This window comes from Argiope bruennichi, chromosome 4 (assembly GCF_947563725.1).
Source record: "Argiope bruennichi chromosome 4, qqArgBrue1.1, whole genome shotgun sequence".
NCBI classification, from domain to species: Eukaryota; Metazoa; Arthropoda; class Arachnida; order Araneae; family Araneidae; genus Argiope; species Argiope bruennichi.
The window spans coordinates 20,808,016-21,070,023 of record NC_079154.1 but is presented as its reverse complement, the minus strand read 5'-3'; the positions used below and the strand labels follow the sequence as shown (position 1 = coordinate 21,070,023).

Sequence of the window (262,008 nt, the reverse complement as noted above, 5' to 3'; positions counted from 1 at the left end):
TAACATTTGGTCATAAACCTGAATCACTTATATTCACTTGACCATATCTATTATTGCCATTTTCGTCGTTATTTTCTGATTCTATCATATTTGTATAAACATACAGTTCTTTAACGAATTTCCGCTCCCACATTTTTATTGTAAAATTGTGTAATTTGTTCAGTTGAATTTTGAAGTGTAATTTCTAAAACCGAAGAAACTTCATTGTCAGAATTACTTCAGAGACAAGAAGGCAGGCCTACTCATAATTTCCTAAAATTTAGTTTTTCTTCCTTTTTCTTTCTTGCTAATTTTCTTTCTTTTTTGCACTTATAGGGATATTTCCTTGGTATGGACATGATTAGATTTAACAACATTGCCATAATTAGGTCAAACAACATTAAACGCTTTATAGTATAAATTTTCAAATTACTATATGCGACCTAATTTAATCAGAGAGGTAAATGATCGTACATCTACTGACCCTATGTTGCAATCTCACAGTTTGGTGTTTTCAATCGCACTACTCTAACATTTTTATCCTTACCTGGATAAACCTTAAGAATTTTAGTCATTGGCCACATTAATCTTTTCTTTGATTCATCTTCAATTAAGACGATTTCTCCAGGTTTTACTTCATAATAATTGCTTTTTTTCCGTGGTTGTAATAATATGCCTAAATATTCACGGCGAAATCTGTTTCTTAAGTGGTGTATAAGATTTAGTCGATATTTCAGACGGGTTTTAACATCAATAGTATCGAGTTTATCTAAATCGGACACTCCCACCGTCGGAATATCTTGTATAAATATTGATGGAGTGGGCGGAATGAGGTCATTGGGATCTTCGGATAAGTACATAAGAGGTCTGGAATTAATGATCGCCTCATAATCACATAAGATAATAACTAACTCTTCATAGTACAAACAGACATTTCCTAAAACACGTCTAAGAAGTTTTTTAACCATTTGTACAATCCGTTCCTAAAACCCATCCCACCAGGGTGCAGAGGGTGGTATGAATTTCCATGTTATTCTTGGAATAGAAGTTTCTCTTTCGATCACATCAAATTTCTCTTTTTGCAGCAAATTTTCAACGCCTACAAAGTTAGTGCCGCTATCGCTGTAAATAACCTTTGGTCAGCCTCGTCTGGCTATGAACCGCCGAAGGCAAAGGAGGAAGGATCTAGTATCAAGTGACAGTGACAGTTCGAGGTGTATTGCTCAATACACTGCACACGTGAAAAGAACTATCCAACATTTTTCACCTCCCTTAAGCGTAAGTGGTCCAGCTAAATCTACGCCACTTCTTTCAAACGTAGCTGATTTTTCTACTTTGTCCTGAGGTAAACTGATAGGTTGGGTCTGTATATTCCTGGAATTGTATCTCTTGCATTTTAAGCATTTGTTAATTTCTAAACGAAGGGTTCTTCTTCCATTTATAATCCAGAAATTTTCTCGCAATTTTGATAACAGAATTTGCACTCCAGCATGAAAGTTTTCCATATGAGCCTCTCTGACAAGAAGCTCTATTAACCTATGTTTTTCAGAAAGAAGAAAGAGGTATCTAAAATTTCGCAAGTCGTCCTTCTGAGTTAATTTTGTTTTAATCCTTAAAATACTCTCCTCATCTATAAAGACATTGAGGGTCTTCAAACCTCTAACTGATTCTTCGGTGAAAGACTCTTTTTGAATCATCCTAATAATCCTTTTCCCTGCTTCATTTATTTCAGATGTAGTTAAACATCCTTCTTTAGTGCATTCCTTTTCAGTCTTAGAATTATGCTGAAATCTTGAAATCTAACACAAAATTTTAGTGATTTTGGCTTAGCTGGATAACCGAGAGAAAAGACTTGCAGTAACAGGAGAATTGTTTACAAGACTAATTGATTTGCCACATTTTTCTACCGAGCCAATCTCTTCATTAACATGGTGATTCGATTCTGGCAACAAATCCTCACTTAAGAGCAACCATTTGGGTCCTACCCACCATTTAGAACTGAGAAGCTTCAAAACGAAGCATCCACGAGAGGGCAAATCGGCGGGGTTTAATGGTCCCGGAACATGTCTCAAGTCTTCTATATTTAACAGCTTCGAATCCCAGCTTTTTTTCGATCGCCAACTCTCTTTCAATATTATTTTAGGTTGCAAAGAGACTGGACAAGTAAAACCAATCGGATCAAAAACTCTATTGGTGTAAGATAAAATCACACATCTAGTAATTGTATCGGGAGGAATTTCCAGTAAAGAATTATCACAAAAAAAGCATATCTTCTGATTTTTCCCACAAAAGTCCTACAACAAGAGTTGGTTTGGGATCTTTTAATGAAATTGCCTCTCCTGTGAATTCCCAACCTCTAAGGTCAAACTTGGCTTCTGCCATCAGCTTTGTTGAATCTTCAATAAAGTGTTTCAGTTCCTGCTCTGATGTACATATGTCACACAATTATCGACATAAAATGAGTTCTTTAATTTCACAGCAGTATCATGGTAAGGAGAAGATAAATACTTGTCCAAATGATGCAACGGATGACAGCACTCAACTGAAAGGGGCTGCAATTCAGGCCCAAAACTACTCTGGCATGCTGATAAACTTTAGTCGCATCTCTGCTCTCATTCTTCCACCACAGAAATTTCAAGTATTTTCTATCTTCTTTAGCAACATATTTTTGAAGAAACGCCTTTTTGATGTCTGATACAACACCAAAAGTTTTCTCCCGAAATTTCATAAGTACTGAAGGTATCGGCTCTATAAAATTTGGAATTTTCATCCCACAATCATTCAATGTGAGATTACCTCTTGATTTGCATGAAGCGAAAAAATTTGGCCGCACTTTGGTAGTGGAATCATTTTTAAATACTCCTCGATGAGGTAGGTAGTGACCAAGACCCTCATCAGAATCTTCTATAATACCTTCTTCCTTCCACTCTTCGAAGACAGCATCATAACACTCGAATTGATTGCCCTTTTACAACTTCATGCTGGAAATTTGAGAAAAATTGAAAAAGGCTTTACTTTCTAAGTCTTTTTAATTATCAGTCTCACATGGGTCCATTATACCTACAGCTTCTAGTCTCCATAAGTCTGAAATGTCATTACTTTGAATAAAAAGAGATATAGAGGATTTTCCTATTACACTCCAATCCAAATAGGTTTCGACAGCAATCAAAGCAGATGACAAGAGACATATACTTCCTGTGAAAAGATTTCCAGCATAATCAGCTCCTATAAACAACTCTATAGGCATCGAGCTTTTCCCAACATCAGTGAATTGGATACCTTTATTCTGTAGCTCCTTGACCCATGGATCCTTTTTTATGCTAGGAATAAAACCACAAATACTATCCTGATCCAAAACTTTTATCCTACAAGAATAATTTTTCTTCAAATTGCTCACTGACAGTTCATAACATATTATGTTTCTTCTTGGAACCAGCGCCGCCAAATACTACATGCGTTAAATTTTGGCCTTTCTGTGGTTATTTTCGTTTGATTAATGGTAAACTTCAAAATATATGATCTTTGCGATTCTGTATCGAATAATGCTCTTACTACTTTGCTTCTTTCACTCGTTTCAATTAATACTAAAAGTGTTTGCAAAAGAATTTCCAGTTCGCTTTGATTTGGTAACACTATATACTTCCCTCAGTACTGGTACATTCTGAGGCGTTAGATTTGGCGTTATTGAACTTTTCAGGACACATAATTGTCCAATGTCTTCGATGACAAAGCATATACTGAACACTAGATTTACATTTTCTAGAAACGTGTCCAACCTTTAAATAGGTAAAGCATGCCTTATTCTTCTTTAAAATATCTTGTTTTTCTTCCAAAGACATTTTTTGTGCTTTGAAACTGTCTTGAGAATTATGGACTTTTCCACAAAATAGACAAGATTTCAAAGATTTTACTTCATAAACCAAATCATTAGCGTGGGAACAGAAGATTCGTGTTCTCGATATTTTTTACCCTGCCTCCGAATTTCTGTGGAATTGAAGAATGCTTTTGCCTTCAAAATCCTCTCTTTCCCTTCAACTTCCGTTCGGAGAAATAATAGCAATTGCGACAATTTATTGCCATAAGAATTTGTATCATCTACTTTATTTATCACTGGATTTCGTAGCCAAACTCTCAATAAATTTTCAGGAATGCAAGATTCCACTAGTGGAAAAAGCATAGCAGCATATTTTTCCGTAGTTACGCCAATAAACTCCAGTGACCTTAAATATGATTCCAATTTATCATAGAATTGCATTATATTCAATTTTGAATTCATATTAACAGCATTTTTTACTACCAATGAACATCTCTTACATAGTATCAACAAGTTCTTCACGGTCAAATCTAGCCTTCAGGCTGTCAACAACTTAAGCCTAATTTTTTGCAGCTGCTAGATAACTATCAATTATTTCCCGCGCTCTACTGCCTATTATTGTACTCTGTATGATATATTGAAATTTTACTTCATCGCCGATGGTAACGTCCTCGTGAATTCTACCAAATTGGCTCCAAAAGCTGAGCCAATCTTTAACTGCACCGCCAAACTTAATTAATTCTATTTCGGGAAGTTTTAATTTAACTTTCTCTACATTAACAGATTCCGGCACTTCGGATATAGAAGAAAGCTTTTCTAAACATCTTTTTACAGGAATCCGTGCAACATCTAATTTGTCGCGATATTTTTCTATTTTTTCGTACTCTTCTTCATATTCTTCAGATTTAGCAGCTACTATTGCTTTACATACGCTGTCATCCAATTCTGCCAAATTAGTAACAACTCTTTCTAAAGAATAAAGCTTTATTTCAATATCATCACGATTTAAATTTTTTTCATTCACCGACGTTATTACTGCATTATAACGTTTCGTCAAATTCGCCCTGACTGGACTACGTCTTTTCATCAGAATTTTTTTTAAATATTTAGAAAGATTAAAAAACAATAATTAAATTATATACGGAATAGACATTATTCATTCAAAATAGTTCAGTTTTTTTTTTTTTCTTCATAATAGTTTCTTAACTTTTGGTCTGAACACATCGCTACAGTACCGGGAAAAAAGAATTGGATAATAGAACGCTAGCATTCACTAAAAAAAGAAAAAAAAAGATTAAGATTTGCTCTTGAAACTATCCTTATTTGTTTCCAACAGTTAAATTTCATAAAAAAATCCATTAAAATTTAGATTTGTAACTTGCAGCACTGGCAGTTATAATTACTACATGGGAAAACTTTTCTTTAAATACTTAAAAATTATCTTGAATAAAATTCAAGATGAGGATACCTTTATAATCAATAGTAACAAATAAGTTCTGGATTTTTTTAAAAAAATAACAATATTAATAAACTTAATACTTACGATTTTGAAAATTTGTGCACAAATCTATGTTATGAAAAATTAATAAACGTCTGTATTTTTATATATGACGAATATTTAAACAGAAATATTATAACAAAGAAAAAAAAACTGCCTTGAATTATGTAAATTTAATATTCACAAAAAATTATGTTTTTAATGGAATAAGTTTTTATAAACAAGTAAAGGGAATTCCAATGGGAACAGCTTTTTCAAGTTCTTTAGCCAATATTTTTCTGCATTAGTATGAGAAAAAAATAATTAAACTGAATTTAATAAACGGTTGGAGATATATTGAGGACTTAATTTTCTTAAACATGCTAATTTCTTAAACATTTTTCTTAATGCTCATGTTAATAATTGTTAGCCAAAAGATTTAAGTTTAACTGAAACGAACGAAAATCAACACAAAGCTACCTATCAGGGCGTAAAAACAGAAGTTTTTAGTGGAAAAACTTAGTAATTACCATTCTAGTTTAAACTCTAAAGTTTTCATAAATTTGATTTTCTTACAATTTAATAGGATTAAAAAACTGCAATAAAGAAATTTCTTATATTGAAGCAACAAACAATTTCGTTAAAAACTTAACTTCTAATGATTTTCTCAAAAACATTTGCTATATAGAAGTTTTTATAAGAGACGGGTTATCTATTTTTTGAACATATTCTATTTTATCATAACTAAAGATACTTTATTCATTTTGGTTTTTTTTTTTAACTAGATTGATGGCGCTGAGATCATTCAATTTATTTATTATGATGTCGAGGCACTTTGATCAAGCTTGTAGGTATATACAGCTTTAAACGCGGGAAAATTAAAATTTAGTTTAACATTGTGAGTTTGCACTGATATAATTATTTTCTTCACAAAGTTTTTGGAATTTTTACTTTCACCTGGTAAGTTCTTTGATTTTATATTTTATTGATGTTTAATGGTTTTATGATTAAATGGTCTTTTTGTAGTTTGGTTTGATTCATTTTTACTTTGGTCTGGCTTAGATTAAAATTTTTTGAAATACTATTTTGCTTATTATTGTGTAATTTATTGTCTTTGATTTTATGATACTATTTCTTAGTTGGGCGCGAAGGATTAATATTTTGAGACGAAATTCAGACGCTTCATAGAAAAAAAACCCTGGTTTGAATCCCTGCCTGAAGGTGACTCAGGCCAGATTCATCATTTCTTTCTTTTTTTTTTTGGTTCCATTTTCATTTTTAACTTATTATTTATTTCTAATTTGGTTTAAAGCATTATATTTATTTTATGCTATAAGTTAAGATACACTTCTAAAAAATTCGACAGACGATATAAGCTATGAATAAAAATTTATTTAATAAATGCATTTTGGACAATGGTAGCTACCAATTTTAATTTTGGTATAAAATTATTTAAATTCTTCTGATCTACGTATCGATATGACATATTTGATTAATTTATTACTGCATGAAGTCTTCGTATTTTTCAAACACAATATAAGTGAAATAATTGTATAAACACTAAATAATCGAGACGCTCGTATTTTTTATATGTATTTATTACATACCAACAGTACAATGAGTACGTTAAAAACGTACATTGAATTCTTTTATAGACATTTTAAAATTTAAATTTTTTTTGTACGTATATTTAACATTTTAATTTTTTTTAAAGATTTAAATATTTTTAATATAACTATATACACTTAAATATTTAACAACATAATAAAACAAAAAATTATATACATATCACAGAAAAAAAAGCTCATAAATAAATATCACAGATATGCTTATAGATATCACAGATACGCTTATATATATATCACAGTCTAAAAAATATCACAGATACGCTTATATATATCACAGTCTAAAAAATATCACAGATACGCTTATAATTATCACAGATAAGCTTATAATTATCACAGATACGCTTATAATTATCACAGATACGCTTATAATTATCACAGATACGCTTATAAATATCACAGTCAAAAAAATATCACAGATACGCTTATAAATATCACAGTCAAAAAAATATCACAGATACGCTTATAATTATCACAGATACGCTTATAATTATCACAGATACGCTTATAAATATCACAGTCAAAAAAAATATCACAGATACGCTTATAAATATCACAGTCAAAAAAATATCACAGATACGCTTATAAATATCACAGTCAAAAAAATATCACAGATACGCTTATAATTATCACAGTCTGAAAAATATCACAGTCAAAAAAAATATCACAGATAAGCTTATAAATATCACAGTAAAAATATATCACAGTCAAAATGTATCACAGACTAAAAATATCACAGATAAAAGAAAAAAAATTAAAAATTTAGAAAAATGAAAAATAATTCGTGGGGTTTTTTTTTTTTTTTTTTTTTTTTAATTTTTTGGGCTGAACACATCGCTCTGGTGACAAGTTAGGATGGCTTGAGATTTCTTCTGAACTGTTGCTAATAGTTGATTTCGGTCTTTTTGTCTTTTTTTTTTAAATTTTGCGTAGGTTTATGTGAGATGTGGAATCTGATCTTAATTCAATAATATTTTGAATTTAGATAGGCAAAGGTTGCATGAACTTCTTAAAAAAATTTTCTTTTTGCTTTGTGCTTTATTTTTTTTACTTTTACTGGGTTTTTTGCGTTTTCTTTTGCTTTTTCCATCATATTTATTTATTTTTTTGGAGGGTTCCTTGTTTTTAAAATTTGTAGTCTTCTTGAATGGTTCAACTCTGAAGAATTTTGAGTTTGAAGAGGCAGTTCTTTGAATTTTATTGTATTCCCAATTGATATAATTTCTCTTCTTTTTCTACAGCTTTCAAGGTTTTTTTTTTTTTTTGGTCAGTTTTTTAAAATTTCAGTTTCTGCGGAATGTTTCTGAGAATTTTGTTATTTCTCTGTCCATGAGGTTTTCGATAGGTACTGATTTATAATCTATTGGATGATATGCTTGAAACGTAGCCGAAAAATTTCCTTTTTTATCATCTGCTGAAATGAGTATTGATGGATCTTCTGAGATTTTAGCTTGAGATTTTGAAGAATTTTTTTCTTTTTTGAGGCTCTCTTCCAAAAGGGTATCCAAATATTTTATTGTTGGCCAAAAGTAAATAATATCCCAATATGAAAAAAATGCTATTCTAACTCCAAACCAGAGCCACGTGACCAGGATAAGTATTTCCAATGATTTTGTTTCCATTTTTGTCAGTTAGAGTTCCAAAATATTATGCCAAATGAGTTTTTATTTGTAAATTTCAGATTAAGTTGCGCTTTGATCAAATGTATTTTTGCATTCTGATTAGTTTTGTGTTTTCCACGACAAACAATACATTTTCAACAATGCACTATTTTGTTAAATCTTGCTGTTATCAACAATTATAACAAATATTATATTATAAGAGATGGCACTGTTTCCAACAATATAAGCGTCTCTGTTATTGAATATCACGTTGTTCTGTATTTCGTTTATGACTTTCCCTTGCACTAAGTATAAAGCCAGAAAGTGTTCTAATTGTCAAAAAATTCGACCCCGAGATTTCACCGAATTTCTAAGTTTGAGACCTCTCAGAGTCAGAAAAAAACATTTTTTTTTTTATTATATTTATGATTCAAATTGTTTTTGAGTACAATAAGCCATAAACGCATTGAGGATAATGATGAAATTTAGTATTTTAATATCACTTATATACATTTCTGTAAAATGTTGGGAAAAATTAATTGAAAAAAGGGCAGAGACACTTTTTTTTTGTCTTTATGTCTTTGAGCAAATAAACACAATATCACAAACATAAAGATACATAATTAATATTTAATCTATATTGATAATGAAGACGAATGTGTGTGTGTGTGTATGTGTGTGTGTGTGTGTTGACCTATAGCTACCAAATTTTGAACATATATATTTCGGAGTATGGAAATGTGAAAAATTAGAGGGATTTTTTAAAACATTAATTATTATTTTAATTCAAAATAATACGAAATTTTGGCGTTTTTTCGCTGTAACATTTTACAATCTCCCAATCCAAAAAGAGCTTGAAATCAACTTAAAATTAAAAAAAAAATTAATTACAAAATTATTTTTGAATGATATTAATTCTTTAGCATAACCATTTTCTATTTTTAATCAAATTTTTCATGAATGTTTTAAGCATATTTTCGAAAATCTTATTCCACATAAAATAGAATCGAGGTTTAACTGACACGGGCACGTTGTGTTTGCATGAGAAAGGTTAGCTTTTATGAACGTGTTGCTATGAAGTTAACAAACGCTGATTATGTTAATTTTTACTGCAAACTATATCTTGAAAGGTTTAATTCTTTAGTAAGTGTTATAGAAGTGCTGTGAAGATGCACTTTCACACGATCCGTGTGAAGGGATAAAAAATAGCAAGCCTAGCACATTCCTCTAAAAGATCACTCTAATTTGCTTACCTAAATTCGACACGTGTAGAAAATCTCTATCAAAATCTGACAGTATAAAAGCACTGGAAAAGTATTTTCTTTCTCTCTCTCTCTGTCTCTCTCTCTCTCTCAAATTTGGCACGTAGATCTCTTGGAAGTTGAAAATGTGCACTTCGGTGAGTGTTTTTAAAAAATATTAATTAGAATTTTAAGTAATTAAAAATAAAACAAAATCTTGCTGTTTTCTCGCAATCCCTTCTGAAAATATTATTGTACAAAACTAAATTTTACTTCATTTTAAAATTTAAAAAATCAATTTAATATCAATGTTATCAATTTGTAAATTTTTACTGAATTTCGGTAAATTAAAAAAAAAATATTCTTTTGTTTAATTTTCAGTTTCAACCAACTTGTATAAATAAATATACAGACAAAAAAATTGTTTTTGAAAAAATAATTTTTAATGAATTTTAAGATTAATTTCCAACTCTTATACAAGAGGTGTTCAAATGAAAAGGTACGAAACGACACTGTCGGTATAAGTGAAGACTTTATTCAAAGTATACACCATACACCTGAGCACAATGATCCCATTGATTAAAGAGCCGAAGGATTCCTTGTTCTCAGTATTCTTGTGGCCGTGACGAGACCCAATTCTTCACAGCGTCCGTGAGTTCGCCGGCCGAGTTAAGCGTTTCCTTTTCAGATGTTTTTTCAGGGGAACAAACACAAAAAAATCGCAGGGTGACATGTCCGGGCTGTAGGGCTTATGGTCGAGCTGCTCCTACTTGAACTTGGCCAATTCCGTGTGCGTGACCCTGGAGACGTGTGGACGCGCGTTATCGTGGAGCAGAACTACACCCTCTGTGAATAGCCCAGGTCTTTTGTTCTTGATGGGCTGCGTAGTCTTCGGAGTGCGTCACAGTTCACATCAGAATTAATGGTTCTTTTGTGCTCGAGGAATTCAACAAGTAGCGAACCTGCCGTGTCAATTGGACGGCGCTCTTTCTAAGAACCTGCAATCGCATCCCTAGATGTCTCGCTACGTTCTCCCATAGCAGCATAGGCAAATATGTTAACGTTAAGTTGTTACGACGTTTCCTACCTTTTCATTTGAACCCCCCTCCCTTGCAAATGATTTAATTGAAATTAAATATAACCAATACCCTCAACAAATTAGTATAAATAAATACACAGACAATAAAAAATGTTTTTGAAAAATAATTTCTAATGAATTTTAAAATTAATTTCTAACTTTTATAATTTGGTTCACTCTGCCTTTTACTCTGCTAAAAGTCATATACAAATTGAAAGTAGTGTAATCGTCAATCAACCTGCAGTTATTTAATCAGTTATTTCACAGCATATTCTTACTGTGGTATTTTTCATTTTGCAAAGACGGGATACTTCAGACACTTTGAATGAGCCAATCAATCAGCAAAGTAAGCACCATATAGTAGAATTTTATAAACAGAAGAAGGACATTTAAAAGCTAATTTTTTGTGACATTTTTATATTCTTTAAACTTTGATAATAGATGTACGTTCAGTTCAAAAGTTTGACAAATAGGACTGAAAAATTCTTAAAAATTATTGTCACTATTCCAATAAAAGCTATATATTTTTTTAAAGAATATTTTCAAAGGAAAGGAAGCATTTCAGTGTTGATGATGATTTAATCATAAATAGATTAAAATTATAACAATAGATTCATATAAGTTTTAAAATATATATAGCAGCTTTTGATGACCTGTTGTTCGCCGACAAAATTATAAGATTAATTAAATCGTGTCAACAAAATTTGATGAATCACCCCTTATTACAAAGACTCTAATATTTTATTTTAAACTGTGCTATACATATACAGTATATTATCGAATTCGACTGACAAATTTAAAAAAGTGATAGTAGGCATCGGGAGGACCAAAAATTGCAAGAAAATATGAGTTCTCAAATCTCGTTTAATGGGAGAAAATCGCAAAAATCGTTATGAAGAGTGTGACTTAGAGTGGTACAAAAAGGACCAACTAATAAGTAGAAAAACATTAATTTGATGTATTAATATCACGCATTCATTTGATCCTTCTACTTTAGTGATTTTCATCGACTAAATGTGATTTACGACCTTATGTTGCATGATAATTTTTCATCCTCTTGATGCTTTCTAACGCACTTTAAATTAGTCAGTCAAATTCGGCAACATCTTTTATATTAAATATAGAGTCCCAAGAGGGGGCACCTCATAATTGAGTATGTGAAGCTTCCGGCATGCTGGTTGGTTCTCGCTCCCTTGTGGGTACACTAAAAGGCCGGGGTCTGGCTCCTCTCATCGATGACGGACATATTTCTTTAGGGAAGGGTTTTACCTTGGCCCGTGATAGCTCTTAGGAACTCAACCACAGTTCCCGCCAGTGTTGATGTTGCGGCGGTCCGGTTATTCAAGTTTATCCGTGTGCCGTCCGACGGGTCGGAGTAGTTAGTGTGTGGTATTATATATAGAGCATTCTAACTGGCCATTAATGCCTTAATTAATTCGTGAAATCGTTGTAGTGGGTGAGGATTCGGGCTCATCCAAAGGTGTATCGTGCAAAATTGAAAGGTGATAAAGATCAGGTGATTTTTGATAACTTATCATGAGTCTTAAATTTTCATAAGAAGTAAAAATTAGTGAAATGAGATTAACAGTTGAAGTTTGGGAACTGCTTCTTTGTTTTTACATTTTAAATCTATAGATCAAAATGATATTATGTGCTGAATTTTCTTGATGATTCAGATTTAGAATCTAAACGGTGTTTTAAATTAAAACTCTGAAATACAGAAATAAAAAATATGACTCTGAAAAGCTTAAAAAAATAAATAATCACTACACTATTCACCATTATTAAACATACTCATCAAATATTGTTTTTCATTAGCCAAGATACAATTATAATGTTTAAATGGTAGGTTCATCAAAGAACTGTTTCTAATAATTGTCAATAGCATCACTTTCAAAATAAAATTCAAAAGAATATTCTCGTGGGAAATATCCACACATTTACAGTGTCTTCAGCTTAAATTTTTTCTATTGTCTGTGAAAGCAGCAGCTCATTAAAATTCATATCCCATGGGAAATGAAATATTCATCAAGAAGGAAGTCAGTATTGACACCGTTCATTGCACCTTTCCTTGTTTCTGTTCTTTTTTTCTTTCTTTCCGTTACTTTCTTTTCTTTTTCCCTCACCTCGAAAGGAGTTAATCAGCATAAAAGTAACAAGCATAGATGACTAAGAAATATGATTAAAGTGACAATTTTTATTTGAAGATTTCAAACTGAAAAGTGTTACATTTAATGCTTTAATTATCCTGAAGTTTTAATATATTTTGTTATCTGCCTAGCAGTTAGTTTGCCAGAATTAATGTTGCCAAACGATTTAATTAAATGTTTTGTTTGATTTGGTTTTAATATTTACTCAATAAAATATTTTATATTATCCACTGTTGAGAGCATTTGGTTTGCCAGAATTAATGTTGCCAAACGATTTAAATAAATGCTTTGCTTAGCTTGGTTTTAATAGTTTTCTCTGTAAAATATTTCTTAGTCTCAATTATTGATAAACATATAACTCACACACTATTTTAGAAAACTTATATCATTCTGTTCATTGTGCGATGCCTTGCCCTGACTTTCTGTGTACATCTTCATACATTCCAATGTATCAAATAGAATTAGAATTTGAAAATGGATATATTTTTATAAAAATTGCACTTAGTGGTTGATTCTGAAGTTAAACTTTAATTGTAAGTACAAAAAAAAAATTATAAAAATTTTACTAAGATCAAGTCGTATACTAAAATCTTCTTAATATGGGAAAATAAGATGAATCATCGTATCTAGATTACTAACAATGAAAAAAAAAGGACAGGTTGAAACGTTCATAAATATATGACAGCAATGAAAAACTTTTAGCTTTACTTCAATAATGAACTATATTGTTGTAAGACATGCATAAAATATTTTTAACTAATAAAAATAATAAGAAAAAAAAAAAAGAATAGGAGAAAAGTATAGTACCATTGAAAAAATAATTCTTTGAAATTTTAGTTGATGTAAAAATAATTTTTATGCTGTTATATTTTTGGGAATTATGGTGAAAAATGGAAATTTTTCGATTATTTTTTTAATTTATTCAAATTCCAAATAAAACAAAAAATTGCTCTCCAAAATGTCCTCCAAATATATACGCACCACGTTTGGTAGCTGTAGGTCATAAGGTTTGACTTATAGAGCGCCAACACAAACTCACACATATCATTTATTTATTTTTTATTAGTAACATAAATTTGCCGCCTTTGGCGACTAGCTTGTTCGCCAGGATTAATGCCCGCTAAAATTTTCAATTAAATATTTTATGTAACTTGGTCTGTTAACAGTTCCCTCGGCAAAATATTTTTAAGCTTCACATTTTCTACTAAATTTTTACTACCTCTACTAAATATTTCTACTAAATCAAATTTTCTACTAAATCTTTCTACAAATCTACTACTACTTTTTCTATTTCAAAATAATAATAACTTCTACTATTATAGAAACCTTAAACCGTCCTGTTCATTGTGCTATGTATCTTTTTAATCTTCTGTCAGCTATTGTAAATTTGAAATTTAAATACAAAAACTAGAATCATTCGGCTTTGAAATCTGAAATCTTACGTACACTACAGAATAATTTTTATAACTTCTGCAATATCTCGAAGAAGAATTATTCAATAATAATTTCTCAGATTCATGATACTATTCAGTTTTTAGTTTTACCATCAAAAGTCCCCACAAAAGCCCATTAGTTTAGAACTTGCTCGGCCGGATTGGGCCGGATTAGTAGTGAGAGGGTTAAAGAGCATTATTTTATTAACTCTATGCTTAATCTGCTTATTATGCGTATGGACAGAGCCTGACTAAGGCAAGGACACACAGGGAAGTTGCCCCGGGCTCCCACATCAGAGAGAAAGTTTATTTTACGTTTCCTTCTTAAACTTTACAGCTGTTTTAGGTTCTAGTCAATTTTCTTTTTATATATCTCTAATGCGGTGAAAGATTTAAATACCTGCATAAAGTTAGGTTCTTGATTACTGAAGTAATGAAGCAAAGGGGGCCCCCAAAGGAAGTTTTTGTCCCGAGCTCCAATTAGGCTAAGTCGGGCCCTGCGTATGGACATTCCATTGAGACAAAGGACATCATCAGGTTATTAAAAATATAAGTGTGGGAATTCTATCTTCAAACTGCGCATTGACTTCCGTGTTACTTTAATTTCTTTTGATTATTCATACGAACTACATGAATAATAAGAAGAATCCCAAGTCTTTAACTATGAACATTAACAAAGAGTCACGGGAATAAATATTTAATGAAACAATAAAAATGATATGAATTTCTTTGATACAATGAAATCTATTGTGTGAAAATCAGATAAGAAAATATTTTTTTTAAAAATTGCTAAATTTCAGGAAATTTTTGCACCACAATTCAATGAATATCATAAGATATATCTTTTTCTTAAGTTTTAAAATGGTATAAAATTTAATTTTGTAGTATAATATTTTCGAGTATAAATGCTAGAAAATGCCAAATTCTCACTTACTTTTTAATTAAAATTTCAAAAAAAAAAAAAAAAAATCGAGATGAACATCACCACCCCTTCATGATCTGCCCCATAGAGCCTCGACATACACACAGGCATGCCTACATTCTCTTATATAATTAGTAGATTTCACTTTCAACAGCTCCTTGATTTTAATATTCCTGTTTTTGAATCGTAAGATAGAAGATTGAAGATAAGTTTTAACAAAAGATCTGTCATATAGGAACGTCTGGTGCATCTGAGACCAGTCTCAGTCATATTGATATGCTGCGAAAGTTTATAGAAGCAGAGCCTGACTAAGGCAACGGTATACGGGGCAGTTGCCCCGGGCCCCACATCAGAGGAGGACCCCCAAATTGAATAGAAAGTTTATTTTACGTTTCCTTCTTTAATGAACTTCTTTTTAACATTGCTTTTCAAAGACAAAAATACAGAGGCGCCCCCCCCCAAAGAAGTTTTGCCCCGGGCCCCAATTAGGCAAAGTCGGGCCCTGTATAGAAGTAGTGCGAACTTAGATTCGCCTTCATCATCTGCCTACTTTTTAAAAGGACAAATCCTATTTCGTAATAGCTTACACAAAAAGAAGGGTATTTTTATTAATCTAAGTTGATCCGAAAGAATTCAAGTAGTAAAGTAGGGATTATTTACTTTCCATGACGTCGATCTACAACTTCTACACAAAACTCCCCAAATTTTGGGTTCTGGTCGATGAAGGTGACTTTTACCAGCCAATTTTATTTTAGCAAAATTTAAGAAACAAATTTTATGAAAAGAAACCCTAAATATAGTAAAATTGCTTTTCACTTAATTTCATGCATGTTTTATGGGGATTCCTTTTTTACTTTTAGAAGAATGAATAAAACATTTATTGTATGATAACCGTACAAATAACACATAAATATCACATCAGATTTATTAATGATATCAAACTAGCCGCCTTTGACGACCATCTGACTTGGTGGAAACAATGAATACGTTTAATTTCAATTATATTTCTCATGTACAATGTAATACTATTGATTCTCTCAAAAAATTATTTCAAAGCATCGAACTGTGATAGACATTAAAACCGTATTATTTTAATGGCCTTACAACTCTTCTGTCAGTTCTATACGTATGCGTCTCTGACTGAATAAAGTCCCATGGCATTATAGAGCCGTCAAAGATGTAACTGTTTGGGTAATTATATTTTTCTAATTGCAAGTTTTCTTTCGCTGCATTCTAATTTCATTTCCTTATTTTTCAAATAAACTGCGCGGATAAAAGGAATCTTTTTTTAATTCCTACTATTAGCTCACACTCTCTTTATATATATCTTGTTCAAATTTTCAATCGTTAATAAAATACTTTTTATTCATCCACTCAAGTTCAAATACATTTTTTAAACTTGTAGTGGATGACGTTGTTAATACAGATTTTTTCCAATATTAATTAATTAATTAAATTTGTCCAGTAATTTCTATTTGGTCGCCAAATGGTCGCCAAGCTCTATTTTGCCACTTAATATTTGTAATTCTATCATGAGTATAAGTGTATCTTTATTAATTGTAATTATTTAATAAAAAGTAACTAAAATAAAAAAAAAAAAGTGTTGACATAAGTAGGAATTGACTTAAATTTTTTTAGATATATATTACTTGTTTTGTTTAGCTGTCTTCAAACGGAAAAAAACCCATGATTACGTACCTAATTAAACAATGAAAATTGGCCGACTCGTTTTACAACAATGAAATATGTCGTTAATATCGCTTATACCCCTTGGATTGAACACCATTCAAACCGAGATCGGGGAAAGAGGAGTGAGGACTTTCCCCTCAGGAGTGGGAAAGAGGACTTTCCCAGGGTAAAGTCCCACGTTCGTTTGCACAACCCCTTTTTACAGGAAGGCTCAGTCACACACCTCACAGATGGAACAGAGGGAGAGTAACAACAATGCCCAAACCAGGACTCGAACCCAGGACGCCCAAATCACGTTGAAGACGCACTACCCCTAGGCCAGGACGCCGGCAAGTTGCTTAGCAAAATATTTTTATATCAATTAAAATTAGACAAAAAATTATACGGCAACTACATTAATATGATTAAAAAATATTTTGGGGGTATTTTAAAATATTAAAAATGGTTTTTCTACTATAATGTTTTTTGACAGGACGTCAAAATATCGCTTAAGTTTTAATTAATTAAAAATTTCAAAAAAAAAAAGTCCCCCTCGATGAGCATTTTCATTCTCTTAAAATGTATCTGAGCCAAATTTAAAAGTCCTAGGTATAAAGGTCTGTCTTGTTGAGTGCCTACATAAATAGACATATACTCTCATTCTTTTTCATTATTAGTAGGGATTATAAGGATAAATAATTAAGGAAAATATTAAGAAGAATTATAAGACTAGAAATATTTTTATCATCAATGATTATTACAAAAATTTTGAAAATTCAAGATTTCTTTAATTTTTAAAGATATCAGATTTTCTGAATTTAAATAACATTAATTGAATAAATAAATATTTCCTTTCTATAATAAATTCATTCATTTATTAAATATAAATTCTAATACCATAGTAAAAGTTTCGAACGTATCCATAGTTTCCTGTAATTTTATCAACTGTAACAAATCTGTGTCACTTAGTTAAAACAAAACAAATCAAAACAAAAAACGTATCCGCTGACGTCATTTCTGTGTGTACCTGATACATCATTAATGTATCAGAATAAAGTCAGCAAAATTTCTTCGAACTATCTGTCAGGAGTTCCGATTATTCGATGAATCTCCTACCGGAAAACGGAAGATATACAAAAAAAAAAAAAAAAAAAAAAAAACATAATAAAAGATACTAAGTTTTCACAAAATTGTGGTATTCTCCATTCATCTGTAAATATTGTCAGAATCAACTTCCAAACGATTCAGTTTGTCATTTCCTTTCTATAAACTCCGAAGATAAGCTCTAAAATTCTACAAAATTCATCATGGGGAACTACGACCCAAATGAAGTCACAACATTTTTTCTTATTCTTATCTATATTCGATTGTTCAGCTGTAATTTTTTCAGAAATTTTGTAATCATGATATGAAATATATTTTATCATTAAATACTCATCTGCGGCCAGATGTTGTCTATCTGGCACGTGCATTATCGTGAAGAAGATAACAAATTTTTATTGAGGCGGCTGTTGTACGAGCAGATTCTATACTTTTCAAAAGAGTAAGATATTAGTGTTGCTATTATTTGTTGCTAAATTTATTACTGTCACTAACAATCTTTGGCGACCATTAGGTTGGCTGGAATTAATGACTGCAAAAAATTTCATCTTACTATTTTGTATAATTTTGTCTTAATGACTTCCTCAACAAATTATTTTTAAATTTCAAATTTTGATAGTAATATAACTCATATTATTTTAAAAGCCTTTTACCATCGTGCAATATACCTCCCTAACTTTCTGTCCAAATCTTTGTACACCCAATTCTGTCACAAGAACGAGCAACAGTATTTAAAAATGGACGCAATTAAAAAATTTTCATCATCACTTGGTTCTGAAATTAACTTTAATTCTAAATAAACAAACTTAAAAAAAAGTATTATACACATTATACTGCAACCTCCTCAACATGGAAAAAAAATGCCAAATCTTCATGTCCTGATCCTCAACAATGGGGGGGGGGGGATATCGAAATTAAATACAACAATAATAATAAGAACGATTTTTCTGTTAAATAGAAAAAAAAAAATTTATGACAAAAGTATAGTTATCATTGAAAAAAAAGATAATTTTTTGAATTTTAAATTGATGCAAAAATGGTTTTTGTGTTGTAATATTTTTGCAAGTTTCTAGAAAGAAAACGTCAAAAACTTGCTAATTTTTTTTAATTAAATAAGATTTTAATTAAAATTTCAAAACTCTACTTTGCAACACAATCTCTGTAGACAGTCATTCGCATCCTTTAAAATATGTAAATGCCAAGTTTGGGGGCTCTAGGTCAAATGGTCAGTCCTACAGAGAGCCAAAACGTTCACAAGCACATACAGATGGAGAAACACACACACACACACTTTTATTATTAATAGATATTTTTAAAATGAAGTTTAGCAGCACATCAGCGATGAGATATGGGATAAAGAAAATGCTCATTAAGCTAAATTTCTCAGCTCATCTGCAATATTAACTGCATCCCATTAACGAATAATAGTTACGAAAGAGCCTATTAATTTTTGAGTGCAATCTTTGGAGATTTATCTTAACGATTAATCATTAGGATGCCGTTAATATTCTTATACCATAAAACCGCTTTTTTGTTTCTCGATCGTTGGAAACAAAACTTTCACACAAAGCTGTAATTGTAGTCACAGAATCACATGCCAATTTCATATATTTCAGTCACTGCGTTTTCGAGAGTCGCGTTTACAGTCTTGTAAAAATACAAACTAACAGATGGTCAGCCACTTGACGGATTTCGTTCCAAATTTGACAAGCATCTGCATTTTAGGTGTTAAATCTGTGCACCAAATTATAACAATCTGTTATCATTATTTTGTGGTTATTGTTTTAGCTAATATTCGGACAGACGAACATATAGAAATGATCTGAATTTATTTCCTCCAAAATTTGATAGAAATCCAAAAAGTTGATATAAGGACCACATGCCAAATTTCATTCGTCTAGCTTATAAAGTTTTTGAGTTATCATGCTCATAGACCAATGTTCCAAAAATGGGTTTTTCCAACTCGGAGAGGTCTGAAACAAAGAGATTTGTCACAATCTTGAGTTCGAATTTTTTGACGATTACAATATTTTTCTTTTCGTATATTTGATATATTAGAAAGAAAAGCAAGAGTAATAAAAATGTAGTTTTAACATTTGTAGCACATCTTAAATGAAATCCGTCGAGATGTTGTTTGTTTGTACTTTCGTATGCATATTAATGACTTACATAAATGAAATTTGGTGGTTTTGCCTAAATTCAAGATTAGTATCAAATCTATTAAAATTTGATACGGATCAATTAGAGGATTCCTCGTTTGCCGATCTGTATTCTCGCAATCATGCCACTCGAAAACGCAACTACTTAAAAAATAATTGAAATTTGGTATGTTAACTTGTTATAAAATTATAGTTCAGCACAAAATTATCTTTTCAATTAGTCTTAAAAAAGACGTTAAAATTCATATACGGTTTTCTTCTCTAAACTATTAAACTCAAAACTGAATTCTGTAAGTAAAATTTGGGAGTACACCTGATGTTTAATTTTAATTAAAATTAAACGTCAGGTTTAATTAAAACGTATATGAACTAACGTTTAATTAAAATTTTTTGGACATTGTAGCATTTATGGATAACATTTAAGTTCAGAAGTAAGCAATTATAATTTTTTTTAAAAAATGAGTATTTTTCAACATTTTTATAATATTACTATTCGACATTTGTTTTTTCACTGATGTAGATTAATTTTTTTTTTATTGAACACTCCTTTGATATATTAACTAAATCATGAAATGCGCTCTGAAATGCATTGTAAACTTCAATGTTGAATGAATTTTTTTTTCTGCCCTTATATTTTCATGAATGTGTAGATTCAAGAATGTGAATAGAAATTCAGTAAGCTTCTTATTGGATTATTTGATTCTTTCAAAACTTTTCCTTACATTTTAGGTGAAATAAACAGAAAATTAGAGCGGTGTATAGCAAAATGAACATAACCGCATTAGTATGAGTTACATGGCTGTCAAAATTTTTAAAAAATACTTATCTGAGAGAGCCATTAAAACTATCTTACCAAAAATAGATTCAACTGAAACTCTGTCGATCCAGTTGGTTGCCAAAAATGATTTGTACAATTTAAGGAAAATATTTATCTTTCAAAAAGAACAAAATAAATCTTTTCACATACAGATTTTTTTTTTTTGTATGTTGAGAGAATCTACATGTATATCAAAATGTTATTATCAACTAAATTTTTTAAAAACAGATAATTCAGGTTATTATTATTATTATTATATTTTTGCAAATTTAAAAGAATGTGGCAATTTACATACTATATATATATAATGATAATTGATATCATTAAACCCATTTTCACGCTCAATTAAACTTTTTTCTACTTCTATTTCTTTTCTTACTTTCCTCTGAGTAAATAAAGCTTTTAATGAGCACTATTCAGATCATTTCCAAAAATATTTTGCAGCTGTAAAAAGCATTCAATGAAGCAATTTGAAACGTTTCTATAATGATTTGTTTACATTTGGCTATTGCATTCGACAATATATATATTATAGTATCTTTTAATCTAATTTAAATCCTAATTTTCATCTTAATTTAGCTCATATTAACTTCATTTTAAAATTGTCTCTTATTTCCTGATCCAATGCCATCTTCTTTATTTAATTGATGCTACACGCGTTCTATAAAAATATTTACTTCTGCACCTCATGCTCCGAGGGAAAGAATAAAAATCCCCACTGTTTTCAATATTCGCTTAAAGATGTCTAAATTACCCTTTCCTAAGACTTTTCGTACCAAAAAGAAATTTCCTTTCCTTTTACATGCCAAAAAATCCCTATTAAAATTACATAGTAAAATCACTGGAGGGAAATTTTTTTGTCTATTTCACCCTTGTGTTGCGATGTGAACGAACATTTATTTCATCATCGCTTATTCTTGTACCTCCAAGTGGAATAAATCAAAGTTTAAAAATTTCCATAGGTTCTTTTTTTCAGGCACTTATCTGCAAATATATATATATATATATATATGACCCCATTTCAAAAATTAAAGAGATTGAAAATCATATTTAATTGAAATAATTATTTTGAATATTAATGCAACATAATCAAGCATGTATACATATTTTCAAATCATTTCATTGACAAAGTGAAAACTTTACAATGACTAAAACTTAATTTATATTTCATCCATGATATAATAAATTTCTTTACTTTTTTTTGTTAGTTTCTTGACATCAAAAAAATAATGTTCAACTTGTTTTATTTGGATGGGAGTATAAGTTCTGAGAATCATTATACTGATACTTTTCTTTCCTAATAACTGATAGTACAGAATGATAAGAAATACTTTTTAACATAGCAGCAGCATTTCACTTTAACCTTCAAATATTAGATAATAACTTGACCTACATATTAATATGTATTGAAGATGAGGATTGGATTGCAAAAACAGTTCATGGATGCATAGAAATTCATTAATCTATAAAAATTAATTAATATTAAAAAAAATCTTTATCAATATTTGTAAGAAAGCTTCTTCAGCCTAAAAATTTCACCTGTTTTCATTTAATCGAAATAAATGTTTCACTATCCACACAGCATATAGGGTGTTAGTGTTTAAGAATAACTTACATTCTTTTGTAATTTTAGAATGATATATTTGCTTTAAAACAAAAAAAATTTTTTTGGGAAAAAATAATAAACTTCTTTTTATATAAATATAGATATGGGGAAGTTAAAACTCCACAGTTTCAAATTTATCCAGAATTTTAAATATTTGTGTTGATGTTTTACAAGCAGACAATTTAATCTAGTATTGCCAGATTTTCCGAAATATAGTATTTCAGAAAGAGAGCACTCAAAGCAATTTTTTTTGAAATTTTAATTAATTAAAATTAAACTATGTTTTGATTCTGTTGCACAATAATTTCCAAAAAATATTTTAACATAAAAATGATTTTTACACTGTTTTAAAGTCTAAAAATTATATTTTCAATGATGCCAATTTAGTTGCTGTAAAATCTCGAATCCAGATTGAGTTAACATATTTTTATATATAATTTATTACATATCCTCAATCTTGTGAAAAAAACAAAATTATTTTCATTGTTTCATCAAATATTTGATTGCATGAATTTCCAGTGTTAAAAGCTTTAAAAAAAAAAGATTCTGTTTAATTTCTGTGTAGTTAATAAAATGCATAAAATAGTGAAGTTACAATACCTCTAAATTTAGAGAAGAACCAGTTTAATAGCATCATGATAACATGGAACTGGTCTCCATTGGAAAAGTTTAAATACAAAATAAACAGAACATATGCACGACTATTAATATTTTAATACTTTTACAGAACTTAAATGTCTGACATCTTGATGGATTCACGGAAATGGAGTTATATCTAAACAATTTAACTGAAATTAAACATAATCAATACCTCTACTGGCCCTGATGATCACCAAAAGAACTAACATTTTATAAAATTTAATATTTTAAAGTCACAGAAAGCTTTTTAACAATACAAAAGAGAAAATATTTCTTTTTATAACAAAATGAGAATAAAAATTTGCAACTGACTTATATTAATTCAGAAACTGAAAAAGGGTTTAGTTAAAAGTCTTTATTTTTTTCTAGTTTCTTTGGGATTTTATGATTAATTGATGGCCTATTATTAATAAAAAGAATAAAAACCATTTTTATGAAGATTCAGAACAACTCAAAGAACAACTCATTTTTATAATATACTCACAGAAATGTTTATTAAAAAATATCCGCCCCCCTGTTAATTATATTAAGTTTATATTTAATCAATTACATAAATATTTATTTCACAAAATATTATAGACAATATTTGAAGAATAATATAAATGAGTTTTACAGTTAATTTAAATCAAATTTCAGTTCATACATATAAAAAAACACTGTTATTTGAAAGGGGACAGGCACTAAAAAAAAATTAAGTATTAAATTTTAATTATAAAAACTGACATTAGATAATAACAGATGTTTATTTCAAATTCACTTATGTTTTTTACTAACTTTATATATGAAAATATTACCACAGATTTTTTTTTTTCATTAAAGAAATTTGATTAATTCAACTACAAATTTATAGAATTTCAATTTAATTTCTATATGGATTTAATAAGTTCATTTAAATTTGATTAAATAAATAACCAAATTCAATTTAAAAGTTTGATTCTGTTATGTGTTAAAATTATAGCATAAAAATGTTAACATATAATTAACTCCTTAGCAAAATATTCATATTTAACATTTTCATATTTTTTTAACTGTCTATCAAAATAATTATTTAAATATCTATGATCTTTATAAATGATCAAATTATTTATAGTTATAATTTTTTTTAGCAAACAATAAAATGGTGATAACATTTCTTTAAACTTGAATATCTGGACAGAACGTCTTATATTACTGGGTCTAACAATTATAAAACACTGAGAATAACATAAAATACTGGGAAAAGAAGTAAACACAGCTTACAAAATATTAAGCAATTCAGAATAATAAAAGAAAGTCGTTGAAAGTGTAACATTCTTTACTGTTCAATAGCATAAATTATTAAAAGCAATAAAAATACTTAAAAAAAATCTTAAGAGTTATATTTCTTAAGATCCATCTGATTATAGCACTAAAATTACTTAGAAATATAATTTGGTAATAATTTTTAAACTTTATTTTGACGTAACAATTGTTTCATAACTGAGGAGAATAACTGACACACATTTAAAATATAAGACTAATTTTAGAGAATTTTAACAAAATTTGAGAAAAGATTTTAAAATTATGATAAAGGACTTAATGCTATCTTTGAGCATTATTAATTTTTTACACCAATCAGTACTATTTAAAAATGAAAACACCTAAATAAAATAAATACTTTTACCAACAAACACAAAACATACACTATATTACAAAGTAAATTCTTTATTTAGCAGAATGTTTCAAGTCAGACCGACTGTACAAACAGCAATAATTTTAAAATTCCTCGATATCAATACCGACGGTGTTGACATTTTGTTTCGAACATAAATGAAACAAAGTGAGGATCAACTGCAAAACAAGTAAATAGTCACAATAACCAAAATACAAACTAGAAACCATTAAAAAAAATTCATGCTTAATGCTTTCAATAAAAGTGGAGATAATTATAATTGGAAAATCAAAAATTCAAATAACTTAATGATATTAATATATTGGTCAAACAAAAATAAATGGCTAAAATAAAAGATAAATGCAGCTTTACAGTACATAATGGTATGGTATTGCACAACTATTTAATGCACAGATTCCATGACCAATGCAACTTCATGAGTAGTCGACTTGATGAGGAATGACATATAGAAGTGAATGCATATAATTATTAAAGGTACTAAATACAATTTTTACATTTTGGAATCATATATTACACAATGGACATTGGCTCTATTTGGTTAAACCCACCATATCTTATGCAACATAACAATATGAATCTTTTTCAACTCTTTTTAAGTACTCCTTTTCAATCAATATGTCAATACATTTTTTGATGATGGGGATTTTAGGCTTGAAACGAGATGACAACTGATTTAATACTTCCGACAATAAAATATGATGTTTGACAACCTTCCGAATTTTTGCAATTCTCACTATAGCTGCTTGTATAAGAATTTTACGATCTTCTTCAACATGCCGATGAACAGTTTCCTGTTCTGATCTCATCTCGGACTTGATAGGGACATTTATATTAACTTTCAGCTTTTTATTTCGATACGCTACATTTAGTGTAATCGAAGAAGATTCGGTAATCGAATTATCATCTGCATCTTTCAATAGTTTGAGCTTAGTAAGGGCCTGCAACACCTGGAGCAAGATATCATGTCGTATTGATGTACTTTCTTCAAGCTGGTTAAATGACAGTGTGCTTTGGGTATTGAACTGTAAAAGAACAGCCATTTGAAAAGTAGATGCTTGAAAAGTGTATGGTTTGTCAAAACATTTTGAGACCAATTCGCCCCTAGACATACCATGTAGCCAGGTTAATTTTCTTCCATTAAACCGGGAACAGTAAAAAGTTGTGAACTGTTGAACACTTTGCTCAAGTTCTTGTGGCAAGGAAAACGTCAGGGTCTGATTAAATGGCCAAGAAGAGCTGCTGATAACATTGATGCCGAAGTCAACATCAAGAGGACCTCTTTCATTTTTAAATTGTTCTATCAAATCTCGACTAACACAGACATCTTGGAACATTCTCTGCAATTTAGCTGTGTATTCAAACCCACAAGCCTCTCTTAGTTTTGATATCATGATTGTTTCAGCATCATCATTACCAGACACATTCATTTGCTGAACAAGTCTCTTAGCAAGCATTTTACTATAAAAGCTTTGAAATATGTCCTTCTCTTCGATATATTTAAAAATAATCATTGCTTGATTCAAATTATCTACTATTTCCATTTCTTCTGAATCACTAGGTTTCTTTTTAAGTAAAAGATCACAGTATTTTGCAAGAAGTTCAGCAGATTTGCTGGATGACCCACTACTTTCAGTTACTGCATTTTTGTTTATGAATTTTCCACATGCTTTATCCAATGCAGTAGCAAAGCCTGCTTCACTTTCGAAAGCTGTTATAACAATGCAATTGAACCTCTGATGGATATCAAGGATGGCATTAATATATATTTTAGGATCATTCACATCCGATTCATTATATTTTTCAATTGCTAACAAGCCTTCTGTAGTAACATATTCTTCAAACTGAATTCTGAGTTGATCCAAACCTCCAGAAACACGAGACAAGAACTGGTACATCCTTTTTAAATCATCTGTTTTGTTATATGCTAATAATGTTTTGAATTCTGCATGAAAAGTTTCCATATATTTACTAATAACAACATTTTCTAGTATCCGTATTAATGCTTCTAGAGTAGTTTCATGAAGATATAGTTGAGCTCGTCGCCGTTCTTCAATAAACCAAACTTCAATCTTTTTCATAAACTCCGATACTGGATTTTTACGAATAATAGAAGCACTTTCTGTAGCATAAAACAACTCGGTTTCAGCAAGGAAAGCCGATTCAAAAGCTTCTTTATAAAGGTACAAACTAGGATGGTCTGAATATGGATCAGCACAATTAATTCCCATTTCAATATATGAATTAAGAGCTGTACTAATTAGTCTGGTGTTAACTGTTTCCCCATTTCTTTCTCTCTCTATCAGCTTCAGCACAGCACTAGACATTCTTCTTTTGAGGGGCTCCAATAAATAGTCTTTCCAGGACACCAATGCTAGGTGATAAACTTCAAGCACATCTACTCGGCTTTTTTCTCGTTCACGACGTACCCAATGCCTATTTAAATATGCACATACTCCACTTAATACTTTACTGGAAAAGCGATAATCTTGCCAAAGTTTCATATAAAGCATAAGAAGTGGTTCATCGATGAAGTCTTCGCATTTTTCATAAACAGCATGAAGATGTCCACGAAAAAATAAAGTCAGTTTTTTGTGCAATTGATTGTTTGATGGAGTACTTCCGTAAGTAGTGTTTGTGCAAAAGTCGTACACAAGTGTATAAAGTCGTAAATAATCTGATCTTGATATATTATTCGAATAAATTTTTTCTATACCTTCTTTCAAATCTCGCCACATGCATTCCAAATTGCTGTCGTTTTTAGGTGATGACATTTTTAAAACTTGCCTTTACTCACACAAAGTCGACTTCAGTCACAAATTTAAAAACTGAAATAAAGTTGAGAAACCATTATGATAAAATAGAAAAAGATAAAAACTATTTCACGAAGTACGGAACACCACAGAAAGAATGATTTAAAATTTCAAAATATTTATATTGCTTTGGAGAGCTTTAACTCCACTTCTATGATGAGAAACTGTAACAATCGAAAAGGAAACGCTACGGTTAAAGAGAGAAATCATTAAGGCGAAACATTATGATAATTTTTGAATTTTGATTTTTTTAAAATAAATTAAAGAAATTTAGAAAAATAAGACATTTAAAAAATAATGAAAATACATTTCCATATCTCTTTATTTAATTTCTTTTTAATTTTTATATGTTATTTCTGATTTATAATTCTAATTTCATATTGGACAAGTTCATAAAATAAATACAATTATTTCAGAAACTAATTCGGCAACATTATTTCTCTTTGAACAAAGCTAAACAAAGCACTGCAAACCACGATTACTGTAAACTAACATTGTTTGAGGAGTTGAGAAAATATTTACAATTGCATTATTATTAAGTGTTGAATGAATCTTAAAATTGATTCATCATAAATTAGCATGGCGTTTGTTGACGGTACGTCAACTAAAAACAATGAATTTTTAAATCGGCTGGAAGTTGATGTCGAAGAAGGTAAGTTTATAAAAAAAAAGAAGAAAATGAACTTGAAAATGTGTGTGGAAACGCATTTCTATATACAATGGCTCAAACAATTGAGAGTACACCTTACTTTTACATGATAAATCCGATTTTCAGTATAAATAACACATTACCGAGAAGTACTAGCATTTTATTTTGTTCTTACACATAACAATTGAAAGTAAAAATAAAGATCAACTAACAAATAACTTCTAAATTGGAAAAATTTCAGAAGAATTTTAAATAAACATATGCGGATTTTTGCCTCAAAAAATTGAGTGTACGCCAATCAAATTTTTGTAATATCTCGCATAGAAAGAAATTGCCACTATTTAGTTTCTTCTGCTTTTATAATGGCCTCTAAACCTCGTGACCCCATTCTTCTTTAAATGGGTTTTGTTTCTAATGTATTTTGGGACCGCTGTTTCGAGTGTGGCCCACAGATATGCAGTGACATTGATATCGGGGTACTATGGTAGTGTGTGTAAATTCTGTGTACAATGAAAAAGCCATCGCGTTTTGACTTAATGGTTAATGTGTTTGGGCTCGCTGTCCTGCTGGAAGTTGAAATTTCCATCTAAAAACAAATTCTTAGCACTTTTCTTTAGATTGTTGTGAAGTATATCCATGTAAACCATATGGACTCGCCTTTATGTTTAATTGTAGGATGTAAATTTTTTGGATCCAAAGCAGTAATGGGCTTTTTCCATACAATGCGATGGCGGTGAGTGCCAAAATTGTTGAATTTACTTTCATCACTAAATATAATTTTCTTGCAAAAGTTATTGGTCTTCAATTGATGAGTTTTTGTAAACTTCAAATGCTTTTTCAGAGTTTGCAAGCTAATGTATGGTTTCTCTCCATTAATTTGACTTTTATTTCCAGCTTGTCTAATTACATTTTGCACAGTTTCAGCTGTTATGCCAATGATTTGAGAAATTTCTGCAGCAAGTTGCATGGACCATATGGTTGCAGCAATCTAATAATCTTAAAAAATTTATGCACAAAGGAGGATGATAATAATAATAATATATTTATATATCTTGACTGGTTCTAAAAAAATTAGTAATTTTATCTACTAAAATTCTAAAGATAGGAAAAAAGCATTATAGAAATTTGTGCTTATGGATTCATTAGCGACTTCTTGTTTTAGGGCTGCATCTTTGGGTGTGACATTAAAATTGTTCTTTGAAAAAACAATGCATTACTGAAATGTTTGCAACAGTAGCGTATTCTTAAAAATATGATTTTTTGCATGACTGAAAATGTCTGACAATTCTAAGGAAACTATGAATTCTGAAATTATTCCATTTTCTATTGATTAAAAAGTTCTATATGGAATTATGCTATTTGAATTTTTCATTAAATGCATTTACAATGCCAGAAATGGGATAAATAAAACTGAGAAATATTTAAAATTACTTTAATTCAGTAGTTCCCAAAGTGTACATTTTGAGATATTATATAATTTTTATAAATATTAAAGTTGAAAGAATTTTAAATCAATTTTCTTTATAACTGTGCAAAGTTTGATTGTTGGCAATTGCTTTCATAAAATCAGCATCTGGCAAAAATTATATCATAAAAGAAATGAGTGTAGCCAGTGTCCAGTTTAATTCTATGATATAATATATAAAAATATTTTGTAAATAACAAGTTTATATGTCAATTCCATTGATTTAATATATTTATTGAAGTTCTCTAATAGATTGAATGTACCAAAATTTGTGTGAATTATTAAACTATATTAAAAATAAAATTAGTAGATTATGTATTTTATCAACCAAATTATTTTCTTTTTTGCATTCTTGATTTTTAACTCAAATTTGTAGCTGAAATCACCTATATATCTTTTATATCATGTTTTTGCAAGTTCATAAAAAAATTTCATTTAAAATAGGAAAAAAATTACATAATAAAATGCTATTTGTTAAAAAGTTTTATTTGTTGTCATTATTCATCCATCTATTCATTAAAAGTGTTTATCAAATAATATGATATTAGGATGTTCAAAAATAGTAATAAATTGAAATACATACATATGGATACTGATTTTCCTTTGTTGGCATTTGCCTAAATTTTGAAAATACTGGATACCCTTTTTTTCTTGTGGTAATTAAGACACTGACTATTATGATGTCATATTTTTCAGAATTAAATACCATAATTCCTAATCTTTATTATTTAGTAATTAAAACTGATCAGTACTGATTATAATTCAGAAATTATTTTGCACTGTCTTTTAAGATTATTTTTTCCCTCTATGCTGTATTATTTTAGAGAATTTTGTTTTAAGTACAGTAGACTGGGTAATTTGGCAGTGTACTAATCGGATTGTCGGATAATATGATGGATAATGGATGAATGGTATTTCCTAAAGGGTGAATAGGTGATCTTAGTGCAACATAAGCGATAGAATTTTGAATTAATTTTGCAATATTTATCATATAGCATAATATTCTATATAATTTGGTACATTTTGTAAGATTATGCAAATATATTTTTTGCTATTAAAATAGATTGTCCCTTTCTTCTTCTTTTTCTTAAAGGTAATTTTTATGATAATCTGGTTTTGTTCACTGGTCTGATATCTATTGGATTACTAAGTTTTTTGTCTTGATATCAGACAATGGCATTTCTTTATAACTGGCTTAAATGTATAAAACAAATTTTCTATCTCTTCAAGTACAATTTTTATCATAATATACTTCAAAGTAAGAATAGGAGCACATCCTAAAATTGATATATAATTACTCAATAGAAAAAAAAGTGATTTAATGTATTAATTGAATCAAAATCATAACAGAGATAATTTAGCCAGAAATTATCTTAGCAATCTTTTTTTCTTAATTTTTTTCTTATTTATTTTAACTACTAATTTTTTAGGAGACTTCATTGACCATTGGGACTCTGGAGAACTGCTTTTTTTAGCTTCATCAGTCTTGAGAAGTGATAGAAATTGGTAAGAGGATTATATAAATAGCTTTCTTTTTATTAATTGTCCTTTTTTTATCCTTATTTATTAATAATTATAAAACTTCTTAAAATAAAAATAAAAAAATTCAACATATGCTTATCAAGTGTCCCCCTCGAAAATATTCAGTGTGCAGTATAAAAAGAAATAAAATAAAAAAAAATTGCATAAAACACGAATAATGAGCAAAACAATAATTTCCCGTTATGTGTTAGATGAAAAGATATTCCCACATGCTTTGAGAAATTTCATTCCAAATTCTATGTTATTTTTAATTTTTTAATTTGTTATTTTTTACTTTATTAATTAATAAAATTTAACTGTAAATATTTATTTTTTAGCATTTTTAATAGATAATTTTTATTCTTAGTTAAATTAAATTATAATTATAATTTGTATTAAATTTTGATATTCTCATTTTTTAATTATTTTTACTTATAAGATTTTGGAATTTTGTTGCAAATATATTATATTTTGTATGTTTAATATTTTAAATGTTTCCAATTACCTAAAATATGAATAAAAATGCTTATAAACCTTAAATGTTCATAATTACTGCTATTATTACAAAGGATTTACGCAATTATTTTGAAAGATAATTCTTACACTTCTTATAATTTGAAAGATTATTTTCTTACACAGAGATTGCACTAGATGGGTGGTGTCCTTCTTTGAGGACTCCCCACCCCACCCCTGTGCAGAAAGAGTCATATTAAAAAAAATTTTAACTGTGAAACCCATGTGTATACAATCTATTAATCACATTGATTGTGTTTTTTTTATTAAATTTCACAAATTTTAATGTAGTCGATTTAAATTTAACAAATTTTCACTTATACAAATTTTTAGTTTTAATGGAAAAATTTTCATATCAATTTTCATTCATCCAGTTCATTGGCTTTTGAATTATTGTGTTCGTGCGAGATGGACTGACGAAAAGATAATCTTCCTGTTGATAATATGTTAATGATTACAAATTTGATGTTCAGACTATGTATCAAGTGTTATCAGTCTCATATTATGTAGTGATATAAAAAGTGTTTAAATCTGAAAACTATTTTTGAGCACCTTGAAAATGCTTAATTCTGAAAGAAGGTTCTTAAAAAGTGCATATTTTTCTCAAAAAGATACAAAGCAAACTTTGTTTCTCCAAATGTCAAATACTATAAGTTAAATACATGGTCTTAAAGATTTGCTTACCAGAAGTATCGTGAAGAAAACCAACAAAAGATAAAAGTTCGAAGATGGAACCCAGGGTGAAATATATTCATGGGTGCCATTACATATTAAGATAATATTTAAGGATTTTTTTTTTCTTTCTGCTTTCTCTTTCTTCAACAATGTACATTATCATTTATTGAGATACTGAAATGAATATCCTGAAGGGGCGGTACAAAATATTTAATGCATCATACTTGTGACTAAAAAAAATTTGAACTTCAATTTTTAGTAATTTAGATGATGAAGGATTTATCTTAGTTGTGCCTGATAAATGTAAGAATATGCAGATTGGTTTGGTCAATGAAAAATAAGAATAAAGCTAGATGAATTTGATGTACCAAAGATATATACAGGGGAGAAGCTGCTTGAAAAATGCTTATAATGAAGCCTTACCAATGCATTACATTTTCAGTCATCATTCTCATTAATATGTCATTTTGTAGGGTTCCTTGAATGACTTATTAAAGAAGTTTCTACTATACTGTATTAAATTGTGGTATTTAATTACATTAGTCGATTATATAAAATCCAGTGTAAGAAAATTGTAACTTGAAGACATAAATTTTAATTGATTCTGATGTCTTTTTAAGTTTTTTTTTGTGCATGTGTGTTTCTATCCATTTGAAAACTATTAACTGTTGGACCAGTGTTGCCAAAAAAGTGTGTTTATTTAAAAAAAACAAAAAAAAAACAGATCTAATACTCAAAATTTTAAAGGATTTTTAAAAAAAGTTTTAGAACTTTTATTCTTTGGGGTTTAGATTTTATTATTTCTTAATAATTTTTTTTCCCTTTTTGTAACTTACATTTTTTAAAAAAACATTTCCCTATGAAATCTCTCTGTACATACAAAAGCTTGTCTTTACTGACAAAGCAATGCACAGCATAAATTTTTGAAGTTTGAAACATTACATTTGGCTGGAAGTTTCTTGGGTATTAGAGGACTATTAAGAATGCACATAACAATATTTTATTTAGAAGTTTAATTGAAAAAATAAGGTAAATTTTAATATGTTTCCATTATAACATCAAAGCATATTATTACTCAAACATTTTTGTACCATCTTAAATGTTTTTAAAAAGTGACTTTTCAGTGATATTAATTTTATTTGAATGAATTTATTTTTCTGTAATTTTATTAATTTTTGAAAAATTGGATACAAATTGTAATAAAGATTTTTATTGCAATGAAATCCTAAATAAAAATAAAATATAATTTGTTCTTTGAGTCGTGTTTTTACTGCTATCAACATCATACACACACACACACACACATAAAAAAAAAAAGTGTTCTTTGTTATAATTTAATTTTAAAATTTTAAAGCAGTTCATTGAATAAGTGCTGTTAAATTTTGAGACAATGCAACATTTCAAGTTGTCTTCAAAAAATTGTTTTTGAAAATGTATCAACTGATATCTTTTAATTTTGCTTTTAACTACAGAGCTGGAATCTTGTAATTTTGAGAATTTATTTCTGTTATTTTTGCAAATTAAGAATTGTTAAATCATTTAATTTCTTTTTAAATTGTATAATTTCATTTTGTAGTAATTTTTAAAATAAAAAAAATATTTTATTTATATTTCCTGTAATTTTTAAAAAACAACAACTTTTTATTAAATTTTCAAAATGTGGAAAATTAAAAAAAGTCCTTTACAAATTTCCGAAATTAGAAGCAATAAGTTCTAAATATACTGACCTTTCACGTACTTGTATATAAATAAGTATTAGTGTTAGATATATGTATATTTACATATGAATACTTATAATTTACCTGGTCATATTAAATAAATATAAATAACAAAATTCTTTTCTGCTAATTTTTTTAAATCTGAAAATGCTGCATTAGAATATGACGTTGATTTGTCAACAATTCCGTGGCAATTTTGCCAAATTAATATGTTCTAAATGCCAAATAAAATGTTCTAAATTGCTAAATATGGTGAATTAGTATTGTTGAAAATTTATACTTTCTATCCCAAACATATTGAATATTATTTGTTACTGCTTATATAAAAATCAAATGCAAAATTTTTTGTCATGCTATTATTCTACATCAATCTTGACATTTTCAAAAATCATGTATCCATCCAAATTTCTTTTTTTATTTGATTATTGAAAAAGATCACAGATTTTTATTGATAATTTTTTTTAAGTTGATTTAATTTTTTGATAATGGTAATTCATTTTTATGTTTATGCCAATATCAAAAAGACATAATTTATTTTACAATAAAAGATACTGTGCAAATACAGACATTAATATTAAAATTTAAATAAAATGCACATTTAATATTTTTTAAAAAATCATATAAAAACCATACATTGTTATAAAATAAAATATCCTATGCTTACAAAGTACACAGGTTTACATATGCATATTTGTACAAAGGTGTTATTTATTTTTAGATAAGATACTTAAAAGGTGTTTAATTTTTGCAGCAATATCTCACTATGTACCCTGAATCTACTTCTGTCAGTTTTTGAATAATATTGCTTAGTACTTGTCAGTTGTAATAGGGACCAAAAAATGCATACAAAAAAACAAAAAAGTTCGATAATTTGGAATTTTAAATGAGGGAGCATGTGATTTACATGTGATTTGATCTATATTTATACACATATTTATTATGTCTATCTTTATACTTTTGACTATATTTTTATAATTTGGCGAAATTTTTTCTGGAGACTTTTTGGTTAAGTTAAATCAACAAGTACATATTGCTTATGCATGTGAACAGAAAAATGTAATTTCAAAAATGCTTTCTTTGGATTCGGAGAGTTTAAAAACATAGAGATGTAGTAACATATTTATATTTTTAAAAATCTAAAAATTGACTTTTTTTTTTTTAATTGCAATATTTTTAATCTTATATAGGCGAGCATACAAATGAAGTTATTAAAAAATATTAAATATCACAACAACTAAATAATTATTACTGTGATTGTTATATGAGTAAATAGTTTTTTTTTTTTTAATTATTTACATTTGGAAACGTTTGAATTAAAATTTGAGCAAAGGTGTGTAAAAGTTTAAGTTATTTAACATAAGTATGTTAAAAAACTCTTTTTAAAGGAAATTTTGTCTATACATTATACTTGAAAAATCATAATATTCTTTTATATATATATATATTATATCTCTTACATTATTTTAATTCTAAATATGTTGTTATAAGTTATGTAATAGTTCTAAATAAATATATTTTATTTTATGATGGAGTATTTTTTTTTTTTTTCCTCTTATAGGGCTTCAGTTGCAAGATCTATCAAGCCATATGGCGAACAGACTAGGCCATCTGATTGGTATACTCCAAAGGTAATCTGATTAATTATTTATTTGTAAAAAGTCACATAAAATTCCATTTGAGTAATTGGGAAGATTTGTATTTATAAATTTTTCACAGTTTTTGTTTTTTAAAATCACTGTCTTAGCGTTCTCATTAAATTAAATTCATAAAAAAAAAGTTATGTATTAGAAGTATGAAAAGGTAGCTTATTCACAGTTTTAATTCATTAATTTAGGAAGAACCCTGCTTTCTAGTTTTCAATGTAGCCTTTTTCCTTCTTTAATTTATTGTTAACCAACATTTAAAAAATATATTAATCAGAGTTCTCACAATGCTAAATAAATCCCTAGATTCTTTTTTTTTTTGTTGTTGCCATTTTTGGATTTTTGAAAAGTATTTTTCCTAATTGATTCTAGAAAAATAAGCAAAATGTACATCTATTGTTTTTTGGGAAAGAAAATAAAATCAATTTGTTACCTGGCTTAACCTTGAGAATTCCACTGTGAGAAAAAGGGCTTTGTTTTGGCACACTGCCAATCAGGAATCCAGTGACTAAAGATAATTTAATTTCTCACTCTTTGTATCTAGTTCTCATATGCAGAACTGAAAAGATCTTTGTAATGTGTCAAGAGTTATTATTTGTATAACTCTTGCTAGGACATTTTAACTTCTTCTGAGAAATGTTCTCAGATAGTAGGATTGTCAAAAAGTTCCCCAAAGGGTCTATAAAAGGCTCTTACTTAATTTTGTTAAACTTTCTCCATACATTAAGAGTTTTTTTTTTTTTTTTTAATGTCTGGCTGATTTATGTGTATAATTTTATGCTTAAGAATATACTGAACAAATCCTTCCAGATGCAAAATGAATGTCCTTATGCATTTGCTTTCTTGCATTGCAAATTGTTTTGGAATGGTGGTGGTTGGGGGGTTGAAACCAGGAATTTGATTTCAATTTTCATCGGTCATTTCACAGCTAGAGATATTTTACAAGAATTTCATAATTCTACAGAACAATTGAATTTGAAAAAAGATTTACCAATGTCAATGGATAGTCTTGTTATAACTTTTTTGACTTAATAAATGATGAAATACAAAGAGAATTTTCAATATTTTTAATTAATATGGATTTTATAGTTTGGATGTTGCCCACACTTTATTTAAATATGGTGAAATTATAGCATGTAAATTATTGACGTTTTTTATATAGTTTATGTTTATTGAAAGAGGGCTTCATTAAATTTTCAGAAAGTAATGAATTTCTCAAACATTTAACCAAAAGCTGGTGGCTAGAGAATATACGAGGGCAATTCAGAAACTAACCTCCGATTGGTCACAGTGCGGGTAGTGGGGGGAGTAGCGCGCAATCTGTGCATTCACACGCTCAGCAGGTCAGTCGGCATCAAGCCGTAGTCGAGTGAACATCGTACCTGCGCTAGTTTAGTTTTTGTGGCAGTTTAAAATGTGTGCTGCAATAGAAAATCCCGCCAAATGTGAAGTGCGTGCTGTTATAAGGTTTTTTATAGCCAAAGGATACTCTGCAGCAGCTATTCATCGTGAGCTTTGTGCCGTGTACGGACCAAAAGTTATGAGTGAAGGAGTTGTCCGTGAATGGGTACGTTTATTTAAAAATGGACGAGAAAACGTTCATGATGAAGAGAGAAGTGGTAGACCATCCTTGGTGACTGACGAACTCGTTCAGACAGTTGATGCAAAAGTTCGTGAAAATCGACGTTTCACAATGGCGGAGTTGTCTACTGATTTTCCACAGATTTCTAAGACTCTTTTGTACGAGATAGTAGCAGCAAGATTGGGTTACCGTAAGTTCTGTGCACGATGGGTGCCCAAAATTCTTACCGACCACCACAAAAGTCAAAGAATGGCCTCTGCATTAGACTTTCTGTCACGTTATGAGGACGAAGGAGAACCATTGTTAAACAGAATCGTGACCGGTGACGAAACCTGGATTAAGTACGTGAACCCTGAGACAAAAGAACAATCAAAGATGTGGGCACATTCAGATTCGCCTACCAAACCAAAAAAAGCCCGGCAAGATTTTTCTGCCAGAAAACTGATGGCAACGGTGTTTTGGGATGCCAAAGGGGTGTTGTTGGTTGAATTCATGGAACGTGGGACGACCATTAATCAAGACGTGTACTGTGAAACACTAAAAACATTACGACGGGCTATACAGAACAAACGCCGTGGTATGCTGACTTCCGGTATCGTTTTTTTGCACCATAACGCCCGTCCTCACTCTGCTCGCAGAACAACAGCCCTTCTTGAGTCCTTCAAGTGGGACGTTTTCAACCATCCACCTTACAGCCCAGATCTGGCGCCAAGCGATTATCACCTCTTCATGCGTATGAAGAAATGGCTCGGGTCCCAGCGGTTTGATGACGACGAAGAGCTCAAAGATGCGGTCACAGGCTGGCTCAAGGCACAAGCGGGTGATTTTTATGCAGAAGGAATTTCAAAGCTTGTGAAGAGATACGATAAGTGCCTCAATCGTTATGGAGACTATGTCGAAAAATAGTGCAAAGATGTAGTTGTAAGATGTATATATTAAAATATTTTTATTTAACTTGGTGTATTTTTTTCAATCAACCGGAGGTTAGTTTCTGAATTGCCCTCGTATCTGTGGCTAATTGAACAATCAAAACAACGATTTGCTGTCACATGTTGAGGGCATTGAAAAAGGCAATTTTTCTATAGTAAAAGTTGACATTTTTCTTAGCTTTGAAAAAATTATGCTACTGTTTTTAACATTCTGCTTGAAAGACTATCTGTTTTTTCCCATTTTTAGTACAAGATATTAAAAAAAAAAAAAAAAAAGCAAAGAATTGAAAATTTTTAATGTCATGAAAAATAATGTTCTTACAGGTTTTACAATTGTAAACAGTATCCCAAGTTTGATTTTATAAACAAAGTTATGTATGCCAATATCAGCAAAGTTAATATGGAATATAGAAACAGAAAATTCTGAATCAGAAAAACAGCTGAGGGATTTGAAACATAAATGTCAAAAGGGTTTCAATTATAGTTTCCTTTCCACTATATATTTTTAAGGAGTTTGAGTTGTTTAGATCTACAAAAGATGACCAAACACACTTTATCTGTTATTACATGACAAAAGCAGTTCTTTCAGTTCTTGTGAGTTACAAGAACAGGAAAAAAAATATTACAAGAAAAAAGAATCTAATTTAAAATCTTTGATTTTAATAAAATTTAACAATTTTTTGAATGATGTCACTCATAGTATTTAAGAATCATATTGCTGATTGTTTATTAAAATGTTTAGGAAGATAAAAGTCTTATCAGAAATTGTTGGAGGTAAATAAGATTCTGATGATATTGTCTCAATGCCAAGCCTTAATTGAAAGATTTTCCTTAATTAAAAATATTGAGACTGAACACTTTAAAGAAGAAACATATGTTACAAAATATTTGCTTTTAGATTAATTGAAAATTTGTAGTGAATTTGAGAATATTCTATTCATGAATGAACATACATTATATGCAAAAAGTGCTCTAAGTATGTTCATACATTTTGAAATTGAAGAAAAGAAAGAATGAAACATGTAAGGGATTGGAATAATAAAAAAAAAAAAAAAAAAAAAAAAAGTGAAAATTGAAAAGATGGCTCTTGCATCTATGAACAAACAGCTGAAAATGCAGTGAATAGAGCTTTCCAATATGTACTTAAATCAAATAGTTTTAAGTGAACAGGCAAAGAAAGAACTAATGAAATTAAAAATGACCACTTCTAAAATTGATGTTTTAACAGAGGAACTATTTGATTTGTTTGTCTGGCAAATTTAACTTGTTTTAAATATGGACTGTTTGAAATTTATTTATTTAAATGTAAATAAAGATATCTGTTTTGTATCTGTCTCTTGCTTTTACCTTCCCCTTCATTTTGCCAAGCATTGTTCAAAAATAAAGTTCAAGATTCTTGTGAGTGTAACAATAAATTTTATTTTAATCAAAGTATGAATGCATTTATGAATTGAGCATCTATTGATAGTGTATGTATAAACAGCATCTAACAATAGCTGTGTATTGGCTAAAGTCTATTTATGATCACAAAAGTCTACTTTGAACAATCTACTTTGGTTTATTAATTGTACGATGTGCATAACAAATATGCATAATTCTCTTCACTTATGCATCTAGAAATAAAAAGTTATAAAATAATGGTACAGTTGAATGTGAACAGTGAAAATATTTGATTTAAATTTATCTTTTGCATTTTTATATCTAAAGTATGTATTTTATAGTCCTTGAAAAGTTAATTAATTTTTTTTTCTTTAATAAGAATCGTAATTATGTTAAATGATAGACTTATTGTATTAGAATAGAATAAGTGTATTTCTATTCGGATGCAGGTTATCATTATTATAATTAAAATAAATAATGCAATTTGTTATGTAAGGTGCCTAATGGTTTAATTCTATTTTTTGTTTCAAAGATCCATCTACAAATGTGTATTGTGTTAATATTATGATGAAAAAATCAAAGGTGTTGAAAGAAAGTTTCTAATTTCTTAAGATCAGTATTTTTAAAATTTTTATGATAAAAGTGTTCAAGAGGTTGTTATAATTTTTTCTATTTTACATAAGTTAATTTTTTTTATAAAAAAATACTTTGGTATACTTAATATCTTAATTTTGGAAATTCCTGCTTTGATCAAGTAAATTTGTAGACATTTTTGAAGATTATGTAACAATATATATATATATATAAATGTTAGTCTAAAATTAAATTAACATTATTGCTCTCTTACTGTCTCCAGACTAAACTATGTTAAAATTTCCTTCTTTCTCATTTTTATTCCCTTTTATTAAAATGTCATGTTTTTTTAATCAATTTTTCACTTCTTCATGTACTATAGTTCTGTAATTTAATTTTAATTAATTTATTTAATGACACTTCCTATATTTAGATTTTGTGTATTCAAAATAATGTGATAAGGAAATTAAATCACAAAGAAAGTCATATGAGGGAAAATTCCTAACATTCATTAAAAATTTAAAAAAAAAAAATGAGCATGTTAAACTTTCATATTACTGGCAGCAATTTTAATTTTCTAATTTTTGATGAAAAAATTCAATTTTTTTTATTACTTACAATTTTTAAAAAAAATCTTGCTGTAATATTTGCTGTAAAATTTTGCTTTATTTGATATAATATTATTTCTAATTTTTAAAATCATTATCTATATAATTTTTATAGAACTGTGCCCTTCAATACCAAAAATTACTCAATGACATTGAAGAAGATGCAAAGTAAGTTGTGCAGTATAATATTTCCTTACAGTATCGCTTTTTTTCTGGAAGTCCTTTTAAAAGTATTTGATCATTTTGTCTATTTTTTTTAAGGCAAAAGACATTACCTAGAATTGAAAGAGAAACCTCAGAGGTAATGCTTGTAAAAAGTCTTACAGAGAAGAGATTGAATGAACTAGAATGGATGAACCAACAGACTAAGGCTGCTGCAAAGTAATTATAAACAATAATTTTCAGCATAAACTATTTAACACATATAACCTTCCTATGACCTTGCTTATTTTACCATCCTGTATCAAAATTATATTAAATGAACTAGAAGTAGACAGATTAGAAGAATACATGATACTTTGAATTTTTATAATGAGGAAAAATGGATATTATATCAATTAAGATAGAAAGGATATAAACATTCACATTCTAAATTATTTCGTCTCTGTAGAAACTGCATAGTAGGAAGTTTATTAAAATTCATGCATCAGTTGAATTTTAATATATTATTAATTTTAAGGGTAGTATGGTTGCAAAAAGCAATGAATCATAATATGAGTCAAAGATTTATATCTACCGTTATGAGAACAATAGTATCAAATTGGTGTACTATTGTATTTAAATTAGAAATTTTTTAAAACTGGAATCAACTCAATTTCAGCGCATTAAAATAAAAAAATAAAACTTAATCACATAAATATATACTTGACTAATTTGAATTATGTCTTGAATATCTTTCATAATTCAGTTCATATGAATTTGCTTCAATTTATGATTATCACGAACTCTCGTTTTTATTAATAATGAAATAAAGGAAATAATGACTTTATATGTAGGATATTAATTAATTTAAAATTATTTTTAATATGTATATGCATATAAAACGATAGAATAATTTCAAAATGTAAAAATTTCTCATCACATGAAAATAGTTTAAATTTACAAAATAGGAATTTAATGAAATTTCAAAATATTTAATCCAAGACACAATAAATACTTTAGGAAAATATTTTTTGTTCCATAGGTTTTGTAAATATTCATCTTAATCAATCACCTTTTGCAACCAGCTGATTCACCAGAGATATTGGCTATGTTTTAATCATTTAGATATGTTTTCATGTCTATGATTTCACTAAATTATCAGACACTAAATTTGTATTATTTTAATTTTTTTGCATGTGTTCTATTCATTGTGTGCATGAAACTTTTTAATGGAGACCAATTTTATGACCTATTAATTCTATTAAAAAATGTAAATGATTGCTTTATCTATCTTTTAAATTTCATTTCTTTTATTCACCTTGTAAATTACACAGATATTAAACAAAATCCTTCTTCTTTAGCTTTCAATTATTGGAAAAGAAAAAAAAAATGCCTATTTAAATATTTGATAAAACGGTAAAAATAATTTGAATTTCAAGAATAATGTAATTTGTTGTGGAAAATTAGAGTAGGAGGGAAACCAAAATTCAGGAAAATTTTGTATGATTATTAAATTGATATAATTAAAAGGGCAATTTCTTGAATTTTGCAACAATGCCAAATTTATTTTTTTACAATAATTAATAACTTTGGAAATTGTGAAAAAATGGTAAAATTCAGTTTAATTTTAATTAATTAAAATTCTGATTAAAATTTTCAAAAAATGATATCGAGATTCACATTTCCAACCTCCTAGGTGTATATATGTACCAAATTTAGTATTTTAGGTTAAATTATCTGGCCTGTAGAATGTCAGCCCATTCATTTATCTATATTATTTATAGTGATAATTGTGTTTAACAGCAGGATGAAAAATTTATTAGATACGGAATTTCTCCATTAATTAACTATATGTGTCAGATCTTTGAAAATTATTTTTTAATTAACAAATATGACAAAAATAGTTTTGATTATGATTCTTTGAGACGATGGATCTAACATTTAATGTTGTTGGATTGAGCATTATTAGCAAGTATTATGTTGAGATAATTTTATTTAAACATATGGTTCAATGAAAGCTTTTAAAAAATAACATTGATTTATCTGAATATCTTATATGATTTGTTACATGATATTTTAAAATTAATATGGCATAAGAATATTAGTGTGCATTTTGCTGGAAAAAACAAACAAACTAAACCTATGATTTTCTCATGTTTCAAAAATTAGTCATTCATGACCATAAAAAGTAGCAAATCTGAATTGCAATTGTTTATTTTTTCTTTATATAGATTAATGAATATTTTTCTTGACTGGGTTAAAGAAAAATTGGCTATAATTTAATGATTCAGAAAGAATGTAAATTCCTGTTTGAATCAAAGAATAAAATACCATATTGCTATTGTTCAAGAATAATGAAGAGAGAGAGAATTAACAGAATGTTCAAGCCTTAGTATTTTGTTTTCAATCTCATTTCAAAAGTGCTGCAAATTCTGTACATTCTTTAAATATAGTTATAGATGGATTTAAAAGCTATAATAAAACAATTTATATGAAGTGTACTATAATATTGATCAATCAAATAGAAAATGTGTTCCTAATAAGATCAAATTCTCAGTATAAGTACTTTATTATATTTCATAATTAGAACTATGATTTTTTTTCTTTAAAATCTTTGAAAAAGAATGATTTATTTTGTACTGGACTGAGAAGTTGTAAAATCTTTATTATTTGATTATTTAAAATTTAAAAAAATGTAATTGTGAAATTGTATTTGCATTATGAAGATTAAAATGTAAATTTGTACAAAAAAATGTTCAAAATTTTTGTTTTTGCAGCATAACAAAAACGTATTTAGAAATGGTAGAAAGTGGAGATTTTGATGAAAACTTGGATGATATTTTGAAACAAATAGAGGAGTAAGTATAATTTTTTATATATAAATAATTTTGAATCATAAATAAGTTGGAAAAATTGGATTTAAAAAAAATTGTCTGAAAAATAATTCTAAAAAAAAAAAAAAAATTTTTTTTTTAAATGAAATATACAGTGAATTAAAGATCTTTTCTTTTTCAATAAATAAATAAATTGTGATATAATTATTTCAATTGGATATTTTTGTTTTTTATTTTCTTTTGAATAGATGTTCACTTGGTTACACTGAAAAATCTAAATATAAAATGATTAATTTAAGAAAGAAATTAATAAAAAAAAAAACAAATAAAAAGTTGCTTAAATTTTTTTATATATTTAAGTTTAATAAATGATTTTATGCTTATAAAATATTATTTATTTTGATCAATATATTTTGTTCAAAATTTTTTTTTATTTACTATTGGCATTAAATGTATACTAAAAACTGCATTCTAAGTGATATAGTATGTATATATTAAGAGTTCATAATTAATCTGAATATATATAATTTGAATTATCTTTTGTCAACCTGAGTCCAACTCAACAAAATAAAAAACTCCCAAAATACAGCCTTCTTTTGCCTTGTGAAAGTCACAAAATATATTAAATAAAAGTTTTCAAATTATAAGAGTTGTTATATTCTTCTATTTAATACATTAAAATTATATATGTAAGATTTAAAAAATTTTACATTTGTATTAAAGAATAATTTTGTTGTCCATTCCAGGCACCAATGAAAAAATACTCACTAAACATATTTGCCTTGCAATTAAAACTATGACTAGATAATATTTAAAACTAACTTAATCTTAAAAAAATGTGTGTTGAATGTTAGTTACTAAATTTGTTAATATATTTCTCAGAAAAGTGTATTTATATAGTTTAATGGTTATTTACCATAGTTGTTCCGTAATGGTAAGACAATTTAAGGAAGAATGTAATATGGTAATTTTATGATGGTATTTTAATTCTATATATTATAAAAAACAGAAAAACATAAAGTAAGTCTTATGTCTTTGTTTAGTTCTAAAAAATCCAAGGAAATTAGTCTTAAATTATTTTTAAGACATTCATGTACTAAGTAAGATTATTTTGAAACTCCATTTTGCACAGATGTACGACATTGTCTGATGTTCAGTCATGCGTGTGGAAAAAAATGACTTCTAATGAGTGGGAGGTTATTTGCAGAAAATTTCATCTTGAGAATGAAATCTTTATTTTTAACATTTTTATTATTTGTAATCATTCAAATTCTTATTTTTTCATTTTATGTAACTATAAATGGAGCATTTAATTTTCAATAAAATTTTGGTAAGTGTAATACAAATAAAAATCTTATTCATCTTTTTTTCCTTCCCATTTCCAGTTTCTTTTTAATTACTACTGCATTTTAACTCAGAAAATTTTGCTTCACTTTCAATGTGATCAACAATTTTTTTGTCATTTTATTAAATAAATAAACGAAATAAATTCTAAAAGCCGTAATCAATGAACTTAATAGCAATTTCATAGGATTTGAGAATAGTATTTTTGCCTCTGTTGTAGTAGATGATATCAGTAATTTAATTATGAGAGAAAGGTGATGTAAAATATATTTAATGAACATTTTTGCACATTGATTTTCTACAAATAACAGAATACTATTTTTATCAACTTTAGAAGGCTACAGTTTCTTAGTTCTTTAGCTATAATTTATGATTGGATTCAGGAATAATTTTTGTTATACTGCATATTCGATTAAATTGTTGTTCTGATTAGATGCAATTTTGTGACATTAAAAAATGTTATGGACCATCACATCTCAAAAATACATTTTCTTATAAAGGGTTCCTGCCATTAATGTATGTTGTATTATTGAATATAGCTTTTTCAAAAAATTGAAGATATATATTTATATACATATTATCCCAGACAAACAAAGCATGGAAGGGAAAAAATTATATAGTGAATTTTATTCTGTACATAATTTAATATTTTAAAATTAAAGGTGTAATTTATGTATACTCTATATATACATAAGACTATATTTCTGTGAATCAAATATTATTTTTAAAATTTTAAGAAATCATGCAAAATTAAAAGATAGTACTATGACAGATACTAATTTAAATTGCCTTAGAATGTATGTTATAAGATTTGATTGGAAAATGCTCTTTATTTTTAATTACATAAGAGCATCAAAATCTCAGTAATGATATGACAACACTTGTTGTGGCAAAAGAATAAATTAGTTTTTGAGATAATTGATGGAGATTCTTTGTAATCTCAATGGATAAGCTGTCATGTGATTTAAATCAATTGAAATTTATTTTTCTTTTCAAGAGAGGAAAAGAATGAAGAAGAAAAGTATAATGAATATCTCATGAAAAGAGAAAGCTTAAATGCTGCCAAGAGACTGAATAAGAGTCGAGTAATTAAGAGCAAAGCAAAAGCCAAAATTGTAGAACCTAAGAAAAGGTCTGGTTTCTCAGAGACTACTGAAGAATCCTTGCAAATTAAGGAAGAGGATGAGATATTAAAGAATATTAAAAAAGAGGTGAGAGGCATTATCTTCATTAATTTTGTACATAATTGTGTGAAGTGCATAATTTTGTTTTTATGATTTTTTGTACATTTAAAATAATATTAAGCTAAGGTGCATTTTGTTGATCATCTTGGAAATGAATATTCTACAGTATTAGTAAAATATAATATAATCTCTTATTATAAATTTTTTATATTGTCAGTTTTTACTCTATGCAAATAGATGAAGATGTAATTTACCTTTGCCCAAACTGAAAAATTTATTTGGTTATATTTACAATAAAAAAAAATCTTAATTATCTAGTTTTATTGAAAATGCTTTTTTTTAATAATTTGATTTTTTTTTGTGCATTAATAAAAATAAATAAAACAATATTTTAAAAGTATTAATTTTCTTTCTTTCCTTTCAATGTATAATGAAGATTCCTTCAGATGATGATTCTGCTACTTCTATTAAGCCATGTATTGTGAAAACTGAAATGGATACTCCCATCACTTTAAATGCTCTTCTTGATTCTAAAGTGACGCTTCCATCTTCAGTTGCTCCGTCATCACCATTTTTAACTTCGCTTCTTCGTAACATTACTTCATCAGCTAATTCTCAGAGTGTTGCTTCACTTAGTTCATTAAAAGAGGTATGCATTTTTTATTAGAAATATTACTGTCAATTATTTTGACAGTTTTAATGTAATATTGCTAATATGAATTAATCTTTAAAAAAGTAACATATTTAGTTTGCTTCTTTACAATATTATGAAATTTCAAATTATATTTATTATGATTTTAAATTTTTAATTTGGGAAAATCTTAAGCATTAAGACAACAGGTTTCTGCTTATATAAAACCAATCCTCCTACCTAGTGTTTGTTCACTGAGTAGTACAGACTTAAGGTCAAAAAGTATGCAAAGCAAAAGTCAACATTTTAGTGGACTATTATCTTGTAATTAAATTCATAAATGCATTTTAGATGTAAAAGTGCTATAATAGATATACTAATGTTTTATTACCTTTTTTCATCCTTTATTTTTCCTAAATGCTTGCTTATTCCCTGCATATTTCACTTCCTTTGCACCTTCATATTTCATTTTCATTGGTCATATTTCAATTTCATTGAATTCTTAATTTTCTTTACATTAAATATTTTTAATCAATATATTTGATTTATTTCTTTTTACTTTATCAATATTAGTTGGAAGTTATTCAGAGTATCATTTGACAGATATAATGTCTAATATTTTTGACAGTTAGAGGCTTACAATTCTATAACCAAAATAAAGTTGTAAAACATAAAAAGAATATGAAAATCTGTAAAAGTAATGTTTCTTTTTAAGTCTTTTATTGTGTTTAGTTTTTTAGGAGACTAGAATTGCGCATGTAATAATTCTTATTACATGTGCAATGCCAATTCTATCTAAATTTAAACTACATAATAATATTTAGGGCATTGGAAATAAACATAAAAAAGTTGTTTTGTTTTTTCAGGAAAAAAAAATTATATTGCTTGCATGTAATCAGATTTTGTAAATTTAAATTTTTTTATTTTTTAAAGATTTTTTTTTTATTTTAGCAGTGCTTAATAATTAAATTTAACTTATAAATATTTTATAAATACACTGCTGCACAAAATTATAAATTCAGAAAATTTTTACTTAATTTTTCATTATTTAATTGAGTCATAATATAATTAGATGTACAATAATATTTATTAAAGAGAAATAGAGAAATATTTGTTTTTAATAGGATGCCTGACTTAAATGAGTATTAAATGTAGCTGGCTAATTAAAAAAACAACATTTCTTGAAATTTGATCATAATTATAAACTTATTAACTTAAAAATAAGTTTGGCCACCATTTTTTAAAAATTACTGTAAATATGCTATTAGATGTTACAAAAAAAAAAAAAAAAAAAAAAAAAAAAAAATGCTCATAAATGCTTTTCCAACTGTTTGGAAAAAAAAATGTGGAGAATATATACTAATGAGAAAAATTATTTGCTTTATTTTTCTTTTTGATTCTGTTTTATCATGTAAAACTTTTTATGAGGCGAAAAAAATAAGAAAGAAAGTTTATATCAAAAGAAAGATTTAGAGAAAAATTATATCAAAGTAAATTTTAATTAAAACAAAATGAGAGTTTCATGAGTTTAAAATTCTTTCCAGCAGTATAGCTGCAGGCATTGAATGCTCTTTGATTTTTATTATTATTGTTTGTTTTGCATTTTTCCTTCCCTGACTGAGGTATTCTTTGATCCCATCTTTTTTTTTCATTGTTTTTTTATTTTCCCTTTCTTGATTGATCCTTGAAGTTAAGATAGCTAAATTTAATATATCGAAACCAGTTTATGTTATATCAAGGGGGAAAAATACATTATGAAGTTTTTTAAAATACATTATGATGCATTATAAAATAGTTTTTTCCACATTTAACTTATTTCTTCCCTAATGTAATTATTGTAGTTTTGATGCCTATATTTTTTACTATAACAATTAATTTAAATAAGGAAATCATTAGTAAAGGTAGTTGTTGAATTTTCTAAAATTTGTCTGCTTAAAAACCCTCCCCCCTTTTTTTTTACTAATTTTGAATTTATTAAAACGAATCCTGTAATATGATTAAAAATTATTTCCAATTCATTAAGCAATTCTCTGCATATATCATAAATTTTTAAAAAGCTACATTCTTATGATTTACTTCATCGTTAATATGAACAAAAAAACGTTTTATTTCCTAAATTTTAAAGAATTTTTATCAATTGGCAAACATTAAATTATTATTAATGATAAATAAATTCTTTTGAAAAAATGTGCTCTTCATTATTACTGTAACATTTTAAGTTTTGATTTCTAATTGGCATAATATCAAAATTTAGATTCCAGAAATTCAGCTAAGCACGAGAGAAAAAAGCATTGAATAGAAAGTAAGGGTGATTAACATTTGGAAAGATGGTATTTTATGTCTAATCAATTTGAGATAGACAGGTTTAATTGATTGTTCATCAATATAATTGAAATATATACAGGAATTAATTTATTAGTATAATTTATATGGCTAATAAAACAATTACATATATTCAGTACTTAACTGAATATATGAAATTGAATAATATTGAAATATTTTAACATTGTTAAATCAGTTAAAAATCACTGCACATCAAATTTTAATCATTATTGTTTCACACATTCACTTTACTCAAAATAATTTCTTCAATAAATTCTGTATTTGGTCTTTCATCCTTTAAAGAAATGTCTAAATGCATCAACTAATGTGCAATTCATAATAATATAAGGACGTTATTTTAAAACTTTCAAAATATTTCATTTTGTTGCATGTAGGTCATACAACTGTTCCTGTCTTTTTAACTCACTTAACCCATATTTCTTTTCCTATGCACTTCCATTTAACAAATATATGCTAAGCTTTCCTCCTCTACTCATACCTTGTTTTGAAAGGTTAAATCTGAAGGGCCATCTCAGCAGCTTAGCCAATCCTCTTGTGCAGAGAATTCTAAAAAAATTGATGTCTTTCTCACACCGGCAAAAATCCCTTCTACAGGCATCTCGCCTCTGCTAGCATCTCTGCTCAAATCTGCCACTGTTCCTCTATCAACACATGGCAATTGCATGGCTGCTACACTTTCTAAAGAGGTACTCAATGAGCTTTCTTGCTTTCTAGGATCCTTGTTGAAACTTTTTCTCGTATTAACAAACATATGTAGCATTTTCAAGATGCCTTAAACTACAATACATCATTTTGACCTTCTGCTTGCACTTGAACAAATTTTTTTCGTTAAAGCTTTTGTACATAATAATAATTTCCCCCTCATCACTCTGTTTATGGGGATTTTGTTACTTTATACCTAAATATAAACCATACTTTATTTTTGAAAATAACTTACAAATAAATACAAAATCCTGTTATACAAGTAAATGAGAAATGTATAAACTTATTGTGGCATATTCCATATTACCACAGGTAACTATAAAATGTTATAAGCAGATGTATTAATCTTTTCATTTTTGACTTCCATGCAGCATGTGCAAATTTATGGAAGATTGCTACATTTTCCCCAATAATTTTGGGAAAATTGTATTTTTTAATCTATATTTTGCACATTATGCTTGCAGCTTGAAATAAAGTTTTTGGGAATTTTTAATTGTGCTAGATATCAACTAATATGCTTATTTCTTTTAAGTGATACTTATTGCCATTCATTCTGAAGAAAATACATTCACTACAATTTAAGTAAGAAACTAAAATGTTTAGTTTTCTTTCTGCTCTGTTTTCTTATTTGTACTTATCTTTTTTCTTCCCGCACTGAAATCTATGCTTCCACTATGAAAACTGTGCTTGTAATAAAAATGAAAACATATTACAGTTGTACAAATGTAATTTATCTATTTTTGGCTTTGAAATATATACTATGTTTATATTCTATATACTGTAGAAAAATGTATTGAAATTAATTGTAAGGTCTAAAAAATAGTTTTTTTTTTTTTTTAAATAAAATATAATACTGCTACATCATCCTGGTCGAATACTGATTTGTGAGCTTTGGTATCCTACATATTCATATATCCTGAGGTATAGACTCTCCTTTGACTAAAAGATGTGTTCATCTAGATGAGCTATTTTTCTATTAACAAATTCTCAGATCTGTTTAAATGTCATTTGACTTTGTCTTGCCCGTATTGTACACTTCTCTGTTTTTGTAACATTTGTTTCCTTACAGTGAGATCTCTATACTTAATAGTCAAAATTTTCAATCAATTACAATCATCAGTCTAATGGGTAAAATTGGCGGTCACAGTCATCAGTCTAGATGGGCTACTATTCTGTTAAGAATATCTCAGATCTGATTAAATGTCATTTGACTTTGTCTTGCCTGTATTGTACAGTTCTCTGTTTTTGTAACATTTGTTTCCTTACAGTGAGATCTCTATACTTAATATTCACTAATACTTAATCAATCACAATCATCAGTCTAGATGGGCTGCTATTCTGTTAACAGTATCTCAGATCTGATTAAATGTCATTTGACTTTGTCTTGCCCTCTAATGTACAATTCTCTGGTTTTGTAACATTTGTTTCCTTGCAATGATATCTCTATACCTAATATTCACTAATACTCAATCACCCACAACCATCAATCTAATTGGTAAAATGGAATTGAAAGAAATAATAAACTGCTAACAGAAAAATATACATTGCCAAATGAAAAATATTTGAAAAATGCTGAAAGAAAATATTAGCTATAACTTCTAATTGGCTTTGAAATGAGATTGTAATGAATCACCGCAATAACATTATACAAAATAATAAAGACTCATTGGCCTTTGCTAAAATCCAACATAAAAAATGAAAATAGGATGGAAAGTTTAACTAAAGTTTATCCCTAACTTATTTTTATTTATGCTTAGCTTTAGTCAGACACAGAGAAATTACTCATTGTATGCATGAAAAAATCTGATCATTTGTCATAATATCAAAACAGAAGTTGAGATTTGCACTTCCGATAATGGTGCAGACCAAATGGGCTGAAGTTATTTTTAACCCCCATTCAGTGTTACAGACAGTGATGGACAATTATATATACTGCTGTATATTTTGTAAGTATATAAGATAGTCAAGAGAAAAATATTCTCATTAGTTAAAATTGGTCGGGGATTGGTTTAAGATTGAAGGGGAAAAAAATGGAGGCTTTAATCTAATAAAACTAGAAATGAGGAAAAATTAATGTCTTAAAGGAATAACTTTTCAGGATGAATTACTCATTTTTGTCTGTGCCTTTGATGTTCTTGCTTTTAAATGATTAAATGCAGTTATTTAATAAAAAGCATGAAATTGAAAGGGGAAAAAAATGTGTAGAAATATATATTTGTGTAAATTATGTAATCTGTGGAGGATTATGTGTGTCTTGAGATATTAGTATTGCTTATTTAAAGGTTGACAGATGGCTGCTTTTAAGGGAAAGAAAGATATGCTATGCAGTCTTGAGTAGAATGAACAGCCTGTTTCATTTCATTTCATTTTATTTATTTATTTATTTTTAATGAAGTGTAGATATTTGAAGTTTTTTAATTGATTCAAATCTTGAACGGACAAATACTGAATAGTATTTTGAAAAAAGAAAAAGAAAAAATAATTAATTTGTTGGAATTTCTGTATTACTTGAATTAAAAGATATTGTCAGTTGAAAATTTCCTTTGGATAAACAATTCTTTAATATATGGAAAGAAATGGTTACATGGAAGGAAATGATCATATTAGTCTTATCTATTTTTCTTCTCTGTGTGGATATTAGCTACTTAAATCTGCTGTGATCTTCATTTGGGCAGAAAAGTTTCCTATAACATTCTTTCTGAATGTATTTTCATACTTTTTTTTTAACATTTTTTATTCTATGGAAATAAGTTTTTTCTGGATCAGTGAAAGTGTTCTCAAGATTCCATTAGCATTTGGATTATGCTTGTATTTCTTGCCTTTTGTGATTAGTCAACTCAAGAAGTTATTTATTTATCTGAAACTGAATAATCTATTTAATTATCAATAAAGAGCAAGAATGTCAAAATGTTTGTGCTTTAGTTTTAGGTACTCATATCCATAATCATTAAAAGCTAGTTTCCCATTATATAGATTAATTTGCATGTCGTAATATGCAGTTAGGAAAGAAAGGCAAATGATGAGATAGAAGAAAAAAAAAAATAACATATGTCTAGTTGAAATTTTTTTTCATAAAATCATAATTATCATTTTCATATCATATTATTTTTTATAAAATCATAATAAGTCATTAAATTCTTTATGAATCAATACATAGATTTAATGTTTTAGATTAGTTTCAAATATGTTTTGTATTGCTTATGTTTTAGCCTTTAGTTAGAAATGTCTTTCAAAATACTTTTACTTAATAATCTAATACATGTTTTTTTCAAATAAAACTTTATTTATAGTTGATTATAGTAAATAAATGTATGATTGCTATGGTCATAATCTATACTATATGAGGTATTAAAAGAAAAGCAAATAATAACTGTAATAATCTTATAATTCTCCAATTTTATGTTCTTGTAATTATTGTTAAAAAAAGAAGTGTAATGCTGGTTTAATATAGTTTAAGTTATAATTATTGTTTCCATTTTGTTTGTTACATTATGATTGTAATTGTGTCATATAATCCCTTTATGTATTATTGAGCTTCTAAATTGCAGTATGTGATGTTCTTTTTAAAAATCTTTCTATTTATCACTTTCTGTACTTCCTTGAAATCTAAAATGTTGTTTTGTCATCCCTTATTAAATATTCATTTGCTATTTGATTTAATCTGATGAAAAAGATTCATATATATATATTTATGAAAATATATGAAGAGTTCTTTTATTATTTTTTAAGTGTTATGTTTCCTGAAATTAAATATAATAAATTTATAAGCCGTTAAAATTTTATGTAACTATTTTTTCTAAATTTTTAAAACTTTGCATTTGGGGAAAAAAAGTCAGTTCCGATGGATGAATCTGATAATTCAAAAGGTGAGAGTGAACTATCAATTAAATCCAGAGAGGCTTCGCCCAGATCTTCTGTCCCACAGTCTCCTTATCCTACTCCTGCATCATCGCCATTATTAAATTCACTTCTAAAGAATTCTCCCTCATCATCAACCTCCTTCCAGTTACCAACTGGAAAAGAAGTAAGTCATTTCAATTAAAATGTTGTATTGCTTAATTCTGTTAACATTATTTTATAGTTAAAGTTATAGCAGTAGTAATTTTTGTTATAATTGGTCATTTTTATTTAATATAATGTAGATATAAAAGTTTCACTTATTAGCAGTGGTGTACTCACATAAAGGGGTGCCCAAATGCCAAAATTGTTCCTGTCCGTCTATTATTATTAATTTTTGAAACATGACTTTGAAAGTGCAATTAAACCTAAATAATATATAAGAATTTTTTGAATTGATATGACTTAAACTTTAGAAATAACTTCACAATGATTGTTATATATGGACAGCCTTTGAATATAAAATATATCATTAGTATTTCAAGAAATGTTTGGAAAACAAATTTTATAAAATCAGCTGGAAAATTTTATGCTAAACTTACCCAGAGAATTTTCTCCATTATAATTTTAATAATTCAAATAACGCTCAAATGAAAATTCAAATTGTTATTATTGAGGAAATTTTAATACATTTGTGAAATATAATTCAAAAAGGATTTTTATTCATTCAACTTTTAAAAATATATAAAAATATCTTGAACTATCAAAAAGGAATATAAATATGTATATTAATGAAAAAAATATATTACTTTTTTGTCCTTAGTCACTATATGGAAACTCTGAATATTGAGATAAATGTTAGTCAACAATATACAATTATTCAAAAGTCTTGATAATTAAATTAATATCTATAATAATAAGCAGAATTATTTCACATGCACCATTAAATTTATCTATCTAAATTTACATTTAATAATAAATCTAGAACTCTAACAAAATTAAAACACATTGCATGAAATAAAAAGGTATTCAATTACACAAAAACTCAAAGATGTGATTTAAAGATGAATTAACATTAACACATTACTAATTTGTCTATGGCATGTAAAATTGCAATGACATGTAAATTTGTTATAATTTTAATCAAAATAATTTATATACATTACTTCTGAAAAATGTTGAAGGCTTGAGGTATTGGAAATGTGATAAATTTGCCTTCCTTCTTTCCAGCGATGCAAAAGTATTTATGATTGTGTTGAAATCAGCTTATATTTGACAGAACTTTTTTTTTGTTGCTGTTATTGTTGCACTGATGCTCTAAGTTATGAAAATATAACCTTAGGTGAACTAAAAGAACTTTCGTAGCTTGCACTTGATGTTGCTATTCATTGTCAAATGTATCAGCAGAGCTGCCTCGCATAATTTAATTGTAAAGAAATAAATTTAAAAATGTGTTTGTGTGGTAAAAATATTGATTCATGGTTGGTTATTATATCTGCACATCTTAATCATTGTATAGATTTTTGTTGCTTAAAGTTTCCAACTTAGGTTCTTTTATTTCTAATGAAAATTATTGCCGGTTTTTTGCATTTAAAAGCATTAGTCCAAATTCCAAAAGATTATACTACAGAATACTGTTTATCTTTTCTGATTAATAGAGATTTCAATGGATAAAATAAAGATGATCCTTCAGGCTTATTTACATCTTGCTTAGCATTCTGGTTTTTCCCTGTCTTCTGTTGACACTTCTAATTAGAAAATTTTAATTTTATTATGAATAATTTCTATTCATTATTTTATTATGAGATATATGTTTTGATTATATCAATCATAAATATATACCTTCCAATATTCATGATTCAGGAACATGGGCTTTCCAGTAATCTGTTTTACTGCCAGACATTTTGAAAAACAACTCTTTCCTGGAACACATATGATACTGTTATTATGATTATTCTTATACAATCTCCAACTATGCTGTTGTTGAGTGTTTATTGTTTCCATGAGAATCGAAAAGCAAAGCTATTTCTTTTTACATAAATCCAAAAGATTTAAAATCTCTATTTCTTGCTGTTCATGCAAAATAACAATAATAATAATTTAAAAAAATCCTTAGGTTATATAATATGAGTTTTTTTTTTTTTAATCATTTATTCTGTTTAGCTCATATAATAACCATGAGCTCTAAGTATAAGCTAATAACTGTAAGGTATAAGCTCTCATTCCTTATTAAAGAAGCATCCTTTGAAAGCTTTTTATTTTCTTCCATTTGAAAGAACTGAAAGCCGTTTTAATTTTAAAAAATGTTATAAATTATTGAGCTTATTACAAACTATACTTGCTTTCAAATACAACAAATTGATTCCTTAATTTTTCGTTCCTCAACAAATGGGCTCAGGGCACATTCTCTGCCGGCACCACCTTAATTGTGCCATTGCATATTATTTATTTTATTATGACTAGAGGAACATGTCTACTTTATTTAATTCTCTATGAATTCAGTTCTTTCTAGGGAGCTTCTAATATTTTATAGTACAACCATCTTCATATTGTGTGAAGTTAATTATTATATATATTTTTATTTCACAGATAACTATAGCAATAATTTTACATTTGGATGTATAACAAAATGATTGCATCTCTACTAGATCAGGAGCCAGATATTTTGTATTCATTTAAAAAAAATAAGTAAAATCTCTATTGTTTTTAAAACAAATATTGATGATAAATATCAAAAAATAGAGAAACCCGAGCTTTTCAGTACCTCATTCAAAGAAAGGATTTTGATTTATATTTTTAATATTTAGAATAATATATCAGTTTCAGAAGGAAACAAAATATAATGAATATCTAAATAGAAAATCTTTGAAATAATTAGGAAAGTAAATTGCAAAATTTACAAAATCTTTCAAGATTAAAAAAAGGAATACTGTGATTTTCATAATAATTATTCATTGTAATTAATGGATTATTTGGTTTTTTTATAATTTGTGATTTTTTTTAATACAGATTTCGCCTAAGGAGGTGTCGTCACCTCAACCATTTTTCAATCCTACTAGTGCATTGGCTACTGCTGCTGCCCAGCAACTTGCAGTAGCAACTTCTACAAACCCATTAAGTCATCAGTTTTTCCAACCACATGAAATGTCAGAAAGTTCTAAAAATAGTTTGCAGTCATCACCCGTAACTTCTGCCTCCCTCTCAGGTAAATTTTTGTGTATTTATTTATGCATTAATTTGAAGAAGGAAATTATTGAATCCTTCAAAGAAGGAAATTATTGAATATATGAAATGAACAAAGATGCATTAAAAAAGGAACCAGAACCCATGATAAAACTTTTTATACATAAAGAAGGATTTCAGAATGTTAAAAACATAATATCTATGTGTACCTAAGTAGCTAAAAGAAAGCTAATCAGAAATAAAATTAGATTATGATATAATTCAAAAAGAAATAACTGGAAATAAAATATGATTATCTGGGGATTAGACTGTCAAGTGCAATAAAATAAAGAAAATTGTGTCATGTGATGTTTTGTACTGTAAAAATTCATTAAAAATAATCTAACAGGGATGTAAATTTAGTAAAAAAAAGCATAAAAGTTATTTAAAAAAAATTTTTTAAGTCATTGAGCTTTAAATGATTATAGATCGTTGATATTGCCTTTCTTTAATACAGCTTCACTGCAGAAAATTCCCCAATCTGTTATGGATCTTATTAAATTTAAATCTGTAATGTAGGTATAGTGTAAATTTTGAATTTCATAAATCAAAATTATCATCAAAACTGGTAACGTCAAGAGTGGAATAAATGATTTATTACAAAATATTAATTTTTCTGACTTTTCATCAAGTCAAGTTTAAAATTTATTACAGATTCAGTGCAATGCATTTGACTAATGTGATGTATATTAAAATGTTCTAAAAATTGTCAAAAATAAAAACTTTGATTTATTGTTAATTGATTGCCCATATAAACATGCAAACACACACACACAAAATATGTAAGTGAAATCTTCATTTCTTTTTGATGATTTTTTAAAATAATGATGATAAATTTTGGAAACCATGTATTTAAGGATTGCATTTAGGTAAATAATGCAAGTCTTTTTTTTATATCCTCAGAATAATGAAGAATTGAATTGGTGAAAATGTACTAATAGAGTTGCATTATATAATATTATATTTAAAGGGGAGGAATGATGAAAAAAATAAAGAAAAAGAATGCTTTTAAGTAGATTATTTCAAAATGATGCACTGTTTCACTACATGGAATACCTAATTTCACCCGCTTCTCAGACCGTTAAATTCTAGCATAAATGAAAAAATAAAAATTTAGAATTCAATTTTAACTTTTTTTTTTTTTTTAATAACAGATGCAGCCTGAATAAAGCAGAAGCATAATTTTCAGCCATGGCATGCAATGTAAAAGTCAAATTTTTTCAAAGAATTTAATTTAATTTTTTTTTTCTGATACAAAAAGAAAAACTTCTACATTATTTTGTTGACTGTATTTTAAACTATTTTCTAAATTTTTTAAAAAAGAAAGTATACATATAGTCGTGAAATAAAATTAGCTGTTCCATCAGCTGAAATAATGTGCTGATGATATTACATGACAAAATGCAATAACAGAAAAAGAAAATCTGTCTTTGTTTTCTGTCTTTCTCTTTTTTATGAAAATAAATTCATGAAATATTGTGAAAGAAAGTTTTTTTTTTTTTAATCAGTAGCTCTGAACATCTTTACTTAATTTCACAAAAAAAAAAAAAAAAAAAAAAATGTCTATTTTGAGTTCCGCCACTGTTTATCTTATGATATAATTAATAAATAATATTATAAATTTTTAATAAAATGTGTAAATAATTTTTAATTATATATATATATATATATATATATATATATATATATATATATAAAATAGCTTATTTGGCATGGAATGGTCATACAAACATAAAAAGGCTATCTACACATTTTTTTGTGTTTAAATTTAAACTTTAATGGGTAGTGCATCACAATGTTTATTATCGATTTTAACCATGATTTTTAATTTAATGCACATTGTTTCTTCTTCATTTTATAGAATTATATACAGTTAAAAAAATTTCAGTATAAACAATAGAATTTGTCTATATTATTTATCACTCTAGAACAGAATTGAAGCATCATGGCAAAAATAATTAATATATTGGTTGTATTCAATGTATACAAAATAGGGTATTGTTAAATTAGCATTAATTGTCTAGGATCCTTAATATTTTTGAAATGAAATTCATCAGAAAATAAAAGGGACCTTGAAGATCATTACATTTCATTCTACGATGCAAATAATCATTTAGTTATTTACCTAAGAGGAATATACACACACAAGTAAACAATATTTTCAGATTTTGCTCGAAAATTCTAAAACATTACAAGCCTTGAAAAGGAAAATTCTATTTTATTCAATTTTCTCTTTAAAATAGTGAAAAAATAAAATAATAATAAAATGTTGTGAAATTCTAGATGGAAATATCTTATTCCTTGTCTTTTTATTGATATGGTATTTAGAGAAGGATCACGTGATTTTTGAAATTTATTTGGTCCTTATTAGTTATAAAAAATATTAACTTTAAGTATGATGGATCATAATATTATGAATTTTCAATATTTAAAACATTTTCTGAAATTGAAATATTGTTTATTTAGCTCCAACTTTGTCTAAACTTTTGGAAATGCCGCCGAGTACTCCTGGTAGATTACCCCCTCTTCCTGTCCTGGATCCACCTACTACACCTATAATATCTACTCCACCAGTTGTAATGGAGCACAATCCATTAGCATCAAAAACCGCCACTGTTCAAATGGTTCAAGTTGCAAAGAAATCTCTGCCCGAGTCTCCTGTTAAGGAGTCAACAGTAAATAAAGAAACTGTAGAGCCTAATTTTTCAACTGATACTTCAGTACTCCAGAAGAGTTTACATTCTTATTCCCTTGCTGATAAACGGGCTGTTACATCAATCAGCTCAAAAGAAAGTAGTATTTTCCCCTCTAATGAAAAAGCGTCTGAAAAATCTATAAGTAATCCAGAGGATACTTCTCAAGAAACTGATGCCCTGTTTGAAGCAATGTTTGAGAGTATTAATCAACCTTTTGAAGATAAAAGTGAAAATGAAAGTTCTAAAGAAGATCAAGTCAACACAACTCAAAGTAAAAAATGCATTATCTTACATATTTTAATTTCTCATCTTTTGTTATATAGTTGCTTACCTTATATATTCCAAAGTAACGTGAAAATTTATTGATAGTTTTAGCTTTCATGTACTTTTAAATTTTATTCTAAGATAACCAGATTTATTACTTTCTTGGGTTGGTAGGTTCACATTTTTTTTAAAAAAAGTTGTATACATTTAAATTTTTAAAAACTTGGAAATGTTGCTTTGGAAAGAATTTAAAAGACTAAAAGTTATTCTTCAAAAATTATTTTATTCTTAAATTATAAAATACACAAATTTAAATTCCTTTTCAGATTAAAAAAAAATGTATTTGTTTAAAAAACAAATTCAGTTTAGAAGCTGTTCTCAATTTTTTTTTTTTTTTTCCTGCTGAAAAAGAATGAAATTTTGTAGAAATGCATACTAGAAAGTAATAAGAATTTGCATGATTTATGTTGAATTAGGTGTTGAAGATCAACTTGATCTACCAGATGTTTCTCAGAAACAAACAAGTTCTGAGAATATTGAAAAAGACACGTCTAAGGAAGAACTTACCGAAGCAAAAAATCAGCCTTCTGTTCTCCAAGAAAGTACAAAAAATAAAACCAGTTCTACTGCTATTAATATTAGCCAAGAAGTACCTACTTCAAGCGAAACTCCTGTATCTGAATCTATCCCTATGAAAATTGGGGATGCAACTTCAGAAGAAGTGAGTACTGCTACAAAAAATTTTTCTATTAGTTATTGTTAATTTTTAAAAAAGAGGATTTTAAATAAACATTCATTTTATGAGTTTGTGATAGTTTTGATGTACAAAAATTATTAATATATGTAGGCCTATAGCACATAAGATTCACTGATGTCAAACCTGTGTTTATTAATTTGATCTGGAAATTTAGAAAAGAAATTACTGTCATTTAAAAAAAAAAAGTCTAATCATGATTTAGAATTTGGAGATCTGTCTTAAAGTAACAATCTATTACCCCAAAGCAGAATGACAATTGAACTAAACATAGGAATAATTTTGGAAAATATGCACTTTTGAATAAAATTCATTGTACCATGAATTTGGGTGATAAACCAGAATTTCTAAATGTTCATATATTGGAATAAAATATTTAGTTTTAATTATCTGTAATATCAAGACTGTAAGTTTTAAACTTATGAAATTTTAAATCATTAAATACCACTATTTTTGCTTAACTTTATTTCTGTTTGAAGAAGGATATTAAAATAATCATTTACTTAAAATTATTATTATATATATAATTTTCACCTGTGGTTTCAAAATTTCCTGAATTCTCACTGAAAAAAGATGTTCTATTCAATCTTAAATATGTTTAAATAGACAATCATACAAAATCTGGCAGTTTATATAAGCATGCAATAATCTATTGTAGGTTAGTGAAAGAAAATTTTATAAGAGCCGAGTTGTCAATAAAAAGGAAGATAATGCCGAAAAACGTATTGAGTCTACATCATTATCCAATTCTCCGAGGAAATCAAGTCTTATGAAAGTGGAACCAGAAAATCAGATAACTTCAGTTCGAGAAAATGTTTCTTTATTAAAAGAGGTTGTAGAATCTTTTGATTCTATTTCAGAAAAACAGCAGGTGAAACTTTCTGCAATTTATCTGTTATTGCTTTCAAATCTTTATTCTCTAGACTAAAATTTTATTTCCAGATTCTTTAATAACATCATTTATATAACTGAATTGTAGTAAGTGACAACGTTTTAATGCTTTATGAATATTTCTGCTCATTGTGATTTACCTTTTCCAAAACTGAAAAACTATTTTCTATAAAAGAAGAAAACTTTAAGAATAAATATTACTACAAATGTTGAAATGAATTCCTCTTTGCTTACCTTTTCTTTATTTTACTTTACCCTTTTGCTTTCTTTTTTTCATTTACTATAAAGTTTAAGCTTTCCTTACTGTCTTGAATTGCCACTGTTCAACGTATTTTTGTTAATGCTTCATATTTTAATTTATGTTGCCATTTTCTTAAATATCTCTTAATTTGAGTTATGATTAATGTAGTTCTAAAAAGAATCAATTGTGCTTTATTTTGGGACATTTTAAATTGTGAATAGTAACTAATCCAATTTGCTTGATATTTCATTATAATTAGGATTTACAAGAATTTTGTAACTCATGTAAAAGCTGTCTTTTAAATGTAAAAAATGTTTGTCGGAATCTTTAACCTTAATCTGGGATCATTGTGGCCTGGTGGTAAGGTCTCGGTTTCGGAACCAGAGGGTTTCAAGTTCGAGACCCAATTCCACCAAAGGACTGATGTGTAAGCAGACCTGGTGCATGCTAAATCCATTGGGGCCAAATGTCCTCTCACTGCTGTGGAAGTTTGGAGAGAGGAGGTGCCAACTCAGATGTTGTCCTCGTCGTCTGACTGTGGTTCAAAATTACAAGGTCCATCCCAAAATAGCTAGTGTTGCTTTAAAACAGGATGTTAATATAACTAAACTTAACCTTATTCTAAGATTAAATTGCAAAAATGGATAAAATAATCAACAGTTGAAAGCATTTCCTTAGAATTATGCATTTCACAAATGTCTAACCTAAAACTCTAATAAAAGTTAGAGAAAAAAAATTGACTTATTACTTGAAAGGAAACTACTATAAAGGAAAACGTATATCTATATGTTTTGATATCTACCAGATGGATTGTTTGGTCTAGAACTATCAAATTTGATTCATATATAGTTTGGAGATGGAAATGTGCATATCAAAGCGATTTTTTAAAAATTTTTAGTTAATTACAAATTAAACAAGATTTTTGTACTTTCAGTGGTTTTGTTATTGCACAAAACTGATTTTTACATTATTTAAAAATTTGTCTTTTGAATGGCAATAATTTAATTACAATGCAATTTTTTCTAGAATTTAAACAATTTAAAAAGAATATTTTTGCATAATTTTCAACAATTGGTATGGAAATCAAATAATTTTTCTGTTTCATCAAATATTGATTTTGAGTCATTTTCTTTCATTGTTGAAAACCAAGAAAGAAATATTCTGCTTAATATCTGCATTGATTACCTATGTAATGAGAAGGAAAAATTTCTTTACTGTTATATATGGCAATATGCATTTCAAAGTGGAATACAAAGAGATTGAATTTACACTGTGATATCTCAGTACTCAACTTCATTTACCAAATTCATGTACACTATAAATAGAAAAGGTGGAAGACTAGTTAAATAACATAACTTTAATATCTATTACAGTATGAAAATGCTTTGTTAAAGGAATATTAAACATTAAGCTTTGCATAAGAGATTTAATTTAAATTAAATGCAATCAGTAAGCCCGGTGAACCAACCAATTGTGTCTAATTATAAAATAAAAATTCTAAAAAAAGGATGTTGGATGACTTGCATCCATTTCTCTTGTAATTTAATCTGAGTGATCATTATAAATTAAAAGTTAAGAAAGACACAGTGCATTTAACAATTTAGTATTATTGCTGATTTGTCTCATCATCATAAATTTGAAATAATATATTTTATTTCTTAACTTACTATACTTGCCATTCAGCATAACAACATTTGTCATTACCTGTCACTTTTGGTTTTAGATATCATTTCATCTAGATTCCTATAGCTCAGGAGAAAATTAAAATTCTTGCTTTTCGAGATTTGTATTTTGTTAAGTTGTAAAATTTTGTGAGACACGGAAAGTCTTGACAATGTGAGATGATTATTTCTTACTATTTAATTTTATTCTATTTAGAATGTGCAAATGGAGAATGTAATAAAAGGACAATAATATAAAATAATAAAAAAATTTGCTATTTTAATTAATTGTCACTTTACAGTTTTTCAATGTTTTCTCTTTAGGATTCGAAGTCAAGTAAATCAAGTGACTCTAAATCGCCTATTTCTAAAAAGCCTAGATTTTTTGAAAAGAGTTCGCCAGATAAAGTTGACTTGAGCGAAAATGAAACACCAGCAATTGTTAGGCGATCTGGAAGGAGAGGTGATATAAATTTTTAATTTTTAATATTAAAAATTTTGTTCTACATCCTGTTTTCCTATAGTTAACTATGAAATTACTAGGGGTTTTGTTTCCTAGGAAAATGTGCCTTTTTTTAAAACATTTACAAAGTATTTATTTTTATTTAAATTTTTCTAATTTTATTTCGAATGATGATTAAATATCTTGATATCTGCTTATTTTGTACTTAATAAACAGGTTTCTTTGTTATATATTTTATTTTTAAAAATATTTTCTAGGCAAGAAAGGTTTAGGTAAGACTATTAAAAATGCTCCTCCTAAACAAATTGAGCCAAAAGACCAATATGAATTTACCGAAAGTACAGAGGAAAATTCAGTTGGCTATCAAGCATCAAATACATTATGTTACATGCCTCGAATAAAAGAGGATTCCCGGTCAGAAGATTCCAAAGATAAACTGACTTTTGCCCAGGTAATCTCAATGTTGTTTTTTAAAAAACTCTAATTTAATTGAATGAATACTTACTAGTTATATATTTTATGACACTATCTGCATGAATATATTGTTTTAAAAAAGTTATTATACCGTAATGATTGCAAGTTAAGCATTGAATTTGAAATATTAATAGTAATTGATATAATGTTTATGCAAATGTACTGTTCTTTAATGATTGCATGTTTGTATGAAACCAAGCGTATTGTTATGAAATATGGCATTTGATTTGTTAGTCGATGAAGAAACAGTCCTTTGGTAACGAACGACGACTTTTATTAAGCACGAAGACAGCACAAGATGATCACAAGCAACACACAGCAGCACACTACAACAAACAGTAGCCCACAAGTAGTAATCAGTAGTAATAACAACCACAGCACACAGAGCGGCCAGATAGAATTCAGCAGGAGGAGGGAATCTTTGTAGCTACTCTCTACGGTCTTCCCAAACGTCTACAATTTTTCACTGTCTTCTAGCTTTAGCTGTATCCAACTGCCGACTCACTACAACACGACTGGCTACTCCTCACATGACTTGATACTGTTTCTACAATAAATTCCAGGACTCGGCACACAGCTCATATCAGCAAATGCTTGAGCTTCACCAGACTGATCCAACTATTCTGCCATCTCTTTCCACAATTCTGTATGCAACTAAATTTGGCTAAACATGCTTGAGACTGCAGGCCTTTAATGGTCTCTGAAGGAGTACAGAAAAAGTTTTGGAACAATCAAGCACATCTCGGTTCCTATTGGCTCTATCACCAAAATTCTAGAAGATTCCAGTGTTATCTGTCACCAGCCACTAATTCGGCATCCGATCAACATCCAACAAAGCTGATCGTAAATGATCTTTCCAGTGCTTGAATTAACTGTACTGGGAAGCAACATTATAGATTTGTGACAATATATTGACCAAATGTCTTTTCATCTGTTTATTTCTTTTTTTATACCATCAGGTGTATTAAGTTAAGCATTTCTTGCTGATACCTTGAGCAGAATCTCCCTTCAGTTTTCAAGGAGTTATTGTTATACTTAATTACTAAGCAAATAAATTGACTGTGATCAAGTTCTTATATTCCTAAGTCTTCTTTTGAAGTTTGTTGTTAGTGTACATTGTAAATTCTAGTCTGTTCATTGTTAAATCTTTTTTGAGTTTGGTTACATGCAATACCTGTAATATGCCAAGAGCAAAAAAACGATTTACAAAGAAATCTGCATATATGTTTTTAATTATAAATTTACAATATGTAAGTTTTCTATATTGCTTCATTAAAATAAACTAATTGTAGATAACCAATTGTGACACATAGCAAAAATGTACAGCAATATACACACTTCAAAATATTCTGAATATTATCTCTTAACACAATTAACATCATTTGCACTTTTTTTTTTGCACTGATTACTTGAAGCACATGAAATATTGCTGAAATATATTCAATTAAATACTGTTTACCAATCTTGGGTTCCCCCCCCCCCCGTTTTTAAAGTATATTTTAAAAATAAAATGGCTTGATAGAAAAAATTGCTTAAAATAGAAATTCTAAATGAATGTCCTTTTATTTATTACATGTGCATGTATGTATGTGTATAGAAAATTAAAGCATGTGTTAGCTAAAATATTTTAACAAACAAATCGAGGTTAAAAGATGTTTATAATAGTGAAATCTATTAAGTAGTGAATAATGTGTTGAAGAATAATTAAAATAAGATATTTCTCTTGAAATTCTGCTCCATAGTGTAAATATTTAAGTGCATATCATGCTATCATTGTCATTTAACAAAACTTCTTTCTGCTGCTTATTAGAAGGGTAGTAACTAGTTCTAAGAAATAAGTCTAATTTTGTTCGTTATATTTAAAATCCTTTGATTAAGATAAAAATGATGACATGCTTTATTTACATTTTTGCCCTAATATTGTAAATCATAACAGAAACTCTTCTGTGATTTTTTAATGGATCTTTAACAGTTAAATTTTATTTTAAATTAATTTTGCTTTAATTTGCAATGTTTTTATTTTACAGGAATCAGAAGCATCGAATACCAGTACAGCATCAACTGAAAAGAAAGTTACCACACCTGTCCGCATTAAACCAGAAGTCACAAATGCTCAGACATCCCAAGGTTAATATTTTTATGTCTCTCTATTACATGTTTCTGTATTTGAAAGAGTAAAGATGACAAAATCATTAAGCTGTTTGCTGCAGCAAGTAATGAAATATTCTATGTCGCCATTTTCAGAGACTCAGAGTATTTGGACATGCTCTTCTTTCTTACTGCCTACCTCCTGGCTGCTTTCCTTGATAAATTGTACATTAGCAAAAAAATTTTTTTAATTATAAAAATTTTAATAATGTAAAGTAAAAATACATTTTAATAATGTAGTATTGCAAATTTCAAGTTCTTCATGTGACAAAATTTTTATTTTATATTATAAATTTTGTTGCTGAAAGTTGGATTTTTAACCATATTTGGTCATTTGAAATAAATTGATGAAATATACTAACCAAAATATTTTGAAAAAGTATATTGATATTCCTACCATAATCTTTCTTCTGAGGTATTTTCAGTAATGTAATTTGAACTAAAAGTAGATGGTTGTAATTCAGAATTAAATTCAATAATTTGGAATTTTACTTTTGCTGCAGTGGTTTGGTGGTAAGGTCTCGGCTTCAGAACTGGAATGTTTCAGGTTCGAGACCTAATTCCACCAAAAAACTGTTGTGTAAGCGGGTCTGGTGTTAAATCCGTCGGGGCCAAACTTCCTCATGCTGGTTACCTGACCACAGTTCAAAATTACGAGGTCCGTCTCAAAATAGCCCTAGTGTTGCTTTAAAACAGGACGTTAAAATAACTAAACTAATTGGAATTTCATTTTGTTCTGATATTTAACATTTCTTTTTTTTTACAACTCCAGTTCTCATAGTGAATAATTTTTGAAGATCCATATTCTTTATAGCTGGTTTTTTTTTTTTTTTTTTGACATTAAAACCTCATTTTAAAATAAGATCATGTTCTCACACAATAAAAAAAAAAATTAGTTCTGACAGTAGACAAATGAATTACCATAAATTGTTTCACATGGATTATTTCACTCCTTCTCAATAAAATCAGTTTGTAAATTTTTATTTATTATTATATATATATATATATATATAAGTATTATAACATTTTTAAGCTAGCATTTATTTTGTAAATTGTGTCATACATCAATTAAAAAAATAAATAAATTTTCTACAGGGCTGGCCGTTTTATCTAGAGTAACCAAATGTGACACGTAATTACTTCTTGGGTAGTATATAGTCATTATGAAAGGATTAAAAAAACATTTTATTAGATTTTTAATTGAAAATTAATTACAATTATAACACTTTTTCTCAATGACTTAAGCATATCATTTTGCTGGAACTCTTTTCTTAATTGTTTTTAATTTAAAAGATAAGTTTTTCAATGGTGTTAATTTTACTTCCGTACATTTTTTCTCTAATTTTGCTAAACTCTTAAGTAGATTGTTAAATATATTTTATCACAATACTTTTCGTTGCTTCATTAATGATAATGTCTCTTCTGACAATATTAAATATTATTTGTGTACATATTGTCCCTGTTATACAATTAAGAATAAATTTTAAAAATAAAAATTGATGAATCAAACTTAAAACAATATCATGCTAATGTATTTTGAATTAGAATTTTGAATTACATCCAATTTTTACATAAGCCATTTTTAATATTCATTTCTAAAAATATAATTATTGGATGATATATAATAATTTCATTCCAAAATTTATTTGTATTTGCTTTAAATTTGTTAGATTATTAATTAGTATGAACTTCTCTATAATATTCATTTCAGTTTTGCGACAAGCATGACTGAAGATACTTGAATATACTATTTTGCAATGGAATTTTTTTTAAGAGCTATTTCTTTTTGATTGAAACAAAATATAAGTTACCAAATTTATCTGCTATTTGTTTCCTAAAACTTTCAAGCTCATCTGTTAAGCTCTTAGCAAGGTGATCAAGAACATGGTAAAATTTATAATGACATATTTCAGTTTTGCATTCTGTAAAGAAGAAAATGTGTTTAAAATTTGTGCATTGTTCTGCTACTCTTATTATTATTCCCCAATATTTATGTTTTTTTTTTTTTTGTAATGCCTGGACAAATTTTTTACATAATTTTTTATACTTCAAATTTATTTCAGTTCGAAAAGCTCTGTTTTTGGCTGATGATGAAAAACTAAATGAAGAACCAATTTCAGATGAAGCATCTGATAATGTATTGAGTGAAGATAAGTTGAAGAAGTGGGAAGAAACATGTCACAAATCAAGGATTTCCATGGTAAATATTTAATAATTCAAACATATGTTGATAATTATTTATATGTATTGAAGTGTAGAGTTATATTAGCTGATTCTTTTAATATACCCCATAAAGAACTGAAAGTAGGTGCATTTTATTTTATCCAGATTTTTACCAGTGCCTGCTGTGCCAATGATTTTTATATTTTTCCCTATAAAACCATTTACAGGGGTGTTTGTGCTCCGGGGAAACCCCGGAATTCCGGGGATTTTGAACTTCGATACCCGGAAATTCCGGGGATCGTCGTTCAAAAGGAAGTAGGAATAATAATGAATTATTTATTTTGATCTGGGCGATTTTGTTTGCTTTGAAAGCAGAAAACGCAAGGTCAGCGTGTGTGGTGAAAACTTTTCCTTTCTTTCTCCAAAGGCAGTGATAATGCGTGAAAAGGGGGAAAAAACTTCTTTTTTGTTCTTTCCTTATTGCGAGTTATGACTCATTCCCCCGTTTCTCGGACATTCTCTTCTGGATTCTTTTCGACAAGTAGGCGCGAAAGAAAAAAAAGGGAGACTTCGCGACCAGATGTGCGATCACGTGACTCTGGGTTCAAAGGTCTTATCTCTCCTGGCGTGGCGCCAATAAGTAGAGAAGGGGGATTTTTCGCCGTATTAGCTATTTGTCATTGATCGCTTCGCAACTTTTTTTTCTCCGCTGTGTAAAATTTTCGTTTCATTTATTGATGCACATGTAAATTTTTCGTTTCTCTTATTGAAATATTTTTTTATTTATGTACGCAAGAGAATTTCATTTTGAAATTTCAGCATATGAAACAGAAATTACCCCTTAAAAATTCATATCTAATTAGTTTTACAGCATTAGATCCAGAGCTAAGAGGTAAAACGAGTATAATATTAGCTTTTGAAAAATTATCATCTTTTATGTCCCATATTTTTAGTGATAATGAAAAGTCAAAAGTAGAAGCTGAAATAAGGTTATACCAGAGTGATATTGATATCACCAAAGAAATGCTCTACACATCTGATGAAAGTGGAAATCAAGTCAAGTGTACAATTGATAAATATTGGTCTAAAGTTTTTAATTTAAAAGATGATTTCACAAATGATTATAAGTATCCTACATTGGCTAAATTGGTCAAAGCCTGCCTTAGCTGCTTCCATGGCCCATTAGTGGAAAGTGCATTCAACTTAATGGATACACTTGTCACTGACTATAGAACCTCTCTTAAGATTGATTCCCTAGATGCAGTGCAGACTATTAAATATGATTTAATGGCTTCTAAAGAAACCTCATGTGAAAAATATGGCTCAAAAAATCCAATGACTGATCCAATTCACAAAGATCTCTTACTGAATATGAACAGAAGTTGGAAAACATATCAAGAGGACTTAAAAACATGTATTTCAGATGAGTCACCTATAAAAGTCTCTGAAAAACCTTCTACATTAGCAGAAAAGCAAACTGCTTCTACCTCTGCATGTGCAGTTCTCGAGGAAATTTCTTCAACTGTAAATGAGGAAAATAAAAGTCAATCTTCCTGCAATTATGAAGTTCACCACAAAAGAAAGACAAGCCCACAAACATCAGAAAATAAAAAAAAGCAGCAGAAATTAGATAATTGTTTTAAAGAATTAATTCAGGTAATTTAAAATATTTGCATAAAATGTAGTAGTTTATATGTTTAAAAATTTATGGTTATTAATTTTGCAAAAAAAGTAATTCATTGAACTTTTATAATTAGGTCATTCAATATTTCACAATTGTAATTTTTCATTCCTCTCCCCCCCCCCCTTCTCGAAACTCCAAAATGCCGGTAGTAAGTCCATAAAAGTTTCAGGGGATTTTTTGGGGTCCCACAAACACCCCTGCATTTATAATATATTTATTAACTATATTCTTATTTAATGTCAAAGAAATAGATGTACTATCATGTAATTCTTTAAATCAATAGCAATATGAGTCAGACCAGTGATCAAAAGATAAAAGGATTAAGAATTTTATTGAAGATGCATATACATTTTATTAATAGTATTTTATTTATTTTTTTTTCTTTTTTTCTTTTCAGATTATGGTGGAGAATAATAGGCGCACACCAAAAATTACAGAATCATTAAAGAAGAAAGTATGGCCAGCAAAAAGAAATTTTGCTGGCAAAACTATACCAGGTGGCAAAGGTATTAAATTTTTTTTAGCTATATCAGTGATTTGTTTGATAAATTAACTCATTACACATCACATCAATCATCGGTATCCAATGTTAAATTTTCCATACAAACAAGATAGGACAGATAGTATAAAATATTTTTTATCAAATTATTTTAATGAATTTTATTAAAATATGATAAACATTTAGATAAATCTAAACACCAAGGAATTTGTGCTATTTTAGGAGTCTTGTGCTCATGAATCTTCATACAATTAATATATTGTTCCAAAAACTTTGAATTTCACTTGAATAGATAAAGATAAAATTCAATTGTGTTTTCACTGATTATTTGCCCTGACTATTAGTAAGAACAATTTTATTTTGTTTATTTGTAAATGCAATGAAAATCAATCAGTTTTAATGAGAACAAGATGTATGAAACTGATAAAACAGACAAAAGAAATATACTACGAATTATAATAATCTGGATAAGCAGATATCCAGCTGTCTTAAGAATATATTGAACATTTCAGACCTCAGCTCACTGATCTTTGTTACAAACCAGCTTAAAATGTACACAAATGAGCAAAACTGATTTTTAAAAATAATATGCAATAAATTATAATAATCTGGATAAGTAGATATTCAGCTGTTCTATGAAGTGAGAATATATTGAAAATTGCAGACTTCAGCTCCTTGTTCTTTTTTACAAACCATCTTAAAATGCACATAACATAATAAAATGTTCATTATTATTCATGCACAGTTTTATTTGCATGCATAAGAAAAATTTTCAGTCATTAAGATGCTGAAACAGAAGTTCGGATCTCACATTTTTAAACTTTGCTCATTACTCTAGATGACACTTGATAATTCTATATAATGATTGCTGAAACCCTTGAAATTATAATTGCTATAAGCCCCAGAACATCAGTATTAGACATCTTAATGAAAGAAACTTCCTTCACTGAATTAAAAACATCTCCTGCTCCATTATGCAGATAATTGATTAGAATATGATATACAAGAATCTTGTTTGATAATAACTGTTCCACTTTGTTGGTGAAGAAGTTATGGTTTTGAGGGAATATATTATCCCAAATATTTTGATCCTTTAATTTGTCTCAAAACAATTATCTGCAGCATGTTATGACTTACTATCTCTATTAACACTTTCGGGATGGGAGGCCTCTATCCTAGATATATCGATGAATACATGCATGAAAGGAATCATCATACGAAAATGCAAAAGCATTCATTTGTTGATTCTGTGAATCATCCGACAAAACTTGAGTTTTTTGTCACTAAACCTAACGCTGAAAAAAAAAATATCAAAAACATAAAGTCCTAATGTCATCATTTTTGCTACCTTTTTAGATTATCAGTTCATTCATAATACAAGCACATTCTTCCTCTGACAAATAGCATTTTCTTGCCATAATAAACAGAAATTAAGGCTTTCTGTAATAAAATGGAAAGTGCACAAAATGTTTCCAAAAGCTTCACAAAATACAACAGAACTGATGATAAAACCTAAAACCATCATTTCAAACCTAGTTATGGTTACTAGGAAAAGAATTTCGAGGGAGACCAGAAGCGCGAATGATTCTATCAAGTGGAAAATTACACAATTCAGTTCTGTCTATTTACATTACTCTTACACCCTCACTCGCAATAACTGATGAGTAAAATACTGAAGTCATGCTGAATATGAGCAAGCTGAAATTCAGGATAATAAAACTATATTTATTTCAAAAATAAAGGACACAGGGAGCCATCTAATGGCATTTAAAAATTGTTCCAGTTTAAAGTGCACTTATGCATCACTGTTCCATGAATTCGATTTCTAAAAGCACTTGGGTGGTACGCCGGTTGTGAGAGACATTCGTAGGTTATACATATATGATACACCCATCATGAAAGAGTTAATTTTATACACTTTTTAAAACCTAAAGTGTTTCCTGGTTTATGTAGTCAATTGCAACAAGAGAATGCAATTTATCCTCTTTTTTTTAATGTAAATAAATGAATATGTATTATGACATCATAGTTAACGTAGGGTGTGTGTGGATACATTTTAAACTATTGCTGTAAACAAATGGTGATATAACCTTATTGATGACCATTGTATCTTAGTATCTTAAATTGCAGATATTCTAAATTAAAACAAGCAAGGTTTAAAGAAAAACTTATTTTTAAGATTGTCAAAAAGGATGCTTTAAAAAATTGCTATTTTAATTTTGGATTGATGTATTTATTAAATTAGATGAGTATTTATTTTTATGTATGTTTTTTACTTTTATTTTAGAAAGAAAAGTTATGAGCTCTGATGCTGAAGATGTTTCTACAGGATCCAGAGATTCAGAAGAAGTGAATAACCAAGACAAAAATGCTCTTGAAGAAAAAGTACTTTATTTTAAAATAATATTTTGATATTGTAAAATAATTAAGAATTCTTTTTTTTTTATGAGTTTATCCTTCAAATATTTACTTTGGGCAGTTCTGGTTTTCCTTTTTTTTTTTTTTTTGAAATGGCTGCAGCTAAATAAACAAATGATAGAAAATAGCTGAAAAAAAGTGGGAAGGGTTATTCATCTTCCTCTATATAGTCTCAAAGAAGACACATTTTCCCAGTTCTCAAAAGCTTCATTCCTGTATACAGTTTTCACTCTTTCTAATTATCCTCGATTATCTCAGTGACTGTACTTTAGCAAAATAAAATTAAAACGTATTTTTCTGTATTTGACCTTGAGAATATAATCAGACCTTAGTATCTAAATATGCTTACTACTTTTAAATAAATGTATGCCATTTCTCTTTAAGAAAGTTAATTTTATTATTACAAAAATAATATTTATTTATTGTGTTCTACAATATCATTTCATAATTAGGAAAAAAATAGTATAATATATAGTACAATATACATTGAAGAGCCAAAAAAACTGATATAGCAGGTCATGTGCAAATAATAGAGGTGTTCAACCAATCAGCGTAATGCGATGTTGTCGACAGTGCATATATAATACAACAGGTGTCTGAGGAGGATATTATATTGAATCTTGCTGTTACAATGGCAGATTATCAAGATTTAAGTGATTTTCAATGGGAACTAATAGTCGGTGCACGAGAGATGGGCACAGCATTTCCAAAGTAGTGTTAAAATTTGGATTTTCGCACACAACCATTTCAAGGATGATTTCAAGGAATATCAAGTTTCTGGTAAAACTTCAATTCTCTGGCAATAGTTCCGCCAAAAAAAGACCTTGACAGAAACGGGATTATCGACGATTGAAAAGACTTGTATCGGGTGGATGGGTGTGGAGGAAACTCAACAGATCCCTCATGTCTGCAAGGAACTGTTCAAGCTGGTGGAGACTCTGTGATGATATGGGATATTGTGCAGTTGGCATGAAATATGACTGTTGATACCTCTAGATTCAACCATTACAGGTCAATGGTACATTAATATCCTTTCTGACCACCTGTATCCATTCATGTCCTGTGTGCATTCTGGCAGACGTGGACAGTTCCAACAGGATAATGTGCCACATCACAGGTCTTTGGTAGCTATCGAGTGGCTTGAAGAGCACCCTTCTAAATTTTGTTCCCTCTCTTGGTCACCCAATTCTCCTGATATTAATATTATCGAGCATATCTGGGATATTTTGCACAACATGCTGTCCTTAGGAGATCTCCACCACTTCGCACTCCCATGGCTTTGTGGACAGCCCTGCTGAAATCATGGCGTGAACTTTCTACAGAATAACTTCACAGATTAGTTGAATTCATGCCACGCCATGTTGCGTCACTTTTGCATACATGTGGTTTCTCTACACGATATTAGATTGGTGTACCAGATTTTCTGGCACTTCAGTGTATATAGAGAAAAAAAAGCAAAGGTTTTCTTTCTCTTGCCTTGCTTTAAGATGACATGAATGAATAAATTTTTTTTATGTGTTTGGTTCCTTTTTCAAAAATGCATATTTTATTTTTAATTGAAGTTGAAAAAAAAGGAATTGATTAGTAGTAAAAATAAAATAGGTTTGAAAAAGAATACAACAATAAGGTGGATTAAAAAAAAACATAATATTTTATCTATAATATTTAATTTCATATTCATATTATATAGTCTCATTCTATAGCAAAAAAATATGATTGGATTTTTTAGCTCATTTAAGGTGAGTTTTAGCAACTCAAATGTTGTAATAAATTAATCGTTATAAAAGGTATTATATCTTAATAAATGTCTTTTGCAGTTTGCTGTTGGCATGCACGCAGGTTGCTAGAAATAAAATTTTTATTAAATGCATATTACAACATAAAATGTTCATTCTTCTAATATGTATTCTTAATTTCTGACGATATATTTACTTCATTTGTGTTAATGTTATTTTTTTTATTTTTATTATTAAATTTTGAAACTTGCATTTATTAAATTCTTATAGTGAAAGGACTGTTTTGTAACAATTATATAAAGATTTAAATAGAATATGAATCCATGCATTCATGTATTTTGCTTATTGTTTTTCTGAAATCATTCAGCCTAAAAAACCCGTTGTATCAGAATAGGTATGATAATTAAAAGGCTGTCATTTCCCCCCCCCCCTCCTTTCTTTTTCTTCTTAGTTTCTTTCTTTTGAACAAGAACTATATATAATTTATTGATATTTTTTAGGTTATTTATTCTCATATAATGTTTATAAAATAATTTTATTTTTAATGCATTCCAAAGAAATTAATAAGTTATCCAATAAATTTTTGTCTTGTGCAAAAAGGATTTTTCAAAATTCTTAATAATATTATTCTGATTCATTGTTATTAATCTAACGAAATGAGCTGCAATCATTATTCGGTTTGGCTGCAGGTAACGTAGGAGAAAGAATGCTAGACCTTTAATATTAATTTTTTTTTCTCTGTGAATAAATTAGTTTCTTAATTTAATAATTCAACTTTAAACAATTAACTTTATTTATTTAGGTTCCTGTGCCTGCAGCATCTACAGATATGGAGATTGAAACCAGTGATAGCCATCCTTCCTCTTCAAATGCTGCTGAATCTGACAAACAGATTGATGATATTGATGGAAGTGAATCATTCCAAGACTCAATCACTACGGAGTTTTCACCTCCTTCAGCAAATGAAAATAAAGATAATAAAGAAACTCCACAATTTGGAAAACAAGATTGGTTTCATATTGTTAGCCCAAAAAGTTCTGAAGCTGTTTCTCAGAGGTAGGGTTTTTTTTTAATTTAATTTTTTTTATTTCAACCATACAACTTTTAAATGAAATTCTGTAATAAATTTTGAAGATATATCAGTTTCTATCATTGCTTTAAAGTTTTAGAACCATTTTTGCTGCAAATATCAGTAATGATAAATTTTTTACATAAGTCTTTTAAGAACATTCTTAAATTTCTTATTGAATATTTTTATTTAAAAGCAATTATGCTTTTTTTAACATTGTCTTTATTTTATTTGTTTTATATTCTAAGAAAATTGTTTGCTTAATGATGTGTTATTTAGTATAATCTGAAATATTTTTTCTTTCTCATCTGCATTTTAAAAATTGTATTATTATTATTGTAATTAATTAATTCTGTTTCTTTTTTTGAATAATTTAGTTATTTTCTGTTATTTATTTGTGTTTTGTGGATAAAGAAATTTATCTTTACTAATAGTAAATGAAAATGTGTCTACAGGCCAGATTGTCCGATATAGAGCTACCAAACTTGATACTTATATATTTTGGAGACTGAAAATATGTGCCTTAGAGCAATTTTTTAAAACTTTTAATTAATGAAAATTTAAATAAAATTTTGACTTCCCCCATAATGTTTTCCAAGAGCTTTATTACATAAAAAGGAATGTTAACTCATTTTAAAATTTAAAAAAACTGTCTTTTTAGTTATATTAATTCATTTGCCATAAAAATTTTTTTAGCCTTTGGTGTATTTAGAGATATATTTCTAAAAAGTTTATATTTCATTATTGTAAATGAAACCAAAATCATTTTCATTGTTGCCTCTAATATTTCATCCTGATTGTTTCTTTGTTGGCAACCAAGATATGGAGATTGATTCCCCACCCCCCACCCCTTCCATTTGCTGAATAGACTTTTTTTATAGTTTGATTTTGATATTTTTAAGTACTGTTGTAATTCCAACCATTTTATTTCAAAAACAACAATAACATTTTTTATTTTCATTATGCATTTTTTATGGTGTTTTTGTTTTGTTTTTTCCCCCTAGTCTAAAGTTTTATTTTGTTGAAAGAGCCTTTTTATTGAATGAAAATTTTATTTTATTGAATAATCTCTGACATTATTTAAATCATGAATTATATACTGTAATGCATACAAAGTTTCACTGTTGAATTTTTTTTTTTTTAACCTTATATTTTTTTATGTATATGCTTTGATTCATTAAGAATGCTATTGAATTAGTTAAAGTTTAATTGCTTCCTTTTCAAAACCAACCTTGTATTTAATTTTAAATGAAATAACTGAAAATTGTAGAAGTGTATAACATATTGAATATAATTGTGTAAAGCTTTTAAAATAGCATGACATACATGACTTTTCAAATCTCAAATTTAAAACTAATTTGCTAAGGTGATTACCTACAAAAAATTCAGTTGAAATATTATGTAACCAATAATTCTGGCAAATCAATAGATTTTCCATGATTGCTAATAAAACAATAAAAAATCAATTGAAATGTCCATATGTAATGTACTAATTTTTGTATAATTTTTTTTCTGCAGTAAATGTATTAAAATATTTTGTAGCATTAATTTTATCTTTATATACAAATTTTATTATAAAACCTCAGTATTTTATCCAATTATGTTTCAAAAGTAATTATTAAATATATTGTTGGAGTTATTTGTTTCCATTTGTTTAAAAACCAATCAAAGAGTTGAAATTGAGGTAATTTTAGATTGCACAATATTTAAATTTTTTTAATTAAAAATATTTTCTGAACACAATAGTTTTATTGAAAGATGTAAAAGTTGTTTAAAATGTTATAAGCTGTAAGTTAATCTTGATTTTTTTGCATGCATAGAATATGTAGAATTTCTTATTAAATATGTCAAATCTGACTTGACATTAAAATGTAAAGAATTTATTATATTATTCATGGATATTAGTGTATAAGTTTTGGATTTTCAATCATATTAATAAATTGCTGCTAATCAATATTGTTATTTATTTAATTATTATTGAACTTATTGTCAAAGATTGTGAAATGACATAAAATCTTTTATCCATGTTTTGTTTATTTAGCTCTGAAGAATCTGAGGAATATGAATCTGATAATTGGGATAATCAATCTGTGAGCACCAATAAAAGTATTTCACATTCTACTGGAACACAATCTCGGCCAAAAAGGTAGATTTTTGTATAAGTAGCCTACAAGGATACATACATTAAGCATTTCTTTTTGCAATTATTTTTTTGAGTTTTGTATTTTTTTTTAAAGTGATGTTACTGAAAATAAATGTTAAAGCTCAAAATATATGATTGGTATGTAAAAAAAATATATATATATGATTGGTATGTAATATGATTGGTATGTAATATGATTGGTATGTAAAAAAAAAAAAAAAAAAATCTTTTATACCTAGTTTAATTTTTAAGAATGAAATAAATGTTTAATAATTTATTTTCAAAATATTTTTACATTACTCTCCAATTTTAAATTGATTTGAATCAAAGTATATTTTTTTGAATTATTACTAATTTCCTGATTTTTTCCCCCATTTTATTTGCAGAAAAGAAAGAGAAACCCCTCAACAAAAGAAATGGAAAAGAGCAATTGGCATTGTTTTAAGACAGATCTCATGTCATAAGTATGTTTTTGTAAAATGTACTAAATTCATTATAATTGTATCATTAAACTAAATTTGTTATAACTATTTTCAGATTAAATTTTAATTTGAAGCCATTTTAAAGATAATATGAGAACTAAATCTTATGAATGTCAAGCCAAATTTGAAGAATTAGAGAGATAAAATTCTTGCATTTTGTAAGCTGTAAAGATAACTTTATTATAATTATTTTTTCAAGATGTCAAAGTTTCTTTCCATAAAAGGATGTAGCTTTTCAGAATATTCATTAAGGAAATAATGATATCAGTCTTTTAACATTGTCTCTTAGAATAATGTTTTCATTGTTAGACTTGTTTATTTTTGATTTCCAGAGAAAAAAAAAAATTATGAATAGAAAGTATATATTTATCAAAAAGTTGAATCAGTGGATATTTTTATAATTGTATTTTAATTATGAAAGTTATTTAAAAACTTATCAATTTTTTTAATTAAAAGTATTAAATTATTTCAATGCCATATTGTTTTCAGCCAGTTGACTGATTTATAAAAGTTATAGTTTGTTAAAACATATCATTAATAAGTAGTTATCAAAAAATCAATATAAATTGTGCTGCTGAAATTAAATTATTATTAATACAAAGTATTGCTCGTTCCCCCCCCCCCCCTTCATAATTTCATATTTTCCAAAAGCATTTAAAAATTATTTAGATTCAAAAAAAAAATGGAATATTTTTACTTTTTGAGTTAAAGAAAGATTAAACAGATAATGCTTCTTTTTTTCAAAAAGCAAAAATGTTAATCTCATCTGTATTATGCTATCTATTTATGTTATGTCATATGTGTAAATATTATCTATGTTGGAATAGCTTCATAGCATTTTATCTTAAATTCTTATAATGTAATGTTTCTTTAATACTTAAGTTTTCTAAAAAAAATTGTGATATAGCAGGAAACATTTCAATATTACTAAGCAGAACATTTTTTATTACTTTTTTTTTTTTTTTTTTGTAAAGTATGTGTGTTTTTATGAGATATATTTCATGGTGACTTTTCAATATATGTACTTTGATGTAAATAAAATTCTGAATAATACTTATTGCTGTTTAGATAATTTTACATCTTTACTTTTTGAAACTGTATAAATAATGTATTTTCATTTTATAGAAATGCCAGTGTGTTTCTGCAGAAAGTGACTAATGATGTTGCTCCTGGATACTTAAGCATTGTCCACAGGTAATGCTCATTCCTTGTAGCATGAAAATTTAAAATTGTTTGTGTAGCTACAAAAATTTGGTTGTATGACATAAATACTTGCTCTAGTTATTCTGATTAAATGAAAGTTCTATTCTGGGGAACCCAATTCGATAAATTTCAAAAAAATGTTTAATTTTATTATAGTTAACACTATAAAGTTTTGAAATTTACAAAGGATTTCAGTAGTAGAATGTTGCTATATGTGTATGTCGTTGTGGAATTTCAGAAAAACAGTATTTGAAATATAATTAATTGAAAATTGTGAATATGAATGATCAAGAAAATTTTTGTATGTGGGAAAAGAATAATTTTCTTTTATGATTTATTTTAACAAAAACTGTCTATCGTCTTTATATTATGTACTTTCATTTTCTGTTTTTTAGTTTATTGAAAATGAAATGTGCCCTTATTTATTATTTTTATTTCAATTGTTGTGAGATAAATTCTTCGAACCTGGGATAGTATTTTATTATATATTTATTATGAAATCAGTTGTTTAATATAGGGGCAGGGGGAAAGAAGAAAGAAATTTAATCTGCACACAATCATGCTATCCATTTTCAGTCAAAGCCAAAATGGAGAATATAAAGTGAAATTACAAGGGTATTTTTATAATGGTGTATTGAATGGATTTATGAGTACTCTTATAATTTATGATATATTTTTTAATTTCCTTTAATTAGTTTTTGATAAATTTTTCATTAGCAGAAAGAATTAGATATACTAGAGGCAGTTATAAGAATTTGGCTATTGCATTGCATAAAATTTATCTCTTCTATGTAAAAGTATATAGTAACATACAGTCTCTATTTGAAGTTTATGGAGAAAAAAATAATTTTAAACATCTCCCCAACTTTTTTTTTCTTCCCTCCCTTGGTTGATAATAAAATATCCTATATTTCATCTGAATACAAATTTTTAATTGACTTTTAGACCAATGGATTTGTCTCTGATAAAGAAAAACATAGATAATGGAGTTATCACAACAACTGAGGAATTCCATAGGGACATAATGTTGATGTTCCAGAATGCTATTATGTACAACAATTCGGATCATGACGTTCATCAAATGGCTGTTGAAATGCAGCGAGATGTTGTGGAATTGATAATGGTGAGAAGATTTTGAATGTTTTGCAATTTTTTTTTTATTAGTAAATAAATAAAAAATTATCTTGTGACTTTTAGTTTTGTTTTTAAAAAATTATTTCTTTCAAAATTTTATTTCTTGTAGATTTTCAGAATGATTTTAATCAAATTTTTATGTATATTATAAGTTAGTTACTCAGCACATGCATGTTTTGTCATCATGGATTTATGTGCAATATATAGATAGATAGAAAATTCTTTAGAAAATTTTTCAATACTAAAGCTGATCTTTATAAAAAAAATATGTGTAAAATATAAAAACTCTTGGAACAAAAATATCCATGAAAAGTATAGTGAGAAGAAGATTAGTATGAGGATTGGAGAATTAAGGCTCTAATTATTACACTTAAAAATGAGCAAAAAAAAAATGAATATAAAAATAATGTTGAGAGAAGCTTTAAGTTTATGAAATATACTAATTGTCCTCTTTTTGTCTCATGGGTACCATTTGGTGTAATAATCTATTTAATCTCAGATATTCTGAAACATGTGCACAAATGTTGTTACTTGCTGCCATTTAAATCTTTTGAAATTATTGGGGTCTTCATTTCACTGTGGACACTGTATTAGCTAATGACATCTCATTAGTTTTGAAAATAACAGGGTTACGAAAAATAACGAATAACAGGGCTACGACAGGGGACTGCACTTTTTTTAAAAATCATATTTCTATGTTGCTCATAAATAGAGCAAAATTTGTAAACCACACACGAAATTTGTTGCATTTGAAACATATTAATTAGCCAGTATATGATATAAATTCCTTGTTGTATTGTCAATAGAAAATATGAATTTTAAAATGATAATTCAGCAGATAAAAATTTCAGCATCTCCCCCCCCCCCCGTCTATGAAAAAAAAATGAACTTCGATTGTTAATTTTTTGAGCTGACTGGAAACATTAGTTCATCAAAAATAATATCAAATAGGCTTTACATAGTTCATTTCTTTCATATGATAATTAATAATAGTTGATAATTCCTTATAATCATTATCATCTGAATAACATTTTCAAAAAGTATAATTTACTTTTTTCTGTGGATTGAGTTCTAATTAAAGAAAATGAATATCTAATAAGTCAAATGTTTTTATATCCTGACAGCAATAGTCAAAACCAAAACTCATGAACGCCCTCTGAAAGAAGTACTCCGCGAATAAAGGTGAACTTTTGACTTGTCTGATTGCACTTCTCGTGTCTCTAAATTCCTTGGGTTACTTGTCGTTTTTAAAAATCAATAAGCTGGACTTCCATAAGCTACTTGCAGATCAACTCTTGCTTTTGATTCATTTTCCGCCTTATTTTCATATCTTTGTTTGCTTTTTTCCTCTTTTATTGATATTCATATTGTCAGAGTAGAAAACTAAGCAAAGAGTTTTGGACTCTTAGAAATTAAAAACAAGAACATAAAAAACGAATATACAAATTTTAAAAAATGTCAGAAAGTGTTGCAGTTCTTATTAGTGAGCTGCCGCTAAACTTAACGTTTCTGTGCAACAATGAAAGAATTGAAGGTACACATAGAGAATACTTTACTCAACATCAAAAGGCACATAATGTTGGAAATTAAGATACTTAACTTCATGTATTTTGTTTATATTCTTTGAATGGCATTATGATTTATACTCTAAACTTTTCAATGGTCATCACATCATGCACGAGTGTGTACTTAAAGCATGTGTTTTGTAATTCAATGAATTTTATTGGTTCTTAGTTAACTTTTCGTTTGTTCTTGAGCTGGTTTGCTTATGTCTTTAGTTGAAACTGAGGTAGTAGCTCTTAAGTTCATTTTAATAAATAACAAAGGTATATATATGTAGAACTCAGAAATCACTACTATTTTAGAACGCACATTTAATCACATTTAGGACAATTACATTAACATAAAGGAAATTAAATAGATTTCGTCCAATACATCGCAGGATTAACATATAATTCACATATTCCGTCGCACCTTTTGTTCCGAGACCCATCTGATCTCACACATCTTTACTGTCGTGCAGATCCGTCTGATCTGCACTCCGTCTAACCAGCATGAACACCTGCTGGCCAGCAGATGGCGCTCGTCACTACATTCGGCGATCCTGACGTTTCTTTCGTCCTCGAAAGTTAAAGTAGAAAAATCTGAAAGGAAAAAAAAAAAGAAAACAGTATCTGGATAAACCAATAAACATTATTTTTTTTTTAGTCTGAAGACCATGCTTTCATGAAATCAGCTGCTGTGGAAGTTGTATTTGGTCTGTCATGACATCCAACTTTTTCCACGTCATATCGATCCATAGGTTTAACCTTAATAGTCCGATACGGTCCATGAAACTTTGGTCTTAGTGCGAGTCCAGTTCCAAACTGCGTCCGTTGTATGGCAACTAATTCACCAAGTTTGTAGATGCGCGCCATGTTTCTTCGTTTGTTGAAACTTTTCCGATTCTCTTGCATCTTCAAAATGTTTTCCCTTTCTTCTTCTTCCAATATTTCCTTTAAATGTAAATCAGTTGTATCTTTTAATTTTACTCCAGTTAAAAGCTCAAACGGGGTAAACTTTGTACTCTTAGAAACAGTACTATTGATTATTTTCTGCACTGATGCAACATGTTTATACCATTTGGTAGGGTCTGTTATCGAGAGTTTTGATAAAATGGGTATTAAAATTTTATGCATTATTTCAATTTGCCCATTTCCGCGAGGAATTCCAGTGCTAATTTTGAAATGTTCAATATTTTCATCCTGACAGTATGTTTCAAATTCTTTTGAGGTAAAAGCTGAACCTTAGTCTGTTATTATTCTCGTCAGATTTCCAAAAGTAGATTGTTGAAGCTTAAGTTTAGTTATTGCATCCTGAGTAGATGTTGATTTAATCGGATACAACCAGACAAATTTTGTAAAAGCGTCGACTATTGAAAAAATATGCTGATAGTTCTTATTTGTAGAAGGCATAGGGCCAATGTAATCTATGTGATATGTACTTAAAGGCAAATTTTCTTTTGGCATGGGGTTGAGGAAACCTTCACCTTTCACACGTTTCTTATTACAAAGAATACACTCCACGCAGTTGGCAATCACACTTTCTATTTTCGACCTCAACTTTGGTATGTAAAATTCTTGCTTTAAAATTTCTTCCGTCTTAGCCACAGCGTAATGTCCTTTATTGTGAATTTCTCGAATAATTTCTCTTTGTAATGCTTCTGGGACTATGAGTAATTCTCTACCATTATCGTATTTGTATAAAACTCCATTTCTCACAATGTGTTCACCATCTTCTTGCTTATCTATCAAAGCTTTTAATTTCTTAAGGAATTCGTCCTGATTTCGAGCATTGGCTATTTTAGTGGTCACTTCACTATATGAACGAGTAACAACAAGTACTGCGTTTCGACTAAGAGAATCTACGTGTGCCATTTGTTTTCCTGATCTGTGAACAATTTGGTAATCAAACTCCTCTAACTGTAAAGCCCATCTTGCAACTTTTGGTGTAAGATCTCTTTTACTCATAGTTTGTTGAAAAGTGGAACAATCAGTCACAATTTTAAACTTAGAACCCAATAAATAATGTCTAAATTTTTTCAACGCTTCGATTACAGCCAAAACTTCTAATTCATAGCTACTATATTTTTCTTGTTGTGGAGATGTTTTTCGACTAAAATAATGAATAGGATAAAACTTATTGTCGGTTCCCTGTTGCAGCAGCACTGCTCCGAATCCCTGACTGCTAGCATCTGTATGGAGTTCTGAAACTGATCCCTGTTGATAGAGATGCAAAATTGGCTCCTGAGTTAAAATATCTTTAAGTTTTTGAAAAGCTTCCTTTTGTTCAGATTCAAACTTAAATGCAATGTCTTTTCTTAGTAAATCACTAAGCGGTTTTGCGATTTTTGAATAGTGGGGTATGAATTTCCGAAAATAACTAGTAAGGCCTAAAAAGCTTTGTACTTGTTTAACAGTTTGTGGTTGTAGAAATTTTTGTACAGCTACCGTTTTAAATACAGAGGGCTGTATAGTTCCGTTTTGGATTCTATAGCATAAAAATTCTATTTGCCGTTTTAAAAACTGACACTTCTTAAAATTAAACTCCAAACCGTACTCTGATGCAACCTGTAGAACACGTTGTAATTTTTCTAGCCCTTCTTCCTCGGTTTTGGATGGTATAATAATGTCGTCCATATAAATCAGTACAGTTCCGTCTACCATCAAATTCCTGAATATCACATTAATGTAACGCTGAAATACACTCGGACTATTGGAAAGTCCAAATGGTACTTTAAGAAATTCCCACTGGCAATGATGTGTTACAAAAGACGTAAATTTTGTACTATCTTTCTCTACGTCTACATGAAAAAATCCGTTTTTCAAGTCCAAAGTAGTAAATATTTTTGATTGCTCAAGTTTGTCGAGCAAATCTTCTATGAGGGGTAAAGGGTACCGATCTTTAATCATCTTTTTATTTAGCTTACTATAATCAATGCATAACCTATAACTATCATCCTTCTTCTTGCACAAAACCACAGGTGAAGAAAAATTTGAACAACTGGGTTTTATTATCCCTTCCTGTAACCATTTATCAATCTGAGTTTCAACCAATTTTTGTTCTTTAAAAGGCAGCCTTCGAGGGTTATGACTAATCGGAATATCATCGCTCAATATTATTTTCATTTGCAACTCCGTACTTTTTGTTTTGTTTGGCGAATACTTATTTAATAGACGATTTATTTCCTGTCTCAAGGTTTTTTTTACATGACTCATGTCGATTTCATCTTAGTTTATCGAATCCGCTAAATGAATGAAGTATTGGAGAGGATGTGTATTTATTTTATTGCCAGTCTCAGCAAAAATAGGTGCCTGTCTCTTTTCAGCTCCGAGGAACGTAGTGATACGACCTTGACCTCGTTTCTCACCAGTCGGGTGTAATTTATTTGGGCTCTTTTTTCATGAATGATAATTTGATTTTCTTGGAATGAAAAGCTTAGGTTATTTAATACGCCCATGCCGATGATTATTTCGTTCGGCATTATTTCTAACACATACACATTGGTTGATATTACATATTCATCAATTAATAGATCACAATAAAAAAAAAAACCTAGAGGAGTAATGCTATCTCCACTTATACCAGCTAATTGCACATTATCAGTCGTTAAATTAGGTTTACCAATTTTCAAATAAAAATCATAATTAATCATAGTAATATCACTTCCAGTATCAATTAATGCATCACAATTTACACCATTTATTTCAACATTTTTACTAAGCTTATTTACAGTTTTTGGAGAATTACGAATATACACTTTATCAAAGAGAGACACTTTAAAATCTCTTTGCGGGCAGTTACTGGCTTTGTGGCCGAAGTTACCACATTGGAAACATTTCAATCCTTTGTTTTTAAACTTGCAATTAATTGATTTATGGCCAGCCTCATTACAATTAAAACCTTTATTATTACTCTTGTTATAGTAATTATCATCAGCATAATTCTTTTGAGCACGAACGAACGGCAATGGTGAATTTTTAGCTTCTTTCGCGATTTCAAATTTACTTCTGTTTTCGAAAACACGCCAATTTCTGTTTGTTTCCTTTTTAAGGTGACTTCGTGCAGCTTCATTATCGTCCAATTTATTGACCAAATCTTCTACTTTCTTTATTTTGGGCAAATCGTCGAGAAAATGATCGCGTACATCATTTGGTATTTTACTCTTTAATTGGTCAACGACCATTAGCTGCTTTAAATCTTCAAAATCGGTTATTTCTAAACAATTTATCCATTCCTCGAAAAAGTTATTCAGTTCAAAACCGAAATCCCGCCATGAAGAAGAAGAATCTCGTTTGTGAGTAAAGAACTTTTGCCTGAGTTGTTCGGAAGTTAATTTAAATCTTTTAAGCAACAGTTTTTTTATGTAATCATAGTCATTAGCTGATGGATCAGGTTCGCGAGCAATTAAATTGACTATATCCAATGGTAATAACCCGATTAAATAAGAAATCCAGTTTTCTTTTGCAATGTTAGCCCTACTTATTTGTTTCTCAAATAACGAAAGGTAAACACTTATGTCTCCGCTATTATCATAATTCTTTAGCAATTTTAATATATCAGTCTTAGGCATATCTGATACAGTTAAAGTATTTTCTCTACTTTTTAACTCAAGTTCTAACTTTTTCAAAGTATATTCACGCTCATTCTTTTCGGCTTCGGCTTTTTCAGCATCTAACCTTTCGCGCTCCTGAGTGATAGTTAAAAGTAAGTATTTTACGAACTCTTCGTCATAGTCTTTCGATTCTGTTATCATTGTAACTAACTGTCGCACTTTGGCATCCTGTGGTGCCGCTAGTTCTAATTCGTCTACTAAAGTTAGTAAGTCGCTCTTTCGTGCTTGTGTAAGAAATGCCATACTTGAGAATAAATCAAAATTGTACTCACAATTTCTTCAACATCGATCCACACTGCGTCAGTCCACAAGGAGTTGGTATCCAACAAGTTTATTGTAGCACGTCAAATTTCACTCCTGTTTGGCTCTTCTTTCGTCCATGTACCGGTCTTCATTAAAATCTCGGCCGAACCCCCATATTTGTAGGACTCAGAAACCACTACTATTTTAGAACGCACATTTAATCACATTTAGGACAATTACATTAAAATAAAGGAAATTAAATAGATTTCGTCCAATACGTCGCAGGATTAACATGTAATTCACATATTCCGTCGCATCTTTCGTTCCGAGACCCGTCTGATCTCACACGTCTTCACTCTCGTCCAGATCCGTCTGATCTGCACTCCGTCTAACCAGCATGAACACCTGCTGGCCAGCAGATGGCGCTCGTCACTACATATATATATATATATATTGTTTCTTGACCCGTATACCTATTAAACTTTGTTAAAAAAAATTCCATCGCATTGTATGGACAATAATAACAATATATAACAAATGCCAAAGGCATTTATTATCTATGCAAACAATTAAAGACCTTTTATTTTATTTTTTTAATTGCAATAATAAATATTGCTCATCTTTTCATTTTCTACTTTTTATCTGAAAAATTTGAAAGCAAACAAATGTTTAATTGACAATTAAATTATTTTATAGACATTTTTAAGCACTCAGTCTGAGAAGGATGACGTTACTGAACCAGTTTCATCCCTTAGAGGAGCTCGGAAGTCCCAAAAGGGATTAGGGAAACACCCAGTTTCTAGGTAAGTTTTAAAATGTTTATTTCTTTTCTGATTTTTTACTATTTCTGAAGATATAAGCTGATAGAAATGAATATGTATGGTTTAAGGTTCTTTTACTTATAAAAATCTGATTGAATTGTGTAGAATATGTTTGGGATATTTAGATTGATAAATTTTATGATTGGTTAAAGTTTATCTATAACCACGTTTATTTATTTTTAGCACTTCAAAAAAACCCGAGGAAGCAGATTGAAAATCAGATTTTCAAGATATTTATCAGATGCGAGTAGTTCTGAAGTGTAATTTATATAATTCCTTGTGGTGGTGTAGATACTTCAATATCATTTTCTGTGTAAAATATTAATAAATCTTCTTTTGCTATATTGAAGAATTGCATTATGTTATGAAATTTATTGTTGTACTTCCAGGTGTTAATTTCATTTTCGTATTTTTTTACTTTCCCATATATGAAGTATAGAGAAAGTATTGTTATTGTCAAAATATTTGAGCTCGAGATTTTGAAGAATCTCCACGTTTCAGACCTCCCTGAATTCGAAAAACACATTATTGGAAAATGTGTCTGTCCGTATATGAGAAAAATTCAAAACGCTTTGAACTAGACGGATGAAATTTGGCATATGGTCTATGCACCAAATTTCTAGACTTTTATCAAATTTTGTGCAAAATAGTCATTCAAAGGACGTCTGTTTGTTCGGATGTTTGAATATGTTAACACAATACTTGCCAAACGAAGAGAGCTAGATTGATAAAATTCAGATACAGATTTAATATCTATTATGTCGACACTTGTCAAAGATTGTGACAAAACTAATAATGGGTTGACTACCTATCGGTGTGTACTTTCAGAAACATGTTAACTCAAAACGGAATAACAAATTTGGTGTGGAATTTTGTGACTACAAATGCAGTTTTGTGTTAAACACGTTTTTCTCAATCGATTGAAACAAAAGATTTAAGTACAAATTCAATTTTCGGATACTATTAACAGCATGCCAATGATTAATGACCGAAAAAATTCTCCATGGATCACACAATAAATTTAGTAAAAATTCTAGTCAAAAAATTATTTATTTTCAGCAAGTTAAAATCTGCCCTATTTTTAATGTTCTAAAATATGTCATATTAAGTTAAATATTTTCCCCTTCAAGCTCTTCTCAAGAGTTTGATGGTATAAAAAAATTATAGATAATTCAATCAGTCACAAGTTTTTAATAAACAGTATATAAGTATTTCTACATCCTATTAAGGAGATCAACACTAAAGCAATATGAATAAAATATAATCATAAAGAGAACAATTTCGATAAGTTTAATGAATTATATCTTAAAGAGAAGGAACCAATGTTCTATATGAACTGAAAGCAGTTTCTTTTAATTACTGGATTTTATTAATCACAGTTAAAGTTTCTGTCCTTAACAGTTATTTTAAAACATCCGCAAGAATGTTTATTTTGCTAAGTTTTGTTTCATTTGAGGATATAAAACCAGGTTAAAATTTTCTTAAATTAACTTTTAAAACATGAAAGCATCATTAAATCAGTGTTTCACAACATTACATCTTGGCTTGCAAATGATAAATGGAATTGGTAGTATGATCGATATCTTTGACAGTTTACAATCATATTAATAGAATTTCATTTTCAATTCATACTATCTGTCTCTGACTGTTAAAAATGAATTTAATTGAATAAATCAAAAACAAATTATGAAACATGCACATTAAAAAGTGTATATATTAAGCAATAAAAGTAGAAATGAATATCTTACTTCAGGATCAATGTTTAAAGAAAACTTTTTTAAAAAAAATCTTAATTTTGACATTGGCGAAAGCACGCAATTGAATATTTTGATGGATGTGTTTGTAAAATTTTTTAATGTTATGATGAAATTCAAAGTGTACATTCATTTAAAAAAATTATTTAAAAAAAAACATTACACAGATATGTAATTTTAATAATATAAAAAGGCAATTTTTTGTTTTAAGAAATAATAGATTTTGCATTTCAATTTCCGTATGTAAGTCAACAATTAACGATTGAATGGTTAAGGCCTATTTTTGGGTCAAATAAAATTTGTACAGTACCTGTTTTTTGTTGTTTTTTTTTTTTTTTTTTTTTTTTTTTTTACTATTTCTATCATCCAAGTAAATAGTTTTTGATCAGTCCTATCTGGAACGTTTCTAATAATATTTTAATTCTTCATCAATTAGTGAAGCCTTGAATTAAGTGCAGTTACAGAAATGTGAAACAAAGCAGCTTGAAGTATAATCATTTGTTTACATTTGACTACTGCCATTCAAAACAACATGTAATATATCTGTTCAGAATATTTTAAAATAGTCCATTACACTACTTTTAAAACTTGAAACACATAATATGTCAAAAGAAAAGAATAAAGAAACAGTAAAACATTCTAGCAAATTTTATTGCAAAATCAATAATATTTGTTAAAAGTCAACCAATGCACATTCTTCACTATGGCAAGATAACATTTTGATAATTATTATGTACATATTAGGAATGATCAACATTCTCTTGGGCAATCAAAACATTTTCATATACACTATTTTTTACAAGCCACATAAAAAAAAATGCAGTCATGCATTTGTTTATATATATATATATGTATATATTATGCACAAAATTACAGATTGCATATTGTACTTTCTTTGAGGGGAAAAAAACACATAATATAAATAATGTCAAATATGCCAAAGTTCCATACCTAACCAAAACAACAATTTAGTAATGGATCTAATAGTTTCAATGCAATGTTAATGAAGTTAAAAGATCAGGATATATGATAAATATCCTGAAGTGTTTTATACAAGAATCAGCTGCACTTAACACATTTTTAAATCTTTATTGCTTAATTAAAACCTGATTAGTTATAAGTCATGGCACACAAGTAAAAAAACTGTTGTACATCTGAAAACAGTAAACAGCAACAAATATATATATATATAAAATACAAACGTAACAGAAACTCTGTCTACTGATTTACAAACTTTGGCAATGTGTTTTAACTCACTCATACAAAAGGCACAAACTCAAAAGAAAAAATAATTCAACAAAAAAAAAGCAACAAAGTATTTTGTTTGTTGCTATAAATATATACAATAGTTTTTGTAAAACAAAAGGACTACAATAAAAGATCTGCATCTTTAAAGCCTTAATCTTATTCGCAAATGAATTATGTATTTATTACCTTTATATTGTAAACAAAAACTTTTACAGCTGTCTTGCACATTTTTGAGAATTAATTGTGTACATTCATTTTTAAAAGTATGTTGATAAGAAAAACAAAATATTTATCAAAGAGCTGCATGGTATATATTATTTCCCATATACAAACGCAGTAAATTCTTTTTCCAAAACTGTGATCTGGAATCAGGCCATAAGTAAAAAATACACCATCAGTAATAGGTTAGCTTTCAAATTAATATTATGAATCTAAATGGCAATTATATCAAAGAGAGCGAAATTGCCCATTTAGAAACGTTTTAATTCGTATACAAGCTTTTCTAATCTACACAGGATAGAACATTGAGCTCCATAGAATCACAGTGTGTTTGACGTACTATGTACAAAGGGTGTTCGAGGCTACAGCATTCCTGAGAAGTAGCACAATGATAAGGGCACTTACACTAGAAAACAACTGGAACAAATTCAGTTCTGATACGAGATAAGGCTTGCATCGATACCAATATTATACATGGAAAGTTTTTTTTAATGTTCTTTTGTATGATCTTGCTCTTTTAATTTAAACTATTTTTTACAAATTTCAAATAAAATGAATTATATCAAAATAATAAGAAAGAAATCTCAAAAATTTGGAGTAAAATTATAAAGTTTTGTTATTATAATATTTATTTCATAGTAATTATACTGAAATTTTTTTATCAAAATTAAAGAGTGACAGCTTTAATAATGATAAATAAATCATTTATACTAGAGAAAAAGTTATTGAATGTATCACAGAATTTCTCAACATCATCACTGAAGTTTTATTACAAAGCAGCAATAGAACCAATAATACATAATTTTAATCAATTCTTAATGGAAAAAAAATGTACATACATATATTCATTAATACTTATCACATATAAAATGTGGTAATTATTAATGAATCACAATGTTGTTCACATATGTCTACATTTGCAAAAGTTTAATTCTTTTAATGATAATTATGAGTTATTCTTCAAAAAAAAATGAACTATACAAATTAAAATAAGTTCTTAAAAAAATAAAGAGGGAAATAAAAAAATTTATTAAAAATGGAATTGATGCATTCCTTATCAATAAAATAATATTGTTTGTCAGAGAACTGTCACAAGAGACTAGTTTTCCACATAATGCCTGGCTTTTTAGAGAAGAAATAAAAGATATAAGTTTATTGTTGCATACATTCAGATGTTTATTTGACTAGCAGCTCTTCATGCATCAACAAAAATAAAGGAAAAAAAAATACAAGTAATGAAAGCACTTTTTTATAACCCACTCAAGGAATATGGTCCATCATCGAATCTACACAGAAAATTTGACGAGATTTAAAAATAAAAATAAAAAAATAAATCAGACTGGATGATGTATAAAGCAAAGAGAAATTGCTTTATATCAAGATGACTTTTTAATGTTGCTATTGAACAACCATTGCAGTATATCCAGAATGACTGACACAAAGAGTAGTAGCAGCAGCAAATGTACACCACAAAGTTTCTCAAAAGGGAAATTACGTACACAGAAACAAACATCCAATTATATCTACTTGGCATTGTGTTAACACCTCCTTCCAGACTAGAGGACATCGTACTTTTAACAAAAATGATTTGTGATTCAACCCTCCTTTTGCATGGCATATTTGGTAGTTATTAAATCCTTGGAACATGTTGAGAGCTTGGTGTTTAATGTGAATATGTAATTATGTATATAAAGATTCCCCCCTCCCCTTCTAATCAGAAATAAAAGCTCCAATTACGAAAGACTACACATTTTTCGGAAATCTGTTTCGAACTCGGCATCTATGTCGCTAGTATCTGGTATTTTACCCTTGACATCTGGCATATACTGAATGTAATCCATTCCTTCTCGTTCATAAAACAGCATGTATGCAGAATCGGTATCAATTTGATCTCTTTGCACTTCCTGAAAGTAAAACAAAATTATTTAAATTAGTAATAAAAATCAAAGTTTTCTAGTTTAATTTCACAAAATATATTAGTATAAGAAAATTCTTTAACCGAATTTATCTAATATTATAAGTTCTCAGAACAACTCAAAACATATTGTCAGTTCAGAAACAGATAATGCACGACATATGTCAAGTAATATATAAAAAGTTAAAACCATTTGGTCCACCAAAGAAAAGAGGGAGGGGGGACTTCACAATTTAAAGTGGTATCATAATGATATCAATTATTAAATTTATTTAATAGTTTTAATAAAATTTATTATTTATTTTAAAGAATATAAAAAATTTATAGAAATTTATATTAATGTAATAAATAAATATTAAACTATTGACATGATTCAAAGTTAATTAAATTTGATAGTACTATTAAATAATACACAATTGGTGCAGTAACAAAGGAACAGAACATTCCGAGCTTTGTAGGTTGCATTTGTGCAGATATAGATTTATTTTAAAAAATCAATGCTGAACTAAATGTTTGGCATCAATGTAATTAAAGAAATGTATTTATTTATAAACCTATACATTATTTATTGTTTTTTTTAATCTAAAACTAACATAAATGTTCAAAAAATGAATATGCATGCATATTCAATGAAAAAATAGCAAAAACTATTCTAACACATTAAAAAACTTAACACATAGCATTAAAAGCTAAACATCCAAATTATTATTTTATTTTCTATCAGTAACTAATTTATTTTAATAAAATATCTCACCTTACAGCTGCTGTCATTATAACAATACCACTTTTGATTTGGATTGCATGCATAGGATACATAGTGACCGCCACCCAAGATACCAGAATGACACTGAAAAAAAAATAATAATAATAAAACTCAAAGGATAAGAATTTTTTTTTTTTTTAAATTCCTTATACAAAGTATCTGTATAGAACAGTTGAACACATTTAATACACTCTCTGTTAAAAAACAAGAATCATTTATTTAATAATGTCTGAAATTTTGATATTTAAGTCACCCCCCCCCCAATGCAACACTATAGTGCCTCACTTGGAAGTGAACTGTTCAGTCTCATTAATAAAGATATTATGCATTTTTAGGAAAATTCATAGGCTTAACTGGAAATTTTGATTCAAGCATATATATTTGAAGACAAAAGATAGTTTGATGCAATAGTTAAATCATGCAATGAATGGAGAAATTAGCAAATATAGTTCAATACAACCTCCAACTTGATATTATAATTTTCTGAATAAAAATTTAATATTTTTTACATATTAGCATATGTTAGAAAGTTTTATACGTATAATAAAAGAGAGTACACAACATCATTCAAAAATTATTCCCCATTTATTCACGTAAGTGAAACAAGTTAAGAGAAAGTCTATTGCATACTTCAAATAAACACAAATCTAAAACGCCTTATTGAAATTACATGCCTGAGAACACAATAAATCAGAAATGCAGTAAGCTATATATAATGAACTTTGGTATGCAGTTTACCAATCAAATTTTGAATCATATTTTGACTCAAATTCAGTATTTGAGTAATTATCTTGTGTATGAGAATGTAATAAATAAAAAATGCAAAAAATCAGGAAAATGAATTTTAATTTACAATCTTTATTCTCAAACTGTAAATGTGAGTTCATTTTGGATGAAATCTCAAAAGAGGTACTATTTCAAAATACACATTTAATTTTTTTTTTTTTTTTTTTTTTTTTTTTTCACTATTTAGCAAAACGAAACATAAAACATGTCATAATGTGAAGTATATACAAAAGTCGCAGGAAAAATACTCCCACTAGCTTAAAGTCATAATTGTTAAATATGTGAAATAATTTTTATTAAATAATAGTTTTGAATAAAATTAAAATAATAGTACTAAATAAAATAATAGAGAGCATTTTGTTTATTCTACACAACACACATTTTTTTATTATTCACAATTCAATATTCATCATTTTAAGAAAAACCTTTTTATAAAGTTGTTAAAACAATACTTACAGCCAAGGCATATAACTTGTATTTTAATGAAAATGGATCCATATTAGGTAATAACCAATGCTGATGGAAATCTTGTAAATCAGAAGAAAGTTCAGATTGCACAGGGTCGTGGTTACTCATGCCATTACACACAATCCCAGAAGAATCATGGGTGCTATTATTTGTTAGAGAATAATCACAATTGAGTTCATTTTGACTAGGAACACTTTGGTTATTTTGATTAGATGACTGTCCTGAACTAACACAACAGGAATTCTCATTATGATCTAGATGACCAAGTCCATCCTTTGTGCTTTGTTCTTCTTTAGGGCATTGCACACCTGATTTGAAGCATTTGTTACAAGATGTTACTTTTCTCTTCCTTGCTTCAAGTATAGTTTGCCTAGGTACACATGCAAGATAGTCCGTAGGATCGAAGTTTTCAAAAGGAAATTTCACAATTTTGTGCGATTTCACCCATCGTCCATGAAGGAGTTGGAATCTTTTGAGATGTACAATCTGAATAAAAAAAATTAATTAATAAAAAAAATGTTATTCCCCAAAAAAAAAGTCTTGAAAATGTAATAATGAATTTTATATACATATATTTTTTTACTAGCACTTGCTTTTGAATACAAAAAAAAACATTAAAATTTTTTCACATAAATAATCTCATACACATGAAATTTTAATTCAACCACAATGATATAAATACTTCTAAATAAATAAGTGGAATAAGTGCAGGATAACCTTAAATACTTATTCTTATATTGCTTTTATAATTCTATCAGTGTTCCTAAATAACATTATTAGAGGGTATTTCTTAAAATTATGGATAAAAATGGCAAAATAATTTAAGAACATTATAAATTTGCCTTCATAGATACTAAAATCATCTATGTGATTATTGCCCTTGTTTTATAATCAAGGACATCATGACATAAAATTTCATTTATTCATTTTAATCCTATACTTTTATTTGTATTTCAATCAGAATATGTATGCAGTAAATATGATGGTGCTTTTATCCAATAAATTAAGTCCCATTCCATATTAAGTAAACAATACACAATACTACAAATATTTTAGCAAAAAAAAATCTGAACTCAATATTATTTTACACTGAGTGGACAAAATATTATGAACCCAAATTTTAACTCATCACAGCGGCATATGTACTCATATCAAAAGCTGGATATGCTGTTAACTCTTTTTCCTAATACTCAAAAGCACTAGCAAATGCTGCAATTCATCCGTTCATGGAAAAAATTAGAGATTTGAAAACAAAAATGGTATACCAAAACATTTTTACAAATAGCAGTGAATTCACCAGGTAAATAAAAGCAACTGCAAACTGAAATTAAATCAGAAATCTGAAAAAAAGATTCTAACAATTACATATATAATATTTTGAACATTTCATATTCGATTATTATTTTCCCTTATTTTTTTTTCTTCTGAGCAGTATGTTTTCAATTAGAACTTTAAGTGCCTGTAAAAAGTATTGTTTAAAGTGTTATGCATAAAAAGCCCTTTTTAAACCAAATAACTTACCAGAATTGGAGGTAACCTCCAGATGTTTAATTTTTTTGATGCTAACTGATGTTCTTTACATTTAGAACAATAATATTTTTCAGCTTCTCCTAGCTGCTCTTCTTTAGTGAAAGCTTCTAGACAGTCATGGAGATTGATTGGCTCTGTCTGAAGACGTCTAGTAGCATCTACACTCTCATGATCAGCAAAATCCTAAAAAGCAATCAAATGCATATTTTAATAATCAGAAGTAAACAAGAAAATGAAATGCTCCTGTTTACACAGTTGTTATCTAAAAAATATCATAGCTTATGGAAGTGTTTCACATATTGGTATTGGAGAACAATTCAAATCCTTTTCTAAATTATCTCTTAAAACAAATCATAGCAAATGGTTGATCTTTCCAATTGGATTCACTTTCTTACCATAATCCCATAAAAAATGTACATGTATCACTTGTTCTATACTTAAACCTACGACTTACAATGCCTGTTTTGTAGCTACAAAGTTTGATTTCATAATCTTCAACAATTTTAAAATTGATTTATTCAAATAGCAAATTTTATTTTTGGCATGAAAACTACTTAAATAAGAAACAATATTTTCAGATTTCTAACTTAATTTTTTTAAAAAAAATCTCACTACAATATTTAAAAAAAAATGGTACAAGAATTTACATTTATGTATACAGAAACATCTTCAGTAAAAGTTGGAAATATCAATTATAAAAATTCTTATCTTAATTGCTCAAAAACTGTATCAGAATTCTAAAGAGATTAAGAGACAGAAGAATTTAAAATGAGAAGTCTAAAATTAACTAATCAGAGCTGATAACAAGGTATCTAAGTGCCTGCCCAGAAATAAAGAAAATTTTATGCACTTCTTTATTAATATGTATAGTTAAAAAAAATATATATATAAAATTATTGAATTTCTTTAATTGAAAAGATTATTCAAAAACTAAATCTGAAATATATATAACATGTTAATTGAGAATTTTAGCTTCCTACATAATTGAGGAGTACCAGTTCAATGACTACAGAGCAAGGTAGTCAAGTCAAGAAACTGACTTGACTAAGTGATTTTCTCAGCAGGGCTAAGCAACTTAATTTTAAAAATTCTACTGAAGTCTTTTGTATATTGTCAGCAAATTGTATGATAATAAAAGGGAAAAAAACTTTTTCAAAAAAACTTAGCCAAAACAGAAATGCAGTTTGATTAATCTGAGAATTTTAATAGCTGAAATGTAATAAGTATGCATGTTTCAAGAATTCTACATACTCAAATACAGATAAAATAAGGAAAAGAAACTTGAAAGTTTCTCATTTAAAAGTATAGCAATCAATTAAAACTAATTTCCTAGTCATAACTTGCATTAAAACAGTTGCTAGTAAAAAGAAGCTGAATAAAATTTTCAAAATCTACTTTATAGAAAAAAATTAAATGACCAGGTAAAATATCAAAATTCATATATAAAATGAAAATCTATAATCCTGTATTATCCCACCATTTATCTATACTTATATAAAGCTGTGTGTGTGTGGGGGGGGGTTGACGCTCTACAGGCCAGACCTTCAACCTACAGCTACCAAATTTGGCACATGCATACCTTGGAGGTCGGGAATGTGCAACTGGGGTCCCTTTTTTTGAATTTTAATAATTAATTAAAAACTAACTTTACCGCCAAAAAAATCTATTCATTTCCACACCACCAAATGAATAGGGCTTCAGTTTTTTTCCCCATGCTAAAGAGGTAAGGCTTAATAGTTTTTCGGCCAACTATTTCAAACAATTCTGTTTATTTTCTTAGTGTTTGATGCATTGAAAATCAATTGATCTTTCAGTTCATTCTGAAGTTCTTTTGAATTAAAATAAAACAGAATAAAAGAAATTAAAAATTTCAAATCTGCATAGCGTTACCCCAACTGGCGTAGAAAATTCACACATTTGTGTTATCATAATTGGCATTGAAACTTCATGCATGTGCATTGTGTTCTGATTGTTGACAACTCTATTTTCAATGGACTTGGTTTCGAAGGCTTAACATGTTTTCGACCAATTATTTTAAACGATTCTGTTTATTTTCTTAGTTTTTGATGCATTTAAAACTAAACACTGTTAATTAATCGATCTGTTCATGATGAATCTGAGAAAATTTTGGTGAAAACTTCTTGAGATATTACATAAATTAAGAAAGATATTCTTCAGTGTCCGTAAGGTTTAAGTACCCAGCGACTCTGCTTTCAGTACTCATATTTAAAAAAAAAAAAAAAAAAAATGCTTTGTTTCAATAAAAAAAATGTTCTTATATTAATTGCAGATTAAATATTTCCACTTTAATTTAAAGCATAAATTCTACGGAAGTCAACAGAAAATTAGAGAGATACATATTACATCATGTCTGAAGGTCCGTGTAATATTATGAGTGAATTATATGACTATCACAATTTGAAGCTTAAATATTTTGATGAAGAAGATATTAAAATAGGAGTAACATAAAATATTTAATTATTAAAATTTTAATGAGCATTAAGATTGGCAAACCGGCTGGTCGCCAAAGGTGGCTAGTTAATAATAAGATAATAGTGACCATACCCTTTCAAGAGATGTCTGGTATCGCAAATGCAGCGCAGTTGGATCCCAGTCAATAGCAATAACAGCACAACCAAAATTAAAATCTGCATCACAGCATTCAATTTTACAACCTCTACAAAACCTACCATAAAATGAAGAATTAGAAATTGAATAATCAAATAAAATTAAAACAGTATAATTATTAAAATGCAACTTACCTATACCAAGGACAATGAGCACATAAATAGCCATTTCTCTGCACAGCTTTTAAAGTAAAAGGATACTCGTAACCCAGGCTGTCATCACTAAAAAAATACAAACAAATCATCAAATACATCTTTTTCAAACTTAAATAATATACAAATAAATATATTTTACATTTAATAGTAAAACTTTTTTTAAAATTCTTAAAGTACATTTTTGTAAGGCTGAAAAATAGGTTTGTGATTAGAATTCAGCACTGGAATTTTTTTCAAACAAGAAAAGATTTATTTCAAAGTAAATTTACTATCAAATAAAGCGTATTTGCTTTTTATAACTCACCAGTCTTGAGCGTGATTTGAAACAGCTGCTTCTGAAGGTGGCAAAGGAGATACCAAGCGAGCAACTTGTATCCAAACAGCCTGATACAGATCTTGGTTTGTGGTCATTTCATGGCATGGAAGGATTAAAGGTAACCCAAAGAGAGTTGGTCTACATTTTTGACTGGATAGAAAGTATACATCTTGTCGTATCTGTGAATGAAGTTATTTTTTATAATGATGACATCCCCCAAAAATTTTTATTAAAAAAAATGCTATCCATTAACAAGGATAATAATATTTAACAAATATGGGTCATTGTTTAGGTGAATAGTATTGAAAAGTGCAAATAAGATCAAATGAAGGTCAATTGTTCAATTCACAAGCAACTTTAAAGGAATACCAAATACACTTATAAACTATTCTCTATTTTTTCTTGCTAAGGTGACTAATAAGAAATAATTATTTGCAAGTAGCTCCTAAGTTAAAATAATCAATTTTATAATAGTGCTATTCCTTGTTTGTTTTTTAATGTAAAGACAAATTTATATTCAAATACAGTTTCTTTTTTTCAATACAATTCAAACCACTCAAATGTTTTAAATTGTTGTACTTCTTTTGTAGTTAACGTAAATTTTCTTTCAAAATTTTAAATCTAGTAATTCAAATGATAAAATTAAATTAAAATTTATCCATCTATTAAAATCCTATAACAACTTTTTAAAAAATTCAAAACAGTTTGAAGGGATAAAAAAAAATTAAATATTCTCAATTACAAGAAAAACAAAATATCAAATATGAAATAAATTAATTAAAAGGAATTTAAAGCAAATATTCAAACAAACTCTTAATAAAAACTTAAAATAGGAATTTATATTCATCAACCCAACACAAAATAATATCTCAGAAATTTAAAAGTAGGCATTTAGAGTTTGGAAAACTAAGTGATAAAAATATAAATTTATTCTACACTTGCAATGAAACTACATTTAAAAAAAAAAATTTCAATAGCCAGAATCATAGAGAAAAATTTAATTTGAATAAAACACTTAATATACATGGTTAGGGAAATGCAGCAAAAAAACTTGAATTAAAAACTTTTTCTATCACCAATATGACAAATGAATTGAGACTCACCATTTTCCTGTGATATGCAATCACAAAGTTCTTTTGATAAAACTCAGAATTGAGCTCACTTGTGGAAGAATTACTAACTATACTTGAAGTCATACTTCCGGAATAACTGGGAGCACCTCCTAGAATCCATGGCCCTAATGGCTGCTGTGCAGGTGGACTGTTCATCTGAAAATAATAATAATAAACATAATAATAAAATTCATTCTAATACAGCAGCAAATTTTGTAATATAAGGCTACATGTGCAAAATTATTAAAATTGTTACTTCAACCAATATTTTAAATTTGCTTGGCTAAGTACAGAGATGCATGTCAAAGAGATCTTTCAGAACAGGTATTATCAACTAATAATAAAGATGAATGTATGTGTGTGTGTGTGTGTTGGTGCTCCACAGTACAGACCATTTGACCTACAGCTATCAAATTTGGCACATATATACCTTGGAGGGTGAGAATGTGCACCTCGGAGCGATTTTTTGAAATTTTTTTTTTTAAAAACTGAGTTGAATTTTGGTGTTTTTCAGCAATAACATGTGAAAATAATATTGCACAAAAATGAATTTCAATGATATCAATTTAACAAGCATGAATTTTTACTGAATTTTGACAATCTTTTTAAAATATTTTTTGGCTTCATTTCCAATAGATTACATTGTAGCCTGAAATTCAAACTACTTTCATTTTTTCATCAACTATCTAATGATGTGATTTTCTTACATTGTTGAAAACTAAAGAAGGTTTCTGTTTAATATTTGCATAATTTAAGAGCCGAATAAAAAAAGTGAGATTTCAATACCACAAAACTAACTAGAAAGATAAAATGCATATTTACAATTTTAAATAGCATCATGATTTTTATATAATTGGTCCTTATTAGAAAGCTTCAATAGCACATTGATGGTATATATGAAAAGCAATTAAAGTTACACATTTTAATGTCTAACACTTTTACAGTATCATGGATATGAAGCTATATATCTACATGATTTAATCAAAATTAAAGATAACTAATATCTCTGGCAAACCAGCTGATGCCAAAGGCATTAAGTATTAGAAAATTTTATTAATTCATCAATTTTAATGGTAGCAATATTGAAATTTTGAATTGAACTATAAATCAGTTACCTGTGAGCCAATGCTGTCCGTATCAGAATCTCCTAGTGAGAAAAGGGTTTTTCCAGGACCGTCCCCAGATTCTCGATCCTCCATTGGCTTTGGTACATCTCCATTAACAGCCACTGCAGGCACTTTTTTTGTACTAGGAGAAGTAAAGACTTTTGGCGGTGAGGATTCTAAATAACAAAATGCAAGAATTTAATAGGCATAAAAAACATATTACAATTTTTAAGTTTTATATTTTCAGTTAAAATGCTTATGACATACCATTTAGGGGCATTCTTTGAATTTGTGTTAGTGTATGAGTTTCTCTAGGTTGTCTATTGTCATCTTCTAAAGCAACATCTTGTGGAATGTACAGTTCATATGCAAAGAAGCTGTTGCCTGCAACAATTCTTATTCTCTGTTCATCTCCAGGAATGCTCTATTAAAAAGATATTCTTTAATTATCCTTTATTAAAATATTATCCTTTTATTCATTTTACAAAATTACAAAATTATTGTTTTCATCTTTAATTTAATTGAAAAAAAAATTATTCAAATCATTAGTTTTTCTCAAAGATCTATCAACTTAACAAATGCAGAAAAATTTTTATTAATAAAATTCTTTTTGAATTTTCTCTACATAATAATTAGTCTTATTTCAAATAAGTAAGTTTTCAACAAATAATTCCTATTTCATTAATCAATACCATTTAACATAAATGTAATATGTATATATATATAAAGCTATTTCATTTATGAAAGATAATTTTTCCTCATCTTTTTAAATTATGAGCATTTACTTAATTGCGACAAATATTTTGTGCAGTCTCTACTCTTAATTTCTTAATCAAAATAATCAGAACCTACCATTATACCAATTAGTTAGAACTTGTACATGTTAATAGTGTAATAATAATGACCGAAATGTTCTTCTGCAGAGTAATTTTAGAAATGAAAAAAAAAAAAAAATGAAAGCATAGATATCTCTAGTTTTAACATACATTATGCAATTGCTACGGAGACTTATTATCAACTTTATTTTTTTCCAATTTGTTTTCAATGACCAACAAAACAAATTTAGCACCAATAGAAATATCAAAAGTAACATAACCAATACCAAAGATTACAAAAAAGATTAATAGTTGTACTTTTCTCTTCAGGAATTTATTATGAAAAGTAATAGAATACAGTAATATAATATAGAAGAAATAGTTTCCTATATCACAAATATGCAGATAAATTATACGTAGGTGCAGAACTATATAAAACATTTTTAACTATGAAACCACATTTAGAATTTTCCAATTAATTTTCTAAAAATTTGAACAATGCATTAAAAAACTAAGAAAAAATTAGTACTTGTTTACCAATCATTAAAAAAATTTTTTTTTTTTTTTTTTTTTTTTTGGATCTTCAGACATAAAAATAACATACACTTTGCAAAACAGAAAACTATTTTGAATTTTATAAATACTGAAATCTTGCATTACTAAAATTCAAATAATATCTAATAATTTTACATTTAAGCAGTAACCAATATTTTATTTGTTATGTGTTATGAACTTTAAAATTAAATGAATCTAAAATAAAAGTGCTTACTGAGAATAGAAAATATTTAGACAGATAACAAAATTACATCTTTAAGAGACACATAATTTAATAACAAAGTTCTTGATAACAACACAACTTATAATATATTAACTCTTACATTTAAAAAATTTCATAGACGTTTTTTTAATTATGATATGATTTGATAAATACATATCTGATAAACAATACTTTAACATTAACAGAATCTGATTATGGTTTGGCATCTATAAAAATGTCAAAAAATTGCTACTCAAAATCAGTGCTAATAACAGTGATGCATACCTTGAATGTAGCATCAGATACTTCTGCAACAAGTAGCTGTTGGGCAGGTATGCCACAAAGCTTCCCAAGTTGGTGCTTCAAAGTAATATATTTATCATCATGATTTAATTGAAGGCCATATTTAACTGGTTTAGAGCCATCTAAGCGAATGACTGAAACAAAACAATTTTATTTTTTTTAAATATCAAAAATATTTAAAAATATAGTTTTTAAACTAAATTATTTATAGTCATATTCAGTATATAACAAAATCAAATATTAATTTTTAAATTTAAATTAAAAATAATAAATAAAAACAAAATATTGTAATAGTTTATGTCATCAAATTAAGCTACAAAAAATTTATCAACACTTCAATTATTTTTTTATTGAAATTATAAAACATAAAAGAATTTGATATATAAATTTTGCAAGAAACAATATAAAATCAAGTCAGGATTCAAGAACTTAAAAACTCTGATACGATTTTTTTAAAAATAAAAATACTTAGAAACTTCAATAGTAGCATCGTGATTTTCTATTATATAATTTTTTTTTCATGATTATTGAAAAATTTATTAAAAGTATTAAAATAATTCAAAATAATAATATATAATAATAAAAATAAAATAGGAATAGAATAGATTCTCAAGTTTATTTTATAGAAAATATAAAAAAAATTAAGGGAACTTAATACTTTCTCAAATACGAAGCATAGAGAAAATATTGCAATTGTCAAAGAATTCGAATTCAAGATTTTGATGAATAACCATATTTCAGATGCAATTAGAAAAACATATTTGGAATTATGTTTTTTGTCTGTTTGTGAGCACAATAACTCAAAAATGGAATCAAATTTGTAGATTTCTAAAAAATTTTGAATAAAATCCATTCAGGTGAAGTCTAGCTGTTCCAAGTACAAGTGAATGCCATAACTACAAAACATAGAGAGCTAAATCGATAAAATTTCACACAGATTTAGTGTCTAAAATGCAGATTCTAATCAAATTTTTGATTAAATATGTCAATGAGCCGACTGTCTGTTGGTCTGTACATGCCCATATATGTAAACATAACTAATAAGTATAACGACTTAAATTAATGAAATTCGGTGTGAGATCTTGAGACCCCAATCTAATTCCACATCAAATTTTGGGCTCATTTGGTTGGAAAAAAGGGTTCCAAATATATATTCACATCTGTAAAAATGCTAGATTCATGTGAAATATTTAAATTTCATGATTATTGTTCACCAATAATACACATGAGATTCAAAGTCTTACCCAAGATTTTATGTAGGGAGAATGGGGAATAAATTGGAGAATATATATAAAAAAAATTATAGATCACCCCACAGATTATATCAATAATATTATCATTACAAAAGAAAAAGAAAAAAATTCATTAGAAAAACCTAATAATTTTATAAAAAATCAAACCTAGCTTTCAGATAAATACAACCACAACAATAAAAAAAATGTTTAAGAAGTTATATACTTATATATTTATGAAATGAAATAAATTAAGCAAACAAATATTTTACATACCTACAATTTCTAGATGAATGCAGCTTTCCATAGGTAATGGCAAAGAGAGGTAATTGAAAGGATCAAACCGCACACTGGTATGACCACACACCTTGCATCTCACAGTTGATTGTAACTGACCATGGAAAAGATCCACAATTATTGATCGTTCTCGGCGAACATGATTTTCCCACGCTTCAGCAGCTACCTCCTCATCAGGTCTCCCATCGCTATCTTTCAAACCAGAGTATGGCTTCTCATGGACTCTGATTAAAAAGCAAAAAACATGTTACTCAAAGCAGTGCAAATAATTTAGTATAATTGTAAAAAGTTTTTTTAGCATTTCCAATAGTGCATACCTATTCAAATCTTCATGCAATCCATCAATTAGAAAAGCAAGTAATTCCTGAGAATCATGTTGTTGAAAACCATTAAAGCGTGGAGCATATTTACCAATAGTCAACTAATAAAAAAATTAATAAACATTTAAAAAAATAAGAAAACAAACAAATTAACTCAATCTAACAATTGTTACAAATATTAATATATCTATTCTATGTGAAAACATTGTTAATATTCAACATAAGGTAATCCATTTAGCACCCTTTTACAGAGACAGAATTTGTTTCCTTGACAAATTACAAATTTATTACAAAATGCATTTTTATCCCCCAATATGCTAATCTAAAAATTACTAAGTCAGTTGTCATTAAGTCACTAACTAAGTCAGTAAGTCATTAATTACTAAAAGTCATTTGCGAGTTCTACTAGTATAGAAGATTAATATGCTTCGAACTGGATTAGTTATATAACCATAAATCAACTAAAAAAAATGAACATTTTTGCCTTTACATAACATAATCTGCCTTTAAAAGACATTAAAAAATCTCATTTTGAAATCTCTCAAAACTATTCGCTGAAATATAACATATATCTGTTGTATAAGAGATTGAAACTGATTGAATTTTGAATAATGAACATTCTCAATTATTTCAAATCTAAACTTTTAAATTGGAATACACACATGCAAGTTTCATTCAAAATTGCAAATTAATTTTAATTAGATTGATATTTCTTACTTTGCATAAAGAAATCTGTAATTTCATTATCTAAGTTTTTATTCGATGAATTCCCTTTATCCCTGGCAACAAAAATCATTAAGCTTACAATATTTTTCTTTTTACAAGGTAAACTGTCAACATTTTTTTCAAAAAAAAAAAAAAAAAAGTCTTGATTTACATAAATAACAAGTTATGATATTGCTTTACCATTTTATACAGTATACCAGAAATTAATGATTCACAATAAAATTCATTCTAATAGAAGAAAAAAATATACAACAATTAAATAGCCATTGAGTGTATATTTTGCTAGCATTTTCTGCTTTTTAAAAATAACTCCAATCCCCTTACTCGTAATTTTAAAGGCGCTACAGTTCTCGACGTTCCACTCCAAAGGTCTTGTACGAGATCACCATATCGCTTTGCAATGTGACCTTTCATTCCATGTTGATTAGTTCTGGAAGTAAAAATTTTATATTAATATTGAAATACAAGATATATATATATATAATTTTAAAAAAATTTCATCTTTTTCAGTTTTTGATAATGAGCATACACGAATTAAAAAATTCAGTTCATTATAAGTTCATTCAGTTAAATAACTTTTGTCCAAATAAGCTGAATTCACAAAATTATTCTGTGGATTATAAATATTGTAGTATTTTTTTATTAAATACCATAATATGACAATATTGAAATTCAAGTAATCTTATTTGATTATAAAATACAATCGATAAATGTGCATATTATGACAAAAGAATCAAGCAATAATTGAAAAATTGAATTTTAAAAACTTATTTAAGTGCAAACACACTAAAAAAGCCATCATTTAGATGTCAAATTTTTTATTCTATAATAAGTTTTTAAAAGAAATTTAAATACAACAGACTAGAAATTAATAAAAGAATATAAAAATCAGATATATATACCTGTTAAGCTCATAGAGATGAAAATTAGAATTGAAGTAAGTTGTCAAAGGCCTGGTATTGCTAACACACTGCAAAGCAGCATTCATGAAACAAGTATTACCTAAGTTATTGAGTCCAGTAGCCCCTTTTTCAGTTGGACCTAAAGTAAAATAATATGCAACATAAATTACGAATTATAAGTTAACAAGCATGCTGAAATTGATTTATTTTCAAATTTATAAACTGACCTTGACTTTTTTGATCAAATTTTGCATTCATTACATTTGTCATTTCTTCAGGCCACGTCTGGTCTTTGTTACGAACTAGAGCAGAAGGAGAGATATTTGTAAACTTGTAAATGATATACATTTGTGAGTATATACTTGTACTTGATATACAAATAGATTATGCAATAATCAATGGAAAACGCTGGAATTAATTTTACCTTCAATTAAAATTTGTTCATTATCTTCAATTCCCAATTGTAGCAAAGTTAAATTTTCTTCTTCCAGAAGTGAAAGGTTACTCTATAAAGAGAAGTAGAATCTTAATACAAAATACTGATAGTACAGAGGCAATTAAATTAAAATCAGTTTTAACATAAATCAATTTAATTCTTTAATGAAAAAGGATAGTTAGTTTTAAAATCTCTATCCGTGGAAAAAGAATAAAAATATGAATAAATACTCAATTATAATCACATGAAGAGGCTTCAGGTACACAATTAAATTATTATCTTATTCAAATCAATTACACACAAATGATGAAATCTTCACTCTACCCTAAACACTACAAAGACTGATTTACCTAAACTACCAATTTAAATAGCACTTAATGAAAATAAAAATATTGTTTTTCTCATTCATTTTAAAGAGATACCATTTAAATTCTCTGCCATTTTAAAGAAATACAAAAAAAGCATATCATCAAACACTGTTCTTTACAATTATTTAAAAAAATTATTAAAAGCATATATAAAATTCTTATTGCTAATTTTAATATTTATAAAATATGTAGTTTTTTATTACAATTTTTTCATGAGTTTTTCAAAAAAGTTTTAAAAAAATATGCACACAACAGAAGTTGCTTCTTTTTATTTAAAAAATTTTCATACTAATTTTAATTAGAATACATTTAACTACACAAGATGATGAAAATGTGAGTACTTGCTAAAGATAAAGAATTCGGATTTAAAAAATGCAATATTCAAACACGTTAGAACAATAAAATATTAAACATTTTTCCAACATTTCATATCATAAAATCTATGCACAGCAAGTAAAAATAAATAAATAATTTACTTTGAATATCAGCAAAATATAATTCATTGTAATTTAACTTCTATTCAGATAAATAATAATCACAGAAAATATTTTAATTCCAAAAATTCTAAGACTTGTGTGTAAAATTGTAAGTCTTGTGTGTTTTAAATATGTATTAAATCTAATACATATTTAAAACATTAAATATAAAAAAAGCTTCCAATTGATAGTCTACAAATTCAAGGTGAGAAGTTAAATACCATACTTTCAGATTAAAGAATGGAATAATGAAAACTTAAATATAACTCACAACTATTAATTCAATAGATGCAAATATAATTCTTAAAAGATGCAAATTAACCAATATAGTACTCTAATATCAAACATTTTACTCTCATATGAAAAACAGCATGGTTAGATATACAGATATGTTATTTTGCAACAAAATTATATAGATAAGGGTTTAGCTAATCTCATCAAATTCTCACATCTTATCTTATCAAAGAAATATGCATTATGTCATTTAGTAGTATTTTCTTCAATGAATATAGCCCAACAAACATATCTCTTATTATTGAACTATTCTCTCATAGTCTCTTGATGCCTAATCTAGCTTTAATGATGGCAGGTATGCTAATGAGGGATGATGTTACATTCATTTTAATATTATTTGGATACACTACAGAAAAACAAAATATCTTTCAACAATTAATTTAAGAATTTCATTACAGAAACAAACTTCTTGGGGAAAATATTAAGTTAAGTTAGTGCCATTCATGGTTTTCAACTTCTGTTTCAAAGTCAACTAATTCAACTTGAACATTTGGATATAAAATTATATTTATCTTACAAATGAATTTTAAATTGAAAAAAAGCAATAAAAACAAAATAAGCTCATATAAAGAAATAAAAAAAACTTACATCATCTTTATATAGCCAAAGACGTGTTTCTTCCAGACGTAAGCGAAGACGCATACATATGAATTCAAATACTTGGCGTAAAGTAGCCAAATGGCTAAATGATGCCAAGTAAGCTAAATATCTTTTGTTTACTGGAGGAAGAGAACCAACATACATGGATGGACCACTGTCTGTAAACAATGAAAACAAAGAGAATATGTATAGAAAAATTTTTAAAAAATAAAAAAATACTTGTGCAAATGTTACTCAGAAAAAATATTACTATAAGAAATTCTTTCAACAGATAAATGGATTCTTTATTAAAAAACATAGCAATAACTCAAAACAAATTAAAAACTTTCAGAAACATTAGAATATAAAGGCTGTTAAAATTATTACAAAATCTGTAAAAAATGAAAATTTACTTCTAATTATATATACCAGAAAATAATAAAATTATCATTTTCTAACTGATAACATTGCCACAGTACTTTATGTTTAAATACTTTAAAGCATAAAAATAAGCTACCTACAAAGAAATACCAGTAGGAAAAAAAGTCTGGAGTTCTTTAAGGAAATGAGACTTTCAAATTTAGAAAATTACAGAAGTTTCATTTGTAAGTTTATTTGTATATTTAAAAGCAAATATTATATCTGATGCAATATTTAGTAACATAAAACGAATGAGTTATTCTCATAATAAAACAGCATAAAATATTTGTTTCTTCACAGCAAAATAAAAAAAAAAAAAACATGTCATGATGTAATAATCTTTAAACTTATAATCACAAAAGAATTCTGCATAAAATCATTCCGAAATTAGCATAGTATAAGGTCAAAAATTACAATAAATTTATTTTCATTTTATTATTCTGAAAATATTTTTTAAAAAATACTGACTACCATGTAAATTAAAAATCTTGAAAATACAGGATTTTTTTTTATTAAATAAGCTTTTAAAAGCATGCTACATTCTAAGAAATAATTAAAAATTGGTGATGATGCATGATGTTTGTAAATATGATAGTAAGATATTTAGATCCATTAAAAATAATTTTATTAATGCATACTGGAATTTGAAAGAATACAAAAGTTGAGAAAATGCAAAAACTACATATTTTTTTTATAAACCATGGATATTTTAAATTAAATTTTATTCTTCTATAATTTGCTAAAATCTTTCTAATTCTGCAAATCTTCATATTTCTTACTTTAATAAATTAAAATAGTATGAGTAAACATAGCATGGAAAACATAATAATTAAGATATTAGAAATTATAATATTTGTATAGCTATTTTAAAATAAGTTTTATTTCTTTTTTTAATTTTTAAGTATTTATGTACTGTTTCAGTTTACAAGAATTATACATTCAGAAAGATCAAACAGATAGCTAGCCAGGAAAATGACTTATATTGAATAACCGTGCTAATATAAAAAGTATCAATGAAAGAGTAATTAAACTAACAAAACTCTCTCCAAAAAGTTTGTTAATAATTTTCAGTAACTATATTTTAAATGATCATGAAGAATATAAAGAGATCAAATAATCTACAATTGCTATGCTTACTATAAGTTGATGAAACATTGCCAACAGCACCAGCCCATGGATTAGCCACTGGACGTCCTGCACTCGGCTGATGCCTGTAGAGTTTCAATGTGATAAGGTATAATTCAAGTTCTGGAACCCCACAACGAGGTAATATTACCTAAAATACAGACCTTGTATTAATGTTCTTAAGTAAATAAAATTTTCATATTTCAATATACACTCTGAAAATCAAATCTACCCAAACTGGAAAAAAGTTTTAAGAAACACTTTAAATTTTGTAATAATTTCAAAATAAATTTTAAAAATTTATCTAGCAATATTTGTTATTGGCTATTGATCTGCTAAATAACATATAATTCACTTTTGAATGGAAAGATATATCTTAAATTAATTATGTACAGTTTGCTACAACTCACCTGCCTGGGTAAAGGTGGAGATCCTCCATACCACTGGGAAAGAGCCCTCCACACCGCTTCTGGCACCAAGACATAATCTCTTCCCAATACAAGAGGTGGATTCTTTCGTAACCTTCCACCTTCACCAGTTAGAAATATTACCTTTAAAAAATTGCAATAATCTTACAATTTATATCTATTAAATATAATACAAAGGTTGAAATGTGAATATTATTCCATTATTATTTAATTTAAAAAATAAAATAAGATTAATATACATATAAAATATCAACATACTTTTAAGGTATTTGGAACAATAAGTGAAGAGTTATCGATTGATGTTGGACGTTGTGGCACATGAGAAAATGTCCTTCTATGGACATTTGGTGAATGATTGGGAGTTCTTACAAGCTCAGGAGGCTAGAAGAACAAGAAAAATTTTATATTGCATCCATATCTTCAATGTAACAGAAGCAGTCAACAAGTAAAAAAATATTCCATTAAAACAGTGCACTGTTTGCTACTTATCCTTTACTTTACTCTTATTTTAGAATTCATTAAATTCTAAACCAAAACTTTTGATTTGGAGCTTTGTTAAAAAAGCATTAAATAAAGAATGTATGATACAACTGTTCACGATTACAATATTACTATTTCTGAGAAAAAATCCAAACAGTCTTATCTATCCTAAACAGAAAATAGATAAAAAGGGAATTTCATGGAATTCTTATCTATTCTATCAGTTTTCTGTGTTCTATATATAGTCTGAGAAATTCTGCACTTTTTTCACAATAATATTTTGATAATTTTAGAAAATAAATTTCAGCGAAGTAGCATTAGGTAGCTAAATAATAAGACCATTAAAAAAATGTTATTTTTATAGTTTCATTTTGTTTGCCCATTTTAGTTCTGATAGCTGTTCTACTAATGAAGCTAATTAATGTTATGTTTCTTACAATTGATCTTTACCTTGTAACTTCCAAACCTAGTTTTTTTAAATAAAAATAAATGATAGCCAATTTGTAATTACAAAACACTACTAATATGCTAAGATAGTCATTAAATTAATATGCTAATTTTTCTATGGCAATTTAAGAAGCATTTCTGACAATTTTTTTTTTCCAAAAAAAATTAGTTTATGGAAAAAGAAGGGGAAAACTGCAGTACCTGTAAGCTGTTGCTTTTCTTTATAACAGATGACACATTCCCCTGTTGATCACTACTTCTAGATGATAAAGAAGAGCCTTCACTACTTAGAGAACTAAATATACTGTTTATACTTTCAGACAGGGATGGAGTAGTATCATCTCCCACACTTGTTATACTAGACAATATTACATTAGAACTGCCATCATCAGTCTGAGCAACACTACCATCAACTCGTCGCTGCATTTTACTATTTCTTTTTAAACTACCAGATGGATATGTAGGTGTACAGCATCCACTTGCTAAAGCGCCCTAAATGTATAATGCAGTGACAGCATTAGACTTTTACTGAATGAAATGACATAGAAAATTTATAAAGACTTAATAATTTGATTGAGTGAAGATTTCTAACCTGGAAATCAACGTATTCATTCCAAGAAATCCACCAATCACTTGCTATCAAGTACCAGAACTGTCCAACTTGCATTCCTCTACGTTCTTCTCTTTCTATCCATGATCTTAAAATATATTACGGACATTAAAAATCTTTTACATTTAAATTTTTTTTTAAAAAAACAATATAATATAATAAAATACAAATAAAACTGCATAAATAGTAAAAGAGAAATGCAGGGATTTATTATATTCACCGATATAAATATAAACCTGTGTGGGTACAAACACAAAAAAGAAATATACAGTCAAGTACAAAATATCCAGAGAAATATACAACAATAAAACTATGCAAAGAAGAAAAATGCACGGAGAAAAACATGAGTAAAAAGTACACATTATATAAATACATAAAATGTTGTAATTAAGGTAACTGTGAAAATAAATCATAATTATAACAGAGTAAAAAATCATTTCCATAAATTCAATAACAGAAGTAAAAACAAGCAGATTTATACGCTTTCCTACAATCAATATTATTTGCAGAAAATGTTGTAATTTTTTTATTGTAGTTCATTTTTTAATTTCATTACCTGATATGAAATTTATGAAAAAGCTTTTTTTTTTATGAAAAAAAAAAGTAAGTTTCATATCAATCTTTCCTCTTAAAATTAAGAAACTTAAATTGGCTTCCTTCAATGGATTAAGAGTTGAGTTCAAGGGGTTAACGAGTTTACAGCATTGAATTAACTTTATTATTGATTTACAATTAATAAAAATGTCTGTTTACAAGCAAATGAAAAAATAATATGAACACCTAAGAAAGAAAAATCCGAGTCATCAAGGTAGGAGAGTGAATTGCACTTTGCTTGAATTACAGAATGTTTATGGTGTAAAATGCATGCCAAGTGGTCATTTATAATGGAAAAAATAATTTGAAACAATCCTCTAGTATATTAATTAGTGTGACTAGTAAATGAAATTGAGCTAGGAGTGTGAACTCTAAAATATACTCACAAACTTTCAATATATTCAAGATAAAAAACAGAGAAGGCACATAAAATGTTTTTGTTGTTTATAATGGCACTTGTCATAGACAAGCCCGCTGACGGTGTCAGCGATTTTAAGCCAAGAGCATCTCTGGTTTCTCAGGGGCACCATCTAGGGCCAAGAGTACGTCTTAGCTACTCATGCATCACTACCCTTTCTACAGAGCGGACATCATTCATACATTTCATTCACTCAACCACAGATAGTAATTTAGACCTGAATCAGGGAACGGTCACCTCTGATCCAGTGCCCCCAGTGGTATTGTCTCGACTTAGAGGACTTTCCGGCCACGACAGATTTATACATGCGCCAGCCACCACACACAAGGAGAGTCATCGGTCGGCAGGGTTCGAACTCACAATCTGAGGGATGCGAATCCAACGCCCCACCAACCAGAATATGGCAAGAAAATTTATTTATTTTATCGCCATGCTCTTCCAAACTAGCAGAGGAGATAGGGTTGCTGCAATCTTGAAAGAGCATTTGTGCTCAAGAGATAACTCTGAATAAACTAATAAATTCATCAGCCAAAATGCTCTGATAGCAATTGCCTATTTTCCTTCTATTAAGAGAAATGCCAAAATATAACATCTCAAACCAAAAAGAAGTTGTTTCCAAACTTAACAATCAGCAGAAAAAAAAAAAAAAAAAAGCAGGATTTTACGCATCAAATATAAAAGTAACCAATAATCATCTCAATAAATTGCCTCGGCCTTTTTTCCATTATAGTGTTTACTGATGCCATTTTACAGAATTTCCTGAATAATGTCATAATGGCTGATACCACTATAATCATAATTCATCTCATGATGTCTGCTGTTTCCATCATCAGGCTTTCAGTTAAACATGCTCCAACAACCATTCCTCTTTAAAATTCTGTGACTGAAACCTTCTCTAAAAATGGACAATAGGTAAATGGAACTCCTACAACAGTTACTAATATGTTGATATCTTTAATGTACCAGCAATTAAGTGGCATCATATAATTGTCACAGATGGCAAGTTTCTATGTGATGTAGTACAGCTGTCTAGCAACAGAAAATGTAGTCAATGCTTTCACAGAAGTTCATAATATTTTGCAATTCACTGTATATGTATATAAAAATATATAGCTTAATTTAATAAATACAGAATGAAAACATTTCTGAAATTCACCTGATAATTTCACCTTCGTCTTCTTTTGTATAAGGTCGCAGTCCAAATATAACATGACAAACCTAAAAATAAAAAATAAAAATAGTCATTATAATAAATTGCAGTTTAAATATATTTTTTAAACTATATATCATAGATCATCTTTAAATTATACCTGAAAGAGGATATTCAAAAATTCTAAAGAGAGATTACTGCCCACTGTCCAAAAAAGATATTCATCCAGGGTTAAAGCACCAGGCTGAAAAACATATTTATATCACTTTCATGCATTGTCAGTTAGTTAAATAAGATTTAAATTCAAAAATAAAATCAACTTCTAAATTAATCTTACAGGTCCAGTTGTCAGTTTAGAAATTATCTTTAATGAGTAATGGTAAACTCATGTGAGAAGAATAATTCAAAATAATTTTTATATTAATATTATAACTTCAATAAACATAAAATTTGATTTAAAAAATTAATATATGAAATAAAAAGAGCCAATTAAGAATTTATGGATTTTTAGTTTATTATTCCCTTTTATAATAAGAATTTTGTTACGTAAATTTGCATAAATTTCTATTTGTTGAGCAACAACTAAGGATAATATAACTCATTTTGATAAAATATTTCAGTTCAGTATCTTGTGTAATGTTTAAGAAAAACAGTTAATAACAAAATATATATTCAGAAGTTAATTCCAAATTGAATAATTACATCAATTTATTTATTCGCATTCTGAAAATCTTTAAAGTAAACGCTGAAATTCTAAAAAAATTTTTAATATATTTAACTAAGAGAAGTATAATTTTTATTATTTGGCTTAGAACAATGTTAGGGTCTTTTCTCTTAAGCCCAATGCATAACAAAAGCACACAATAGGAGTCAAGACATGGAAATAACAAAAACATCCTAAGTAACTAATAAAATAAAACTCTTTCAGTCTGAAAATCTAGTATACTATAAAAAATATAAATTATCAGATAAAGACAAAAGCCTTGAAAATCTATATACATAATGATCATATATCAACAATGAATTTACAAGCAAGTTAATAATCTGTTTTCATCTAATGTAACAAATATTCTCCACTTACAAATATTTAAATTTTAATATGACAGAAATTTTAAGTAATAAAATTATTTCTTTTTGTAAAATAGCACCAACTACATAATGAAATGATTAGTTTTTAATGAAAGTAATATTGTATTACAAAGAAAGAGTAACAAATTGAAGAAATTAAAATTTCAATAAGATTCTTTATATGACTAAATCAAAACCATATTGGAAGAGATAACTACCAGAAAAGTTAGTATACCCTCAAAACGCCCAATTCAAATAAAAGTACTTTTAAATTATCATATACCATTAATGAGCTTACTCTATTTAATTAATAAGACAATACAAATATACAACAAAAAAATCACTCAAATATTATTCTAAAATGCATACTATCTTTTCTGAAGGAGTAATTACTTTTACTATATCCTCTCCTTCAGATCTTGAGTGTGAATTTTATAGCACAATAAATCAAAAATTAACAAACATGCTTTCAAATAATAAAATAAGTTGAATTGCCAACAGCTTAATGCAGTTTAAGGTAAAAGTTAACAATATATTATAAAATATTTAATGCAAAATAACAAAGTAATATTAATTTTATAAATGGTACAATAAATTTAATTCAAGCACAAGCTCAGAACATAACACTGGCTAGTTTGAATACATGCTAATACCTAAAAAAATTGAATATATATATATATATCCTCAACCCTTACTTGTTCTGGATCATGACCTGCCATAATCTCAGTTGCGATATCTGAAACATCTGATCCTGAATGAGAAGTCTACAAAAAGAGATAGAAAAACATACCTTTTTGTATTTCCTGCACTTTAATTCTAGCAAAAAGCATTTACATTATATGATATATATATATATATTTATATAATTTTTCTTACCACCATTTCAATTTTGATGAGATTTCTATTGTCATTCTTTACATACAGAAGGGCACTGACCATATTTCTCACTTCAGTTTCAGATAATATACCATCACGGTCTTGATCAAATATTTTAAAACAAACTGAAACATACAAAATTGAGACTAAATAAACAAAGAGTTGGGAATAAACAAAAAAAGATACATCTCATTTTCAGAATAAGTAATGCATTTAAATGCATCAAGAAAAATATACATGCATTTAAAAAAATATCAAATTCTGAATTAAAAATTCTCCCGAGTTAATAAACTTTTTTTTAGTAGCTTAGCTACAAAAACAGAAAAAAATATATCAATACTATAACTTTCAAGTGTAATAGGCAAAAACTTTCATCCAAGTTTAAGAAGAAAAATGTCGAGAATAATTATTCACCAAGATATTGGGAATTGTGCAACGAATAACAATTCAGAGAATCCATTTCAAAAATGCCATGGATTTATGGTTGTATAAAATAAAAAAAAATTTAAAAAAAACATTTTATTTAAAAATTATTTTAATCTCTTACATTTATATAAAGAATAATTGCTTTTAAATATAATCCAAAGCAAAGGATATCATCTTTTTGTAACACCTTTTAAACTGGTCATATCTCACGTTTTTAAACTATCATTTCAATGGTTTATTTGGCACTTTTTACGCATTTATCAATATTGTAATATTTAGCAGAAATATCTTAAATAATAATTTTGCTAAAATAACTGAAAGAATAAAGAATATCTTTTAAGTTTTTTATACATTTAATAAATGCTAAATTTGTAACAAATTTATAAAGTACATCAAAGCATGAGAATAACAAAAATGTATATGAAACTCAACATACATTTTTGTCTTTCAGTTACAGGACCACGGCAACAAGCAGAGATGCCACAAGCCATTTCTTTGAAATCAATATGACCATCTTGATTTTCATCAAATGCATTGAAAATACCTAAGCAATAAAGAAAAATAATTGTGATCTTTTTAATTATAAATAAATTAGTTACTTTCTATTTCCTCACCAATGATACCCTATCTTATGTACATCATTACTAAAAATGATTATTGGAAAAAAATTATAATTATAAATGTTTTTATTACAATTCTAATTTAAACAAATTTCAAAATGGTTAGCTATGTTAAAATGGTGATAAATTATAAATTGAAAGGAGTGTTAAAGAAATAAATTCTTTTTCCTGTAACTCAACAAAATCAAAAATTTCTGCAAGTTTTTTTTTTTATTTCTACAAATGATAAATTTTAGAAATTTAAAATTGATACTTTTTATTTAATCACATCATTATAGAAAAAACTAATAACTATAACTCCTATAAATTCCTTAAAATTGAAAGTTTACTTTTTTCAAGTTTATGTTTATAATAGCCTTTTTCTTGAATATCTCAGCATCAAGAAAAATATATTCATTAATTATTCAAAAAATGTAAATGATATTAAAAAAAAAAAAAGAAAAAGAAAAGAAAACAGGCTTTACTATTCATGAAATGGAAAATATTAATGCATTAGAAAATTCCTGTCCTCTCCCCTATACCTTATCATAAGAGTTTTTCTACCATTGCTTTTAGACTGCCTTGGTGGACAGAACAATAATTCTGGAGATTTATAATTAATACTCATAGACAAATTGTACCAGAACATGGTACACAACAAAGGCCTCTATTTCTATGTTAATTTACTAACAGTTAAACATTATTATTAATGTTATGTTACATATTTATAAACAATCATAAACTTTCTTGTATCTATCCCCAAAAAAAAACTTTCTACCATTTCTAAAGTATTTAATGAATAATATATTATAAAAAAACTCTGTATTATTTAATTATGACATATAAAAAGGGATTAAATATATCCTGATATTGGAGGATTAATGACAAATTAAATATACTTAATTTAATATCTAAAAAGACAACCCTTATACTTTGAAAAATATTTTTTTTAAAAAAATCAAGGAAATTTGATGAGCATCTAAAAAAAAAAATTGAATGATAATTTTTAAATGCAACATTCAAACAACATTTTTCCCAATTAAAAAGTCAGTTTTGAATTTAAGTTTTTCAAATACAAAGAGCATTTAAATTATCGTGATCAAGCAAGTACCTTTTGAAAGTCATAAAAGAAATCTTTTGTTTCGTAATAAATTTGATGAACAACTTTTAATCATAAGTTTTTGCTTTTAAAGCTGATTATTAAATGGTCATTAATTTCCCTATTGGGAAACAAAAAAAAAAATACCAATACCGATCAAAAATTCCTTTAAAAGACATATTCCTAAAAATATAAACTTACCTTCACAGAGAACAATAGGAATAGGAGGACAAATAAGAGGCCTTAAAGTGTCCAAATCTAATCGTCCAGTCCTGGATTGCGTTTTTAAAATCCAGTACCTCTTTTCAAGATCTATTATATCAGTTTCTTGCACTACAGAACAAAGAATTTAAATTTTAAAGTATATCCTATACCACTTTTATATAATATTGAAAATTGAGAAAAATTCCACATAATTTTCCTTAAATATTTTTTTTCTCTTGATGATTATTTTTTTTTCTATTTAAAAATTGGTAATTATATTCAATAGTTAACATATATCTAGGAAAATTTTTTTATTATAAGTTCAAAACGCAATTAACTCACAGTGTGTTACGCCAGCAAGAGTTTGGTAAAATGTTGGTGTCTCTAACTCATTTGACAATGTGACAGTAGTCCTTTCACATAATAACCAGCGTGTCAAAGAAGTGGCATCTTTTCTGTGCAGCAGCCAATCTTTGAATTCATCAAATGTAACACGTTCACTCTACAGAGATAATATATTTTTAATTTCAAATCAAAACTGTTATCATTATGGTTTTGTGAATAAAAGCAATAATTGATGTAATTAATTATAAGTTCTAATATGTAGCCACATTTGCATATTAATTCATAATTATCAAAAATAAAAGCTTATTTTAAACCAAAAGATGTTAATTTTATCATATTCGTGTTACTATAGTATAAATAACTCTAGAATATTTTTTTTTTAAATGTAGGAGACGAAATATTTTTTGTACAATAACTTCAAGTATACATAGGTTAAGAGTTCTTTTTAAGAAACATTTTAAGAGCAAATATCAAAAGTCCACAATAAATTTTTTTAAAATCTTTATATTTATATGGACAATTTATTATTTTGAAATTGATAGAAAGTCAACTCTTGTATTTATAAATATCACAGTTATATTTTCATCTCTAATTATAAATACTGTATGAAAATATAAAATGCATTCAAAATATATTTAAGAAGCTAATTGAAGAAATTATCAACAATTTCTAAATAGACTCTTTTGAAACTAATAATAATCTTTAAAATATGAACAGTGTTAAAAGTACTTTAAACCAAACTTCTGACAAGAATCTAAATGCTAAATAACAAAATTTATATTGCATAGGGATTGATAAATTATTCATCAAATTTGATAAGCAAGATAAGTGATGCTATGCTAACGAAGAAACATGATAATTAAAAACACTGAAGAAAGAACTATAAAATTTAAATTGAAGATTTAAAAGTAAATAAAAATGAGCATATGAAAAAAAAAATCTATGATATATATATATATATATATTTTTTAATAGGTTATGCTACAAAATTTAAAATTATTAAAAGAGAAAATGTCGATGCTAACTATCATTACAATTCCAATATATTCAAACTAAATTTGGTTCTTCAATGAAAATTATTTTAAAATTTTTATTAGATATTAACATTTTTATTTAATAGTTAGAAACATTATTAAAAACCTGAGAAATTAAAAAAAGCAATATAACAATGTATTAATACAATAACATCACAATTAAAAAATATTCTTTCCTTCTCAATATTTTTCCAATTTATATATCTTCAAAATATGTAATTATATATAACTATATATTATATAATTACTACTAATATTATATTTAAGTATATAAATATTTGTTTATCCAAATTTACAAACAAAATATAAAATCAACTATTGAATCTGATTCTTTTAAAAGCAATTAAATTTCATATTAAAAGAATGAATCCTATTAATCAAGAATTCTAGTTCCACTTCTTCAAAAAATAAAAAAGTTATCTGAATTAACTTGATTTAAAAAAATGATGCAACTGCTCACATAATGCATATAATTAAATGAATTTAAATGATAACTGTTTATTACATGATGATATCTCACACAACTCAGATTAAAAGTATTTATTTCAATCATTTATACATTAAAAATCATAAGTAAAGGTTTTTTATAAGCTATCTTACATCAGAAAAGCAATCTGCAATAGCTTCTGGAACATATCCATTATCACATGCTTGAACTAGACGCACTAAATCATCTTTTTGAACATGGGTACCATTTTCATTGCAACATAAACAGAAGATAACTGTAATGTACAACAGAAAAGTGTTTAACATTTTTTTTAAATGTCAAAACTTGAAAATACAATCAAAGCTAAATTAAGAATTAAAATAAATAAATAAACATATTGAAAGAAAATTGTTAAACTGAATGAATGAAATAAGCTCCAGTTTCTAAATATCCTTTGAAATAGGAAGACTACTTCAAATATATTTATTTATTATAAAGAAAATTGATAAATTGTTACAAAAAAATATGAGAAATACAGGGATATTTAAAAACATTTATATGAAAACGTAGATTTATTAAGGCTAGCATGAAAACTGTAAGCGACAATTTGCATATTTAAGCTATAAAAAACAATTATTCAGATTTTATATTAAAAAAATTACTTATTTAACTTTTTTTTTTAATTTTACATTTAGGAATGAAAATATATTTAAGAATATTAAAATCTGAAGCATTATAGGTTTTTTTCAATGTTCTTAATTATTGTAAAAATTAATTACACACTTACATGCAAAAATTTTATAGATCAATTTTATAATACAAAATGTAAAACAAATTATAACTTTCTTTCATTTGATTATAAATTAATATAGCATTTCATATCTCTCTTACAATGTTAAACCCATTGCAACCTCTCTTACAATATTAGGTCCATTTTTTGGGGGGAGGAGGGTGGAGAAGTACATGAAAACCAGAAGATAAAAGTTTTAAAGCTAATTCACTCATTAGTTATATGGCTTTCAGCAACTCACCCTTGCAAAATGAGTAAAGAATTATTTACCATTTCAATATTTTTAACTGTTAACTTTTCAAACGAAATATGTTCCTCATTATTCACCAAAATTGCTCAACTTATTCTCAAAAAACACTACTTCAAAGTTAGAAGTAAATATTCTAAGGTATACATTAGAAAGAATTTAACTTTCCATATTTTTAATTTAGTAAATTGAAACAAAGCAATCAAACTTTGTGCTGCTGGGCCATTCGTTATGTGTATTTAAAAGGCTCAAGATAGAAGATTTGGATCTTTATAGATTTACTTCTTTAATATATTTACTCAGCTAATGAGGGACATATGTACTGTTACTGTTTACTGCTTTTGTTAAGTGTACCATTCAAGCATTTTCTGAATGCTGAAATAGCATTTTTCTGAATGCTGAAATAAACATGTACACACATTGAGATATTTATGCACATGAAGGAGATTCTTCAAGCATAACATTCTTTCCCCCTACATTTTCAAAAACAAACATTTTTCAATTCAAGCTTCTTTGGGAAGGGATGAATTTAAAATAACCATATTCCTCAAGATGAGAACTGGATTTATATATATATATATATATAGGCAATAACTATTAATTTTACATGCAATAAGTTTTTGCATATATTTCCAAAAAATTTACTTGAACAAATTTATAGATATTAAATGGATTCTTAAGTCTTTAAAACATATATATTTTTTTAAAAAAACACGATATATTTTTATAGAAAAGCAGCATAATTATAAATTTAAATATAGTAAACAAAATTACTATAAAAATACTGTAACTGATATACACACACATGTGGAAACTCACTATATTGTATATAAAAAACACATATTTAAAATAGAAAATTTTGTAAACTAAGTTTTGAGTAAGGAGTTTTAAGAGTATAAATATACATGTACGTAATGTAATATAAATATACCTTATTACTCAAAAAAAATTATTAAATTTTATAATGTATTTCTAGGTAGTTGGATTTGCTAGATTTCTACAAGCTCAAAGCATGTCATAAAAATATTACACTTTTACATAAACATATAGCATAACTTTTCATACAGTGAAAGAGGATTATTCTGTTCAATGATTTTGTAATAGTAAACATGAGTAACTATAAGGAATTTAATATAATCCTATAAGATCTCAAAAAGGCAGTAGAAGATTTGAAATGCATAAATAAAAAGTAATAGGAGAAAAATTAAAAGATCCTTGCTCTTAATTTTAATTCTACCTAATAAAATTTCTCTAATGTATTTCATGCATATACATAATACATAAAATTGTCAATTCTTACATTTTATTTTTTCATGTTCTTCTCCTCTTGTCAAGAGGACCAAGCCAGATAAAAGATCCTTGAATGTTATTCCTTTGCTGGTACCTCCACATGCTTGAAAGATGTACTAGAAAATCAAATAAAGAATCATTCACAAGAATATACTTTTTAAAAATTTCAGAAGTTATCATTAATACATTATGCAAATTTTGTAATGGAATATTATGCAATAACTTTAATGAATTCCTCATTAAAAGAATCCATGTTTTAAATCCTTAAAAACAATCATATTTTTAAAAATTTTATAAGTCTTTTTATATTGCAAAGCATTTAGCTTTGATATTAATACTAGGCTGAAATTATTTGTTTAAGAATAGGGTGAAAATTTGTATAAAAAATATCAATAAATGAGTAATTCAAAACTTTTTGAATATTAAAGTAGGTAATCAACTGAAGCTATATTAAATAAACTTACAAAAAAATTGAGCATAAGCATAGCATAGCATTTCATTTCATAAAAATCTAATAGTTTCTGAGGAAAGGATGGGAGAAAAAAAGTTTAATCAAAATTATATCAACAAACAAAATTTGCTTACATACCTCTGCAAGTTTTAAAGGAACAAACTCGCCTAAGACATCTTTGATAAACCCTGGCTTGGTAATAACACAGTTTAAGTTTGCTGAGCGTTTGAAAGCATCTTTTAATCTCCGAAGCTCTGCATCAGTGACTATAAAGAAAAGATTTTTTTTATTACCCATAATAATTCTGAATTTCAAGAAATCTAAATCTAGTAAAAATATAGTTTCATTTAAAATCAATCTTATGAGTCTTTTTCTTTTCTGAATTTCTTGAAATTCCAATATTTTTCTACTTCTTTCATTATCAAGGATAATAAAGTTATTTTAATCATTTACAGAAACTTTTACATTTCAAATTTATATTATAAGTTAAATTTTATAGTAAAGGCTAGAAAATCTGACAATTAGCAGTTGGTTTTAAGGATATCCACAGATTCCGCTTTTTGGTTCTCTTAATCTCAAATGCTTTATCTGTGTGTATTATACTTGAATATATTGTATTGTACAGATCAATAAATATTTGTAAACTCAATTCCAATCTTCGCATTAAGTGTTTGTTTCACAAGTGACAGCTTATATACAAGCATATACACAGCCTTTTCCCAGAATGTAAATTCCTACTTTATTTTCACTCTACATTTAAATTTATTAACAATTTAATGCAAGAAATAAGACCATTTTTGAAATTCTTTGGAAAGGAAAAAAAAAATCGAAAAGCAGAATCTTTAAAACAAAAGAAAAAATTTACAAGAGGAATTGATATTACACCAGTTTTATTTCTCTGCAAAAAAAAAAAGCATATAAACACAATTTTTCTAGGTAAGTATAATACAAAATATCAGCAGCTACACAATCCCAGGTTTTGTTTGTCAAACATATTTCGATTGCTCTACAAGAACTTTTTTCTTCTAAAAATCCTTTTCCAAACAGAAGAATTTTTCATACCAATTTTTTAAAATAAAAGAAAATAAGATATTAATTAATCAAATAAAAAATTTACCTCCAAAACACTAAGATGTTAAGCTTTGCGTTAAAAAAAATTGTGGATAAAAATTATTACTAATAGTTTTTATCTACAAAGGTTGAAAAAAAATTAGTATGAAATCTTCTAGAACCCCAATATTATTCCATCTAGTTCTATTTGGGGTTGTAATCCAGTGTTTCAGTCTTGACTTAACTATGGGGCATATATAAGCACCTTTAAAGAACATAATATTTTAAAGATCAATTATTGGGTTCCCATTTAAAGACTCCACAATTTACTTATAGATATAGAAATATGCAATTATCTCCTTTTTTTTAAAAAAAATATTTTGACAATTCTTAGAACAAAGTTTGAATTTTGCTTTCAAACAATGAAAAGAATAAATATTATCAGAAACAAACTACAATCGGCATGTATTTGTCATGATTAAAGCATTTCTCAATGTTTATACTTACATGAAGGAAAAAGTTAGACTTTTTGACTAGAAATAAACAAATAAATATATAATTTTTTTATAAATTTTAATGGCACTAATAAATAATCATGTTTATTTTTATTAAAAAATAAACTTGTAATGAAAATGAATAATTTCTCCAATATGTATTTAACTCTATTTATTATTCCAATTATCACCACATTTTACTGTCTTTTTTATTATCTAACAGAAGTTGTGAAAATCTTTATAAATGTGAACCAAAGAACAAATTTTAATTTTATACAAACTCGATTTTAAATATTAATCAGGAACAGAAAATTTTAATTAAAACCAATTAGTTAAAAGATCAACCTATTTCAAATTAAAAATAGAATAAATATTTGTTTTCATAAATTCAACATTAAACTACTTGAGATTAATTTTTTAAAATCAAATATGCAGTGGAAATGTTTCAAGTATTTACAACATATGAACTACCAATGCTTTTTCAATTAAATTTTTTTTTTTTTTTTTTTTTGAAATAAGGAGAATCAAACAAATATACCTCTTTATTTTTAATACAAACAGCTAATTAATGTATTAATAATCTGAACACATATATTAATAGAATTTATCAAATCAAAATTTATTAATTAGAAATTTTAAAACAAAAATACCTTTTATCATAAAATATTTTTAATAGTCTCAGCCAATTAAACACTGCATTAAAATTACTTTTGTCTTTCTCCTAGCCAAATGAAATTTTATACAGTTTAGCCCATAATGACAAAACTTTCTACATACTGTTGATAACAAATTATTAGTCTTGTTCTTAAAAGAAATGAATCACAAAATGTCATAGAAATACACACTATTAATATAAAAAGTATGAATCCTTGAGATCAAATCAAAATATCTTCAAGAGTAATATTTAATGCAGAAAAGAAGACTGGTGTACTAACTGAAATTTGTGAAAAATAATTTTTCATACAAATATTATACCTGTTTTTTTAAGCATAGTAATAATATAGACATGCACACAATCTTAATAATGGATTCATTTATAAAAAAATACTTTGAATAGAAAAAATGCAAAAAAAAGGGTGTGGAGGATTATGTTATCAACACTAACACTTAGAGCATTAAAAAGGACAAATCAAATCACTTCTTATCAAAATAATATAACATTTTGGTATTAAATGCTTTTTATACTCATAAAAGCAGCTAAATTATGAACAAATATGCCAAGAATAGCAGCTTTTGATCAGGTTTCATAGTGTAAAATTGCTGTTTTCATGCTAATGGAAATGCAACACCTTATAGGCATTAAATTTCATTTTTGTATGTGCATTATATAAATATATATACATATTAAAAAAATTATCATAACTTCAAAGACAGTTTTTTGCTAAATAATTATTGCTTTACTGAATTTCTGTTTAATTATCATTAATTAATCCTTAGCTTCTTTTTTATTATCCATAGTATTGCAGGATTTTGTCCCCTTCATTTAGGAGATAAGATTACAAAGATTTTTTTAACCCAAAATGAAATAATGAGAAAGGAAAATTTAATAGTCCTATTTAAAACAGTTTATCTTTTCATATAAATTATATATTTATATTCATGTTTATAGACTCTAGTAAAAAAAATTTCCATAAGCTACTGTTTTTAAGATTGTGAATTGATTTTATTTAAAATTATTCATTCTTACTTTCTTAATATCATTTTTTCATACAATATATATTTAATTATCCTCAATTACAAACTTCAAGTAGAAGCATTAAATCAATATTTACTTTTTGCACTACAAGAGAAATTAGTTAGTCAAAAGTTCTAGTACAGTTTAAATACAGAGTATTCAAACTGATTATTTCCTTCGATAAATTAAAACTTAAAACTCCATGAACATTTCTAAATTCATATACAGAAAAAAAACTTATATCATGTAAAAAATTATAAAACCTTTCCAAATATCCTCATACTTATTTTTCTAATTTTTTTATTTTTAAAACAAAATTGTGAATCAAATGGAAGATAGTATTACATACTTTAAAAATGTAAATAAAAAAATTCATAAAAATGAATATTCTGCAGTGATATATAGTATTTAAAATGATACATGATATGTTGACTTTAAAGAACAATGACAAAATAAACAAGGAAGAAGAGCTGAAATGAAGACTTTAAACTGAAGCTAATGAAATTATTTAATATTACAAATGTAAAAATTAAAGATATTGCCACAGTACATATATATTAATACGTATCCCCCATCTTACACTTTATCTTCTATCACTTGGTGTCAATTAATAAAGAGTATCTACAAATCATTGTGTCCATATCGGAAATGAATAAACAAATAATATAGTAAAACATTGAAATGTACTATTTCTTCTGCACATGGATATTCCAAGCAATTTTTAGTTTTGAACTTTTGAAAATTTTGATATGAATTTTAATTTAAAAAAAATTTCAAACTTAGATTCTTATCAAAACAAAATTAAGCATGTTTTAAGCATATAGAGACCTGGATATAATTACTATTTATATATGTATCTTTTTCTGCTTTAATGTTTTTTCGTTTTTGTTTTTTGCATTTAAGATTATTTTATTAAGTGAAAAATACATAGCTTTCAATAATATTGATTAAATTCACAAATTCTACATTTATTCTAGATTTTTCTCGACTATTTCTTATTCTCAAAATTTATTTTTCCAACTAAAAATCATAGAGCTTTAGAAGTTTTTCTCTTTTTTTACTATCCTTTTAATCTAGCAATTAGACAGATAATATTCATATTTAGTAGAATAAATAGAAGTAAAATCAATAATTAAACAAAATAATATTTGTAAAGGTGGTAAATTAAATTATCAAAACATTAAAATATCTACAGTTTTTATATCTCTGATACAGTATACCAATACATGAAAAGTCTGCTAATTTTGCAAGCAAGTAAACCTGTTATTTTAATAAATAAGTAAAACTCATACAAGATATGTAATAATACTCTGATGAAGAAGCATTAGCAACTACAATATTCATAAAATTACATATGGCTATGCAAGAATATGATTCACTAACTCCCAAGGACACCTTTCACAACTTGTAGATTCTAGAGCTATTAACCACATGAAAATAATATTTTCTTCTTTTACTTTAAGTAAGTTAAGCAAAAATCTAATAGTAAATTAATGCTCTCAATTTCCAAATATGATAGCTAAAAATATTTTTAAAACCTATTTTTTTTAAATTTTTATAAGTTAATAAAATTTAAGGCAATCAATGAATGATCTCAATATATTTATATTAGTTAAATAATTATAACAATACAATTTATCATAGTTATGTTCATTTAATTCATGATATAATTGCTACTACAGAAAGGTTATTACAAACAAACATTTCAACAACCATTCAAAAAAATTTTTTAGTGATTACTTTTTTATTAAATCTTAAATATTTATAGCAAGCAGCATTGAAATATTTAAGAGAACTATTTTAAAACATGTAATTGTAACATGTAATATGACAAATTTAATGCATTTATAACTTTGAATTTTTTTTTTCTTTCTTTTCAGAATTTAAATTTAAATATAAAGACAGTTAAATTTTTCAGTTGAATGGGTAGTTATGCTCCTCTTCCTTATATCTATCAAAATCTAATTACTATAGTTTTAATTCCTGTTATGTCAATACATCTAAATGTATTGATCTAGATGTATGAATAACATCAAAAGTCAAAAAAAAATTGCCGAATTAGCAATTTTTTGTAGCCTGCATTCTAAATAACAGAACCCACTTCCTTTATACATAAAATGTGAGGGCAGATTTCTTACACTTTCTTTTTATCTTTGGCATCCCAACAGAGAGCACATTTTGATTCATGATCATAAATAGACAAAAAAATTTTAAAAAATGAAATAATTATTCAGCGGCTGATATAGACTAAGGATGATATTTAATGTAAAATTCTCACTTAGCTTAAATATAAAAAAAAACGTTAAAAAAAAAGTTCTTTTAGTAAGCAAATAAACAGAAGAGGAGTATTTTTAAATTACAACTGTATCCGTTTAATTCATTTTACAAGGAAAAATTTTTACCCTAAAAAGATCCTTAGTAAACCATGGTTAAGAGCTCAAGTGATACATTTACCATAACAATACAGACAACAAGAAAAGAGCTTATCAGAAAGTTTTCAGAGTTTATATAGTTTTGAGAAAGGTTTTATGAAATATAATTCAGCAAATTATGATGTTAAGTAAACTAACACATTAATTTTTTTCAAGTATGTGATTTTAAAATTATATTGAAGTATTAACAATGGACAATTGAAGTCAAAGAAATTAAGACTCAGAGAAGCATGAGAAAATCAAGTAACTGAGAAATTAAAAGGCCTTAAGATGTTAGAAAATTTTAAAAGCATGGATAAATTGATTTTTTTACATACAAACACAAAAAAAGAATTTATTACATACAAAATGAGTTTATGATTAATTTTTTAGGTTTTCTTCCCTAAAATTCAATTGAATATTAAAATTATTCTCAAAGAATTCTGTCTCAACCCTTTCTAGGGCCATCAGAAATATTCTTACCACCAAATTCATCAATCTTTGAATGAAATTATGTAGGTTTACAAAAGTTCACACAAATTTTTCAATAAGATAAAATTCTAAATACCTCAGTTTCTTATCCCACACAAAATTTTATGTCTTGATTTATTACTTTGTTATTAATTAATTAATCAGATAAAATTTATCTGATAAGTTAAATAAATTATTTTTCTTCAGCCAATCCCAATCCACAAAAATAGTTTAATATATCATGACTAGAAAAAAAAATAGCCTTTTAAATGGTTAACTTAATTGCAGAAAAATTAGAAACCCCAGTAAGCTAATCTAAACTTACAAGAAATCATACAAAAAAAAAAATTAATTGCATATTTCCATCTTCTACTAAAATTGAGAAATTGAATCTTGGAAAATAAATTAAAATTAAATCCATGTGACATTTCTTGGCATATAAAAATCTATTTAACCTATACAGGTTCAACCAAATAATTTACAAAGTTAATTTACAAAAATTTTATTTTTCAAGGAAAAAAAATTATTTAAAAAATGATTTTTATGTTTCTAGATGTGTGACAATAATATATTTAACAATCATTTAGAAACTTGATTTATATAAATCATTAAAAAAAAGATTTTCATATAGAAATTGAATTATAATGTTGGCGCACCCTAATAATGCAAATAAAGATAATTATCCCAAAAATTTCACAATTATATTATATTTTATTCAAATAAAATACCTTCTATTTTAATCCAGCCCCATATAAATATAGTGAGCTCACTCAATATATGTAAGAGATGAGGACTTAAATAATTTTAATTTAAAAAGTTCAATAAAATTCACTGAAATTTTGAGTATTAGATTTTTATTATTAACACACGAATACATACAACCCATAAATGAAAAACTGATATTCATTTTTGCCTTTAAGATTATTAATAATGTTTTTTTTACATTCATAAATACATTTTTTTACATGCATCAGATCAATAAAATGCTCTTAAAATTGCAACTGTAAATAGTTTTTATGAAGTACATGAAGAAATAAGATATTTAAAGAACATATTAAAACTAAGCATTAGTTAGCTTAATTAATGTTTGAAATTACAAATTGAGTGCACTAATATATTCAACTAATAATTAAATTTAAGAAAAGCATTTTAAAACTCAAAATAAAAATTTATTGTTGAAAATGTAGATGAAATAATCAAAGGAATAGTTAAAAAAGAAATTTTTTAAATGATCTCTCATAACCCAAAGATGCATCAATTTCTCAGCCCTACCATTTTATTGCATAGCTAAAACAAATCACTCTGAGTCAAATTTCTAGCCCATTTTTCATCAAATAATTATATCAGAAATATAAAACAAAAAAAAATGACACTGATGATTATTTTGGTTACAGAAAAATCGGTTTTAGAAGGATTATAAATTTCAAAAGACAATATTTAAAAATAAAAATTTGAAAAATAATGAATGTTCAGAATACAATCAAAATTTTGACTTTAAACAATATGTAAATTACAAAATCGTAAAAAAGAAGAAAAAAAAGCAAACTACCTTTATTCTGGTAACTATTATATGGCTAACATTTATATATAAAATACATATAAATTTTTGAAAGATGATTATTTTGAATGCTAAATAGTTAATAATTTGATAATTAAATGCCTTTAACAATAGTTGTGTCTCTATTTTATAACCATAATTATTACACATTGAAAAAATTTTTAAAAATTCATTCACATATATTGGTAATCTATAATTTCAATTCCAGTAGATTAAAGAATAACAATTTTTCAAATAGCATTTTTACAAAATAAACTATTAGATATTAGAAAAAAAAATGTTAATAAATGTTAGATGTTACAAAATGAAATGTTAGATAGCATCCCTAAGAAAGACAGTATTAAAAATTATTTTAAATAATGAATGCCAATCAAATAATTACAAAAATTAAAAACGTAAACAGCAGTAAACTGACGATAAAACTTGAATCACAAACAGTTTTAGGTCATGTAAAAATATTTTTCATTTTATGTCTTCAGATAATTGCAAACTCATTTCGTGCAAATAAAAATCTAAAATGAATTATTTTCCTAATTGTCATATCGCTCAAAACACACCGTTATATTATTGAAAATGTAAATCATATTCTGAATCTAATCAATGTTTTTCAGCAAATAAGCATGCTTTATTTCTTATAAAAATTTCTGAAAATCGTAAAATAATATTAGAGCAAAAAGATGTAATATGAAATGCATAAATATTGTGGGTGCTCGTTTATATATAAACTTACGTGCGCTAGAAGTATGGTTTAAACAAAGATTTATTTACATTTCGTGATGTATTTATTGAAATGAAATTATAGAGTTTAAAAGTAATGTTGAGATGATAAATCTATACTATACTCCAGTTGTTAAAAAGTATTTCACAATTTGTTTACCAAAAATCTGTTAAATAGTTATAAATATTTTCACCGTACGAAAATTCGCCCTAATTACTGAACCATAAATAAAACATTGAACAATAAAAAAGTATTGCGTTATTTTCCCTTATAGTAGCATATCTATTTTAAAATACTTCCAATATTAACAATATTTTATTGATTTCAATTTGTTTCAAAAATATAGCTACACTTCCCGGAATGAAAATGATAATTTTAACTATCACATTTCCTCAATAAACGATCTTAGACGGTCGAAAAACGCAATATTGATCACATATGTTTCGAAAAGTGAAATTTTATTTCTGGAGTAATAAAAACTGCCTGGTATCTGTAAGAAGTCTAATTTCACGATCTTAAGCCTAGTAGGCTACTAGGTTATTGGGTGATAAGGTATTTAATTTTGACCACCTTAATATATTGGAATGTCACCCACCTCTCTTGACGGCGTCTTCATATGATAAACAACAAGGTTTAGAGTCTTTAGCTCCCATTTTAAACAACGAAACTTCGTCATTTAAACGAGATTAAAATTTTCACGCAGAACATTCTCAACAAAAATATTGTCTGCAGCACTCAACTTGCGTACCAAAACACCAATCACGAAATAAACAACATATTACAAACATGCCAGTTTATCACATGACAATATAACAGGAAACTGCGTGCGCCCTTCCTGTAGTTCATCAAGAGTAAAATGATGAGCAAAATCAATAAACTAAAACAAAATTTTTGTTCTCAGATCATTCTTCTGACGCATAAAAGTTTGATAAGATCAATTTAAAACTACTTTGAATAAGAAGTGTTGAACGTTTATGTTTCTTTCAGGAATTGTGATGCAATACCTGAAAAAAATGTGTGTCATTGCAATATTCCCTTTTTTTCACTTTCTTTAAATTAGTTTTAAACTAAATTGGATTAAATTTATTGCTAGTGATCCACCGTAAATAATACAATAAATAATACCAGATAACGACACAGAATAAACATTCATTTTCTAATCAGAATTCCAATTCTTGAAAAGCAACTCTTTAGCCACCAAGCTACCTTGATCGTTATTGCCTTCGTCAGTCAATGCAACTTCTAAGTTTATGAGAAGTGCAGAGTAAAAAAGACGTAGGCTATTAAATATTTCATCGTAGTATAAAATTTTTCGGTCAGTTAGGATGTGTCTCTTTTCTTTAGAGACGAAGTGATCATGCTTCCCCCTAAAATATCACTTGCAAATGAAACTGAAACTAAATATATGTCTGTTTAAACGTTTTGCACTCAGATTTCTCCTCTCAGACCCCACTCAGAATGGAATATCATTAATCATATATGCAATATCAGCTTAAACGAATCTATATATTTATTTTTAGGAATAATAAACAAGTCCCTGTATTTGGTGAATAATTAGGCATCGAATTACATATCCGAGTGCAAAGGATTAAATGCGCCCAAACATTAATCTATAGTTATCATAATAGTTGGATTTTTCGGTGGATAGTTTTGATATCTGATAGAGCAAGAAAAGTAAAATCGTATAGAATAATTTTGGACCGTGGGCGTTTTGATAATAAAATTTCTGCCACCTTTATTTAAAGTGTGTTTAAAAAAGGTGTCAAAAATTTCAAAGTTTTAAATTTTATAAAAAATTGAATATTTTAACTCTACTTTGTATATTTTGTATAGAAGAAAGCTAAAGAAAAAGCTTCCTTTCAGAGAAAATAAATATATCGTGAAAATAAATTTAAATAAAAAGAGATATCAGAAAATATTATTTTCGAAATGTCTATGCAATGTAACAAAATTATTATTTTCTCATATAAGAAATAAATTTCAACCAATTATTGCAAGTAAAGTTTTTTTTTCGAGATCTTGATGGATTTCACTGTTTTAAAATTCTCGTTAGGGTTCGAAAAATTTCTTAGAATTATTCAGCTGGTTATTTCGTATTATGAGAATAGTAGCTGTTATTATGAGAAATAATAGCTGTTATCATCAGAAGGTTGTTAGCCGTCCTTCATTTAATCGCTAAATATTCTTTAGAAATAAAGAAAAAAAACTCATTCAGATTTAATCCACAATTTTGTTCGCAGTGAAAGTTGAGCTAAATCCAACTACAGTTTAGAAGACTACTGATTTCCTCCAGTATTCTACGAAGCTTAAAATCTGCATATTATGGAGTAAAAAAATGAAAAAAAAAGAGGATGGGACTGATAACCATCCTACTAGCTGTTGGTTGAGAAAATTTGATGACATATAAGTTTATGAGAAATTCGAAACGGTCAGCTCTCTTGTTTCTTACCTTCTTGCATAACAAGTAAAATACCGTAATCGTCCAAAAATTCTACTTCAATATTTTGATAAATCTTCATGTTTCACAACTCTCCGAATCCAGATGACAAATTTTTAGAATTGTGTTTGCTTGTGAACGAGATAACATATATACGTATTGAGATGGACGGATGTGATGTATGTGGTCTTTTCACAAAATGTGTATATATCCATCAAATTTTGCACGAAATTCGTCCGTAGAAAATAATGTCTATCTCTATTCGATTACAGTTGAACATGGTAACTACAAAATGGAGTTATATCGATAAAATTAGATACACAATTTTGGCATCTGATGCACAAATCTTCATAGGATTTTAAATCCACCCAATCCATCAGTGGGTTGCTGGTCTATAGATATAAACGCGATAACTCAGAAACGCAAAGCTGTTCATATATGAAATTTGCTATTTGATTTTTAACTGGAATAATAGTTCTAATAATTAAGATTTCAATAGATCGTAAATAAGATATGGATAAGATACGGAAGATGTCAGCCAGAAATTCATACTCTATTTTCTTTCTTACACTACGGAACACAAAACGTTCATGTGCGGGACTCTCGTAATAAAAATGGGAGCACTCGCGATATTCACAACTTTGCCCAAGGTCACATATTTGTGCGAAGAGAAGGAGTATATCGCGTTTATTAATGAGCATTCAAGAAACTTTAGAAGAGACCACTCTCGTTTGTTTAATTCATAGATGTGTTCCAATTTTTACATTGCGGTCTTAAAGTTTATATTTCGAACAATTACTTGAGAATAAATGAGATACTGTTCATTATTGCATTTTTTGAAAACAAAAATAGAAACAATCAGTAATAAATAATAGCATGAATGTACAAAATTTTATTTGTATATTTGTCCAAAGTTTCGTGTTTTTTCTTTTCATTTTGCACAAAATTTCTTACTCATCTTAAACAGTGCACTTAATGCACATACTCAGTTTAAGAATAAGAATTAACATATTTATCACTGCTTATTGAACAAAGTACAATGATACTGGATAAAAAAAAATAACAGAAAAAATATCTCAAAACAAAACGGAGATAACTTTTTAAAAAATAATAATTTTTTTTCCAGAAATATGTGTTATTTTCTTCAGATCGTATGTTCTAAAACTTTTTTAGTGCATGAATGGGCAAATAAAATAATAAAAATATTAATAAAAAATAGTAAGCTTTTAAATGATTACAGTTAACGGATTAACGAATACAATAAAAATATAGAAAAGAACCTCTCTCTCTCCGCTTTTCTGTTAAATAAAGAAACAATCAGATATGAAATTATTCGGTTGCCGAGGTGTCGATACTTAAAAAGATAACGATTTTTACTTTTGTGATAGTATTTTTTTTTTTTTCATTTTCCACACGTGTTTTTTCTATATGAAGGGAAATTATTGTTCATCAAACAGCGTTTAATAGTTGTTAGAATCATATGTTCATCAACCAGAATCATATTTAAAAGTGCGATGCATCATCGACTATTATAAACAAATATTATAGTAGAGCAATTTTAAACCAGAGGGAGTGATCTGTCCCAACTTCCTCGAATACTTTTTAATAAACTTGTCGTGTCAGAGAACGCCTTGCATGTCAATGGCATACAATAGTTATAAAATATTTACTTTTGACTTGAATTCAGCAATTTTACTGCATCTATCATGTCATTCTTGGCGATTTATATGGCGATTAATCGCCGGCCGGCGTCAGTAGTATCCAAAAATAGAATTTCTGTTTTAGATGAATTGACTAAACGAGTGAGACAAAAGTTTGACACAAAACTGCACTTGTAGTCACAAAATCCTATGCCAAATTTGATATGTTTAAATCATTAAGTTTTTGTGTTATCGCGTTTATATGTTTCTGAAAGTACAGACCGATAGACAGTCAACCAGTAGTTGGGTTTGGCTCAAGATTTGATATGTGTCTACACTATAGATATTAAATCTGTGCACCGAATTTTACCTATTTAACTCTCTTCATTTTGAAATTATAGTGTTATAACAGCCGGACAGATGGACTTTCTCTGAACAGATTCACTCAAAATTTAATAGTAATCTACAAATTTAGTGTAAAAATCGTATGCCAAATTTCAACCGTCTAGCTCAAAGCGTTTTTGAGTTATCTTTGAGTTTTAAAAAATTTAATTAACTGAAAACAAAATTTGATTTTGTCGTTAATCCGTGATAATTATCAATAATAGTTAAGTTTAATTTTTTTAATGCTATCAATTTATTTGTCGAGTAATTTTTTATAATTTTTTTCAATTTTTATAAACAGTTTTTGCTTACTTTTTAGCAATAGATTTCATTGTTGTAATGATATGAAAATTATTTTTCATTGTTTCATCAAATAAGCCAATGCTTTAGTTTCTTCTGTTGGTAAAAGCTAAAGAAAAATCCTGTTTGTCATGTATATGATGTATAGAATGAGTGAAGTTACAGTACCGCAAAAGATGACATGCAATTATAAGCCACACTATCTGGACAGTTACATTTTTAATAGCTTAATGGTGTTATGGGTGTTCGGTTTAAGAATTTTAGAAAACTGATTTCTAATTCCTCGTATGTAAATAAAAAAGGAATTTTAATTGTCAAAAATGTGATCTCCATATTTTGATTATATTATTTGTCTTTGTCTGTACATAATTCCAAAAATCCATTTTTGGAATTATGTATACGTTCTAACACCAAATTTGTAAATTCCTATTTAATTTTGGACGAAATAAGTTGATGAGACTCTTGTATGTAATATAATAATATGTAATATAATGTCTTGTAAATATTATAACTCAAAAATGAATTAAGCTAAATGGATAAAATTTGATGCATAATTTTAACATCAATAAAGATGGCATATAAAACATTTTGGACCAAACCAATCTAAAGGGTAATCATTTGTCTTCCTGTTTCTTCATACGTAAGTGAACACGATAATTCAAAAGTTCGGGATAAATGAATTTTGAAGAACTCATGATAATGAATAATGAAAGAATTTTGATGAACTCAGATAAATGAATTTTGGTATACAAATTTGTAACTAAAAATATACATCTATGTTAAAATTTGGTTGCAGTTTGTTGACAGGGAGACAGTTTTCTTTATTATACTAAGAAACATAAAATGTTATATATTGAGACCCAATCTGTGGAAGTCGGATGCAGGGGAAAGATCACTTGTGGATTTGCCGTGACCTTAAAGGGTTTGCTGCCTTACTCCCCAATCTTAATGTCATATACATTCAAGGGAAATAAATTTTTATAAGAAGAATCGAAAAGAAGGAAGTCGAGGGGAAAGTTTAAATATATGAGGAAGTCGAGTAGAAAATGCTCCCGCTAGTTTCTTTCTCTTTGTGGAACGCCAAGAATAAATTGAGAAAATATTGTCACGAAGATGCAAAAAAAAAAAAAAAAAAAGTCACTAAGTAACATCAAGTTTAATCGTCTTAAGCTACTCCTGACAAGCAGGTTAAAAAAATTATCCCACTGCTTGTGGAACATCAAATTTATATAGAAGTTTATAGAAAGTTCTAGAAGCTTCTATTACATTAACCAATGAATAACAATAAATTTACATTAACCAATGAATAACAATAAAATTAAATTAACGTCTAACCTTCAATGCAATGTCGCGTGGTTGAGATTTGAATCGCGGACCTCGCGCTTCGAAAGCTCGTGCTTTACCTCTCAGCCATGCTAACTACGTACAGGTCTTCCTTTTTACGACAATATCATAATCATTAAAAACGTCAGTTTTGATATTTTAATGAGTCACAATCTTTTACATTACCTTAAATGGAAATACGTTTGTCTATGGAAGTGATTATTCAAAACAAGCTAGTCGGATAGAATTTGGTATAGCACAAAAATCTTAAATTTCAAGCAAATTTTGAATGAAATCCAAAAATTTATCCGTATGTTTGCCACACGTTATCGCAGAAGCGCAACAGATAAATGGAATTTCATGCGTCTTCTTGCCATCATAATTGTTAATCTGTACTAAATTTGGACCTAATTAGTTGAAACCAAGTTACCCAAAATGCGTATTCAGTACGCGCTGTGTACTTATTATGCTACAAAGAAAATCAAATGTGTCATAATGTGTACGTGCGAGTGTTTCTCCCTTCAAGAAAGTGGAGAGGAGAACACTCCCATTGATATTTCTCTAAATAAATCCTTTTCTTTTTTCTTTTCTTTTTTTTTTTTTTTAAATCAATCGGAGATGGTCGCCTCAAAATTTTATCGCATACTTTCGAAGAAATCTGTTATCTTCCGCCGACTGTATAAAATTATGGACCTTGGTCAAGATAGTGAATGCCACGAGTGCTCAGATTTTTATTTATAGAATTCAGCATATGAAAGATGTATGTTTTGTAATGTAAAGAAAGAGGCATTTGTCTATTAAATGCACAGCATTGGCGAGTAATAGCAATGAAATATCGATCTTTGATGTGAATCTAGAGTTTTTACTGAATCTAGCATGTAATTAAAGGCGATTAATCTCTGGTAAACGGTTAATACACAAGTACAAGAAAATAGAAACAGTATTTTAGCTATTAATATTGATGTTCCAGAATTTGAAATAGAACTATATTATCGAAAAACATACTAAATCCGATTTATTTAAATTATTGAATTAATGAGATTACATGCATGCGAAAGTACATACCGAAAGACTGAGAGATTTGGTTTGATAAAGAAAAATTGATAAAAGTGTGCATGTCTATACAGTGAAATCTAGTTGAGTTATATTAACGTCCCATTGTAAAGCAACACTAGGGCTATTTTGGGACGGACCTCGTAATTTTGAACCCCGGTCAGATGACGAGGACGACAACTAAGCTGAAACGTCCCCCCCCCTCTCTACACCAGCGGGAGGACGTTTGGCATGACGGATTTAACATGCAGCAGACCCACTTACACGACGGTTCTTCGGTGGAATCGGGTCTCGAACCTGAAATCCTACCGCTCACAAGCCGAGACCTTACCACCAGGCCACCGCGGCCTGTCCATTCAGTGAAATATTTCCGACAAAGCAGAATAGGCAGCTGCGAAAGGACCATAAGCAGATCGATTTAAAAAAAAAAAATCTTTTTAGCTTCCAAATAAATGAATTCGTAAAAAATAAAAATTATGCTAATTAAAAAACATTAGGATATTAGGATTATAATATAATGTGTTAAATTCTAAAATATCAGGATTTAAAGCGTTATCAAGTGAAAATAGTCAGGATCTGATAAGTTTCATTACGTTAATTGACTTATTACAGTATTTATAAGTACCGAGCTTCAAATTAAATGATATTTTGTACAAACGTAAACGCAGCGTACTCTTGGGTCATAATAAATAAATAAATAATAAATCCATTTTCATAAAATTAACGAAATAAAAAATTACCTTAAAATGAATTATTAACATGTTAAATCAAAAATATATTGAAATGCGAAATTAAATTGATTTGGTTATTAAAAGAGGCATTGTTTTAAAAAATCATTAATGGATTTCGACATTCTGCAGTTATAAGCTGTGCACTTAAAGAAGCTCTCGTTTTAGTAAAATGGTTTTAACTTTTAATTATATTTAACTAATTTAACTTTTCCTTATATTTAAAATTTAATTAATTAATGATTTGACTTTTTCATATTAATAATTTTGTAAAAATATATGTAGATTTGTTTTTTTTTAATATATCATGATTTCTTTATTTTTACATAAAATGAATAAAATAATTAAATTCTTGAAAAATTAAACATAATTATTAGTTTATGACTTCTTTACTTAGAAATAAACACATTTAATTGCTGTAAAAGATTATAAAGAAATAATATACCCAAACAAATGTATCATTTAAATATTTTCATTTCGTAGAACTTTTCAAGTAGAATATAGCATACCTAGTTAAAAGAAAACATTTCAATGTATAATAAATATGTAATTAGTGACAATTTAACTGATTTAATAATGATTTTATGAATTAAATGCAAACATATCTTATATTTCTAATAATTAATGGTTCATAAGATTTGTATGTTTGAAATATTTTTTATTCGACAATTAGGCTGAAAAACATTTTTAATTGACTTGCTTACGTCGCCATCAACCTGGTGGTCCTAGGCAAATGTCTATTAAAATATATGCCAGTACTGAAAATTGATTCAAAAAGTGAAAACAGCGAAAACTTTAACAAAAAAAAAAAAAAAAACATTGCTGACAAATACCATTATTTAAAAGAAATGCAATATTTATTGATAATACTTCATAATATTTTTAAAAAGTATAAAATACAGACAAGAAAAAGCAAAATTGGTTTTCTAAAATACAAAGTCTAAGTCTAAAAATTAATCTACAAACAAGCAAATTCTTTTCTTTGAAAGGAATACAAAGTCTACGTCTTCTACTAGGAAATTCTTTCAAAGTCAATTATATTTGCTTGAAGAATCTGAAAAAAAAAATGTAAAATAGCATTAAATATGATAAAAGAATTCAAACATCCTTAAAATTAAATTTTCACTTAAAAGATTTTTTTTTTTTTGTGAAGTAATTTTAACATCAAAAAGTAATAAACTCACATAATAATTAGCATAATCTAAGCGCCATGTGCAAAGACAATTTTCGAAGAAATTTAATAGTTTCTCAATAATAAATAATTATCAGCAAAGTTCTGCATTTTCCCTCTGGATTTGAAGAAATTTTATAAAGATTAAATATAAATATAAAAGGATAGGCAATTAGAAGATGAAATGAAAAATGAAAAAAAATTTCTTATGAGAAAATGTTTACAAAATTTTTAAAAATTTCGATGCAAAAAAATAGCAATATCGAGTCATAGAACATGTTTTAGTAAAGAAGTGAATTCAGGTAACGCCATAGTCATAAGAAAAGCACTTCTGTGCATCCTTACTGCATATTGTTATACGCTATTGTATGGCACCATACCTTCTTCCTGGAGGATGCGCAAAGAATTTCAAAATTAAATTGCGCATCACACAATTCGAGCATGAATTTACACCAATGTTGCATCATTTACCAATACTTTAACAAAAGTATATTATATCGAATCATTGAAAGCCATAAGATAAAAATGATGAAAGCTATATTGATGTTTCGCATTGTGCTAAAAAGTTTATCTAGCTCTTGAAAATATACTCTATATTAAGAAAATGAACTCAAAATATGCAAATAAATAATTCCTGGTGGTAAATCAACCTTGGCGGATTTATGTATTTTGTAGTCCTAGGCAGCATACATTATGATGCCTTTCTTTTAATGAACTGGTCGATTTAATTTCACGTTTCAACGCATTTTTAATATGTCTGATTTATTTCAGATAGTTTTTTAAAATTTTTATTAGTTTTATGAAAAAGTATTTGTTTTTACTTATCTATTATGACTCCAATCACGGCATCTACGTTTGTACAGCATATTATTAAACTAGATTTCCGATATTTGTAAATATTCTAATAAGAAAATAAATAAAATATAGAATTTGAATATTATATTTAATTGGCAACTAAGAAAATTAAGATTTTTAATTAGTCAGTTGTGGCAGCCTCTCAAGTTATTTGCCTTCTGTAGCTGCCTAGTCGAAAGTCTGCTATTGTAGTATCTGCTACTGTCATTTACATTATACCTAATGTGAAAGAGGAATTAATTGCGAAATATTTATCATTGCCAGTTGAGAGATATCTGGTATTTTTTGTTTGTATAACACAGCAATGGCTAAAAAAAATGTGGATTGGAGAATTCTAGATTCTCAGATTATCGTTAAAAGTGGCAAAGAAAAACAAAAAAATTTCTGTTTGCAGCCGATATCTAAAATCTGTTAGTGAAAAGAAAAAGAAAAAGATTAATGATAATGTAAAGAAATTCGATTCAATGCATCATTTGGTATGATTCTAGCTATATAACATGATCCAATAGAAAAAAAAATGTAGAATAATAAGAGAGATTTGTTAGATTATTTATTATTGTTATTCAGATATAGAAATAATGAACGCTATAGTAAAGGTAAAATAATTTATAAACATGATATAAGAACATAATATGAGAAAAGCATTGTGAAAGAAAAAAATGTTCTGCATTTATTGATTTTTTATTCTTTTTTTTCCTGGCAAATAATTCTAATCACATATTAAAAATTCAAAATAAAATTTGTACAAATTTTTTTCAAAACTAAGCATTTTATAGTACAATATTTATATATATTTTTTCGTTATTTAACATTAGTAAGCCATTATTTTAAAATTTTGGTCCCGGATATTGTTTTACGACAAGTAAAATCCTATATCTAACACCTCTAGAACGGCACTTTTCGACAACTCCATTTCCCCTTAAATTCTAACAACACTGAATTGCCTCAAACGCCCTTTCAATAAAAATACGGTGCGAAGCCCGAGACATCTATATACCATTGAGAAATTTCCTCTCCGTTTCGTTAGATGTGACTGAATATCCAAGGCGCTTCCTTTGTCCATTAGGGACTCTCTCCCAAATAGGTTTTAGAAACTTTCTAAGAACTCTTAAAAGATATCCGAGCAGACATTTACTTAACAATAATCAAGTAAGTGGGGTTCTCTTTTGTATATTAACCCATAAAGAGCACGGGCTACCATTACAGTTTTTGAAGATGATGGGAATGTTTGAAAGAGAAATTCCGATGTTCTAGTATTCTGAGATATCTGTACTCGAATATTGTTAAGAATGAGAGGTTAAACAATATAATAAGGAGCGAGAATGCTCAGAAGGAGGAATTTGGGAACAAAGGGGAAAATAGTCCTTCAGTAAAGTATTCTACTTACAAAGAGAATCCTAATTAAAGTGTACAGTGTTATTAAATTTATACACTGAAAAAGTTAAGAATGCTGTAATTCCACATTGGCAACCACTTAGTTATAATATTAATGAAAAAGTCCAAATTTTAAATCACACATTCCAAATATAAAGCGTTATTTGTTCTAAAAAGTTAGATAATCAATTTCAATTTTGTTTGGATACCCAAAGAGGGAAGGGGCAACAATTTCTGAGTCTATCTTCAGCTGTTATAAGACGATATGCTAGGTTTTGAACACTTATAGTTTTGTTAAATAATTTTTCTTTTCCTAAAACTATTTCTACATTCGATTTAGTTTCGAAAAGATATATTAAAATAAGATATCTGAATTCATAAGTTAGCGACCATGTGGAATATTTGTTGAAGTCTTATTGCAATTTCAAATTTAACGAAGTTAAAGTTAATGTATTTGAAGCGAATTATTTTTCTGAAACACTTAGAGACGAATAGAAAAATTTATCATCACTTTATAGTTATGTTTAGATGTCTATAGATAATCCCTATCGATACCATGCAAACCGTTTCAAACAATACACTGATTCGTTTGAATATTTTGAAAGAAAAATTTTTAGTATTTCCAGTACCTATTAATTTTTTCCTTTGCATCGTTTAATGCATTTTTCAAAAAAATTGCCTTGCTTGTTCGTGATTGAAAAAATGAATTGAATCAGTTTACAGAAAATTAAAAAGCGTATATGTGCGAAATAAAGGCAAAAGTGAAAATTTACTATGGAATTACATTCATTTACTACTTAATAAAGGCACGCTACTAAAATTATTGAAGAATGAGCTTGAATTCCATCATAACGTTTCAACTAAATTCTATGCAAAATGGAATTAAAAATACAAATAAAAAAAGAAGGATTTGTACTAAAATAAAATTGTAATAATTAAAATGATACTTTTGTAAGTCTTAAGATAATACAGAGACAATTTATACAAGATAATTGTTTTTAAAGATGTGAACATCAGTTTTCATAAGCAAGTCATAACGATTATTTATCGGTAAATTTTCAACGACAATTAAACATATTTTTGCGCTTGATTAAATTTTCTGTTTGAAAACTATATCTTCATTTTTTTTATATCTTCTTTCCTCTGACTGAATGTACTTTCTGTTGACATAGAGAACCATCCCTAGAGCATTTGTAATAACATTGTACAGCTCCATTAATTAACTAAACGAAGTATTAAATTCAATGTAGTTCTGAAATTCGAACGGTGGCTTGTTTACATTTGATTGTTGCCATTCGATCATAAGTAATAAGATTTTATTAAATTTCTCTTCTTTCTCTTATTAAAATTTTTTCCCAATTTTCTTTTACCCTAAAACAATGTTATGATCTTATTTAGAATCATGCCATTGTATTTTACGAATTTCTGTTTTAGCGCAAACTATTGCACGATCCTTTTTTCATTTTTGAGAAGTTTTAAACGTCATTTACCTATCGGACACATGGCCTTTTCCTCGTAGTCGCATGTTTTTTGGCGGAGGTTGAAATGGAGTCGGGCAGGACACACGAATTCGTACGCTAAACCATTGCTGCAAAGGTAGTAAATGGAGCAGTTGGATGGATGCCGATAGAATATAAGAATCTTTCCGTTAACTTCTGGGCAATAAGGACTGGGTTCACCAACTGACCGGAGAATCCCCACTAGAGAAAAAAAATTTTGAAGTCTGATAATGAGATGATATTAATTGTGAACGATATAATGACAGGCGCTTCGAAACGAATGGAAGCAAGTTTGAGTGACCAATATATTAATGACTAGATTTAGTAAGTTTAAAAATTTTATTTTAAATAACCGTTATTCTGTGGTTTTTAACACGATAACACGTATTGTCTGACATACTTGAAAATTTTGTCAAGATGTATGATTGATGAAAAGGAAACAGCTGGAGTGGTCTCCAAAAATTTGTCGCATACTCTCTAATAAAGGTGTTATCCCAGCGAATGCCTTCTATATCATTGGCGTATAATAGTTACAAAGAATTAACTTTTGGTATGAATTTGGTGTGTTTTGACGATAAATCCCTGACATGCAATTAATAGTAACTGAAAATCGAATTTGTGTTTTAGATGCGTTTTTCCCAACCGATCGAAACAAAAAATTTGGCACAGAGTTACTGTTATAGTCATAAAATCACATATCAAATTTTGTACTTTTAAGTCACGCCACTTTTGATTTAAGTCAAGCCGCTATCGATTTTACGTGTTTTTGAATGGCAGACTGACAGACGGTCAAGCTGTTGTGGGATTGGGCACAAAATTTGACAAGTGTCTATCGATCTTATTTATTTAGTTTTTTTCGTTTTATAGTTAACGCGTTAACTTAAATTCGAATAATCAAACAACCGAACAGATAAACTTCGTCTGAATAGATTTTACTCAAATTTGCAATCTACAAATTTGCTATAAAGACCATATGTCAAATTTTTTTAAAAGTTTGGTGAACAATTATGTTAATTAATAAGATTTATGCTAATAATGCTTCCTTATTCCGAGCAGGGTATGCCCTGACTCGCCATGCCATTCCTTATGCCCTGACTAAGGCAGGGGCATACGGGGCAGTTGCCCCCGGCTCCCACATAAGAGAGCCCCCAAATCGAAGAAAGATTATTTTACATCTTCTTTAATGAACGTTCTTCATTACTGAAGTAGTGAAGCTGAGGGCGGGGCCACCAAAGAAGTTTTTGTCCCGGGCCCCACTTAGGCTAAGTCGGGCCCTGATTCCGAGTTGCACATTCAGTTATAGAATCTAATTTCAATTATATTATTTAATTTCAATTTATAGTAAATAAAAAAAATGGAAAAGAGAATATTGAAGAATTTTTGATTATGACGACTCGCCATGCCATTCCTTATGCCCTGACTAAGGCAGGGGCATACGGGGCAGTTGCCCCCGGCTCCCACATAAGAGGGGCCCCCAAATCAAAGAAAGTTTATTTTACATCTTCTTCTTTAATGAACGTTCTTCATTACTGAAGTAGTGAAGCAGAGGGCGGGGCCACCAAAGAAGTTTTTGTCCCGGGTACCACTTAGGCTAAGTCGGGCCCTGATTCCGAGTTGCACATTCAGTTATAGAATCTAATTTCAATTATATTATTTAATTTCAATTTATAGTAAATAAAAAAAATGGAAAGGAGAATATTGAAGAATTTTTGATTATGACGACTCGCCATGCCATTCCTTATGCCCTGACTAAGGCAGGGGCATACGGGGCAGTTGCCCCGGCTCACACATAAGAGGGGCCCCCAAATCAAAGAAAGTTTATTTTACATCTTCTTCTTTAATGAACGTTCTTCATTACTGAAGTAGTGAAGCAGAGGGTGGGGCCCCCAAAGAAGTTTTTGTCCCGGGCCCCAATTAGGCTAAGTCGGGCCCTGATTCCGAGTTGCACATTCAGTTATAGAATCTAATTTCAATTATATTATTTAATTTCAATTTATAGTAAATAAAAAAATGGAAAAGAGAATATTGAAGAATTTTTGATTATGACGACTCGCCATGCCATTCCTTATGCCCTGACTAAGGCAGGGGCATACGGGGCAGTTGCCCCCGGCTCCCACATAAGAGGGGCCCCCAAATCAAAGAAAGTTTATTTTACATCTTCTTCTTTAATGAACGTTCTTCATTACTGAAGTAGTGAAGCTGAGGGCGGGGCCACCAAAGAAGTTTTTGTCCCGGGCCCCAATTAGGCTAAGTCGGGCCCTGATTCCGAGTTGCATATTCAGTTATAGTATCTAATTTCAATTATATTATTTAATTTCAATTTATAGTATCTGAAAAAATGGAAAAAAGAATATTGAGGAGTCTTTGATTATGACCAGTGCTTAGACATTTGCATTAGTTAATGGTCGATCTGCAATGCTACACATTTTCTACGCGAATTCTAAAATCTTTTACCTTACGAAGATGCAGTAAAAAAAAACCTGTTTATAGCTGACACATTTTATTTACTGTCTTCAAAATATTGTTTACAAAAAAATGGTGGAAAAATTCAAATTTGTAATATTTGGGCGAAAATATTTCAAAATTTGAAGAACGAAGAATTTGCAAGTTTTGTAAATATTTAATTAAATACATAATTTCATGTAAGAATAATTCCTAGTCCTCTATCTAAATATTGGAACAATATGTGGAGAATAATAATAAAATCCCATTAGTATACCGATATGTTGCTTATCAAAATTTTTAATAAAAAATTTTTAAGTAAAACTGCCAAAATAAAATTTGAGTGATGAAGTTTTAAGGAGAAAGATTTTGTTGCTTCTGCTCAATTTTTTTTAGAAAAGATAGTTGATCTTAAAAGTTTTTATTCAAAAAAATTACAATCTTAATCTTTTCAAAGTAAATTATTGTAAATTGTCACTATGATACATATTTTAAAAGTTAAACGTATATCATCTGTCTAAAACAAATACTAGTTGAAGAAAAACTTTCAATTAGTATTTATAGTCTAATTAGTATTATTAATATTAGCGCTTTACGAACGCTTAATTTTATCCCTATTAAAAGGAAAAAAAAGCAATATCTATAGAGATTAGTCTATTAAGGTTGCAGAATCTTCTGAAATTATTTTAAAAACGCTTGATTTCAATCCTGGTGAATTATTTTTTAAAATGAGAGTTAGATGAACATCAAAAACGAAATAATTTTAATAATAAAGAAAGAAAACAGAAAATGAGTCTATAATTAAAAAATGCACATATTGGAGCTGCTCGAAAACTAGTCTCAGAAAAGCATTAAAATTAGCTCATGAAGAAATAAATACGCACTAGCGATGGCTCAGCTATTCTATTTGCAGACTAGGGTTTGTGCACGGCCACCAATTCGAGGATACATTCTTCCCCCCCCCCCCGCCTCTTTAAAATCCATTCTACTTTTACTAAAAGTCGCACATTGATGAAAGATACATTGATATTTAATTAAATTACAAATTAGATAATTATAAGAAATTTGTGGCTAGGTAAAGTATAGCTATATATATATATATATATATATATATATATATATATATAATTGCATGGTCTGAAGGAATCCAACTGTATAAAGTAACTGCAGACATTTTTCTGAGCATGCTACTTAATATATTTACTTATTTTGCAACTCTCAGCTCATATTTATACCTGGACTTGAGCAATAAATATTATGTTTCAAGATATACCATCGAAGAAACTAACTGAGAGAGAGATCTGGGAAGTGTAGGAGGAACTCAATGCTATTAATTAGCTTTAACCAATCACATTTTCAAGAAAAATTTTAAAACTTACCATTTACAATCAATTCAAACTGGGTAATGTATAATAATCAGTATATTAATTCATTTTAAGAATGAAACTTCAATGAATTTTAAAAATTTTTTTTATATAATAGCTGTTCAGACTGTACACATATTTTTGAGACACTCCATATTCAGATTACATAAATTATAAGCAACTAGCAGCGGTTATACACAATCAGTATAAAGTAATTATCATTGATATATAATCATCCTTACTTTTGTCGCATTGCGCTTTGTTTGGGTAATCACAGGCCTGACGGGCAACGCTGAAATGCAGACCGGCAGGACATGATTTCGGATGGGCAACTCCGGAATCGCAAATGAAGAATTTTGAACAGTCGTTGGGATTTGGCATCAAAACTGTTTTCCCTTTCAGTACACCAGAGCATACATTGGAAATATCGTCATGAACTGTTTTTCCCTTTGGTTCTTCATTCGGGACATCTTGAAAGAATAATATGATAGCAATTATGTCAATGAATTACACAGACTAAAATTTCACGGACTGTGGGTTACAAAACACTGATTGGTAGCGAATCACTTTTTTTATGGTGGATCACGACGAGATATAAAACGTATTATCTTTCTACAATTTGCAAAAAAGTGATGTGGGCTGGAAATCTGCATCAAACCACACATTAAAAATATTTTTTTAATAACAATTGTTTTTTTTTTCTTGACAAATTTCCTTTTGACCCTTAAAGTTTCTTTCAGAAAGAACGTGCTGTTCATCTCTGGAAATGCTCAATGCTCTATAGATAAGGAGTTTTGATTAGGCAGCTCCCTAGGCGGCTGGATTTAAAGATGGAAAGCTGAGAGACCAATTGGAAATACTTAACATAAAAATACTATCACATAAATAAATTTGTAAAAAATACAAATTATATGAACTATAAAATATTAGGACTACAATATTGAATGTTGGTGAATTGTTATTTTGAATTTTTTAAATAATTATTCAACGATTAAATAAATTAAAGTATAATTATTTTTTAGAAATATATTAGAATATTAATTCGTCATTAATTGACTATATTATTTTTCATTTGATAGGTCTTTTAAAATATAAATTTTTAATGTTATATTTGAAATGCATTATTTGTTTATATATAATATACTTTTATATATAATTATATATATTGTCTTTCATACCAATTAAATTCTTATGTTTGAGAGTAAAATAATTATTAACTAATAATTATAGTTAATTTTTAAGGAATTGCATTGCTTTATTTTTAAATAAATAATTTCAAAATAAATAAATTTAAAAGTTACTAAAATTTGTTACTACAATAAGCTTATACGTAATTAAATTTATTTAAAAAAGTGAAAGTAAATTGATCATTTACTAAAATCGGACCCTTTATTTGTTTTGCCTAGGACCGCAAAATGTTCAATCCGCCACTGGGCATGGATGAAGTGAATCTCTACAGATTCGGTTGCTATAAAACTGGGCCATTGCACAAAAGTTTGTGCGCCTCTGGTCCTCACCTTCATATAAAAAAAAGTGCAAACAAAGTGACAATTCATTTTTTTTTTTTTGCTTATCTTATTTTATACTATAAGCAAGGGAGATGATTTAAAACTGTGTTTGTACTTTTTATTATAAGCTTATAATGTTCTAAATCATCAAGGACGAATCTTAGGGTAGTTAACTCATTTATATAAAAGAAAGATGTTATATGTTGTTAAAGAAACCTTTACAAACATAGTGTTTCCATATGCGTTTATATAAGAGAAAAAGGATTAAAAGCTCCCATATTAAATTCACCTTATCTAGGAAGAAATGAAAATGAATTCGATACAATAGCAATAAAGCCTAAAGCTAATTTAATTACTCACTTAAATAAACAATTAAAAATAGTATGAAATGCTGTTAAATGCAAGAGTGTAGTTTGTAAAATAATGGTTACTGAAGTTATTAGTATTTATTAAAATTTTATTTTACAAAACATTTGTTTATACTTTTTAGAATATTCCATCCTTTTTACAAAGCTTCAAGTAAAACTTAGTAAAAGCTATTTAATTTGTATTCACTTTCATTTGCAAAAAAAGTAGTTATTAATATTTAAACGAGTGTGCTTCGAAAGATTGTCAATATATATTAGATTGAAAGCTTAAAGCCTAAAAAATATTTTATCGAAAATGCAATAAAACTCCAATTCTAAAGGCCAATGGTATGGAAACGTTGAGTAAATAAGATTACAAAAAAAAGCCGTAGTATTGTTTTGTTTTTTTACTAAACAGTGCTGTGTTTGAAACGTACACAGCAAAATCTCGACTGAGTATATCGTTATTCGATAATAATTTATCAGCATCACGAACCTGATAACAAATTATCAGTAACTTTATAAATAACCTCCAGAAAGATTTTGTTTCATTTACGGAATTCACACATATTTTCAAATATCCTTTGAATTTAGAAAAAATAAAAATATGTATCATAATTTTCAACTCCAAACGATTTTTAAGCTATTCAAATATTTTATTTTGAAAGATTACAGCAATTTATGTTTATATTTTAAATACCTTTGAATAACAGTAATAGTTTAAGAATCGAACAAAAAGTTAACTAATTTTGAAAGCTAAGGCAGTTAAATTGTTTCTCAAATAGAATTTATTCAGTCGTAATTTTTTTTTAACGTATACATCATTCCTTAAATGCGTGAAAATCATTTCCTTTGGTTCTGAAATAGAGATAACATTTCACAAGACTAATCTTCTATCTTCATCAATTTCGAAAATCGGAAAACAAGAAGAGGACTAACCTGTTTCGCAGCCAACATTTTCCGGATAGTCGCACGCTTGCAATTTTGGATTGAAATGAAGTCCAGACTGGCAAGTAAGAAGATGGGGGTAACCCTGATTGCAACTGTAGAATTTTCTGCAGTCCGTTTCATGAGGTATCAACACAGGTTTTCCATCTTGCCCTAACGGACATTGATTTTTTGGAATTTCATTACCTTCTTTTCCTTTTGGCAATTTGGTAACACCTAAAAAAAGAGGCCAATTTCGAATAATACTGTAAAAACCAATGAAGTGGTATATCTGAAATTTTACAGTACACTCTCCAATACATGAACATGTGTATTATTAATTTCAAGGTATTGGCGAGCAATAGTTAAGAAAGATAGAGATAAATCGCTCGATGCGATTAATACATAAGTTCCAAGAAACCGAATATGTATTTTGGGTAGCTTATTTTTCCAGACAGAAACCAAAGCTTGACATAAAAATGATGTTGCAGTAAAAAAATCACATATCAAATTTGATATATTTAAGTCACTGCATTTTTTGAATGATCGCATTTACATTGAACTAGAAGTGCAAAGTGATAGACGGTCAATTTCTTCGCGGATTTTGCTCCATTTGAAACATATATCTAATTTAAATGTTAAGTTTGTAATTGAACTTGTTCCATCAAGCTCTTTATTTTGTAGCTATCATGTTAACTTATATTCAGAGAACCGACACACAGACTTCCGCTAAATGGATTCAAAATGAATAGAAATCTACAAATTTGGTGTAAAGAGCATATCTGAAATTTCATCTTTGAGTTCAAAGCGTTTTTGAAAAATCGTGTTCATAGACAGACAGACAGACAGGCATGATCCCAAAAATGTATTTTTCGGACCCACAGACCTCTGAAACGGGCAGATTAATCAAAATCTCGAGTTCAAATTTTTGGCAATTAAATACTTTCTTTTTGCATATTTCGTACACGAGAGAGCAAAACAAAGATCGCATATTTCAGAAAAGAAATAGATATCGTATCGCATTTGTAATGCTATAGATGTAATGTTTTATTTACAGATGAAAATAACAGAATGGAGAAAAAATATGTTATGAAACAAAAATTAACAAAACAATCATATGTAAAAAACAAATTTATATAAGCATCGTAATTCTTTTTACGTTTTCTACCTTATTGTAAATTTAATTTGCAATTACAGTTAATGGCATATACTTCGATTTCATTTGTTTTTCAAGCAGGGATACACATGTGCTACTAAATCTGGCATAAATAAACCTTAGAGAGTAGAAATGCGCATCTCAGAGCAATTTTTTTTAAAAAATTTATTCGACTTTCAATTAATTAAAAAGTAAGTAAGAGTTTCGCTTTTTTTGTCTGGGATAATTTAAGAAGTAACTATTGCAAAAAAATAATTTCTACATCATTTAAAAAAAATTTTAATTAATTTTTATTGGTATCAATTTAGATGTCATGATTATTTTTAATTTTAACATTTAAAAATAATTTTATTTGGATAGTTTCAAAAAGACATTTCATTACAAAAATAGAAATCAAAACTTTTCCCTTATTTCATAAAATATTTGATTTGATTTGACTCGTGATTTTCTTTCGTTGCTGAAAGTTGAGAAAAAGAAATTTTGTTTACATTACCTGCACAGTTTTCATACGGAATAAGAAAGTGAAGTCCCATTCACACGAAAGACAACACGTAATTAGAAGAGGGATTATTCAGACAATAACGTTTTAACGTCGCAATATTGTCATAGGATTTGATTATCTTGGAAACTCCGAACATACAATAAACAGAAAAGTATAAAGTTACAGAAATAACTTGTATATATTGATTATCACATGTTAATGCATAAAAATATTTTGTTGCAGGAATTATGATCAACAAGAAATGCATAAATGGTTTAGTTAAAATTAAATCCCTGCTATTATCCTTGATGGACCAGCTAGTTACCAAAGATTTTCATAATATTTGATAGTCATATATTCGTTTGCTTGCAAAAATAACTTTGGATGAAAGTAAGTCAAAAATTTGAGAGATTTCAGTATAAATAAATTAAGTAAACTTTTTTGGCTAACCTTTTTCACAACCAGCATTCTCCGGATAATCGCATGCTTGGAGTTCTGCATTAAAATGAAGGCCATGCTGACAGACGTGTACAAGTGTGATTCCATTATTACAAGTATAAAATTTTCTGCAGTCTGTTTCGTGTGGTCTTAAAATGGGATTGCCGTCTTCGTTCACCGGGCATAGAATATCAAAACCATCTCTTCCTTTTTTGCTAAAACCTGGGGGAAAAAAAAAGAGCATAATTACTTGAAATTGAAATAAAAAATTATATTCACCCAAGAGTGGCAAGTTAAGATACGTTGATTAATCAAAAGCCCCGTTCGCGTTTCGTTCGGCCCATTTCCCCCTCTTTCCCCTCATTTGTGGTTATTCTGGACTTTTTGATGTTTTTGATGTTTTTCATTTTACTGATAGTTTGCGAGAAGCCCTTGATTGATGTCCACAGGCGAGAGTGGTCCTGCAATAGATCAGATGGCAACATAATCCTAACAATCATATCCGTAAAGGTAACGGGTCATGGGAACGGGGATAAATATTATTTGTATTTTAACCAGAAAATTTTGTTTGGTGAGAGTATATGTTTAGAATGTCTAATCTTCTGGAAACTCGTTAAGTAGGAAAGCAAGCATGGCCTTACAGCTAGCAGTATCATAACGAAAGTTATTTCCGATCTGATGGCGTGCAAAGAGTAAACTTAATGCCTTCCATTGCGATTGTACAAAAATAGGAATTGAAACCGAGTTCTGATGGCCATCAGCGATTACGGAATAACTCCTCCTGTAGGAGGTTAATCCCATTGTGGAAGTGGAAGTAACTGGACCCGACCTTACAACTCAAATGTAGCCACCTGAAAAACAAAAACTAATCACAATGCCCGAGGTTCTGATCTCAGTATCTGCATTGATGCTGATTGCTAGGAGGGGAAAAAGGAGTGACAAGCATTCGAGTTTTAGCTATTGTTGCAACATCCTGCAATAAACGAAATTAATGAAACACTCTTTAAATTTACGGACAATGCTTTGCCATAATGGATACTCTAAAAGATGTAGTGAGTGTGCGTCACTTCTTTACGTAGCACGTAGCGGTGCATTAGAAGAGGACCGTCCAATCAAAAGTCTTATTCTCCGAAGGAAAAGAAGAACCATGCGGTCTGCTGAATTAACGCCCCAAAAAGCCAATGGTCTTTGTCAACATATAACATTTTTATTTAAACTCTTTCGTTTACTAATGCTTACTATAAAATATGATTTCAAAAACATAATGCAGTTGGAAGTGTCTCAAGTTTGGGTCTTCCAACAGCAGTTTTATTTCAAATGAATCTCAGAATCAGTGTGTATCATTTTATTCATTATGCTTTTAAAACGCATTATTCTCTCAACTTTTAACTGAATGAATTTAAATTAACTACATGTTTGTTTCTTGTAATCATGCATAATGTAAGCAATGGCATTAAATAGTCTTCTGTTTGAGAAATAATACGCAGCAAACAAACCTGAATCACATCCAGCGTTTTCCGGGTAATCACATGTATGAAGAGCTGGGTTGAAATGCAAACCAGGTTGGCAAGACTTGAGGTGAGGAACACCTGCATCGCATATATAAAATTTTCCACAATCTTTTTTGTGAGGTAAAAGCACTGGTTGGTCTCGATTTTCGCTTGGACATTCTTCGGTGGTTTCTCTTCCAAGTTTCTCTTGTGATTCTTTATGAAAAATAACAGATTTAGATCAATTGATAAGGAATAGTTACGTTACATTTTAACGATGTTATTAATTTAATTAAATGATAAATAGAAACAGATAATAGTGGCTACTAACTTTAAAAAAATGATAAATATTGCAAAAAATACTTCACGAAAGAACACTATTAAATTACAATTCTTGAAAAACAATTTTACTTTCTTAACTATCGTAATTGTATTATAGTATCACACAGTTGGATATGTGCCAAATCTGCACTGCAACCAGAGCAGCTCAGTCATCGCCAAACTCAAAGAGAGGAATTTTGGCTTATGCCCTTCAATTTTATGGCACTACTGCGTAATGAATGAATTTTGATCCCTTCTGTGGCAATTCTCGGAATAACCCCAACTTACGGATTTCCTACTTATTGTTTCATTTTCTGTATTTTTTGTTTATTGCTTTCATTATTATCATTTCATTTTCTTTGTTCATAGAACTCTTAATGTGCAAAAAAAAAAAAAAAAAAAAAAAAAAAAAAACCATATGTCCTTAGAAACGAAAAAATAAGCTTTTAAAATATTCAGAAGGTATTAAATATTTCAGAAGGTATTGCAGCTCTGCAGACTTAAAGGGCGAGCCAGAACTGCCCCACAAATACTTCCTTCCATTCGAATGATAGAAAATGTTGTGTTCTTATGATTATCAAGTTTTGACATTAAATATAAATTACAGTAAGAAATTATTATTACAATCAGGCTTTTAGAAACTAATGAAAATTGTTGACATTCAGCAGAAAATAACTAACTAAATGACTAATTTGGGCAGCAGAGTTAAAACGGAAGGCAGATATGTCGATTAAAAAGTTGTTCATGATTAGAATATTAAACAAATAATTTCTAAATAACACAGATTCTACGAATTATAAAATATTTGGATAGTATTAAAAAGTATAAATAGTATTAACAAGTAATTGAGTATAAATAATAATTTTCCATCTATTTCATTATATTCACTTATATATTACAATATTAACTTGTTGTTGCTTAAACATAAGCAAATGTAGATACTGTACAGTCACGAAGCAAAATAAATGAACGAGTACAAATATAGATATCATGTAGTCATGAATCAAAATAAATAAATATGTACAAGTGTGGACATCGTGTAGTCATGAGTCAAAATAGATAAACTTGTACAAATATGGAAATTATGCAGTCATGAATCAGAATAAATAAACATGCATAAATGTGGATATGTGTAGTCATGGATTAAAATAAGTAAACGTGTACAAATATAGATGTTATGTAGTCATGAGCTAAAACAAATTTTAAATTTGAGAACAATAGATATTATTCAAAAAAATTTCATATTAGCTTGAAAAATTTGAAAAGGTAGAAATGCTGTAGTGCAATAATAAAAATTTAAACAAAATTGCATTATTTTAAGAACGTAAATTAAAAAAAAGGAAGGAAGGAAGAAAAGAAAAGATGAAAGATGATGAACACGCCGCATGCTCTTATTTTATATTCAAGCTGTTTCGTATCTTTCAACCATAATGTACATTTCAAGTACTAGTATTTACGAAGCCACATATCATGCAATAATTATGTTCTGGGCAGATTAAGAATTTTGCGGCTCTTGGTATAACTCATTACAAGACTCCTTTTTCACTAGCTAATCAATTCGACATCAAATTTGAGCAAATTTTCAACATAATTAGTTTGAATTTTTTGATAACTTTGCAAAATATGTATATTTTAATTTAATTTTTAACATGCATAACGACTAAAGCAATAAAACTTTCGAAAAATTAACAATAATTATTTCTTAATGTTTCCTTAATTTAACCCTTTAAAGGGCCAAGCATAAAAATATTATGTTAAAATATTTTTATGCTTGAAATTAGAATAAGGAAAGGGATTCATTTAACTTATTAGATAAATTTAATTTGATTAATTAATTAATTTGGTTAATTAATAATTAGTAACAAATAAAGGCACATCATTTTGTGTAAGATAAAGAATTGAAGCATCTAAGTTTCTGTCTTTCTAAAGAAAATTGTCAGAACTTATGCCAACCTACATAATTTCATACAAAGATTGATAAATTTGGTGGGAAGCTTACTTCCCACGGCCCTAGAAAGGGTTAATGAAAAGCATTTAATTGTTATGAATATATTTAATGGAAGTAATAAACTTCATCTAATTACAAAATTGAAAAATATTATTTTACAGGGTCTTTTAAGAACAATGTGAAATAATCGTTTAATAAAATTACTCGTATTTCAATATAGTGTATAAATAGGCAGTTAATTATATAATTTATTTAATAATGATTTTAATAATTCAAGGTAAACACATATTACAATCCAAATATTTTATAACTAATTTGTAATTTTACGAAATTATTTATTTTGCTACTAAGCTAATGATATTTTTATAACTTGCATCTCTATTCAGCTCAGCGGCCCTAAGCTGCTGCTAGACGAAAATCCGCCATTGGCCCGACAATTAAGAACCTTTGAATTCTATTACGCTTAGTTCCTATCTCATCAATTACCATTCTTCAGGCTGCTTGCTGTATATGGTCGAAAAAAATAGATTTAAGCATTCATCAAACGGAGAAAAATATGGAAGATTCAAAAATAGAAATAATATGCTTCGAAGCTTTTCACCTTGAATTATCTCAAGAATCTCCGAATTCTACCTCGTAAAGTAATAATAATAATTGTAAGTTCTTTTGCTAATAAACCAGAAAATAAACTACTAAACTTTTTGGTTTCTTTTAAATAGCTTTAATTAGTGGCATAATAATAATATAAAGATGATTTGGGCTTGATCTACTCATTCGGTTATTCTTTATTTCATAAAACGCAGCAGAATGAGAGAAAAAAAATTGTGAGAACATATCTAGAACGAGAGTAACGCCCTCTAACTTTTCTTTTGTAGGCAAAGACAAGACTATCCACTTTTCAAGAGATCTCGTACCGCGATGAATAGAAGTGTTTGGGATATGTAAACTCTTATTTCTGAAGTTGTGACTTTCATTTAACTATGTATTTTCAACCGAACAATACTTTTTATATACCAGTAAGTCAGCAGCAGGTTGTTGAATTGGGGCAATATTTCAAAAATATCCTAAACACCAGCTGCAGTTGTAAATATTCATCTAGATTCATAATCGTTGAAAAATTATTAGCTATAAGAACCTTTAAATAATTTAAATTCATTGATTGTCGATTAATAACCAAACAAAAATGCTCTCTTTATTAACTTAAGAAATGTATCTATACATAGCATAAAATGAAGTCTCCTGAAAGCGTCTGTATGTTGAAACCCGAAAAACTCGAGAAATATTTAACTCATTTTGGAGATATTTGTACCATTTTGTAGGGCATTTATTGCGGAAGGTTTTAGTACATTGAAATCATATCAAAATAAAAAAAGTTTTATAATTGCGGTTTTAATTATTCTGCGCATGCGCGAAAATCTCAAACTGCGCATGAGCAAATAGCAAGAGGTGTGGTATGCATAGGCGATACACTTCTTTACTTACCTCTGTTTGTTAGTCAATCACGTCAGAACGTCTGAACGGAATTGGATGAAATTTAGCACAGAGATAGATTATAGTCTGGAATAGGACATAGGCTACTATTTATTCCAGTTAATTTTTTATTAATTAAAAACTAACTTTCCCGTCAAAAAAAATCTTTTCATTTCACTACCGCCAAATGAGTAAGGCTTCAGTCTTTTTTTTTTTCCACGCTAATGAGGTTGGGTTTAACATTTTTTCAATCGATTATTTCAAACGATTCTGTTTACTTTCTTAGTGTTTGATGCATTTAAAATTAAACATTGTTAATTAATCGATCTTTCGAATTCATTCTGAAGAACTTTTAAATTAAAATTAAACAGAATAATGGGAATTAAAAATTTCTAATCTGCATTGCGTTACCCCAACTGGTGTAGAAAATTCAGGCATTTGCGTTACTCCAATTGGTGTTGAAAATTCACGCATGCGCAGTTTATTCTTATTGTTGTCAACTGTATTTTCATTTTAATTGAAAGTTTAAAAATTATGTGTATTATACTGTTGTAGCTATCTCAATCGATAAATAAAATAGACGATTTTAAAAAAATACGGATTTGATTTGAATCTTCTGCTAACTCCGCAAGGACCGCAATATAGCTCTGGCTGTATGTTCCTCGGGCATTGCTGCAACATTGTTAAACGGTGGCCGGAGGGCACATTCCGTTTTCAAACTGCCGCTTAATCTTGTAAGAAAAGATACCCCAATATGCAATATTACCAAAAACAGCGGCCAGGGAGTCCTTTTGCAGCAGTGCAAGTTAATATGATGGGACGAGTGTACAATTATACACAAGCATGCATTAGAGACGTTAAACTGCAGCCTGCAGGACATTCGCGGCAACCAGGCGGTGATGGGCGGCGTTGACGTTTTGCTCTCAATGACCTGTTAGCAATTTTAGTGAGCACTTGCGAACTATCAAACTCCCTCAAGCTGTGGGATAAATACAAGGACGCTTTATCAGAAGATATCGCGCATAGGCTGGATGACACTGACAATGACTTAATCATTAACAGAGCTTAGGCACTGATTAAGGCGCAAGATGTCTAGGTCAGTTCTTATACACATACATCAAAATTTCCACGCGAACGAAGTCGCGGGTAATAGTTAGTAGTTATATACATCTTGTATTAGTGCCTATTTAGTACATGTTTTGTTCCCGAATACAAGACATGCATTACATATTGCTACAAGAAAGGAATTTTTTTTTCGTGTATGATTTCACTTTAAAAATACAGTCTATTTCGCCATATTTTTCCTATAATATTATTTACTTATTTCTCCACTTTCCCCTAAACGTTCACTATCGATCACACTAAATATTATGGACCTTTATTAGTTAGACATGCATTTTTGCAAACAAGTCACCGATCTTCTATAATGTTAATAAAAACAGTTCTTACTTTCGATGTACACTTTTATTTATTCAAAACTTTAACTGCATTGTTCAAAATGTAAATCAAACTGTTCTCCGATCAGCAAATGTTTCGTGAAATACATGCGGAGCCGAGAATGATTCACAGGAAATCCAGATCGCTAGTTAAGAAAAGTGTATTGATCTGAATGAACGGCCGCCAATTACAATAAAATTGGCACCGAGCCAACCATACAACGGTTATATCAACAAGACCATAAGTCATGATCATTTAATAGATGATGAAATACGGTCGTTCATTATAATGACTTGAACAGCGCCCAAACATTTTGGGATTTCCACTTCCTCTTTCATGACACGAAAGCTGTCACTGCAACTCATTTGAGTAGCATGAATGTCGTCACTCAGCGTCATAGTTAGGATTTTGAACTGATGATCATTCATAAGGGAAATTGGATTCATAGTAAATAAAGATTCATAGATTCATAGTAAATTCATAAAAAAAAGAAGTATGCAGCATTTTTTTAAATATAAGTATCTATATCTATATAAATAAAAATCATTGAGGTCATATATATGCATCGTTTAAACAACTAGGCCACATTCGACTAAATTTTCACACTTCTTATATAAGACATGAGAAAGAATGCTCTCAAATTTTTGAAGAACAAAAACTACTAGAACATTCAATTAATTAGAAATTAATAAAAAATTTATATTTTTTACACTTTGAATTCCTCTATCACGATTTTTTTAATTGCTCTTTTATTCAAATATGTCTTTTGACAATACTTTTATTGGTTACGAAATAATGATTTAACCATGTTTATAAATAGACTTAAGTTGGTCGTGGAAACGAAGATAATCTTTCTTATACTTCAGTATTTGTGTACAACGTTTGTAGTATTAATATAACAAAATATGGAAAAAAAATTAGCTATCAGTGGTTTTAAATATCGTCTGGTTCAGTTTATATTCTAATTTTAATTAAAAGCATATGATCGAAAATGATAAAGATTTCAGACGATAAAAGAATTTTGTATATTTTAATATTTTATATAATCTCGTTTAATCATTTAATCTCGAACAATGCCGGATATTATCAATTAACATTAATATAAATGGAAAACAAAATTAATACGATCTTATTTTATTTTATTTCATTTAAATTTAAGTTATATGCATAATTTAATTTCTATGAAAAGCAATGACAGGATGAATTGTCTTTCTGATGCCATTGTAGATGTCAAATAAATAATTATTTTAATCCTTAAATGCTTGATTTTTTAAAAAAAATTGATTTAGAAATTTTATTTTCGTTTTTTTGAATGAATCATGGGAAAATTCTTTAAAAAATCATATTTATTTTAAGTATAGTTTATGCCGAAGAAACAGCTTGTTGTCAATCCGCAGCATTAAGATTTAGTAAATTAAAAAAAATTGTGAATAATGATAAATAAAAACTTAAATACCTTACTTTTCAAGCACTAATTTCTAATTAAACATTCCAGAATAAAATATGGTATCTCAATTCGCGAAAAAAAAAACCCAACAAAATAAGCATGCAGTCCAAAATTATAACCATCAATTTATTACTATTATTTTTTTTTTTCATAAGCGCTGGTGTTGCCACGAACATACTATAAATTGATTTAATAACATTTTCAGTATGTACCTCGTAGGAACAATAGAAATTAGAACTTTAATCTTATTCTCCTAATATTTTAGAAAACAAAATTGGGTATGTTCTTAAAGAGAAGCGTTCATTTAAGAATTAAGTTTCAAATAGCTATTTCTGGATTCAGCAGAGTTTATTGGGATTGTTAATATGTTTGCTGATGTGAATGCTTTCATTTTCATCACGACGTAACAAGGCCATGAATGCTATGGCATTCAAATTTATTCAGTCATAGTATCACGAATTCAATGCAATACAGTCTTAATCGTTTGAAATTGTAATGCATTTTAAAGTAATTGCTAATTAATTAATTGTCCTAAAGAATCCTTTAAGGAATCTAATGTAAATGAATTACATATGCCTTCACAGAAAATGCTGCAGAATACATTTACTTCTTAGAACATTAAGATAATTTCTGTTAATGTCTTATTATTGTCATATTTTTGTACAATTCTTCCTCATTTTTCTCTTTACTTTTTTTCTTTCTTTTTTTTCCCCAAGATACAGGAATGTAGGAAATGAATTTAGCTACCTTATAATAAATTCTAATCTTCGCATCAGACCGTTAGATCTGGTGTTCCATTAGTCTTAAGGTCCCGATAAAACGATCTTAAGAACGCTAGCATTTCACCATTATCATTTATTACCTGATAACTAAACTGATCAGAAGCCCCGGATTAGAACATATAGCTGCGAATTTTGATTATTTGTTCCTAACTAAAAAAAAGGTTTTAAATTTAACCCGAATTTGTATTAAATATTTAAATATCTCAAATTTATGAGAAAATGGAGTGTATTGTTTATATTTTTTTAAATTAAAAGAATAGTGAAAATGAATTCTACTCTTCAACTTATGTTACACATTTAAAAAGACCGAATGTTTCAATTTAACCGATTAAATTCCAGAACTTTTAACTTTTTGTTCGAGATTGAAAGTCGATTAAATATTATTTGAATTAAATATTCACTCAAATATTAAATTAAACTATTCCGTTTATTTCTTATTAGTAAATTATCCATTCTAAAAATAGATAATAAATTTAATTTAAGCTTTAAAGAAGTTAATGTCTATCTATCTATATTTTACTATAGATAGAATATTGTCATCCTAATATATCGGTATATATGAATCAGCACGAAGAAAAAAAATTATAATAATTGTAATAAAATTTATTGCTTCTTCTTCTTCATCTCTGTCAACATTTATTTAAAAATATTTTTCTATTTATATTTACTGCTTCTGGACGTATTTTTATTCTCCAATCGTTTATTTATTCTAATATGTTTAGATTTTGCTTTATATCTTCTACCTCTCCTTTTAAATAATATCCTGGATTGAAATTCAGAAAATTCGGTCTTTTAGCATAATTCAATGTTCTATACTGGATGAATTTTTAATTTTTGATTCAAATCATGTGTATTAAAAGTTATTATAAATAAAAATTTAAATTTATTTGATATATAATAAAGGAATTAAACTTTATTCTATTAGTATTAAATTAGTATGAATAACTACGCAGTGTAGAGTTAATGCATCATTTAAAAAAAGTTGAAAATTTTGCTTAAATATAAATTATTTTTTTATCTATTACAGAGACTTAAACTGAATGAAGGAAACAAAATTAACTAAACGTTGTCATCATAATATTTAAAGCGAGTCAAGCTTCAATAGCTAATTTCTAAACCACTTATCGACAGACATGTCGTTCTAATTCGAAAAAGATTTTAAACAACGGGAGGAATTATATTTTATGTTGTTTGAGACAATAAATGTATATTTCTAAAAGATACAAAATATAAATTTTTATATTGGCCCACCGATTCTATCAATCATATTTAGTAAAATATTATAATTAATTAAATATTTAGTAACATTTTAAGCAAAAAAAGATTTATTCTTCTACAACTAAAAGCGATCGAGTTATCAAATAATAAAAATTTATTTTTGATTAATTTTTCAGTTTATCCAAACTTCAAGAGGTATCATAAAGGACAGTTGTCAAACTGAAATTATGCATCGTTTTGTCATTGAGCTCAGATTTTTTTTGGATTCTATATATGAAGAAGTACTATTACAGTCTGAAAATACTTTAAATATATAATTATTTTAAATCATTCTTTTCTTTAATTTTAATATCTTAGTCCTAATTTTTAGTCATTGTTTTATTTAAAGAACAACTTCTAATTTGCATTTCATTGGACTATAAATACTTTTTTGTGCTAAATTTAGAACAAATTTACACTTTCTGATTGTAAAGCATTTAATTTGTAAGAAAGTTAGGGAAATTCAACTACTCTTAAAAGAAAAATGAAAGAAACAAAAAAAATATCTATTTCTAAATAGAAACAATAATAATGTCTAACAGAGGGCAAACCATCTGCCAACCGGCAAAATGAAATTTAGATCCTTCTTCTATGGTGCACCACTTTAGCTGCTTGTAACAATACGTTATTTTTAATTCTTTTTTAGCTTATACTTAACGGAAAACTTGTTTTTATTTAAGTGATCACCTTTGAATTAAAATAGCAACAGTAATTTAGCACTTTTGTTACTGTCATTTACATTTTATCTGTGTGACTGTACACCTGTGCAAGAATTAATTAGAGTGCTTAAATCGTCTTGAAAGTAAATAACTTTCGCAGGTTAACGGTAAATTACTTTTATATCAAGTCTTTAGAATCTTAGATTATAATTGAATTTTAAATATTATTTTATTTTGTAATAAAAAATATTTATCTCTTCCATATTATTTATAAAACAAGATTATTATATTTCAATTATTATTTATAAACAAGCTAAATATTTATTTTGCGTTTTTCTATAAAATATATAAGATAATAAAAAAAAATAACAATGGCATTTTTAATTTCATCTAAACATTTTGTTTTTTTCAAACTGATCCTTAAAATAAATTTGCGTACGGCTTCTTTTTAGGTTTAATCGATCACTTTTCATCATAAAACAGTGGGATATTTTATAACAACAATGAGTACAACAATTTTTTTTACTATGATTATTAGGATTGGAGTACCGCAAATAAATAGGTTGTAATTAGTAATACATCAACAAGCTTTCTAAAAATATTTTTTTCAAAAGCTTTATTTGCTATTTTTCTATTTTTATAATTTTGCATAGACTTACAGCTTTCTTTTATGATATAATTAAATAGTATTCAACTGTCTGTATTGAGAATTTTAAATTATTTATAAGGAATCAATAAAATGAATCAAGATATTATGATATTCGAAACGTTTCAAAAGGATTTAAACAAAGTATTTATTCTAAACTTTTTTTATTGCATTGTTTATCATTTCGCACATTTGACGATCATTATTATGCAACTTTACGCAAGATAGTAATTTTAGTTTCAAAAGTATAATTACTTGAAATTAATATAAAAATTAAAAAAAATCATTTGCAATAATCAAGCGCGATGATCTCTCTATATAAAGAAATGCCAGGCGTCCTTTCTAATCGAGGTGACAGCTAATTTCTAAACCATTAGAAATACTCTGATACGTTCGATTGGAAAAATGCTCGAAATGATATATAGAAATATATTTTATGTAGTTTGAGTCAGTAAATCTGCTAAAAAAATTGATCGAATTATAAAGCTTTGAATTTCTATACTTTAAACCAATCAAAAACCACTTCGATGAAGCGCGCACGTTGATTGGCAAATTTTTTTCGAAGCAGCCATTTAAATGATCTAAAATTGTCTAAAGCAGAGATTTTCAAAACTTTTTAATTTGGCCAGTTTTAGTCGTATAAGAGAAGATTCTTTTAAATGTTAATGTGTCAAGAATGTTTTACTAAATATGTTTAATGGGACCGGGGAAAATTTAGAATTTGTAATTTTTTTAGCAATACGTACATTTTTATTTTTATTTTTACTGTCAACGATTTTACATGGCGATTTTCAAATTACGCCAAGATCGCCAAGTTTCATTATACATAAAATGCCAAAACTTCGGCAAGATGGTTGTTTTCTTTATTTATTTGGCGAATTTCAGATTATGCCAAGATTGTCAAGCTCCGTTATGCTTAAGATACCAAGATGATTGCTTTCACGAATTTACTTAGCAATTTTCAGATTATAACTAAGATCGTTAAGCTCATTATGGTAATACGCCAAGATTTCTCCAAGATGGTCGGTGGTTTATCTCAGGGACCGTAAAAATAAACAAGTACCCATCAAACATTAAAAATATAATCCTTTAGGTCAATTAAATTGGAAATATATGCTCATATTTAACGGTTTAGAAATAGTCGTTAAACTACAACTAAAATGGACGCCCTTTATACAACGCACAGCCATTTATTCTATTCATAAGTAATTTATAAAAAAAGTCTACCAAACAATGAATATGGGAGATAAATATAAAAATTTGTTCCTAATGTTGAATTAAAAAGTGTTTATCTATAGATCACTAAAAAATATAGCCGAACATTCATTTCATTCTATACAGAAATAAAATATTTTAAAAAATCGTATACTTTCTAGTTGCGATAAAAGTAAGCATAACTGAAAGGAGACATAAATAAGAATAAATAGTGTACAATATACATAAAAAAACAAATTAAAACTTAATAAAAATAAAATAAGATAAAAAAAAATTAAGAAGAAATCTCTAAGTTTGTGGATTTTTTTTATAATTCCAATCTCTTGCAATCGTAAAGAAGGAAATACCTGTGTCGCAGTCCACCTTCTCTGGATAGTCACATACCGAAGAGTGTCTGTTGAAATGGAGGTTGGAAGGGCACTTTTTCAAGATAGTTTTTCCATTCAGACAAACATAAAAGAGGGAACAGTCGGTTTCGTGAGGGAGGTACTTTGGCGAAGATCCCGCAGTGCATTTGGCGCTGCTGTTTACAATTTTAACAGCATCTACAAAATCAAATATGGAAGAATTATAATGTTATATTAAATATTACGATAAATGAGAACGTTATCCCTTTGATTCCTTCAAATACTTGCTTGGTATGAAATATTTTGCATTTAACTTCGTCGTAAAGTCAGAGAATTAAGTTGTATTTCGATTTATCTTGGACCGATTATGTCCAAAATCTATTATAAAACTATTAGACCACTTACCTAATCTTATTTATCTTGCTTTTTGTGTTTTAGAGTTTTTACATTTCATGAGTAAACAAAAACAGGCAGTTTACCTATTCATACTTATATTTCAAATTTACACCCAAAGCTACAGTGGTGGCCAAAAGTGTGGACATTTTTTGAAAGTTTCATGTTTTTCAACTTTGCATGCTTGTAGAATATATTAATTTTCACTTAAATACAAATGTTTATATATCGAATTGAAGGTAATTTAATGTAGAATTTAATAACAAAAACAGTATTACAATATCTGTATTACAAAAAAAGGTACGCTCATTTTAGTAGAACAAACAAACACAAATCGTTTTGAATAATGACATGTTTTGTAATAAAAGCGTACTAGCCAGTCACAAACACTGTTCTAAGGACCAATTAAATGTCTGTAACTATAGTTTAGATTATTTGGATGGTAAAAGAGTTATTGTTGTGGAAATATTTTGCGGAATGATGCATACTAGTACAATTAAATAGAGTATTGCTGTTTTTGAATATTTTAAGTCCATTTTTAAAATTAAACTAATTTTAAACAATGTCACCAACAAGAAGAACTGATTGGACATCTACAAAAAGAAGCCGAATTGACATATTGAGAGAAAATGGTCTCTCTTATGTTGAAATTGCAAGACAAGTTGGTGGTTCAGTGACTTGTTCTGGTGTAAGAAAGTTCTGTTTACGTTATGAAAAAACGAAATCAGTGGAAAATAAGGCCAAATCAGGCCGAATAAAATGCACAAGTGCTACTGCCGATAGAAAAATTAAACGGCTATGCCTTCAAGATAGAAAAATTTCATCAGATGCCATTAGGTGTGAAATGAATGCAGTGGGTATTGCAGTAAGTTCAAGGACAATAGGAAGAAGGTTATCAGGATTTGGACTACAAGCTAGAATTCCAAGGAAAAAAACCATATTTAAATCGAAAGCAACGCAAAAAACGAGTTAAGTGGACAAAAGAACACATTAAATGGACAGAAAATCAATGGGCTAAAATATCGCTCGTTGGTAGTGATGGGAGAAAATACATGAGACGTAGAGTAGGTGAAGCGCTTCATCCTGACTGCATTGAAGCAACTATAAAAACAACAACAAATGCCATGATTTGGGCATGTATGTCTGCAGATGGTGTGGGCTGAATTCAAGTGGATTGATGGCATCCTGAATGCCAAAAAATACATCGAAACTGTCCTGGAACCAAAATTGATACCTTCCATCAGGGATTTCTTCCCCAACAAAGCACTATTTATTTTTCAGCAGGATTCTGCTCCATGCCACATAGCAAAAGTATGCAAAGCATGGTTTCAAAATAAAGGCATAGATGTATTACCATGGCCAGGAAACAGCCCTGATCTCAATCCAATTGAAAATTTGTGGCGACGTTTAAAAATTCTTGTACGAAAAAAACGTCCACCCAATAAAAGAAACTTACTGAATCTATAATTGATTCTTGGCACCATGTGATTGCGAAAGATGAACTCCAAACACTCATTTACTCGATGAAAAGACGCTGTAAAGCTGTCTTAATAAATAAGGGTTATCCTACTAAGTATTGATTGTGTAAATATCATTTTAAAAAAATGCAAATCTAAGATAGATCTTACTAAAATGAGCGTAACTTTTTTTGTAATACAGATATTGTAATACTGTTTTTGTTATTAAATTCTACATTAAATTACCTTCAATTTGATATATAAACATTTGTATTTAAGTGAAAATTAATATATTCTACAAGCACGCAAAGCCAAAGCTGAAAAACATGACACTTTCAAAAAATGTCCACACTTTTGGCCACCACTGTATATTCTTGGTACAAGAATCGTATGCTATAATTCACAGATCTGGCTTTTTACCTTTTTGCAACGCGGAAAAAAATTCCTCTTGGGAAGCTGGAAGGTAAAGATGGATTTCTTTACATATGAGTAACAATTTGGCAACATTAATTGTTGATGTTAGAAAGAGTCAAAATAAGGACATGAAAATCACTTTTCAGCCCCTAATCTCTAAGATATTGCAGTTATCCAAAAATTTTAAATACAAAAGTTGTTCATCTTAATAAGGCGCTAATTTGGCTAATTGGATTTATTTTTCTATTCCGAAGTCTTGTCATGAAAACCATTGCAATAAGTAGTCTTCCTATAGAAATCTATCTAACATATTCAAAAATAAATCTTGGTGTATAAGCTATCGACCTTTCTGAAATCTTAGATATTGTAAAAGTCCTTTTACAGAAACAATGGTTTATTTTTTTTCCTGCTGTCAAAAAAAAAATCAATAATTGGAACTATTAGAAATATTAACTAAAGAAGTTCCTTAGTTAGCAATCTTTAAAAAAAAATAATTTATGCACTTGGCAACAATCCAAGATATATCAATGGTTTGTGTTTCCAAGCCTCGACAGACTCACATTCGACTTTACTTCGTTTAAGATTCTTTAAAACTGAAATGCGCTGCATTGTATGAAACGTTATAAAGTTAAGGACCAATATATGCAGAAATGTTGGCCATTATACGGCAAATTCGATAGTAAAAAAATTATCTTAGTCGCAACATTCTTGTGTCAAGAAAGATGCTTTTTTAAAAAAATATATATAACTGATTAATTATTTAAAATTTATTTTTAGCGGGAAAAAAGAAACAACTAACTTTTATAAATTTGATTAAAAGAAAAACATTCTTATAATACCGTATTGTAAAAATTAAAAGGGTCAGTATTTGATCAAATACCATTCGACTATGATTCGGCATAATGATGATGTTCATCATATATCTTCAAAATCATTAGTTAGCATTATAAAAGGTACACAGTTTTTTTTTATCTACTAATCAATTTTTTGAAATTGATGTATTAGTGTGATTAGTACTGTCTTTGCAATCATTAATTTATTTTGTAAACTCACAAGATTTTTTTTCTGGTAATCTTTTATAATTACTTTGTCAAGAAATTTTGGTTATATTCTCTTTCATATTAGGTTCACAAAAGGAAGTATTACAAGTTTCCGTATTTTATTGCTTCCTTCGTAATTTTAAATGTTTTTAAAAATAGAAAAATTTGTTTATTTGTTCATGGTTGGTTGATTTATGAGGTTTTTTTGGCGTAACAGCTAACCTCGGCTAAACTGCGTCATTATTTGTTCATGGAGATTAATACAGAGGTTGATGGAGAATTTTTCTTTTTAAATAATTTTATTTCGCTGTATGAAAAAAAAAATTCGTCTGCGTGGAAATTTCCTTGCCACAACAGTTACGTTTTTGAAATTATTAAGTTTTCGTCTGCAACTTAAAAGTCTTGCTTACATGCAAATTGGCTACGCAAGATAGTTACGCTTTTCTCTTTCAGAAAAGAGTTATTCTTATTCATTTATTCAAATAAGCTTTGGAAGCTATGGTCTTTCGAATTTTAAGTCACGATCTATAGTATTGTTAGTAAAAAAGTGAAAAATCATTAAAATTTGGCTTCAAATAGAAAAATTGTTCCGTTATTTTTCTAGGGAGAAAAAAACACTGCTTTTCTAGTATTTCAAAGGTGGGCTATTGAAAGTTTAAAAAAATCCCCCAGGTCAAAGACTAATTGCAGAACTATTAAAATGCTTAGCATCAAATGTAAAAAAAAATTATTAACACTATTTGGATCTTAAAAATGCCAAGACAATATAATGTTCAACGTCTTCCTATACATTATATCACTAAACAGAGAGCACAATAAAGAATTCTCAATAAAAAGAATTAATCTAGAAAATTTTTTTTTAAAAAAATGTGACTGATAAAGATGGAAATTCATTCTATTTAAATGTCTGTAAGAAAAAAATACGATAAATTTATTAACGTCAAAGAGGAAAAAAAAAAAAAAAAAATTTTAATGACTCATAGAATTAAAAATGAAGGTTAAAAAAGAAACAAGCAGAAAGATTATTGCTGATTTTTTTATAAAATTGCACAATAAATGTTTTAAAAAATGACAACATTTGTTAATATCAATTACATATAATATTAGGGACAAATTTTATCCATTATCTTTAAATGCAAAAAATTATCTTTCAAAAATGTGTATAAACCTCTGTGCATATGTGTTTTAAGACTATGATGGTGCTTTTCTGCGTTTAAGAATTAGAGTGTTTTGGAAAATAAAAGGAGGAAAACACTATAATGAAGGAAAGAAGATGTACTTACCCGCATTGCACTTTATTGTGCAAAAAATAACTGTGACCGTAATTAGAAAAAGAATCTTCAAAGTCGTAGTTACCATTCTGAAATTAAAAAATACATATATTGCTTTATGTAAAAGTAAGTATGAATTTCCCAATTTTGAGTTATTATTTTTCTTATGCATACACACATATATCAAGGATTGATTCTAAGCAAAATTTATTTTATATAAGTGGAGCAATTTCAGCGACACATGCATAAGAAATCATAATAGAATTACAAAACCCATCATCAGAATATCTACCTTCGTAACAGCAATCTATTTTCAGATACTGACAAAAAAAATCTTTCCCCGTAAACAAAGCTTAGCACTGTATGAGATTCTAATCTTCATACAATCTAAATTTTTACTACTTCTTTCTTTTCAGAAACTCTGTCTTGATTTTTCAATTTACAATCGAGATATTTGAGAACTGTGAACAATACTGAATTAAAAATTTACAATCATCATCATTAGAAGAAATTAATTATTGGGTTGAAAATACAGTAAAAAATAAAATAGACAAACGTCTCAGATTAGCCTGCTTAATTCCGAATTTTGAATGTATATCCTGATTTTATTTTGAATTTGAATTAAACAATCAGAATTTTATTTATTATTAATTAAATGTAAAAATATCGATAATTCAGTTTTTAAAAAATTAATTAAGATAATTCATTTTAATTAAAAATGCAGAGAAAGGTGAATTCCCCTTTCCAATATTTTCTTTCAAAGCGACAACAATCCCGAATTCAAACAATACGATTTTCCAACAAAAAATAGACATGGATTTAAAATGTGTGTTTTATTGATAATAAATGATTCAGATTGTTCCGTTTTGTATTTATTAGGAAACTAACTAGTTCGTCTGTAATACAGATTACGTTTACTTTCAATTAAGTCTCTTATGCATAGCTTGATATATATGATTTTCTCAAGAAAATAATTTTAGGTTTCAAATTGTCATAATTTTTTACATCAGTAGCTTATATCTGATCAGTTCATTATGTATCCCAATAGAACCATGGCATAATTAAAAACGTAACTTTCAGGATAGCCTACTTCATAACGCTCACAATATTGTGAATTCACTTTCTTATTTCTCAAGTGAACTAAATAGATAATAAACGGGCTTTTTTCTTTCGACAATGAAAGAAGATTATGCGATTAAATATTTGAAAAAACAATGAAATCAATTGTTGAAAATTATCTGAAAAATATTTTTAAAAAAAATCTCTAACGTTTGGAAAAAAAGTGCATGATAATTAAATTGATATTATCGAGAAGACAATTTTTAGAACTTTAAGTGCCAAACTTATTTTTGTGCTACAATATTTTCGAAAGTTATCCCTATTGGCACAAAATAGCCAACATTATTGTTACTATGTCTTCATGATATTGGCCGGCATTCAAAACACTGAACAATACCGTGGATATACCGTGAAATATATTCACGGTATTACTAATAGAAATAGCGTGACTGTACCAAAACTCCACTTAATTTTTAATTAATTGAAATTTTAATAATGTAGCTTCCTGCATATTTTCCGCGGATCCGTAAAATCCACAAGTGCTACTTTGAACTCTGACAAAAAAATTTCAGCATATAATCCGCGCTGCCATATAATACGCTGATTATAAGGCAGATTATCAGCTGCGGCAGATTATTATTGACGATTACAGTAACGATTTTATGTTTTTTAACAGATAATTTGCGAGTTATACGCATTAAATTAAGGTAAACTTTTTAACATTTATTCTAAGATGCCATAAGATCTTTTATACCCATTTCCACCTTTTAATATATATCTATGCTAAATTTGGCAGTTTTTTGTCAAATGGTTTGTCCTGCAGGACACCAACATACACATTTATTTTTATTAGTAATATATACATAGTTTATATTTTTAAGAAACGACAATCTAATATGATGTTTAAAAATTTCACCAGAATACTTCTTTTCAACTTTTGGTATAGGGTCATTTTAATATGACATGTGTAAGCAATCACCCGAATTGAAAATTAGTAAAAATAATAGCAAAATATTTTATTTATGCTTTTTTTACTTTTCTATTTTTAATTTTTTAAAGTTTTATAAAAGGCTCTTTCTTTGTTTCCGATTTTTAAATTTCATAAATTAAAATTTGTCAAAGACTACTTTCTCCTATGTGTTCGGGTTCTCGAGTATTCCAGGCAAAGATTTTCTAAAAAAATCTGCCCATTTTAGTAAAGAACGGTAGCTGAAAGACTCCCAATGAAATTTCTGAAATATTTATTAATCGATAATTTCTAAACTTTTGCTTGAAAAGGTGCGAGCAGAAAACCGAAGATTATATCACGAAACGGGAATACATGAGTTAGCTAGTAAATTTTGCAGATCATGACGACAAATAAAATATCATAGGAATAACATCGATAAAAGAAATCTTTTGGAGTATACTGTCGAATTTTTTCATTCATAAGCCATCTTAATTTTAACTAGGTTCTTTCAACTCAATACTTAATCAAGTCGTCACAAAACATGTGACCTTTCAGAGTCAGATTTTGCCACTTTGTTTTCCTTGGCGGGACATATTATGTAGCCTTTTCTTTTAATAATTTTTTCAATTCAATTTCAAATTTCAGTGAATATTAAGTACTTTGCTACTAACGCGCCAAGTTGGCGAGCCCATTCTAGGGTTGCTCCCTTTGTAATTGCGCGGGTCATAATCCGCCAGAACTAGATTTGAACACCGAACGCGATGCTATATTATTGGTAGGGGGTGACTCCATGCCTCTTCTCATAGTTCAATAAACCGCATTTTATAGAAGCATCGTATTCATCATTTTTAGCTAACCGCAATCATTAGTTCATTTCTCATTATCAGTTGTAGAGCCATCATCGGCCTCTATTTATGCCTATGTTTATTTTGCAAAGTTATTTATTTAGCATCTGGGCTAATAATATTTTTAATCCATCTCCCTGAGGGGCCCTCCTCTGCTGCCCTAGTCGGTAATTCTATTTTGTGATCTATCTGTATAAATTCGACTTCTGTTCACTTGACCGTTGCATATGGAGACGATGGTCATTAGTACTGTCTGTTGTATGAAAAGAAAATCGTTTTTTTTTTTTTTTTTTTTTCACCAATCCGATGTAGGAAACGTATCGATCTGATCCTAAAATATAACTTAAAATAATAAAACTATTTCATGGACAATGAAGATAATGAAACTTCTACACGACCGGAGACATGATATCGTCATTGACTAAGGGTTGTTTTTATTCATTATCCTTTAAGACATTCAGTCTGGACATTTTCAGTATATGTAGTGTATTAAACTCATTTTTTTTCTTAATTTTTTTCCCAAATTATATCCCAGATTTTTCCCGCTGAGAGGATATTATTTAATAGGGAATCATATAACATACTGCTTAGCTACCAGTGGTTTACTACTGATAATGAGATTGAAATCAATAGTAAATTAATACTAAATTTCTATAACTACAAATCAAGGTCGGATTATTAAGTAGGCGAAGTAGACAATTGCCGAGTCGACTCACAATTTTTCAAGGCAGCGGGCAATCGAGATTTTCTTGAGGTGTTAGGAAAGTTTTCTAATTTTATGTTTTCATTTAACAATAAATGCTGCACAATCAGATTTATTTAAATTAAAATCGTGTATTTCTTAAATTAATTTTGCAGATTTATTCTAGCAATACATTTTACTAATTGCAAGTTTTATGATTCTAATATAATATGCTGCTTTATAATTAAAAAATATTCAATCTTATTATAAAATATTTTTTAGATTGTGCCAAGAAAAGCTGTCCTTTTTTATTATTTTGTATAATATTATTTTTAGATTTCAAATGTGTATTTTTTTTAAACGCGATATACTGAAGTCAGCTTTTTAGAAAAGGATCTGCAACTAGGCGTTTTGCAATTTCAGCATGTCAAACCTTATAAAATTCTAAAATAATTCTAAAAAATGTGGTGCTTTATTATTAAAAAATTTATTTGATTCTAATATTAAATATTCCCTAGATTATGTTAACAACTTTTTTGTTTTTACTTTTTTTTGTTTAAAATTACTTAAATTTCAAATATGCCTTTTTTTTTTATATATATACACGATATATTGAAGCCAACATTTTAGAAAGTGATCTACAATTAGGCGTTTTGCAATTTCAATACTTTAAATTGCTTATATACAGATTAAATTAAAATAGATTTTAAAAAAATATTCCGTACTCATATTTGAAAATTTTGAAAAGAAAATGGGGCCTATGGATTTGCATTACCTAACCCCCATTCCCCACAAGAAGTTTTCGTCTGACCTTGCTATAAACTTAAAAATATTGAACCTTTACATTTTTTTCCAAAGAAAAACAGAATCCCCCCTTTTATATTCCAGTTTTTAATATTTTCTTTTTATTAGAACACTTTTGATTGGCCCTTTATACTTACTATGTTTACAATCTATTTAAATTTCCAAGTTTGCATAGATAAAATTTTATTTTTTCCGCGGTCTACAACGCACCAGACAGTTCAAACAAATAAAAATCGAAATAGAATAACATCGTAAAGAACCAGAAATACTTAGTAAGCATGACGTCATCGTAAAATAAGAGGTTGAAAATAATTTCGATAATATTTATGAATTTGAAAAACAAATATAGGAATCTGTTTTGGGTTATACAAACTTCGCTTAACGAACAAATTAAAATGGGAAAAAAATAACTATCTTAAAGGCCAATTTTCTCAGATCGAGTGTCAAGGAGACACCGTGACGTTACATGTTGGATTGTCTGTGTCAGTACAGTGGCCTGTACCAGTCTTGTTTGAAGAGAATCCTTATATCTACATGGAAAAAATGTTGGTCGGAAAGCATTGTCGAACGCCACTCTCAAGAGTTTGAGCCAGTGCCTGTGGATATTTGATCGAACAGATTTTGTTTCTGGTCAATGTTTTAGGGCTAGAGATTGACAGGCTAGAGTTGATGGAAGAGCAAAGCTAGAAATATTGAAGTACTTGCAGAATTGCATTCTATGTCACTACAAAAAACCGCGGAAGAAATTTGGTCCAGAGAGGAAGAAATAATAGATGCAATAGAGCAACACCCTACCATTGAAATAAGAGAGATGTTGACAGCATAGATAATTATTGCATCGTATGTTGAGAAGTAATACCTTGATGATGTAGTAACTATGCATACTGCAAACTCATTTAACAATAATATTGTCTCATTTTCGCCCAAATTTTAAAATACAACCTTAGACAAACGTGTTTAGATAGTTTATTCGTAAAAGAATCATACATTATAAATAATAAATTGCATTATTGTAAATTTGTTTGAGTATTCCTTTTTGAATCGAATGCATTGTCCCATCTAACATGGATTCTTACGAAAAAACTGTTTCGCTTATCGAGTATTTTCAATTACGAATAAGATTTGGGAATGAATTATGCTTGCTAAGCCTGGTTCCATTGTATGTTTTGATAAGCGCAGTAATTATATTTTTTATTTGGAATAAATGTTTGTGAATTACGTAAATACAATACCAGTAATTAAAATTTTTATTTTTCATGCAGAATTTTAATTGCATTTAAAAAAATTATTGTATTATAAGTCATTCTATTCCTATACTATGAGGATAACCGAATTAAAAGAGTATATTACACAATAATTTTAACTACCCTTCTCCTAGCCAGTATTTAAGCAGAATTACAAAGACAGGAGTTTATTCGCAATTAATTTACGTGGCATATTTATTTCGTGAAAGTATCTAACATTAATAATGTACCTGTGAAATATTTAAGTTTTTTTTTCCAGACTATATTTATTAACTTAAATAATTCCCCGCATTTTACTATTTCCTGTCCTTTACACCACTATTGCTCTGTCTCCTTGTATAAAAGCTGAATAACGCTGCATCGTCAAATAGTGACCTTGACTCAGAAGAGAAACAAAAGCAGACAACAAAGAGCAATTAATTTTAAATGATACTTAATATTTTAAAACGCGTGCATTTTTATTAACTTACACTACGATTTAAAATCTTAAAAATTATTATTAAAATATTAAAAGCCGAAAAGAAATTGCAGTGGGAAAAGGTATTTTTATTTTGTATTCTGAAATCTAAATTATAGCAAGGGCAATATCTAAAAAGTGATAGTGATATTAACTTTCACAAAAATGAATCAATCAACGAGTAAATGCATTACTACAAATGCATGGAAAATAATGCTTTATCAAAGATAATAGATAAAAAAAATATCAACATTAGTTCAATTGCTAAATACAAAAAGAACGAATAATAACAGAACGATAATACAAACGGAACGAATAATAACAGAGCAAACGATAATACAGACAGAACGAATTAAAAATCAAGTAATTCAATTATTTTTATCAAAATAATTTTTTTTTGTCTTAAAGCTTTTTCAGGACTTGGTATGGCTAATTTAGAATTGTAATTCATTACCTGATACAGTTAAATATATATGCTAAAAAAGATATTCATGAAATGTAAATGCATACCTGCAATATTTCAAAGTAAAAGCAGCTAAGAGACAGTAAAACTCAAATGAGCTGTTCGCATCAGAATGATGAATTTAGCTGTTCGCTCCTTGTATATAAGCTTAATGCAAATAAAAGTTGATAAACTGAGATAAAATTGACAGTTTAAATGTGAAAACTGTCAATCTCTCATAAAGCTCCTAGCAAATAAGCATAAATGGGCATCCCGGAAATGAAACTGATACAAGGAACAATGGACCTCCCCCCTCTTTTACAGACAAAAAGAACAAAAATATTATTTAAAATTGTTGTTACATATTTGGATAAGTTATATTATCGGGAAACAGTTATTATACGAAGATTCCAGGTTCACTCTTGGATAATGCACCTAAGAACAAAAAAACTGTCTATAGAAAATTGAAACTGCCTCAGTTCAATTTAGATTAAATTCTAATTTAACCTAAAGATTTATTTATAAGGAAATAAATTCTATCCATCCTCGGTGACCAGCTGTGCACCCATAATATTATAAGCGTTAATTTAATAATGCCATACGGCTTTGATAAAGAACACATCACATCAAATGAAAAATATACTTGCACAATAAATATAGAGAATTCTGAGCTAAGAGCTCACAAAGAGTTAAAATAAAGTGGCAAAAAAAAATTGACGAAATTGGTTTTTATTATCGAGGTTGTGGATTGCATCAAGGTTTAATTTTGTAATGCCTCTAGAAAAGGGAAGCTTCAGCAAGGCAGGCGACCATTGATGACGGATATAAGCATTTCAAACTTTCAAATGAAAGAAAAATTGGCGAAATCGGCTTTAGTTATTAGAGCTGGAGCACTCTATCGTGGTTTTTCTCCATAGAGTATACACAGTGAAATAGTGTTTTCGAGATTAGAGGGTAACAAGGGATAGATATCCTTGATGACATGCCTAAGATTCATAAACTTTCATCTGAAATAAAAATTGTCGAAATAGGCACTATAAAATTGGGGCCGGGGGGCTTTTTTATATTTTTCTTTCATACAGAATGCACAGTGAAGTGGTGTTCCTGCGACATCTCTTGAAAACTGGATGGAAACAAGGGATAGGAAATCATTGATGATGCCATGTGCATTCATATGAAATAAAAAAATAGTCATTCGAACCCATGATTCTTTGTTTTTTCTAATTATTTTAAATATACAGATAGATGTTTTTAACAGAAACTATTCGCCCATTTTTACCGATTTAGATAGAATATGAATAGATTCTTTCCAAAAGAATTCTTGTTTTTTAAGTTATCTATTTGATCTGGTTGTTCATGATTATCACCCCATGCCTTTATTTCTATAAAAAATAATTCTATTTCTAAAATTAGAAAATATAACTTTCCGTACTCGTCGTCTACAGTTTATCATGATTCATTAATTCATAACTGTACATGTTCTGACATGAATTAAGTCTAAACGTGCAAAAGTCTAAGCGAGATACATTTGGTGATATAACAAGACTATGAATAAACGATATTTCACAATTTCCGCTTTCATGAGTGATTTTTTCCAAAAATTTAATTGTGGATTTAAATGTATTACCATATATTGAGAAATGTGTAAGTATAAATATAATGCTTCTTTATTAAATATTAGGAATAGAATACTATTTTGGTAATATTAGGAAGTAGTTTCTGCATTTCCTGATACCTCTTCTTATTTTTTAACTATCATTAACTACTATTTTTTAACCTTTGCCAATTACTAATGAATATTAAGTGGACCTTATTTCGATAAAATCTGTAACAAGTAATTTGATGTATATGATTTCTTCAAAAAAGTATTTTTAAGGGTTAAATTGTAATAAATATTAAAATCTTGTTATTTTAATAATCTTCCACATGTTATATTTGTTGTACACATGGACTTTTGTAATGGAATCGAGTCCTATGAAATCATTGTTTCAAGGAAATTTCAAATGTATGGGTAATTTATTTTAAATTGCACGTTGTATTTTGTGGTAATGTTATTTCATTTTTCGTGCTTTAAACTGCGCATATAAGAAAAAACATGTTTCTTCTTCAACTTTCAAAATAACAATCGTTTAAATACTATTACAAACGTGCAATTTTTCTTTCCAGCCCGAATAGTATCATCATAAGAAAGACCGTTTTACAGTCATCTGTATTGAATGCTGTCGGATGCCGAGCCAGGAATCCCAGAGCTTGGCGATCATTTGGCGACGAATTTGGCGACTTTGGTTACAAAATGGATAATACTCGAAACTTCGAAAATTTTGTCGATCCGTCCATTAGGAACCGATATACGCCTGCTTGGTCTAGAAAATTCTAGACCCGCCTCCCAGGAACTATAAAAGGCCGACACTCTTAAACTGTGTGTGTCTTCGTGAATTGTAGTCGGAGTCGTCGACAAGTAACGAGTCTTCGAGAGAATAGCGAAGCAACAGCGGAGTGCCAGTGTTGCGTGGAACGAATGCTGAACTGCTGTGTGCCGAATCCTGTTGTTTACTGTGGAACCTTTTGTGTAGTAGCCAGTTGTGAAAAGTAGTGAGTCGGTAGCTAAAGCCAGAAGAGACAGCGAGAAGTTCAGCCTTTGGAGAGACCGTAGAGCGAAGCTCCGAGGATCCTCGATTCTGCTGGATTGTGGGCTACTGTTTACTTTATTGTGTGCTGTTCTATGTTCGTCTCTGCTGTAAATATTTGTCGTCTGTGCACTCGTCGTCTTTGTGTTCGTCTCTTTGTCTAAATAAACATCGTTGTTTTCTACTGAGGCATGCTGATTGAGTTCTCACACCATATCACTACCATTATCAAAGCGAACCCAGCAGTGAGGGAAATCCGTTACAATACTTTATAAAGATTTTGATGAATTTTCATAACTAAAACTTCTTTGAGTTTGATTTTTGGAATTATGTTTGTTATCTGTCTGTGATCTTGATAACTCACAGATGTAAAACATTTACGCATGAAATTAGGTATACAGTTTTAATTTTAACACCAAAATTGTAGATCTCTGTTAATTTTTGTATGAAATCCATCTGCCAAAAGTCTTTTCGTTTATTTGCATGTAGCATGATAGCAACAATAGTAATATTCTGGACAAATACAATTTGCACATGTACTGGAAGTAATAAAATATTAAATCTATATTTAAGAATAAGTGAATAAGATCACTGAAAAACGCAACCAATGAAATAAATAAAATTTGATGTCCCATCTTGATGCAGAACATTGAAATGTCGAGTCTAATCAGAAATATTTCAAAATGTACTTAATTCTCTTCACTTCACTGCGAAGTTAAAACTCAATGAACAAGAAAGCTGGAGAATTTTCAACTTTATTAAAAAATCTGAAGAAAATTGAATTCTAGTCATAAAACTGTATTTTAATTAAGTTGTAGCAATTTTCAATGTCCATTTGATGTTTCCACACGAATGGACAGAGAGACTGGGAGACGTAACGTCAATAGATTTTGATTGAAATTTGATAAAATTTATAAATTTGATATAAAATAGTATAAAAATTCCATCTTTTTACTTTGTTTCATTTTAGAGTTATTTTGTTCACAAACATAACATCTCTTCATGCCTCTGCCATTATAACCTTTATTTATTTAAACAGTAAACGTCCATAAAATGAGAGAGACATTGGAAGACGCTCTTCTACTATCATAGTATCACAACAACCAAAACAACATCATGTTCTCACATGACAATAATGCATGACATATTATTTACTTACATGCTTTTCCCTCAAGAAACTTATCTAAAGAGTTCATCATCGCTATATTTCAAATCTGGTATAAATGGGACAAATCATTATCGTTAAGGTGAATTTGTAGTACTCAAAACTACCGTTTTTCTTTTTTCCAGTGATGCTTTTCAATCTACAATTCGATAATTTACTATGCTTTCAGCGTTTCCCTCTATTTCACAAGGGGGGGGGGCGATTGTTTTTGTTCGGTTGAATCCCTTATTTTCTCATCTCTTTATCAAATCTTCTGCTCAACTTTTTGTGTTGACATAGACTTGAAGCGGTATGCGACGCGTGAGGATAGAACCTGGAACCTTTAGGTTAGCAGTCCAGTAACTTAACAATTATACCAAAACGATCGTTCGGATAGAAGAATTGTTACTGGCTTATATGCGATTCACCACAGACTGAATATCCGTAAGTTCTTCGACATTTAGGTTATCGCTATGCACTTTTAGCCCCATAATCTCAGCTAGAGACACAGCTCCGTCGATTAAGATCCAACATGTACCTATTAAAATCTCTTGGAGTTCATTCGAGAACGCTATCCGCCAAAGCTACTTCCATAAGGGTTCTCATCAACTGAACGCTCAACACAGACTGATGTAGGTCAATTTAACAAGTGACGTTACGATGTCTCATCGTCACTCATTCTATGAAACATCGCTCATTAAGCCTCTCTCCCATGGCCCATTGCCATATGAATATGATCATAAATCTGCCATCCGACTCACCGTCTGTCCACTCCTGCCCGTCGCCTGTTACTAAGCCCTTGGACGTCGAAAGTTTCCAGCAAATACACGAACAGACATGAAAGAGCCACAGAATCTAGGGGTCAGTCTGGCCTGAGCATCCTTCCCATCAGATTGAAGCGGTTTTTTCCAAACCACAAATGAGGGAAAAGAGGATAAAATGCACCTGACGCAAGGCGCACATGGGTCATGGGTACAGGGCTTTAAGCGAGTCGCCTTTTCCCATTTTGTTTTGTTGTTATGCAAAACACTCGTTATGCGAAGTGCTCGATAAACGGGGTTTGACTCTATTGGAATCATCAAATAAATTTTATCTCAGGATTCTGCCGTATCTTTATTTCTCCTAATACGAAAACCAAATTATTGCAATTATGTCTGCTTACAAATAAGATAACTTAATAACGCATTGAGCTAAAATGGTGAAAGATGGCAACTATTCTTTGCTCAAAATCTGTAGATTTCTTAGAACACTTGGAGAAATTCTTTGAACAGAAATCTGTCTATCTGTATATAAACACGACAACTCAGAAATGCAGGAAACTAATAGCCGATTTAGCATATATAGTTTTCTAGTGTGTGTTGTAACTCTGTTTTGGCGGCAAGCGATTCGGAGAGAGTTTTTTTTTTAATGTATGCAAGTAATGAATTCATTATTAATTCGTTCATTAATAATTATTAGTTTTTATTAAGTAAACTTGCATATTATTCCGAATGGAAGTGATTACGAATGCTCATATGGATATCGCCGAATCATTTCTTTATCCTCTACACAGCAATTTTTATTTCAATTTTGTTTGTCGCAATGCAATTTTTTTTCTGTCAGTAGATTATCATTTGTTTCAAAACGATTTTCATGATAAGTTTTAATTAGCATGTTTGTGAATGTTAGGTTGTTATGGGATCGGAAATTTTACAATTTCTTTACCTCTTTGCATTCTGGATTATAGCAAATGTTAGGAAGCTGAGATCTGCGGATTCATAGATTCTCACTTCAGTTGAAATTATTGCTAATATTTCCTTTAGCATTATTTATATTTTTTATTTGGCATTGGATTTCCATGGAAACGCGGATTTCAGCGTTTTTTGGACTAGAATTTTACCATTCTTGGGATCGATTAATTTTTTATGCAATGCTTCTATATTATTTTTCATATATATCATTCAGCTTTTGCATAAATTTATTCATTTTATTATTCATTTACTTGTTTCATTTTCTTGGTGCTTATGTTTGGCGGAATTGATTATTTTATGAAATTAATTTTTTAAGCCTTTAAATTCAGCTTTTCGAAGCCTTTGTCATGCCTATTCTTTCTCTGTTAGTGATCGCTATTCGTTTTAGTCTGATTTTAGAAATTAATTTTGAGTTTGTATGCTTGTAAACAATATGGATGGAGGAAATCCCACAGCAAGGAAACAAATATTTTAAACTGTTTCTATATATTTACATCGACAGTATTCTGCAAAGAATAATTTTTCTTTCTTTCACTAAGCATTCTGCTAATGTACAAGAGATTTTCTTCTACAGCTCTCGATAGTTAATTTGAGATTATTTTTACAAGGTAGCAGCCAATCTAGACGGGCCATCTTCCAGATTTAGTAAAAAAACCAAAATTGAAAATTTGGGTTTAATATTAGAATAAATCCATCTACAGGTCAGACAACTTGTAATGAAATATGATTATACAAAAATTCACCAAACTATAGGAATGAAGTAAGTACACAGTGCAATCTGACACGAAAATTGCAGATCAAATTTAAACTCAATAAGTCAATGTAAAGAGGTGAACAAAACATACTCTCGAATTTTTTTCCGCCGTATTACGAAGTCAAACACATAACGTGGTGTATTAAGATAGTACAAAGGAAATTATTCGATGCCTATATATGTTCAATTAATGGATTATCTGAACTCATGTTCCTCGCATTCGGATTTTACTATTATTGGGTAAAAATGACATTTCAGATACGATATAAACTACTAGAACCCCTATAAAAGAATTATTAAAATTGTAAAAATTCGCCTAGTGATGAGAAATACATAATTTAAAATGTTAAAGAAAGAAATGAAGATAAGATGAAGCGAATGTAAATGAAGAATTAATATTTTACTTTGCGTTCATATATCAGCTACATTCAGAAGTCAAGTTGGTGTGGTGACATATTAGGACAAGAGAAGACTAGTTGTGTGGCAGTCCTTTAATGTTTTCCAGGTCATTTGAATCAAATATTACAATATCACCTTCGTATAATTTTTCAAAGAATTTCTAGTGAAAATTATCAACTGTTGTAAATTAAGTGTTTCTGCGTGTCAATATTCCTTACAAACCACTCTATACTATCAGACAGGTTTGCTTTGCAGTGCTACACGTTTTTTGATCTGAATGTTTGCTATTTTGGCCCATAGATGATGAGCGGTCTTAATACAGTTTAGAAAACAACAAGTTAATTTCTTCGTGAGAGTTTCTAGTTCGATCTGATGATAGAAATGATTTTATTTTCGCTCTTTTAAAATTCATTTTAAGTTTCCCAATATATTTCTGAAAGTGAGATGTCTATCAAATGTTATTCAAGGTTTACCATCTCATTTTTCCAAGATATTTTAATCAATAGTTTGGCTGGTGCTGGTAATTACCTTTTCTGAGAAAAATATTGTTACAAACCTGTAATTTAGCTTCCCAGCACAGATAGTGTTATTATAAGAAAGACCGTTTTACAGTCATCTGTATTGGATGCTGTCGGGTGTCGAGCCAGTAATCCCAGAACTTAGCGATCATTTGGCGACTTGGTGACGAATTGGAGATTTTGGCGACAAAATGGATAATGCTCTAAACTTTGAGAATTTTGTCGATCCGTCCATTAGGAACCGATATACGCCTGAGAAGATTCTAGGCCCCCCTCCCGGGAATTACAAAAGGCCGGCACTCTCAAGCTTGTGGTGTGTCATCCAGAGTCGTTCGTCCTGAATTGTAGTCGGAGTCGCCGACAAGTAACGAATCTTCGGGAAGATAGCGAAGCAACAGCGGAGTGCCAACGCTGTGTGGAGTGAGTGCTGAACTGCTGTGTGCCGCATCCTGTTGTCTACTGTGGAGGTAGCGTCGTATCTTGTGTGTAGAAACCAGTTGTGAGAAGTAGCGAGGAGACAGTGAGAAGTTCAGCCGTTGAAGAGACCGTAGAGCGAAGTTCCGAGGATCCCCTCGCCAGCTGGATTCTGTCAAGCCGCTTCGTGTGCTGTGAACGATTACTACTTGTAGGCTAATGTCTGCTGTAGTGCACTGCTGTGTGCTGCCCTGTGTTCGTCTCGGCTGTAAATATTTGTCGTCCATGTACTCGTCGTCTCTGTACTGTTCTGTCTTTGTGTAAATAAACGTCGTCATTGTTTTCTTCTGAGGCCTGCTGATTGTGTTCTCACACCAGGCAACAACTATTAAGAGAACCCGGCTGTGGAAATCCGTAACAATATGCAACTTGCAGATATTGATCTTTCACAGGATTGGCTGTTTTTCATTCCTTTTGTAGGTAGTTACTCGATGAACTTTTCCGTAATAATATGAAATTGTCTCTTAATAGGGAGAATAGCTGTGTAAGAGAACACTCCAGGGGACATATTCTTACTTTCTCGTATATGTAGAATAGAGAATATACTGTAATCGGCAAAAAATTCGAACTTTTGATTCTGACAAATTCTCCACGTTTCAGCCCTCCCTGAGTTCGAAAAACACATATTTAGAAGAAATCCATCTGTTTGCCTCTAACAAAGATAATTCAAAAATGATTTTAGTTAGATGGGTGGAATTTGGTATATGGTCTTTATACCAAATTTGTAGATTTCTATCAAATTTTGAGCAAAATCCGTTCAGATGAAGTCTGTCTGTCCAGCTGTTCGAATATAAGTTAACACGATAACAAAAAACGAAGGGAGCTAGATGGATAAAATTCGGTCACAGATTTAAGACCTATAGTGTGCACACCTGCCAAAGTTTGAAAAGTGGTTAAACGTCTGTTTGTCTGTAATTTTAGAATTATGTAAACGCGATATCTCAAAAACGCACTGACTTAAATATATCAGATTAGATTTGGGATTTGTGACTATAAGTGCAGTTTTGCGTCAAATCATTGTTTCAATTGCTTGGGAGAAAACACATCTTCGTCGCCACATTTTCCGGATACTATTAACCGTATCCGAGGAATTAATAGTCAGTAGATAGATTTTCTACTATTGGATAGATAGAAATTAATATCCAATAAATTTTCATAAATTATTACTTGCATGCCAGGAATTAATCGCCAAATAACTAGCCAAGGATCACACGATAGATTCAGTAAAAATGCTAACTTCACGCCACAGATGGATATTCCGTATCTATTGTACGCTAATGTCATGCAAGGCGTTTTCTGAGATAACCTTCTACAGAGAATATGCAAAGTTTTGGGGAGATACTATGTTTATGTCGAATTTCATTGCACAGATATACAAAATTTGAAATACTAATTTCTTTCTAAATCTTATTAAATAAAAGCGAATGATACAGATAAATAAATCAAAATAAATAAATCAATCAACCAGCTTATGTAATCGTTAGAACTAATATTCGATATCATAATCAACCCCTTCTAGGGCCGTGGGAAGTATGCTTCCCACCAAATTCATCAATCTTTGTATGAAATTATGTAGGTTGGCATAAGTTCTGACAAATTTTATTAGTAAGTCAGAAACTTAGAAGCTTCAGTTCTTTATCTCAGACGAAATGATGCGTCTTGATTTGTTACTTAATTATTAATTAATCAAATTAAATTTATCTAATATGCTAAATGAATCCCTTTTCTTATTCTAATTTCAAGCCTAAAAATACTTTAATATGACTAGAAAAAAAATGGCCGTTTAAAGGGTTAATAAAACCGGATGCATCGGAAAATCACAGACGATATCAAATTTCATGCGAGAAATATAATACACACTTTTAAATTTTCTACCATGGATTCTGATAAACTGTAGTAGGAATTGAAATACTACTTTTATTTACTTTAAGGGCAAATACATTTAAAGTTACAAAAATAAAACAGATTCTTGCAATCTATCCTGCCGTTAATTTTATTGACTTATTTTATTCAAAAGAGAAGAGCGACTTCATTGCCACATCCTAAATGTGATGGGTGGAAGGGTTTTGAAGTCAAGACCTTGTAGGAATCGTGTCAACACAGAAGCCAGATTTGACACATGATTGACATCGGATGTTCGGAAATGGAACAATAAAAAGCAGATATCGTAGATTCTGAATTTCGCACGTCCCCGCCTTTTTCTTTCAGCTACAAAGAGTTTCGCAAGATAAATGCTATCGGTTTAACAGATAGGCTAAATAACAACTTAACATTCAATATCCGCGATGCGAAAATTTAAAAATTAAGAATCAAAGAAGAAGAACAGAATCAAAAGAAAGAAAGAAAAAAAGAAAAGAAAAGAAATCGAATTCCAAAGCTTTCAAAATAAAATTTTCAAATTCTTTACGTAATAAGCGATGAAAATGCATACAAAAAAATTCCATACACTAAGAAAAATGTAACCGAACAGTGAAAGAGAAGTTTTTTTTTTTATTCTCAATTTAACCACATAAAAACTGCAAATATACCACATTCGAATATTTCAAAAGGAAATCCAGTTTTTATAATTTCATTCTGAAAATTATTGCATTATATTTTTTTCAAGTGAAAAAATCGTTAAGATTTAAATCAGTGCGCATGTCTATTTTGACATAGAATATTGAATTAAATAAAACATCAATAATTTTTTCCAGATATATATGCAGTTAGAAATTTTTAAATATTTATTAAATTGGTGTTAATTTTTATTATTATAAATATATTTAATGCATATACAGGCCGGAGAAAAAGTGGAGCAACTATACCTAACAGCGTATTTTAATAAAATATAGTCGAAAAATATAATTTAATGCTAAAATTTTGCTTTTTATTTGCAGTAGCTAATTTGTATGATACAATTTTTACATAATTTTTATTTTAACCTCGCTAAGAACAAAGATGGATAGTAAAAAGAGTCTGTATTATATAGTTATAAGCGATATCTTTAATAAAAAATAATAATTAGAGTGGAAACTCTCTAATCTGCAAACCATGAGTCCTCGCCAAGAAAGTATATAATGGCATTACAAGAATAAGCTCAGTTCAATATGAATTTATCATTAACAGAGGCTTAGAAAGAATAATTAGTGCCTTAGACATATCGTTTTTTTCCCCATCACATTTAATGTTGAAAAATGACATGAACACACTAATAATTTGCCACAAATACACCTGAAAAAATTACAATTCCAACTGGTCACGGCATCATTGGTCAGATAAGAGATGAAATGGTGGACATCAATATGTATTTACATTCATTTATACATCACTTTCAGACATTACCTGAAAACATTTGAATTACATTTTTCATATGAAATTATATTGATTGATCCAAAGTGTACAGCAGCAGTTATAAAGATATCTATTTTACTCCGGTTATGATTCAATTTAGAACTAAAAGCTCTAACTAGTAAATGTAATCAGGATGTAATCATTATCAAACTGTTTTTTATTAATAATTAATAAATTATTATATTAAATGTTGCTTTTGTTATATTTTATTTACATAAATCAAGGCAAAAGTTACAAAAAAAAGCCATGATGATCAAAAATTAGTCAATTTGACGGGTGTAGTAAAACTAGGTATATATTCAGCATTGGTAGTTCTAGTATTATATATTTTAAAATTACCATTTACTATATAAATAGCGCGTTCCTTAGTGGATGACATACAATTTCGAATGTCTGCTTGTTTCCGATTGACGATGGAGTATTTAAAAATTCAGTGGCATCAGTGCTCGGAAAATTTTATGCAAGTTCGCAATTCTTCGTCAGCTTTTCTGAATAATTTTTCTGGTTTGTGTGTGGTTTCTATCTTTATTTTCACCCTCCTCTTCATATTTTGCTTTTTTTCCCAATAAATACTTAGTTTGTCGTCATGAAGAGAAATTGCGAAGAGTAACGGAATTGTGATTACTCTATACCTCCTTTTCAATAAACAATTAACTATTTAAATTAACTAGAGATTTTATTCAACATAAAATTCAAATTTCATTTTTTAAATATTATATAAATGCCGCAATCTGCGTTTCTATCTATATACCACAATGTAGAATGAAATATAACCATATTTTTTCTAAAATTAGATCACAGTGCAATTAAAAATCAAGAGTCCCATAAAAAAATAGACCCAAATATTAGTAATCTTTTGACGGTCAGTAAAAAAAAAAAAAAAAAAAAAAAAAAAAAAACATTTGAGAACATTTTTTTATAAATATCTTTGCAAATTTTTAATAATGTAAAAAAGGGTCTGTATCTGAATAAAAAAAAAGCTAAATAATACTTGATTTTATTGAATTAAATGTAAAATTAATTATTATGAGTTATTTTGAAGCCAAATTAGAGATATTGTGCTTGCCCCCCCCCGTCGAATTTGTCTTGCCTCCCCGTCGCAAATATCTGCCGCCGCCTCTGCCATTCTAGTTCCATTTCTTTTTAAGGTGACAGATTTTGGATTAGTCATCGAAAATAACTGTTTTCAAAAACCCAATTCAGTGGTGCGTGTTTTGTTAGGTCTATAAATCTTGTGTACATTATTTTATCTTGCAAATAATAGTTCTTTATAGGTTCTTTCCTTCTTTTCCCCCCTTTTATTCCGCCAAAATGAAACTGACTGCAGGTATTGGTATGACACATTTGAAAAATACTGCTCTGATATGGACATATATTAAAGTGTTACTAAACTTTCTATTAAATGCTAAGTTATTCTAAAACCTCACAGATGGGATTCATTCCACTAAAAGCCAAAAGAAGTGCACAGTTTTGTCAAATTCATTCAGTTTACTTCAGATACATTCCACCAACTATTAATGTTGTCATTATGTGTTGCTAGGTGTAGAAGCACAATGGATAAAAAACTTATACTTTTGGTCAAAAATATAGATGAAACAAAAATCATAATATTTGATACTTATTGGTTGTTTAAAAAAAGCAGTTGTTAAGTCTGTCCCATACTATGTCCATACGAAAGAAATACAATACTCCCCAGAAAGTGAAATACAATAGTGCAGATACATGGAAAAAACACAGTATTTTAATTATTTTCAGATGTTTTCTTCAATTTCCTGCAAGGATAGTGATTCTGAATTCCCGGGGTTTGCATCCTGAATAGAAGATGACATTACAAAACAGATGAAAATAAAAGTGAAATAGGATGAAAAACTACTCTAAGCAATCATTAAGATAATTGTTCTCATTCAAGAGGAAAAAGTGCAAGAAATTTAAAAATTTTAAGTTCTACATTTTTTTTAAAGATTTCTTAAAGAATGGAATTACCAGTAAATTAATAGATCAATCCAATTCCTTTTATAGATATTATACATCTAAAATGTAAATAATTTTAACAGCTTTCTTCTTGCAAATTTGTTTGCTTTGAAATAATCATTTGATTTCATAAAATGATCCTCAAAAAAGTATATTCATTAGATTTTAAAAAGGATTTGATGAAATTTTTTTTTTGTTATTATTTTCTTCTTTTATTATAAATATAGATAAAACATGAAGCATGAATATTGAAAAGAATATAAAAGTTAATAATTCCTTTTATTGGGCTTTGATTGCTTTAACCACTTTTTAATGTTTATTTACATTAAATACGAAATACAAATATACAGATAGAAGTTAATACTAAAAATTTCTGGTAACAAAAAAATTCAACACATTCCTTTGTAACAAATAACATATAAAGACATCAAATACATAGATGAGCTTTTCAAATATCATGCAAGAGATTAAACATGTTTTCAAAACTAGCAATTACATAATACATAAACAAAATATTTCCTAACAAAGCAAATAACTATATGGTACAGATAAATAATTTATTATTGCCATTTAAATGTTCTTACTTCTTGTTTATATAAAATAATTTTTACAATAAATTGCATAGATAAAATTCAATAAAACTCTTGCTTTGGTGATAAAATTCTTGCTTAGCTATTTCAACAGAATAATGTAGAGTACAGTTAAACATGATTTAATGAGTTCAAAATGCATGGAATCCTCATAACAATAAACATCTCATTTATGGAATCAAATGTAATTAACATTAAATAGAAAAACTTACTACTAAAAATACTATATTTCAGGATGTATTTTTAAGAAAACATTAATTAATTCCTAAATTGATAATGTTAAAAAATGGCGAGTGTGTTATTAAATTTTAAATTTTTTGCATTTCATGAGTTTTTGCCATTTTCTTTTGTACTGAGAATATAATTACAGGTACATTTACACTACATATAAATTGTAAACTATAAGCATGTAGAGTAAATTTATTCTTACTGATAAATATTGATTTTCTAAACTACACAAGAGTTACAAAGTATTTTTAGAATTTCAGCAGGTAAATTAAGAATCATTACTTTATAAGTAAAAGAAAGTTTCGAAGTATAATTATTAGTATAAAGAAGAACTAATTTGAGATAATTTCGTATCTTTATTCAAAAAAGGCTTTTAAAATCATACAAAAATTCAAAATTCTTGACTATTAAAAAAGTCAATAAAAACTTGCAGCTGATATTGTTTAACTACCTAATATTGCCTTTCAATTGTAAAAATTTAAATTATTGAACCAAATTTTACAAATATACACAATTTTCATATTAAAGCAATACTACGAATGAAATTTACATACTTCTAACCCCTTGATTCTTATCGTTGAGCAAGTATCAAAATGGAATAATATCAAGAAACACATGCCTTGAATATGCATTTCTGAAATTTTCTAGAAAATATGGCTCAACACATAAAAAGTGAATCTGAGAAATCCAAACAAGACTAGGTTGCATCTCTGATTTGAACAATGCTGCTGGTTTCAAAAAGCTCCAACAGTTAGTACATCAAAACACAGCTCACATACTCTAACAGGTTTGTTAAGAGCAAACTTTAAAATAGGAACGTCTTTATCGGAGCATTTTCCACATAGAACCCTTCCACAGTGGCGACTGAAATAAAGAGAAAAAAATTAGTATTGTGAAATAAAAAATATAATAAATGTCATAATTTAAGACCTGTATTATAATAAGAAAGAAAGTTCACCAGTGATGCTTCCTAGTTTTTAAACCAAATTTTGCCGAACATTCCATGCAGTTTTCTCCTTCACACCATGGTGGCTCCTTGGGCAGATAGTCTGAAAAGGAAAATGTGAAAAAAAAAAGTTACTAAAAATATATATGACAGGCAGCAAATAGAAAATATTATATTTCATACATAATGTATAGGAGTGGAGTAACACAGGGTACCTTCATAATTCTGTTCTCTAGTGGAAAGATTCTGAATAACCCATCACTATTCAAGAAAAAGTTGAGGCAATATTAGCTGTGCTGTTGCTGTTGTCTAGGTTTGAATTGATTTTACATCGTAAACTTGCTAATATTCTTTAAATTTTAATTTAACTTAATTTAAGAGTCACTACAATTATAAAAACTCTATTCGGTCATGTTCATTATATGCCTATTAGATCTATCCCCAGAAAACAAAGATTTATTCCAATAATAATATGGTAAACTCTGCACCTGGAATAAGATAAGACTTATACTATCCAGTCTTGTTTTATTATTTAAAATTAAATTACAACTTTTTCATTTTGAAGGATAACAGTACACTAAAAATTAACAAAATAAGACAAATCGACAATCAAGGAGCCAGGAAAAAATGGAAAAGGCCAAAGAAAAAGGGAATAAGATAGGGTACCAAAAACTTGCAAAATCCTGCAATGATGGGCCAAGTTTCTAAGATAGGAAAGATTATAACAAATTAACATATTTCTAAATAGCTGATTAAACTGCCAAAAATAAGATGAATCAGGATCACATATCCATATATTTTCTGAATGCCAAGAAAAAGAATTAGCATATCATATATTGCTGATAGAGAGTAGGCTTGATGATTTAACTTTGATAGATGTCTGAAGATGAGCAAATAATTTTGCAACGACAGATAAGTAGAAGCAGAAACTCAATGATAAAATCAAACTAGCTGGAACTGACAAATTATGTGGTTTCTGAATAAGCAAACATAACATTTTCCAGTGATTTTCAAAAAATACTTCAATGTCTAAAGGCATTATAACGTCCATGCTTTCCTTACAGCAGCAGAAATGAAGACTACAGTTGAGTAGAATTCACCAAGAATTCATTCACTTAATAGAAACATTTTTCTAACCACTTATTTGCCCCTTCAGTTACCATGTATAGGCCGACAAACAAACCTACCAATTTATAACAGAACTTATTTCCAAAAGCAAACCCTCTTTTAGAAGCTTCTCTCCAGAAGCAAGTTTAATTTTAAAAAAGGAGCTAGCAATACTTTTCTCTAGAAATACAAAATCTGGAGCCCTAGCATAAAAAGCTAAATTTCTTTTACAAGTCAAGAATGCAGAACCATCCAAATGAATTCCTGCTATTCTAAAAACTTACAATCATAAGTTTTTGAAGCAATAACTTGGCCATGTCTTCATATTTGCTATATCAACCAAAGATATACTTCTATCACCTTAAGCTACAAGCCAGAAAACTAAAGTAAAAGATAAATAAAAGGGGAGGAAAAAAAGTGTCATTTCCTTTAAATTCCACCCCATACAAAATTGAAATAGAATATCATTTCAAGAAAAGAAAATAGTATATATTCTTAAATTGTCATATAAAATAAGCATGTCTGCTATTTTTTTATTGCAAATGTAGTTTTCCTCATAATATCTCATAAATTTAACATGCCATTTGATCTTATTCCATTAGAGGGATAAGACAAGTAATTTAACTTTTTCTATTAAAAAATACATTAATAATAAAAGGAATAGTAACACTATGAATTTTCAAAAATGATGTATTGTATTCAGTTAAACAATGGATTAGCAGATCACATTATACTTTCTCTTATATATTTGTTTTTATTCCTTTATGAATCACAAAAACATAACACTAATTCGACATCTAAAAAGTGATACTTACCACAGACTCATCAAATAATATAAAAGATTTTTCAAAAATATACAGGGTGTCCCAAAAAAATGTATACACATTTTAGCAGCTGATAACTAAGTTATTTCTTCTTTACTGACTGACTGAACCCATTGAACCGAGTGATGGCAGACAGACTTGAATTTGAAGAAAGGAAATTTATTCTAAAATGCTACTGGAAGTATAAAAATGCAGTAGAAGTGCAAAGACAATTTAAGAGGGAGTTTAACAAAGAACCACCTACACGAGTTACCATCACTCGAATTAGAGATAAGTTTGAAGCTGATGGAACTGTTCAGGACGTATATAAACCTGCAACAGTTGTTCAATTGAGGGCAACCATTGAACATGAATGTACGAATATCCCAAGGGAATTGTTCCATCATGTGTGCTATTCCATCGCTTCGTGTTGTCAGCAGTGTCTGGAGCAGAATGGACATCAGTTTGAGAACATGCGATAACAAGACAATAGAATGATATTTGTAGAATCTTTTACATGTTGAAAATTATTTGAATTATAATAAACCTCAAATTTACAATTATTTAAAGTGTGTATACATTTTTTGGGACACCCTGTAGTTTTAATCAAGTCTTGGGGTTCAAAATGTAATAAACATTCTCATTTAATTAAAATAAGTTGTGAAGAATATGAGACTTTACAATACTTTCTTGGTTCTCAATCTTGAATACTGAATATTCCCTTTTGTACATTAGTCTCTATTTTTAAGTCTTTTCATACCATTTTTTTTCCCTCTGCAGCTAGGAAATAAATTTATATGGTAATTTTGAATGGTACGGTATTTGCAGTAATTTTGTACTGAAAATATTGCAATAAATTCAATAAATGAAATATTTGATTTAATATACAAATATTTATTAAGAAAGATTATCACTCCAGAAAAAGTAATTAAATATGTTTTAAGGAAGAAGTTTCATACACAAAGAATAACATTTAATAAAAATGAAAGCAATAACTATTTACCTAGCAATCGGTATAGCAACTGTTTTGTAGCTACTTGGTTGTTAAATATGTTGACACCTTGATTATTACAACTGCCTAAGCAGGCACCAGATCGAACTAGAGCGCGACACAAGTTTCCATTTCCATTTATGTAAGCTAACAGTAGAGCTGTAGAAACAATTATTCAGTTAAATAACATTAATACATAATGAGAGCATCATTTATAATACTAAGAATACTTTTGTCAAAGCTAAATCTACAATGCATGTATTTATAGAGAGAAAAAACAGTGTGAAAAGTTAGGGCCAAAAAAATTTGGGGGCATATTATAATAAATATTTACTAAAAATTTCCCAAAAATCTGTAAAAAATAGAAGAAGGTAGTTTGTTAAGTTTTCCACCCTTTCTTTTATGGAAAGGAGGAGGGCTAATCTATTAATTATAACCTATTATAATTAATCTATTAGTCCAGCTAAACTTCAGTTAAACTTTTGACATATATTAACATTACTTTAAATACATGAATTTATCTTGTACAGCTTAGATTGAAAAATATCATTAAAGGAATATACATATATTTAAAAATATATATGAAAGAAAATTGCTTTTTCATGTGGATTTGTACACTGCTTTTATGATATAAAGCATAAAAAATTCAGAATTCTTTTTATGCATAACAAAAAAATTCAAACAGAAGTTTCAAAAATATTCTAAACTATTCTTACGTGTATTTCCTTCAGCATCAGGTTTATCGATAGGATAGTTAGGCATACATTCAACAAACAAATCAAATATCGCTGCAGCATTTTCCTTTCCATACTGAGCTAAAACATGGAGTGGAGTCTGCCCTCTGTAAACATCAATATAAAAAGTATTAATAATGATATCAATAAAAAATATTTTAGTTCTTTGCCACTTTAAGAAAATACAAATTCAAATATTTATACAACACAGCTCAACTGAATAAAATTCATATCACACAATTATATATATTTACAAAATAAATGCACTACTTTTGGGAAGGAAAAAAACCCAAGAAAACACAAGATACAAATAAAGAGTGATAAAATACAAGGAACTTTGTCATTTAGCAAAATCCTAAATGAACATAAAAATAGCAGTATTTTCTTCTAAAAATGTTCTCTGAACTTTATTGCCATCTTTTTTATCCCTGCTATTTATTTTTGCTTCTAAAAATTATTTATTTGTAAACAATTATCATTGCATGTTTAAACTGCTACATTGGTATATCTATTATGTTAGTATGATTCATTACTTTTTAATTAAGTTTTATTTCAATTGTGTTTCTTTAAATTTAGATTTTTATCGATTTTTAAACGATAAAAGTGAAGATTATTTTCTTTTATTGACAAAATATTTGTTTTATCTTCATACTGATTCTGAATAAGTCTAAATTAAATCTAAAAATAATTAAATTTTTTTTTCTTACCTTAAATTCACAGCTTCCGCATTAATATGAGATTCAGTGAGCAGTACACGGCAAGTGGCCAAGTTACCTTTATGACAAGCAACATGAAGAGCTAAAAAAATGAAAAATGTAATCACATTTCTGTAAATACACAATTTTACATATACATAAAATATATTTCTTTTGACTCATATTAATTGAAAAATATTTTTCAATTGGTTAAGCATTGACTTTTCATTACAATTATTTAATGGTTATATTAATAAAAAAAAAATAGTTTTCTTTTTTTGCATCTTTTTCTGCATCTGAGATAATTTATCATACAATAAAATCTTCAGGATCTAAAAGATTAATATTGTATCATTACTACTAATTACTATTTATAACTCAGTGAAAATGAAACCGAAGTTGTTTATTTTCATTAGATTACATTTAAATGCAGTAATCATATGATGCTAGCATAATATTCTACCAATTTCAGCAGAGATGAAATATTTTGCTAACATACTTTTCTTTATACTTCAAAGTTTGTGTGCATTAGAACAGACTTAAAAACCTATAATATTTCTCAACTGTTTCACAATTAGAAAAATGAAAACAATATTATTAGATATTTTTTACTTTTGTTTTATTCTGTACATACACCATTTCATAATTCTGTCTAATATTGGCAAACAATGCAATCTGTTTTATTACATTTGCCATTGTTTATTTATAGTTATTATTATAACTATTACTATAGTGAAATAGTAACCGAGTATATTAAATGCAGTTACTATTTCACTTTCATAACTGAAGCAAATGGAGGTGGCTCCTTGCAAATTAGATACTATTATTTAATTTTTTAAAAATATCTATGAATTCACATATTTCTGATTGATTAAATTATCATGCAATTATGTTGAAAAAAGTGGGAAATATTTTATTTGAATAATTTTATATAGCAAATAATGCAATAATAAACATGTATATAACTCTAAAAGAAAAAAATTAGCTGTAATAGACTTGAGAGATATAATAAATACATTGATATTTCTTGATTTTTCTTTTTAAACTGTGTTGTATTAACTGTCCCACCAAATATTACAGTTACACTGCAGAGCTGTATAGAAAATTATATAATGAAAAACTATTATTTCTATTGATATAAACATGCTTTAAAACAACTACAGTAGATTTCTGTTCGAGATGCAAAGGAAAAATTCTATCACCAATTAACAAATGTATTTCGAATTATATAAAATAAGTTATTAATAAATATACACAAGAAAGTACCATTCTCGAAACAAATACATATTTCAGATATATATATCACAAGTACTTATTTTTATACTGAGACAATGAGCTTCAGAAAGTGAACTAACCTACCATTGTTCCGATTATTATCTACAGCATCATAATCCACACCATTCTCAATAAGAACTTTACAAAGAGTACTATGGTCATGCAAAGCAGCTATGTGAAGGGCAGTTTGTTTCTGAGGAGTCAGATCATTCACTAGAGCACCAGCCAAAAGCTATAAAAATAGACAAAAAAAAATTCATACTAAAGCTAAGAATATTGATGAATAATTAATATTTAAGAATCAAAATATGAAAAAGAATTAATTCACATTTTAGAACAAGATTGAAAAATAAATTAATTAATTAAATAAAAAGTGTTTCTTTCAATCATCTTCACTAATAATAAAGATGAATGTGTGTTTACATATATTGACTTTCTACAGATCAAATTATTTGCCATACAGCTACCAAATTTAGTAAAAATATACCATGGAGGTAGAAATATGCAACTTGGCAAAATTTTTTAAAATTTTAATTAAATAAAAATAAAGCTGAATCTTTGCATTTGGCTATGATAACTCCCAAATATATTATCACACAAAAATAAATTTTATATCATTTCAAAATTAAAAAAAATGTCTTTTAAATAATAGAAATTTAAAAGTCCTGTAAATTTTTGCTTAATTTTAGCAATTTTTTAAAAGCATTTTTTACATATTTTCCAACAATAAATTACATTGTTGCCATGAAGCTCAAATTGTTGTCACTATTTCATCAACTATAAGATCAGATGATTTTTTTTCATTCTTGAAAGAAGAAAAGAATCAAAGAAAAGAACAAATTTCTAATTACCCTTTATTTTAAAATAGTGTAAACTAGCACTATAAAAAAAATTAAGATACAAAAGAGAAAAAAAAAAAAAAAAAGACATTTTTAGGTATACTTTCCATAACTTTCAAATACTTACAAGATTTCTAACAATGATTTCAGAACCCGTTTCTACAGCAAGATGAAGGGGAGTGGCTTGTGAAGAATCTTGAACTCTTGAATGGATATTTACATGGATGCTTAATAGAAATAGAATGCTTTCAATGTCTTTCTTCTGAATTGCAAGATGAAGGAAATTTCGCCCTTTGTTGTCAAACTAAAAAACAGAATATAGTAATCACCTTATAAAATTCAGAAAATGATTTTTTTTTAAAATTGCATTGCTAATATTTAATGCTATATGCTCCATGAATAATAAAAACTCTTTATCTTTGGGAATCAGTTCTAGCATCAATCCTAGAAAAATGCTTTAAACAAGCAAAGAGATATTTGTTCATCATATGTAACTATAGTCCTTTCAAATTATTTAATACACTACAATTTTCATGATATATATGGAACAAATTAAATAATGAACCACAAGAAACAATTCCGAAATGGGTAAGAAATTAATGTCCTGCCATTAATATGCTAGTATAAATTAGAAAACTGTTATTGTTTTTGTTACTTAGAACAAATTCGAAACATGGTCAGTATTTATATAAAGTTTAAAAAAAATTTTAATTGATATCAATTGCAATAATATTAATTATAAAATTTCAACATATCTTAAAGTAGATGCATTTATTCAACCATTTGCAATGACAAAAACTAAGAAAGTGTTATTACTTTTCTATAATAAAAAATTTAAATATTCTATGCGATTACTGCAAATATATTATTAAATATATTAATGCATAACTGTTGCTTATAAAGCATGTATATCATTATTAAAATATGCTCATTACCTTTTGTGCTATTTAAATATCTTTTAAAAATTTACAATTTTTTACATCATATATACTTATACTAAGTGCATTATATATTTATAGCTACGGCTGTATTTATAGGAAATATTTAATATTTAAAAATTAACACAGATTACAACAGTTATTGCTGCTAGAAATCGCAGAAAAAAATGGTTTCAATAGCAGAATTTAAAAGATTTCCAATTCAAAGATTAGAAGAAAAAAAATAATAATTCATCCTTTTCCTTTCTACTTATACTCATTTTTAAATTGCATTACTAAAATGAAAAGTAAAGCATTTAATAATTATAAATTCTAATTAAAGTATATAGACATAAAGTATAAAGTATATAGTAAAGTATAAAGTATATAGACAATTTAAATAATAAATACAGTAAATTACAAGAAAATCAATTTTAAACCTGTTCTGCTGCTCTAGGCTCTCTTGACAGAATGGATTCTGCAGCTTTATTATTGCGAAATATCATTGCAGCAGCAAAAGGAGTATATCCTTGTCGATCTCTTAAAGTTAAATCTAGTGCAGGACATGATAAGAGCAAACTAATGATCACAGAGTTTTGATTAGCAATGGCAGTGTGCAGAGGTGTTTTCAGCTCAGAATCCTGAAAAATAAAATAAATCTCCCATTTTTTAAAAAAATGTTTCCTTACATTTTAATATACTATATATGGTCCAAAAGTTTTTATGATACACAAAAATGAATGAGCTTCATAAATTTTGAAACTATTCAAATGGCATATCATTTATATTTCTACACTCTGCAAATTTAATTATTTCACAACATAAAACAAAATTAATAAGTATTTTCTTATAACTGTCCTGCTATATTAAGAATGCAGATAAACATGACTTACGTAAAACATGATCCATTTTGTGTGACAATAAATACAAGAAGATTATGATAAAATAAATAAATTATCTTGAAATTGTTCAGATTGAAACAATGAATATTATGGCAAAAATAAAAGCAACTCTTCCAAGATTTAAGACCATATTTTAATCACAACAACATGATGAAAAGTTTCAAAGATGAGTTAAATTTTGATTCAAAGCATTTATTCAAGGAGGTTATGTATATAAAAAATTACTATTATATTATATATTTATTTACAATTTAAAATGCAAATAATTGTTGATATAAGTTAAATAATAACCTATGTAATTATTTACATATTTAATTTAAACATATGTGCAAAGCATTTTTTTTTAATTCTCTATAACATTTAAAAAGATGTAAGAATTGTAAAAGGTAAAGTATACAGTAAAACCCTTACCTGAAGATTAACATCTGCACCATGTTCTATGAGTGTCTGCACAACTAGTTCAAGACCCCAAGCAGAAGCAAGATGTAAAGCACTCTGTCCATCAAAGGCTTCCTCTTCACCACGACCTTCAGGGCTAGGTCTCCGAGGACTATCCATATCACAGCCACTAAAAAATGTAAATGAATAAAATTTGAATTCCTACGCTGATAAAAAACAGATTGCATTTCCTTAAAGCCATCTAAAACAGAGTTTAAAAAATTTCAGCATCTGATGATTTCTTAATGAATATGTGTGAAATTATCATCTTTTTATCAATCACATCACAAGATGAAATTTTCATCAAAAAATTATGAATCTACATATTATCAAAATATGAATCTCAGAGCATTTGTTTCTCTTTTAATTTCTTTTTGTGCGCATATGTGGCCTTCATTTAATTTTCCCTTTCATGCATTTTCTTTTGAATGAATTAACTATAAGATAATGCAATTTTAAAGTAATATATATAAATGCACTAAATCTAAATTCAAGATATTTTACAAACTATTAAACATTTTCATCACCATAATAAATAGAAAGGTAGTATCTGAAATCAATACTTTGACCAAATATTCTTTAAAAAGTGTTATTAAACCCTTTATTTGTTAAATACCCATCCATCCCATCCCCAATCTTAATTTTTAAAAACCTTTTACTTAAATGAAAATCGAAAGCGTGACAGATCCTTTGTACTCTGCTTTAAAAGATCAAGATCATTTAATAATCGTTGAAAACTATATTGAGTCACTCAACTCTGCTGTTAAAGAAAATTAAGAAAATAAAACCATAAAAAGAAAAAGTACAATATTTTAAAAGGCACATCCCTACAACAGCCTCTATGATATTTCCTGATAATTTAACAAACCTTGCCATTTAGAAAATTGTTACTCATTCAATTGTTCTCAATTCATATAACATCACAATCATATCAGAAATATCAAATAGTTCAAAAGCATGTAATCTAATGCAAAATTATCTTTTACTGTCACAAATTCAAGAAGTGCCACAGGCTCCAAGATTGGTGGGGACAGCATCAACTGCTTACTTGATAAATATTTATTAAACAAACATTTTCATTATGTTGGTTTGAAAAACTGTTTATAACATTATAAAAAGTGTACAGAAGTTATAACTTAAACATCAATAGAATTTTTCTATATTTTCATTCATGATACAAGATAGCAGCAAATTACTCTAAATATCTCACAAAATGTGTTTCGATTTAAACTGTGTTTTCTGTACACTTTTTTTTATTTTCCTTCATAAAAGAAATATTTTATAGAGATAACAACTGAAATCCTTCTCAGTTTTTAAATATCAGAGATTATACTAAACACACACGTTTTAAATTGAGACAGACAATCATGGAAGAAATAAAGCCTTTCAAGATCATCATCATAAATCACTATTCTACTGCAATTATAAAAAGAAAATGATTTTACCTCCTGATTAAGAAACATGCAACTGATTCATTATTTTCATCCAAGGCACGATGTAGAAGTGTTTGATAACAGCCACCAGGACCTTCACCCCAACAATTTGTGTCACATCCATGTTTCACCTAAAATGATTTTATAAAAACTATACAATAAACTGCATTATATCCAAATGTAATTTTCATAAAATTCAATATTTAAAATTGTTACTTGGTAATTTTCAATCTATATAACATTTTTTTTGCTCTGATAAAAGCATAAAAATTGTCAAAAAAACTAATGACTACTTGTTGAAATTTATATTTCTTTAAAAAAGTATATATTGTTATGGTCATATGATTTTAATCTTGATAAGAAAAGTACATTAAATATTATAGATTAATGCAAAAAATGGCAATTCTGACAGGTATAAATACCTTGATATGGCATAACGATAATTTATCTAATGTAATTGTGGTTATCATAACAGAACATGCCATAAAATTATTTTTAAAATCACTTTTTATAATATAAATGATATATGAAATTATAGAATATTTAAAATATTATTTCAAAGTGATACTGAAAACTTTCCATTATGAAAGAACAGTGAAAGCTTATTTAAATTTGTATTCAAAACAAATATAGAACATGCTCATTTTGACCATAACATTTCCTAAAAATTACAGTTAAACGGTTCACGTTGTTGAATAACAAGATTTTTTCAAAATCAAAGTAAAATAACTAAATTAATTCACTGCATTATGAGTACTTCTTTACTTACAATACTTTAGCCAGGTCATTGATAAAAGAAAATATATCATTTCTTAATGTTTTAGTACTTTAATGTTTAACTAAAAATAGTTAATAATTATAAAATACATAATTAAAAAGATATAGAGAACATTGTTTTATCTTTTAAATAGCAGCAACATTATATGATTTAATAATAAAAAAAATTCTTCATATTATTTAATAAAAGCTTTTTCCATTTTCTAAATAATAAAAAAAGCATCAAATTAAGCATATCAATGAAAAAAAAATGAATAATTTTATATTATATGGTAAACATATCTCTTGATAAAAATAAGTATTTATTTTGATATATCAGAAATTCAAGATTTGTTATATTAATAGTACATGTATGTTATATTAATAGTATATAGTACGTAATTAGTATAATGACCTCTGAAATAAATATAATTATACTAAAAACTATATCAAATATGTAAATATATATTGTATTTTTAAATGTGTCTAAAAACAGTCAAACCTATACTTACTAAAATAGAAGCTATATCTTCTTGTCCACTCTCTAAAGCAAGCCAAAGAGCACAATCACCATTTTCATCCTTAGCATTCACATCTGCACCTGCACAGCATAGAGCATCTACAACAGATGGAAGATGTCGCTTGACAGCCAGCTGTAAAGGACTTTCATTTTCCCTTGTTCTGAAAAAAATGATTTTGCAAGTTTTTTTCAGTTAAAAAATCATATTGTAAAAGTGCTTCTTCCAGACATTCATTGCCTTACTTACTAATTAAATATATAAAGAAATTACACATTGCAATACACCTAGATATTTTCAATCATAATAATGAAAAAAAAACTATTTTAGACTAGAACAATTACTTTTTTAAGGATACATATTTAAGCAAATGGAATGTGAATCTAAAACAATGTGAATACAAAAATCACATACACACACCATGAAAGTACAGTACACACCAGAGTATCCGATTCCCGACTATCTAGTCTAGTTATCTTTATTGTAATTAATTGACAAAGGCAAAGTGTTGCATTGGCAATGTTGCCAGGACATTCTTCTACAATCCAAAATGCAAGTTATGATAGGAAAAGAACAGCATTTTGCTTGTGGTTCATCATTTCCTCAATGTGTAATGGACTTCAATTGTTGTTCCCGATTATAACTGGACAGGATTTGTAAATTGTTCCTGGGGTACACATAATGCTTTTTTAAGTATATAACAGTGAAGTATACAGAATTTATGTTAAAATGTGAACAGTTTGTATCCCTTAACTTACTTCTCTAATAAATTCTTGTAGTGTGGTATATAAACATATATAAACTACCAGTAGAGAGCCTTCTATTTTAACTCAACACATTGCCGGCAACTGCTTCTATGTTTCACCTGGCCAGGGCTGCATTCATATTCTACGTGGCTCGAGATGAATGGAAGGCTTAGTACTCAATAAGAAAAGAGAAAATATGTATTGTAACTGTGAGTTTTGGTAAAAAATTTTGTCTTCCAGTATTGGTGGCAAAGAAATGAATTCTTAGAACTCCAACTTTTTTTGTTATCCAACCTGCCTTTCCGCCCCATTAGGCTGGATACTCAGGAGTGCACTGTACATAAAAAAAAAAAAAAAGCGAAATCCATTTTTATATATAATACTATTCTCACTTGGCAGCAAAATCTGCTCCATTTTCAAGCAAAAATAAGGCAGCTTCTTTATTTTGATTCATGATCGCCTGATGTAAAAGGGTTAAACCTTCATCATTAGTGACATCAACATTAGCCCCTCCAGCAATCAGCTTTGGTGCCATTTTAAACAGTCCCATCTCTAAAGCCAAACTCAAAGGAGTTTGGCCTTTTGAATTCTTTATATTAAAATTTGGAACAACAATGCCTGTTTCAGAGCTCACTTGGGAAAATGCTGTAAAGAAATTCAATATTATTTAGTCAAGAATAAAAATTTAATTCAATATCATGATTTCATTCCATTACTGAATAAATATTTTTTTTTAAATTTGCGTTTGATTGAAGTATTTCTACAATAACTAGATTTTAATTATCAGAGCCAGCTGTTATAAATTTTGCTGACATAATAAAATTTAAAGAATCGAAGTTTGAAAAAAACAAAACAAATGTATTTCTAAAGGGAAATCTTTAAAAAAATTACTTGTTCATTTTTAAAAATACTTTTATTTATTAGATACTTTTAAATACAGTAAAAAACATCCTATTGGGCAATAAGAGAATTTAAGACTGTCTTATCAAAATAAAATGCATTATTTAAATTAAGTATAGAACCATTTAATAAGCAAGCATATTTGCTGAAACTGATTTGAAATATTCTAATTAATCAAAAATAAATGAAATGCAAAACAATAAACTGAAAAAAGCATGAAATCAAAAAAAAAAAAAAAAATTAAGGATATTTACATTTGTGATCAATAATGGCTTGTATTGTACTTTCATGCTGTCCTAAAATAGCTAAGTGAAGAGGAGTTTGTTGGTAAATGACATCTTCTTCTGCATTCACATCCATAGTAGTATCAAGAGAAGTAGTTTGAAGATTTGGATTGCCACCTTTTTGTAACAGTACAGTGGTCAGAGCAGACAATCCTTTTGTACAACTAATATGAAGAGGTGCCTCACCCTTAAAAAAGAACAAAATTAACAAATTTCAGAAAATTTTGGAAAACTGTATTAATATAATATTGTCATCTGATAATAATTATTATTTACTTTATTATTTGTAAGATTAGGCTTTGCTCCATGAACTGCAAGGAATATTCCAGCTTCCTCATTACCAGCCCTGCAGGCTAAATGCAACAATGTATCACCTATAGAAATAAAAGCAGGAAATTAAAATTTAATAAGATTTCTAATTTTGAAAATAAGTATTTTCCTAAAGTAAATAAATGCAACATATATATTTTCTGAAAACCATATGGTTGAAATTTTAGATCATGAAAAGTGTGCAAAAATCCAAGAAGTGTATACAGGCAAATAATGCAGAAATAAGGGTTCTCTTGGTGATGCTTTTTGTGTCAATAATTTTGAGGCATACAATAATGTGAAAGTCCAACTGGCTGGTCCAAAACTGTTGAAAACTTGTCTAAAAGTTTCCAAAACCTTGAATGCGAGATTAATTCCTTCAATTATCTCAAAGAGTACCTCAGAGTAAAGTTTTCTAAAATTTAAGATGACCTAGGCATCAGTAAAAAGTGGTATAAAATACCAGGAACTGAATTTAAATTCTTCAAGGAGGTCATCTTCTAGACCTGGAGGATATACAAGAACATCATTAATAACAACCAAGGCACAAAGTGGCAAATTCTTAAAATAATATTGCTTCAGCATCTTTTTTCATGGTTAAAAACTTGTTACAGTAGATAATTCTCAGAATGCACAGATTTCTTGAATACATTGAAGATGTTCTCAGCCACTTTTTTTTTTTAATCTCAGTCTGCTATTTCTGCATGCCTCATAATACTGTAGATGCTGGCTCTTTCTTTAAACTTTTCAAACCATCCATAGCAAGCTTTAAATTCTTCTCCGTCCATTGATGATGATCCTAGTATCTTCGTAATGAGGTCAACAAAAACTAGTTTTGTCTTCTCACAAATAATGTTTTCACTAATAGGTCATCTTGCATTTGCTTCTTGTTTGCTCCATATGAGAAGCAATTTTAAAACATCAAGAGTATGTGGCCATTGTGAAGAAATCCTGGTGATGATCTATGAAATACAATCTTTTTAATCTTATCCTTATTATTTAGGATAAAGCAGATAGCTGATGTAGGCCGTTGATATTTGCATACCAAGTCAGCAATGTTCATACCTCATTCTCGTTGATTTGGCATTGAATTTCTACAGTGATTTTACTTTTCTTTTACCTCCATCATCTTGTGGCCATTTCTTTCAAAACAAATGTGTAACCATGCTTAAATTTAACACAAAAAATTATGTAACAATGTATCTGAATAAACTTTTCCCAAACAATAGTAATATACAAGCTGAACAAGCACTGTTGGTGACAACAAATTAATATCTTACTGGCAAACCAGCTAGATTGTTCCTTTGAATATAATATTTTTCGTTGTCTGTTTAAATCCCAGTGTTATAATTTCTATGATAAATTTCCTGGTATTTGTGCTCAAATATAATCTTTTTCAAGTATTACTTATTTTTTTCTTTCAACTAATTAAGATATTTTCCAGCTCTGGTTCTAATTTCAAGGAGAAAAATAAGCATTTGACACAGACCAAGAGAAACAGGCAAAATCCTGCATGTGACATGTCTCTTCATCATTCATCATGCAAAACATTGCTCGATAAAGAGACTTTTTTAAATATATTTTGGTTTGCTTGTTTAGCTAGGTTTGACTCCATTAATGAATCATTTTGAGCAAAGTGAGGCCTATCTAAGGGCAGACTTAGTAATTTTGAGAAACTGTCAGAGAATGAAAATGATATCTGGTCATTGATATGATGATGATATGTTCATTCATCTTGAACAGACATGATGATTAAAATGACATAAAATTCTCCTCTGCCTCCGAACTTCTGTAATATATACAAGTGAGAGAACATTAAATCTAGAATGCCAGATTAAATGTGCACCAGGCTCGTTACATGACTCAACTTTAATTGAATTAAATTTCAAACTTGAAATTTGTAGGTTCCACATTCAAAAATCTACCACTAAACTGTTTGGGCCACATATTTCTAAAGAACAATTCCATAGTAAGCTTACAAACTCAAAACAACAATTGCAGCTAAAAACACATGTTTAATTAATAAGTGACATTAGCAATTTGATATCATATCAGATAAAAATAACAGTTTGTCCCACTCCTCCAGAAATGAATGATTTCAAATCAAAATTAGATAAATATATATGTAGAAGCTCCAAATAAACATTAAGTAACTTTCTGTATCTAATTCCAAATAAAAGGGTAAAGGATAAATAAATATTTAACCATTTTAAGAATCAAATGTTTAGCACTTAAAAAAAATTCTATCATTCAAAAGAACAAATATTTACCATTCAAAAAATTTTATTATTCAAAAGATTTCAAAAAATTTTATTATTCAAAAGATTAAATGTTTACCATTAAGAGGACAGACAGCATCTAAGCAACATCCTCTCTTCACAAGCTTAGCAGCAAAGCTGCTTTCATCATATCCACCAATGCCAGCATCCAATGCAAACCACAGTACAGTCTGGCCATCAGCATTCTTTATTTCTAGATCTAAATGTTCATGACGAAGTAGTAATTCAAATATAGGTGCATTCTGTGCCAATATGGTGCGATGGAGACAAGTGCTTTGAGTGGAAATGAAAAACAATTAGCACAAAATAATTCACCAAACATAAAAATATTTTTGGTCTATAAATTAAACAAAAACTTAATACAAAATGCTCTAACTATTAATAAAAAAATACAGTATAACACAAAGAAAAAATTTTAATAAAATTATTTACACCTAATAAGTTTTTTTTTAATTCTTAATTTTATCAAAATTAAGGTATATATTCATTAAAAAAGAAAATGCAACAAAAATTATTTAATTCATCTGAATGCAATAAAAACAATCTGCAAGAAAGGAATAATTTTCATAACTTTAAATATGATAAAAATATGCAAACAAAAATAGCAATAAAACTTTTACAGAATGAATTTTGAGACATACATTTTACATCTCTTTTTATGAAAAAAGGGGGGATTGTATTTTGTAAGTTTAATTCTATCTCAGATTAATGAGATTATGTTGGAGATAGAACATAAACTCCCATTAATTTATGATAGAATTATAAGGTGAAATTTCAAAATAAAGTACTTGCTGGAGCTTAAAAAAAATCAATGTAATTAATCATGGAAACTGTAGTCACAAATTTGTAATAATTCAAGCTTTAAATTCACTTGTATATACACATTTATATTCATATACTTTAAGGAATTGTCATTTAAGCAGATGCAGTACAATTTTCATAATCTCAACTCTTAATATAAAAGAAAAATTAGTAGTAGGGCCAACACTTCCATAGAAAAAAAATTATTTTCAATAAAAAAGGATCAAATATGAGATGCAACAATAAAAATAAACTACTTACTTTCCATTTATGTCTTGAAGGTTAGGATCTGCACCATATTCCAAAAGTTTTGCAGCTACTCTAGCCATACCTTCAGCAACACTAGAAGATGAATTTTTTGGATTGAAGCTAGCTACTAGATGTAGAGGTGTTGCTCTCTCTGATGGTGTGGTCACATTGACAGCAGCTTTATTTTCAATTAAAAACAGGGCGGAAAATTCATCTTCTACAGAAGCAATAAAATTAATTTGAGATTAAAAAAATTAAATGTAAATAAACTTATAAAATTTCACATTTATAATGACACTAAAAATGTGGAAGAGAGGGTTTTGTTTGGTTTTTTTTAGCAAAATCAAAAAAACTAACATAACTAAAGAACGTAATTGCTATTAAATTAGTGTTAACTTTTTTACATAAAAAAAGACAATTTCAAAAAGTTCTTATAAGTTGCACCTGCTTCTTCTTGCACAATAACACCAAAAAAATTTTGATCCCATCTTTAAAGGTTCTTAATTTTAAAAAATTCTAATAAAAAGTAACATAATGGGGAAGTAAATTTAAACTATTTTAAGAATATATCAGTCCTCATTTAAAAAGTTTATCTTATTCAATGCACCAGATGCATATTTGTTAAATAAGCTCTTGGTCTAAGTATTTACTTAACTATTTAATTATATGACATTCTATTTTAGGCATTTATTGTTATTTTAATTCCTTAAACAATAATTATATCTATATTTAATTCCTATAACGTCCTCTAAAAAGCCTTTGAGATATTGAAATGTCTTTACATGATTTTTGTATTTTAAATTACCTACCTTCTTTTAATATCACATTTAAAACTAAAAATTCAGTTATCTGATTCACATATCAAACACAATTTGTATTTGAAAGGGTTAAAGTTATATTATATTAATAAATGATGATCTTTATTTTTACATATATATAAATTTGTGATTTATTTGGAACACAAATACAACCATTTATAAATCTAAATGAAATTAAATATGATACCTCTATTAATAGCTTTATGTATCAATGTCCATCCTCTGTTATCTGTCTGATTTACATTTGCTTTATGGTTAACAAGAGTTTTAGCAATACTTTCTTGACCAGTACTCAGTGCAAGGTCTAATGGAATATCCCCTTGATCATCAAGTTCATTCACCTTAACAGCAAGCTAATGAGGGAAAAGTTTATAATTAACACAAAAGTATGTATTAAAATGAAAATCATTTTAGCATGCAAGAAAAAAGATATGACACTTACTTGAGAATCATGCTCTAACAAAAAGAGAAAAACTACATCTTCTCTTTGTATTTTAATAGCAGTATGAAGGATGAATTCCGTTTTTGCTTTGAACATTTTATATAGCAATGAATCACTCATGTGAGCAAAATCCTCACTTGTAAAGTCATGCTGGTGAAAAATAAAATAGTTTAGATATATAAGACAGATATGCACAATAATTTATTAGTAAAATAAAACTTTACATTTTTAAAGTTAGAAATAATATAATAACATTAAAAAATTAAAATCTTTATCCCTTCCTAGTACAGTGATCAAAAAAGGGAATGCCAGTTTTAGTTTTCTTATTAAAAAAAACTTTCTTCCTTTGAAAACTGACCCCTATTATCCATCTGAACTTCTATAACTAAAAGAAACTACTAAGAAAGTAGCAATTTGTTTCCATTTAATGAAATAAAAGGAAATGGAATATGGCTTCTTTTATGGGATTAATTTCATACCCTAATAATCTAAAATACTCCAAATCTTCGACTTAAATGAAAAAAATTTCAGAGTTCTTAAAAATTATTATCTTAATAAAATCAATCATTTTCTTCCAATATCTTTGATTTATTTGTTCATAATTATGAATAAGATTCAAAATCTTCAATGTATTAAAATAATCATACCACAGGTGTTACCATATGTAGACTCATACTCTTATTAGGAATATCTCTCACTTATATATGTGAGAAGTGTAACTTAGAGCAAAAAAACATATACAATGAGCAAACCAAGCAGCATGCCTTTAAATGAGAAGCAAAAAGACACTGCCACCTGCTACATTTAAATTCTTTCAAAATATAGAAATATTTTTTTAAAAAATTTAATTCATTCAATATTTTTAATTTTAATGGTTTAAATATATATATATATCCATTTCATTCATTTAACTAGAATTTTTAATTAATGTTTTTAATAAAATGGAATCATTTCATTTATAATATACACTACTTGGATGATCTGACCAATTATATAATAAATATGAGATATAAATACAAGTTCTAGATTTAATTTATTACATATTCAAGTATCTTAATAATATTCAAAAAATAACGTTTTTCTGTACAATATCAAAAAAAAAAAAAAAAATTGAAGTTAAATAAAAGTCATTATTTCCTCACTCAAAAATAAATTCTAATATATATATTTTTTTATTTCTGCAATTTATGTTGATACCACTGTTATTTTTTTTCAATATATTTTTAAACAAAATAAAGCATTCAATTATAAAATTCAGATATCTTTAAAGTTGTTAGCAGTTATTTCAATCTACAGATTAGCTCTTTAGAAAATTAGGCATGCTACCGAAATTTTAAAAAAATAATTAACTGCTAGACGGCATTTTAATTGTCCCATTTAAATCCAATTTTTATACAATGCGGTATTATAAATGCTGTTTTTCTCTAATAAAGAATTTAAAGAAAAACAGAATTGGAATCTTAATTTCGGTTGTTACTTGCTTTGGAAAAAGAAACTAAAGAATCTCTAATCAAATTTAAATAAAATTCTCGATAATGAATGGAAGAAAATAATTTTAGATAGTTATAGCTATTAAACTCTAACAGATGCAGATATAAAATAATTTATTGTAAATATGTGAATAAATTGAATTTATAATATATAATTATATAAAACTTTTATGCTATAGGCACTCCATTCGTGAAACAAACTATCTACTGTTGATCAGAACACATAACTCCAATACAGGTAATAAAACCATAACCTAAATGTTACACAGAACATTAAGAAAAATTCTATATAAAAAAACCGAAAAACAGTTATACCCAGTGATTAGATATCAACTGAGAGCAATGACTTTTAAGTGTTTTGGCATCTATCTCATCTGCAGCTTGGTAGAATTTCACACAATTATGAACATTTACAGATGATAATAAGGCATTCTCACACCTGAAAAAGATTATTACAATAAATATAACAATGCACAATAATAGAAATATATCTAAAATAAATGTGGTGGCCAAAATTATGAAAAATTTTTGGAGAAAGGGTATTTTAGAGGTTTAATGACAACTACTTTTTTCACATATTAACACAAATTTATAAATAAAAGACAAAAAGAATTTTATTAGTAATATAACGTAAATAATATTCGTTGCCTATAATCAGTTAAGAAAGAAACAGGAAAATGACTCACATTGTGACATATAATAATATTAAATATTGAAGTAAAAAAAGGATAATATTTGTCATTGAATCATTATAATCAAGTTTCTAATAATTTTACATGCTTTACATCTTGACAATGTAAAATGCAAGTAATTATAATCATCTGGTACAAAAAAAAAGTAACTGATTATCCAATATCAAATGTTAAATAATGTTACTAAATGAAAAAGGCTATAATTATTTTTTTATTTAGAAAAATTAAAACAGAAATTAAAACAGAGAATTAAAAATTAAAGAAAAATTAAAACAGAGGTAATATTTCTAACTTTTTGAAGAGGTATGAAGAAATATTACAAAAACAATCTGATAAAAGTAAAGGGAAAAAAATAAGAAAAAGGGAGAAATAATAGTCTCGTAAAAAAAAAGGAAGAAAGAAAGAAAATTAAGGAAGAAACATATCTATTATGTACCAAGAAAAGTATACAATAGTCAGTAATAATAGAATAAAATAGATTACTATATTTAGAGGACCGAGAAAAAAATTATCCAGAAGTATACAATAAATGAAACAATGGGATAAGTGTAATGGAAGAATTTTATTTAAATCCTGTAATTCCATGAATTAGCTACTTTTATTCTACATGGCAGGAAATAAATTAGATTGAAATGCATGTTAAAGGCACAATGAAGGAATTGCATAATATTCTGAATGATTCTATAACAATCTTCTCTGCAGGAAAGGAAATAAAATGTGCAAAAGAAAGAATAAGTTAAATTAATATCTGACTGATAATGCACATATTAGTATTATGAAACAGGCTTCTATAAAATCAAGCTTCATACAAATTTTTGCTGATTAATAAGAATATAAATAATTGAACACACATGAATGGTATTCACTATATGTGAAGCCTTTCATATATAGTTAATTCCAAAGCAATGAAACATTTATACTGAAAAAGATTGAGCTCTATATCATGTAGCACAAAAATTTATTTCCTGTTAATGATATTTAATTATCAGGATATTATAAGAAAAGCTCAAATATTCAACATTAGAAAATCTTCTGTACTAATTAAATAAACTCTAATCGGTAAAAAATAAAATGTCTTAATAAATGTATATATATAAATTATTATATCTGAAGAATAATAAAAAAACTGTTTAAATCCCTGGGAAGGCACTGTAATATCATAAGCAATGTTAAAGCTTGTTTAATTCAATACAAATTAAAATAGTGAGAAGTTCAAAAACCTTTTTTTTTTTTTTTTTTTTTGCAATGTGTCTCACTTTTCTTTATAATTTCTTTCTAATAAAACCAATTTCAATAAAATTTATTTCTTGTACTGCTGATAAATTTCCTTCTTTAATAACATATAATTTTAGGTTATTATTTCAATAAACAGCTATTACTAAACATAAAGCTTCAGATATATCCTTATTCAAAAGTTTTTCACACTGCTAGCAATTAATGTAGTTAGTCATTCAAATCAAAAGATCAACTGACTACTTAAACTATATTTTTAAAAAAATGTGGTATTGTTGTCCACAAAAATTCAAATTTCTCAATTTAAAAAAAAGATAAAAATTTCCATTTTATCTGCTTTTATATATTAATGCTGAATAAAAATCTCATTCACTAAGTTCCAATAATTCAAAAATGCTCTTAAGAAATACTGACTGAATATATATGTACTTCAGATAAAAAATACTTTTATAACACGCTTACACATCATCATACTCAAAATGAATTATATACATACCTATCAACTAAGCTCTTTAATTCAAATCTTTTAGCAACTCGCATTAGATCAAGAAAAAAATTATCAGGTTTGTTTAATTCCAATTCATCTGTATAAACCCATTTTAATAATGTTAGACCAATGTTTTGGGGAATATCTACAAGAAAAATAATACTAATGTTATGTATGCTTTCAATACATTCAAAAGATAAGAAAAAATATTTTGCTTTGATAATTAAAAGTTATAAAATAAAATTTTTAAAAATGAGGGGAAGCAAAAATAAAATTTTAGAGTTAAGGTAAAATTAAAATACAGTTGGAGATAAATTTGTTTTTATTAATGTATAGAAATCATGAAATTAAAAATTTTCAGCTACATTGAAAGAAAAATGATTTAAAATAAAAACTTCATAAAATATAAAGATCATCATATTTATATGCATATTTTTTTCAAATCAATAAAAAAAATTTTTTTTATGTAATGATTGTATTTTAAATTCAAGAAATAAGCTTCAATGAAGTAATATATATACTAATTTGGTCCACGTTTTTAATATTATGCTATGTCCTACTGCAGATTCAGAGGGAAAAAATTAAAATCTGAAGCAAACAACTAACTTTTTCCAGATATACCACTTAGAAGAATAAATAAATATTTGGCATTCTTTTCTCAATAATCACTGGTTGAATTAAATGCATATATATAAGGTTTAATTTTATGTTCCAATTAAAAATAATCACATGAGGAACAAAATTCTGAACTTTGTTGGGAAAGTAAAATCCATCAGAAAAATTAATATCATAATTTTTCCAAAATAAAATATATTCAGATTCAATAATGATATTCATGCAGAAAATGACATACAGTAGACTCCCGATTATCCGCGGAGCGGGTTATCCGCGTCTGCCGCACTAAGTTTATTTTTTTGCTTCCAAGCAAAGAGAAAATGCTTCCAAAGCAAGAAGCAAACACAAATGACTGATTTCTTCAAAAAGGTGCAGTTTTACAGTTATGCTTTTGTAATTACATAATACATTACAGTATTAAAACAGTACATATGTATTCATTTTTCTGTGTATCCTTCACGCCTTTCGTAAATACAAAGCACTTTTCTGTTTTCATTAACAAAATGCATTTTAGGTTAGTTTTGAGTGATATACTAAAATATTAAGCGTTAGTTAAACATTTCCTGCTGTTTATTTTACGTTTTATTGTACATAAAACGATTTTTCAAAGTTGGAAGGACCGTTTTCTCTTTTTCTATACCCGTTTTTAGCTTTTTTCGGATTATCCGCGATTTTTGTTATCCGCGGCGGCTGTGCCACCCAATTCCGCGGATAATCGGGAGTGTACTGTAACTATTTAAATGCAAAGATTAATATTAACTTCAGTACATTAAGATTTATAAACTAATCATAGTCTTGTTTCGCGATATCATTCACAGAGCGAGTCAAAAAATGTTAATATATTGAATAATCTTATACAAAAACATACATACAAGCTTCAAAAATCAATTTACATAAATGTAGAATATTGTCAGTTATTGGAAGCATTCAGACTATTATTATGAAAAGTATCTTAATAATGTAAAAAACAATTATTAATTATATAAGCAATACATATTCAACCTGCATAGCATTTTAAGATACTCTATATTATCTTGAGATGCTAAATCAACTTTATATAATTACACAAATTTAGTTTGAACAACAGTTAGTAATGCATAAATATATCAAAGTTCCAGAAATAACTATTTTAACAAAAAAAAATATGAAATTACCTAACACTGAACAACTTTTAATTCATTATCTTGCATAAAAAACAATAACATTGATCCAAATTTTGATGCAACTGCAGCAATATAATTTTAAGGGCTATTTTTCTCCCATTAATTATTTTTTCCCATCCATTAATGATCTCAACAATTTACATAAGCACATTCGGAAATTAGTTTCAAATCATTGCTGATCAAATGCTTGGAAAATCTACCTTTCTATTCATGGTATAATTATCAATTATAGCACATGCATGTAATCATAAAATAAGTCACTATGATATGTTCTGTCTATTTAGGAATGTTATTTGGCATACTGCCAAACCAATAAAGCAGGTCACCACCTAGAAAGTACACCCTATGTTATAAACAAATTGTATTATACACAGCTATTTATAATATTGCAGAGGTGTGACTATTCTAATTATAAGGCTAAATATACTAAGTCAAATTAAAAATGTTAAGAAATCAAATAAATGCAAATTTATTTTATAACACTCACAATATTTAACATCGCATAACTAAAAATTGGATGAATGAGACATTGAATTTCAGAATTAAGATAATTAATCAACACAAAAAAAATAAAACAAAACCTGTTAAATCCAGGTGATCAACACAAGCCAAATCTGGAACACCCCAATTACTACTTCTTGCTGATAATACAAATTTATGAGCTCTTATAGTACGGCCATTTAACTCCACACATAAATCACTGAAAAACCATAAATTACAATATAATTATCGATAATAAAACATAAAATATGGTTAAATTTCATTCAATGTTTATATAAGAATTTTAAAAACGTACTGCTACTCTAATGGCATCCCCACAAAAAAAAATTGAAGAGAAAACTTATTAGTTGATATTCTGGTACTTTTTCAAATTTTTCATTCCAAAGAAAAAAAATCCAAAATCATTTTGCAATATTATTGCTTAGTTACAATTCCTTCTCAGAAGACTTTAAAGGAATGCGATCCAGAATAGAAATAATATCAGAATAAAATTGCAAATTGATAATGATGAAATTATTATATTGAAAAGAAAATATGAACACTCGCATTTTATTGCATTGCCATACACTGAGCACACATATTTAAGAAATCTAGCAAATTTATACTTTATGCCATTGCACTAATATGATAATGCATTTAAAAAAAAAAAATCAACTGAAGATGTAATCAACAACATCACATGCTCCTATAAATAAGAGTTATCTACCTCAACAAATATGATGTTCATTACTTTTTAACGTGATATAAAACAACAAAAAAAATCATTTATTGTAATGAATCATAAATACTTTTGTCTATGTGCATACAATAATTCATATATAATAATCTGTTATTTGTTCAAGGTTGATAAGCTTCATTTAATTTGCATATCAGTACTGAAAAACATCAATATAATTTTAAAATATCAAAATTATTTATAAATTTAAATTCTTTTGGATCATTGGTAGAGATACACACTATGTCGACAATCATTCGGTTAATTATAAAAATCTTCAAACTCTTTTAAAACTGAAGTAAATTTTTAACTTGTGATAACTAATTACATAGATTATATCTTTCGGTATATTTATTATATAAATTTGGAAAGAAAATATCTTCTACACTGAATATCCTCCAAGTTCAAGAAAGAAATAATACCTGTATAGTTCTTTATCAAACAAATCAGCAACAGTTTTCAATAATCGAACAATGAAGGAATCACCACTAACATTTCCAATTTGAGCAGCAGCAATACTGTACTTTTTCTCAGATTCAGCTAATCTGGCCTGAAGTTTGACATATTCTTCTCGTAAAAGAGTTAAGTGACGTTCCAATTTTGCTTTTTCTAAATAAAAAAAAAAAATTAATCTCAATAATTTACAGAAAGAAAAATGAAAATGTAAAATTTATCATTTAAATTATACTAAATTAATAAACTAAATCAATTTCATGAATTAAAAAGCATGATTGGTTATATTTTCAGTAATTCCATTCGGAATTTTGAAATGCCTAATTTATCGACAAATTTATATCTACATTATTTATACTTCACACTATATACACATAGAAGATCGTGAATAAATAGGATAAATACAAACTTGCATTACTATAAAAAATCAAAACAGCATGTTACATATAAATTTAACCAGAATAAAACATAATCAATATTTCTGATGAACATAAATTTAATAGAAATGAAAATCAATATTTCTGATGAACAAGCTAGTCACCAAATAAATATATAATGTTAATAAGTATATAAGTAATAAGTTAATAATATAATGAACCTATTATATCTTTCAGGATAAGAGATATAGCCTTTTTTTTATATATATAAAACATTCATAGCTTCCTTAAAAGATTCCGGAAACGAGCTAATTTACTTTTAAAATATTTTATATTTAAAAAGAGAAACTTTCAAGCCATCAAGATCTAATACTTATAGCATATAACTATATGCAAGCTTCAGTATTCAATAGTTATATAGAAAACAATAGTTATGGTAAAAAATATTAACATGTTATTTTATTGTTTAACTGCTAACAAGTAGTTAATACACAATTTATATACTACCATGCAAAATTTAATCCAATTTATTATACAGTCTTCTACATATTTTACATTTAAATCAAATAAATGCATTAAAATCTAAGAACATGAGAATTCATAAGTATTAGCAAAATGAGGATTTTTATTTTCTGTGATAATTCCTATAAACTTTTGTTTATTTTTACTTGATAAAGATCATATTGAAAAGCAACCTGGATATGAAATATATAAATAATTTTTCCATAATTAATTTGAAAATGTTAATTTGTTTACATAAGATTTTGAAAATTATATAAGTTTTACTATTCTAGTTATTATATCATATGTAATGAATGTTATGTATTCATAATCTGAAAATCATATCTGGTTTAAATATTAAAAAAATAATATACCTTAATTTATTCCTGTATTTCAAAAAGAATTATGAAATCTATAATTTATATGTCAAAATGTATTTATTCTGTTAAGCTGCAAATTGTTTATCCACAAATATTACATTTATCTGAAACTATCATTACATTACCAGTTCCTCAAAAAGTATTATTTCATTGACTGATTTTCATCACCTAAAACATTATTAATTAAAGTGCAACTAAAAGAAATTTATTGCCAAAATTATATACATTTTTAATGATATATAAACTTACAATACTTAGTGCATAATATATATTCCAATATTAAAATTATTTAAATACAAAACTTTTTTTTTTTTTTTTTTTGCTATCTAGTCTAAAGGATATTTAATAACAGTGACACTCTCTATGAAGTGCCGGATTAAAGAAAACATTTCAATACACATTAAATTTGCAAATTTTTAATCAATTGTTCTTAGCATTAAAATTTGCAATGATAAGCAATTTCATTTTCTATTGGAATGATTAACTCATACCAATATTATTTGGTTAAAACTTAAACAGAACTTAGTAGCATGTTTTACATACAAAAATCCCAATTTCAAAAGCATTTCATTAAAAGATATTTATTTTTTCACCAAATTTAATAATATTGAATTAAATTATATTACAATCTAATGTCAGAAAAAGAAAAAAAAACATTAGTTGCAATATTCTGAGTTTACTTACAATGCAAAATTTAAAAATGACAAAGTAACAAAATTACTTTAAGTAAAAATTGTAAATTAAACTATCTCAAAATGAAGTATTAATAAACACTTTCTAATTTAAAGCAGAATAGACTAGTAAAATGCTTTTAACTTAGTACTATTTTAAGTAGAAATTCTGAAACAATTCTTGGGCATTATAAAATAATAATCTGAGATAAGTTTGATAATTCGTATTATGAGTTAGGTAATTCGTATGAGTTATATAAAAAAAAAGAACATTTCTCGTAACTTAACGTATGAACTGTAATTTTATATATTTGTATATTTAATTTAACAGCAAAATTTGTTTGTGGAATTAAAAGCAATTTGTTTTATTTTCACAAACTTTTCAAAAAGATCAAAAGTTCGGCAAACCAAAACTAAAAACACATTTTATCGCATAATATTTTTAAAAGTCTTGGTAAAAATATTTTTAAAAAGACAGTGACAGAACGCGATAAATAGACTACAATGAACTGCAAACTGCATTCTTGAGGAAGCGGGCGTTAATTCTATTAATTAATTTGCGAAATGCATTGTCACATCTTTTTAACTCATAATTATGCAGAAATGCAATTATTCCCTTAACATTATGCACTGCCAATTTTCGTCAGATTCCAAAAAATCAAAGATCAAAACAAATATAAAAAAAGAATTCATTTTGTTTACCATCAGACATGGTCAAGAGGTGGAAACGGTGTTGTTAATAACAATCAATACATTTTGACACACATGAAGAATTGTTCGCAGTGAGGCACTTGAAAAGAAAACCAATCATTGTCAATGGTGTCACGTGACTTCGAAAACAACCAACCAATCAAATATTTGCACAATTTACAGAGACACGTCTCAAAGGCTTGTCGGTTTTTAATTAAAACAAAACATTAAATAATAAAATGATTCCTGCAGCAAAAAGTTTTAAAACTTTTTAGTGATAACACAATTCTAAGAGAAAGAAAAAATAAAATTCACAAATTTTATATTTTATTGATGACATTTAGCAACAATACCAAAGGAACAGCTTCGTTTTCAATATAAAACTATTTTAGCTACAAAAATAATAGTTTGAATAGCGTGTTTTTAATTCTATTTAATCTTTGTGATATTAATGAAGTTTCTTTCCTCCTCAAAGAATCTGGCGTATCTTTATAAGTGAAACCATGCTAATTATAAGACAACTAAAGTGAAATTTTAGAGATATATTACTCTTTGCCCTTCGAAGCAACAAAACTTGAGTAAATTTTTCGTTGTTGTGGGGCTTTTAGAGACTAATGTATTTCATTTATTAATTATTATTGCTTTGACTGAAAAAAGTATATTTTTCAACTATGGTATATTTGAAAAATTGGTATATTACAAGTAAATTTTTCAAATATATTTGAAAAAAGTATATTTTTCAAATTTATCCAAAATGTAAAATATCTTCAATAATTACTATGAATGTGATATGAGAGAACACTTTATTTGCGATTATTTACATAGCAAATAAAGTGTCCTCTCATATCTCATCCATAGTAATTATTGAAGATATTTTACAAATTGGCGTCCGCGACAGGACTATGGATTATCTAAAACGGGAGAGAACACAACTCAGGCGATTATTTACCAAATCGTTGAAAGAAGTTGAAAATGCTGTGAAAACGGAACCGGTAAGTAAAATTGAATTGATGCCGGTATTTAATATTTTAAGTGATAAAGCTGAAAGCTTATTTGTATTAGATGAAAAAATAAGAGTAAAATGGTCCGAAATGGAAAATATCGACGAAGAAGAATTTTCTAATGACCTTGACATAGCGGAAAATTATCGCGATCAGTGGATTGCTTTGAAAACGAAAGTCGATTTTGTTTTGGCTACGAAAGAAGAAAATAGTGATACTTCCTGTGTATTAAATGAAACAAAACGAACTTTTCGCCTTCCCAAGTTGGAATTAAAACGTTTTGACGGCGATATAAAGAACTGGCTCGGATTCTGGGGACAATTCAAAAAAATTCACGATGATGATACTATTGATTCGGATGATAAATTTCAATATCTTTTGCAAGCGACGGAAATTGGTTCATCGGCAAGAGATTTAGTAGAAAGTTTTCCGCCGTCGGGCGCGAATTATACAAAAGCTATTGAACAATTGAAATCGCGTTTTGCTAAAGATGAGTTGTTGATCCAAATTTATGTTCGTGAACTTTTGAATCTTGTTTTAACGCAAGCAAAGAATGGAGAAAATTTCACTTTACGTGCTCTTTATGATAAATTAGAAACCCAGTTAAGAGCATTAGAGACATTAGGAGTGACATCTGAAAAGTACGAAGCAATGCTGTATCCATTAGTAGAGTCAGCTCTTCCAGAAGATCTTATAAAAGAGTGGGAACGAACACGTAGCAGAGTTGAAAATAAAGTCAAGCCGAATATTTTGGGAAACTTGTTAGAATTTCTTCGATCGGAAGTCGAGAGTGATGAGAGATTACAACTTGCTCGATCCGGTTTTGCGAAGGATCAAGAGTTTCAAAGAATTAAACCGAAAGATAAAATTCCTCCGGCAGCTTGTATTGTATCTAGTGAAAAGAAAAGAGCTGAAAAAAATGACAAGCAATGCATATTTTGTAATAAGTCATTTCATAATACAACAGAATGCTTTAAAGCTCCTGATATGTCACTGGAAGAGAAAAAAGAAATATTAAAGAAGAAAGGTGCGTGCTTTATTTGTTTGAAACCAGGTCATAATTCGAAGATTTGTAGGGCCTATTTGAAGTGCATTATATGCAAGAAAAAACATCATAGTATTATGTGTCCAAATATAAATCAAACAAAACAGAATCCATCACCTGAATTAGATGCCAAGATTCTCTTGTCACCAAGAAATTCAACTACATTATGTTAACGGTATTGGTGAAAATCATCAATAAAGACAGATCTTTAATTATCCGAGGATTATTCGATACCGGTGCTCAGAGATCTTTCATAAAAAAGGATATTGTGGATAAACTAGGATTGGAACCAGTAGATCAAGAAATGTTAAGTCATGGACTTTTTGGGGGCAGTGAAACTAAACAAAAGTCCCATAATGTGTATAACATTACATTGCAAAGCTTGTGTTCAAATTTCAGGCAAAACATTTCCGTTTTAGATGAAAAGAAAATATGTGGTGCTATTCCTCGTGTAAGTAATCCTGACATTTTTCCCATTTTGAAGAGAAAAAATATAGAATTAAGTGATACAGGGAAAGACCCTCCTGAAATAGATTTATTAATAGGAGCAGATTACCTTGGTGTATTGCTGACGGGATCCATTGAACACATTGATAAAAATTTAGTAGCCATAAAAACAAAACTTGGATGGACACTTCAAGGTAAACAAACGAAACAGTCGAAATCTTTGGAGAATATTATTTATGTTGCCAATTCATATTTCGTCTTTCTCGATGTAAATATGCTTTCGAAACTTTGCTATGTAAATAATCGCAAATAAAGTGTTCTCTCATATCACACCCATAGTAATTATTGAAGATATTTTACACAAAAGTATTGCTATAAATGATAAACAATTAATTTATCAAGAATATGGTTGCATTTAATCTCTATTAAATCTTTATATATACAACTTGATGTCCGTGATTCTCCCAACTATGTATTTTAAACAGATATCAAAGTCATGTTATTTTGATAGCCTTATAAGTTTCAATATATATATATATATATATATATATATATATATATATATATATATATATATATATATATATATATATATATATATATATATATATATATATATATATATATGAATCTTCATAATGGAAAACCATAACATAATTGCTTTCTTAAAAACGTTATTATTCTCGTAATCTACTTTATAAACGAAAGCCACTTTTTGCAGCGCAGAAATTTCATTTCTTTATTCTTCATGTCAGCTATTCTGATAATACTTTTGAAAGCTCTTAGTTTTCAACAAGGCAGAAAATCGTGCAATTAAATTTTGAATTTCATTGCAAAAATAAAAAAAAATTATTAAAATTATGGAAAAAAATATTTTTAAAAAATGTCAAAAATTAAAGAAAAATATTATCATAACAAAATTAATATAGTTAAAAAAATCACTTGAATGTTAAATGCACTTAAATGTTTTAAAAGACATCTTTGGATATTAATATTTCCATGTTATTGCTGAAATACGGGAAAATCTAATTTCACTTAATTTTTAAGTAGTTAAAAAACTCATTAATTTTTTAAAAAAAATCGCTCGAATTCGTAACATAGTCCCATACTCCAAATTATACGCCTTTAGCGGATTGGTATGAGCGAAGGATAGAACCTGGGACCTTGTGGTTTGCAGTCCAGTAACATAACCATTATGCAAAAGCAATTGCCCATGCAGCGTAGCTGTTAACTGGATTATATGCTATTCACCACACTCCATATTTTCCAGATGGTCTAATTTATAGAACTCTGACAGGTAGATATATATGTGGACATTTTCCATTGTGGTGACTAGCATATAAACCAGTTAACAACTACGCTTTACGAGCATATGCTTTTGTATCCTGGTTATGTTACTGGACGGCGAATCACAAGGTCCCTGGTTCTATCCTCGCGCATCGCCAACCACCAAAATGGTGACATCGGACGATGAACCTTCAACCTTCGTACAAATGTTGTGGCGTCATCTACCCACAGCAAACCAAAGTTGTCAGATTCACTTGACGCAGTAACTCAAAGTCGTCACATTCACGTGACGCAGCACCAGCAACCCCTCACCCACACACACGCTCGCCAGAATGCTTGGCGCTACTCAACTGGGTACAGGCCCATTAGACAACAGCTAAAATACATCACCACTCAACAGTCATATCGTTCATCTCACCTCCGACTCACTGGAGGGAGAGTCTGTGGTGAATAGCATATAAGCCAGTTAACAACTGCGCTACCCGAACATATACTTTTGTATCCTGGTTATGTTACTGGACTGCGAACCAGGAGGTCCCAGGTTCTATCCTTCGCGCATCTCAATTCGCCAAACCATTATTATTTACAGTGATTTGCGTTCTTATTCAATTTAGAAGTGAAAATAGTGTCTTTCACACACGCTAAGCATTTAATTCAATGCTTGTGTTTCTTTGTACTTGATATTCAATTCTTTTTTTTTTTTTTTTTTTTTTCCTTTGTGAGTTAAATATTTTGTTCAGAGTTTGTGAGCGATTTTTTTTATTCGATGGTCCCTATAGTATGTTGATTGCTACGTTCTGATGAACAGCGAATGTTCAATTCTTGGTCATATTTCAGCCTATTAGTCCCAAAAGCGGATTCTCCGCATGATTTGCCCTCGATTTTTCTACATACCTTTTGGCAAAGAAGATGAACCATTCTGGATACCAGTATCTTTTATTTACATTAAACATTTTTTTTATTGTATATAAAATAAAAAATATAAATATAAAGTATACAAAAAGAAAGTAATCATCGTACAACAAATTCGAAATTTTGACAAATCTCCATGTTTCAGACCTCCCAAAATCCGAAAAACTACTTCTTCAAATTATATTTGATTGTTTGTCTGTGAACACGAGAATTTAAACTCTCTTTGAACTAGACGGCTGAAATTTGGTAAGAGTTCTTTACTAAATTTGTAGTTTTCTGACAAAATTTGACTGAAATCCATTCACAGGAATCTGTCTGTCTGTCAATCTGAGAGCAAGCGAACACGATAACTACAAAACGAAAAGAACTAGATAAAATTTAATTCATAAATTTCTTTGTAATTTTTATGTTAACTTATATTCGGAGAGCCGGATAGACAGACTTCCTCTGAAGAATTTTCCTTCAAAATCTGATAGAAATCTACGAACTTGAAGTGGTCATGAACCAAATTTCACTCATCTAGTTCAAAGCTTTTTTGGGGTTTTGAGTTCCCAGACAGTCAGACGTGTTACAAAAATGTGTTTTCCCTACTCAGAAAAATCTGAAACGAGGACTCATAAAATTTTGAGTTCGAATTTTTTAACTTTGTATACTTGTATGTATTTTTTAACTTTGCCGTAAATAAGAAAGTAAAAACGTAATACTCAGTTTTAGCATTTTGAGTGTAAATTTATAATGAATTTTTAACCATTTTCGTCAATGGATTAACCATATTTTTCAGCCTGCTCATTTAAATGCATGTAGACACGATAATTCGAGCCTCAACGACTAAGATAAGTGAAATCTTGTATGTGATCTTGCTGCTAAAGTTGTAGTTTTGTATGAAATTGTGGTTTAAATCGGGAAAAAAAATCCTTTCAAATGCGTATTCGATTTTCTTTACTATACCGCGAAGCACAAAACTATCATATACAAGAATCTGTCAATAAAATTCTAAGTATTCCTGAAGTTCAAGGGCTTTCTGAAGGTTCGAAGCTTTTATGCGTGAAAGGAAGAGAGAGATCACACTTTTATTAGAAAGCATTCACAGAGAATACCCCATTCTATCTAAACATTCAGCTTCACTAAATGACCAATTCAAGCTCCAATTCATGACTAATCGCCATGACACTTACATCGAGCACTGCAGCAGACGCGTAATAACCCCATTACGAGGAAGCAGCACATGTGTCCCTAAGATAGAGTATGGGCACAGAGAACAGTATTTTGCATCCACCAGGGTGACAAGAACCAACTATCATACCGGATGACTACACATATCTGAGATGACCTCCCCTCGATGATATTATTTTGGAGACATATCAGGAACTGGCCATTCTGATACTGACAATCATATCATACTAAAAATCACTTATATATTTTCTTTTCTTCGTGGTCACGAAGGTAGCATTAATTCTGTTACTTTTGACTAGAAGAAAGAATTATACAGTGTATCCGATTTATAATGTCATCTCTTGCGCTAAGACCAACTGAAACTTGAATGTGAAGTCCCTAATATTTTACCCACTGATTTGATAGTTGCAATTTGATCAATAAAAGATTAAAGCAATGAATACAATAGGTAAAATCTTTCTAAAAATAGTACAAGTTACATGTATATCAAAATCTGGAATTTAAAACAATTCTTGCTGGAGAACTAATAACATTAAACTGCGCATAAAAGATTTTATTGAAATATTTTACACTCAATAATCTTAGTGGTACAGCAGGCCGTCAAAGGTAGCTAGTTTTAAAGAAATTCCTTTTTTATCCCTTTTTCCCCTTTTATTGTTTGATTTTTAGACTCCAAACGCATCATAATATTTCTTGGACCTTTCAGTTTTGTATTTTAATTTCTGATAGTCGCCAATTACCATTTTTGCTGTGTTTTTAAATAGTATTCCCCCGACTTGCCACAAAATATAAAAGACATTTGCCTCAGGCATAGTTTAAAAGTTAATTAATTTTTTTTTTCTGATTATTTTAAGACATTTACAACATGTTATTATACAAGTTAATTTGAAACTTTCCAATTTCACATCAAATCTTATTTCCCAGAAATGAGAACAATGAAAAAAGTGGAAACAGGTCTAAATCAGTACTTATCATAATTTAATGAATTTATTGAAATATCAGAATACAATGAAGAAAATCGACAATATGTTTAGAAAAAGTATCTGCTATCATCGATGCATTTAAATTTAATTTTAATTAGATCTAAATATAAGGTATATAAATCTTTACAGGCCATATTTCAGCCATTTATATCGTTTCATTTTTAAACAGCGGTACTCTCATACACATGCATATATTCTAGAGAAATTTTTTTCAATTGAAAAGAGCTATAGAGAATGAAAGTCATCAAAAAGTGACGACGAATACTTTGACTTGACATTATTTTACGTAAGAGAAAGTAATAAACATGCATGAAGTTTCGAGTATAAAAATCTAACAAGGAGAAGTTACGGGCCGAAAAATTGAATAATAATTAATGGTTTGAGATTTCGTTAAAAATATTGCTACAAACTTCAGTATAATTTTGCACTTTAATGTGCTCGTTTTTTAAAAACATTAAAACTTAATAGCCAGCCAATTTCTAAAAACTAACGTTCAAGCTTTCGACATAGCTTATACTAGAAAATAGCCATCGTCGTTCAATGGCCAAACAGTGCGGTCGATGTGCTGCTCGCTTAGTAATGAAGAGGCAAATTTTCAATTCTAAACTTGATTTTTTTTTTTTCAAAATCATTTTAAATAAAAATAATTACTATATTTTGTAATGATTGTAGCTTCCACGTTGGATGTACTTTTCTAATATTAACAACTTTGGTTTTATAATCCAAAAGAATATATTCCACTTTTTTCCCCTGTGTTTCATACTCGTTTGACTCTCATCTTTCATATTCATAAATAAGTTCTATGTCACTCACATGACTTTTTCAGACATTTCAACCAGTCAAGAGTATTTTAGTAAATCTTCTCATTCATTAACATTGCTTTTGAGAAATGGTAGCTGAGAATTCCGGTGCCATCAAATAATTTTGAGCTTTAAAGTCTTTATTATAAATAATTGCATCTTTTAATCTCAACTTTGATATTTCAATATGTACTATTTATAGCGTGATTTCAACTTAAGCCTCTAAACTGTAATAGTATTGGTAGTCATAGAAATTTTCATTTCAGAATATTTTAATTATTTTTTGTTACTAATCTGTAATGCTACTTCCCAGCACAGTGAGTTCCGGTAAGTCCCCAGTAAGTAACATCGTAGGAAAGGCCACTTTCAAAGGTCAAAGGATCAATGACCCCCCCTCCCCCGGTTTTGACGAACATTCATCAACTTCGTACCGAATTTGGGGATGAAATGGATGATACTAGAATCTTTAAGAATTTTGGTGGTAGGACCAATGGGAGCCGAGTTATGCTTGATTGTTTGAAAACATTTCTCTGCCCTGCACCGGAAACTAAAAGATAGGTAGTCCAAGCCGAAGAGAGTCATATAGTTGTATAGTGAGTCAACGACGAATTAGTTGGCTCAGTCCAGGGAAGCACAAGCGTTGAGTGGCACTCAAGCGATTAGTATATTGTGAATTGAGTCTTCGAATTTCGAATTGAGGCAGTATTGAGTCATGCGTGGAGCATCCAGGTGTATAGTAGAGAGTCGGCAGTTGGGTACAGCTAAAACGAGGAGACAGTGGAGAATAGTAACGAGGATTCCCTGCTCCTGCTGTGTTTTGTCTGGTCGTTTGTGTGCTGTGGTTGTTTACTACCGATTACTACTTGTGGACTGCTGTTTGTTGCTGTGCATTGCTTGTATACGTTTCGGCTGTGTTTTATCGTCTGAGCATTTGTGTTAATTTGTGTCGTTAATTGTTATTGTGGCCTGTTGACTGTATTACACCACACAACTACTACAAACGAACCCTTGAACTTTACGGATTTTGTGTAGGATTTCTGTAACAATATATACTATGCTAAACTAATTAAAAGACAATAAAGTCATTCCAATTGTGACCTCCGAGAGATAAGGCCTGCGCTGGCTGTTGTAATGAGTCATCACGGCTAGGCGGACGCTCCGAGAAGGACGGAGATTAACATAACGCGTAACTTGCTATGTATAGCGTTATGCTTCCTCGACAATTTTCGTCAATTCTCTAAATTATCAAATAATTGCATAGATACTAATTAAAAAATATTACTTTGTATTTAAAAAATTGACATTTAAATAATTACAATTTCGGTTTGAGAATTTCCGATGTTGAATATCACAATTTCTTGACAACTTTAGTTATTAAAAACACATTCACCGAATTATTAAATAGGCGCATAGTAATTGCTAATTTACGAATTATTTATTATCTGTTTGTGTAAAATAGATGTTTACATTAAATTTTCTTTCAAATGGAAACTTTTTAGTTCTCATGAATTTTATTTTTTAAAAAAGGGAGCTAATACATAGTAAAAGATTTACATGTAGAAAATAAAAATTACTGTAAACAAAAAATTTGATTAGTAACATAATGAGATCATTCATTCATTTTTTTAATGCTTTATATAAATGTTGGATTTAAAATTTTTTACTAGAAATATTTGTTTAAAAAAATATAGCAAATCTATGAACTGTACTTGTAAGTTTATATATATGAATGAATTAAGAAATTATAATATATGAACAAGAAGAAGACACATATTAGTAAAATTTATTTATTTCAACATAATAGCAAGAAAAAACAATACAATTATTCAGAACTCTTACATATACAATTATTCAGAACTCTTACATATACAATTATTCAGAACTCTTACATATACAAAATAGAAAATAATACCGTTGCAAATGCTAATATACTTCCCTTGCATCTGTACTCTCAGATCCCTTGCATCTGATAAGTTAAGTAGGATAAACACAATAATTCCCACATTTAGTATTAAAAAACTTCAAGGACTTATGATAATGATTTCAATTTTAGGGTTTAAAATGTAATCATTGAGGTCTATCAAAAATATTTTCAATGGTTCTTATAATATCATACGGATGTTTCTGAATGGAATAATAAAAAAGAAAGAATTGCGAAGAAATCGCATCCTAAGTTTACCCTTTTCCATAAAATTGAATAGTTAAAACAAAAAATTTAAAATTTTTTTTAATAAATTAAATAAATATTTTCTTAAAATTGTGAAATATTTCTTAATTATTTATTTTTTTTTCATCTGACATCGCTGGGCGCCCCATTGCTATTTAAGAAATAATGCAGAGTTAACGCATGTATTGATTAGATATTCAAACGATTGCAGACGAGAGAAGAAAAAAAAATTCCGTTACTGGAAGAAAATAAACAAACCAGAAAGTCATTCATTAGTGCTGCCACAAACGGTGTATTTAAAAGTAGAATTAACAAATAATATTGTTTCAAATTCATTTTCTATTAATTAAAGTTTTACTTTTTCTTTTTTGCCACCGTATCACAATCAAGTGCTATATAAATATTTACTACTGGTGGTGATTAATGACCTTATACAGAAAGCGCTGCATAAAGAATTTCACAAATTATCGATTTTACAGGTTCTTGTTGTTTTTTTAATCCCGATTGCTTTCTTGTTATTTTAAAAAACCTTTTGAAGAACTGCAGTTTAGCTTGAGGATTCTGATAAATTATTTTAAGTATGACAATTCATAATTTTTTTAATTTTTTCATTCTCTCTCAGCGGAATATTTTTCTGGTGACAATTAGAATAATTTCTAGTTTTTTAGTTTTAACATAGATTTCCCTAAAGCCTTTGGAAATCAACCGAATTAGCATCTTTTAATATAGATTGAAATGATATCTATACATTTACAGCAACCTATTAAACAACATGTCCTGGAATCACTCATTTTTTATTTTATTAATAAATTTTAATAGGGCAATTTAAATTTTTTTACTTAATTTCATTATTTTTTTGCAGAAATATATAAAAATAAAGTATTGAAAATAAATCAACTTTTAATTAAAAAGTACCACCTATGTATGCATATTATGTCTTCGACTATCATAGATAAGTCATTTTACTGACTCTTCGACCCGCCCGGAGACACACGGATAAAAATTACTGAATGACCGGACCGTAGTAGCAACAACACTGGCTGGAACTGTAGTTGGGTAATCTAAGGACCATCACCAGCCACGGTCCAACCCTACCCTAAGGAAGTACGTCCCGTCATCGATGGGAGGAGCCAGATCCCCACCTTTTCGTGTATCCTTCAGGGTGGTGAGAACCAAACACCATGATCTATCATAGGTATCTCAATTAGAATTGTCCAACTTTTGTAAATCTCTCGTCGAAAAGAAGTAAAAATATTGTTACAAATTTGTAACACAATTTTCCTGAAATGATAGTCTAATAATAGAAAGGTGAGATATAGAAAGTCTCAGTGAGTACCAAGCCAAGATCTCCGAATTTCGTTCCAAGAATTATGGCTTTATCTATCTTAGGAATCGAAATATGAAGATCCTCCTGAAGAATTCGATATGACTTTTTGCCTTGTTGGAAAACTACATAAATTCGAGATGCTCAAATGAGTTAATCCTTTTCTAAAATTTTGTTCGTAATGCTATCTGATAGCTATAGAAGACGAGCACCGATGATAGTATCGTTATTATTATTTAATTAGCGATTTTCTGTCTGTTTATATGTTTAATACCTACAAGTGCTGTTCTTTGCATACATCTCGGCTGTGTGTGTTTTGTCACATGATTTATTTTTTGGAATATTTGTGGATTAAAACGTCGTTTTCCATTAAGCAATTTTTGGACTGCATTCACCGTACATCAACTGAATGACTTTCATAACAATACAATAATATGCCCGATTATTTTTCCTGTGTTCGAAACTAGCTTCCCTACTGTTTACAATTGGAGTAAGTTTTTGTTGTGTTTGTTAATTTTATTGTTTGTAAAAAAAACTATTTATTTGAAATGCTAATTGATACCTTGTGAGAGTAAGGATTTTCAATCTTTGCTTCCTTCAAGTATATGAAAGTATACATGTAAGTTGAAATCGCAAAAAATTTGATATTTTACAGATATCTGTAGGAATATTATCTTTATTTGAAAGATTTAATTAAATTTTTCTAAATAAAAATACTTATTTAAATTACTTTCTTTTAAATATTAATTGATTTTTTTTTCACAAGGAAAATTAAATTTTCCACCTATATGAATAAGGTATGCAAGTATTTTTGAGTAGAAAGGGTTACAAAAGTAATTTTGTAATTACTATAAATTTACTAGAACATATCTTTTACGCACTTAAAGTACTGTATTATTATGAACAGCTATTTAAATTTATCTCAAATATTATTTTCAATTCACTTATGTTCACGATTTATTGTTTTAAATAACTGAGACTAATTAAAATTCAGTTTAAGTTTCATATCATTATTTTATCATTTAGTTAATAAAATCCTAAAATTATTCATTTAAGAATAATCCTTCCATATCTTTATAACGACAGATTAATTCAGAAAGGATTAGTTATCAATAGTTTCTAAGCTTAGAAGTATAAGACGATAAAAATATTTTGTATATTTAGGTTAGGAGTCTTCGATTCTATAAAAAAAAAAGACCGAGGAAGCTCAGAAAATCTTTGAAATGAAATATTCTAATTAATTAATCTAAGTTGGCAATTAAATTTAATAAAGATTTTAGCTTAATGCGTTTTTTTTGTTTGTTTGTTTACTAAGCAGAATGTGAAATAATTACCATCAACAAACACACATAAGTAGAAAGTGATACAGAATAAGAGTTTGAAGTCTTAAAAGTAAGTTCCAATATTTTTTTTAAGGTGAGTACTTATGTGTGGTTACTTTTTAACTGAAAAAGTATAACAGACCTAGACTGAAAAAATATTTACCAAATTAATTTCTTTTCCGCTAAATAACTTTAATTCCAATTTTGAGGCAATATGGCTCTGTAATCGTGTAACACATTGACATTTTAGTATTCTGGAACACTTCTTTTATGATGTAATTGTCGCCGTTTTGAAGTTTGGGACGGGCCTCAGGACCACCTTATACAATGATATGGTTATGTATGAAATGATAACGACGATTTATTTCAGTACAATTTTTTATTTTAATTTTACATAGCTTCGAAGGAAACCATTTTTCCCATTATGGCAATATTTTCTTACACCTAAGTGTGTATTCATCGCATATCAGACCAGCAGCACATACAATTTTCGGAGGGTACATCTGATCAATAACAGCTGAGCACATTTCACCCTTAACTAAAAGGGGGGAAAAGGACACAGTTAAGAATATTTATACAACAATAAATGTTATAAATACACTCATGTCCATAAATTAAGGATAATTCAGAGTCACGCAGAAATTGAACTCTAAAATATATATATCACCCGTAAAATAACTACAGACATCTTCAAAAATCATATGGAAATTGCAGGGAGCCACCAGATGACACCGACAGTACGTCACAATGACGGGAGTGTAAGAGAGTGATGTATAAGGAATACAGGCAAAGAAGTAAAATTGTTCGCAAGTGCTTTATAAGCCTTTCAGTGCAATAAATGCATAGTTATGACACAAAGGACGCATTTGGATGATTTTTTATGTGGTAGAATTATCGGTCGTTTGGAATATGGGCGTACCAGCTGGAAGTATCCGAGGAACTTGGAATCGCCCAGAGTGTCATCTCCAGGCTTTGGCAACGATTTCAAGATGATGGTAATGTGAGTAGAGGTAACAGCACAGGTCTCTCCCGAGTTACAACGCCGAATGAGGACCGATATTTGGCAGTTACTGCCAACAGAAACTGACGGAGCACACAGACTTGTCTTGTCAGTGCTCTTCAGCCACTGGTACGACAGTTTCGAGGCAGACCGTGTTTAGACGCTTAGGGCAGATTGATCTATATGCTCGTAGGCCTGTCAGATGTGCTCCACTAACTGCAACTCACTGTCGCCTGCGGTTAGCCTGGAGTAGAGAGCATGCATTGTGGACATCGCAACAGTGGGCTTGTGTGATGTTTTCCGACGAGTCCAGGTTTAGCTTGCAGTTTGGTTCTCGCCAGACTTTCGTATGGAGAGCGCCAGGTACCCGTTACCACCAAGAGAACATCACTGAACGGCAACGTTACGGTGGTGTAAGATTGCTCGTTTGGGGAGGAATTCTTCTGGGTTCCAGAACTGACTTACATGTTCAAATTGAAACCATGAAAGGGCAAGTCTATCGGGACATCATTCTAGAACAACATGTACGTTTGTTTCGGGGCGCCATGGGTGCAGAATTCGTGTTTATGGATGACAACGCCCGTCCTCACAGTGTAAACATCGTAAACGAATGCCTTCGATCGGAGGATATCACCCATATGAACTGGCCAGCATTCTCACCGGACTTAAATCCAGTATAGCATGTGTGGGACATGCTTGATCGACGAGTTGCAGCGCGTCAACCACCTCCTACATGTTTACCGGAACTTCGGTGAGCATTGCTTGATGATTGATGTAATATTCCCCAGGATCAGATCGATAATTTGATACTCAGCATGCCAAGGCATTTTACGGACTGTATTGCATAATCTGGGAGACATACTATGTATTAACCATCATACCAACCATGTAATATTGGGTTTTTTGTGTTTTTTTTAAATAGGGTTTTTTTTTTTAATTTGCTCCAGAGAGCAAAAAAATCGCAATTTTTATTATGATATCAAACATATAGCATCTTTTTTGCTCTTTACCTTTTGTTTAATAAATAGGCTTTACAAATAAGTCACATTTGTTTTGCTTCTGACTCTTTCTTTTCCTGAACTTGCATTATCCTTAATTTATAGACGAGTGTATTTCGCAAAATTATTTAAAGAAAAATTAATAAGATAAGGTAGTATTTATTATTTATTTGTTTTAAATAAATCCTATTTATCAAAAAGTTACATATATTATGTAACTGTAGGAATATTTGTTTACATTTTCATTATAGAAAAATATTCTTATAGACTATCTTCAAGAATTGATTTTGAATAAAAATAAAGATTATGAGATAGTTAGAGACATTTTAGGTGAAATAGTAGTAACTTAATGAACTGCAACCCTTAAAAGTCATATTTTACACTCATTTTTAATTTATAGAAAAAAATTAATGATAATAATTAATGAAAGAAAGAATATTCAATTAAAGTCCATGGAAACACTCAAAAGCCGCTGTTATAAATAAAGAGAATAAAATTGAAATACTGAACAGTAATTATGTAAACTGGAAATTCAAAATAAAAATTGATTCTCATTAAAGATCTATATTATCTTGTTACAGAAGAGACACCGGAATCGAAATCCAGTAGTTGGCAGGAACGCCATCAAAAAGCCAGAGCTTTCATAAATTTATTCACTGAAAATAATCAAATTTTCATGTAAAACACAAAACATAGCACAAGCAAATCAAATTATTTTTGCTCAAAAAATTTCTAGTGTGGAACTAGAAGAAGTGGTAATGTGAAAAATTATATCACGTATTTAATGGAGTAAATCGGAGTTATCGCTGAAAACATAAACGATTCATTCATCTCAATATTATTCTTAGGCTTTTCACTTCAAAGTTACGCCAATTTAATTACTGCTCTTGAAGAAAGACCTGAAAATGAATCGAATGTTGATTTCATCAAGAGTAAACTAATTAACGAATATGTAAGACGGCGACATAAACGAAACTATTATTAGCGCTTTCAAAACAAAATATAAAATGCATATATCTATTACGAAAGTAAACTTTGTACGTATTGCCATAATAAAAATTATGTAAAGTCTGAATGTTGTTATCTTAAAAATAAAAATGGAAATCATTGAAAATATTCAAATAAATATAAAACTTCCACCAAGAAAAAAGACCATAAATCTCCATTCTGCTTTCAAATACAATTCGATGAAACTGGAAATGAGTCATTGAAAATTGATTACACCGAATATTCCATACTCGCATATGAAAACACAACTGACAACTTAGTAGCTCTTATATCTTCAAAATACAAACATTTCTGCACGGAAAAAATTATGGGAACACGTGCTCAATATTAATCTCAAATGGTTATGGATTGCCAATTCAAGGTCAGGGCAGTTCTACTCCGAACGACAGCGAACAAAAAAAAGTATCTGCACATAAATTACTCTAGAAAGCAAATGAGAGAGAATTGTTTCAATATTACTTCAATTAAATAATAATCCTAAATAACCCCCCTTTTACTTTAAAATAATAATAATACACATTTAATAAATAAAACAGCATTTTTTTTCAACCCAAAAAGTAATTGCATCTGAAACACTGACTGATTAAATATCAACATTATGTCGATATCAACTTAACAGTCCAGAGCTCCATAATCATGCATTTTGAGGTCACATTTTATATTAAAAAAAAATGTCAGTTTCTGTTGCCATGGCAGCCCAGAAAACGTAATTCTATAGCTATTTGTGAAAAGGTAATAATTCTTTTTGATTCAGAATTAAATTGTGGAGAAATACGTAAAACATTAATTAAAATTTTCTGGTATTCATACGTTATAAAGAAGCAAAAAAGATTGGATCGATAACAAATAAGCTACGATTTGGATGTCCAAGAAAGTTAAATGCAAAGCAAAGAATTATCACATACTACTAAAATGTATGTGCTCTTTTGGCTCTATAATTGGCTACTTTATGTGCTCTATTTGTGCTACTGATATGTAGCACAAATAGAGCACATAAAGTATGTGCTCTATAATTTGGCTACTGATATTGTATGTGCTCTATAATTGTATTGCTTCAAATTCAAATAATGTATGTGCTCTATAATTGGCTACTGATATTGCTTCAAATTCAAATAACTGTTAGAAATTTTTTTTCATGATGCAGATATTCGAGGAAGAAATCCTCGGAAAAAAACATTTATCTGTGAAACAAATAGGCTGAAAAGACTTGATCTTGCCAAAACTTAATCAGTAAATTACCATATTTTTTAAAAAATGCTATTTTTTCCTATGAACGTAAATATGAATCGACAGGAAATAAAAGTGTATGGTGAAAGAAATCGCAGTCTTGTCAGTTAAAATATTTGAGACTAACTATAAAATATGAAGTTATGGAATGAAAAAGCGGACTTGATAGCAAAATCAATAACAGAAATCAGCCCATGCATTGAATGGATCGCATCGGAAGACATCATCTCACGCATCAAACAAATCTCGAAAAGAAAAACAACAGACAGCTATAGACAGAGCAAATATTATGAAATTTTTGAAGAAATTCCAGGCATAAAAAGTATTGCTAAATGGACAAGAAATAGAAGAGAAGTTATCTTTTGCGCTAGAATTTCTACCAAAACACTCATTACACCTGGCCTTCTATATTTCATAATTGGAACATCAAGTTGGTGGCCAAATTTGTAAGTTTTTATAATAAACGTTTTTCATTGGTATTTGGTGTGTTGCTATTTCCTGTTTCCATTGGCAGTTATGTAGTCTGTTTCCACATATTATGCGCTTGCAGCGCCAGGATTTCCCCTATCGGCATTTTTGGTACTTTTTTTTTTTTTTTTGATAAATCGAAACCGCATACTTTAATCTATATGGTGGCCAAATTTTGTTATATTTCTTTGGGATGACAGCCTTTGTAGCTAAAAATCCCTAAATCCCCCTCATTCAAACAAAACAAAATATATTTCTTCCAGTACATAACACTCTACAGGGCTCCGAACATCTTCTGTTATTTCTTGATCACCCTATATATCAACTGTGTCAAGATCTGACATCGTAGAAACTGTCATCAACCTCGGTAGAAGTGAAAGACCTAAATATAAAGATTGGAACGCGATGAAGCGGATTATAAGATATTTGAAAATTTCAGTTGAATTACAACTTGTTAACATCAAGAAAAAAGAACCGATCTTGGTTATCTTATGCGATGCAAATTGAACAAATGACAAAATAGATAGAAAATCAATCAGTGGGAATCTGTTCAAGATAGACAATAGTCATATATGATAGTTTTGTGGCTATCGTATTTAGAAATGTGTGGCACCATCCACAAAAGTTGAATATGCTCCAATGCTGCTCTAGAAGTTATATGGCTGATCAAGCTAAGGAAAGTCTTGGGCACACCACAATCTACAGTCTATCTATGTATCTACAATCTATAAGTCTATACCACAATCTATGTCTATGAGGACAATCAATTGAGCATTAAACTTTTGCAATCTGATAAATATCATTCAAAAACAAAACATGAAATTTTATCGCCTGAAAGAGGATTTTGTGGATTTTATTGGCACAAGAGCCATGATGTTGGCTATGCTGCGCCAAACTATATGCCTGAAAGAGACTGGAGTGAATAAACTAGTATAGTCAAAACAAGCACTTAACGGTAGATATCCACAAAAAATCATTACCACAACCAGTGTTTGAATATCAACGAGCTAACTCGGAACTAAGATCTGCTTCTTTTTTCCGGAAAGAAGTAGAGGTAATGGAGTTGCATGTTTTTCTTAAAAAGAGACCTGATGAATTCTTTATTACGCTCAATAGATGGCGTTCTATGATGTAGAACTCTTATGATGCAAAAATGTCCAGTCATCTTTAACTTTTTGTTCAATTTACTTAAGCTTTGTATTTAAGACATAATGTGTGTGCTCCTTTGTATGTGTCCAGCATAGTAAATAATGTTTCTTTCACCTGAAAATTCCAGTCTGTCTTCATGGATTTAAGAAAAATTTGGATTACTAATTATTATTATTTTAGATGCCTGTCGCCGCTAGAGAAAATATAAGGCAAGTGGATCATTTTTTCATATACCCTATCTATAAAACTTCATAAGGTTTATTATCAGAAGCAACTTTTGGTCTCGTTTATTTTTATTAATTAAAAATGAATCAATTGTCTCAAATCTTTTATTAAAGTTTTTTTATGCTTCATTCTATGTCAACAAAATTGGAAGTACATATACCAAATTAATAACTCATGGCGAAAATTTACTACCAGAACTTTTTTTAAAAATTAATTCTATTGATATTATCTACTTAATTAAAAATGTTTCATGTGAAAAAAGGATTTAGCGCATTATATTTTATAGAAAAGTTTTTTCATTTAACAATATTAGACATGGAAATAATTTAATTTCGATGAATGACGGGTATATCAGCTAACTATAAATAAAAACCCTCTCCAATTCCCAAAGCGATCTCTTCCTTAGGTTCTTAGAATTATAGTTATTTAATTGTTATTCATTCATATTTGTAAATATCACTGATTCTCTACAAAAGTCATCATGCTGGTGTATGATAAAAGATTTAGTTCGGAATAAATACGTACATCTCACCACAATGCATTCATCGCAACATCCACAAAGACCACCCTTCCTTTTCATGTACGAATTCGGGTATTCACAAACCCTTTTTACTTCACAGTGCATGAACCTGCAGATGTCCGGTGTGCAGTGAAACTTCTTCGTCGAACATATATAAGGGAAGCAAAGAATGAACAGTAGAAAAACCTGTGGATGAAATACAGAGTTGATAATATCATGCTAGCATAGAAAAGAAAAGAGTTTCGAAAAACATCGTTTGATTTGTTTTCGTGGTATTTGTTACAGAACAAAATTTAATAGAAGCTCTGTTAAGTTAGAGCCACCAGAAACACAATACATCAATTTTCTATTTATTATACTTGTGGTGGTAATATTATAAGCCAGATAACAACTTGCGGAGAGGAAAGTACTCTTTTGTCTAGTGGTTATGTTACTCGGCTATGAACCCTAAGGTTGCGAGTTCGAACCTCAACCCGCACATTGGTGACCCTGGTTCTGAACAACCGCATCCTTCATTCTGCTGTCGTGGCTCCATCTACCGGCAGCAACCACTCACACACACTCGCTGTCGCCCGCCATAACACTTGGCGCGATATCAACGTTCGTCGCTCGTCATAACGCCTGGCGCAATAAACTCTACCGACTCACTGGTGGGGGACTGTTGTGGTGGTAATATTAAAAACCAGATAACAACTTCCGGAGAGGAGAGTACTCTTTTGTCTAGTGGTTATGTTACTCGGCTATGAACCCTAACGTTGCGAGTTCGAACCTCAACCCGCACATACTCTTTCACTTAACTCGGCTTTCTCCAGGTTTGTAAAGAAGAAATTTTGTAAACTATTTTCCATTCATTTCTTTGTGTACTAGAGGTTTGTAAATTGTATAACATATTGATAAGTACAAATGGTAATAAAATGATTTAATATTTTTGAATTTAATTATCAATTAGTCTTTTAATTTTATTTCATTTTAATTCAATATGAGAGGTGCTATCTGATATTAAATTTAAAAAGGATTTATAATAAGATTCTATATTAATTATAAAAATGAATTATGAAATATATTAATGCCTTACATACAAAAAATGATAAGAAGAACAGTAGAAAATTGAATACATTTCTTAAAACATACTTTTATTACTACACTAAAGTGTAGGAGATATTTTTTCTTATCAAAAATTTGGAAGTTAAAGCAAAAATCGTGAAACATTGAGGCCTTAGAAACAGTACGATAAAGAAATTAAATCACAGAGTTTATAAAAATAAAGAAATTTCATAAGTATTCATTAAAAATTAAACGATATTCTGAGTTTGATTAAAATTAAAGTGATTCCGTGTGATCCGCGAAGCGAAGTGCGACTTTTCCCAGTATGATGGAGAGTTGAAAATTAGGATGAGTTTAATCAGGCTGGATTAATGTGCTTATTGAAGGTTTTTTATTTTTTTTTTATTTTTTTTTTCTGTTGAAAGAGGTTATTGAAGACTATGGTTCAATGAAGAGACAAAATATTGTTAGTAGAGGCCATGACCAATGGTGTTGCTTCGTCCTAAGTATGAGGTTGGAATTACTCGAGTTGTTTCTGGTTCAGATGGCATTCGAAACAAAACTCTAAAAGCTCTCTCTAAATGTTATCACACTTACTATTAAAATCATAAACAAATGCCTTCAATATCATCATGACAGATTGTTAATGTTTTAATATTCTCAAAAACGAGATAAAATATCGAACTACCAGGCAATTACAGATCAATCAACCTTTTGAACAATCTTGGAAAAGTACAGAAAAAAGTATATACCAACTTCTTTGTGTCACATATTTCACCATGCATGGTTTCAACAACAAACTTTGCACTGATGATACTTTCATAGATGTCAGAAAGGCATGACAGAATGTGACACAATGATATCATCTATAAACTCATTGCTTTTAATTTGCCACCTTACCTATTGATCCATTTCTTCATCAATAGAACTTACCAAGTTAAAACTAAATACTATTCTTTCTGCAAACGGAGAAATTAAATGCCTCAAAGAAGAATCCTTAGTTCTCTTCCTTATACTATTTATACGTATGTATAATATATGTATGGAGGTGCAAACAAAAAAGATTTTCCTCGTTTCACCTGTACAGATCTTATTGTTTATCCTCTGCAACTAGCTAACGCAAAGTGAGCAGAAGTATCTAGACACCGAGACTGAAATTATCTAATTCATGCAAGCAAATAACCAAAAGTTATTTTTGTCATCTCAGGAGCATCGATGTGAGGTGAGTTAGAGTGATAGGAACATAAAAGCATGTCAGTCAATCAATGAGGGATTTAAGTGAGTTGAAACATTGCGTCTTTGTTCCATAGAAACGAGGAGCATATGGATTTTTTTTTCATTTATTAAAATACTGTTCACTTCCGAGTATCCGGTTCGCAACTCTCTGGCTTCCGTACTATCAGGCCTAGTTCTCTTTTATCGTAGCTAAACAAGGAAGGCAAAGCGTCTATTAAGCCATTTGTTAAAAACTTTTTCAAAACCTAAAAACTGTAAATTTTGACTCTTATCTTACGGTTACCTTTTCATATATGTATAATCATTTATCAATGAAAAATAAAATCAGTTTGAGTCAATTTTATTAACAACTAGGCCAAAGATGTACGTTAATGTTTTATTTATATTTCCTGCATTTAAGTTGGGCATTACATAATTTATGTTGAAGTGTGAACGGTTTATATCCTTCGATTTACTTTTCCTCTAATAATTTTTTGAAACTTTGTTGTTGTTTCTAACGGGACTTGTCAAAGACAAGCCCATTGACTTTAAAAATCAGGGGTGTGTCTCTTGTTTGTTTAGTAGCGCCATCTAGGGTCAAGCGTAAAGCTTAGCTACACACACGTCACAACCTTTGTTATGGAGGGAGCTTCAGTCATTCATCCACAGATCGTAATTTAGACCTAAATCAGACAACGTTCACCGCTGATCCAGTACCCCGAGTGGTATGACTCTCGACATGAAGAACTTTGTGACCACGATAGTATTATACATGCGCCAGCCACCCACACTCAAGGAGTGTTCGATCGGCGGGTTCGAACTCGTAGCAAAAGAGAATCGAATCCAACGTCCTACCAACCAAGCTATATCGGCCTTTCTTGAGACGTGCAGTGCAGTATATAAACATATATAAACTACTAGTACAGAGCTTTCTGTTTTCACTCGACATGTTACCGGCAACTGCTTCTATAAATCACCGGGCCGCGGCTGCGTTCACATTGAGATACATAGAGGATTTAGTACAGAAGTGAGAAAATATGTATTATTACAGTGAGGTTTGGTATAAAAACTTTGTCTTCTGATATTGATGGGCAAAGAAATCAATTCATAGAACTCTAGTCTATTCGGCTTTTTTGTTATACGGCTAGCTTTTCCGTCACATAAATGCCGGGCACTAGGGAATGTACTGTATGTTTAAAATGGTGTTGGGTTATTTGATGAATAAAAATGGAATATTCAGATTATATTATTTTGATAATTGTAATAATTTTGAAGGGTGAATAGTTTGGACTAAATTGTTGAATGATTATTGATGATGGTGAGTTTTGATGTTGATATTTGAGGTATAATTAGGCTATTTAAGAATTTTTCTGCTAGGTTATTTTTGTGGGTATTCTTTTACAGCTGGTGTGTTTAGAGCTTTTTTTGTTGTTTTCGTTTCTCATGAATCATGTAGCTTTTATAATTTGTCTGATAATTTTTCCGAATTATTAAAAGAGGGGGGGGGGAGAATTTCTAGAATTTTCACGGAATTTCCGCTTAATATAATGAATATGAGGTTCTCGTGTTATTTTTGTGTCTAAGATGACTCCTAGGTATTTGGTTTCGAAAGGCAATGAGACTGTTATTTCTTGAAAAATAATTTTCAATTGTAGAGATTTCCTGCGTTTTGTGAAGGAGTTCTGTTTTTGTGACATTAACAATTACTATATATATTTTTAACCATTCTTCTATATGGTGGAGATGATCATTGTGGGCTTTTATGACGAAATTCAAGTTTTTATTTTGTGCTAGTATTGTCGTGTTGATAAAACGTGTGAATAAAAGCAATAATTCTGAGATTCGTCTACTTGGATGTCATAAAGTTTGTAGATTGTGATATTGACTCTCGTAGCAAAATATCTGTTATTTAAGAATGTTGCAATTAATTTGATCAGAGAAACGGAAATTTGTATTGCAATTTGTGGATAAGTCTGTTTATCTAAATTTTTTATTAAGTTTTTTTTTTTTTTTAGTATTCCTGCCAGTTTTTACCAGATGTGATGTGAATATATATATATATATATATATATATATATATATATATATATATATATATATATATATATATATTTGTAGATTGAGATTTGTAAAAAAAATTTTCCCCCTTCTTTTTATTAATAAATTATCATTCAGTTGTACCAATAACCGAAAGAAGAGGTATCTGCTGTTTTGAAATACCTTCGAATAATGCATAAACTGCTCATTACTTCCGGATTTCCATTACTTTCTTCCTCAAGAGAATCTTACAAGAAAGATGATAATTATTCCTTCATAAGGGATGACTTCAATAGCTATCTCCAATTGCCTTTATGGTGCTTTCTGTCTTTTCTGCCTTCTTCCTACTTCCCATCATATCTTCATGGTGGGAAACTTGAATTCATGATTCAAGTTTAGATTAATCAGAATTACGTCTCAATATTCCCACAATATAAATGAAGGGTAATTTTGGACGGATCAGGTAATTCGAATGCTGAGAAGGACATGTGAGCAAATCGTACCTTCTGATATAGTATAAACATAACAATTTCGAAATATTTTAATTCATGAGATTCTCATCGATCGTGTTGACGATTCGTTGCGTTTTTATAAATAAGAAATTCTAAAAAGCGTGCGTCACAAACTTCTTTTTTCTTTGGACTAGGAAATCATGAGTGACAAGCTATTCGTTCAAACAGCTCATTGTTGTCAAAGGTGTTTTAGTAAAGAATTTTAAAATTTAACACATTTTACCAAAAGAGACGAATGTTAAGATCATTATTTTATCCTCCTCTCATCCTTAGAACGTATGATGAAGTTCAGGCAGTGTAGGGTGGAGGCGACAAATCTTTGAAAATCATAGTGATCTGCAAGCGTGAGTCCCCATATGCATATAGGCCACTTTTCTTGCCATCAATTGGAATCCAAAATTTGGCACAAATCTATAAATGTGGCCACAAAATTGCTATTTGCTATCCAAAAACTTAATAATCTAAGTCGATGCTTATTTATGTTATCGGTTTCACATAGTACAAGGTGCGCGCGTTTACATACATGCGAATTTGTTATGTGATCTTAATGTCAATTAAAAAATATTAAGTCAGTATTTGCATTCTCACCCAATTTAATATGAAATTAAATTCTTATAGCAAGATATATTTGATAATTTCTATTAATTTATAATTGTGATTTAATAAGCAAGATGATTTTTTAAATCCAGATTATTCAATTTTAAATAATTCTTTAAGTTCAAGTTATCTGATCACTTAAAATAATTTAACATTAAATTAATCCTAAATCAAATAGATTATATAAAAGCCCACTTCGAATAATTTAGTCAAAATATGCCTTTTGTAGAAAATTAATCTTTTAAAAAAGAGAAAGGTTTTTAACAAATAATTCAAACAAATCTGATTATTAAAAATAAAAAAAAAAATTTAATAATGCCTTTCAGATATAGTTTACCGAAAATTTGCTTACCTCCTTTCGAAATCGGAAGAACATTTCATAACCTTTAACAAATAAAAGAAATTCTAGGCAGAAATATCTTTTGATAATAAATTTGCTTTCAGGTTGTTTTTTTAATGCTCATTTTTTTCAACGAACATTTTGTATTAAATAAAGGAAATAAATAAAAAATAAATTGCAATAGAATTTTCTTTTTCTGAATGAAGACGGATGTCTATCAAATTGAAACAAAAATAAATTATTCGAAACGTAAGCAATAATTCGTCTCAGTTATTGTTCGAAAGAGAATCATCAAAATGTAAAGTGCAATGATCCCTTCGTTGTATATTAAATTAAACTGACGGAACCCGTAAGGTATTACCCACCGTATGATGAATATTAGCGAAGTCAATAATAAAGCTACGAAAACAGTAAAAATATGATAACGATTTTGTACGTTTATTTTTCTTAGTAATAATATTATCGGTTGGTGAATTACAGACGATAAAAAAACCGAATTCAATAACTAGAATTGAAGACGCTTTGAAAAGTAAGAGAAATATAATGAAATAATAAATTTTTTTGCAAACGATGTTATTAGAATCTTAGTTATAAAAAAAGTATTTTCAATATTCTTGATTTCTCAGTTTCGTTTTTTTTTATTATATTAGGTTTTTTTTATTGCATTAAGAAGTCAAACTGCTCTAAATAGATTTGAACTTTCTACTGAAGATTTAAAAAATATTTCACTGTTTTCGGAAAACAATTAAAATTCGATGAAAAATGTATTTAGATTATCCTGATTTTAATTTAGGAAAAACTTTTATGACATCAAAAAATTTGAAAAAGATGACAGAATTCGAATATTAAGTGCAGGAATTTTAATTTTGATTTTTTAATGTTTTTTGGGGAAAGTGACTACCTCTTTGAAAATTTCTCCTGATTCGGTAACTTACATTAGAGGTGCAAATCAAATTACTTTAGATTCGCTAAAAAGTGAGAGAGGAACTAGTAACTAGTTCATTAGAACTATATAATCAAAATTTAAACTATAAAATTATCTTAAATTTCTTGTCAAATTAGTGAAGAAGTAAAATTTCTTATATGTTGATCAGCACAGAATATCTCTGAATTCATCAGAAAAAGAACTAATTAAAAATTAATGAAGAAAAGCATTTGATCGTTTTCTTTAAATGACAGAAATGTTTAAATAATGACCTCAAAAAATTTGAAAAAGATAAAGCGATTAGAATAAAGAATGCCGAAAAATTTTTTTAACATTTTTCGAGAAAAATATTATTGTTTAAAATTTCTAAAAATTCAGTAAATAAATTTGGAGATGCAAAACTAATTTCTTTGGAATGAGGATGCGTTGATTCCTTGAATGATAATGCAATGGCAATCTTTTATGATACATTGTTTATTTTTCTATAAAGATTAAAAACGATACACTAAGCAAATATGTGAGCATAATCATTCAAAACAAAGTATAAATTTAAAAAATATATCCTCATCAAATTTTAAAATTCGGGTTTTGAAGTGCATTGAGTCATTAATGCGACTATCCGTATGAGGATTTTCAGGGTTTAAATGCAATAGATTGTACACAGGGACTGTACACACATATCCAAACACTTCCTTTTTATAAGAATAGATTTATAAAAGATGCAAAATTTCACCAACAGATGGCACTGTAATAACGTATGATATATGCAAATCTAATATATAAAAATCTCGTGTCACGGTGTTTGTGTTCGTACTTCTCCGAAACGGTTCCACCGATTTTTATGAAATTTTTTATGTGTATTTGGTAGGTATGAGAATAAGTCGTAAAGTATATTTCATAACGCTGGGTAATTAGTGTCCCTATCCCGTCATTCGACGTTCAACGTACGCCGATGAGATCAACGCTTGCTTGAAAATCATCGCCACTGTGGCGTAATTTTGAAAAAGTCCAGCTAAAAATAATCATGCGCGTCCAAATGCTACAAGATCCATCTGCTGACATATTCTCGGACCAATTGTTAGATATCGGAAATGGAAAAGTTACCGGATGCATAAAATTGCCCACTAATTTCTACACTATCGTTGATTCGCAAAATGCTCTCATTGATCGCATATTTCCCGATGCACACACACAATACATAAATCATGCGTGGCTGGCAGAAAGAGCCATTTAGGCAGCAAAAAATGTAGACGTCGACGATTTTAAACTTCAAGATACAGCAATCTTTGCCAGACGACTTGGTATCATACAAATCGATCGATACAGTTTGCGATGCTAACGAAGCTGCAAATTATCCAACAGTATTTTTGAACTCACTGGATTTGCCAGGCATGTCACCACACTTTCTACGACTGAAAGTTGGATCGCCGGTTATTTTACTTCGGAATTTGAACCCACTACGGCTGTGCAATGACACGCGATTGGTCATTAAAAAACTTATGTAAAACGTTATCAAAGCTGCCATTTTGAATGGTAAATTCCGAGCCGAAAATGTTTTGCTGCCACGAATTCGAATGATTCTCACTGACGTGCCAATCAAACGCGTTCAATTTCCTATTAGACTGGCATTCGTAATGACAATCAATAAGTCGCAATGCCAAACGCTGTCTGATTGCGGCTTAGATTTGGACACACCATGTTTTTCACACGCACAGTTATACGTGGCATGTTCTCGCGTGGGCAAACCATCGAGCTTATTTCTATTGGCTAAAGACGAACTGACAAAAAAATATCGTACACTCAATTGTTCTTCGAAATGAATATCGATTTTCTTTGTTTCCTTTTTATACTTTAGGATAAAAAACATATTACTTTTTTCCCTTTACCTTTAACTTTTAAGAGATCAAACAATTTATATGTTCTTTACGTTAATGAAATACATTATATTGAGAAAATGAATGGTTGGTGTTTTATTGTTTTTATCGGCGATCATCGTCTACAGCGCTCCATTCCTCTTTCTGTCATAGATCCCATCCCCACAAAATTACAATACATTCGTTATTTTTTAATTAACAACCAAAATATTCATTTGAAATAATTTATATGGCAGAACAACGTTTGCCGGGTCAGCTAGTATTTTAATAAAATATCTTTAATCCTACAAGAACAAGGATTATCTTGGGTGTAAAGGACTCGCCTGACTCCAGAGACAAAACGCAACTGGAAGCTTTGTAAAAACATTTATTTCCAATGACTTGTAATTCAATGCTATTTTTGAAACAGAAAGCCCAGTTGATGAAGCAGTTTTATCACAACAGTGGGAATGTTATTACGACTTAAACTATTCTGAAAGATTAAAATCTTGGGCTAGTTTTTGTATGCTTTGCACAACATGGCACCAAACTTCCAAAGAACCAGACACCTTCGCAAACTTTTAGGTCTGGACAATAAGAGGGTTTATTTCTTCTGCTTACGTGGACTTTGCGGCACTTGCTGAGGATGCAACAGGTCAGTCGATAAACAAATGTATCAGCAGTTTCTCGTTCTATTCCACACTTCCGCCCTTCCAAAAATATAAGTTGATGTTGATTGACCAGGGAACATTCTGTGGACTGACGAAGCCTGCTTTTATCTAAACTGTCAAGTAAATTATTACAATAGCCGTATTTGGACAAAAATAACACACGAATAATAATAATTCTCTTATACTGAAAAAGTGAAATGTTGGCGCGATTTTCCTGTAACGTTTATCATATAATATTTTTTTTATTTTCTCGTACACGAAGTATAGCGAAAGTATTGTAATTCTCAAAATATTCGGCTACGAAATTACCACGAATTTTCACGTTTTAGACTTCCGCGATTTCAATAAGCATATTTTTGGCATTACGGCTGGCTGTCTGTGACAAAGATAATTCAAAAATGCTTTGAGTTAAACTGATGAAATTTGGTTTATGGTCATTACACCAAATTTGTAGATTTATATCGAAATTTGAACCATATTCATTCAAAATATAATTAAATTCATAACACGATACGTATAAAATGAAGGAAACTGAAATGGATAAAATTTGGGACTCAGATTTAACATCTAAAGTGTAGAACCTATCAAATTTGGAAACAAACCCATTAACAGGTTGACTTTCAGTCGGTCTGTACCTTCAAAAACACGAACATGCGGTAACTCAAAAACGCAATGCCTAAAAATAAATCAAATTGCTTTATTTTGTGACTACAATTGCAATTTAATCCAATCTGTTGGAAACAAGGCATCTAAAACACATATTTGACTTTCGGATGCTATTAACCTCATGCCAAAGATTTGTGGAGAACTGAATTGAGCGAGGATAGAACCTGGGATCTTGTGGTTCGCAGCCCAGTAACATAACCAGGATACAAAAGCAATTGCTCGTGCAGCGTAGTTGTTAACTGGCTTATATGCTATTCACTACAGACTTTCCCTCCAGTGAGTCGGAGGTGAGATGAAAGATATGATTGTTGAGGTATTAGCTGTTGATTCTAATGCGCATGTACCCATTTGAGAAGCGTCAAGCGTTATGGCGAGCGTGTGTGTGGGTGAGTGGTTGCTGATGCTGCGTCAAGAGAGTCTGACGACTTTGGTTGCGGGTAGATGTCGCCACAACATCTCTACGAAGGTTGAAGGTTCATCGTCCGAGGTCACCAATGTGGAAGATTGTGATGCGCGAGGATAGAACCTGGGTCCTTGTGGTTAGCAGTCCAGTAACATGACCAGGATACAAAAGCAATTGCTCGTGCTAACTGGCTTATATGCTATTCACTACAGATTAAATGTCAAAGACGTAGTCACGGATCACATGATAGATTCAATAATAATGCTATATTCACTCCAAAGGTTAATATTTCTTAACTAATGCACACAAATGCCATGTAAGTCATTCTTCCTTATCCAGCGTCCACAATTTCTTATGAATTGTGTAGGATAACACCTTCATTAGAGAGTATACGAGAAAGGTTTGGGATCCCCCTCGTTGATTATTTCTGGCCTAGCATTGCTGTGTTCAGGGCCGCCGCGTGGGGGTGGCAAAATTGTTCACCGCACAAGGGCGTCTGGGCCAGGGGGGCGCCAAAATTTATAGTTTTTAAATTTAATGTTACTTAAAATAAAGTTGTTAATTATACGCTTGCAATTTTGCATGTTTTATATTTTCTAAGCAATAATATGAGATTTTATTTTATATTTTAATATTATTTTACTTTTGTTTTCCTTTCTGCGGGTTGTTTTATTTTGTGTAAAACAAAATTTGATTGCCGATACAAACAATAAAAACACGTTCCATGTGGAGTTCGCGCTACCACACGGAACGTGTTAAAAATCTAAGAATTTGTAACATGTAACAACAGAAATTGGGAATGTTTTGTATCGGCATATATTTATTCTTTACGTGCTGTGAAGCTGTTGCGGCTCAACGTCATTGTTTAGTTTGCTTTTTTTTTTTTATGATGGTGGCGGCGTCACCGTGCGTTGTGTGCTCTTGAATTAACCTTTATTTTTAATCATATGCGTAGTCGCTGCTCATAAAGTGCGTACATTCTGCGAATTGCTTCGGATGCAAAGTACTGTTATTAATTGTTTTCAAGTAGTTTTTTGTTTATAATTGCTCCAAAAAATAGGATTATTATTTAGAGGTAAATGAACAATCTAAATACATTATTAGTATTATTTTCATAGCAGTAAAAATTCATAAAAAGAAACAATTCATTAAGAAAAACTTTTTTCTCTGAAATTAACAAAATAATTCAAGAAGCAACTTTTTATTTATCTCTATAAAACCCAGATAAATCTTACCCTTCATTGGGCAGAATTTGATTTATCTATTTCTGATATACAATTACAATTTCCAAATAATCGAAAAAAAAATTCTAAAAAAATTACTAATAATTATAGCTTTTTCAATTAAATGTTTATAATATATCTGAGAGGTTTTCAATATTTCAATTGCTTATAATAACTGCTTTTTAGTAATTTGTATTAAAATTGGTTTAATTTACTTAAATATTTTGAATCAGCAGAAAGAAGAAAAAATTTCACATTAAATTCTCGGAAATAATTTTTGCGGAAAAAGTTTCTAAAATTTTAATTAAATTAGTTTCGTTATCTGAATCTTTATTTAGTAGCAAAGTACATAAATGGGCTTTCGACTTTCAAATAATATATTGAGAGAAAATCATATGATGCAGCACATATAATTTGCACCAGTGCAACAGAACCTCATAAAGGGGCGCCAAATTTCCATTTGAACAAGGGCGCCTAATACCCACGCGGTGGCCCTGGCTGTGTTATCTGCATGCATGTTATGCACAATATAATAAGAAAAGAATTGGTTTTATTTTTAATCCCTGAGTAACCTGGACAAATGGCGTGATAATGCTCAAATTATATATGTGATTTATTATTATTTAATTTGAAATGCTGATCCAGTAATAAATGAATGTTCTTTATCTTTCCTGACAACATAAATTCATTCCTTTTCCAGAATAAATGGGAGTAATTTTAATATTATCAATTAATCTTAACCTGCCATAAATTAATATTTTGATACTAATAAATACTTGACCTTCGTTGTAATTTGTCTATTTTGAAAAGTATGTATATGTATTATGTATTTTCTAAAAGTTATAAATCTGTCACTTTCACTCTTTTCTCTTTTTAATCTTACTTTGATCTGATATATGTGCGTAATAAAGATTTGCTTAACAATGCAATTTTACAATCATCTTCTGGTTTTGCAGTATTTTTTATGCATACATGATAGAAGATAGAAGACTGGTCACACATACAGTGCTTTGTTCTGCTGTGGTTAATTTACCTTCACCGCTCACAGAAATCGAACGTCGGTAAAATTTCCTTCGCCGTGGTAAGAGTCGGCTTAATTTCATTTACAAATAAATTTACTTTAGCCGTGTTATTTAAACTATTTATTGCTTAAGTGTAGTTTGAAATGATTAGAGAGCAAATTTTATCTTTATTGTTATTCCGTCGTCGAATAAAGAAAAAAAAAAAAAAAAAGAAAAGAAAAGAAAACCCGACTTTTTTGGATTCATTCAATTAATGAAAAAAAGGAGGTTGGAGCTTTCTACATGTTATTTGAAAATTTGAGGCAAAATAACACAAAAATATCAAAATGTCATCGACGTCCTTTGATGGATTATGTGGGCGATTAAAAGATAACCATTCAGGACAAAAATACCAAAATGAGGAATTGTATTCAGTCTAGAAATGCTGGCAATAATAATAAGATAAGAAAATAACTTTTGAAATCTATAAGTTGGAGTATTAAATTGTATTAAGTAGAGTAAATATTTTACTTACAATTACTTTCGTGCATTGTTATTATTAAGTTTTGAAGATAACTGTGTTTATTGATGCAATTACATGCAAAAAAAGCAAATATTAATAGAATCATCTTGGTAAGTTGATGCGCTTACAACTATATATAAACAGAAATCAATGTTTATTGTGCTCAATGAATCGTAAGAAATTTCTGAACTTCTTTTGCCATTTTCTTTGCCACCATATTCTCTATAACGGCCGTAGTATTCAGTTTGTGTTATTATATCTCCCATCGAGATCGATGATAACAGCTCTTGATGTGGAAGGAATGAATCCAGAGTTGTGTTTGTTGAACGATTCAGTTTTCGTTTGAATCACAGTGCCTTTTGAATTGCAACTAAGGGAATGGAGGAGGGGGTGCAAGAAGGAAATGTGGAGGTTGGAAGTTGCAAAGCCGTAGAATGAGTGAAAGGTTGTTGAAGTGGCTGTGAAAAGGAGTGTGGTTGAGATGGTATGTTGCTGATTGATTCAATGGCTGGAATTCAATGGCTTGCGCAATGTAATCTTGTTAGCGAGAAATATGCTGTTTTTTTTATTTTTATTTTTAATATTAGAAATGACCTGAAGAACTTCAATTTGGAATTAAAGCCATTCATTACTATTAAAATTTTCCGTATGGGGCAGCAGATTGTGATAACAGGATATTTGAACGTTTGGTTTATCATGTGCTGCTCAATGCCTTTAAAATTTTCTAATTTAATTCATCTATTTTCTTATGTTTTTTTCGCAGATGAGTGTTGCAAACAACTTTTCCTTTTGTTCCAATCTTTAATCATGCTTCGTGTTGTGAATTCTCTATAGGCTGTTGCCAAGAACTAGTAGTTTCATCTTTATTCTCATAATCTATTAAGAAACTCTCAATAATCTCTGCTTTTTCGTATATTTTTTAAGAACTGGAGTTCATCCATAAATATGTATTTTCTTTTGCCTTGTGGTGATTAGCATATAAGCCAGTTAACAACTTTTCTACTGGAAAGATCGCTTTGGTATAGTTGTTAAGTTATTGGACTGCTAACCACAAGGTCCCAGGTTCTATCCTCGAGCATTCCCATACCGCTAAAACCTTTTCTTCAGCCATGGCAAAGACATCACGCATGTGTTACCACCGTTACATCGTATTTTACCTAAAAAAGAGTGTACCATCGGCATTAACTAAATAAATAAATATATTTTTTATTTCTTTTTCAGATATTTAGCAAGTAGATATACTTTCAACCACCTTCGTTATCCCGTCAAAGAAAGAATCCCAACAGCTAAAGTGATAATCAGAGATGCTTGTCAATCACTGTGGAAGGTTGTGCAAAATGAATACACATATATATATTTAATAAAGAAATGTGGTAGTCAGAAGTAAGTGGATTCGAAAATGCAACAAATTTTCATCATTGCATCATTAGATGGGAAACATGTCCGCTTTGTGAGTCCAGTAGATAGTGGATCTATGTATTTTAATTATAAAAATTAAAATTCAGTTGTTCTAATGGGCATTGACGACAGCAAATACCGTTGTGTTTGTGTGCATATTGGCAGCTCTGAAAAGACTATAACTCGTCAATTTATAAGGAGTGAAAATCAAAAGAAAATTATTCAAAAAATTAAGCTAATAAAACAGGCACAAAAAGTCCAAAAGTTTCATTCTTTTATGTTGGTGATGCAGCATTTGGGCTGCTTAAACATTTGCTAATGTCATTTGCTGGAACACATTTGAAAGTCGAAAAGAGAATCTTCAACAATCAATTGCGTCGAGCAAGAAGGTACATAAAATGCGCTTTTGGTGTTCTCGGTAATAAATGGGTAATATTCCATCAACCTTTTAATGTTCAACCACAATTTGCCAGTGAAAGTCTGTATTATTCTTCATAATTATGTTAGGGATAAAGATGGATGCATGATAGAGCATACAATGTCAATTACAGGATTGAAAGATATTCTAGGAGAGAATATTACTAGGGGAATCCTCAAAGCAAACATTGTGAGAAATATTCTAAGCAGATATTTTATTTCAAATGCTGTAAAGGTTTCCCGGCAGATTGTCCAAGATATAAAAACATTCTGATCTCCATGATACTGATGGCAGATAACCATAAAATATACCGCTCTCTTATTTAAAAGCATTTCAGAAAAAATGTTTTTCTTCGCATAATTTTTATTTACTTGTAAAATACTTTTTGTTTTATTAGAAAAAAAAGTTAAAAGCATAGTAAAACTTTTTTGAAAAAAACGTAATATTGTTACTAATTTTCCAATAATGTTTATATTTTTACAAATAAAACGTTTGTTAATATTAGCTAGCTATGACTGCCTCAGAAATAAAAAATAATTAATAATGAAATCCAAAAATAACAGTGCACGGTAAATAAAAAATTCTGGCTGTATAGTGTTTTCTCTGTCATTTATAGACTCACAAAATTAGAATTTTTAAGACTGCCTCTTTTTTTCTAGTAAGTTTATATGAGAAAATAAGGACTTGCCAAAATAAAATCGTTTCTTTCTTTTTCCTTCCAATTCATCAAAGTCACTATAAATTTCTAGATAAACTCATCCAAAGCGTTTCTGGTAGTGTTTATGTCTATAAATATGTCGAGAGTTTTATTCCACGAAATAGGCCTTTCTTGGACTAAAGGAATTAAAATTTCTTTATCCATGTTTAGCTCACTCATATTCACAATAGATGAAAACCTATTGATGTAAAAAAAAAAATTATGTTTCACGCAGGAAGTGAAAACTGACATTGAAAAAACTACACAAGCCGTTTCTTTAAAAAAAGAAAAGAAAAAAAAAACGCTTTGTGCGTAAGCTTGCATTTGGTTACTTCAATGCACTACTATAGGTAAGCCGGAGGCGGTAAATTTTCAATTGCGGTAAAATCAGCTGTGTGGGCAACTAGCCTAAAAAATGAAAACATTTTTATTTTGTAAAAACAATGGTGCGTGACTTAGCACGGCCACACCCTTTCCTCGCCCCGCCTTGTGAGCCAGCCTGGCACTTTATTCTGACATGAATGTAATCAACATGGGATATATTACAACAAAAAGGATAATCTTTCAGCACATTATTTTTAATTCTTAAGTTAAATAGCATTAAAAATTTAAAATTATATGAGATCAATAATTCCTTCTATGTTTATGTACTAATAAAAATTTACTTTAATATCGTGCTGCCATCTACCGTTGCATATCTTGGAGAAAGTAAACATGATAATGATGATGATTGTTGATGGAAAGTTGATAAACGTTCCAATTAGGAATATTCGGAACTATACTTTTTCTCTCTCATTCTTGAAGATTCCATTCCAGTTGTAATACGGACACCACGAAAATGATTTAATCATTTTTATGAATAAAGGATAAAATAAAATGGATATTCCTTTTTCCTCAAATCTTATTTGTTATTCAAAAATTTATTTATATTTTTATAAAAATTATATAAATATCCTCACTTTCCATAAAGTATCAGAATGTTCAACATTACTCATTTATACTCGAGAATTTTTTAAAAAAATTGTGAAAATGTCCGTATTATTCAGATTGATTTTCAGGAGAATTTAATTCTAAAGGTTAATGTGGACTGCCAAATACCGAAAATAGTGAACCGACCCAGATGCCATCCACTACACATAAACAAAGTTCATAATTATAATTTCCGCTAAAAATAAACTCCTGCTTAAACATCTCGTGATTAAAAACTTGGCAGTAACCTAACTAAATAAAACCTTACTGTACAAACTTCTAACTAAAAATTAAAAGGAATTTAAATTTTTAAGCGTAAAACTTAATAGCACAAGTATATTTTAGTACTGATTAGTCTATATTATTTTTAAAAATTTACATATAATTATAACAATGATATTGTACGCTTTGAAAATGTATTTAATATCACTGAAATGTGGTTCATTAATAATGTGTAATATTAATTAATTAATATTATACATTATTAATAATTAATAATGTGGTTTGTAATAATAAAAAATGAAATATGTTATTCCAAAATATATTTTTAAAAATATCTTGAAAAATTTATTAGACATGGATTAAAATTTAAGAAAATACAGTTAACTTTACCAAAAAGTTTTTTTTTTTTTTTTTTTTAATTTTAATCAGTATAAAATGGTGTTAGTGCAAAAATTATTCCAAAATTTTAGATTAAATTTTTATTAAGTTAAATTTTGAAAAATTCTTTCTTAATGAGCATCTACGACCAAAGTTGTAACTACCTCTGAATTTGATAATTCTAGTTTTAAAGATCTGCTCTATAGAGCATTTTGCATGATTTTTAATCATGCCTGTCGTATCATGTATGATGCATTATACAATTTACAGATAGCACAAATAAAATCCACACATCATTGCTAGTGACATGATGAACGCCAACGAAATCAATACCTCTCTTGTTGGATATTTGGCTATCTTAGCAGCAGTGCACTTCTACTCAGATTGAACGTAAAATAAAATAAAAATAAATAAATAAATTATAATCAAGGACAAGAACGTTTTCTGTCAGTAACAGTGTTATATAACTAGTTACAATAATGGTTTCAGTTATACATGTAAAAGGAAGCGCAAGTACTGAGGAACTTTTTATGGCAGTTAAATTGGAAGGTACCATTTTAGTAGTAGCAATAAGAATATCTCCCGGAGTTGCAAGAAAACTAGATTTATTCTTTGAAAAATTTATTTTGTTGGTTGGAAAATTCCCTAGAAAGTTCTTTAATACGATCTTCTATTTTTGGTGCTTTTCAATGCTTGTAGAGAACTCGGTTTCGTATAAACCATGGTTTTTTCTGATGATTCTATTTTGCATAATTTGAACTTTCTTAAGATGCGGTTTAGCAGCAAGGCTCCAGTTAGAAGAAGCATAGGTATTGATGGGCCGTATTATTGGTTTGAAGAGAAGAACTTTGTTGTTTAGTTAAAGTGGTGAATTACATTCTTTTAATGGAATTTTTAAATGCACTTTTGCAATATTTATCGGTGTTATTTGATATGATTATTGATAGTAAGCTTGATCTTCTTTATCCCAAGAAAAATGTTCTTCAAAGAAAGCAAGAGTTTGTCATTCTTTTTTTTTGAAATGTCTCTTACGGAACATAAGTGCACGAACCTTGTCAGTACCGCTCGTTTCAGTGCACGAAGTCTACCACTTTTCGACGATTCTACTTTACTAAGGGCGAGACGCGGAAGGATGAACACATTTCTGGAATTTTTCGTCATTCTTTGACCTTGATTTCTGTCTCATTAGATACTTTTTCGTTGAGTGTTGTGTTGTTTCTGACCATTCTATTTTATTTTAACTCAAAATTCAATATTGAGTGCTTATATGGATAGTACAACTGGCAAGTAAAAAAAAAAAAAAAACTTTGTTTGTGTACGTCTTGGCTGTGTTTTGTCGTCTATGTATTCTAGTATTCGTGTTAATAAACGTCATTATTTGTTATTGAGGTCTGCTGTTTGTGTCACCATACATCCGCTACACCGAACCCATCGATTTTGCCGGAATTTTTTCCCAACAATATCACATGAAGCTATACAACTGGCATTCGTGATTCATGATTGATGAATATCAGGAAACAATAAATTAAAATGAAATTATAAAACGAAGAGAAAAAAAAGATAATACTGAATTTTGCATATTTGTTTTTCTTCATTTCATCTTGGTGAACAACAGAACAATAAAAATAAAAACAAGAAATTGAAAATGGAGAAGTGCTAAAAAAAGTGCTATAAAAATAATCTAAAAGATTCTTAATTCCGTAATTTGGCAACCTTAAAAAACCAGCGAAGAATAATTTCCCTAAACGGAGCAACGAAAAAAAAACCCCACTATGAACTTATCTGTAAAACAAATAATTAAAAATCAATCAATAAAGATACTTTAATCATAATTTTTTAATTATAGAGAAATGTTCGAATAATTATTTTAATCGAAAAAAAATTACGGAATTAGAATGCTAAATATTGGAATGTTATCAATTCTTAAAAGTTTCCAAAAAGAGTGATTAATTTATAAAAGTTTCTCAAAATTCTGTAAATTATGTCAGAGGTACAAAACAAATTCTTTAAAAACAACAAATGTTTGTTCTATTTTATTGTGTAAAGTTTTTTTAGACAATTATTGGAAATGATACTACGGAGAAATATGCTCCAAAAACATCGAAAATAAAACAAAATATTAAATAATAAATATTCCATGGAATATACTTTTTATTTCTGGTATTCATTTCGAAATCGAAAAGGAAAAAAAAAGAAAGTGTTTATTTATCCCCTTTTCCCTCTCTTTCCTTTCGATTTATCACTTTCTATCCGGATTTCCCTAGAAACTGTGCAATCGTCCAAATTTCTCTAAAAGCCTGAAGGCGCGCTGGCAGCTGGTATCTTCAACCGGTTTGCTTTCAACATCTAATGATTTTCGAGTTCACTGAAGTAGGTCGAAAACGTAACAAGCAACTAAAAACTGTTGGGCAACTGTTCTATGATTTCTCGTTATCAGAAAGAGAAAAAAGAATAGACAAGATTAATTCTGCTAGGATTTGTTATTGTTTCCATCGTCTTCATTCTTTGAACTTGATATTTCATTGAGAATTTCCTTTAATTTATTTTAATTCATGTAATAAACAGAGACAGTGCCTGGTGCTATTTTGATTTGTGGAGCTTTTTTAAAATTTTTTTATAATAAATCAATGCATTTCATTATTTTATCGCATTGCACAAACTGATGTAATAAAGACTTAAGAATTAAATGAAAATAATAAATAACTAAATTATTTTTATGAAGTTATCTTTACAATTACAAGTATAATTGTTCATAAATCAAAAAGCAAAAATTATTTATTCCTAAAAAAAACACGATATCCTAATTACAATAAAAATGTGATTTTTGTTTCATTTTTATATATGTTTCACAGGAAATTTTTTGATAGTCTATATACATAAAATTGCTTCTGTCTGTTAATTTGAACAAACGAATCCAATAATTAATCCGTTTGTTTATTTGAACCCTATACAATTCCACGCCCCCGGATAAATTTGAACGAAATTTAGCATACATATTCTTTTGCTCCTGCAAAAATTAACTGTGCTTTTTAAAAGTTTCAATAATTTTCTTTAGCGGATGGAATGGGGATGAAAGATTATGCATTTCTCCAACTTAAATTTTGAACAAATCACCGCAGAAATTTTTTTTTTTACACCATCTTAAAATTAAATAATATTTTTATATTGACATCAGTTTTATTGTCATATTGTTTTTCTCTGATATTCATCATTTTTAACTTAAACATAATTTTTTTTATTTTTTTCCATTTTTTTGTCGAATTATTTAAATCTATACCTTTGTTTAATTATATATATCATTCACGCACAACTTCCAATAGACACTTTGATTTTTACTTTTAATGCATATTAATTAATGGAGTAAAAGCAAAAATTTTGTGCAATATGCACAAAATAGCTCCTTGGTGTAGCTGCTATCCACCTCCAGCCCCGTAATTCTGAAAAGTGGCACTAGCTCATTGATTAAATCTCCACAGGCATTTACTCAAACTCCTTGGAATCACATTCGACAAGTTATGCGAGCAAAACTTCTCAAAAGATTCTCTTCAAACAATTACTTAACACAGATTGATCCAGATCCAATCTGGCATGTCGACTTTCGGTGTCTCTTTTTTACTCGTTTTGCAAAACATTGCTCATTAGGCGAGCCACTTAATAAAATTTTGTTTTACTCGTAATATAAATCACTCGTTTTGAAAGATACAGTAGACTCCCGATTATCCGCGGAATTGGGTGGCGCGGCCGCCGCGGATAACAAAAATCGCGGATAATCCTAAAAAAGCTAAAAACGGGTATAGCAAAAGAGAAAACGGTCATTCCAACTTTGAAAAATCGTTATATGTACAATAAAACGTAAAATAAACAGCAGGAAATGTTTAACTAACGCTTACTATTTTAGTATATCACTCAAAACTAACCTAAAATGCATTTTGTTAATGAAAACAGAAAAGTGCTTTGTACTTACGAGAGGCGTCAAGGATACACAGAAAAATGAATACCTATGTACTGTTTTAATACTGTAATGTATTATGTAATTACAAAAGCATAACTGTAAAACTACACCTTTTTGAAGAAATCAGTCATCAGTCATGTTTGTTTCTTGCTTTGGAAGCATTTTCCCTTTGCTTGGAAGCAAAAAAGAAAACTTAGTGCGTCAGGCGCGGATAATCGGGAGTCTACTGTACTCCTTAATATCGTGGTTTGACTATAAATAAAGTAAATAAACGCAGGAGAAGCTGCTGTGACATGTTTCATCAGCATTTAATCTTTTTATTTTCCCGCATACGAAATATACAAAAAGAAAATACTATAAAGGTTAAAAAAAAATTTCAAATTCGGGATTATGACGCATCTGCCAGGTTTCCTACTTCCTTGAGTTGGCAAAGCACATTTTTTGGCATTGCGTCTGTCTGCCTGTGAACAAAAA

General features: G+C 28.5%; 7 protein-coding genes across 11 annotated transcripts; 1 reads left to right on the top strand and 6 right to left on the bottom strand.

Annotated features, from left to right (window-relative positions):
• Positions 1 to 1,202: 1,202 nt before the first annotated feature.
• LOC129966204 (uncharacterized) lies at positions 1,203 to 1,676 on the bottom strand. The gene has a single exon (XM_056080616.1). The coding sequence runs from the start codon at positions 1,674 to 1,676 to the stop codon at positions 1,203 to 1,205; it is 474 nt and encodes a 157-aa protein (XP_055936591.1).
• Positions 1,677 to 24,977: 23,301 nt separating this feature from the next.
• LOC129966596 (cullin-1-like) lies at positions 24,978 to 27,951 on the bottom strand. The gene has a single exon (XM_056081084.1). It carries the CDS (start codon positions 27,730 to 27,732, stop codon positions 25,516 to 25,518), a length of 2,217 nt encoding a protein of 738 aa, XP_055937059.1. The 5' UTR covers positions 27,733 to 27,951; the 3' UTR covers positions 24,978 to 25,515.
• Positions 27,952 to 28,223: 272 nt separating this feature from the next.
• On the top strand, positions 28,224 to 88,958 carry LOC129965481 (bromodomain-containing protein 8-like). 3 transcript variants are annotated; one of them, XM_056079387.1, is made up of 27 exons: positions 28,224 to 28,423; positions 31,316 to 31,391; positions 35,871 to 35,940; positions 41,143 to 41,195; positions 41,289 to 41,408; positions 43,946 to 44,026; positions 46,344 to 46,557; positions 46,967 to 47,179; positions 49,996 to 50,190; positions 54,039 to 54,230; positions 57,053 to 57,248; positions 59,732 to 60,232; positions 60,702 to 60,946; positions 61,638 to 61,850; positions 64,097 to 64,235; positions 64,493 to 64,686; positions 66,737 to 66,836; positions 68,921 to 69,057; positions 71,102 to 71,210; positions 73,491 to 73,588; positions 76,160 to 76,413; positions 78,468 to 78,572; positions 78,956 to 79,033; positions 80,177 to 80,245; positions 81,200 to 81,377; positions 88,482 to 88,588; positions 88,790 to 88,958. In XM_056079387.1, the coding sequence occupies exons 1-27, from the start codon at positions 28,351 to 28,353 to the stop codon at positions 88,818 to 88,820; spliced, it is 4,041 nt and encodes a 1,346-aa protein (XP_055935362.1). In that variant the 5' UTR covers positions 28,224 to 28,350; the 3' UTR covers positions 88,821 to 88,958. The 3 variants fall into 3 exon arrangements, with proteins under 3 accessions (XP_055935362.1, XP_055935363.1, XP_055935365.1); XM_056079388.1 differs by lacking the exon at positions 49,996 to 50,190; XM_056079390.1 differs by lacking the exon at positions 61,638 to 61,850.
• A 4,512-nt stretch (positions 88,959 to 93,470) lies between these two features.
• On the bottom strand, positions 93,471 to 133,819 carry LOC129965714 (ubiquitin carboxyl-terminal hydrolase 32-like). The gene is made up of 34 exons (XM_056079833.1): positions 133,612 to 133,819; positions 124,778 to 124,905; positions 124,199 to 124,304; positions 122,035 to 122,156; positions 120,398 to 120,557; positions 120,053 to 120,184; positions 118,590 to 118,697; positions 117,728 to 117,852; positions 117,547 to 117,615; positions 115,944 to 116,027; positions 115,790 to 115,851; positions 113,604 to 113,709; positions 113,213 to 113,503; positions 112,343 to 112,465; positions 112,067 to 112,207; positions 111,669 to 111,807; positions 110,121 to 110,290; positions 108,383 to 108,464; positions 108,186 to 108,260; positions 107,959 to 108,097; positions 107,381 to 107,486; positions 106,328 to 106,431; positions 105,990 to 106,234; positions 104,464 to 104,615; positions 102,874 to 103,030; positions 102,616 to 102,782; positions 101,492 to 101,656; positions 100,377 to 100,567; positions 100,052 to 100,138; positions 99,855 to 99,975; positions 97,281 to 97,472; positions 95,748 to 96,245; positions 94,497 to 94,589; positions 93,471 to 93,731 (listed from the first exon to the last, which is right to left on the bottom strand). The coding sequence occupies exons 1-34, from the start codon at positions 133,667 to 133,669 to the stop codon at positions 93,561 to 93,563; spliced, it is 4,869 nt and encodes a 1,622-aa protein (XP_055935808.1). The 5' UTR covers positions 133,670 to 133,819; the 3' UTR covers positions 93,471 to 93,560.
• Positions 133,820 to 141,714: 7,895 nt separating this feature from the next.
• LOC129965346 (chondroitin proteoglycan 2-like) lies at positions 141,715 to 178,660 on the bottom strand. Of its 2 annotated transcripts, XM_056079174.1 has the most exons (9): positions 178,588 to 178,660; positions 172,050 to 172,126; positions 167,463 to 167,660; positions 155,940 to 156,149; positions 154,456 to 154,665; positions 152,381 to 152,605; positions 149,829 to 150,056; positions 145,772 to 145,981; positions 141,715 to 141,935 (listed from the first exon to the last, which is right to left on the bottom strand). In XM_056079174.1, exons 2-9 carry the CDS (start codon positions 172,123 to 172,125, stop codon positions 141,913 to 141,915), a joined length of 1,380 nt encoding a protein of 459 aa, XP_055935149.1. In that variant the 5' UTR covers position 172,126; positions 178,588 to 178,660; the 3' UTR covers positions 141,715 to 141,912. The 2 variants fall into 2 exon arrangements, with proteins under 2 accessions (XP_055935149.1, XP_055935150.1); XM_056079175.1 differs by lacking the exon at positions 145,772 to 145,981 and having other exon boundaries at positions 141,716 to 141,935.
• A 13,066-nt stretch (positions 178,661 to 191,726) lies between these two features.
• On the bottom strand, positions 191,727 to 221,563 carry LOC129965769 (rabankyrin-5-like). The gene is made up of 23 exons (XM_056079941.1): positions 221,447 to 221,563; positions 218,785 to 218,971; positions 217,728 to 217,846; positions 215,378 to 215,513; positions 213,272 to 213,395; positions 211,467 to 211,616; positions 211,212 to 211,377; positions 210,219 to 210,423; positions 209,215 to 209,429; positions 206,845 to 206,942; positions 206,539 to 206,755; positions 205,777 to 206,029; positions 204,633 to 204,801; positions 203,377 to 203,495; positions 201,905 to 202,061; positions 201,032 to 201,232; positions 199,802 to 199,978; positions 198,920 to 199,067; positions 197,573 to 197,663; positions 196,848 to 196,972; positions 196,144 to 196,290; positions 193,243 to 193,333; positions 191,727 to 193,148 (listed from the first exon to the last, which is right to left on the bottom strand). Exons 1-23 carry the CDS (start codon positions 221,454 to 221,456, stop codon positions 193,019 to 193,021), a joined length of 3,435 nt encoding a protein of 1,144 aa, XP_055935916.1. The 5' UTR covers positions 221,457 to 221,563; the 3' UTR covers positions 191,727 to 193,018.
• Positions 221,564 to 234,293: 12,730 nt separating this feature from the next.
• LOC129965415 (uncharacterized) lies at positions 234,294 to 261,778 on the bottom strand. 2 transcript variants are annotated; one of them, XR_008784210.1, is made up of 3 exons: positions 261,547 to 261,767; positions 240,496 to 240,676; positions 234,294 to 234,433 (listed from the first exon to the last, which is right to left on the bottom strand). XR_008784210.1 is itself a non-coding variant. In XM_056079269.1 (3 exons), the coding sequence occupies exons 1-3, from the start codon at positions 261,663 to 261,665 to the stop codon at positions 234,318 to 234,320; spliced, it is 318 nt and encodes a 105-aa protein (XP_055935244.1). In that variant the 5' UTR covers positions 261,666 to 261,778; the 3' UTR covers positions 234,294 to 234,317. The 2 variants fall into 2 exon arrangements, 1 of the variants encoding a protein (XP_055935244.1); XM_056079269.1 differs by having other exon boundaries at positions 261,645 to 261,778.
• Positions 261,779 to 262,008: the final 230 nt, after the last annotated feature.

Coding starts and splice junctions, on each gene's coding strand:
- LOC129965346 (XM_056079174.1), bottom strand. CDS start 172,125: ATGGTAACTACGACTTTGAAGATTCTTTTTCTAATTACGGTCACAGTT. Junction 152,606..154,455: donor GAATGCTGGTTGTGAAAAAG/GTTAGCCAAAAA, acceptor CTCTTTTTTTAG/GTGTTACCAAATTGCCAAAA. Junction 141,936..145,771: donor AAAGGCCATGTGTCCGATAG/GTAAATGACGTT, acceptor TTTTTTTTTCAG/ATTCTTCAAGCAAATATAAT.
- LOC129966204 (XM_056080616.1), bottom strand. CDS start 1,676: ATGATTCAAAAAGAGTCTTTCACCGAAGAATCAGTTAGAGGTTTGAAG.
- LOC129965481 (XM_056079387.1), top strand. CDS start 28,351: ATGGCGTTTGTTGACGGTACGTCAACTAAAAACAATGAATTTTTAAAT. Junction 31,392..35,870: donor TTGAGAAGTGATAGAAATTG/GTAAGAGGATTA, acceptor TTCCTCTTATAG/GGCTTCAGTTGCAAGATCTA. Junction 71,211..73,490: donor AACTATACCAGGTGGCAAAG/GTATTAAATTTT, acceptor CTTTTATTTTAG/AAAGAAAAGTTATGAGCTCT.
- LOC129965415 (XM_056079269.1), bottom strand. CDS start 261,665: ATGACTGATTTCTTCAAAAAG. Junction 240,677..261,644: donor TGACTGATTTCTTCAAAAAG/GTGTAGTTTTAC, acceptor TTTCATCCACAG/GTTTTTCTACTGTTCATTCT. Junction 234,434..240,495: donor TGAATGCATTGTGGTGAGAT/GTACGTATTTAT, acceptor CCCCCCTTTTAG/TTAAGGGTGAAATGTGCTCA.
- LOC129965714 (XM_056079833.1), bottom strand. CDS start 133,669: ATGGGAGCTAAAGACTCTAAACCTTGTTGTTTATCATATGAAGACGCC. Junction 116,028..117,546: donor CAGGTCATGATCCAGAACAA/GTAAGGGTTGAG, acceptor TATGTTTTTCAG/CCTGGTGCTTTAACCCTGGA. Junction 111,808..112,066: donor CTCCACCTTTACCCAGGCAG/GTGAGTTGTAGC, acceptor TCTGTATTTTAG/GTAATATTACCTCGTTGTGG.
- LOC129965769 (XM_056079941.1), bottom strand. Junction 217,847..218,784: donor TTTGATAAAGAACTATACAG/GTATTATTTCTT, acceptor ATGGTTTTTCAG/TGATTTATGTGTGGAGTTAA. Junction 201,233..201,904: donor GTGCAGATGTTAATCTTCAG/GTAAGGGTTTTA, acceptor TTTATTTTTCAG/GATTCTGAGCTGAAAACACC.
- LOC129966596 (XM_056081084.1), bottom strand. CDS start 27,732: ATGTCATCACCTAAAAACGACAGCAATTTGGAATGCATGTGGCGAGAT.